The 260534-nt window shown below is 49.1% G+C and overlaps 7 protein-coding genes and 1 long non-coding RNA gene across 25 annotated transcripts; 5 read left to right on the plus strand and 3 right to left on the minus strand.

Moving 5' to 3' along the window:
• Window positions 1-45553: 45553 nt before the first annotated feature.
• On the minus strand, window positions 45554-161222 carry GADD45B (growth arrest and DNA damage inducible beta). Of its 2 annotated transcripts, none has more exons than XM_077332411.1 (4): window positions 161218-161222; window positions 47678-47779; window positions 47223-47439; window positions 45554-46336 (listed from the first exon to the last, which is right to left on the minus strand). In XM_077332411.1, exons 2-4 carry the CDS (start codon window positions 47776-47778, stop codon window positions 46223-46225), a joined length of 432 nt encoding a protein of 143 aa, XP_077188526.1. In that variant the 5' UTR covers window position 47779; window positions 161218-161222; the 3' UTR covers window positions 45554-46222. The 2 variants fall into 2 exon arrangements, with proteins under 2 accessions (XP_077188526.1, XP_077188525.1); XM_077332410.1 differs by lacking the exon at window positions 161218-161222 and adding an exon at window positions 47945-48289.
• LOC143835169 (survival motor neuron protein 1-like) lies at window positions 62416-75199 on the plus strand. Of its 6 annotated transcripts, none has more exons than XM_077332391.1 (9): window positions 62416-62585; window positions 64018-64089; window positions 67105-67215; window positions 68216-68413; window positions 69433-69603; window positions 70915-71016; window positions 71537-71635; window positions 73701-73786; window positions 74927-75199. In XM_077332391.1, exons 1-8 carry the CDS (start codon window positions 62451-62453, stop codon window positions 73776-73778), a joined length of 966 nt encoding a protein of 321 aa, XP_077188506.1. In that variant the 5' UTR covers window positions 62416-62450; the 3' UTR covers window positions 73779-73786; window positions 74927-75199. The 6 variants fall into 6 exon arrangements, with proteins under 6 accessions (XP_077188506.1, XP_077188505.1, XP_077188508.1 ...); XM_077332396.1 differs by having other exon boundaries at window positions 62443-62623; XM_077332390.1 differs by lacking the exon at window positions 73701-73786.
• Window positions 77780-85782, plus strand: LOC143836746 (cocaine- and amphetamine-regulated transcript protein-like). Of its 2 annotated transcripts, XM_077336276.1 has the most exons (5): window positions 77780-79582; window positions 81186-81269; window positions 81990-82070; window positions 83072-83240; window positions 85521-85782. In XM_077336276.1, the coding sequence occupies exons 1-4, from the start codon at window positions 79451-79453 to the stop codon at window positions 83177-83179; spliced, it is 405 nt and encodes a 134-aa protein (XP_077192391.1). In that variant the 5' UTR covers window positions 77780-79450; the 3' UTR covers window positions 83180-83240; window positions 85521-85782. The 2 variants fall into 2 exon arrangements, with proteins under 2 accessions (XP_077192391.1, XP_077192393.1); XM_077336278.1 differs by lacking the exon at window positions 81186-81269 and having other exon boundaries at window positions 77781-79582.
• On the minus strand, window positions 86519-101970 carry ZP4 (zona pellucida glycoprotein 4). The gene is made up of 12 exons (XM_077336279.1): window positions 101607-101970; window positions 99700-99821; window positions 98484-98583; window positions 96676-96831; window positions 95395-95582; window positions 93343-93440; window positions 91304-91431; window positions 89973-90162; window positions 88070-88217; window positions 87179-87266; window positions 86818-86925; window positions 86519-86704 (listed from the first exon to the last, which is right to left on the minus strand). The coding sequence occupies exons 1-12, from the start codon at window positions 101785-101787 to the stop codon at window positions 86547-86549; spliced, it is 1665 nt and encodes a 554-aa protein (XP_077192394.1). The 5' UTR covers window positions 101788-101970; the 3' UTR covers window positions 86519-86546.
• On the plus strand, window positions 102635-111853 carry H1-8 (H1.8 linker histone). Its single transcript, XM_077336280.1, has 5 exons — window positions 102635-102876; window positions 104930-105204; window positions 107758-107893; window positions 108997-109055; window positions 111136-111853. Exons 1-5 carry the CDS (start codon window positions 102861-102863, stop codon window positions 111478-111480), a joined length of 831 nt encoding a protein of 276 aa, XP_077192395.1. The 5' UTR covers window positions 102635-102860; the 3' UTR covers window positions 111481-111853.
• MAP1S (microtubule associated protein 1S) lies at window positions 115832-146375 on the plus strand. The gene is made up of 7 exons (XM_077332397.1): window positions 115832-116012; window positions 127308-127409; window positions 134176-134258; window positions 135230-135370; window positions 136599-139839; window positions 141306-141520; window positions 144022-146375. Exons 1-7 carry the CDS (start codon window positions 115892-115894, stop codon window positions 144175-144177), a joined length of 4059 nt encoding a protein of 1352 aa, XP_077188512.1. The 5' UTR covers window positions 115832-115891; the 3' UTR covers window positions 144178-146375.
• On the plus strand, window positions 159192-238224 carry FCHO1 (FCH and mu domain containing endocytic adaptor 1). 11 transcript variants are annotated; one of them, XM_077332406.1, is made up of 29 exons: window positions 159192-159212; window positions 173349-173425; window positions 178173-178246; window positions 194231-194322; window positions 196261-196335; window positions 200088-200229; window positions 202351-202503; window positions 203630-203734; window positions 205701-205799; window positions 206188-206284; window positions 206378-206422; window positions 209653-209725; window positions 209839-209863; window positions 210415-210472; window positions 211907-212094; window positions 214175-214199; window positions 215248-215310; window positions 216031-216082; window positions 217044-217138; window positions 218820-219458; window positions 226264-226376; window positions 227929-228031; window positions 229325-229436; window positions 229988-230143; window positions 232585-232717; window positions 233232-233431; window positions 235098-235162; window positions 235370-235534; window positions 237711-238224. In XM_077332406.1, the coding sequence occupies exons 3-29, from the start codon at window positions 178220-178222 to the stop codon at window positions 237731-237733; spliced, it is 3123 nt and encodes a 1040-aa protein (XP_077188521.1). In that variant the 5' UTR covers window positions 159192-159212; window positions 173349-173425; window positions 178173-178219; the 3' UTR covers window positions 237734-238224. The 11 variants fall into 11 exon arrangements, with proteins under 11 accessions (XP_077188521.1, XP_077188519.1, XP_077188523.1 ...); XM_077332404.1 differs by lacking the exon at window positions 159192-159212 and adding an exon at window positions 159537-159657; XM_077332407.1 differs by lacking the exon at window positions 159192-159212 and adding an exon at window positions 160303-160322.
• Window positions 166683-172371, minus strand: LOC143836749 (uncharacterized). Its single transcript, XR_013230706.1, has 3 exons — window positions 172135-172371; window positions 170887-171026; window positions 166683-167043 (listed from the first exon to the last, which is right to left on the minus strand). It is a non-coding gene; the product is annotated as an uncharacterized LOC143836749 (long non-coding RNA).
• Window positions 238225-260534: the final 22310 nt, after the last annotated feature.

Here is a 260534-nt window from a genome sequence, read left to right on the forward strand (position 1 = left end):
TTTTGTTATGTGCACGTAGTTATAATACATTTTTGGATTTTAAACTGCAAAAATTGATTTGTATCTCAACCTTTAGGTTTCTAACAGATCTTGGAAGCTGAGCAGGGCCAACCCTGTCTAGAATTTGGATGGGAGACCTCCAAGGATTTTGGGGGTAGTTCCACCAAGGAACACCAGGGGTCAGGATGCAGAAGCAGGAAACAGCAACAGTCCTCAGATCTCCTGGCTATATGACACATGCTGTATGATCAATCAATCTAAAACATCCCTTTTCTCCAAGGGAACGGATCTCTGTAGCCTGAACATGAGCTGGAATTCTAGAGGCTCCCCAGGTCCCACCTGGAGGCTGGCATCCCTATTAATAAGCCGACTCTGGTACTTAGAGGCATAGAGACCCCGGTTCTTCATAGGCCCGCCATTCTTGGTGCTCAAGCGAAGAGGTGGTGCTCTAAGAGTTCATTGGGGACAGTGGAAAGCCTGTTCATTATTCTAATGAAGCAATATACTATAGGCCCCTTAGAAGTAAACAGATCAGGGCCTTTCCGCACAATGGGCAATGTTGCTAAATCTGAGTGCTATTGAAAAGCGCTGCAATCAATAGCGGCAGGTCTCAGTAATGCACACAGCCGTTTCTATAGAAAAAAAGGCTCTCTCACTAGCACTGTTCTCATAACGCACAAGACTTTTTTCGCTGGCGTAGGAGCCGGCGCTTAATCGTTTACACGCTCTCACAATTAACACCCCCCCGTGCAATTTCTGGCCGAAATTACGGGCAGTATCGAACAGGGGGCTGTATTGTGATTGGAAACTTTACAGACAATTGCTTATGGAGGGATTTCAGCCAAAGAAGCATCGCTTTTGCCGGAAGCTCGGGTGCAAGAGCTTAGGGAGGGACATTCTTGCTACCGCTATACTGAGAACACACATGTCTCTTTCGGATGTGTTGCATGTTGTTCTCAAGAGTCTAGCGGTTTTTGCGTGAGTGTTGCAGGAGTGTTGCAGATTGTGTATGATTGTATGATGTTGTGCATAATGTTAAAAAAATAGCGTTACACAATGGTAAGACTTCAACAACATTAACGTTGTGCGGAATGGCCCTCAGTTCTTTATTGTGATCAAGACATGATGTTACCAGAGGCAAAACTGAACGGAGAACCCCCTGAAAACCCCCAACCTACATACAGTAGCAAACAATGGATCTTCCCGCCAGCGTGCCCTATTGGTCAGTTTCAGTTTAAATGCACTCGATCCTGCAGACAGGATCTAGCCGTGCATTGGACAATTACGTTGCGTATTCCGATCTTGCCTTGGAACCCAGTCCTTGGCATAACCACAAACACAACACTCCCCAGCCTCCGTTTGAAAACCCACATGCCACGATACCACTGAGGGGCCTTTGCAGTACTGTATGGTGTCTCTGTACCGTGGTTGTAAACCCCTGGTCTAAGCAATTTGTAAGTATCTGGGGGTGAAATTATTTTAATGTTCTTTAGAGTTCTCCTTTCTTGCCGGGCCTCATGTCGGGTGACCCAACCATGTAAGTCGGAGCAATCAAAATGATGCGAAGCCATCCGGTCAACCGGATCCCAGTTCTAGGACAGCTGCACTTTTCTTTTCCCTGTCCCTGTCCCTTTGTGCGCTCTCTTATGCCCACCAGCACGCATTTTGGGGTGGCGGCAGCTGAGCGTCCCGCTCTCCTCATCTGTGCTGCTCACAGACGTGTCAAAGGAGCTTATCTGAGTCCCCCAGGAGAACTGGGCCAAGAGCGGGTGCTGCTACAAGATAATAACAGGGACAGCAGAGAGACACGTCTGTTCGTTGTGTGGGTTGTCGTGTCCTCATGTGCTCCAGGCCTCGTTCCTGAGCAAACTCTGTGTTCTGCCTCAAACGAAATTTTCTGTAAATGCCTTTAGAGTTCTGGTTGCTGATTCCAGGTTGTGAAATACTTGGGAGATGGAGGGGGAGGGTAGAAGAAGGGCTCTAATGGGGGTAGAATGCCCTAGAGACCGCCTTCCGAAGAAGAAATAGATACACGATCTCCCAATGATCAATAATACATAAGGAAGTTTGTGAAAAGCGAAATATAAATCCACGTTCATCTCTGTGGCTCTATGTTTAAAGCAGCCTTTCTCAACTTTTTTTACTGCGGAGAAGCCCCTGAATTATTCTTCATGCTTCAAGAAACCTCACAGGTGGTGCGATTGTGCAGAATGTGGTTGGGACGCATAGCTGTGGACACGCCCACCCGGGGCCCCTCCCCTTCCCACCCCCTCCAGGCCCATCATTGGCCATTTGGGGGGGGGGGAATCGACAGATATAAAAATCAACCCCTCCCATTCTGGAAACCCTTACAGAGTTTCATGTAATCCAGAAACCCCAGGTTTTCATATAATCCTGGTTGATTTAGCGTCTAGCGCTGCAGTGCTGCATTCAAGCCACGTTTGGCTCTGTAGCTTTAATGCAACGGTTCACTGCTATACTTTTAAACGTGGGTTTACATTTCACTTTTCACAGGACTTCATTTTTCTATTATTGATTCTTGCGGCTCATGTTTCTGACGATATATTGCATCTCTGGTTGGCAAGCCTGAATTTGCACTCTCAATACTGTTTCTGTGCTGTTGTCCTCTCTCCTGTACTGTGTTCTGCCACATGGAGGTTGGCAACTCTGTGCGGAGTCCGTTTTTTGGTTTCTTAATATTATTAACTAATTTATTTAGAAGAAAAACAACTTTGTAGAGAGAGGAGAGGGGGGGCATTTCCGCACATCGTTAAAGATAGCATTACGCCATCTGAATGGAGTAGCGCTAAATATTATCGCGCCTCCCAGCCCCTCTTCACCTTTTGCTGTCTCGCTCATTTTTGACGCCTTTTCACACTGCTCACCCTCCACAAGTGCTGGAAATGGCGGAAGAGAGCAATGCACTTTACACATGACTCTCTTCTGCCTGTCAATCAATCCAGGCAGCCAATTCCCTTTCTCCATGTTTTAAAGGTCTCGCGATGCCTGCTATTTTTTAAAATTAATATTTAGTTTAAATGCCTATTCATCTAATCATAGATACATAGTGCTTTTTGAACACCACTCCTTATGAGATCACGAGTCTTTATACTTAAAAAAATTAATCTGGTTCCTGATTGGGGGGGGGGAGGAGACTTTAGAGACGCATGCTTTGTGTTACAACTTTGGGAAAAATTATTTCTGGCATCGCCTGCACACTTGTCTGCCTATTCATTGCTCCAGGAAGTTAGACCTTTTAAAAAAGACATTCCTGTCCCTGGGAGATGGGTGTGAGGGCGGGACGAGCAGGCGACTTTAGCATGTTTGAGCCTCCATATCTTCCCTCTGCTGGTTGCCTGCTGGTTGCTCTCTGGTAGCCAGTGCTTTTTAGGTTGGGGAATCCATTTCATGCGATTCCTCAACTTGCACTTTAAAATGGTGGATGTAACCGGCCGGTTACTGCCCAGACGTTATGTGTTGGCAACGTCATATGGAGAGGCCAGAATGTAACAAGTATGTAAGGTAAGCATTTCACTGCTTTTAACAGGTGCGGAAATCTCCAGAGATTCCTAACTGTCTGTCTGTCTACCAGCCCTGTTTTATTGTTTATTCAGTCTGCTGTTGTGTCTGTTCAGGAGGCAGCAGAGAGAATGGGTGTTCAAAGGAGCAGGAAGTCTCCCAAGGAGCCAATCAGGACACAAGAGATTATTTCCAAAGTACCAGGAAGTTCCTGATCTAACTGTGCAAAATACATATCTCATCTGATGCTCCTTGTAGGATATCTTCATATGCTGTTCTATTATGCCAGCCGTTTGCTGTTGCCTACCTCTGTTTTAGCAACCCCCGACTTCCTTTGTGGTCTCCCATCCAAACCCTAACCAGGAATATCCCTGCTTAGCTTCTGAGATCTAACAAGATGAAGCTAGTCTAGGCCATGTGGGTCAGGGCATGCCATCTTGTGGGACCCTCCTATGGAAGCTACACTTATACCCCACTTTTCTCTAAAGGAATCTCCAAGCGGCTGACTGTCTCCTTCCCCGCCTGTCCCCACAACAGGCACCTTGCGAGGACAGTGGGGCTGAGAGAGCCCCGAGAGAACTGTGACTAACTCAAGGTCACCCAGCAGGCTTCATGTGGAGGAGTGGGGAATCCAATCTGGTTCTCCAGCGCTTAAGCACCGCTCCACGCTGGCTCCCTTCAATGGAAAGTGACAAACATTCCACGTGGACGCCCCATACGCATGCATGGGTGCATGTCTGTGTGCATGGGCATAATTAATTCTCCTCATGCATTCTTGCCATGCAAAACACCCCACCTTCCTCACCCTCCAGTGAACAGGGCTCCTTTCCCATCCCTTCCCCTAGCTGTGGCTCTTTCTGGCCTTCATCCACAGACTGCAGTAAGTCTGCCCTCCCCTCATTCAGGACCATGTGGGCACTGGTTATTGGATTGCTTTCCCAGGTTGCACAGAGGCTGCCTTTGAGGTCCGTTCCAGCAAAAGGAGGGGAGGTAATTTGGAAAACAGATCAGAAATGGAGACTGTGCCAAAGCCAGAGAGAGAGAGAGAGAGAGAGAGAGAGAGAGAGAGAGAGAGAGAGAGAGAGAGCAGCAATTTCGCTCCTTGTCTCTCCCACCCTGAGCTATTCATCTTTCTTGGAAAAAAATGTTTCTGATCTGCTGGGTTCCCACAAGGGTAAAACACCTTTTCCCGTAGGGATGCCCCCCGCCCTACCCCAAGGCTCGATGATCAGCTGCACGGAGGCAAGATGCCAGGCGCTGCTCTTCCAGGAACTGAGCGGCTGCCAAGAAGGATCAGGGCCTTCCCAGGAGTAGCTGTGGAGCCATGAAATGACCCCCCTCCTCCATCCCCAGACTGTCTTTCATGTCTTCGAGGAGATGCGCAGAAACATGTTCGCTTTGCCAGGCTTCCGGGAATGACCTGGAACGCACTGAGAGTCTATGTATAGATACAGCCGGCTCACTGTAGCTTGTTGTTATTCAGATGCGGATTATGTATAGGTTTTGTGAACCTGCCTCGGGGCAGTTTTATTTGCTCAATATTTTAGGGCTGGTATCTTGCTTTTGGATCCAGTGTTGTGCCAAAAGGTGAGGTATCTGCCTACCCAGCCATCTGCATAGATTTACATATACATGTATACGTGTAAAAGCTGCTGGCTTGTGGATTTTTGTTTTTCATTTGCCAGCAGATATTAACATGTGTGTGTATAAACGGTTTTGAGATCCACAAGCCTCCTGGGATACATCGCAGGATTGCTAGGTCCCTCCCCCACCCCAGCTGGCAGGGGGTTAGGGCTGCTGGATTGAGGTTGGGTGTGGGGTCTGAGAAAAGGTGGGGTACAAGGCCTTGCAGTCCTGCCTCCAACGCGTCCCTTTTGTTCGGGGGAACTGAGAGCCAGCTTGGTGTAGCGGTTAAGAGTGGCGGCTTCTGATCTGGGGAATGGGGTTTGATTACCCGCTCCTCCACATGCAGCCAGCTGGGTGACCTTGGGCCAGTCACAGTCTTGTTAGAGCTCTCTCAGCCTCACCAACCTTCTTCTTGGAAACGCCACATTCAGTCTTGCCCTCTCTCTGAGCTAGAGATGCAGTTAGGATCTCTGAGCTTTCCTATCAAGTATAAAGATAAAGGTATCCCCTGTGCAAGCACCAAGTCATGTCTGACCCTTGGGGTGACGCCCTCTAGCATTTTCATGGCAGACTCAATACAGGGAGGTTTGCCATTCCCTTCCCCAGTCATTACCGTTTACCCCCCAGCAAGCTGGTTACTCATTTTACCGACCTCGGAAGGATGGAAGGCTGAGTCAACCTTGAGCTGGCTGCTGGGATCGAACTCCCAGCCTCATGGGCAAAGCTTTCAGATGGCTGCCTTACCACTCTGCGCCCCAAGAGGCTCATATCCTATCAAGTATATTCGTTCCTAAATAAAAGTTTAACTATTCTTTAATCAGGTTGTGACCCTTTGTGGTGTTAATTACCCTGTCAATAGATAGGGTTCCTTTGGAAGGTGGACGATGGGATTATACCCCATGGAAGCCCCTCCCCAAACCTTGCCCTCCTCGACTAGGTGTCATGGTTAAGAGCAGCAGCTTCCAACCTGCAGAACAAGATTTGATTCCCCACTGCTCCACATGCAGCCAGCTGGGTGAACTTGGGCCAGTCACAGTGCTGTTAGAGCTGTTCTCATAGAACAATTCTGTCAGGGATCCCTCAGCCCCACCAACCTCACAGGCTGTCCGTTGTGGGGAGAGGAAGGGAAGGCGATTGTAAGCCTCACTGAGACTCCTTTGGGTCATGAAAAGCGGGGTCTCAAAACCAACTCTTCTTCTTCTTCCTCCCTTCCATAGTCTGGAAAGGAGCTGAAATTCCAGAAGATCTCCAGGGCCTGCCTAGGGGCTGGCACCTTGCTAGACATGTGGCTAGCCTTGTTATTAAGACAAGCCATGCAGCAAAACCAAAGCTCAAGGAATCAGATTTCATGCACGTCTAAAGGACGTCCTGACGGGTGCCGGACAGTTTCCCATGCAGATTTCTCAAGAGCACCAGTCCGAGGCTCAACTGGGAAAGCGGCCGAGTCACTGTTTACATCCAGCTGGGCGGGGACTCCGGCCAAGCGAGTCAGCAACAATGGAAGGTGGTGGAGCAGGCCTGCGTCAGGAAGAGAAGGGTCCCCAGAGGAGTCAGTCTCCATGGGAAAGAAAACATCGCGGCTGCTTGCCTCTCGGGAAACCACTGACCCAAATATTATGGGGCTTGCTTGCTAAAGGAAGGAGGGGGAGGAAACCCAGTTGTATCCACTGGCTGGCCCAGGCTTTGTTGATTTGACCCTGGTGGATCCTCGGGACTGCAGGAAGGGAGGCCAGTGGTGACGTTGGGCTTGTTCTCCGGCTGACGGACGACTTGAGCATCTCCTTGGAAATTGACGTCAGCCCAAGAGCTCGACAGAGGCCTGTCTGTGATCTGGAGGAGGAGGGACGGGAGCAGAGGAGAAGCCAGAGCCGGCCACTCTGTTTCTTCAAGGGTGTGTGTGTGATAATATGACCCCAGCCCCTGCCAAGGGGACAGGTCAAGGGTCCGCTGTCCGGCATCCGAGCAGGGGCAGAAATTAAAAGATGCGGCCATTTTAATCCTGGACAGAATGATAGATAGATTCAGGTGGGGAGCCCTGTTGCTGTGAAGCAGCAGGAGAAAGTTTGGGTCCAGGGTCACCTTTAAGACCAATCAAGTTTCATTTTAGGTGCAGGCACGCTTCGTCAGCATGAAAACTTTCATATCTTGAATAAAACTTGGCTGGTCTGAAAGATACCCCTGGATTCAAACTTTGTTCTGGACGGGATTTTGGAAGAGGTGTGCAAACCCAAGAAAGAGGTGTGCAGGCCCTTCAGGCTCCTTCGGGTAGTAAAAAGCGGGGAACAACAACAAAAGCTCTTCTTCTTCTAAAGAGAAGAACAGCACTATCAGGACTACGACTGGCCCCGGACCACCCAGAGCAGGTGGAGGAACAGGGAATCAAACCCAGCTCGCCAGATGAGAAGCTGTTGCTCATAACCACAACACCACACTGAGGAGAGCATGGGGTTTTTTTCGGGGGTGGGGGGCTTCAGTGGGGTATAAGACCATGGAGTCCACCTTCCAAAGTGGCCCCCTCTGTTGGCAGAGTAATTAGCACTGCAAAGATGCACAACCTGATTCAAGAATAGATAAAGGTTTATTTAAGAACAAATATACTTGATAGGAAAGCGCAGAGACAGGTTCCGAACTACACATCTAGCAGAGAGGGAGAGTGACTGAGCCTGGTGTTCTACCCTAAGGGAGGCAATCTGGAGACAATGACCCTTAACAGGACAGAGAAGGTGCTGTGCTCACAATCCTATCGTCTTCTGGCTGCCCCCAGCTGGGTCTTCTCCTCTTCTTCTTTGTGCACCAGACATTGCCTCTCCCAGCACTTTCCTGCGGGTGAACAGATCTCCGTTTCCTGGAGATCCACTGTGATCCCAGGAGATCTCCAGCCACAGCCTTAGGTGTCAGTGGGGTGGCCAGATGGGGACTGCAGGGGTAGTCAACCTGTGGTCCTCCAGGTGTTCATGGACTACAATTCCCATGAGCCCCTGCCAGCATTAGCTGGCAGGGGCTCATGGGAATTGTAGTCCATGAACACCTGGAGGACCACAGGTTGACTACCCCTGGACTAAGGGAGTTGGCAGGGGTCTCCCTGTCGGGCAGCACAGCAGTAGCAGAGCAGAGTGGAACACCCCCCCCCTCCTGCCCCTATGTCCTTCTTCCAACTCCTTTCCTTCCTTGGGCAGGAGGCCAGGAGCATAAACAAGCAGGGAGTGAAAGCCGAAGTTTGGTAGAAGTTCATTCCAGACCTCAGGCAGGGCCGGGCTCATTATGCAGTGTCTTCCCCATATAATTATGATGATGGAGCTGGTCCCCGGCGTCTTACGGGGCAGTCTGGAACAGAGCGGCACTGCTCATGGGGAAACATGGGTTTTTCTCTCGTCCAGCCCCGTGAGGAAGCAGCCGTCACGGAGAGGGGGAGCGAGGCGTAGAATCCGGCAGGCTGAGCCCCTCCCGCTTCTCACCTTTGGCACCCCGGTCGATCATGTTATGTACCCAGGGCGGGAGAAAATGAGGATGGCTGCGTCTCCCTTGCCCATGAATCCTAGAATGTGGGAGGCTCCCATGTAGCTGATGGGCAATACAGGCAGACGGACCAGAAAAAGGACCTCTCTGATGGATGTTTGATTCCATTCCAAAGCATGAGCCCAGTTGGGTACTTTCAAAACTAAGGGGCTTTTTGCACGGCTTCAAAATCGCACAATGGTTGCCAATTGGAAACGCTATTGATTTGCCATAACGCACGACGTCGTAGACAATCTGCAACACTCCTGAAACCGATCAGCAAAAAGCGCTTCATTGTAGCGCTTTCAGGGGAATCCCAAAAAGTGGATTCACCCTCCGGAAAGCGCTACACTCTTGCAAACAATCTGCAACACTAGCGATAAAGACCTGTGCATTAACATTGTTGCTGGTTCTTCAAAGTCCCTCCCCCTGAGCCTGTCCTCCAAACTTCCGGCGAAGCGATCGCCATTTTTTTTTCTCCGAGCGAGTGGGGATAAACGCACCAGCGAGCCTCTTTCTGTTTAGAGGCTTCCCTGGCTTCAGTCCTTCACCTTTAGTCACTAAGCACAAACCACATAAAAGCCCGTTTGCTGAAATAAAGTCCCTTTATTTTTTACACATTAATTCAGCCGGGTGATTCGTTACAATGGGTCTGTTTTTTTAAAAAAAAAACCTTTCTTAAAGGGAAAGGGGCTGTTTGAGAGCATGCTAACGGCTGCCCATTGGCTGCTTGACGGCCAGGGGCGGGACGAGCTTGGAAATAGCGCTTCCTTTTCTGCCGAGACCGGAAGCTGCGGGAAACGCTACAAAACGCAACTGGATTCCACTACAAAGGCAGGTATGCATAACGACGAATTCCACTATTTTAAATGGCGATTTTTCGTTCAGTGACCAATTTGCAACAAAGATCCCGGTGCGAAAAGCCCCTAACAATGTTTATGTCAAGGTATGAGGTTTCCGGGGCATGTATGCCCCTTCAGATCCCCGGAATCAAACTCTTTTGCCCTTAAAGGTGACCCCAGGCTCATTCTCTCGAGAGCCAGTTTGGTGTTGTTAAGAGTGACAGATTCTAATCTGGAGATCTGGATTTGATATCCTACTTCTCCACGTGTGACCAGCTGGGCGACCTTGGCCCAGTTACAATTCTCTCGGAGCTCTCTCTGCCCCACCTACCGCACAGGGGGCCTGTTGTGGGGAGATGAAGGGTAGGCTATTGTAAGTCACTCTGAGATTCTTTTGGATAGTAAGAAGTGGGGTACAACCCTCCCCCCCCCCCGAGCTATTCTTCTTTGCTCATGGAGGAGGCTACTAGCCACGGTGGCTAAAGGGAACCTCCATATGTAGAGGCAGTGTACCTCTGAACACCAGTGCTAAGAGCTAAAAATGGAGGGAAGGGTTTTGGTTTCTACGTCCTGATTGTTTGGCCTTCCAGGGCGACCAGTCGGCTGGTCCGTGATGATCTGAACGCAGGCTCCCCTCTCTCCCTGGGTTCTCATGCCAAAAGCAAAACAGTAGTCTAGTCCTCACTGAGGTGGTCAGTTCGGAGGCTGAGGCAGAGACTGGGGTTCATGCTCTGCCAGGCAAAACAAACAACATCTGCACATACTTAGCTAGCCAGGGGAAGGGCTCCAGGCCACCCCGGTCCTAGATATGCCAATTCCCCATGCGCAAGGCCATTTGTGTGCATGTGCATGAGGGCATCAGAGAAGACCTTTCTGCAGACGTGAGTTGCTACTATTATAAATTATAGACCGCCCCTCTCCCTGAACAGGCCCAAGGTAGTTTACAACATAGCAGCATTCAGTTTTAAACACAGTAAATGCAATGAAGCAATAAATACCCCATGCTCCATTTTCCTGCTTCTTCCTTCTCCATGTATCTACTGGTGGGATGATCTGGAGAGGGAAGGAGCCTGGTGGAACAGTGCTGGTGTACCGGCCCTGCGGAACTTTGGTCGTTCCGTCAGGGCCTGGATCTCAGCTGACAACTGATCCCAGCATGTTGGAGCCAAGCTCGAGAAGGCCCTGGTTCTGGTTGAGGCCAGATGTACTACTGGGACCAGGGACCACCAGCATGTTGGTATTCGAAGATCAGAGTGTTCTTCCTGGGGCCCATTGGGAAAGGTGGTCCCTCGGTTCAATGTACCACCCCTCTCTTCCCCTTTGCCCCCAGGGGGTATCAAAATATTTGTGTCTAATGTGGCACTGAGGAGGAAAAGGTTCCTTTGGGGGGCCCAGATACACATGGGGCCCCAAAGAAGAAAAGAGGGGAGAGTAACCCTTGCATTACATTATAGGCCTCCCTTGATTCCTATAACAGATAGCAATCTGACAGGCACCCAGCTGATTGTGGTTTGGGGCAGCTATTAGCTCAGGTGGATAACAAGCGATGAAGAAGCAGCAGCATCGGTCTGCAATTGGCTGCCTGCCTGCCATGCTACCCAGATGGAACCTCCATGTGCAGAGGCAGTATACATCTAAGTTCAAGCCATGCTACCTAAATGGAACCTTCACATACAGAGCAAGTATACCTCCAAGTTCAAGCCACACTAGGTAAATGGAACCTCCATGTGCAGAGGCAGTATACCTCAGAGCTCAAGCCATCCTACATAAACAGAACCTCCAAGGACAGAGGCAGGATACCTCAAAGTTCAAACAGCAGGCGCCCCACCGCTAGAACCGCCCCCTGGGTAGAGGGTGAGCACATGACCTGAGCTGTCAGTCGAACCAGGGGTAGTCAACCTGTGGTCCTCCAGATGTCCATGGACTACAATTCCCATGGGGACCATGTTGTTGATGTAGTCCATGGACATTTGGAGGACCACTGGTTGACTACCCCTGAGTTGAACCAAATGGACTCTCCACACGCAAAGGGTTGCCTCTAGGGTTGCCAGCTTTGGACTGGGATTGCCTGGAGATTTGAGGAGAGGAACTTCAGCAGAGCATAATGTTGTGGAGCCCGCCCTTCAAAGCACCCCTTTTATCCAGGGGAGCTGATCTTAATCATCTGGAGGCCAACTGGAATAGCAAAGGATCTTCAGGTTGCACCTGGAGGCTGGCAACCCTCTCTACCGCTCAGCCACCATCCCTCCCACTCACTGGCATGTCTATCTTCTCACATTTCCCTCCCACCCTCTCCAGAGAGCCTATCGTCATCCCCGTGGCACCTGCCATGGGCTAGCCTTCTCTTGAACAACAGGCAGGCAGAAGCCCACCTGGTCCAGCTTCCTCCACCACCACCTGCAGGGTGGGCTGTTGATTCCTCCTAAGAGCCCTCCTGGCCAGGAGAGGAGCCTTGCCAGCAGCCTCAGGAGAGGGAACCTGGGAGCGCTCGGCCAGCCCAGACACCTGTTGCAGCGTGTGAGCCTCCCGCCGTCCTTGGGAGGGCTGCAGGCATCGTGTCCATACTTGTGAGGTGTGTGTGTTCCTGCCAGGGCAAGGTGGCTCGCTCACACGGGGAAGTTGTTTGCGCAGCCTGTGAGGGGAGGCGGGGGGAGTGCTCAGAGCTGGTGACACCCCCCCCGGGGGGGTTGTTTACGGCCACTCTCCTTCCCACGTGACTGAGGCATTTCTGGGTGCAGGAGGCACCCGGCCTACCTCGACCGGCTCCGTGACTCCGTCCCGCGTCACCTGGCACTGCGAGAGGGATAAACAAGCCGCCCGGCTGGGCCTAGTCAGGATGGCACCTCTGGCCGGGCTAGGTGCCAGCTCAGAGCAGGGAAACAGTCATCCAAGGGCGACTGCCCTTGTTTTGCCCCGAAACAGAGGAGCGGGTCTGAGGGTTGGGTGATCAGTTTCCCCTGGAGAAATTGGCTGCCTTGGAGGGTGTTGTAACCCTCGGAAGTTGCTCCCTTCAGGCTCCGCCTCTCAAATCTCCAGGTATCTTACGACCTGGAGAGGGCAACGTTACCTGAGTGGGCTGTATCTGGGGAGGGCAATCGATGGGAAGGACGTGCCTGTCAGGGAGGTTCTAGCTTAGCATTGGAGCCTTTAAATTCCCTGCATGCAGAAAGCTAGCTGAACTTTTCCCCTGATATGCACAGTTTCTATCTGCAGGGCTGATCTTTTTAAATAAGAGGGGAGGACGTTCACATTCCCAGTATATAGAAAAGGAGTGTGTTGTTTAGGAGAAATGCCAGCCTAAGCACCTCCCCAACACACTCTCGTGTTCTATATTTGTACACACACAGAAGAGCATTCAAAATTCCCCCCTGTTGAAGCTTTTCTAAAAACTGCAGCTGGATTGTGTCCATCACCTGAATGTCCATATCCAAGTCCTCTGCTGAGGATTAGGCTTTCTCCCCAACAGCCCAATCCCAGCCATGGTTACTCAGGAGTAAGTCTCCCCCCCCTGCAACCTGGGTGATTTTGGACCTCTGGATGCTTCCCTCCCGAATCATTGCCACTCTCAGCCAGTACAGTTGCCAACTTCTGAAACACCTGGATATATGGGGACAGAGCCTGGGAGAATGGGGTGAGGAATGGAGGGAGATCTTGGTAGGGTGTAATCCTATGCAATCCACCTTCCAAAGCTGCCGTTTTCTCCCGAAGTGGAATAAACTTATCTAAACAAACACATAAGCAACCTATGTAGTCTGGAGAGGCAGGAAGACAGAAAGGCAGGCCCTGGTCTGCTCTGACCTCAGAAGCGAAGCAGGGTCTGCACTTGGACGGGAGACCCCCCCAGGACGGCTCCCCAAAGGAAGGCGACGGCCAGCCACCTTGGCTTCTCCCTCGCCCTGAAAGCTGGAGCCGCCATGACTCAACGGCACTCATTAACCACGCTGCCTCTCATGCCGGCATGAAGACATAGGGAAGCAGCCATTCCCTCCAGGGGAACTGTGCTTCCTGGAGATCCTCCGGAAAAGCAGATCCCCAGGCCCTGCCTGGAGGTTGGCAACCTTCCCGATGCCTGGTGGTTAAGCAAATCTGGAGTTCTTTCTTTGGGTGCCTTGCGCTCAACTTCCCTCCCCTCCCTCCTGAGCCCGGTGACTACTTGGCACCCAAATAACAATGGCCTGCTCTTGCACCCCGGAGGAACCCAGTGTCCGCCCCCTCCCCTCCCCGCCCCCTCCAAGAGGTGGGAAAGTTGACCTGGGGAGATTTCCCTGGAATGTTATTGCCCTCCTTGGCCTTGCTCAGGTACATTTGTAAACACCTCCCTCATTTGCATAGCTATGCTAAGTGCTGCTGCTTCCGCTTGGAAGGGCAAGCGGGCGGAAGGGGAGGTCTTGAGCACAGTCGCAGGCAGCCTGGCTCTGGCAAAGCTCATCTTGCCACGCTTATCGTTTCGCAAGGCCAAGAGGGCTGCAGTTAGCTGCTCTCGCCCTGGCGGGAGCGCAGTTGAATTGTCAGCAACCCCGCTTGGGTGGAAAGAAAGCGCGGTTTCCTTGCCCGTGAGATGGAGCCGATTAGAACCCACTTGTGGGACGAACGGATTGGCACCCTGAGCCCCAGAAAGGAGCAGTCAGCAGATCTGGAGCTCAGTTTTTGGGTGCCTCACCCGCATCTTCGTGTTCTTCCCCCGGGCGGGCTCGGGGCCTCCGTGTCTCCTTGGATTCACTTCAAAAGCAAGCGGGAAAGCTTCGGCAACCAGCCCTGCCTGCTGCCACGGCTGGGGGAAGCGGAGAGCTAGGCCCTCAAGCTTGAGAACGGAGGAGTTCTGGTTCGCCACAATCAGGCGAGATCGCTAGACAGAACCTCCAGATGCAGAGGCAGTCTGTCTTGCTGCTGGCGGGAGGGTCAATGGAGCTGGGGGCTTGGTGCCCTGCTTCAGAGAGAGAGAGAGGAGGAAGGTGGGAAGTGAGAGAAAGAGGATGCTAGATTAGCAGAGCCTGTGGCCTGATCCAGCAGGGCTCTTCCACGTGTTTATTAAAGGGTTACATAAATTAATGAGGAGGAGGTTATCGATGGTTATATGATAAGGCAGCCCAGTGGAAACTTCTACGCATTTAAAAGGAGAGTGACTTAAAAAAAAACAATTGGCATCATAGGGTTGCCAGCTCTGGGTGGGGAAATACCTGGAGATTTTGTTGAGGGTGGGGTTTGGGGAGGGGAGCGACCTCAGCAGGGCACCATGTTACACAGTCCACCCTAAAAAGCAGCCATTTTCTCTAGCAGAACGGATCTCTGCCATCCAGAGATCTGTTGTAACAGGGGGAGATCTTCGGGCCCCATCTGGAAGTTGGCAAGCCCATGTCGCACCGACAACAGGAGCTGGTGCCCTTGGACTCTGCTTGCGGGTCTCTTATTGGGGCATCTGCTGGGGAAAGGATGCCACACTAGGGACCTCTGGCCAGATCCTGCAGGGCAATGACGGGGTTCCCAGCCTCCAGGCAGGGCCTGGAGATCTCCTGGAATTAATACTGAGCTCTAAGCTGCAGAGATATGTTCCCCAGGAGAAAAGGGCTGCTTTGGACGGTGGACTTCTGCAATTATGTCCCTGTGAGGTTCCCCCCCCCCCCAATCTCCAGGGATATCCCGACCCAGAGTTAGCAAGCATGGCAACGGATGTTCTGCGGCGGAACAAATCCCCCGATGCATGCACGTTTCTTCAGAAGGTGACCCACCCTGGATCTCGGGGGGGGGGGGTCTTCCTCGTGAGTAAACGTGCACAGGTGTGCAGGATCGGGCCGCAGCTCCCAGACAGGCAAGAGGGGAGGGAGATTGCCTGCGATCCGCAGCATGCAAGAGCGAAAAGCCCCGGCCTGGAAGGCGCCCAGTTCGTGTGGGAACCCGTTCAAGGCTGCCTCGAAAAATAAAATACTTTCCCGGACTCCTGGGGGAACATTAGTCAGCATTTTGTCTGGGAAACCTTCGCCTGCGCGAGGAGCCAGGCCGGGCCGCTGTGCGTGAATGGGGATGATTCCCAGGAAGTGGGGAGGGGGTACCTGGAGTCCCCGCCCTCCCCGACCATTTCCCGTTCAGCCCTCCCAGCGCAGCACCGAAGCGGCTGCAAAACAACAGGCCGGCATCTTGCGCCAACCTGCCTGCAATTAGCTGTTGCCGCAGCTGGCAGGATCGGCACCCGAGGGGAATGACTGCAGGGCCGCAGCCGAAATCCACGGGCTGCTTTCTTGGCTCTTTCTGCTCCGTGAAAAGTCCTCGAAGGCTCAATCCCTGATGGTCAGGCCTCTGCTGGGGGGCAGAAACCAGCACTCCTTGAAGCTTTGCATTTAGGGTTTTCAGATCCCCTCTGGCCACTGCCTGGGTTGCCGGTTCCGGACTGGGAAACTTTTGGAGGTTTGGGACGGAGTCTGGGGAGGGCAGGGATGCAATGCCACAGGGGTATGGTGCCACGGAGCCCGCCCTCCCAATCACCCATGTGCTCCAGGGGCTCTGTAGTCTGGAGATGAATTGTAATCCTGGGGGGTCCCCAGGTCCCACTTGGAGGCCGGCATCCCGACCTGGATGATCCACAAACACTCCTGCCCCCAGGAGACATTCTGCCCTATGTGGGCCTCAGCTTTCTTTCGTAATGACGACTAGCATTCGTACCCGATACCTCAAGGGAAGCACATTTGAGCAATGCATTGCGTACTCCCCCACCTCATCAGAGACCTCTGTCTGTCAGAGTCCAGTCTGCCTTGCACCGTTCTCTGGGGTCCCAAGCTGAGGTCTTTCGTATCACTCTCTCCCTGGACCTTTTGTAAAACAACTGGAGGGGAGGGGGCTCACACCTGGGCCCATCACCTTCACTCAGTTCTTTGGTCGGTCAAGGTCAGACTTTGTCTGCTCTGACTGCCAGCGTCTCTCCTAAGGGTCTTTTTTCTCAGATCTGGGTCTTTCATGTCATCTACTATATCAAATGCTCTCTGGAAAGTTGAAAATCCTGGCTCTCTTTTAGGGATGCCAGATTGTACTAGGCAGTGCTGAAGAAGAAGGAGGAGGAGGAGGAGGAGGGTTGGTTCTCATATGCTGCTTTTCTCTACCCAAAGGAGGCTCAAAGTTACCTTACAGTTACCTTCCCTTTCCTCTCCCCACAACAGATACCCTGTGAGGTGGGTGAGGCTGAGAGAGCCCTGATATCACTGCTCAGTCAGAACAGCTTTCTCAGGGCTGTGGTGAGCCCAACATCACTGAGCTGGCTGCATGTGGAGGAGGAGCAAGGAATCAAACCCGGCTTACAAGATTAGAAGTCCACACTCTTCACCACTACACCAAACTGGCTCTCTGCCAGTCTGGCTCCCTGGAAACTGCCTGCCTGGCTTCTGGCCCCAATGGTGCGGTGTCAGGAACCGAGAAGGTTGAGCAGCGGCAGAATGTGTATTAAATATTACAACGCAAATATCCATTTCAACACATGCGCACATATAAGACTTAGACCTTCAGTGGTCTAATATTGGAATGCACTCGTGGGATGTCAGAATGGGGACCATGAAGGTGGCCAACCATCCCACACCACTGAAGAGGCTCCCACACCACTGAAGTGGGTCCAAATATATCTCTTGGAGCCCCCCATCATTCTTCAAAGTGCCCCCTTAGAGAAGCCCTCTCTGACCCCGAGTGTATTCTCGTGTCTCTCATGGCAGGCTGCGATGCCAGCCGTGCCACGATGCCCAACGCAGCAACAAGGCCTGCCCTTTGCTGCCAGCTCCCCGAGCCGGGCTTGTTTTGCTCAGGCCCACGCCCGAAACCTCGCACGTTCCCCGGCCTCCCCGCCCCCACCCGAGCGGAAATCCGGTAGTGTGCCCTGGGCCCCGGGAGCCGGTCCTGCCACCTGCGCCTGCCAAGGGCCACTGGGCCAGCCACCCAACCGGCTGTGCAGGGGCGGGCGGCGGCCGATGGAGGCCTGCCAGCCACGCCAGGGAGCAGCCTGGCTTTTGGGCCCGAGCCCAGTTTCTTCACCTCGCCTTCCACCAGCGGAAGGCCCTGGCGGTGCTGTCCCTGCTGCTGGGTTTTCTGAAATGCTGAGTGGCTTACGGAGCCGCTTGGGAAGGCTGTGGGCCTTCCTGGCGAGGGGAGGGAACGCTCTCCTTCTTTTAGCCTGTCGGATTGATCGTGAGGCAAATGAGGCGGATTTGCATCTGCTTTGCATTGGCTTAGCTGGCTGCTGCTAATCTTTGGGAACTGTGAGGTGCAGGGGGGGGACAAGCCCCTTTGCCCCCTCCCCCAGCTGTCTCATTTATCACACCCCTTCTTCGGTTTGGAAGAAGGCAAGGGCCTTTTCGTCCTTCCAAGAAGAAGAAGAGCCGGTTTTAAAATATATATATATATATACTCAGCTTTTTCATGACCTGAAGTAGTCTCACAGTGGCTTACAAACAAACACCTTTCCCTTCCTCTCCCCACAACAGACAGCCTGTGAGGTAGGTGGGGCTGAGGGCGCTCTGAGAGAATTGCTCTGCGAGAACAGCTCTAAGAGAACTGGGGATAGCTCAGGGTCACCCAGCTGGCTGCATGTGGAGGGGCGGGGAATCGAATATTATTCTAGGATTCTAGCATTCTATGAACCTGGATCTCCCCATTAGAGTCAGCCGTTCTTTAACCACGACACCATACTGGCTCTCCTCGCCCGCCGTAAAGACTAGACGTTCAGCATTTGGTAGTATTGGTCTAAAATGTAAGTGGGGATTCTCCTAACAATGAGCCATTCCACACCAGGATCTATGTAGCAAATTGGTTGCGGAACAAAAAAACACCATTTTAAATAGTGGAATTCGGCGTAACGCATACCTGCCTTTGTAGTGGAATCCAGTTGCATTTCTATCGTTTCCCACAGATTTCCGGTCTTGGCAAAAATCGCTAGCCAGGAAGCGATATTGCCGAGCTTTGTCCCGCCCCTGGCCGTCAAGCAGCCAATGGGCGGCCGTTATCATGCTCCCAAAAAGCCCATTTCCCTTTAAGGAAGGTTTAAAAAAAAAACACGTTGCAACGAATCTGCGTTGATTCGTTGCAACGGAGAGACCCATCTACCTAGCAGGTGGTGTTTAAGCTGCCGTTTCATCGTTGCCACGCTCCCCCCGAGTGAAAAAAAAAATCCCCCCCTCACGGGCGTGATTTTCAGCCAAAAATAAAGGGGAAAACTAAGGGAAAATAAACCAGCAAACGGGCTGTCTGGTGCTTGGTGACTTAAAACAGCTCTGGGGAGGGACTGCAGCCAGGGAAGCCTCGCTGGGTAAACGAAGGCTCGCCGGTGCGTTGATCTCCGCTCGCTCCGAGAAAACAAAATGGCGATCGCTTCGCCGGAAGATCAGAGGAGAGAGCCAGGGGGAGGGACTTTGCAGAAACCGCAACAATGGTAACACACAGAACTGTTCCGCTAGTGTTGCAGATTGGTTGCAAGAGTGTAGCGCTTTCCGGAGGGTGTATCCACTTTTGGGGATTTCCCTGACAGCGCTACAATGAAGCGCTTTTTGTGGATTGGTTTCAGGAGTGTGGCATATTGTCAACGACGTTGTGCATAACCGCATTTTTGTAGCGATTTCAATTTGCCACACGCCTGCTACAAAGAATCTGTGCGGAATGGCCCTGAATTGGGCACTTCATTAAGAAGCCCAGCTTCATATCGCTCTTCCTGACCTGCCTTTAAACTGCTTCTGGAACACTGGGGGGCATTTCCACACATCGGCAAAAATAGTGCTACGCCAGCTGAATTGTGTAGAGCTAAATATTTATCGCAACTCCTGTCCCCTCCACACCTTTTTGCTGCCTTGCTCTAGTCTGCCACCTTTTCGTGCTTCTCACCCTCCATATCGCCTGCTGGAAGTGGCGGAAGAAAGCAACATGCTTTACACGTGACTCTCTTCCACCTGTCAATCAAGGCAGGCAGCCAATCCCCTTTCTCCTTGTTTTAAAGGTCCTGTGATGCCTGTTAATTTTTTTATTTTAAAAATTGATACTTCTCCGTTTAAACGCCTGTTTATCTAATCATAGATACATAGTGCTTTTTGATTGCCACCCCTTATGGAATCACGAGTCTTGATACTTTAAAAAATTATTCTCATTCCTGATTTGGGGTGGGGGAAAACTTTAGAGAGGCATGCTTTGTGTCACAACTTTGGGGGGGGGGGCAATTATTCCTGGCATCTCCTGCACGTTTGTCTGCCTATTCGTTGCTCTAGGAATTTAGCCACTTTTTAAAAGAAATTTCCATCCCCGGGAACGAGGGAGAGGAAGGCGGGTGTGAGAGTGGGACGAGGCAGGCGCTTTTAGCGCGTTTGAGCCTCCATACCTTCCTTCTGCTGGTTGCTCTCTGGTAGCTCGTGCTAAATAAGATGGTGAATCCACTTTATGGGATTCCCCAACTAGCGCTTTCAAATGGAGGATGTAGCCAGCCGGTTACTGCCCAGATGCTGGATATTGGCGTCATATGGAGGGACCAGAATATAACAACTACATAAGATAAACATTTCACTACATTTAACAGGTGCGGAAATGCGCTGGGTTTTCTCAGTGCTTTCCTGCCACTGTCGTTGATTGGGGTAATGCAATGGTGGGTTTTGTTGCTGTTTAGTTAATGCAGGGTAGATAGGGTTGCCAGCTCCTGGTTGGGAAATACCTGGAGATTTGGGGGGTGGAGAAGGGTGGGGTTCGGGGAGGGATCCCAATGGGGCACCTTGCACAGTGGCCATTTTGGCCTGGTGAACTGCTCAGTTGTAATAGAGGAAGGATCTTCAAGTACCAGCTGGAGGTTGTCAGGGAGAGACTGACACTCCAAGGAAAATATAGGCTGAGACGAGAATCGCCAATGGCGGTCCAGTAAATGTTTTATTCTGAAAATATTCGAATGATTCTTGTACACAGTTCAAAACAAATGCGTAATGGACAAGACAGCCAGAACGTGTACCTAGTTTTATACCCGTTTTCGGAAACACCTTCCACAGTGGCTGAACTCTTGAAAAACCACAAGTTTTCCACAAGTTTTCCAAGATGGTCCATGCCAAGGGGCCTCAGGAGTTGGACAGAGAGCCAGCATGGTGTCGTGGTTCAGAGCGATGGACTCTAATCTGGAGAACTGGGTTTGATTCCCCACTCCTCCTCCACATGCAGCCAGCTGGGTGAGCTTGGGCCACTCACAGTTCTCTCAGAGCTGTTCTCTTAGAGTAGGTCTCTCAGAGCTCTCTCAGCCCCGCCTACCTCATAAAGTATCTGATGCAGGGAGAGGAAGGGAAAGGTGTCCATAAGCCACTTTGGGACTCCTTTGGGTAATGAAAAGCGGGTATTAAAAACCAGCTCTTCTTCTAAACAGTAGCTTCCGGGAGCCCTGAACAAGTCTTCCCTGGGACTTATTCTGCAGGGGTAGACTGCCCCTCTATATGGAGGTTCCATTTAATGTTTCAGGGCAAGGAAATGGGATGATTAACGAGAATCAGCCTTTGATCTTCCTCCCCGTTGGCAAGCGGTTTTGGGATGTCTGCTGTGGCTAGAAAACAGAAAGAGAAAGCTTGACAGATCAGAGCAAGGAGCTGCAGGGGGAGGGGCTGTCTCACAATGTCCCCCCTCCCCGAGAGTCCCTTCCCAGCCTTGGGGGTGGTGGGGAAGATGAGGATCCTGGTGCTCCCCAGCATTCCATAGGGGGCCTTTTCCATTTGCAAAAGGTGGGCGGGGGGGGGGAGGCGAGGCTCTCTCATTTTGCATGCATTTCCTGGTGCCTGCTCAGGAGCAGAACTGCAGCCGACCTCTACCTGCCCGGGTCTTGGGAAGCCTGGGAGCCTGGGAGAGACAGCTGCAACCTGGAAACCTCTCAGCACACGTGTTCACAGGCTGATAGCATCTGGCCCCCCAAAGGCAGCCCAGGGTGGAGCCTTTCCTGGGAGAAGGTCCAGAAGGCGGCGACTTGCCCCTGCTCCAGAAATGGATTTTGGAGCCAAAGCGGGAAAACACCACTGTGCAGCTTCAAAAATGAGTCATGGAACCCACTGGTGGCCACGCCTACCTCTCTGGTGTTGTCAGGAAGCTGCCTTCCATGGAATCAGACCCTGAGTCCCTCCCTCAAAGTTAACATTGCTTACTCAGGCCTGCAGCAGCTTCCCAGGGTCTCAGGAAGAGGCCTTCCCCATTAGCTGCTGCCTGGTCCTTTTGACAGCATGCCCAGTAGGGGCTCTAGCACTGAATGCAGCCCCTCCTTTTATTAGGAAGCCTTGGAGACAGCCTGAAACCAAAATTCCCAGCTAGAAGGAGAGGTGGAGTGAAGAGACCAACCTGACACCAAGCAGCCTGGCAGACTCCCAGCAGCTGTAGGATAAGGTGACCAGATTTTAACATTGGTAAAGCGGGACACCATTGACCGGGGTGGGGTGGGGGTCTTGATTAAAAATTTGGTCCCCATGGAGCAACAAAAAGTTTCATAGAACGCATAGAACGCAAAAATAGTATTGTAATTTTTTTAAATTTCAACATAAGTACTATTTGCCAGGTACCCCCAGATGTCCCTCTAAAAGTGGGTCAATCTTGTGTGTGCATGTGTGTTTGTATGTGGGGGGGGGGAATATCCCTCTTTGAGCCCACATGGGTGAACAGAAAGGGGAAGCTCACAACCCTAACCGAGCTGGCATGTTGGCACAGGAAGGTAACCACGCAGAGCTCTGGAGTTCTCCAACAGTTTTGTACCAGATTGACTATGGCCAAGCTCATAGTGGTAGTTTTGGTTAGTAAAGAAGGTTTTGGGTTGCTCAGAATGCTGTTCGGTTGGCATGGCTTTGGTGACAGGGTTGGAGCACTCAACCTCAGTGGGATTTGAATGTTAGTGAGTTGCGTAGTAAAAGTTCTCTGGCTCCTCAGGCAAGGAGGAGGGAAGGAGGAAGGGTTAAGGAACTTAGGCTGCCATCTATTTCTATTGGCTAAGGGTTTTTTATGGTTTTTATATTGTAACTAGGGTTAGGGTTAGGGTTAGGGACAAAGCCCGTTGCATTCCGGAATACAACGGGCACTAGATTGGGGTTGGTGTTGAAGAACTCTGTGGACAACCTCTCCCTCCCCCCAGGACCTGGAAAGGCTGCAGGCAGCTTTAGGGAACTAACTGGCAGAGGCAGCTCTCATGCGGCAGGGATCTGCAGCCTCCGAGCCTCAGAGGGAGGTGGAAGGAGGAGGGGTGGTCAGGGGTGGGGGACGGAAGGCGACTGGCTGGCTGTTGAACAGAAAGGCAAGCCGGTTGGATGAGGAGGCACTCAGGGGCGGGACAGCTGCCCTGAGTGGGTGTTAAGCACTGAGTGGCACTTAAGCCATGAGACCAGCTCCTCCTCCTAGGCCTTTCCAGAAATATTAAGTGGAACAGATTTTATTGGTTTTATTCTCTGTAAACCACCACGAGACAGCTATTGTTGGGAGTACTGGTCCAGAAATTGAATGAATGAATGAATGAAGGGAAAGAATGAATGAATGAATGAATGAATGAAGGGAAAGAAGGATGGAAGAAAGGATGGAAGAAAGAGAGAGAGAGAGAGAGAGAGAAAGAAAAGAGAATGTCAGCAATCAAACTATGCAACTGGCAAGAAAATCCATTCCCCTAACATGCCTAATGGGGCGGGCGGAGGAGTTACACATTTGTTGCTCCTGGGCCTCTGTTTGAGGTCAAGAAAGCATTTTCCTTCAGGCCTGGAATGGATGGTGTCCCTAGGGTAGCCAAACCCCAGCTGGGAAACTCCTGGAGATTTCGGGGTGACACTTGGGGAGGACCAGGTGTGGGGCAAGGAAGAAGCTCAGTCAGGCTGAGTGCTGTAGATGTCCCCCTCCAAAGCAGCCATTTTCTCTGGGGGAGCTGATCAGGAGCACCGTTGTAATCCCAGGAGATCTTCAGGCCTCACCTGGAGGCTAGCATGCCTCAGTGTTCCCTTTGTAGGCTGACCACAACCAGTCTGCACTCAAGGAAAAGGGAAGCAGAGCCTGCCAGATCAGATCCAGGTGAGCTTCTCTAGCCCAGCATCTTGTTTCTATAGGGTTTCCAGCTCTAGGTTGGGAAATACTTGGTGATTTGGGGGGTGGAGCCTGGGAAGGGACCTCAGTGGGGGTACAAGGCCGTAGAGTCCACCCCTCAATGAGGCCCCTTTCTCCAGGGGAACTGATTCCCCATAACTCCAGCCACTACCTGGAGGATGGACACCCCATATTTTCAACACTGGCCAACCACACGCACACACCCCCATGGAAAGTCTTTCTCCAAGACTTGAAAGCCGGCACTACCTTTGCCATAGTCCCCGGTGCCTTCAGGGTAGACTGTCTCTGAACCTGGAGGTTCCATTCTGCCCTCATGGTCAGTAGCAGGTTCAAGACTGCATTGCTACCCTCTGTTCAAAGCTACCTCCACGAACCCAAGATTCAAAATATGGGCCTGACCCTACCTGTGAAGCTTTCTGGGTCTGGGGAATGGAGGGGGTGGTCTTCTAAGGAGCAGGGGCTGATCTGATACTCTCCTGCACGCCAGTGACTGAACCTTCTGCCATTACAAATCTACTAGTCCCTAAGGTGCTCCGGGCTTCTGCTCTTGCTTTTCTCGCTGCAGGTTCTGAACAGCTGGCCCTCTGGAATGGGCGATTCCCCAGTTCTGCGGGATGAATCATGAATCCTGAGTGAATTCCAGGGAGGGAACCTGTTTTTCTACTTTCAGGCTGTGCAGCCTTCCCGGCCTTCTGTGAGAGACGAACCTGGCGTGGTGGATGTTTGAGGGCTCTGCTGCACAGGAATGCAAAGGGGCAAACAGGAGGGCAAACAGGAGAGCACATGAACCCCTCCCAACTAGCTGCGCCCTTGGCATTCCCCTAGCCTTTTACCCCCATTGCGTGCCATTTCTCTCCTTGATTGTTGGGTTGCCAGATGTCAGGTGGGGCCTGGAGAGCTCTCAGCATGACCAATGACCTCCAGATGACAGAGATGAGTTTCCCTTGGAGAAGAATGGCAGATCTGTGGCGTTATTCCCCACTGAGGTTCTTATCTCCTCTCGACTATGCCCAAATCTCCAAGGATTCCACATCCTGAAGTTGACAGCCTACCTCTGCGACTCCACTGACAACAGCCCAAGATAAAACTGTCCTTCCCTGACTGCTTTTAAAAATAACTGATCGGGGCCAGGGGGAATATGCTGCTGAGAAGTCCACATCTGGAACTACCAGAGATTTCTTTTTTTAATTCTAAAGAAATCAATCGGAGCTCCAGAGAGGGAAATTTGGGGCACTCTGAGATTGTACCTTGTCATCTGGAATGCAAATATTTTAAATAAAGAGGAACTTGGATATCTTGCATCTATGGAGTGCTTGCTTTAGACCTAGGCGAGAGCAGGGATTTCATCTCACCTGCTTTCAGTGCCATCTCAGGATGTTTCAATTCAACTAGGGTGGCCAGCTCTGGATTCTGAAGTACCTGGAGATTTTTGAGAATGGAGGATGACAAGGTTTGGGGAGGGACGGACTTCTTCAGTGGGGTTCAAGTCCACCTTCCAAAACAGCTATTTTGGCCAGACGAGCAGATGTCCCCAGGCCCCACCTGGAGATTGGTCTCCCGCCATTGAACTACAATGCTCAAAGAAACAAGTCTAACCTGGTGTACATTAAAACAATGTGTAGAAATGTCCAGGGCTTGGCCAGCTTGGTGTAGTGGTAAGTGTTGTGTCTGTAGTTCTGCTGAGGACTGAGCTTGAGGTCCAAGGCAAAATCATAGCCTGCACTGTAATTGATCAATGTGCAAGTGAAACTGACCAATGGCACACACTGGCAGGAAGATCTATTGTGCAGATCTATTGTGTGGGTTGTGCATCTATTTGGTTCAGTTTTGATTCTTGTCCCATCATGCTGGAGTCACAATAAATGAACTCCTAAGGTCCTGGTATATGCACCTTCTATATGGGTCATTCGCCTAGCTTCGACCAGGTCCAGGGCCTTTTTGGCCCTGTCCCCGGCCCGGTGGACCGAGAGCTAAGAGCTAAGGGTCTTATCAGCTTTCTGCAGGGCCTGCAAGATGGAGCTTTTCCGCCAGGCATATGGTTGAGGCCAGGCTGAGGTCCTGGAGTTCCCATCTGTGGATCCCCTAGAATTAGTGAGATCAGGATCCTCGCTCCTAAGGAAAGAGCTCCTGACTGCAGCTGGACAGGGGAGGGGAGGGAGTTAACTCCACTGAACAGCCATTTTTAATATACTGGGGATTTTATGGGTTGGGTTCTTTTATTGTAAACCGCAGCGAGTCTTTGAGAGCAGTGGTATATAAATTAAAATATATATAAATAAATAAAACAGTAAGAGTGGCAGCTTCTAACCAGGAGAAGCAAGTTTGATTCTCCACTCCTCCACGTGCAGCCAGCTCTGTGACCTTTGGCCAGTCACAGTTCTCTCAAAGCTCCCTCAGCCCCACCTTCCTCACATGGGGGAGAGGAAGAAAAAGGTGCTTTGAGATTCTTTTGGTTAATAAAAGCAGGGTATTCCAAAAACAGTAGTAGTAGTAGTAGTAGTAGTAGTAGTAGTAGTAGTAGTAGTAGTAGTATTTCACATCGTTTTCTTCCCACTTTTGATTCTGCTCCCAATGTTTTTCTGTTTTATGCTGCACAATCAATGTTGATCTGTCATATATTCCATGCTGGATTTTCCACTTATCTTTCCATCCTGGTTTTCCCACAGCAGCTGGGCTCTCTCAGCCATGAAACTCACTGGGTTACTGTGGGCTACTGTTGCCAACCTCCAGCAAGCAGCTGGAGATCTGAGATTATAACTGGAGTCCTTTCCCTTCCCAAATACTGCCCTTCTTGGGCTCCACCCCCAAATCTCTAGATATTTCCCAATCCAGAGCTACAACCCTTCTGTGGGTCAATGGATCTAGGTCAGGCGTGGCCAGACTGTGGTTCTCCAGATATCCATGGACTACAATTCCCATGAGGCTCATGGGAATTGTAGTCCATGGCCCTTTGGAGAGCCACAGTGTGGCTACCGTGGATCTAGGCTATACTAGAGGAGATGAGGATGATATAAGTAGCTGTAGGGCCCCATTAGAAGAAAGATGGACATATATGTAGTAAGTAAGTGAAAAATGGGCATGCTTCTGAGTTATAAGCACCTGCTCAATACATAGAACCTTAAGCAGGTGACAATTCTCACCTTTCGGTGCCAAATTCCTGCCTGTCTGTTTGTTCCTTAGAGGCCTAGCCATGATTTCTTCTTCCAGGCTCCTGCTTGCTCTTCTAACTATCACTTAGTGAACAAAATTTGAGTCCCGTGGCACCTTTAAGATCAACAATGTTTTATTCAAGTTTTCATCATCAGAAGAAGAGCTGGCTCTTATATGCTGCTTTTCTCTACCCGAAGGAGTCTCAAAGCAGCTTACAATTGCGTTCCCTTCCTCTCCCCACAACAGACACCCTGTGAGGGAGGTGAGGTTGAGAGAGCCCTGATATCACTGCTTGGTCAGAACAGCTTTATCAGTGCCGTGGGGAGCCCAAGGTCACCCAGCCGGTTGCGTGTGGGGGAGCACAGAAGACTCACCAGATTAGACTCACCAGATTAGGAGTCTGCACTCCTAACCACTATACCAAGCAGACACCCTTGAGTAAAACTCTGTTGGTCTTAAAGGTACCACTGGATCCAAACCTTGTTCTGCTGCTTCCAACCAACACAGCTACACACATGAATCTATTATTTAATTACTCAGTACACCTGTATTTTAATGTAACATCCAATGTGTTCAAATATATAGGAGAAGAGTTGGTTTGTATACCCCACCCCCTTCTCACTATCAGAAGGAGTCTCAAAGCGGCTTACATTCGCCTTCCCTTTCCTCTCCCCACAACAGGTAGGTGAGGCTGAGAGAGCTCTGACAGGACTGCTCAGTGAGAACAGCTTTATCAGGACTGTGACTCACCCAAGGTCACCCAACCTGGCTGCATGTGGAGGAGCGGGGAACCAAACCCAGCTCACCAGAATTAGAAGCCGCTGCTGTTAACCACGACATCGAGCTGCTGCAATGAAAAGTCACTTGTTTGGGATGAATATTGAACAACAGACGCTGTGGGTTACATGGCTGTATTTTTCCGATCGAACTGCCATTAAGACTTGGATGGGGAAAATTGTATGGAAAAAGCCTGGCCAGAGAGGCAGACAGGACTGATCTTGCTACCCCCAAAGTGTAAGAGGAAAGGCCTCGGCCTTGTTAGGAAAACGTTCGTCTCCAGGACTCCCCAGCTAGGACCATTTAGCACCTGGGCAGGAGGTAATGAGCAGCCAATGTAGCCAACTCTGGATTGAAAAATGCCTGGAAATTTGGGAGGGGGTGTGTGGAGCCTGAGGGAGGTGAGGTTCGGAGACGGAAGGACCTCACTGGGGCAGAATGCCACAGAGTCCTTTTTCCAGAGCAGCCATTTTCCTCAGGGGAATCCATCTCCGAAACCTGGCGACCAGCTGTAATTCGGGACGTCTCCAGCCACCCTTTGCAGACCGGCATGAGGGATGCCCCCCGCCCCCCGTTCCTGTCTTGCCCTCTGCAAGAGAGACGCACAGCAGCTGGCTTTCAAAGATTGGACTCAAGGAGCGAATTCCCCTCTCTCAAGATAGTCGAGGTATAAATAACTTGGAAGCACTCAAGGAAAACTTTACGAGGGCCCCCACCCTTCCTTATCTGCTTCCTGCTCCCAAAAACTGATGGTCTTTTTCACGGCGGTTGTCAGGACGGACCCAAAGCCAAACAAACGGCGGCTAAAAAGGGCTGTCTGGAGATGGGAGACGGAACGGTCTGAAGAGCAGCCTGGGCGGCTGAGAGATAAACCCAAAAAGGGAAACTCTCCCCCGTCTTGGCATGAGGATTTCACAGGCCTTATCATAGCCCTTCAGAGGTGCCGAGCCAGAGGGGCATTCGGGGACTGCATGGGATGCTCTCACGCGGCTTAGCACACTAAATCTGGCAAGTCTAACTCCTGCCCAAGGTGTGAAAGGGGCCAAACTGGGAGGTACTCGGATGAATGCTTTCCACAGAAGGCCAAAGCCCTTCTACACTCAGCTTGGTGTAGTGGTTAAGAGTGGCAACCTCTAATCTGGAGAGCTGGGTTTGATTTGTTACTCTTCCACATGCAGCCAGCTGGGTGACCTTGGGCCAGTCACAGTTCTCCCAGAGCTCTCTCAGCCTCACCTACCTCACCGGGTGCCTGTGGTGGGGAAAGGAAGGGAAGGCGATTGTAAACCACTTTGAGACTCCTTCGGGTATTAAAAAAAAGGGGAGGGTACAAGAATGCAGCTCTTCTAATTGACTCTCAGTCCCTACCACAGAGTCCACCCTCCAGAGCAGCCATGTTATCCAGGGGATCTCTGTAATCTGGAGATGAGCCATGATTCCAGGAGATCCCCAGATCCCACCAGGAGGCTGGCATCCACCCAAGGAAGAGGTATCCTGGTTTATACAAGCACTTAAAAAAATGGCAGAGGGCAAGTCCCATCTTAGCAGGAAGAAATGCCTCGTGAAAATATTCCCGTCATTTTGTGGAAGAGGCATTCTGCCCTTCTCCCTCTCACTGGAGAGAATGCCTCTTCTCATAAGACACCCAGGGAAGAGGCATTCCCCTCTCTTCTCAACTGGGGCTTGGTACACCATGCCGGGAAATAATCTTACAACAAAGGCCACTGTATTCTTCAGAATTATTGTTCATCCATCTGCATGTATATCCAGATTTTAGAGAATGAATCAATTAACAAAATCATATGATTACGGTTACAATCCTGCGTCTCCTCATGGGATGTTCAGGAGGTAATCTTTCATGTAAATATGGATGGGATCCACATTGACCACCTTAAATACATTTACTTGGAATCAAGACCTCCCGAACACAAGGAATTTATATCGGAGTAAGGATGTGTAAAACTGAACGGTAAGGTTTCTGCTATCAAATCTGATGTCCTGTGGAGGGGAAATTGTTCTTCAAAAGAGAGAGAGAGAGAGAGAGAGAGAGAGAGAGAGAGAGAGAGAGATGAAATCAGTATCTGAATTGTGTGTAGATTCACTTGTGTAAGTCACATTCAGGTTCAAATTGTGCAGCCTTGCATCCCTTCAGGTATTTCCCAGCTGAAATCCCTTCCAAATTTGGTTGCCACCCTCTTGTCAGACTCTGATCCGGTAGCCCCAGGTTCAAATCCGCACTTGGCCATGGATTGCCTTGAGGATAAAATGTAGGCGTGAAAAATGATCCTGAAAATGGTTTCGTGTCCTCAGGGGGAAGAAAACAAGGGTATAAACATCACCACTGAAGAAAGAGAAGAAGAAGAAGAAGAAGAAGAAGAAGAAGAAGAAGAAGAAGAAGAAGAGGAGGAGGAGGAGGAGGAGGAGGAGGAGGAGAGCTGGGGCTTTCTATACCTAGCTTTTCACAATCCAAAGGGGCTTACAAACAACTTTTCTTTCCTCTCCCCCCAATAGACACTATGAGGTAAGTGTGGCTGAGAGAGCTCTGAGAGAACTGCCCTATGAGAACAGTCCTAAGAGAACTGTGACTGGCCCAAGGTCTTCCAGCTGGCTGCGTGTGGAAGAGCAGGGAATCAAGCCTGCTGCTTTAAACCCCAACACCATATGTGCTGCTGAGTTGGGAGAACCAAAAGTCCATCCTGAGATCCCCCGGCCTCTTCTGCAGACACAGAGCTCCAGCTCTTAACTGGACTAACTTATCAGGAACAAAACAAGCACACAAAAATTCAAGGATCAATTCTCTAAAAATCAAGGAAGCTTCTCCGAGTCCGATTTAGCCAAGTCTGGCTGACGGCTCTTGTTTCTGACTGAAAACCAGATGGAAACAAAACAAGAGAATCTCCAAACGGCAGCTTTCCCTCCTGCCAAGCGAAATATTCTGCCATTTGTCCCTTGCTTGTTTCCCTTCTGCCTTTTTATTTTTTTGAGGGGAAAAGGCCTGTTACCAGTTTTTCTGCTTGGGCTTGGCATAACCTGCTTTCCCCATGTGCTGTTTCTCACCGCGGCAGAAGAAAGAGCACAATGTTTGTCCCCCTCCCGCCCAAGAACCCGTTAATATGCATCGTTTTGCACAATCCTGCAATGTGCACTTTGCATGCTCCCGGCCCTGTCCCATCATCCGTTGGTCCCGGCCGGCCCTTTTGCAAACTGTCAGGTGAGAAAACAAGCCAGAAGTTGTCGCTCGCAGGAGGCAGAGGCTGTTCCAGGGCAGGAACACACAGAACCTTTGCAGCCTGAGAGAGCTGCCAAAGACAAAATGAGAAATCGACACAGAGGCCGCAGGGCCGAGAACACAACAGCCCTCGCTGCCTGTGTCCTCAGTTCCCCTCCTTCCCCAGCCTCGTGCCTCAAATGGCTATGGATGCCAATCCCCAGGTGAGACCTGGGGATCCCCCAGAATTACAGGTGATCTCCAGACTAAAGAGATAAATTCCCCTGGATAAAAAGGGGGGCTCCATAACATTATGTCCTCCCTAAATCCCGCCCACTCCTGGCTCCACCCCCAAAGTCTCTAGGTCTTTCCCAACCCAGTCCTGGTGACCCTACACAAACTAGGCCTTGGTACAGGCGGATTTGTGGTTTGGAGCAGCCCAAGCAGACCAGCCCATGACCCTCCCCCTGGAATCTAGTGCAAGCTTTCGTGTTACACAGAACTCTTTGAGGATCAAAGAGGATACAGCTGGAACAAAGGGTTACTAGCTCCCGGTTGGGAAATTCTTGTAAATTTGGGAGTGGAGCCTGGGAGGGAACATGAATTCAGCAGGGTACAATACTGTAGAATCTATGCTCTGAGGCAGCCATTTTCCCTCAGGGGAACTGATCCCCGTTGTCTGTTATAAATTCTCGGAGATCACCAGGCCCCTCCTGGAGGTTGGCAGTCCTTGTAGAAAGTCCACATTTTGGCTCTCCAGTGCGTATTTCTCCCCCCCCCAGTAAAATTGAAAGGGGGCCAAAGGGTACTTAAAGCTTCACTTGGGCTGATTCTGCACTTACTTTGTTTAATCCGTTTTGGATCCTGCTGAATCCAGATCAATTTGAACTCGGGTCTTCTTCCCCCCCCCCCCAATGAAACAGAAAAGTTAGGTTAGGGAAGCTCAGAAGGGGAAGGGGAGCCAAGCACAGCAGGAGCCTCTTTCTTTCTTTTCTTGAAGGGAGGGGGAGAGGATTGGAAACAGCAGAGGAGGGAGAAAAAAAAAACAGGAGGCAAATCTCTACCAACAGAAGTTATGCTGAGAGAAAATTAGGGCTTCCTCTTTAAGAAAAGTTTACAGCCTTGGTCAATCAGGGCTTCTCTACCACGGACCTCAGCCCCAAATTCGAAGCAGCCAGAGATCCACATGGTTTCTCATGATTTCTCAATCCGATTCTGAAAATATGGAAGGTTATTTCCACTCCTAAATATTGCAGGATAAACGTAGGGTCACTCCAGATCAATCATGCTTATTGCAGAGGGAAAATGTGAATGGGCCAAAATCAAAATGGAAATCTCATTCTGTGTAGACGGCAGGGATTGAATTGACCTGGGATTGTAATAAAAGATCCGTGCAGCTTACGCCCTGGAGAGGTGGAGATTCTCCGGAAGTCACACTCATGGAATGAGCTACAACTTGTGTTGACAGACAGACACATGGGCTGGGGACCTGTCATCCCTGCAAAGGCTACAGAAGTACCAAGGAGCAGCCTGATGTTATAAGTCTTCACGTAGAAAAATGAAAAATATTAAATTCTTGAAAAATATTTATTTAAATGAAAGTGAAAAACGCTATAGGGCCTCAGCAATAGCCTCACTATAAAAGTTATTATAAATATCACAAACACAGACCGCTTGGCCTAGCCAGGGGTGGCCAAACGGTGGCTCTTCAGATGTTCATGGACTACAATTCCCATGAGCCCCTGGGGATCCGTTTGGCCACCCCTGCCGATGTGTTTTGATGCAGCCATCTTCTTCAGTGGTCAAGCAGACATTAGCATTCATAATGTTGTAAAATATATGGCTCCAGTCATGTGACATACTCTCAAATACTGAAAAAGACACGGTAGAAACTATTGGAAGAGATGAAGCCTCTACATCTATCACTGTGTAGCCCTGGTTAGATACAGTTGTCCAAAGGTGGTAGCTCTGTATGCGCCTCTCTCGCAGTGTCCTGATTAATAAATAATCGAATTTGGCGTGGAGCCAATCACATGTATCGTATGCAAAATAACTTAGTGCACGCTATATGAATGGACCCGTTTGACCATAATGCACTTTGATACTTCTTCAACTTTTTTCGATTTCTTCATTCCAATTTTTTTGGGGGGAGGGATGCAGGATTTTCTCCTCTTTTCCCTTCTACCTGTCATACCTGCACCCCATCCCATCCACCCAAAACCCATCCTTGTCCTTTCTCCTGAAGAAGGCATCCCCATTGGCCAAGCCAAGCACGGGGTGCATGGTGCATCGCATGCGCTGTGGTTTGGATGGTGTGGGCTTGTGCATTTGGGAAGGACGGTGTGTGGATGGAAAAGTTTGCCCCAGGCAGTGCGCCAGGTGAGACAATTGGGGAGGGGGGGATGATGACTTTGTGCTTTGGGCTACTTGGCTGGTCCCAGCCCGGATTCTGAGAAAGCAGACATGTGCTGCAGAAAGGGCATTTCATAGAATCATAGAATCATAGAATAATAGAGTTGGAAGGGACCTCATGGGTCATCTAGTCCAACCCCCTGCACAATGCAGGACACTCACAACCCTATCGCTCATCCACTGTAACCTGCCACCCCCTTGAACCTTCACAAAATCAGTCTCTCTGTCAGATGGCCATCCAGCCTCTGTTTAAAAATGCCCAAAGATGGAGAACCCACCACCTCCCGAGGAAGCCTGGTCCACTGAGGAACTGCTCTAACTGTCAGGAACTTCTTCCGGGTGTTTAGATAGAATTTCTTTTGAATTAATTTCACCCCATTGGTTCTGGTCCATCCCTCTGGGGCCAGAGAGAACAATTCTGCTCCATCCTCCATATGGTACCCTTTTAAATACTTGAAGATGGTTATCAAATCCCCTTTCACACATCTGCAGGAGTGACAGCAGGCCCCTGCACGGGATTTTTAAGGAGGTGGGTTTACAATACGTCCCAGAACCTTTGTGGAACTTCTTAACGAGTTCTTTCTCACTTTTCTTGAATGTTTAAACTCTTATCATTTCTCTCTCCCGTACTATCGTTAATAGGTTTCCATTGATCCAACGAGTAGCTTTTTGTATTGTTTCTTTTATTTAATCTTTTTTGGGGTTCTTTTTTTAAACAGCCTTGTGCACAGCCTTGAGTGACAGGCACTTGACATTTCCTGGGGTCAAAGGTACAGTTTAGCGCTGGGCTGAAAATTCGGGTGGTCGGAGGGCACGTGGAATTTCTTCGCAATTCTGGCAGTGGCCACAGAACCTTTTTATTAGAACAAACTTTGTCATACCTTGACGCTCAGGCTAACCTGACAAGGCCAGATCTTGGAAGCTAAGCAGGGCCAGCCTTGGTTAGTCCTGGGATGGGAGACCTCCCCTCCCCCAAGAATGTCCAGGGTTGCTGAGCAGAGGCAGGCAATGGAAACCACTTCTCTTGCCTTGAAAGCTATATATATGAGTGTCACTGTATGTCGGCTGTGATTGGACAACGCTTTTCACCGCTGCAAACCTGTGAGCCCCACAGAACTCTTCTTCAGCTTAGATACAAAAAAGGGGGACACGAAAATATACTCCTGTGGCTGTTTAAAAACACAAGCTAGCTTGCTAGGAGTGGCAGCCTAGAAATCTATATATAAATCAATAAAAAGTGGATATTGCCATTTCACACACGAAATAATGCACTTTGCCACTGGATTTTACTATGTGGCATGGCAAGATCCACTTTCAAACAGTCACTGGAGTGCCTTGAAACGGCAGTATTTATGTAGCATGCGTGAAAGCATGTGTTTCAGGGCAAGATGCAGAGGGCCTTGCGTTAGTAACCTCCCCAGGTTCCTTTATCCTGAGCTGTTTCCACACGGAGGTTGAGCTCTGCCTTCATTTCCAGACGGTAGCCCTGAGGGTCTTTGGAACATCCAGGCAACCTTGTCCCTTGACAGATTCCCCCCTTCCCTCGATCCACTGTGTGGCCAAGGCAGTCGCAGTGGTGGATAACAAAAAGGGAGAGTCCTGGCTGCAAGGCAGTGACCTTTCACACTGTGGCTCACGTCTGTTCCTGCGTGGCGCTGTTAGTGTTACTAATTTCCAGGTAGGGACCTGGACATCTCCAGGAATTCTAACTGCTCCCCGGGGGACAGAGATCAGTTCTCCAGGAGAAAACAGCTGCTTCAGAGGATGGACTTGAGGGGTTTATGCCCCCCTGACGTCCCTTCATTGCACAGTTTCCGCCTTCAAATCTCCAGGAATCTCTCAGCCCAGAGTTGGCAAGCCTAGCACGCACCTTTCGGCTGTTCTGCGAGCCCTGCTAGACGTGTTTTTCCGTCTTCTGATGCGGTCGCTTTTTCAAAAGCACAGTTCCTTTTCTGGCTTCGTGCCATTAAAAGTTGGTTGATTGATTGATTGATTGCTGCTGATTCCTTTTTTCCATTGCCGGTCCCTGGGCTTTTGCAGCGTTTTAATGTTTTGTTGTTGTTTTGATGCTTTTCACGTTTCCCCTCCCCCTGGGTAAGGAAAGGCTGGGCAGGGCACACAGCCTTGGAAAAGACAACACATCTTTCTGGATGAGGCGCACCAGGCCCTGCAGGCCTAGGTACGGCAAGCGTGGCTTGCCCCGCCCCCACCTCTTCCTGTTTTGCAGCGGCCCGGTGAGAAAAGCCAGCTGGCCCAGTGGTTTGGAGAATGTGCTGAGGAGGACTGGCACGCTTGGGCCTTTCTGCCCTGCTACACAGGCGACTCATGGCTCAGCCACGTGCGGGCCGCCCCGCCTTTTCCTTCTGCCTTCCAGGAAGCTGGCCTTATTTTTAAAAACAGCTCCTTGTTTGTTGTTTTCCAAGGGCCTGACAGCGAAGGGGCTCCCGGAGAAGAAGGGGGTGGGTGGCAGGGGCGGAAGGCACAGCAACTACCTCTGCCAGAGGCTCAGGCAGTTCTCTTCCTCCCATGCGACCCACCTACCTGGAGGCTGGCTTGAAAGGGAGGTTGCTGGAGTTGCCAGCTCTGGGTCGGGAAAAACCTGGAGGCTTTGGGGGTGGAGCCTGCAGAGGGCGGGGTTTGGAGAGGGGAGGGACTTCAGTGGGGTATCATGCCGCCGAGTCCAACTTCTGAGCAGCTGTGTCCACCAAGGGGACTGATCTCTGTTGCCTGGAGATGAACTGTAATTCTGCGGGGTTCTTGGAACCCACCTGGAGGATGGCATTCCATGCTGGTGAGAAACAGGATGCTGGTCAAACCCTCAAGCAGCATGTGCTCCAGAGCAGGGGTAGTCAACCTGTGGTCCTCCAGATGTCCATGGACTACAATTCCCATGAGCCCCTGCCAGCAAACGCTCATGGGAATCATAGTCCATGAACATCTGGAGGACCACAGGTTGACTACTCCTGCTCCAGAAGACAATGGAGCAGGACACTGGGGCCTCAGATGATGCCTTGGTAGTGGTGGTAAGGTTAGGCAGCAGGTCACCACCCACTCACCCAGAGGTCTTCAGCGGGGTGCCCAGGGGCACCATAGTGCCTGCTAAGTGTTCTTAGAAAGTGAGTAGGGCTGGATGGGGCTTTAGCCCAGCAGGGGTTCCTCTGACCAGCTGTTGGAGATCTGATTGGTTGTGCAGATTTTTTAAAAAATGCTTTCAGCAGCAGCTGGATCTTCACTGCGTGACTGAAGATAAGCTGCGTGTGTGCAGGAAAAACCTTTTAAAACAGTATGTTCCTTTAAGAAGGCGTCCTCTTCAACTTCAGTCCCTTGGCTTTTGTGGTTGGCTCCGCCTCCTGCAGCAGACATCCTGTGGTTGGGCCCACCAACCTGGGTTAGAATTCCAGAGGTGCCTGCAGGCGCAAGCAGGTTGGGGACTCTTGCGCTAACCTCTGTGCTGCCCCACACTATTGTCCTGCTAGAGTGTCACATTCCCTCTGAGTGTTGTTCTGTTCTGCAAATTCAGATCTTCAGATTGCCAAGCACCTGACCTCTGGCGAAGCTTATCTCGCTGCGCTGCCATGGTTGCTTCTAGCACACAGAACGGGGCTCTTCTGCCGTGTTTCTGGTTCAATTTGGCAACTCAGTTTATGTCTAAGGATTCTTCTAATTGCTTAAGAACAGGGCTTGGAAAACCTCCCTCAAGAAACGGATCTTGGGATGATGTCTTTGCTTAAACTGACCAGACGGGAGTGTAGATTGCATGATGTGTGAATCACATGTTTATTCAGTTGGACTGTCAGGGGTCATCCCAATGTTTTTTTTTCTCAAATGGGAAACAAATGTCCCATGGTTGTGTACCCACTTTTAGTGCAAAGGGGTCTGTTTTGGACTCGGTGTGCCCTCAGGGCCCCAATTATATCTGCATAATTCATTTAAAACTTTTTTTTTACAATTAAAAAAAAAACATTTCCAATTGCAACTGTGGGTGGGCAGCTAGTTGTGAATTTCCTGCAGGTGGTTGGACTAAAACTCTAGAGGTCCCTTCCAACTCTGTGATTCTATGATTCTGTCTCTTCCCACCCTTATCCTGCCCACTCTGTTTCTATTTTGCTGACTTAATATACAGCCTGAAGAAGATTTCTGCTGATCCCAAATCTTTGGACAGTCCACCATTAATTAATGACACCATTAATTAATTCTTGGCTTCCGGATGGAAAAGGTGGGAGAGGACCGATTGTTTAGAAGTTGTCACTGCTTGTTGGTTATTGTAAAGTGGGGGTTTAACAGGGTTTTACTGGATTTTAACATTTTATTCTGTGAACTGCCGTGGGTTCTTAAGAAATCGATATTGGGGGTATATCCAATATTGGAGGTATATAAATTGATAAATAAACAAACAGATTTTTTAAAAGTATAACATTGCTGTTCAGATGATTTATATGGACTGCCAGCATTTTTAATTTTCCTCTCGATTTTATCTCCCTGTCGTCCTTCTTGTGCTTCACCATGTTAATCCCCCCCCAAGAACAAACATTGTACTGGTTCTTAGCCAGCCTTCCAACAAATCACTTCCCCCAACAAAACAATAGCTCATTTCCATGCAACATCCAGAGAAGCCTGAGGGAGATGGTGCCTGTAGTAGCACTGGATGACTATTACAGGGGTGGGGCCCGAAAGGGACTTTCATCCTAACCCTTTCTAGGTGATTGCACCAGCTCTTCTCCTTGGCAATCTGGATTTAAGGCAATTGGGAACCAGCTGCCATGCAAGCGATTGTTGGTCAGGAGGACAGGAATAACTCGTAGATCAAGAAGAAAGCTTTTCCTCTGGAATTCAGGCTCCTGGGGCAGGGCAGGTATGTAGGTCAGAGTGGAAGGAGCAAAACAGAGCATCCTTAAAGCCAAGTACTGGAAGGAGGGGAACCCTGTAAGGAGCTGCCTTGGTGAGCTAAAGCTGAGCTTTGCAAGAGCTGAGCTGCACGATCAAAACGTACCTCTTTGCAAGAGCTTAGCTGCGTCGTGTATTAATTTAGCATCTGAAAAGCAGTGCCAAGTCACCACTTGGCCTAAATTAAGATTTATACACAGGCACATTCTGTCTACCATTCCGGTTGAATATAAGGGGAGAGTAATACACAGGGAAAGCTTTCCGACTTCTGCCTGCATGCTGGCAAAGACGGCTGTTATAGAAGCCTGTGGGGCTTTTTTAGGCAAACATCAATAGATTCGAGAAGAGCCCAGCTTAATTCATCCACAAGCAAGGCATGAAGAGTAAATCTCCGGGATTACCTGGAGCATGGCTTAGCCAGCACCTTGCTGCCTCTGCACGGTATTTAGGATTAGAATAAGCTTGCTATGAGGGGCGGGTGATAATTTGGGGAGATCTGGTTGGCTCTGCTGACTTTATTTATTGCGTGGCACATATGTTATGCAGCCAGAAGATCCTCAGATTGTGTGGCAGAGAGACAATCGGAGGTGGCTTGCCATTGCACACCCTTGCGTTCTTTGGAGGTCTCCCATCCAAACACTAGACTGGGTTGACCCTGCTTAGCTTCTGAGCTCTGGCAGGGTCAGCCTTGCACAAACTACCTTCCTTGAATGCTCTGCAGTCACCAGCTGGTATCTGGACAGGGGAAATGTTCCATAAGTAATTGAACAACACACCTCCCCTGAAGAACATCACTTCATTCCTTTGCCTAAGAGGAACATGGTTACTTCTCTCCAAGGGGGTGCTCTGGCTAAGGGCCAGAATCCCAGGAATACCACAATAACGAAAGAACAAAGATGCCTGGAGCAGGACATGTGAAGGATTGAGTACACAGTCACCTTAGCCTGGCGCTAGAATTAGGTATCCCACACAAGGTGGCCAGCTCCAAACTGGGAAATACCTGGAGATTGGGGGTGGCGGCTGATTAGGGTGGGGCTTTGATGAGCTATAATACCATCGTCCACATTCCAAAGTGGCCATTTTCTCCAGACGGCCGGATTTCTGTCGCCTGGAGATCAGCGATCACCCCCAGAGATCTCCAGCCTCCACCTGGAAGCTGGCAACCCTATTCCCACTGACGGCTCCACAGGGTAGCAGCCCGCCCCCAATCCCTGAATACCCTGAGCTAGTTTTGCAGGGTGGTTTATCCAAGCCAGCTGGCTGTGTTTACTTAGCTTTCTGTGCCTGACTGGCATGACCTTCCTGTTCAAACATTCCTCTGTTTTTTTCTCTTCCTTTAAGAAGAATTTCTCCTGAAGGGAAAACCCCTTGCGTTTCCCCCTTCCTGAGCAGGGCTGCCCAGGGCCAGCCAAACTGCACATGCAAAGCAGAATTTCTGGAAAGAAGAAAGCCCGGCAGGGGTTTGGGGGAGAGAAAGTGGAGAGCTTCCCTCCCCAACCTTCCCCAGAATATTAGAATTGGAGTGTCCTGCAATAACAAGGGCAGCAGAAAGAAAGCGCTTGTTACAATGGCCTTGGTTAGAATTGCCAACCTCTCGGTGAGGCCTGGAGAACTTCAGTATCATCTCCTGATCTCCAAGCGACAGAGAGAAGTTCCCTGGTCTGCTTTGCAGAGTGGACTCCAGGTAGGGTTGCCAGAGGAGTCTCTTTAGTCTGGAGGTAAGCTATAATTCCACGGGATCCCCAGATCCCACCAGGGGGCTTGCATCCCTAACTCGATGGCATTATTCCCACTGACATCCCTCCCCTCCCTAAACCCCATCCTGCGCAGGGTGCACGCCTCCAAATTTCCAGAAATTGCCCACCTGGACTTAGTATGGTTAATTATTATTATTATCATTATCATTAACATTATCGTTAGTATTTAATTCATTTCCTGCCACTCCTGAGACCGGCTCGTGGCGGGTTGGAGCGTCCAATTAAACCCCCAATAAAACCCCATTAAAAACAAGATGACAACATCATAAAACAAAACTGGAGCAAGCATGGCGGCCATTCCTCAATCTCCTGCCCCTCCCCCCCAGCCAGTCTCTAGTAAAGGGTGGAAAGAGGGGCCAAAAGATAGCAAATGGCCTAACTCTAATTTGTGGAACTCGCTGCTACAAGAGGTAGGTAGGCAGGGCCTGAATAAGAGTGTCAGATTCATTTGTAGCAACAAAGATGAGCCATAATAACTAAGTGGGGCTTCCACGGTTAGAGGCAGCGTACCTGTGAAGGCCTGTTTTTCCTGCTCTGGGAGCTTCCTGCAGGCGTCTAGTCAACCAAACAGGATGCTACATTGGATGACTTACCCTGCAGGGCTCCCCTTACGGGTGTGGGGATGAGGAGGCTCTCAGCCCCTTTGCAGAGATCATGGGCATTCTTCTGGCTGTTTTTAGGCAAGGGCTTCCCTAAACCCCTCTGGGCTCCAGAGAATCCCTCAGGGCATAATCCACCATGCGGGCTCACGCAGAAGTCAATGCCATCAAACTCAAGAAGGAAATTCGTTTCTGGTCAACCTGCAGAGGTTTGGGGCGTCGGGAAAGGAAGACGAGAATCCCCCCCTCCCCCACCATCTATGACCATCGTCCAAACCCTGTTTGGTTCATTCCCCTCCCCCCTTCTCCCCAAAAGGGACACAAAAAGCAGCATGAGTTAGCTCAGCCATGGGAGGCTACCATCCAAAGCAGGCAACACTGGCCCAAGGGACTAAAGGTTTGACTCAGTAGCTCCAGCACAAACCTCCAGCTTTTGGAGGCAGGGACCAGCGTTCAGAGAAAAGCCCCTGTTTGGACGGAGAAGGCCCTAGATAAGAAGGTCAGGGTTTAGACACAGGAGGACAGTCTCCTTTGGGCTACTACAAAGTCTTCTGAGCCTTGAAATGTCGAAACCTGTTTTCTTTGCTCTCTCTCAGAGTTCACCCCTGGGCTGAGCTTCTTTGGTCTCTAGAATGGGAGGACCAGGCCGTCCTGGCCTACTTTATATCTGACTCTGGTGCCCTGCAAATACAGCAGACAAAGACTGGGGTACACAGTCAATGGGAAAGAGCAGGGGGGAAGGGAGCTGTGTAACCGTGACTCTGGTTCCATGGCGCTCACGAAAACGCTGCTCATTTTCCTCAAAAGATGTCCTCTAACTACACTTCATGAGAAGGAAGGACTCCCTGGAGAAGAGCCTAATGCTGGGAGAGATCGAGGGCAAAAGAAGAAGGGGACGACAGAGAATGAGGTGGCTGGATTGAGTCACTGAAGCAGTCGGTGCAAACTTAAATGGACTCCGGGGAATGGTAGAGGACAGGAAGGCCTGGAGGATCATTGTCCATGGGGTCGCGATGGGTCAGACATGACTTCGCACCTAACAACAAGTACAGTTAGCTTGTTGGTCTAAATAAGGATGTTTCAAGGAAACACCTTCGACTCAGGTGGAAGATCTGTCTGGTAACTCGTCCTCTGTTTCTTCAAACGTTCTGTCTCCAAATGGAACTTTGCTTTTTTGTTTTTAATTTGGGGCAAAGTTTGTGTCATCCGGATTGCCGCCCGCTCGTTCTTAAAGGGCTGAGTTAGAACTAACCTGTTGAACTGTTGCCTGGAGGATTTTTAGAATCATGCTTGTTAAATTGTTGCACCGCTGTACACACATTTGCAGCGTTGTTTGGTTATCATGATTGTCTTTGTGATCCTTTATGCATTACTCTTTTGCACTTTGGGAAACTTTATGGACTATAGTTTCAGAGTCACAATTAGATGACCCCCCGGTGGGGCCTGGAAATATCTGAAGTTAAAAGTGGTCTCCAGATGTCATCCAAGATTGGTTCCCTGGAGAAAGAAGAAGAAGAGTTGGTTCTTATATGCCATTTTACCAAAAGGAGTCTCAAAGGAGCTTACAATCGCCTTCCCTTTCCTCTCCCCACAACAGACACCCTGTGAGGTGGGTGAGGCTGAGAGAGCCCTGATATTCCTGCTCAGTCAGAACAGTGCTGTGGCGAGCCCAAGGTCACTCAGCCGGCTGCATGTGGAGGAGGAGCGGGGAATCAAACCCGGCTCGCCAGATTAGAAGTCCGAACTCCTAACCTAACCACCAAGCTGGGTCTTTGGAGACTCTATGGCATTAGACCTCTCTGAGGGTCCCTTCTATCCCTGTGCCCCCAAATCTCTACCCCCAAATCCTAAGGAATTTCTCAACCCAAACCTGCAAACAGTGACAGTCTCCCGGCAATCATGTGACCCAAGCGTGGGTGTGTGGGGGTGGATTGGCCCTCTCCTTGTGCACAGAGAGGCATTCCCCGCAAGGTTGTGGTTTGGTGGGGGTGGCAGCCACAGCCGCGCAGAAGCAAGGCGATGAGACTGAAAGTGGTTTCCCACCCCTTCAAAGAGACCAAAACAAAACCAAAAGAAAAACCCTCACATGACGCAGTTGCAGGGGCGAAATGTCAGGCGGCCGGGGAAGCCAGGGCAGCATCCGCAGACTCTTGTCAAGTTCCCCTTGCCGATGACACTCAGGAAAGGCCCCGGAGGCAGCTTCGGAGGGGAGCAAAGGAGATTCCTGTGCGGTGCTGGGACGACCCGGTTTGGTTGGTTGTTTAGGGTGCGTGCAAAGACTTGGTTGATGCTTTCTCCCCTGCTTCCTCTACCTCTGGGCCTGCTGCGGGACTGCCAGAGCCCAACGCGTTTTGCAAAAAACTTTGCATAATTTGTTTCACCTTGGGCACTGAGCAGAAACCAATGCGCAACAGTGATGCTCCACCCTGGAGCCTTGGAAATCACGCATTGCTCTTTGGCCCTCACTGAGCTCGGCCTACACACTTTCAACCCATGACTGCAGCCCGGAGGACTTCCATATCTTCAGCTGAAAATGAATTGTTTTGTTTTTTTAAACCTCACTTGCGGCTCACAGCTCCTAGAACGACATCCAGGGCTTCTTCGAAGGGGTTGCTGCCTTGATCTGAAGCAGCAGAGGAAAATCAGCCCAGGGGCACCTTGAAGACCAACCTCGGTTTATTCAAGGTAGAAGCTTCCGTGTGCAAGCCTACCTCTTCAGATACTTTATTCTTGTTGAATAAAACTTAGTTGGGCTTCAAGGTGGACTCAGACTTTGTTCTCTACTTATTTGTAGCATATTTGTAAAACACAAAGAGCTCTGGGAGAGCTGTGCTCAATTTCATGCTAGCAGAGACTCACCATGGGGAAATTAGGAGCTTGGATCTATTTGCCAGTTTCTCCTCTGGTGTTATCTACTTGGCCTTGGCAGCACCTTGCCAGGTTCTCAGTAAAAGAAGGGACTTCCCGGCATCAGCAGCCCAGATCCTAATTTAGGGTGGCCAGATCCCGGTTGGGAAACCCCTGCAGATTTGGGTTTGGGGGCCTGGGGAGGCCAAGGACCGCAGTGGGACATAACGTCAGAATCCTCCCTCTAAAGCCGCCATTTTCTCTGGCTAAACTTATGTCTTTGAGAAAAGACAACTTATTTTGTTAATAATTGGAAACCCCTTATTGACTTCTTGCACGGAAGGGGGGGGTTCGGATGACTTGTGGTTCGAAAGCTTAAAAGAAAATAATTTTGAAATCATTATAGGATAAGTAGCTAATCTTGTTATAACTGGTTGAAGGTGAATTAAGTTGTGATTGTTTATGTTTTCACCACCTGAAAATTCAAAAGTGCACTGAGATGAATTTATTGCGTGTATTCTTTGGCTTTCATTCTATTTTCTGTGCTTTCATCTATACTAAAAATAGCTAATAAAAACTTTGAAAACCAATGAACAAAGCATCCAGCATGAGCCAGCATGGCGTAGTGGTTAAGTGTGGCGGACTATAATCTGGAGAGCTATTTCTCCGCTCCTCCACAGGCGGCCAGCTGGATGACCTGGGGCTAGTCACAGTTCTGTTAGTGCCTTCTCACATAACAGTTCTCTTAGAGCTCCCTCAACCCCACCTACCCTCACAGAGTTTTTGTTGTGGAGAGAGGAAGGGAATGGTGATTATAAGCCACTTTGGGATTCCTTCCGGTGATGAAAACCAATTCTTTGTCATCCATTTCCCACAGGGAAACTGATCTCTGTAGTCTGGAGATGAGCAGTAATTCCAGGGGGCCCCAAGTCCCACCTGGAGGGTGGCATCTCTCCTAAGAGTGACCTAAGAGTGTTTTCCAAGGCAAAATGCTGATTGCACAGGGGGTGGCTGGCAGAAATGGCACACAACACATGCTTAGCATGTGCCTCAGCCAGCTACAGCCCAGCTGCAGCTTTTCCCATGTGCAAACACGTTTATTAACACTGCGACCGCCTTTTGATTTCCTCCTGTGCAGTTGCCAAAGCCAACTTCACTGAGAGCTCGTAAAAACCAAAACTGCACCTCCCCCCGTCAGCAAAGGAGAGGTTTCTGAGCATACCCAGAGAGCATTTCCCTCACGGCTCTAGGACAAGCAGAGTCCATGCTGCGAAGAACAAGCCAGCGGGAAGCCCAGGATAATGGGATTGCAAATGTTACATTGCAAGCCAGTAGGGAAACAAGCAGCCTGGATCTGTGTCAATGTTCAGGGCTGATTTCAGATTTCTTGTTCTGTCTGACATCAGACAGGGGCAGAATCGGAGTTCCAGTCCCTCCCCCTTGCAGGCAGCTTCCTCTTCTGGGGCATAGGGACAACCTGGCAAAACACCCGTCACGGGAGAGGTCAGGCCAGGAGATTGAAGAGTCCTTTCTAAATTCAGCCTCCCTGAGCTTTCAGCCAACCTGGCCGCTCATCTCAAAGAGCTAAATATAAACCTGGTTTGCATAGGCCTTTCATTAAACAAGCAGCTGCCACTTCTGGCTTATTGGCAGCCACGCTCTGGATCCCTGGATGTTTTGCTGCTCAGCTTCCCCGCCCCGAAACCGAAGCACAATATAGCTTTAGGAGCCGCTTGGGACAGGAAGTCGTAACCTAAAAAAGACTGCTGACCCCATCTTGAGGCCTGCATCTTTTGCGTGTGCCCTTGCTCTAGATTCCTGAAGCTTGTTTGTAAGCCAGCAAATAATTCTTTCCCAAACATTCCTGTCTGTTTTCTTATGTGGTTCTGGATGTTCACCCTGTTGCAAACAGGGAGAGGAACAAAGTTTAGCAAAAATACAGTCAGGCCCCAGAGTTTGGGTGTGTGTCCTTCTTAAAGGGACAGTAGCAACCAGAACGCTTCACAGTGCCTGCAATGATCCGAATTTGCAGCATTTTTTCAATTCCCCCCCCCCTCCACAATGCCTCAAAAAGGATTTCTACTGCAAGGAAACCCTATGCCACCCCCTCCTCCAGTCCTCCAACAGAAATCAACCTCCTAGCCCTCAAAATGCTTACTCAAAAGTCAGCAGCACTGAGTAAAAGAGGGGCTAACACTCTGGGAAAAGCTGCCTCCCCTTGCAAAAGTGAAAGAAGGAAGTCCCAAGAAAGCCAGACAAGTTTTGCTTGCTTACAGAATGCATGTTTTTTGTTTATTAGCGTTATTGCAATTTTTAAAGATAAGGTACAAGAATATATTTTTACTTTTTTTTTTCTCCATGATCGGCTTTTGAGTGCAAAAGAAAAAAAAAAGACATTGTGCATGTTGGTTTGAATAAATAACAGCTTCCATTCCTCCAGTTCTTTTTAAAAAGAAGAGTCCATATTATAGATAAGTTTTTTTTTTTTTTTTGCATAAGCTAGCAGATACTAAAAGTTCTTTTTCCCGTGCGCTCTCTCTCTCACTCCCCCTTCCACAGTTAAGAGTCCTTTGCAAAGAGCCGTGGGGGGCACAGGGACCCTGCCACAACCTCCTCTCTCCTCCGCCACGACCCGCAAGGAATTGTCCTGCTCCGAGGTTTCCTCTCCTCCGGCACCGTGCCTGGGCTCTCCGGAGCAACGTCCAACCCCCGTTCACACAGCCCAGAAGTCATTCGCCTTTGGCTCTGCCATTCTCCACACGCCGGCCAATGGCAGCCGGGAATCTGCCTGCCTTTTATGGCTCTCTCTCCGTCTCTTGTTCCTCTTCCTTTCCGAGCAGTCAGCTGATGCAGCTTCCACCTGGCCGACCGCCCGCCTCCGACTGCTTCCGTCATCTTCCCAGGCAGCTCTTTACCCACTCTCTGTTCCAACCAGGGCGGGCAGGCAGCAGCGGCTTGTGGACTGTTTGGTTTTTTTTAAAAAAAGAACATCATCCCCTTCAATATTCTTTTTTGTTTTTTTGGCCTTTTAAAACACAGAATTCAGCACAAAACCCCTGGTGGCGTGCCGGGGGGAGTTCAGCGTGCTTGGAGAGCGACGTAGGGCACCCACTGGTTGTTGCAGCGGCTCTCCTCACAGTAGTTGGCCACCTCTGCCAAACCTTGGCTCTTCCACGAACCGGTGTGGGGATTCTGGGGGGGAAAGAGAAGAGGCACAGGATGAGAAAACCGTCCGGGCTGCAAGGATCTGACCCGACGCAGGGGGAGGCTGCTTGGCAAAGGGCTGCAAGGGGAAGCAGTTTCTGCATTTCTGCAAAAGCCTCCACAGATCAAGAGGCCACAGAATACTGTGGCCTAGAATCATAGAACAATAGAGTTGGAAGGGACCTCCTGGGGCCATCTAGTCCAACCTCCTGCACTATGCAGGACACTCACAACCCTATCGCTCATCCATTGTAACCTGCCATCCCCTTGAACCTTCATTATAGCATCATTGGCTGTAATTGCCCCAGGGGTGGAAAGTGGCCCTGTATGCACATTATGGTGGGAAATCCATAGCCTGTAAGGCTCTATCACGATCTACGTTTATGCAACAGTTTTGTTCTGTTCAGAGTCATCACACTTTAAAAAACTGGAGATCCTCCCCTTCTCTCCAAAGCCCTGAATCAGGACTTGACACCCCCGGCCTTCAAAAGCCACGGAAACACTCAGTCTTCAAATATGGAAAAGATTATCTCGGGGTTAATCAGACCAAATTAAATAGGTGCAGCTGTGCCAGCTTGCGCATCCCACAGCATTCCTCACCTATCTGATGAAGCGTTCTGTGACACCCCCAAAACAGCCCCACCCCTGCGGGGCTACGAAAAAGAGGCCGTTTCCCCTAATTCCTGACAGTTTGAGGAGGTCTCTGAAATATGCCCGGCGAGCTACTCAGCTGGTGATGAGGCCGAATCCTCCACCACACCCTCCCCAGCCGTCAAGCCAGGCTGCAGTGACCAAACAGAGGTGCCTTCAGCTAGACAGCCAGCAGCCCCAGGCGCCGGTGAGGCATTCCCCAGCCACGTGCTCCCTCACTCACCGTCACTAGGATGCAATGCAGGTCTCGTGGCTCAGAGTTGTCCTGCGGGCCCTCGCCCAAGACGTCCGCCAGGCGTTCCATGCCGGAGATGCGCAAGATGTTGATGTCATTGTCACAACAGAAGGCCTGGATGAGGGTGAAGTGGATTTGCAGGGCAATGTCGTCCTCGTCCTCTTCGTCAATGGCCAGCAAGCACAGAACCACGCTGTCCGGGTCGCTGGGAGAGGAGCAGAAAGGCACAAGCCGGTCAGGATCAGGCACGCCCCAAAGTCAGCCAAATTTGCAATCTCCAATGCCCCCCTTTCCCTCGGTCTCAGGCAGCTCGCCGCCCCCCTCCCCGCAACCTTGATTCCAGCTTTGTTTCCAAACTTGCTTTCAAAGCAAAACCCGTTGTGCAGATTTTGCCCGACCCGCCCACCCGTTTTTGGGGAGAAAAGAGACAAGCCAATACTTACACATTCATCAGTTTGGCCGACTCGTAGACGCCGACCGTCAAGCAGCCCTGCCTCTGCGCGGCCACCAAGAGGTCCTCCACGGCTTCGCTGACGGATTTCATCCTTTGCAAAAGGGAAAAGGGGGAGGCACACGGTCACACCAGAGAATCAAGCCCGAATAGCTGGGAGAGCTATTTTGTTGCTGCTGCTGCTGGTGGAAAGGGGAGCCCCCCCGCGATTTCGCCCTGAAACCCCCCGCAAAAAAAAAAAGAAAGAAAGGCAACTTACTTGTTCTCCGTGTCGGCACAAGCAACCAGCTCCTCCAGAGTCATACTGCAACTAATCCACAGCGCGCCCCAAATCCGAGAGAGCGATTTCAAAACGAATCGAAAGAACGCGGCAATGTTTCCCAATCGGCGCGCTCCCAGTCGCCAGGCGAGGAGACCCCAAAAAGCGGAGGCAAAAAGGCCCCCAAAGTCCCAGGGAGAGGAAACGGTGCAATTAATCCAACCAAGGCAAAGGAGGCGAAACAAGGCAGGCAGGCAGCCAACCCACCGATGCAGCCAAGCGCTCTCACGATCCGTCTCCGCTCCAAAGGCCGTGCTCTGTTTCTGACGTGGGGGAAAGCGGCTGACAGCGCCTTTTATGACATCGCCAAAGGGGGGCGTGGCCTCGCGGGGTCTTTTCCCTCGGCGATTGGCTCCCGAGCCACAAAGGAAGTCCCAGGGAGCCACGGGATTGGTTGCCTTCTTCGGCGCCACCACGTGGGGGCGGGGAAGTGTCGTAAGCCGGCGAAGTTTTTTTTGTTGTTTTTTTTCAAAGAGGGGGACGAGAAAAAAAAAAAACATCAAGAAAGAGTTTCGGTTGATTTTCCCGACAGTGGAAGTTTCTGTAGCGAGCTCGGGATTTCCACAGAAAAGGGCAGGGTGTTTCTTGTGTTTTTTTTTTCTCTTTGCTTTGCAAAGTTTCTCTGAGTTTCTCGGCGGGGGGTGGTGGTTATTTATTATTATGATTAATATTTTTTACAATAAAGACATGGGCAAGAGATCCGAGGAGAAGGTGGGCAGGGGGTTGCGATAAGCCGCAAGCGAGGATCTCAAAAAGCACGCGTGCAGAAGATGGGACTTTTCGCTCTCTCTTTTTTGCATTTTGCAAAAATGATTCTGTTTTGTTTGTTGCTTTTTAATTAATGTCTGCCGTTTTCCCGGGAGTGGCCGATCTCATGTCGCTGCAAAAGCACGAGCGAAGCAGATCGCGATCTGTCAAGTCGGGGGAGGAGGAGGGGGGGAGGCGGCAAAAAGTCCCCCAGCGGATTCCTGTTCTCCCCCCCCCCCATACCGGGCATTGCAAGTGGGCGCGAGGCGTGGGCCGTAGCCTGGCGTGGGCGCGCGGCGGTGAATCAGGCGGTTCAGGGGCGCGCGAGGCGCAGTCATGGGTCGCGCGAGGAGCTTCTCTTCCGCGGCGCCCACTCCCCTCTTCCTGCAGAGTTGCAACAGGCACCCTCCGCCCCCCTTCCAGCGGCGGCGGAGCCCCCTCACCCCTTCACCCCCCAGTCCTCTTTGCCTTCTGCAAGGAAAACAACGATTCCCCGCAGCGCAGGTGGCGGCGCCCCTGCAGCCAGCTTCCCAGGGGGGCTGCGATCCGGACGCTACTTCGCCGGAGCTGGATCCGGGTGCAGCTGCACAATGGCGGGCTTCTGCAGGTCTCCTCGGAAGGAAGGACGCCGAGAAGGCTTGCAGCGAAGGCGCCCCGCGGAGGATCGGGGCCTTGCGCTTCCCGAGGCAACGTGCATGGGGATCGGGGCCCACGAGGTGCGGGGAGGGGGTCACGGCCCCGTCCCCCCGAGGTGCAATCGCGGCAGGCGGCCCTTTCCCTCCCCTTCCCCTCCCCGCCCGTTTTCCCGATCTCGCTCTCCCCCACCCCAAGTGGGTGAGAAGTCAGGCGGCTGTCTTGCACGCCCGGTGACCCGCATTGCACTCCGCTTGGGTCATGCTTCCAGCGTGACACTGGTGTTGCTTCATCGCTTGGCACGACGGCTGCAAGGGCCAGGCCAGCAGCAAAGGCCTCGTGCGCGGCGCGGACAAAGACCCCGGGAGGAGGGGGGGGGGGCAGGGGGCGGGGAGAAGCAGGAAAGGCTGCCGATGGAAAGCAACACGGGGGTAGACAGCGCTTTAGTGGGGAGGCTCCGCTCCGCAGACACTTTGAGGGCTTTGCCAAACTGGCACCTGCCTTCTGGCAGCATCCAAGTGGAGGCTTGCCTGGTAGATGTAGCCGTACCCCGGGGTGCCTCCCACCCCCTCCCCGGGGTTCGGAGGGAGCCAGGCGAGGTGGAAACTCGCGGAGGGACCCTTTTGGACCAAGCATTTGCGTGAGCCCCTGTGACAGTGCGCGGCTGCGGCTGCATCCTGTGGCAAGGAGTTCCGCAGGTTTGCTCGTACATTGCGCGAGGTTTAGTCTATGGAGAGGAGGAGGGGGCGAGAAGCTGATGATGAAAATGATTGACAGCCTCGCCTCACCTCCCCCCAAAAGGCAACTTCTGCTAGGAATGCAAGACTAATCTGTACCGAGGTTGCAGACAGAGATGTGGGGGGAAGCGAGGGGCACATTTCTTTTGCAAGAGGAGCATCCGTCCGTCCGGGGGCTCTGTCCGGTGCGCGGGAGCGCTTCCCGGCCATGCCCAATACAGACAAACCCCCTGCAAGGTTTCCACTCTGCCTGCCAGCGACTCCTTCAAGTCAACTCCTGAAGGGCGAGTCTGCCCTCTGCTGGCCGAGGATGGAAGCAACACCAACCGCTGTCCCACTTGGAAAAACGAAAAAACTGGATTCTGTTCTTATTTGTCTGAAATACATGGGGATTATGAATTTATTCATTTATACCTCACTTTTCTTCCTAACAGGGACTCGAAGTCGCTTATATCGCTCTTGCCTCTGTTTTGTCCTCCCAAGAACCTTGTGAGGGAGGTTAAATTGAGAGTCCCAAAGTCACCCAGCAAACTTCCATGGCAGGGAGGGATTTGAATCTGGGTCTTTGAGATCTAAATTCAATGCTTTAACCATTGCTTTGTGTTAACTGGACTCTTGAGTAGCACCTTCCTTCTGGCAGGTCCCTTTAGAGGTCTTGCATTGGTCAGACCCCCTGGAGTCCTGGGTGCAGTTCTGGAAGCCTCACTTCACAAAGGATGTGGACAAAATTGAGAGGGTACAAAGGAGAGTGACAAGGATGATCCGGGGTCCAGGGGGGGAGGGTCAAGCCATGTGAGGAAAGGCTGGGGGACTTGGGATTGTTCAACCTGGAGAAGAGGTTGAGAGGGGACATGATGGCTCTTTTTAAGTACTTGAAAAGTTGGGTGAAGACAGGACTAGCACCAAATCTCTTTTAATTACTTCTTTCCACAACTGGGAAAGCATCTGCCATTAATCACTAACCTTAACATTTTTATATCCCCCTATGTTTTAATGAACTCTTTTGAACTCTGGTGCTGGAGAAGACTCTTGCGAGTCCCTTGGACTGCAAGGCGAACAAACCGGTCAGTCCCAGAGGAGATCAGCCCAGACTGCACCTTAGAAGGCCATATCCTGAAGATGAAGCTCAAATACTTTGGCCACCTCATGAGAAGGAAGGACTCCCTGGAGAAGAGCCTAATGCTGGGAGCGATGGAGGGCAAAAGAAGAAGGGGACGACAGAGAATGAGGAGGCTGGATGGAGTCACTGAAGCAGTTGGTGGGAACTTAAATGGACTCGGGGGAATGGTAGAGGACAGGAAGGCCTGGAGGATCATTGTCCATGGGGTCGTGATGGGTCGGACATGACTTCGCACCTAACAACGACATGTTTTAATGAACAACAACTGAACCAAAAAGGACAGCTGTTGTTATTATAGCAAGTTACTATCCAATCTTCATAGTCATGCATATTTGTTGTGATGTTGTTTCCGAATTGACTAATTTACTTTCTCCTTATATCTGTATTCTTATGATTTTTGTTCCATTGTCTGAGGAAGTGTGCCTGCATACAAAAACTCACGCCTTGAATAAATCTTCGTTGGCCTTAAAAGGTGCCACTGGACTCACATTTTATTTGAAAGGTTGTCACTTACACCAGGGCAACAGAGGATCGGACCCACAGTAAGGGCTTTAAACTGGGTGTAGAATGGTATTGGCCAGATATTAGGAAAAAATTATTCACAGAGTAGTTAAGCAGTGGGATTGGCTGCCTAAGGCGGTAGTGAGCTCCCCCTCACTAGTAATCTTGAAGCAATGGCTGGACAGAGACTTATATTATGCTTTGGGCTGATCCTGCATTGAACAGGGGGTTGGACTAGATGGCCTTTATGGCCCCTTCCAGCTCTATGATTCTAAATGGTTTAGGGACAATAAGTGGAAACTGACTATGGATAAAACAGAAGTGTTGCTGGTAAGGAAAGCCGAAATCTGGGAGATCATTGTGCTTCCCACACTGATGAGGTTCAGCTATCCAGGTAACGGGGTCTGGAGGTCTTTCTGGCCTTAGCATCATTGCAGGAGAAGTGAATGATTTTGTCCACCTTCATTGCCTAGAGGGTAACTCCCTCCCTTGACTCAACCTGTCTGTCTATGTTGGTGTAGTGGCTTACAGTGTTGGGCCCAGGTTCAAACTGGCACAGCTTGGTAACCTTGGGCTAGTCACAGCCCTGATAGTGCTGTTGTAACCGAGCAGTCCTGTCAGAGCTCTCTCAGCCTCAGCTACCTCACAGGGTGTCTGTTGCGGGGAGACAGGAAGGGAAGGCGATTGTAAGCCGCTTTGAGACTCGTTCAGGTAGTGCAAAGCGGGGTGTAAAAACCAACTCTCCAGTTGAGCCAAGCAAGACACAGGAGTAGGTTAACTGAAAAATAACAGGAAGTTCCTAATCTAAATAGGCTAACTCAACAGCTGTCGTGATGCCCCCTGTAGGCTATTCTTGATACGCTGTTGAATCATGCACTCTATGTGATGCATATTCCATAAAGCTGGAACCCCCATTTTACCATGAAACTTCACTGGGTGACCTTGGGCTAGCCACACGTGGAAGTGATGTCACGTGGTGATGCCTCCCTTCCATGCTGCCCGGAAGTGACATAAGCACCCACAGCCGTCGGCCTCCTTTCTCTCCCTCCCCCTGTCGTTCGTCCTACGACGGTGGCTCTGCCTCATGTAGGCCAGAAAGGAGGGCAGGAGCAGAGAAGACAGCCCAGATCCCCCCTATACCGTGCCACAACCAGCTCCCTCCCTTTGATTTTTACACCCACGGCTTACCCACTGAGCCCTCCGGGCAGAGGTGGCCTGGCCTACCTCACAGGGTGCCTGTTATGGGGAGAAGAAGGGAAGGCGATGGTAAGCCACTTTGAGACTCCTTCAGGCAGTGAAAAGTGGGGTATTAAAACCAGCTCTTCTTTAGTTCCCTAACTTGTGGTCAAGTCTGTTAAAGCAGGAGGGGAATGGCTGTGGGCCCCTTTTGGAACTCCTCCAGACCCCCAGGTGTCTGTGGGGCCCTGGTTGGGAAGCCCTGCTCTGGTAACTTATCCGTTTCTTGGTTCAGTTCAAAATATGGGTGATCTCCCACAGAGCCCTTCACGGCTTTGGATATGCATCTCTAAAGCAGGGCCTTTCCCAGTGTGTTGTGCTGCTTTCTCCCTCCTAAGCAAAGGCTTCTAGTGATCATGCCGCCCTCCACAAGGGAACAAGCGACAGCTGGGCATTCTTTGCTGTGGCCCCCACTTTGCCGGCCGATCCAGGAAGAGTGGGAAGGTGCCCAATCGTCCGCCGCTTTGCTGAAGGTGTCAGATGGTTCAGGAGAGTCCTGGCTATAAAGGGAAGAGTGCCGGGATTTTAATTGCCTGTGAATATTGGAAATAGCTCGCTCTTTCTCCGCCTTCATATGGCATTGTTTCTTGGAGGTATTACACAAGCTTTTTCTCCATTAGCCCTCTAATTATGACATCCAGTTAAGTGGATCCTGTAATTGGTGGAATTCGGGCCAATTTATATCTTAGGCTGTCTTTATCTCACTGTTCCTTGAGGGTCTAATTTGGTTTTATTGCATTCCTCATTAGTCTGTTTTTTTGCTCTCTTCCCCCCCCCCCCTTTGTTCTTGGGATTCTTTAATCTGTTTTCAGTTTCAAGAAGAAAGGTGGGCTTGGAATGCCAGCCTCCAGGGGGGACTTGGGGATCCCCTGGAATTACAGCTCATCTCCAAGGTACAGAGATCTGTTCCCCTGGAGAAAATGCCTGCTTTGGAGAGTGGATTCTATAGCATTATGTCCCACTGAGGACATTATTCCCCAAATTTCTAGGAGGCCCCCAACCCTATCCTCCCTATGCCCCACTGGTAGGGGGGTGGCAGTCCCAGTAGCTCTAAAGGCAGTAAAGAATTAAAAATAAATGAATCAGTTCTCTGACTCTTCCAAATTCCTGAACAGCCTCTCTCACTAGAAAACCACTGCCAAGTGATTTATAGATCCGATTCTTTTGGACAGAACTTCCAGAGCCACCCAGTGACTGTTGTGGGCTGTCATTACTGACTCGGGTGGGGAGGTGACCAACGATCCCGACTTTAGCTAAAGTGAGCAGTGACACACGAAAGCGCCTACCCCACTAAACTGACAAATTTAGTCAACAGAAGACCTCTGGAAGAATTCTGTGACCCTCGGAACTGTTATCTGGAACATCGGAACAAATAACCTCAAATGTAGCACTATTTATTGTATACAATAGTAATGAGGGAGAGAGAGAGAGAGATTGTTTAATCAACCGTTCCCCCCCCCCCCCGATTTCATTTCTTAAACTTTAATTAAAAACCGTGAACAACAACAAAAGAGTGTTTTTCAAGTAAACTCCTGATTGGCTCAATCTGAGAGTTCCGGCTCCTTTGCGCACACTTTCTCCCTGAGGGTCTCCAGAAGAACAACAATTAGTCAGTTAGGATTCTCTCTCTCTCTCTCCTCTCTTTCTTTTCAAAGCTGTTTCAATTGGCAGGAAAGCTCATTGTTCTTTAAGCAACTGGTGCTCCACTCCTTTGCATATTATATTTGAACTCTGCCCACACTGCTGCAGAAGTCTCCCTTCTCTGACTGCTGCATATTCTTATGCCATAGACAGACAGCCTACTAACTGCAACTGACAGCAAAAGAGCAATGCAGGATATTTTCCCCAGGTCAGTTGGAAGATTTTATCCTCTATGCATAAGGTTGCCAACTCCAGGTCAGGAGACTTCTGGAGATTTGGTGATGGAGCTTGGGGAGGACAGTGGGGTACAGAGCCATAGGATCCACCCTCCATTTTCTGCAGGGTAGCTAACCTTTGAATTCTGGAGATGAACCGAACAAAATTTGGGTCTACAGGCACCGTTAAAACCAACCAAGTTTTATTCAAGGCACCTTGAATAGTTTTAGGCAGCTTGAATAAAACTTGGTTGATCTTCAAAGTACCACTGGACTCAAACTACGTCCTGCTGCTTCAGAAGAGCTGTTTATCCTGTACCCCACTTTTTACTACCCAAAGGAGTCTCAAAGCGACTTACAATTGCCTTCCTTTCCTCTCCCCGCAACAGACATCCTGTGAGGTAGATGGGGTTGAGAGACCTCTGAGAGAACTGTGACTGGTCCAAGGTTACCCATCAGGCCTCACGTGTCTCAAAGTGGCTTACAATTGCCTACCCTTCCTCTCCCCACAATGGATACCCAGTGAGGTAGTTGAGGCTAGAGAGCTCTGAGAGAAGTGTCCCAAGGTCACCCAACAAACCTCATGTGCCCCAAAGTGGCTTACCATTGCCTACCCTTCCTCTCTCCAAAGCAGGCACCCAGTAAGGTAGATGAGGCTGAGAGAGCTCAGAGAGTACTGTGACTGTCCCAGGGCCATCCAACTGGCTGTGTGTGAAGGGGGAGCGGGGAATCAAGCCTGGGTCCCCAGATTAGAGGCCCTGCTCTTAACCGCTACACTGTGCTGGTTCTCCAGGCTCTCCTCAGACCAGCAAGGCTACCCACTGGAATCTATAGAGATGATCTGTAATGTCAAGGGATCTCGTTGGTTGGCTCTACAACCCCTATTCCAAGGATCAGCCTTGACTAGTATTTGGATGGGAGACCTCGAGAGGTCGTGACGCAAGGGCAGGCAATGGCAAACCCCCTCCAGACGTCTCTTGCCCGGCAGCCAGACGATCGTCGGATCTCCTGGTTATTTTACACACATGCCATACGATAATAAATAAATATTTTGTCGAGGCAGTAGTGGACAGCAAGGGGCAGGATTTTCCCAAAGCCGCCTGGGGGGTCCTGCCATGCCTGGGACATGTCACATCTTAGTCACAATTCCATTTTTTTTTAACGCAGCCTCTCACTTCCTGTCTGGCTCAGATTGTTCCAGGAGATGGCCCAGTGACACTCTCAGCCTCGCCTCCAACGGCAGCTCCCGGCTTTCAGGCAGCACAGACAACGTGCCAAACATTGCGGTGTGCACTGACCACTTGCGCCATGTGTCTGAGGTGCATTATGCGCCAGAATGGTTTAGGCACGTCTGCAGAGGGCCCCCTCTCTCATGCTGGAGATCCGAACTGCGGCTGGGCCCCCCTGCCTCTCCTGTCCATCTCCCAAATTTCCCAGGCCTTGGGGAAGCACATGGCCGGGTCGCGGTCTGCACTGTGACTCAGCTCTGCAGAAGAGGAAGCTGTGGAGTGGGCCATGTGCGACTGAGTGTGTGTGTGTGGCGGAGAGAAAGAGAGTGCTTGTGGCAAGACGCACCTGGGGGTCTGGAAAGCGATGTGAGCAGCACCAAATGTACTTGTGGAGAATATTTATTGTATTGACTTTATTTATAGCCCGCTCTTTCGCTGTGAGAGTCAAAGACGGAGGATTACACAGTGCAAATCAGTGCCAAGAACAGGACTGAGACTTCAGATAAGCCATGCAATCGGATAAGAAAGAGAAGAGAGTTGTCTTTTGATACCCTGCTTTTCACTACAAGAAGTCTCGAAGCGGCTTACAATCGCCTTCCCTTTCTCTTCCCACATCAGACACTCTGTGAGGGAGGTGAGGCTGAGAGAGCCCTGAGATTACTGAAGAAGAATTGGTTCTTATATGCCGCTTTTCTCTACCCAAAGGAGTCTCAAAGTGGCTTACGTTCGCCTTCCCTTTCCTCTTCCCACAACTGACACCCTGTGAGGGAGGTGAGGCTGAGAGAGCCCTGATATTATTGAAGAAGAAGTTGGTTATTGTATGTTGCTTTTCTCTACCAGAATGAGTCTCAAAGCATTTTACATTTGCCTTCCCTTTCCTCTCCCCACAACAGGCACCCTGCAAGGGAAGTGGGGCTGAGAGAGCTTCTGGAAGGACTGCTCTGTGAGAACAGCAGTACCAGGGCTGTGACTAGCCCAAGATCCCCAGCTGGTTGCACGTGGAGGAAAACTGTGGAATTAATCCCTGCTCTCCAGATTAGAAGCCGCCATACTTAACCCTGACACCAAGCTGGCTCCCAAGGGTTACGGCAATCCGGAGCAAACCACAGGATATATTAAACACGATTATGTTAAACAATGCAGAAAAAAGGATAATATGCAGGATAATATGCAATGCAAGCCAATAGTACATGCTATGAGGAGTCAGATAGCCTAGGCACTCTTGATTTTGTCAGATCTCAGAAGCTAAGCAGGGCTGATCCTGGCTAGTATTAGGATGGGAGACCCCCAAGAAACTCCCAGGGTTTCTTCTGCAGAGGCAGGCCATGGCAAGCCACCTCTCAGCATCTTCTGCCTTGAAAATTCAACTGGGTTGATGCCACACGCACTTTCAAGCAGAGAGCTGGGTTGGTCTGAAGCAGCAGCAGAGCAAGAGGTCAGAGGCACCTTTAAAGGCCCATCAAGTTTCATTCAAGGTCAAAGCTTTTGTGTACACGTGTCCTCATTTTATCTGAGGAAGCGTGCGTTCGCATGAATGCTTCTACCTTGCGTGAAACTTTGTTGACTTAAAGGTGTCACTGGACTCAAACTTTGTTCACACACACAAATACACACACACACACACAAAGAGAGAGAGAGTTTACAGTTCCCAAAGGCTTTCGTGAACTAGAATACGGCCCTGTTTCCTGCATAAAATTGCCCCTCCGAAACAATTCCTTTTTACGCAGTGTGAGGCATGATAGAAGCATGGGTGCAGAAAGACACGGGTGGGTGAAGTGTCTATCCGTACTGGGGAGCTTTCGTTTCTGTTGTCGGCTCTCCGGGCCTTCCAGGAGGGCAAGATGGTTGCAGTCGGACTCATTCACAAACAGACCAGCAGAATTACTGTGGAAGTCAACATGCAGGACCTCAAGGCGGGGTAACAGGAGAGGAGATTCACCTAGCAAAGCTGAGAAATGAGGCATTCCAGAGAGGCAACCAGTACTTGGCAACTGTGCAAAGAACCTCATGCTCTTGTCTTTTTTATTTTTTTTACAGTCCTTACAACAACCCTGTAAGGTAGGATAGACCCCGTGTTGCACATACGAGGGAGGGTGGGATGACAGAGGGGGGGGGATCCCCTTCCAAGTTCCATCTGATGAGTGGAACTCAGATAAGCTCTGAGCACGTTGAAATTGGAATTTCATGATAGGCAATTATTATTATTTGCATTTCCATTCCCTGCTAGAATACTCCCCTGTCTGGAAATTTTAGAGGGGGTTGTTTTCATATTGTAATTGTTTTACATTTTTAAAACTTGCATGCAGATTTTACTGTTGTTACCGGCCCAGAGCGTTTCAGAAGGGCAGGTTAAAAATAAAAAAGCAAAAAATTAATTATTAAGTATTAAGTATTTATTATTGTTGTTATTGTTATAGCAGCCCTGAAAGGTAGGATAGGCAGGGAGATAGGAAGAAGAAGAAGAAGAAGAAGAAGAAGAAGAGTAGGTTTTTATGCCAGGCTTTCACAGCTTGAAGGAAGCTCAGAGCAGCTTATGATCACCTTCCCTTCCTCTCTCCACAATAGACACCCTGTGAGGTGGGTGAGGCTGAGAGAGCTCTGTCAGAACTGCTCTGTTTCTTGATGGCCCTGGAAAGGTTTCTCAAATGGGTAGAAGTTAATTCATTGTGTGCATCATCCTTCCTTCCACCCACCCACCCTCCATCCGCCCGTCCATCCATATGCCTACCTACCTACCTACCTACCTACTTACCACCCACCATCTATCTATCTATCTATCTATCTATCTATCTATCTATCTATCTATCTATCTATCTATCTATCTATCTATCTATCCATCCATCCATCCATCCATCCATCCATCCATCCATCCATCCATCCATCCATCCATCCATCCATCCATCCATCCATCCATCCATCCATCCATCCATCCATCCATCCATCCATCCAATGAATTTCTATACCGCCCTCCCATAAGGCTCAGGTGATATGACCATATCCAGTCATGCTGACCCCCCCCCCCAAAATGCACAATGGTTCTGAGGGTGGGTGGGAAGGGGAGGGGCCCCAGGTGGGCATATACGCAGCTCTGCTTCCCGACCATATTCTGCATGAATGCACCATTTCCGGGGTTTCATGAAACCTGAAGAATGTTTCAGGGGTTTCTCAAGGGTAAAAAAATTAAGAAAGACTGCTCTAACCACCACAACACTATCTCTCACTGTACAATTCATTGCCTTAAGATGTTCAGTACATCAGACAGGCTTTAGAAAGGGAGATCTCTGGAACATGGAACCACATTGGTGGTTAGTCCGTCAAGATGGCAAAACAGAACCTCCATGTTCAGGGGCAGTACACCTGCTAATGCCAATTGTTTGTGGGGTGGGATCAAACAGGGGAGGGTAGATGACTTTCTCCCTTGCTCATGGTCTTTCCAGTGGACTATTTGGCCTGGCCACGGTTGGAGACAGGCCACTGGGCGAGCGGCACCCACCTGGTCTGATCCTGCAGGGCTCTTCCGACCAACTTTTGGTTCTGGTTAGAATCTCTTGGAACTTTGGAAGTTTCTCCCTCTGGAGGTCTGCTGAAGCCCTGGACAGGGCATCTTCCAGAGGCAGGTCAAGAGATGGAGAAGAGGGATCTGGGTCCAGTTTCCCGGTTTGTGCCTTCGGGTCTGGACAAGGGTTGAGTCTGTCAGTGAATCATAAACACCCCGGGTTATATAAAACCATCGGACAAAAACAACACTTCCCCCCCCCCACTCTTCCTCCATTTCAGAAAACCATTTCCCCACCAGAATTGCTTCCCCACCTGATTTCCTGCTTCGTCCAGGGAAATGTCCCTTCTTAGCAACGGGGGCGAGAGGACGGGTGGGGGCTGCTTAGGGCCTTTGCAAACAGGTGCGGTTGTTGCTGGTCCAGTCCCCAGGTCACCATGACAACCAGAAACGGGGCCGCGAGGCTGTCGCCCTTAGCGACGGTTGGTAGCATCTGTACACCTGTGCCGTGCTTTGTTCTCTGACTCTGTTTTGCAGCCGTAAAAATATAAATAAATACAACGGGAGTTTTGGGGATTTTCCATTTTTGCTGAAGACCCGTGGCCAGAATCGTGAGCTCTGAGGAGCCATGTAGCAAAACCTCCCTCGCTGCCTTTTCTTGTACCTTTGCCACACACAACCTTGCCTTTGTTTGCTAAATGTTTGTTTCTGTCTGAACAATTCTTATCCCCCGTCTCTCCCAGCCTCGCATCAGTGACACTCCAGTCAAGAACCCCTGAAGTCCTCAAGGAGAGAGATTGGGTGGCATTGATAAGCAGAGATGGACTCTTCTAACTTCAGTGGACTTAGAAGGGCACAACTCTGTTCAGGGTTCATTCTGTAAATGGCTTTTGTAAAGGGGATGGTCCCAACACTTTGAAAGCCTCTACTATGAAGAGTTATATGAAAGACATTTCTCTGACTTTTATTTCCTCTCCTGCCACACCAATGGCATCTCTGTGAATCCCTGTTTATATTTGGTAATCCGCCTTGAGTGCCAGGAGGAAAATGAAATGGATACCTCCTTGTCAGGGATATTGTAGTTACTGGACTGGCCGTGGGTTGGGCTAAATGACCTCGTGGAGAACCCTTTGCGGCTCTGAGATTAAGCTTCTTGCTTCGGGAGGGGGGGGGAAGAGAAGCTTACTTTGGCAACCAATTTCCTTGAGGCCTGGAGGTGCGGAGAGAGGGAGCTGCGGCCGCTGGCATGCCAGCGGCGCAAACACGCATGCGTGGACTTGCCGCATCCAGCGGGGCGCAAACGCGCATGCGTGGCAAGTCCACGCATGCGCCCACTGCCATGCATGCGCTTTTGCGTCCCACTGGACACAAATGCGCGCACTGCAAGTCTGTGCATGCGCATGTGCGCCAGGGCTGCTGCACGTGCGCGGGGCCCCGGGTCGCACTCTCCCCCCACCCCGGCACAGCGGTCCGCGGCCTGCAAAAGGTTGCAGACCGCTGCAGAAGGGCATTGGTTTAGAAACCTGAGCGTATGAATGTCTTGGTTGTTGAAATATGCAAGATCTGCAGTGTGCATGACTGAACAGAATACAAAGAATGTCCTGCGGGGGGCATCGAAGGAGATGTGCATTTAGCATAGCTAGAAAAGGAACTTCCTGATGATTTTCAAATACTCTCCTCCAGTGTCTTTTGGCTCAATAGGAGTCTTCATGCTCTTTTCAGGATACTTCCTCGCTGCTTGCCTCCAAAACAGAAGAATGAATGCAGAACACAGCAGTTAGTTAGGACTCTCTCTCCTCTTTCGATACAGAGTTGCTTCTCCTCTTAATAACATTATTTTATTCTTTTAAGCAGGCTGATGCTTTGCTCCTGTTTGCTATTTTAAACTCTGCCAACACCGGGGACCTTTCCATTTAACAGGTACAGTATTTGCAGGCGTATAAGACTACTTCCCCCCCCCTGAAAAACATGCCTCCAAGTGGGGGGGGGTCGTCCTATATGCCAGGTGCACTTCAGTTGGGATAGACATAGCTGCCCATAGTGGCCCATAGTACTGTAATATAATGTAACAAACTCTATATTTTGAGTGGAAATGTTGGGGGGTCGTCTTATATGCCCAGTCGTCTTATACGCTGGCAAATACGGTACATTAAATACTGCCTTTCCTATAGGGAGCTCAAGATGCCTGCACAACAGCCCTGTAAGGTAGATGAGGTTGAGAGAGTGAGAGTTTGCACATATGTGTGTATGTAAGAGAGAGAAACTGACCTCACATGACCCAGAGTATTTCATGGCAGTGTGGGGATTTGAATCCAAGCCTCTTAGATCCTATCCCCTTGAGCCAGGCCACCCCATGTTTAAAAATCATGTATTTTAGTGTAGTTTTATGATGCCCCCTTTTCTCCAGGCCTATTGAGATATTGCTAAAAGTTCTTTGTGCACAGATGAAAACAGAGATGTGAATGTCACACCCCAGTTCTCATTCCATGGTTCTCGACCCAAGCTGCCTCCTAGAACATGACTACAGGTGTGATCCTAATAAAGAGCTGATGTTTGCAGCACCGCACCTTATTTAACTCACTATCAGTAATATCTTTGATAGCAGAGCCAGGTTACTTCCTAAAGCCTGAAAACTTATATCCACAATTAAGCTTTGTGCGTCTTAAAACATGCCATGACTGAACTCAACCTTTGTTATTGCTTCAGACGAACACGGCTACCCACCTGAATCTAATAATTAAATAAAAGGCTTGCAGTTGACACCACCAAACTCCAGGAGGCGGTGTGCAACCACTTAAGAAAATTCTTCTGCCTTAGAACTCTATGGGTGGAAGCAATGCCTTATGGGACTTGTAGTCTAGATAGTTTAAAATATGATTTCTTGACGCGGAATGAGCGGGGGCCGAAAACTACGTTTCCCGTGGAGCACACGCGTGGGGGAAACTCTACATTTTCGCCTCCAGCTTTGCAACACGTTGGACTGCAAGGCGGAGGAGAGGAGAGCCCGGGTCTTGCCATGGCTGAATGTAGGGGGGAGGTTGTATACAAGAACCGGGGATCCAGGGTGAGTCAGCCAGAGGTCCCGCTTCCAGGGCTGGGATGCCTATGTTATGCTTCTTCCCTATGGGCTTAAATTCCCCCCAATGCACAGAGGACTTTTGCACAGGCACTTCAGCCCTGATCTTGGTCTCCCTCGGGAGGTGACCGCAAAAAGAAATAATTTGCTCTCCCGGGTGCCGAGATTTGCAGCGGGGTTGGTAACCGGGGATGCCATTCCCCAAAACTATCCAGTGGGTTTTATTGTCGTGTTTTTCTTTTGTTAACCGGTTTTCCCTGGCTACGAGCTCCAGCAAACGGGACAGCCAAGCTATAGAGACTTAATACTGTTCAGAGTTGCCCGCTCCAGATTGAGGAATCCTGGAGATTTGAGGGTGGAGTTTGAGGAGTAAGGATGCCAACCTCCAGGTGGGACCTGGGGATTCCCTGGAATGGCTATTTTGGAGAGTGGAGTCCAAAGCACTGAGGTCCCTCTCTGCCCCACATCCCGCCCACTCCCAGCTCTGCCCCCGAAGTCTTCAGGTATTTCCTAACCCAGAGCTGGCAGCGCTACTGGGGATGGAAAGCAATAGGGTATAATGCCGCAGAAGCCACACCTCATAGTGGCCATTTTCTCCAGGGGAAACTGATCTCTCTTGTCGGGAGACCAGTTGTAATTCTGACGGCCCCACCCTACTTGCGACTGAAAAGCAAAGAAGGAGGGAGTCTTCAGAAATTCGAGCTCGAGGAACTATTTTTAGAGTTTTCAATTGACCCCCAAAACCTTGGCTCATGCTGCTCGCCTGCATCAGGAAAGGCTTGCCCTGCTTAGCTGGTAAAACTTAAAATTGTGGTTTCTGGTTCATGGCTGCAGAGGGGACTGCTTCAGGATCTCGCAGCTCAAGCGTTCTGGGGAACCTGAAAGCTTACATGTCCTCAGGGGACCTTATGGTATTAGATATTGCAAAGGTTAAAGCAAGAATATGTATGGGAGTTGCTTTACTTCACTTCAAGGAGAGTGAATGAAATGTAGAATTTGCTGACAGAGGATGTAATGATGGCCACAGGAATAAACCGCTTTTAAAGTGGACAAGATAGATTCATGGCGGATAAGTTTATCAATGGCTACTAGCCCTGGTGATTGAGAGGAAACTCCAATAAGCCTCTGGATCCCAGAGCCAGGAGGCAGCATCCGGGGAAGGCCTCTGTGCTCTGTTCTTGGTCCTACAGAGGAACTGCTCAGCCACAGAATGCTGACTTAGATAGCCCACTGGTCTCTTCCAGCAGGGCTCTTCTTATATCCTTATGCTTTAGATGTGCAAAAGCAGTCTATAAATGCTACAGTGCTTACTGATTTTCTGAACTGCTGAGTCCCCAATTTTTGCGCTCATCTCAAAAACCATTCTGTCTTCCCTGTTCTAGATTGCAGACTGTGCAGCCTTTGATGACCGGGCCCTGATCCACTCGTACAACCAGGCCGTCCACTCTTTTCAGGTAAACACCCTCGATGCTGCTTTGCTTCCTAACCAGACCCTGGCACTCAAAAATGAGCAGGGTTTGCAACAACAACAACAAAAAATCCCCACACACAACAGTTATCATGTGGTGGGGAGTTCCACCTACTTCCGTCTCCTCACCTGTCTTGACCAGAGCATGAAGCTAAGCCTGCACAAGAGGCCAATGAACCAGATCTAGATGAAATGGAGCTGCTCGCTACCTAAAACTGAATTGTTTCTTGTAAACTCTGGACCCCCTGGGCCCAAAAGTAGTTAGGAAGTGCCTTTCTAGAAGACCACTCTTTAAGATCTGATTATTATTATTATTGGGCCTTTGTCTCGGACTCATATTTGCAAGTATGTTTTCCCAGGGTTAGTTCTGTGGGGCTTGTGGAACCATCTTCCCCAGGATGGCCCACCATAAAACTGCATTATAATGGTCTTGCAAGACCATTACGGCAAGAGAAGGTGGTGACTCTTAGATGGCTCCAGATTAATAGAGGCCGAGACTCTCATCAGTGCTGATGGCTAATTGGGACCTCCATGTTCAGTGGCAGTGTATCTTTGAACGCCGGATGCTGGGGGAGGCAAAAACAGGTGAAGGTTTTGGCTCTGCTGGTAAACTTTCTGTAAGTATTTGATTGGGAGACAAGATGGCAGACTGGATGGACCTTTGATTCAACCCAGCAAGGAAACGCTGTCATATTCCTAAAGTTTAATTTTGTTCTCTGTTGCTATTGAGAGCCAGCTTGGTGTGGTGTTTAAGAGTGGCAGCCTTGATCTGGAGAGCCATGTTTGATTCTCCGCTCTTCCATGTGAAGCCAGCTGGGTGACCTTGGGCCAATCACAGTTCTCTCAGAGTTCCCTCAGCCTCATCTACCTCACAGGGTGTCTGTTGTGGGGAGAGGAAGGGAAGGCCATTGTAAGCTGCTTTGAGACCCATTTGGATGTTGGAAAGTGGGGTATAAAACCAGCTTCTTTCCTTCTTAATCTGGCTTCATGCTGCTTTATTGCTCTACTGTATTGTTATTCTGTTCTTGTCAGCCATTCAATAGACTCAACCAGGGTTTTGTGAAACCCTGGGGGTTCTTGATGGCCCTGGATGGGTTTCCCAAATGGGTGGGAGTCACATCATTGTAAAGGGCTTTTAAAAATTGTTAAACATTTATCAGGTGATATGACCATATATGGTCATGTCGACTCCTTCCACCTCAAATGGCCAATGATGGGCCTGCAGGGGTGGGAAGGGGAGGATCCCTGGCTGGGTGTGTCCACAGCTCTGCTTCCAAACCATGTTCTGCACAATTGTGCCACTTCTGGGGTTTCTCAAAGCCTGAATAATGTTTCAGGGGTTTCTCAATGCTAAAAAAGTTGAGAAAGGCGGTTTTAGAGTCTTGCTTTAAAAAAAAATGTATGTGTGGTTTTAAATCTTTGAGTGAAAGCTTCTTGGGGACAGGGATTTGCTGGGGATGTGCCAATAAATTATATGTAATTAATATTATAATATTAAATAATATTCTATGCCGTTGATTTGTGGCAACCTCACTTAGTACGACAATGTATACACTTTAAAAAAAACCTCAGTATTGCTTAGGGGGAGTTTGTGGGTGGGGGTGGGACTTAGCTGATTGAATTTTCCACTCCCAATGCCCCTCTGACACCAAATTAACAGTCGCAGAAAGGTGTTATCACCTAGCATCCTTTGCACAATAGGTTTCGCTGACCACCTTTAGGAAAATCAGGCAGAACAACTGCAAATGGGAGAGAAGGTTGGGCGCATTAAGTTAAGGAAGCAAAAGTATTTTTAGACGTTAGATAGCTTAATGCACAATTGTAACCAAACTGAGTGGTTGGCTGGGGTTATGGGATTTTGAGGTACAATGGGAAGATGAGAGAGAAAAAGGCAGGGGGGAAATGGATAGAGCCAGCATGGTGTAGTGGTTTAGGTTCTGGGGGACCCTGATTTGAACCCCCATTTATGCCAGGGAAGTTCATTGGGTAATCTTGGTACAGTCGTGCTCAGCCTGACCTACCTCAAAGGGTTGTTGTGGAGATAAAACAGAGGTGAGGAGAACGATGTAAGAGGGCACATGATAGCCCTCTTTAAGTATTTGAAAGGTTGTCACTTGGAGGAGGGCAGGATGCTGTTTCTGCTTGTTTCTTCAAGTACAACGATATAGGCTAGATATCAGGAAAAAATTTTTCACAGTCAGAGTAGTTCAGCAGTGGAATAGGCTGCCTAAGGAGGTGGTGAGCTCCCCCTCACTGGCAGTCTTCAAGCTAAGGTTGGATACACACTTTTCTTGGATGCTTTAGGATGCTTAGGGCTGATCCTGCGTTGAGCAGGGGTTGGACTAGATGGCCTGTATGGCCCCTTCCAACTCTATGATTCTATGATTCTAAGCTTCTTAGTGAGAAAGGCAGGATAGAAATCCAGTACATTCATTTATCATATGGCCCGTGTGTTGTATTGCCAGAAGATCTGAGGATTGTCTGGCAGCCAGGCAAGAGTCGTTCAGAGGTGGTTTGCCATTGCCGGCCCCCGTGTCATGACTCCTAGTGTTCCTTGGAGGTCTCCCAACCAAATACTAGCCAGGGTCGACCCTGCTTAGCTTCCAAGATCGGGCTCGCCTGGGCTATCCAGGTCAGGGCAATCAAGTAAATAAATTTCCAATATATTTCTAGTCCTCTGTACCAACCAGGTCAGACTACTGCAATGTACTCTCCTTGGGGCTGCCCTTGGAAAACTGCTTGTCAAGTCCATTGAGGCTGAAAGTTTCAGCCAGTATCTTGACTGGAGTGGGTCGTAGAGTTTGGGCCCCACTCAAGATGCTGGTGTTGATGTTTAAAATTCTCTGTGTTTTAGAGCCAGCATACCTTAAGGACCACCTACTCCCATACAAGCCTATCTAGTTAATTTTATGAGAGAGGAGGATAAGTTTGCCACCTAGAATTTAACAGACCTTGATACTGGCACCCTAAATCCCTAAAGTTTTAGCCTTGTTATTTGCAGAAGACCCTTGGAAAGGGCACGACCCCTACAGAATGCAGATCAAGCAATGGAAGTGAATCCGATGTGGAGCGAGATGAAGAGGAGGAAAAGGAAGAAGAAGGAGGCAAGCAGGTAGGTAGGTATGTAGGCAGGTGACAGAGGCCAGCCTGTTGGAAGGGAGGATTGGCAGCTGTTTGGAAACAGCTGTTATGGGTGCAGAGGAGGTTTCCCCGTTGCTTTTCCCAGTTGTGGTCTCCAAGTTTATCATCCTGAGCAGGTCATTTGCAACCAGGCCTGCCTGTCTGCCTGCCTTTCAGCCCTTACGATGTGGCTCTGGTGTCTCAAGGTAGTCCAAGAGGCATTTGTTAAGCAGTTCTCGAGTTACATTTTAGTTCAGAGTCAGCACTTTGGCTTCATTCTCACTTGAGCAGCTCAGCACTTGGGCTGGGGGTGGGGCTCCGCTGACTGAATGTTCCACTCATTCTTCCCCAGTTTCCTTGACAAGCTAGGTTTCTATGTGCAGGGTAAATCAACTTTGTTTTGGTATTGGGGCTGGGATTGCACCAGTGTGAACCTGGTGGGGAGCTTAGCTGAATTAATTTTCCATTGCCTCCCCAATTTCCCTCTTATACTAAACTAGCATGCCACAGAAAGGCATTATCTCCTTGCTTAGTTTACGAATTAGGTTTCTACATGCTGGGAGAATCAGGTTTTTAAAAATTGGGGGGCATATTCAGACACATCCTGGACCACCTCGATCAGCAGTGGGCCTCTGTCTTGCATAAACCCACCCCCCTTCCATTAAACACGTTTTAGGACAGTCTGAGCTTTGTGATCAAAGCCATTGTGAGAGCCAGCATGGTACAGTGGTTACAAGTGCTGGACTTGAATCAAGAAGGCCTGGGTTCAGATCCACACTCTGCTCTGGAAGCTTGGTGGGTGACCTTGGGCGAGGCATCCTGGCCTACCTCACAGGGCTGTTGTGAGGTTAAAAGGGGAGGACATTGGAGAGAAAAGTGGGATATAAATAAAGTAAAAAAAAATAAAATTGATAAAGGACTAATTGTGCACAGTCTGTTGACAGTTCTCATCCATGACCCCAAATGGCTTTTCTCTTCTTCTGTGCTTGCAGTGGTGTCTCGGAGATTCCTGCCTTGCCATGTGGTCGGGGGACGGGCTCCTGTACCCAGCTTGCATCACGGCTGTGGATCATGACCGAGGATGTTGCACGGTACGTTTTGATGGCTACGGAAATGAGGAGGAGCAACTGCTGGCTGCACTGCTGCCTCCTGGCTGGAGACCTCCAGAAGACGAGGATGCAGTGAGAGAGGTGAGAACTGGAGGTGGGGTGGAAGGCTCCAAACCTCCCTACTTTGGACTCAGGCGTTTCAGGGTCTCTGCTGGGTTTCCTTTCAGTTGTGTGGAAGAGTTCTTAAATTCTATGTGTGTAGAAATTCAGTATGTCAGGGATAAGGGGTCCTAATCTTCTCCTTAACACACTAGATTTTGTTGGTTGGGGGTAATTTTGTTTCTACAGAGGAGCAGTCAAATTCTCTGAACACAGAAAAGCAAGATCTTAGGGATGGGGGTGTCTGAATTTTCCCTTGACAGCTAGCTTTCTATGTGCAGGGAATTATGGCCATATGGATGCAATTTTCTTGCATCAAAAAAGCCACAGAGGGGCCTAGCTTTTACCTGTTTACAATTGATGGTCATTGTGAAACAGAAACACGTTTTATTTGTCTAGTTAGCATCGTGTCTCCAAAGCAATAAGTAAGATCATTAATAATAAATATTTATATTTTAATTTTTATATCTATTTGTTGCTCAGCCTTCAGGTTCCTGACACGTTTTCTCGGGTTGGGATTTTGTACCATTTTGATTTTTCATCCAAAAGCAAACCGCCAGATGACTAAAGATTGCTATTAGCAGGTCATGAAGTTAGTAGCTCTCTCCTGCTGCTGATCCCCCCCCCATGGCTGATATTCAAAGGAAGACTGCCCCTAAACCTGGAGGTTTCATTTCACTGTTGTGCCCTCTCTCCTCCTCCATAATTCTGTCCCCTGCTCATCAGCCAGTGTGGTGTTGGACTAGGCCCTGCATTCAAATCCCTACTCACTGGGTGACTTTAGGCCAGTCACTCTCCCTCGACATAGCCTACCTCACAGGGGGGTGGTTATGGGGATAAAATAGAGAATGAGGTTGTAAGCTGCTTTGGGTCCCGGTTAGAGACAACAGTATGGTATACATGTCGAAAGAAAGAAACTGACCCCCAGGGGGCAGTGGTGCGCGGTAGACAATGCTCCCCAGTTCCCCAGGGTCCTCAAATGCCTCTTCTTGTCTTCTTAGTGGGCCGTGGGGGACCCTTGCCAAGCTACGTGGTCAGGAGACGGCCTGTTGTATCCGGCCACCGTTCGTAACATGGATGCGGAGGCTGGCACTTGCTGCGTGGAGTTTGACTGCTACGGCAACTGGGAGAGCCTGGCGTTGGCTGACCTTCAGCTCCCCGTGGGGTGCAGGGTGAGCTCTGCGTATGTGTTGAGTGTGTTTGCGGAAGGGGCCCGCTCGTGGTCACAAACCTTGAAAAGGGGGCCAGAGAGGCCACGGCCGAAAGATCTGGAAAGCTTTGGCAGGAGGCAGGCCACGGGCAACGTGTGGCGTGGGGGCGAACCCGCTGATCGCTGGTATGCCGGGAGAAACTTGCTCATGGGTGGGACATGTGGGCAACTTAGGGGCCAAAGTGGGCCTGCTTGGGCTTCCATGGATGCCAACATAGATGGGCTCTTAAACCTGCAGTCGTCTCCGGGAGGCGAAGAACGTCAAGATGTGTGTGTGTCTTGTAGCTATTTTATTTTAGAATAGTCTGAGTGATATTTGTAATTACAATCTCCCGGGCACCAGGAGAGGTTCCTTCCCCTCTCATATCCCGATTTAATTGGATTGGACTTTTATTTGCCTGGCCTTCGATTTAATTGAGCTACTGTTTGAATTGTGTGGCCTCAGCTGCCTCAAAAACTGTGGCTGTGTTGCAAAAACGTTACGGGCGCGTGGGCACACTTAGCCTCCTTTTTTTTAAGCAAACGGCTGTGCGTGCATGCACACATGTACTTAGGTATACAGGACGGTTCCATTTTTATTTTTATTTATTTGCAAAACGTACAACTTGCTTTTCAACAGGCCTTTGGGAAGCGTACTGCAGCTTAAAATTTAAACAAGCAGCGGCTGGACCAGCTACTTAGCCTGGATGCTTTGGGCTGATCCTGCATTGAGCAGGGGGTTGGACTAGATGGCCTGTATGGCCCCTTCCAACTCATTCAAAGTCCTGAAACCCACTAGAAAATACACTAGCAAGCACAGCCTCTGTGAAGCCCATCAGCCGAAGGGAAATGGCTGGTCGTAAGGCCTAGCAAACCCATCTGCCTTTCACTGAGTGACGGCTGCCAGGCTCCTGCCTCTCTGGGATCCTGGGGTCTTCTGGCTCCTGCCTTGCCCACTTTGGCAGTTCAGCCTGCATTGAACTGCAAACGGAAGAGTGAATTCTGTGCTGCTGCAGTGGATACTCCCAGGTGGCTCAAAGGAGTGAGCCAAGGCGCAAGTCGTACCAAACGATTTCTCTAGTCTGGCCTTCTTGATGTAGTGGTTAGTAATATCAGGGCTCTCTCAGCCTCCCCTACCCCACAGGGTGTCTGTTGTGGGGTCGGGAAAGGGAAGGCGACTGTAAGCCCCTTTGAGGCTCCTTCTGGCAGAGAAAAGCGGCATATAAGAACCAACTCTTCTTCTTTATCTTCTTTGGGCTGCTTGCGGAAGTCAAACTTTATCCTTTCTGTGCAGAAGGAATCGAGTGACACTTCACAGTTCCCAGAGGGGAGAGACAGCAAGGACAAAGGCCAGGCCAATGCCAGAATCCCCCAGCCACAGAAGGATGAAAAGCCTGTGAGTATCTCTGCCCCACTGTCCATTTCCTAGTCCCCTTAATGGGCAGCCAGAAGCGCAGGAGGAAGACAGGCCCTTCCTAGGTGGTTTGTCTCCTCAAATTGTATTGAGAGGCCAGCTGCCTCTCAGCATGGTGGGGTGTGTGTTTGCTTTTTCTCCACCATATAGAGCAGGGGTAGCCAAACTGTGGCTCTCCAGATGCCCATGGACTACAATTACCATGGACCCCTGTCAGCTTGACCAGTTGGCAGGGGCTCATATAATTGCAGTCCACGGCCGTCTGGAGAGCCCTAGTTGGGCCATCCCTGGTATAGAGCCTTCAAGGCAGCTTACAACATCCTTCAAGACAGGGGTGGGCAAACTGTGGCCCTCCAGATGTCCATGGACTACAATTCCCATGAGCCCCTGCCAGCAGATGGGAAAGAGTCAGGGAATTGAGAGAAGGGTCAGACATGGGGGGGGGGAAGGGAGGGTGGGATCTTGTGACTAACCCAGCTCCTTTTTCTTCTGCCTTGTCTAGCCCCTCCCGCCTCCTCCGCACGGCCACGACCATGAGGAAGCTCTTCTTAGTATGCTGCTGGCTTGGCATTTGAGCGGCTATCACACCGGCTACTACATGGTAAGGCCTGGCTCTGGGGGAGTGGAGGGTCCTTTCCTTGAACACACAGCCGGACCTGGGGGAACTGGGACGCCATCTGCCATGTGGCCCAATCCATGCTCTTTTGTGATTGGCTTTCTGCTGTTTCTGCAGGAGGGAGGATTTTCCCTGGCAAACCACACAATTAGGGGGTTGGAGCATCTTCTCTATTAGGAAATGCTGAAGAATGGGGATTTTTCAGGTTAGAAAAGAGACAACTAAGGGGGTACGTGGGAGAGGAATTTGTCTGACACTCCTGAAATACTAGAATTCGAGGGCATCCACCAAAGCTTGACAAGCAGTTGGTTAAGGACAGGTTAAAGCAGGGGTAGTCAACCTGTGGTCCTCCAGATGTCCATGGACTACAATTCCCATGAGCCCCTGCCAGTGTTTGCTGGCAGGGGCTCATGGGAATTGTAGTCCATGAACATCTGGAGGACCACAGGTTGACTACCCCTGGGTTAAAGGAAAGATTCAAGTGGATAGCCATGTTGATCAGAAATAGCACAACAAAATGTGAGTCCAATGACATCTTTAAGACCAACAAATTCATTCAAGACGTGAGCTTTCATGTGCATGCACACTTCCTCAGACAATGGACCAGGGATCATAACAGTACAGATATGTGAAAGTAAATTATTAGCAAATTATTAAACAGCATCACAACATCCTAAATATGCAGTATGATAATTCCTTGCTAGAAAAGAAAATCAGTCCTTCGGGTTCAGTTGTCGTCCACAAAAACATTGGGGGAATAAAACTGTAAAGGTTAGTGATTAATGGCAGACACTTTCCCAGTTGTGAAAAGAAGTAATTAAAAGAGACCAAAGATCTTGATGGTGCTTTTTTAGCAATGAATTATCGTGCTGTATATTTAGGATATTGTGATGCTGTTTACTAATTTGCTACTAATTTACTTTCTCCTTATATCTGCACTCTTACGACATCTGTTCCATTGTCTGAGGAAGTGTGCATGCACGTGAAAGATCCCGCCCTGAATAAATCTTTGTTGGTCTTAAGGGTGCTATTGGACTCAAATTTTGTTGAAGATCCTTGAGTAGGTGCTAAGAAGAAAATAATACTATAGTACCCAAAAATTGCCTTTTCTGTTGGCACATTTGAAGGCCAAATTTGAGAAACTGACGACAAACTTCCCCTTCCAAGGACTTGCTTATATGCATGTGGTACACTTACCTGGTTATGTCTTGGCCCTTCCTTCTCGGACACTAAATTTTTAATAAATAAAACTGTTAAGGTTAGGGGAATAAAGGTTAGCGATTAATGGTAGATACTTTCCGAGTTGTGAAAAGAAGTAATTAAGAGACTTGTTGCTAGGTCAAAGGAAATACCTCTTTACACCGACGATGATTAAAATATGGAATTTGCTGCCAGAGGATATAGTGATGGCCACAGGAATAAACAGATTTAGAAGGGGATTAGGTAGAGTTATGGCGATTGAGGGGGAATTCCACATTCAGAAATACTAAACCTATGAATCCCTGTGCCAGGAGGCGACATTAGAATCATAGAGTTGGAAGGGGCCATACAGGCCAACTAGTCCAACCCCCTGCTCAACGCAGGATCAGCCCTAAGCATCCTAAAGCATCCAAGAAAAGTGTGTATCCAACCTTTGCTTGAAGACTGCCAGTGAGGGGGAGCTCACCACCTCCTTAGGCAGCCTATTCCACTGCTGAACTACTCTGACTGTGAAATTTTTTTCCTGATATCCAGCCTATATCGTTGTACTTGTAGTTTAAACCCATTACTGCGTGTCCTCTCCTCTGCAGCCAATGGGAGCAGCATCCTGCCCTCCTCCATTAGAGGATGACTTCAGCCTCTCTGCTCTGTTGATGGCCCTCCAGAAGAACTGGTTGGCCACTCCATGAGACAGGATGCTGGACTAGATTGTCCACTGGTCTGATCTACCAGGGCTCTTCTTATTTCTCTGGCCACCTTGGATCCCTCTTTTGTCCGACACAGAGGACACCTCAGAAACTTCAACCTTATTGGTCCCCCAAAACGTTTCCCCTTGTGTCTGTTCATTTAGGGCCTAAGACAGGGGCGGAGGGAGGAGTCCACTGCTGCTCCTAAGAAGAGACCACCAAGAGTCTCCGAGCACCGCTAGGAACGCAGGTAGGTCTTTGAGGGGAAGAAGAGACAGTTTCTTTGTCACTGGGCAAAGCACAGTGACACTGAGAGCGAGCACAGATATTAAGGTGGATGGGATACTGATGCCCAGAGTGGCTTTTTGTAGGGTAAATTGGTGGAGAGGTGACACTGTAAGCCTCTTTGGATCCTCACTGGTATGAATCGGAACCTTGCTCTGCCTATCTCAACGTCCTCACTCCTGATTCGCAGCGGCTTTTGGAGGTGGGCCTGCTTTTCCCTGCCCAAAGGAGTCTCAAAGCGGCTCACAATCACCTTCCCTTCCTCTCCCCACAACAGGCCACCCATGAGGTAGGTGAGGCTGAGAGAGCTCGGAGAGAACTGTGATGGGTTCAAGGTCACCCAGCTGGCTGCATGTGGAGGAGCGGAGAATCAAACCCGACTCGCCTTATTAAAAGCTGCCACAAGGCTTTTCACTGCACCTTGTGACCCTTTATTTAAAGGTGCTTAGGATTAGAACACAGGATCTTCTGCTGTGGCCCCTGCAGTGAAAGACATGAGACCAGAGCTGTGGATTTTGCTCATGAAGCTGCCTTGAGCCACATTCAGCCTTTGGTCCGTTGAAGCCAGGCTTATAGGATCTCGGGCTCAGAAATGTCTTTGCTCACATGGGAAGTCTTTCCAAGGGTAACGCTGGAATCTCGAGCATGCAAAGCAACGTGGGCCCCCTCTGCCTTGTGCAGGGGTCGAAGGCTGCTAGCAAAAAAATGTCAAGGGAGGGACGCCATTGCTGACCAGGAAGCCGGAGTCTTTAGTTTTTCAAAAAAGAAAGCTAGGAATCGTGGTTAAGAGCGGCGGCCTATAACCTGGGTTTGATTCCCCACTCCTCCTCCACATGCAGCCATCATGGGCCAGGCACGGTTCTCTCAGAGCTTTCTCAGCCTCAACTACCTCAGAGGGTGCCTGTTGCAGAGAGAGGTGATTGCAAGCCGCTTTGCGGCTCCGATGGGTAGTAAAACGTGGAGTACAAAAGAAAACAACCCAGCTCTTCTTTTTGACAAAAATTGCAGCAGAGAACATTGAAATAGACACTGCAATGTACAGTATTATCCCTTTGGGGTTTGTGAGCCCTAATGACAGCCTAAACGGCCTCTTCTTCCTCTCCAGGCTGTCCTCCTCTTCGCTTCAAGCTCCTCTTCTGGCGCGGATCCCAGCCAAGACCTTGCCTCTTACCTCTGTTTGAGGCCTCGGCACTCTGATCAGTCTGGTCTGAGCTGGCCTTGAACGGTGGAGGGGAGACGAGTGGAGGGACCCAGCTGCCACCCCCATCTGTATCAGATGCCGGTCACATTTTTGCTCCCTCTGCAAATCTGTGTTTTTAAATTGACAATCTCGTCTATTGTTGTTTTCCCCCAGCCAGAATAAAAAACTTTTGTCTGATTTTGCAACTTCTGCGTGACGTCTCTGCCGAGAAGTGACAGTGGTCTCTCCCGTGCCTGCCCATGATTTTTTTCCCCCATCTGAATCTGCAGAGGGTCTGCAAACAGAGACTCAGGCCCTCGGGAGGCAGCCGTGGCTTGGCACCCTCCATTCCCAGCACAGGGGCTGTTTGCTTCTGATGAGGCTGCGTCCTGCTCATCTCCTCAGTGGCAGCTCCGAAATTAGAGGTTTTCTGCAGGATGACATCCAGTTATGTGCAGCTGCAAGTCTTTTTTGGCAGAAGGAGGGCTCCGATGCAACGGGATAGGTTCTCTGGAGACTCTACTCTTCCTGAGTGTAACAGATTATGTTTCTGAGAAAAGCAAGTTTCCTAGTCCTCATAGACATGCCAGCAATGTTCTTGGCTTGGGGGAGAGCTTCATGGCTTCCTCATTTATGCTTTTCCACCCGGCCTTTTTGCCCCAGTCGAACCTCCATGTTTAGAGGCAATCAGCCTCTGAATCCCAGGAGGCAACATCAGGGGAAAACCTCGGCTTTTATGCCCTGTTGTTGGCCCTCCAGAAGGACTGGTTACGTGAGGCAGGATGCTGGACTACATGGACCACTGGCCTGATCCAACCGGGCTCTTCCGGTGTTTGTATGAAGATTCAAAGCGGCCTACATCGTTCTTGTTTCCTTCAGTTGATCTTCACAACAATCCTGCGAGGTAGGCGAGGCTGAGTGTGGGACTGGCAGCAAGGTGAGGACTGAGGATTAGACCCTGGGTTTACCAGATCCTAGTCTGACACTCTTAACTACTCCACCACACTGGCCTCCCATGTTTCCTCTAAATGACTCCAGTCGCATTCTGTCACTCGTATCGTTTTGTGCTTTTATCCAAAGTGGTCATGGTTTCCTGGCAGGCATCAAACAGCTGCATGGAATCCTGTCACACGCAAGAAGCCCCAGCTGCTCTGGAAGAATTAACTAGCCAGCAATACTCAAAGGTAGAAGGAGAAGAGGGCGCTTTACCCTACTTCCCCCTCCCTCTTTCATTGGTTGCAAATCGAGAATTAACTCCCTTATACCAAATCGAGACCCATCAAGTCCTACCAAGGTCATTATTGCCTATTTGGGCTGTCAGTGGGTCTCAGGCAGAAGTCGTTCACAACACAAACCCCTCCCTCCTTTTGGCTGGAGGTGCCAAGGATTGAGCCTGGAATTCTGTGAATGCCAAGCAGACTTCTGAGCCACAGCTGGTTGGAGGCCTAATGCTCTTCAACCAGCATGGCATATAGTGGTTGAGAGCAGTGGCCTCTAATCTGGAGAACTGGGTTTGAGTCCCCGGCTCCTCCACATGCAGCCGGATGGGTGACCTTGGGCCAGTCACAGTTCTCTCAGAGCTCTCTCAGCTCTTCACAGTTCTCTCGGCTCTATTTCAATGTCAGCCCTGCAGAATTTTCAAGGCAGGAGATGAACAGAGGTGCTTTGTGCATTGCAACCCTGGATTTCCTGGGCAGTTTCCCATTCAAATAACAACCAGGGCCGACCCTACTTAGCTTCTGAGATGGGGCTAGCCTGGGCTATTGAGTTGATGGCACACGGCCCAACATCCTTCAGTCATCAGTCGTTGTTATGTCCCCCGATGACTAGCGCATCAGGAGGAATGTGACAAAGAGCCAAGGTGATCTGGGGATCCTCAGATCTGGGGATCTAGGCATTCATTGCAAATCCATATGAGAGCTTAAGTGTGGTTAAACATGAGCAGATGTTATGTCAAAGATGAAGAGCAAGGCTGTTACACTATTTTTAATACTATAGGAAGTTCCACCTAGGAGCAGGGCCAGTTGACCAGAGAGCACGTCAGTTCCCTGGAGAGGAAGGTGTAGCAAAAGGTCTTTGGGCCAAATATGCAGGTGAGTGTGGCCAGAGCATTCTGGCATCAAAGCATCCTTGCACTTTGTAAAACAATGGTCCACATAAAGTTTTATGCATTTTATGTGAAGTTTTACAACTATCAGCATTGCTGATAGCGGCGGACAATAAATTTAATAATAATAAATACTAATAACTGCATGCCCTGGGAACCATGGCAGAGACTTTATCATATCAAAGCTGGCATTTCTAGGATTAATTCAAGATTGTAGCAAAGGGTGCCAACAATAATGAATAGAATCAGAGTCCAATAGCACCTTTAAGACCAACAAAGATTTATTCAGGGCCGTGAGCTTTTGAGTGCAAGCACTCTTCCTCAAACAATAATGAATGTTAACCACTTACACATAATGACAGGGATATAAGCAATAGGCCTCTAACTAAGGGCCATACGAAATAAAAGACATTTCAAAGGTTTAGCTATAATGTCCAGTTCTGGAGATCTCCAGGGGGAAACCTGGAGATTCCAACATCACTAAGTTCCGAGCCTTGATGAGGCTTTCTCTATTCATGGGTAAATAGACAGGCTCCCTTGCCTTAGGGCAGGGGTGGGCAAAGGGTGGCCCTCCAGATGCCCATGGACTACAGTTCCCATGAGCTCATGCCAGCATGCCCTGGCAATGGCTCATGGAAGTTGTAGTCCATGGACTGGAGGGCCACCCTTTGCCTACCCCTGCCTTAGGGCAAGATTGACAATTTGCAAGCAGTGCCTTCAAGAGGCAATTAGTGGGATACACTTCAATGGTCAAAGCCAACAGGCAGTTCACAGGCTACGGTTTGAGAACCAAATGGCACAGGAAATACATCAGGGGCACATACCAGAATGTTGCCAAGGTTACCACAGTGCAAGATGGCCTTGCACATAACAACCTACAGATAACCACTAAATAAAACAATGATCCCGAAGCGAAGGAGGTGAGGGCTCTCTGGGGAAGCTCAACTTAGGCCCTGGCATAAAGACCATAGATCATCCATACACACAATAGCATCAAATCAGTGGATCAGTGGATCCCAACAAAAACCGGACTGGGGTGAAGAGATATTGTCATCACATGACAGTAATAGGAAGGAGAATCCTATCTTCCTGGACATGCTATACTAATTTAATCCCACTAATCTCATTGCAATAAAAACCCATTGTCTTTGTTGAGGCCTGAGGAGACACTGCCGTGCTTTCTTGAGAGCCAGCATGGTTAAGAGCAGTAGCCTATAATCTGGAGAACTGGGTTTGATTCCCTGCTTCTCTACCACATGCGGCTAGCTGGGTGACTTTGGACCAGTCACAGTTCTCTCAGAGCTCTCTCAGCCTCACCTACCTCACAGGTTGTCTATTGTGAAGAGAGGAAGGGTAGATGATTGGAAGCTGCCTTGAGACTCCTTGGGGTTGTAAAAACTGACTCTTCTGCTTTTGCTTCTGCTGTCTAATTGAGAAGTTTCCTGCTGGAATCCCCCTCTAAAGTTTTGAGAAGAATGGCACATTTCACATAGGGCAGTCGGTGCCACGATGGTCCCTGCATTCACTTTGCATACATTGCATTTTTGCAGAGGGAACTTGCAGGCTGGATCACTGACATCCTGTGACCTTTAGACCTTTTTCGCTCCTCGCCGAGACAGCTGCCCTTCAAGGATTTATTTCTTGGGCCGGATGGAGTGGGCTCTCTGTCCAAACCAAGTTTCTGCCTCAAGGAATCTATTAGCGTCATTCGGGAACATGAGCTCTTTCCTTATTTCCTTTTCCCCTGTAGCAGCTGTAGCCAGGCTTCCCCTCTGTAATGAGAGACAAATTGGAAAGCAGGGGGGTGGGATGGAGAGCAGCCTCCCTGCCCCAATCCCATTAGTCTGTGGACTTTTAGCCTTCATTTCGGCAGACGGGTATTTGCTTTAGAATATTGGGTCTCACGACTTCCCGGGTGGTGACGCCAGAAAGAGAGGCCATCCAATTAAAGCTTTTTCTAAAACGTCCTTGGGGAGGATGGAGACGGGCCCCCGAAAATCCTATGTTCTCACTGTGGGAAATCGATACCGCCCGGATTTGCGCTTTGTCAATACAGACTTTGAAAAATTCATCACGCGTGGAAGGAGAGGTGACAATTAACGGGTGATCTTTCCGGACGGCGGTGAGGACCGCTCCCCCTTTCCCCGGACCGCCTCCCCTTCGCGCCCGCTGGAATAACGAAAAGGGTGGCCACACTCAAAGCGGCTCCCACCAATCAGGCTGCCCAGGAGTAACAAAACACGAAGGGACACACTGCTATAAAGCCCCTGCCCTCTTCGTCCATCCGAGGAGGCCTCAGATGAGGAACGGCAGTCTCTTCCTCGGCTCGGAAGTTCAGGACCATGGCTAGCTCCAGGCTGTATGTTCTCTGCTTTGGGTGGTCCCTGCTCCTGCTCTTGGGGGCTTGTGAGGAATCGACAGAGGTCCGGGGCGCGGGTGACGGAGCCGATGAAAGCCGGGAGGAAAAAGAAATGGTAACCGGCATGGGGAAAGGGGGCTTCTTGTGCCTACATTTCTCGGCATTGCTGATGGATGCTTGTTTTGCAAGCTTGGGGTACAGTCTAGCCACTTTGAATCTCATCTGTTTCAAGGGAAGAAATCTCAGGATGGGGCAGTGGTTAAGAGTGGTAGACTCTAACCTAGAGAATTGGGTTTGATTCCTCTACAAGGGGTGTCAGTCACCATTCCCTCAGAGCTCTCTCAGCCCCACCTACCCCACAAAGTGCCTTTGGGTTAAATCAGTGTTACATTAAGAAGGTGGGCTCCAGTCAGTTTCTCTCAAAACTCACAAGTGCCTGTTGTGGGGAGAGGAAGGGAAGATGATTGTAAGCTGCTCTTTATGGTAGTGAAAAGTGGAGTATAAATCTTAATTCTCCCCCTTTTTCTTTGGCTGGATTATGGGCACTAGATAATAATTTCTCACTTGATCCTGGTTAGAGGTGGTCCTCCTCCTTTGTCTTTGTTGTGCTGCTAGATGCTGTCTGCTGCTTTGCTGTTCTAACGCTATACTTATTTCAGCACCAAAGCGCTGGAGAGCTGTACCATGACTTCAAGCTCCTGCATGAGTTTCAAGTGTTGTCAGTCACTGAGTTTAATGCCGTCGGCCACTGATGTGCGCTACAGGCAAACTCCTGAAGAGTGCAATAAAATCAGAGTCCAGTAGCACCTTTAAGACCAACAAAGATTTATTCAAGGCGTGAGCTTTCGAGTGCAAGCACTCTTCGTCAGACTATGATCTTCTTACATCTTCTTACATGACAGGGACTCTGATTTTATTGTGCTACTTCAGACCAACACGGCTACTCATTTGACTCTATCCTGAAGAGCAGACAGTTTTAAAAGATAGTTCCACAACACGGAGGCAGGGGGATTCAGTGGGCAGGGGACAGCTTCTAAATAAATAAACCACTGGGCTATTTAAATTGTTTTGTTGTTACTAAGACTGATTGGCAGAAGTCACCAATGTGTTCCCATATGCAAACCAGTTCTCTGGGGAGAATTTAATTTCCTGTATAAGGCCTTTTGTCTGTAGAATGTCAGCTCTTTCTCCATTGTGCTTCACACTCAGCACATCTTCGCAAAAAAGATTACTCATTTAAGAGATGACAAAGCTGTTATTCATTTAGATTCTCACCGCCACCACTGCTTGTGCAGAAATTCCAGTCTTTCGAAAATATTACAAACCTGGTGTCCCGTATACTCTTGACTTTTTTGGGTGGGATAGGGGAAGCCCTATAAATTATTTGCAAGAAAAACTGAACCATTTTATGGACTGCACCCATAGTATCTTATATAGATTCATTTCTAGGATTTTAATGTTTCTATTGTATGGAGATTTACACTTCTTTGTTGTAGGCCACCCCGAGACCTTTTGGAGAGGAGTAGCTCAGAAATAAAGAAATAAAATAATCCAAGAAATAACAGATTGCCTGACATAGGAAACATACTCTGCCAAACTGCAGACTGCTTGGGCGGAAGGAAAAGTCACCATTTGATAGCAACCATCGAGAAACGACTTGAGGTTAGGGAGCTGCCTAATTGAAAAACTGACCGAATGTCTAATTTAATTGAAATTAGGAAGACCCTTCAGCATGGAGTCCCCGAAACCAGCTGCCTGTGCATGATCCTGTTTCAAAGCAGTCGAGGAGTATTTCAGGGAGGGTAAGAGGTTAACCATTCTCAAAAATCTTGAGCCCGTGTGTGCATAGCAGGCAGAAGGCTTACCTGAGCAGGTGCAGAATCTTGATTCTCATTCTGAGCTGAAGAATCTTGCAGGGGAAATGGTGCTACGCTCAGCACACAGCCAACAGATATCTCTACTAAATGGCCCAAATCCCTAATAGCTTAAAACAGTGGTTCTCAACCTGGGGGTCGGGATCCCTTGGGGGGTCAAATGATCCTTTCACAGGGGTCGCGGCAGGGCAAGCATCTTGCCCAGGGGGGGGGGGTGCTATCCACACAACAGCCATGCGGGGTAGATCAAGATAGAGCGTTCATCTGTCTGGAGCAGCAGAAAAGAGCAAGATCAGCATGGTGGGACAAGAGGCAGAACGGAACTGAGAAACCCTGGAAAAAAAGCAATTTATATCCAAACAGGAGCAATGTATCTTCACACCATTGGTCAGTTTCGGTCTAATTTCTGTGAAAGAACACTTGCGTAATTCTATGGTTGGGGGTCACCACAACATGAGGAACTGTATTAAAGGGTCACGGCATTAGGAAGGTTGAGAACCACTGGCCTAAAACAAGAACGGTCTCCCTTCTGCTACTCTTGCACTACCTGTGGTCACCACATGGGGAGTCTCTATGCTGCAACTTATTTTCTTGGCTAACAATGGAGCTGTTTTGCTTTCCCTAAGGGCGCTCTCCTTTGAGTTGCAGATTGAAGCCCTGCAGGAGGTGTTGGAGAAGCTGAGGAGCAGCCAGGTGCCGCTTGAAAAGAAGTTAGGGTGGGTGCCTTCGGTAAGCAGTGGGGCTTTCTGTGGCTCGTTTTGATCGATGTTAGAGTCAGCATCGCCAGCTCTGGGTTAGAATCATAGAGTTGGCAGGGACCTCCAGGGTCATCTAGACCAGGGGTAGTCAACCTGTGGTCCTCCAGATGTCCATGGACTACAATTCCCATGAGCCCCTGCCAGCGTTTGCTGGCAGGGGCTCATGGGAATTGTAGTCCATGAGCATCTGGAGGACCACAGGTTGACTACCCACCATGCACAATGCAGGACACTCACAACTGTCTGCCCACCCACGGTGACCCCAATTTCATGCTCAAGTGATCCCACCACACCAAAGATCTCTAGTATTTAGCCTGGCTTGGAGGGCTGGAAAACACCTGGAACCTTTGGGGGTGGAGCCAGGAGTGGGCGGGATTTGGGGCGGGGCGGGACCTCAGTGGAGGATGATGCTGTGGAGTCCATCCTCCAAGGCAGCCATTTTCTCCAGGGGGACTGATCTCTTTAGTCCGGAGAGGAGCTGCAAAACTGGGGGATCTCCAGGTCCCACCAGGAGGCTGACAGTCCTACACGGACTTGCCAACTATTACAACAGATCTACAGGTGACAGAGATCCGTTTCCTTGGAGAAAATGGCAATTTTGGAAGGTGGACTCCATGGAGAGCCAGTGTGGCATAGTGGTTAAGGGAGGCAGACTTCTAATCTGGAGGGCCAGGTTTGATTCCCCACCTCCTTCTCCACATGCAGCCAGCTGGGTGACCTTGGGCCAGGCACAGTTCTCTCAATGCTCTCTCAGCCTCCCCTGCCTCACAGGGTGCCCGTGGTGGGGAGAGGAAGAGTAGGCGTCCAAGTTTTGAGATACTTTGGGTAGTAAAAAGTGGGGTACAAAAAAAGCTCTTCTTCCAATAAAGTCCGTCAGCCCCCAAGGTTACGGCTATTCACAAGGGAATGCTGGCAGGATATGATCTATGGGGGGGGGGGATGACCTCTATAAACCTTTCCCCGCCCTTACAGTGTGATGCTGGTGAGCATTGTGCGGTGCGGAAAGGATCTCGCATCGGCAAACTCTGCAACTGCCCCCGCCGGACATCGTGCAACATGTTCATCTTGAAATGCTTGTGAGGACAGCGGCAAGGGGCATGCGAGGGAGCGGATCACGGACGGAGCCTTCATGCACAGCCGGGTGAGAAGAAGCTTCATTATCTGACTTCCTCCACAGTCCACACACCCCACCTCTGCCCCTGGCCTTCTCAAACAATTCTTATGCTTGTGGAGCCCCCATGTACCTGCAAATATGGGACCCCAGGTGATCGGGACCTCAAGAGGAAAACATAAAGTCTTAGGGCAGGGGTGGCCAAGCTGCGGCTCTCCAGATGTCCATGGACTACAATTACCATGAGCCCATGCCAGCAGGCAGGGGCTCATGGTAATTGTAGTCCATGGACATCTGGAGAGCCGCAGCTTGCCCCCCCCCTGCTGTAGGGAATGTTCTACTGCCTTCTGGGAAATCCCAAGGCTCCCATATAAACACGCAGTTTGTTAAAGGCGCAGTGTCTAGGATAGTCCAAGGAAGCCAAAAAACACACGTGTGAGAGAGAGAGAAAGGTTAGATCCCCCTTCTCAGAATATGCAGATTAAACACTCAACAAGACTTGCTAAACTTGACTGATCAAAACTGCTGCTAAGCTTTGTTTTGTTTGCAATATCTGTAAATGGAGCACAGGAAGTATTTAGCACTGGAAGGGACCATAGAGGTCATGGCGTCCAGCCAGCCAGATTCAGCACAGAAGTTCAACATATTCCTGAGAGATGGCTACTGGGTTTTTGGTTTTTGGTGCTCTGTTGGCACATTTTGCTGCAAAACAGATGCAACGGCAGAATTCAGTTCAGGAGCACTTCCCTGGCTTGGGACATGTGGTGAGCTAACTGCTCCCGAGGGCCTGTAGAAAGGGAAGGACGGCACCTTCACCTAGGGAGGGGGGAAGTTCCATTTTGTGCTTGTTCAGGCTGCAATGGTTAGGGATGGCAGTCCCCAGATGGGATACAAAAAACACAGTTTAGCCCACAGATGGGACCTGGGGATCCCCCAATTTTACAGCTCATCTCCAGGTGATAGAGATCAGTTCCCCAGGAGAAAATGGCTGCCTTGGAGGGGGGGGGACTCCATAACATTCAGTGAGGTTCCTCCCGACCCCAAATCCCGCCCACTCCTGGCTCCACCCCCAAAGTCTCCAGGTATATCCCAACCCAGAGCTGGCAACCCTGGCTGTGACTCTTCCACGAAGAGGTTTTCTGCACAGTTTCTTCCGTCCACTGCCATTTCAGCCCCTGTAGTGCTTCGTATTTGTTTTTAAAAGGCAGTAAAGCCTTATAATGCTAGAACATTTAATGGTTTTTTTGAAAGAGCTCTCAGGTGGCCAAGCAAGAGATGTAGCAGGCAAGAGAGCACCTGGAAGCGAAATGTCAACAAGGGGAGAAGAACCTTGGAAGATTTGTACCTTCCTATTCAGATGGAACATTTTGTACTTGGAGTGTGCTCTTCTCACAGAGATCTGAGCTAAGAACTTTTGGGAAAGAGCACACAGCGGGGAGAGGACACATGGCGCACACTGTTGTTCATGAAAGCTGTTCTTAAAGATACACACGCCAGTTTGGATACAAGTGGGAAAAACACAGGGCAGAAGAAGCTTAAGGTGACCCAAAGGGGTACAAGCAAAGCCAATTTCTACTCACTATTCCCAACCTATAGGCACAAAGCAGCATATTTTAGAGGGGGAAAGGATCATTTGGGGTTTTTATTTTATTCTGTATGAGAGCCATCATGGTGTAGTGGTTAAAGAACAGTGGACTTTAATCTGAGGACTGAGTTTGATTATCCACTCCTACTCCACATGCGACCAGCTGCTTGATAATTCTCTTGGAGCTGTCCTCACTGAGCAGTTCTCTTAGAGCTCTCTCAGCCCCACCTATATCACCGGGGGCCTCTTGTGGGGAGAGGAAGGGAAAGGTGTTCGGAAGCCCCTTTGGTACTCCTTTTGAGTGAAAAGCGGGGTATAATAACCAACTCTTCTTCTTAAGTTGTGGTTGGTAAACTGCCTGGAACTAAGGGGCAGGATAAGTATTTGAAATTCATGTAGTATCTATGGCGGTTGTATGTCCTCCTTTCCCTTAGCCCTAATTGAGTCCAGGAGGACCCAGGAGAACTGCAACTTTTTTCATGGTTAGAATTCCTAAGAGGAAACGGGGAAGGTAGATAATTAACACATGGCAGAATGTGCAGCAGGGTGTAGATTACAGGGTTGGCCGAACTGCGGCTCCCCAGCTGTCCATGCTGGCAGGGGCTCATGGGAATTGTAGTCTGTGGACATCTGGCTACCCCTGGGAACATACCATCCTGTGTCAGCTTTTACCCATGAGATGTTGGGCAAAAGGCATCTAACCATTCTCCATTTTGCACCTTCAGCTACTCCTCCCCCCACCAGTGCAGTGGAAACTCTTCCGAAAAGCTCCTTGCGGATCTGTGTCTCCAAGGACATCGGGCGCCTCTGTCTGCCGAACCTGGGAAAATGGCTGTCAAATTCCCACCAGTTGTTCTGTCCGTGCTGTTTTATCTTGTTTTGGTGATCATTCTTGTAATGAGTACATATTTTGGGTCTCTTCGACAGGTTATCTCTTCTCTCTTTCTTGTTTTGCTCACGAGGCAGTCAGAGAATAAAATTTTCATATTGCACTAAGGGAGTCTCATGTTGGTTGTAAAGAAAGAATTCTCGTCTCTTTGGCGCCCCCCAAAAAGCGTGGAAAGCATTTGGTTCTCAGGCCCTGAGTTGCAGAATGAGTGGTGGGCAAAGGGGATAGTTTATTTCATGTACACTCTCCTCACATCCCATGGGGGACCCCAAGTGGCTCACCTCTAGACTTGTCAGCCTCCACCTGAGATCTGGAATTACAAGTCATCTCCAGGTAACAGATCAATCCCCTTGGAGAAAACAGCAGCCCTGGAGGGTGGGACGATATGGCATTATGCCCTGCTGAGGTCCCGCCCTGCCTGAAACCCTGCCCTTTTCAGGCTCTGCCCCCAAATTTCCAGGATTTTCCCAGCTGCTTGCACTGTTTTCCTCTCCTCCATTTTATCCTTGCTGCCAGGTAGGCTGAATAGGCAGGACTAGCCCAATAGGCATGAAGGAATCCTGCGGGGAAGCTGGCAATCAAACCCGGCTCGACAGATTAGAAGTCTGCTCCTCTCCTAACCACCACACCAAGCTGGCAAAAAACAGAACTCAGAGCTTGCAACACAGCCAGATGTGCACAGGACTCATTCTAGGTCCCAGTCGCAGCCAAGCTCACCTCCCTGCTTGGCAATGGGCCTTAGAGAGAGCTTTTGTCCATGAAGAAACACCAGCCTCAACGGGTTAACCATCAGCTTTGTCATGTCTCCCAGTTCGAAATGATGGAAGATCGAAGCAGGTTTGAACTTTTTTTTTTTTATTCTTCAGGCACGGCGAAACAACCTTTTTTCTTGCCTGCCCCAGCGCTCCCTGAGAACTACAGCTGCAAGGCTGCCCACAGCCAGCACCGCTGCAATTCCTGCGGCCAGGACCACGGCTGCGTCCCAATGAACAGAGCTGTCTTGGGAGGGCCTTTGCTGTCCTAGAAGGGGTGGGGGAGGAAAATAATTACTGTCAAATGAAGTCACTCTCCATGCAAGGAGATCTCCAGCTTGCTGAAGTTCCTTCCCCACTGCTCATACCCTCCCCCGTTACCTTGGTGAGGCAGCCTTTCTGCCTCTTTGGGGCTGGAAAAGTTCACAGGCCCATTCAAGGTCACCAGGACCAGCCGTTCCTCTGGACGTCCCTCCGCTGTTCTTTGTCCTGGACGGAGAAGCAGAAGGTGTTACTTACATTGGGCAGTTCAGAGAGTACAGAGAGGTGCTGGGTCCTAAAATTATGGACAGGGAATCTTCTATTTCTGAAATAACCAATTCACAGATGCCCTGACTTTTCCCTCCAGTGGGAATCCAAGGCGGCTTATTTTGTTCTCCTCTAATTTATCCCCATAACAATGCTGGGAGGTAGGCTAGTTTCCATCCCACCCACCACCACCCCACTCCAAGCTAAGACTCACTTCTTCCCGGAATGGTCCCCGCACAATGGACAGTACATCTCTCCTGCCTCGAAGGTACGCAGGCTGAGGCACTGCAGTGGAAATACACCTGGGTTTGTAGACAAGGAGGAAGGGACAGAAGAAGAGCCATGCAGGATCAGACTAAAGGCCGTACCTAAGCCCAGGGTTCTGCTCACACCGTAGCCAACCAGCACCCTCCAGGAAGATTGCAATAGCATCATGTTGAGGTTTAGCAGCAGTGGTGATGGAGAATTTTATTTCTAACTCTGGTCTATCTTAGAGGTGTACACTACAGGGCCCCCTTAGAGGTGTAGACTACAGTGGACACACACAAGGTTCATTCAGGAGTTAGGGTAAGAAGAGAGCGGCTACCTTTGCCCCACCTCCCAGGATTATTTTATTTATTGTATGGTATGTGTAACATAGTCAGGAGATCCTAAGGTTACCTGGCAGCCAGCCATGACACACTTGGAGGTAGCTTCTTCTTGCCTGTCTCTGCATTATGACCCTTGTTTACCTTGGAGGTCTCCCATCCAAATACAAGCCAGGGTCAACTCTGCTTAGCTTCTGAGATGTGAGAGGATTGGGCTTGCCTGGGCTACCCTGGTTGGGTGTTGCAGGTCTAATTTGTATCTGATTAAGGGAGCTTTGGCTCTTAAGAGCTTACACCCCCATCACATTCTTTCTGGTCCCTATGGTTCTCCTGGGTCCATTCCACACACATTGGATAATGCACTTTAGAAGTAGATTATTCTGTTCTGCACTGGAAAATCCAGCGGCCAAAAGCACATTGAAAGTGCATTATCCAACGTGTGCGGAATGGGCCCTGGTCTCAAACTGATCTGTTCTCCTGCAGCCCTTCCTACTCCACCCAGGTCAGTCAGGTCTTACCGGCCCAGTGAGCATCCTCTGAGAAGCAGCTTCCACAAAAGTGAAAGTGCTGACAATGAAGCGCTGATGGTGGGAGGGGAACTGCAGCCCTGAGTCCATACTGATGGGCACCATCTGGGTTTGGTAGTTGTCTCCTTTGTAGGGGCATCTACAAACAGGATGAGAAAGAGGACACTGCAATTAGCCTGGTCAGTTTCTACGCAGTGACAGCTGGACAAGGAAAAAACCTTTGGTTTTGTTTATTTTTAAGAGGGGAGAGTTAAGTTCCTAGCTCTTCTGGCTAAACTAAGCAAAAATGAAAATGCAGCAACATTTCTAACCCCTCAGTCATTTTGTCCCTGTTGTGGGCATACTATAGACCAGGGGTAGTCAAACCTGTGGTCCTCCAGATGTTCAGGGACTACAATTCCCATGAGACCCTGTCAGAATTTTCTGGCAGGGGCTCATGGGAATTGTAGTCTATGATCATCTGGAGGACCACAGGTTGACTACCTCTGCTATAGACCAGCCAAACATTAAGGTGCTCCAGCAGAATAACACTGATTCGAAATTAGCTTTTATCATTCACTTGGCACGATAGAAGTGACTGGGTCCTTGCAGAGGCAGAGTTGAAACCTCAAAACCGAACGAACAGTCCCAAGCGCATGGTCTCATATCACATTCGTCTCACCTGTGGGGATCCAAAGCAGTTTTCAGCATTTTTATCCTCACAACTATCATGTGAAGTAGGTCAAACTTAGAAATGTGTGACCTTGGCCAAGCTCTCCCCGGAAGCTTCTGGGGTAGACTGGGAATTTGAAACTGGATCCTCCCAGGGACCAGTCTGACACTCTACCCACAGTACCAACTGGCTCTCAAGGTGGGAGTTTATGAAGCCAGGAAAAAGCAGTGGCAAAATTAAGGGATGCTGCATAACAACACTAGGACACAACAGGCCACTGCTTCTCATGTTTTATGTGGAGCCATTGTTCTCATGGACTGCATTCAGACAAGAAGAAGAAGAGCTGTTTTTTGTACCCTGCTTTTGTACCCAAAGGACCGTTTATGCACTGGAGGTTTCATGCTGGGCTGCAGGCTGGAGTTTTAGTTGTGGCAGGTTGCCCCACCTCTTCTTGCTCCCACATGGGGGAGCATTTGACCTGAAGCACCTCATCCACCCCCGTTCTGTGCTCCTGACAGGGGGGTGGGGCAGTGAAGGTCCCAGTGCATAAACGGTCAAGGAGTCTCAAAGTGGCTTACAATTGCCTTCCCTTCCTCTCCCCACAACAGACATCCTGTGAGGTAGAAGAAGAGGAAGAGTTGGTTCTTATATGCTGCCTTTCTCTACCTGAAGGAGTCTCAAAGTGCCTTCCCTTCCTCCCCCCACAAAAGACACCCTGTGAGGGAGGTGGGGTTGAAAATGTTCTGAGAGAACCAGAACTGGCCCAAGGTCATCCTGCTGGCTGCCTGTGGAGGAGTGAAGGAATCACACCCGGTTCTCCAGATTAGAGGCTGCCCCTCTTAACCACTAGACGAGCATGGCCCAATTGCAATAAAAAAAATATAAACCAAAGTACAAGCAGTTTGTGCGTGCAAATCACATAATTCAAACAATGATTTGGGTTGAGCCTATTTTTGCCTCTGAGCTTCAACGACCACTTCTTTATTTCCACATTCTTAGGTCAAATGACAATTTACCTGGATTATTGGTCTTGTTTCGAATGACAATCTTCTTCAGCTTCCAATCACAACATTAAAGTGTAACAATTCAGTTTCCTAAAGGATCTGTAAAGGTTGACTTAGAGCCTCAAACACTTTTTCTTAAGTAGTGCCAATTGCAACACAAACCACCCCTAGGCCTCCTTCCCTTGGGGTGCTGCCCACCCATCAATTGTACCCAGGACCCCAAACAGTGCTCACTGACCCATTCTCCAGAAGCGGCCATTGTGGTTTCTGCAGGGGGTTGGTACTTGGTGTGGCCCAACATTCATGCAGGACCAGAACCAGCGCTGGGTCTATCCTCCCAAGGATGCGGACTTCCACCGGAACCGGGTCGCGGAGGACCTTCACCACTGGGTAATCCAGGTCAGCATAATAGGAAGAGTATTCCACATCTTGAGAGAGACGGAGAGAGAATCATAGAATAATAGAGTTGGAAGGGACCTCCTGGGTCATCTCCTGGGTCATTTGCACTATGCAGAACACTCACATCCCAATCACTCATCCACTGTAACCTGCCACCCCCTTGAGCCTTCACAGAATCAGCCTCTCCATCAGATGGCCATGCAGCCTCTGTTTAAAAATGTTCAAAGATGGAGAACCCACCACCTCCCAAGGAAGCCTGTTCCACTGAGAAACCACTCTGTCAGGAACTTCTTCCAGATGTGCAGAATCTGGTTGAGAAGTGTAGTTGTAGACACGCCCACACAAGGCCACTCCCCTTCTCATTCCCTCCAGGCCTATCTTTGGCTATTTCGGGAGGGGTGGGTAGGTCAACGTGACCATATATAACAGTAGTTCTCAACCTTCCTAATGCCGTGACCCTTTAATACAGTTCCTCATGTTGTGGTGACCTCCAACCATAAAATTATGCAAGTGTTCTTTCACAGAAATTAAACCAAAACTGACCAATGGCGTCAAGATCCATTGTTCATGATTGTAAATAAACTGTTTCGTTCCTGGGGTTTCTCAGTTCTGCCTCTTATCCAACCATGGTGATCTCACTCTTTTCCGTTGCTCCAGACAGACAAAATCTCTCTCTGTCTACCCCGCAAGGTTGTTGTGTGGATAGTTCCGTAAGGGACTCAGTGTCAGCTGGCAACTGATCCCCCCCAAGCTGGAGCCAGGGTCAGAAAGGACCTGGCTCTGGTCAAGAGCAGATGCACTTCTTTCAGGCCAGGGACCACCAATGTGCTGGCACTCAAAGATCCCTGGAAGACTGACAGATTTCCCTGAAGAAACCTTTTTTGGCAAAATGCGTAGTGAATATTTGGAGACTTCAACTGAGTAATACAATATTTTTACCTATTTTGTACCATCGGCCTTGGCCTTTCTTTTTTCACTAGCCTGCGACTGGTGCAGCTCTTTATTTTCTTGCTGTAAGAATACATGCCACTGTTTGCTTCTCCCCCCACCTCTCCCCTTCTTCCAGGGTGGGATAAGAGTGGTTTTGTCTGGTTTAACTGTGCAGCATCCCCAACTCCACTTTGCCGCCTAAGCAGGTCTGCTTGGCCTCTTTTAGAGAAGAGCACTCACCTCTTGCCAATCTCATCTCCAAGGTGAGCGGTCCTTGCTGGGCAACGGCAGCAGGTGGCGCCAGAGTGGCAACCTGGACACTGACGGGCAAGGAGGCTTCGGCAGAGTAGCTGCAACGGATGGTGACTCTGTGGGATAAAGCAAAGGATGAGCAGAGCACAGGACAGGAAGGCATTTTATTGCAGCCCACTTATAGCTAGCAGACTCAGCCTGTAAAATGGAACTCTTCTGCCAGTCTTTTAGATAAGGCCAGCAATGAGGACCCCATAATCCACACGACAGCCGGGAAACTTTAACACTGATGCTCAGTACGTCCCTATTATTCTGTTATTTGCTGTTCATCGTTATCTAAGACTGGTATATTTCCTGGCTTGAAATGGCTGCAAATGTTTAATGCATTTTGTTTTTTAGACTCTCTGTTCTAAGTACACCGCCCTGAGACGTCACGGTGAGGGGCGGTATGTAAGCTGAGTGAATAAATAAAATAAATAAGATGGCTCAAAAATCTCCAGTGATCACAAAGATCGGCAGCTTCTACTGAAAGAAAAAGAAAAATAACCTTGTCCTTTCAGCAATATGAAGCCTTAAGTAGATTAATCGTCTCCAAGCAGCAGAAGAAGAGGTGAGAGCTGGGGGTATTTGTACCCTGCTTTCTACTACTCAAAGGAGTCTCAAACTGACTTTTAATTACCTACTCTTTTTGTCCCCATTCCTGTGAGGGAGGTGAGGCTGAGAGAGCTCTGAGAGAACTTGCTCTGCGTCAATAAATCCAAAGTAGGGATCTTTGGGACGATTTCCGCATGAGGAATCTGTTCCTGGACAGCCTTCGATTGTTGGTGGGTTTTAGAGCCCCCTCCACATGATGTTGCCTGCATCCTGAGGTTGTCTAATAGCTGGGTTGAGTTCTGGGCATTTTTAATTCACAATTTCAGAAAACACCAAAACTGGATTTATATCCCTAAATCGCACATCCCATCTGTGAGTAACCAGGGATGAGCCCGTATGGAGGGGGAAATGCACAATAATCTTTGCACCTGCCCACCCGTCTGAATGTTTTGCACCGAGTATTTTTTTTAATGGCACCATCTGCAAAGTTATATTGTCAAAGGTAAAGTAAAATATTCTTTAAAGTGTCCACGGTCTTTTTGGAATCAGGCAGGCAAAACACAGCCCCCTGTTTTCTGGAGGTGGAGAATGAACTGGGAAAGAATGGGGTGGGGATGGATTATCAAGCATGCTTCCCCTGATCATACAGGGGTCTGAGCAGCTTGTTTTTAAGCCAACCAGTAACACAAAATGTCTTTTTTTATGTGCAGCCTTCTCAAAATTCAGACAGGCAAAATCAGCTCCGTTTCTGTTTTCTGGAGGTGGGAAAGGGGGTGGGGTTGATCCAGAAGTCTTTTCCTGATCATACAGTTGTCTGAGCACCTTCTTTCTAAGCCAACCATTAACACAAAATTTCTTTTTGGGGTTCCAGGAACCATGTTCAGCAGCTGAGAAATCCACCCAGACAGAAATAAAGTCCCAAAAATATGAGTCCCCAAAGGGGGGGGGAATGCTGTATCATTCTGGAGTTTCTCCATAGCAACGCAGCAGTGTTGATTTTTATTTAAAAATGCATCAGTGTTGTGGCATTACTGCATAGCAACACGGAAGTGCCTTAAAAAATTAATCTCAGGGCTGGGGGGGGGGGGGGAGAGTTTCAGTCCATGAGAGAACTGCTGTGCCGTGATTGGCGTCCTGCTGTGATTGACAAACCCTTGCAGCTTCGTCAGGAGGCAAAAAGCCGCGATGGGGCAGAGGGAAAACGCGGGAAGGGTGTCCCCGTGAGGAGGGCTGCAAACGCGAAGTTTACCACCCTGCATTTGCAAGCAGGAAGCCACTTGTGTTTTGCTCCTCCATGAGGAGATGGTCTAAGTCTTCCAGGATCTAGAGAGGACTGCATTCCATCGTCATGGTGGCATTTCGTTTCTCCTCCTCACTCCCCCAAATGGCTTTAAACCCATCCATTTCCTTCACTTGCCTAAGCAGCTCCTTACCTGAAGTTGCTGTCCCGGGTGATGGAGCCAGTCTGGGACACAAGGACTTGCCTGTCCGCCACCAGCTCATTTTCATAGACCCGGTGGCTTCCGGTTGTCTGAATGGAAACAGAAGCCTTGGTGAGCAAGAACCGCTACTGGAGCAGGGTACAAACTCTCGTAGGAGCAGTCTGGAACCCCGGGCAAAATTCAAGAATAAATCCCCATCATCAGTAGGGGGTGGTAGTGTCAGGCAGTGCTTCTGTCAGTTTTAGGTGGTTGCAGAGGCGGGGCACTGAGATTGAGGAAGTGAGTTGGCATCAGAGGGGACGACAACCTTATAGCTGCTTGTCATCTTCTGAACGGTACCCCCCCCCCCCCAATTCGCTTATTAAAAATATACAATACAATGCGGTTTAAACTAAAATTAAAGTGTGCAAACAATGTTAACATCAACCAGAGAGATGTTATATTGCTCAACTAGATTGTAGTCTGGAGGTGGCTTTGATGGGGTGGGGGCCAGTAGATGTTATCTGATTCACCGGCCCCAACCAAAAGCCTGGTGGCGGAAGAGCTCCGTTTTACCGGGCCTGAGGAACTGTGCTAGCTCCGCCAGGGCCCGGATGTGCACTGGGAGCTCATTCCACCAGGTGAGGGCCAGAACAGAAAATGCCTTGGTCTTGGTTGAGGCCAGGTGTACTACTTCTTTGGGGATGGAAGGATGGCTTTTCTATAAAGGGATTACCGCTTGCAGTATAATGGAACGGAGGGGGCTTCTATAAAGGAAACAGGACTGTAGTCTATTCCACTGTTCATTGAAAGTATTGTTCTGCTTTCGCTACATTACTTTCTACTTTTGCACTTTTCGTTCTTTTGCATTATTTATGGCCGTATAAATGGCTAAGCAGGTCTTTGTGGGAAAGGCTCTTTTGTATTGTACATCTACAGCAGGGATCCCCAACATGGCACCCAGGGGTGCTGCGGTGCCCACTTTTACTTTTCCCAGCACCTGCAAAGGGCTTGTAGAGGCCAGGTGGGACACCTGCCAAGCAGGGCTTCTGCCAATTAAAATAATTCTGATTCTGTCTGAGTTCCAAACTGGATTTCATATACAAATGAATTTTGAAACTAGCCGTTTGATTTCTAGAATAGCTACAGAATCTTGCTATACAGAAGCCTCTGTTTGTGGAACAGGTGAGATGTTAAAAATGAAATATTGTAGACATGTAGTGAAAATAAGTACCAACAAAGCACAAGATGCTGGTCTCTAACTTATTTGGCTTAACATTGAATAAATACCAGTTTGAGAGCCAGTTTGGTGTAGTGGTTAGGAGTGCGGACTTCTAATCTGGCATGCCAGGTTCGAATCTGCGCTCCCCCACATGCAGATGTGGGCTCGCCATGGCACTGATAAAATTGTTCTGACTGAGCAGTGATATCAGTGCTCTCTCAGCCTCACCCACCTCACAGGGTGTCTGTTGTGGGAAGAGGAAAGGGAAGGTGAATGTAAGCCACTTTGAGCCTCCTTCGAGTAGGGAAAAGCGGCATATAAGAATCAACTCTTCTTCATCATCTCTCCCCTCCCCCGAGTGGTGCTAACTATCATAGTTAGAGACTGGAATTCTACTGATTAATTGGGGCTAGAATGTTTTGCTTTGTTTTCATGATGTATGGGGTTTTTATATATTTTATGTAAACTGCTACAAGCCATCAATGCTAGGAGTGGCAGTATATAAAAACAATAAATAAATTAATTAATAATGTTTTGACTGCAGCTATACTACAGTATTAGTTTTATTCTCTCCACTTGCTCTTTCCCAGTGTTATTTTCAAAAATTACTCATCCCGTTCTCTGCACTTGTGTGTGGCTCCTCCCCTCATGGCGGCCATTTTGTGGTCGGCTCCAAATCCCACGGTGGCCATTTTGTGATCACTCTCCACATTCCAAGAGTCGCCCATAGGCTCAAGAAAGTTGAAGACTTTGTTGAAGTTGAAGATCAACCTGTATTGGGGGGAAGTCCTCTGGAAGGAGTTTTATGAACAACCTGGACATGGTCCTTCCGAACACCATACCTTCAATGTTGTCCCGCAAGCAGAGAGTGGAAACTGGAAAAGGATGAAGGTGTTGGTCTTGGCTACAGGAGCACACTCTCTCCCTCGGCTGCTCAGAAAGTGCACAGATTCCAAGATGAGAGATGGACGGGTTGCGTCCCTGGAGACGGCGACGGAGAACTGTCCTTCTGGGGTGCAGTGGGCTGTCACTACAGGAGGAAGGGAAGGAAAAGCAATCAGACAGGAAGGGTGAAGCAGCCACCCCGAAGGCCCGCCCCAAACCTGCAAGAGTTAAAAGACATTTTTCAAGTGATGGAGAACCAAAGCATCTTGTGGAAAGCTTGACCATCTCCAACATGGTGATCTGTGTTCTTTCCACCCGCTCAAAACTTCTGGGGAAAACTGGCCACCAAGACAATGAATGAAGAAACAATGAAAGAAAAAGATGGTGGGGGCTCAGTGTTCCCCACCTCTAGCATCCTATTTCCATCTAGGGGAAAATGTTGACAAGACTTTCAATATGCAGAGGAAGAGTAAAGCACCAGCTGCTTAAAGAACATGTGTTTCTATTGAGAACAGAAACAACTTTGTAAAAAAGAGAGGAGAGAGAGAGTCCCAACTGTCTAACTGACCACATGTTGTTTTTCTGGAGGCAATCAAGGAGGAAGTATGTTCAAAGGAGCACAAAGTCTCCACTGGAGCCAATTAGGAGGAAATTATTTGAATAATACTAGGAAGTTCCTGATCTAAATATGCTAACTACACATCTACCCCGATGCTCCCTGTAGGATATTCTTCATATGTTGTTGAATTATGCACACTACAGAGCTTGTATATTCCAACAGAAAGTGTCAGAATCCAGTTTGTAGGTGGCCCTTTAGCCACAAAGAACATATAGGCAGGCTATTAGCTTCTACTAGAATGTTAAGGAACCAGTGTGAAGGCTGTAGTCCTCATGTTTGTACAACTGCTTAACCATAATGATGGACTACACATCTTATAAGGCAGCTTTGCACCAACACCACCACCCCGCGTACAGCCAAAGTTTTTACATTCCTGCCCCACATCCTGATGAGGGATGCTTGTAGTAGCCCCCCCCCCCCCCCGTGCAAGTATTCAGAGCCTCCTCATGTAGGATCAGAACCCCATGGCTATAGAAGATGCACTGGTCCTAATCTTCAGCTCCGTTGAGGTAGGGCAGTACTGTATAACAGGAAGCTCACTGCTCTGTGGTTGGTTCGGCATGTGCTAGCAATGCTCACCCCCGCTCAAAAACAAGTGGTCCTCTGCCCCTGCACCCACCTTTGTTGCCATAGTAACAAGGCACCGCCCTGTCTCTGGAGTTGTAGCAGCATCCTAGGTCCTCACATTCCCCCTGGCTGACTTGATAGGTTGAACACGGGAGTCTGTCCGGGGCTTGGACGGCTGAACACAGACTGGGGCTGGGAGAATCCAGTGCTGCGGAGGGGGGGGGGGAAGCAGAGATGGGTTACATGGCCTACTGCTAACCTCTGGGCAAAGGGCCCATTCTGCACTTGCTGGATAATGCATTTTCAATGCCCTTTAGAAGTAGGGCCCATTCTACACACATAGGATAACGTACTTGCAATGTGCTTTGGCAGCTGGATTTTCCTGTGCGGAACAGGAAGATCTACTTCTAAAGTGCATTGAAAAGGGCATTATCCATTGTGTGCAGAATAGGCCTGTTGCACACAGGAAAATCCAGCTGCAAAAGCATATTGAAAGTGCAATACCCTACAAGTGCAAAACAGGCAGTTCATCTCCAATCTCCTGTTTAAAAAGAGCCTCAGGCAAGAAGAGGCCAAATTACTTATACTTTGCTGGCTTCCCCAATGAGGATCCCAAACAGCTGACAACATTGATCTTTTACCCTCACAACCACCCTGCAAGGTAGGTTAAGCTGAGAGAGTTATTGGCCCAAGGTCACCCCAGGGAGCTTCTGAGGCGTGGTAGGGATTCAAACTTGCACCCATCGAAACCTAGCTTGACACTCTTAAGCACTACATCACAGTAGCTCTCAGAAAGCCAAGAGTCACATAACCGCACTGAAAAATCATAAATTGATAACAACATTAAGCAGATGGCCAATGAAGAGAGCTGTTTTGAGGGCAGTTCATTGGGCAGGAGGAATGCATGGGGTTCACTGTTAGGCAGCCATGGGAGAGACAGACGAGAAAAGGGATAAGTTCCTTCCTGTGCCTTGGGCAGTCCATACCCCCCCCCCCCAGTTTTGTAATGCCTCATCTGCAATGCTTTGGTTTTTGGCTGTTTGAATTGGGCAATCCCATTCAGAGTCAGCATTGTCGAGACCGCGGCCCCAGCCACCAAGGTAAGGGAGGGTTCCTTGCAATAGTTTTAGACTACGCAGGAGAACCTGTGGGTACCCAGGACAAAGTTCTGCTTGCAAAAGAGTCTTTGTGCTGGAATCAGCTTGGCCTGCAGTTCTTGTGTCCTCGGAACACACCTCAAACTTACTTAAGAACGTAGATAGGAAATGCTGCTCTTCCCCCCAAAATACACAAAACCTGACCACAAAAGAAAACAAACAAATTCCATACAGATGACTGAAATACTTAGGTTCTTAAAGACTGGTCCAAGGGAAGAAGCAGGGGAGGAGAAGCCAGGAAAGAGGCCATTTGCCCCATTTCTGGGAATGTCAGTGGAACACATAACTAGCCACGCAGAAGTGACTGTAAGCCACTTTGAGACTCCTTTGGGTACAAAAGCAGGATTCTGCAAAAGCAATATCCACCTTTCCTCTCCGTGGCTTACACTCGCCTTCCTTTCCTCTCCCAGCAACAGAGATAAGATGCAGTAGGTGAGACAGGGAGAGAACCGTGAATGGCCCAAGGTCACCCAGCTGGCTGCGTGTGGAGGAGTGGAGAATCAAGCCCAGTTCTCCAGATTAGAGGCTGCCACCAAGCTGGCTTTTTGGGTGGCACTCCCACCCCCTCTTAAATTTCCTAAGGTGCTTGCAGGCTCAAAAATGTTAAGGGGTCCCTGAATTACAGGGACTGTCTTCCATTGTCCCCTCATCCAAACGCTAGTCCATATACTGGAAACCCTTGTCAGAGAGGCCAGAACTTCACCTAAAAAGGTCTCTGGGCATTTCAGCACTTCTTTATAGGAGGTCTTCTCTCCATTCACCCTTAGACCTTCAATCTGGATCACTGCTTGGTAGCTTCCATCCTAGACAGAAGAAATTCAGGTCAGCGGTCTGGATGCCATCACATGACTCTCCGAACCATTAAGACTATAAATAGTCATTGCTTTTGCCTCTGGAGAGATGCACAAAATTAGAGGGTGGGTAAACACCCCTCCCAAGTCTCAAGGAAAAGGACTGGTAAGAGACTTGAGTTTAAGATCAGGACAGCAGGGCTGCTTCAGAGCTGACTTTTGCTCTGGCTGGAACACAACTGGTCCCTGTGCTTCCACATTGTTTCCACACAATGTTGTGCTTCCCACCTCCCCACACCCGAGCGGAGGCTTTCTGTTGGAATTGCAATCAGCAAGTAATGTGGCGAGGTCAGCCTCAAAGGGCTGTTGTTAAGCTGCATAAGCAACTGAACTGTGTCTGTGTGCTCACTAGTGACACCTAATGGTAGCAGTGAAAAAACCCAGCACGTGTCTGAGAGACTCCTTTGTTTAAGGTGGGCTCCCACCCACTTCCTGCTTTTTCTGGAAGAAAAGATCAGAGCATGCTCTGAAGAAAGGAGCAGACTCCATTAGGCTCTCTGCTCTCTCTAACTGCTGATGTGTGGGCATTAGTCTTCTTGAGCCAGCCATTGGGGCTTGCAATGTGTTTTCTTTACAGCTACCTTTTAAGCTTTTGTACTCCGCTTCAGTAAGGAGATATCTATCTGTAAATAATCTTTCCTAGTAAAGATTCTTGTTTTTAAACCACAGAGCTCTGTGAGTCTGGATCTGTGCCTCATCCACAAAGGGAACTAATAATTGCATCCTTTCAAGCACTCTGTTATTTTGCAGATCTGTTTTCTGGAGGGACTCAGGACCAGGCTTAGTCTAAAAGTCTTAACACTTTCCAAGTTTTTAAGCCAGAGCAAAGAGGGGAAAGCTTTCTTTGTTCCAGCATAAAGGAGAAATTAAGGGTGACTGAAGGTAGAATATACATGTGTGGAAGCTCGACCTGTTGCCAGTCAGGGGTGCTGGTGGTAGATCTATAACATGCTCCCCCTTCAGTCCCCTTTTTCATTTCCAGCTGAGCCCCAGTGCTGTGAGCATTATACTTCACTTACTCCTCCCACCCACAATTGTGCAAGGTTGCTTTCATCCTCAAGATCTTACATGAACTTCAACATAACACCCGGAAGCAGCCACCTTCACCACCATGGAGCCGTCATGATTGGGGGCTACCCAAACCCCACAGATCGAGTCATTCTTCAGGGGGTGGGGCTGGCCTTCAGCATCTGGAGGGGGTTAAAGCAGCAAGTTGTTTTGAGAAAAGACAGTCCACCCATCCCCAGACATTTCCCACCCACTCCTGTTTCTTTTACAGCAGGGGTAGTCAACCTGTGGTCCTCCAGATGTTCGTGGACTACAATTCCCACGAGCCCCTGCCATCGTTTGATGGCAGGGGCTCATGGGGATTGTAGTCCATGAACATCTGGAGAACCACAGGTTGACTACCCCTGTTTTACAGGCCAAGACAATATCATCCCCCCCCATCTCCTCCTTAAGCACACATCCCAGAGAAGGGAGAGCCAAGAAAATGTAATTCGCCACATACGCATGACCAAGTCTTTGGAAAGGGAGGTTTGTTGTCAGTTTGGCTTTCACACATGCCAACAAATCAGGCAAATTTTGGTACTATAGTATTATTTATAAGATCAGAATTGTGACCACCGCCGCTATATGTTATGTGATATGTTATATGTAACTTTTAATTGGGGTTTTTATGGGGATTTTATTGTGTTTTAACTATTTATGTTGTAAACCGCCCTGAGACCTATTGGGAGAAGGGCGGTCTAAAAAATTAAATAATAATAAATAATAATTTTCTTCTTAGCATCTATTCAACAAAATTTGAGTCCCATGGCGCCCTTAAGACCAACAAAGATTTATTCAAGGCGTGAGCTTTCATGTGTACGCACACTTCATCAGACAATGGAGCGGGGATCATAAGCGTACAGATATGAGAAAATAAATTAATAACGAATTAGCAAACAGCATTACAACATCCTAAATATGCAACATAATTCATTGCTAAAAAAGCACCATCAAGATCTTTGGTCTCTTCTTTTCACAAAGAAAAACAGGTCTTCTTCTTCCCAGGCTCCACCTCCCCACCCCAAATCTCCTGGAATTTCCTAACCACCCAACGAATGAGAGGCCCAGAATGACCCAGTTTGCTTCATGGCCCTGTGAGGATTGGAACCGTGGTTGTCCCAAGTTCTAGGCCTTTTATGTATTTTACTGTACTTATACCCTGCCTTTCCCAGGAGCCCAAAGCAGATTCCATCTCTTCCGCATAGTAACCCTGTGAGGTAGATAGATGCAGGAGGGTAGCTGTGTTGGTCTGCAGCAGCAGAACAAAGTCTAAGTCCAGCAGCCAACAGAGGTCTTAAGCTTAAGGTATAAGCTTCCTTGTGCATCTGAAGAAAGTGTTTATGCGCATGAAAACTTAAACCTTGAATAAAACTTGGTCTTCAAGAACTTAATAGTGGCACATTTTATTTTATCGTCAAATTGGGGGAGGGAGTGTGGCTCAGTAGAAAGTCCCAGGCATCTCCAGTTAAAACCAAGAAATAAGGGATGTGAAAGACCTTAACCTGCAACCCTGGAGAACCAGTCTGATGAGACCATATTGACCTCGGTAGGCCAGGGGCTTGACTTCCACAAGGCCAGGGGCTTGACCATGTACACACAATCAGCAGGACAACTTTATGAGACTCAGGCAGTTGCAGCAAAAACCATCCATCTATAGAAGACAAATTAAATTGCAGACTTGTACAGCCTAAATTAGCCTCTAAGGCCATGTAGGGACAAGAAATAAGACTTGTTTAATAGGCATTCCTTTTCACTATTAAAAATTAATGCTCTATTCCACCATTAGTATCTTGAAATAAAACATATTTCACTTAAACACAGAAAATCCACCAAAGCTGCATTTTCCCTCCATCTGCCCATAATAAACCAGGAATAGTCAAAGCAGGAAGCTCGACTTCAAGGGGTGGGGGAAGGAACAAGCTTACCTAAGATTTTTATTGTAGAGAAAGCTGCTTGAGAATTTGGTAACAAGAGAAGCTCCAAATTGTCTTCATTACAGCTAAGCAAACCAGCATCCCAGGTAGCTCCAGTAGCACCCCCAGTATTCACTTGGGCACCCCACAAAAAGAGCCACATAAACAAAACTCCATTCAGCTCCATCCTCATAACTGCCCTTGCCCAGATGTTCACCTTCTACCTGCTGTTTACAGCTGAGTTATACCCCTGGGAGAAATGTGATTGGACTACACTAAACTAACCCTCCCTCTCTCAGGTCGTCAATTGACACACCTGCAGAGGAAGGCTACAATCCTAGGGAGTCTTCCCTGGATTTCAAGGTTCCCAACAGGCCCGGAGAAGCTATCCTGCCCCTTTAATAAAGACTTAATGGGTGGAACTGGGTCCTTTAACCATTTCATGGCATGATGAAAATAGATAATAGCACTTGGTAAATAACAGGCCACTATTTCTCCAGGCCTGTTGGCTACCCTAGCAGGGAGTTTTCATTGAGGCTTACTTCCAAGTAAATGTCCATAGGCTCAAGTTGGAGGTTTAGAAACCAATGCACAGTTCCTTGAGAGTAAAGCCCCATAAAACACAGTGCAACTGACATCTGAGTAAATATGCTGTGGGGCTGTGATCCTACACCATGGATTTACGATTTCTAGGTAAAGTATTGTTCTAATTCTGCACACAGTGGCTTTGTATGTTCCAACCAATTGCCAAGTTAAGGAATTTAGGATCAAGGAGGCTAAGCTTGCCAACTACCTGGAGTGTCTGTAAAACATTGTCAAATTGCAAACTTATAGCAACCTCAAAGAGGTGATTTGCCATTGCTTTTCTCTGCAGAGTCTTCCTTGGTGGTCTTCCTTCCAAATGCTAACCCAATTTGACTTCCACAACCTGACAAGATGGAATGTTTTGATATGACCTTCTCTTTCCCTTTAACCCAGGCATAATGACCGCTTTTTTACCAGGTGATTTTGTTTGCTTCCCCCCCCCCCCCCCCATGAAAAGCTTCAGCAGCATATTTCTATCTATCCATAAAGAAGCTCAGAGTTAGTCTGTTGCAGGATTGGGGCCGCAGGATTTATAGGAAAGTCACAATTAGCTGCTGCTACTACCTCCAACCCTTTAGAGCCAGAGACCCTTGAGGGAAAGTCTGGAAAATAAAAAAGGAGCACATGCTGTATTTCCTCCAGATCTTCTGAGAGTTGACTAGAAGGAAGTGGGCTTCTTAAATGGCTTCAGCACCAGGTAATTATTGTTAGAATTTGCCTTTTTAGAAGCTTGTGTTGTTGTCTCCAAGGGTGATATTTGAAAGATGGCTTCAGATGGCTTAGTTTGTGTACAAGACTGCACTTACTAGCTTTTTGAGTTACTGGTGGGTTTTTTTTTAATCCTGTCTGTTCTTTTTAAAAGGCTTAAAGTGGTTGATATAGGCTTTTCCCTTTCTGTTCTGTTTCTACAACCACCTTGTTCAGCAGGTTAGGTTGAAGGAATTATTAATCCAAGGTTACCTCGTGTGTTTTGTGTCAGAGTAGGGATTTGGGCCTGGGTTTTCCTGTAGGATAGTAACTAACTACTATATTATCCTGGCTTCTACCCTTGAAAGAAGGCTTTGACTCTGTCCAAAGCTAATAACCTGTTTCATTATTAGTATAATTTTCAGCTTCTCAATTACTGAGTGGCTGTGAAAGCAAAACCAGCCATATAACAGGAATTCTTTTGAATTGGGAAAAACAGTAAAAGGTACCCGGGAAATTAATGGAATTAATTGCTACAGTCAACAGATACTAATAAAATCACTGAGGAGGCATTCAGAGTTTCAAAAGCATTGCTGAGGTGCCCGAGGAAACCTTTAAATGAATGTACATACTTTCGTTGTCTGAGGGTATATTTTCTAATGTAATAAGGTAAAAAAAGGAAGTCCCGCACACTTTTTGTATAGTGGTAGAAGGCATTGCAGTCTCTGTACCAAAACGCTTGGATGCAACACATTTTTTGCATTTAGCAAATCTACCTTTTCTTTGCATATGTAGTTATATTCTATATTTATAAAGAAATAGAGTTGGTTTTTATATCCTGTTCTTCACTACCTAAAGGGGTCTCAAAGTGGCTTACATTCGCCTTCCCTTTTCTCTCCCCACAACAGACACACTGTGAGGTAGGTGGGGCTGGGAGAGCTCTGACAGAACTGCTCTGAGAACTGCTCTGAGAACAGCACTAACTAGTCCCAAGCAGTGGGGAATCAAACATGGCTCTCCAGATTAGGAGTCCTCAGCTCTTAGACCAGTGACTTCCCTTCCCGGGGCAACATGGTACCCATTTCCTTCTCTTAAGCAGATAGCTAGTCCTGGCTTTCCTTCACCACACAGAAGCCAGGAGGTACTTCAGAAGAATCTAGAGCCACCACTCCTTTGTATTTGGAAGGAAGACCCATTCAGATATAGCTGCCTCTAGCATAAGAGAACATTTGGCCTATAACCTCCCGCCATTTTGTGATTACCCCAAGCAGCACATGGCAGCCATGTTGCGCCAGAAGCCACTTCCCATTCTCAGAATTCCAAGAGCGCTCACGCAGGTTCAACACAATTGGAGACTGCGTGCCTGTGTAGTGTGTGTTGACAGGAGTGGAAGCAGTGTTGAATTCAATAGGGCTGGCTTTATTTATTTATCCATTTTGAGGCAGAACTCCTCAGTGCCTCTCAGACTTCCTTAAACTATAAACGACATGTCTAAGGTTTTACATTTCCTTTTAAAGCTTTGAGAAAGCTTGCGGGTTTTCCTAGTACCCTGGGTTCAAGATATGAATTGTCTGTCATTGTTTGTACCAGGACTCCTTTCAGGAGGGGGAATAGCTTGGTGGAGTGGTTAAGAGCTGTGGCCTCTAATCTGGGTAACCAGGTTTGACTTCCCACTTCTCAGCCTTCATCCAGCTGTGACCTTGGACAAGTCACATTTCTCTCAGAGCAATGTCAGCCTCCCCTACCTGACAGGATATCTGTTGTGGGGAGAGGAAGGGTAGGTCATTGAAGGCTGCTTTGAGTTTCTTTTGGGTAATAAAAAGCAGGATGCTTTAGGATGCTTTGGGCTGATCCTGCGTTGAGCCTGTATGGCCCCTTCCAACTCTATGATTCTGTGAGGGTACAAATAACCATCTCATCTTCTCAAGGGAGCTGCTTCATTCTGCTGATTTTAAGTGATGTGGGCATTTGCTGTTTAGGGGTGATGGGATTAATTCAGAGAAGGGGGCTTTCTGCTGGTGAACAGTCATGTCCAGCTCTTCTGAAAAAAAGCCTGGTTTCAGTTCCCAGGAAACCCAGCATCCGCGCTCCGTACAGCATCTCCCGGCTTCACCATCCGTCCACTCTGACTATGGTGCTCGAAGCTGTGCAGGTCCTTTGTCAGCCAAAAGGTGTTTCTGTCTTTGCCATAAAGCGTTATATCCTCCACACGTATCCATTTGTCAATGCTGTTAGACTCAAATACTATCTCAAGCAGGCCTTGATGAAAGGAGTAAACCAAGGATACCTGGAGAGGCCTCCCCGATCATCTGCAAGGGGGGCGTCCGGAAGCTTCAAGGTAAGACAACACCAACCTATTCACCAATGTTTATGCTTGTCAGTCTGAATTCTGACTCTCGCTGCCCTGAACTGGCTGTGTGTGGGGCTGTCGTCTTGTGCTGAGTCCAATGCAGTGGTTCTCAACCCGGGGTCGGGACCCCTTTGGGGGTCGAATGACCAATTCACAGGGGCTGCGGCAGGGCAAGCAGTTTGGCTGGGGGGGGGGGTGCCATCCACACAACAGCCTTGCGGGGTAGATCAAGATAGAGTGTTCGTCTGTCTGGAGCAGTGGAAAAGAGCGAGATCGGCATGGTGGGACAAGAGGCAGAGCTGAACTGAGAAACCCCAGGGGAAAAAAACAATTTATATACAATCATGAACAGTGGATCTTATGCCATTGATCAGGTTCAGTTTTTCTGTGAAAGAACACTTTCATAATTTTATGGCTGGGGTCACGACAACATGATGTATTAAAGGGAAGGTTGAGAACCACTGGTCTAATGGGTTTAAACTACATTTAGAACGATATTGGCTAGTTATCAGGGGAAGTTTTTCCACAGAGTAGTTCAGCAGTGGAATGACTACCTGAGGAGGTGGGGAGCTCCCTTTCATTGTCAGCCTTCAAGCAGCAGCTGGACAAATACTTAGGGGCTTTACGCACCGGGATCTTTGTTGCAAATTGGTCACTGAATGAAAAATCGCCATTTAAAATAGTGGAATTCGTCGTTATGCATACCTGCCTTTGTAGTGGTATCCAGTTGCGTTTTGTAGCGTTTCCCACAGGCTTCCGGTCTCGGCAGAAATCGCTAGAAAGGAAGCGCTATTGCCGAGCTCGTCCCGCCCCTGGCCGTCAAGCAGCCAATGGGCAGCCGTTAGCATGCTCCCAAACAGCCCCTTTCCCTTTAAGAAAGGTTTAAAAAAAAAAAAACACACACACCCATTGTAACGAATCTGTGTAGATTCGTTGCAACGGAGAGACCCATCCAGCTGCCTAATGTGTTTGAGCTGTCGTTTGATCGTATGATCGTTGCCACGCTGCCTCGAGTGAAAAGAAAAAAATCCCCCCCTCCCCCCCCCTCTCACGGGCCCGATTTTCGGCTGAATGACTGTGTTAAATGTGTGTGCTTAGTGACTGAAGGGGAGGGACTGAAGCCGGGGAAGCCTCTGTTTGAGCTGTCATTTGATCGTGGCCACGCTGCCTCGGAGTGGAAAAAAAACATCCCCCCTCCCCCCCCTCTCACGGGCCGATTTTCGGCTGAATGACTGTGTTAAATGTGTGTGCTTAGTGACTGAAGGGGAGGGACTGAAGCCAGGGAAGCCTCTAAACTGAAAGAGGCTCGCTGGTGCGTTTATCCCCGCTCGCTCGGAGAAAAAAAAATGGCGATCGCTTCACCGGAAGTTTGGAGGACAGGCTCAGGAGGAGGGACTTTGAAGAAACTGCAACAATGTTAACGCACAGGTCTTTATCGCTAGTGTTACAGATTGTTTGCAAGAGTGTAGCGCTTTCCGGAGGGTGAATCCACTTTTTGGGATTCCCCTGAAAGCGCTACAACGAAGCGCTTTTTGCTGATCGGTTTCAGGAGTGTTGCAGATTGTCTACGACGTCGTGCGTTAAGGCAAATCAATAGCGTTTCCAATTAGCAACCATTGTGCGATTTTGAAGCCGTGCAAAAAGCCCCTTACCCTGGAATCAAACCCGGCTCGCTGAATTGGAAGTCCGCACTCCTAACCACTACACCAAGCTGGCTTTAGACGTTGGGTTAAATGCAGTTTATGAAGTTTGGGTTGGTTCCCCAAAGTGATGAATCTCTCATTTGTTTATAGTTTCTTTTTCTCAATGAAATTCGAGACAGATTACAGGAGGAAGAGCCCCAAATAATCCCAGTGCAGACAGACAGCAAGAAACAGCTGATGAACTATTTATTTATTGACTTCAATTGTATTCTGCTTCTCTCCCTAGCGATGACCCACATTGGCTTCTAACAGTTTCACTTCTTTTCAATTTGTCCTCGCAACACCTCTTGTGAGGGGGAGGGGTAGGCTGCGTGTGGGTGACTGGCCCAAATTCCACTCAGTGAGCTTGTATGGCAGAGTGGAGATGCATACGTGGCTCTCCCACTTTCTAAACCAGCATTCTAATCTCTATACCATGCAAACAACGAGGCATCTGCAGTGACACATCCACGTGTCAGATTTCCCCCACATTTTCTGTGCCCCTCTGCAGCAGCTGTTCTCCTTCCCCATACCATTGGAGGGTGTTGGCAGAGCTTCAATATACAAAGAAGGGAAAGGGAGTATTTAATTAATCAAAGGTAGTTTTCTCTGGTTAGTCTGCGAGTACTAGATTCCAATAACTGGGTCTCATGCAAATGAAAATTCAATATCCAGATGGTTCCAGGAAGAAATTCTCAACAGGGCTGGCTCAGAGGCTTGTGGGGGGGGGGGGAGGGGGAGGACGGAGCAAAAAGGTTGCAAACTAGAGATCAGAGTTGGGTTCTGGTCTTCTTCCTCCAAGGCAGCCTGATGCATTAAGGGACACCCACTCTGTTCTTTGGGGTGCTCTTTCCTGCAGCTAGGAAAGAAGAAAATCCAACTGGGGAAAAGCCTGGAGAAGAAATCTTCTAGTGACAAAACTGCGGCCAAGCCAAAGACAGAGGCCGCAAAACAGCCCAAAGCCAAGGCTCCCAAGCAGAAACCTGAACGCAAAGGTAAGCCGCTACTCCTGTGTCTTGAGCACCAGGCTTGCCCCTAGAGTTGCTAGCTGTGGGTTGGGAAATACCTGGAGATGGAGCAGAGCTTGAGGAAGGGCCTCTGCAAGGTTGTAATGCCGTCTCATCCACCTTCCAAGGGAGCTTCTTTTATTCCTGGGAATTGATCTTTGTTGCCTGAGATCAGTTGTCATTCCTGATATTGCTTGGCTCCGCCTGGAGGTTGGCAACCTTAGGCAGCAGAGGGATGCCTGTTCACTTAGTGTTCTCCCAGCGTTCTTGTATTCCCTTTTCTGGCTTATGCTGCTGTTTCGTTTTCTTGTTTTTCCTTTAAAACACAAATGCTGCCAGTGGGCTTCCAAAAAGTGACTTACTGCTTGAGCTGCTTTTTGGCGCAATGCAGGGGTCCCCAACCTTTTGGGGGCTTGCAAACACATTTGGAATTCTGACACAGGGTGGTGGGCACAGCTGCAGAATGGTTGTTACAAAATGGCTGCCGCAGGAGGCGGAGCCAGCCTCAAAATAGTTATCATAATTGTCACAGAGTAAATTTAGTAACAAAGCACAGGTACTATGATGGCTGCTGCTGCCAAAAGTACTGTTAAAAAAAATCTGCACAGCCAATCAGAAGCCTTACTGGGCAAAAGCCCTACTGGTGGCTGCCAGAAAAGGTGTGGGCAGATGCTATGGTGCTTACGGGCACGGAGAGGCTGATTCTGTGAAGGCTTAAGGGGGTGGCAGGTTACAGTGGATGAGCGGTAGGGTTGTGAGTGTCCTGCATAGTGCAGGGGGTTGGACTAGATGACCTTACAACTCTATGTGGGGAGAGGAATGGGAAGGCGACTGTAAGCCGCTTTGAGCCTCCTTCGGGTAGGGAAAAGCGGCATATAAGAACCAACTCTTCTTCTTCTTCTTCTTCTATGATTCTATGAGTCCATCCCTGGCCTGACTCAGGAATGAATTGAAGCTAGTGCTGAGATTCTACTCCAAGGAAAGCCTGGCTGCCGATCTGTCCTGATTGAGATGGGCCAGTGCTCCAACTTGGGTAGGAAATAGCTTTGGCTTTTTTCATCTGATAAAACCCGGCAACAATTTTCCTGCAGGTGCTGAGCAGGTGAAAAAGAAGGCGTTGAGCAAAAAGCCCGAGGCAGCTCTTGGTGATGTAAGTGGATCTCTGTACCATGCTTAGCTCTGCAGTCATGCGCAGCACCGTCGGCCAAGGGAGCCCTCGCCAGCCGCGCGACTGCCGGGGGCTCCCTTACCTAGCGCCCACTGTATTTTTCTTACAACGGGCTTGATTACTAGTGTTTAAACAGCCCTGCAGTGCGGAGCGCCGCGAACTGAATAAAGCAGTAAGGGCTGTGTGGGAGGAGTTAGGGGGGGCCCTGTCCGGGATAAAAACTTGGAGGGGCCAATCAGGAGCCGCGAAGCGGCTCCTGATTGGCTCCTCCTAGTGTCCATCCCAGCCCAAGCAGCCAATGGGGAGCCGCGCTTCGCGCGGCTCCCCATTGGCTACTTCACCCGGCCAGGGAATCTGGCCGGCTGCTCAAAACAGCCACGGGTGGGGACTGGGCCGCGCCGCCTTCTCCTGGCTGCTCCGGCAGCCGGGAGAAGGCTCCACAGAGCCGCGGGTGCGGGGTGACCCGCACCGCCTTCTCCCGGCCGCCAGAGCAGCCTCGCTGTGTCGCAGATGCGGCGAGGCCGCTCCGGCGGTCGGGAGAAGGCTCCAGAGAGCCAAGGGTGGGCGGTGGCCTTTTGGGGTTTTGGGAGGGGGTGTTCCCCTTTCACATCTAGCGCCCATTTCATTTGAAGATGAAATGGGCTTTAAAGCTAGTATATCAATATTTGAATTAATATTGTCAAATCACAATGAATATTGAAACCTTACCTTATATTACTATTTTAATATCTTGCTCCCCCAGAAAGAGTGAGGTCTTTTGGGGTTTCTGCACCTGGGACAGAGCCTGCATACCTACTCTGATTTAAACTGCCTCCCTCAGTCTACCCCAAGCCTGCTATGATGTCATGTCTGGTGACATTTCACTTCCGGAGGCATGGCAGGGAGGCGTGGCAAACTGACCACTTCTGTAATCTATTGCAGGGGTAGTCAACCCGTGGTCCTCCAGATGTCCATGGCGTTTGCTGGCAGGGGCTCATGGGAATTGTAGTCCATGGACATCTGGAGGACCACAGGTTGACTACCCCTGGCCTATTGGACTCGAATCGAGCATTCCTACTGCAGGCCAGCCCAGTGACCTCTTGAAACAGCTTCCTCCAAAAGACATTGAGCTTTAGGAATGAGTAGAGGCATTGAATTTGAGCTTCCCCAATAATGCTGGGGCTGTCGTGAAGGCAAGCCTATCAGCGTGACAGGTGTGTGCAAAAAATACAACCTCCCCCCCTCAAATTTGCACAGTGAATGATTAGAATGTAGAATTTTCTGCCAGAAGATGTTGTGATGGCTACAGGGGTAGACAGCTTTAAATGGGGATTAGACAGATTCACAGAGAAGTTAGTCAGTGGCTGCTACCCATGGTGACTCAAGGGAGCCTCCATATTCAGAGGCAGTCTCTGAATCCAAGTGCCAAGAGTTAAAATCAAGGGAATGTCTCAGCCTCTGTGCCCTGTTGCTGGCTCTCCAGCAGTAATGGTTGGCCACTTTGTGAGACAGGATGCTGGACTAGATGGAACCACTGGGCTGATCCAGTAGCACTCTTCTTATGTTCTCTGACCTCAAGCTGCTTCCAAATGGAACAGAATTGCAACGAATGAGTGGCAGAGAGAAAGTGGTAGAAGGGCTTTCTCATTGGTCACAGGGGCAATGTGGGTGGTTGGGGGGCTAACACATAAAGAAGAGAGTGTTATGAAATTCTAGCTGGAGGGCAAGGCCCAGCTGAACTGCCTTAATCAGACAATACATCCACATTTGGAAAGTTCTATTTTCCCCTGACCTGGATGGTCTTGGAAGTTAAGCAGGGACAGCCCTGGTTAGTGTTTGGATGGGAGACCCCCCCCCCCAAAGAATTCCAGGGTAGTTACGCAGGGGTAAGCAATGGCAAACCACCTCTGCCCATCTCTTGCCTTGACAACCCTATAGCTTGGCACAAGTTGGCTGAGACTTCGATGGCACTTCACACTCATATTCTGCCTTCCCAATCAGAAGGGCTAGGCACTTATTCTTGGTGATGGTTTGGGTGCTACAGTGCTCTGGCATGGTGGTGACCATTGGATTCTTCTCGTAGGATGGAGCCACAGTCTCTGGGGCAGAGCCAAAGGGAAAATCCTCTGGTAAAAAACCTGCAAAAGCCACCAAGGAGCAAAGCGCGCCAAAATCTCCTCTGGCAAAACCAGCCCACGGTGCCAAGAAAGGCCGCCCCAAGACCAAGGCTGAGCTGAAAGGCGTTCCAGAGGTCAAGGTCAAATCCAAGCCGCAGCAGGATGAAAAAGCTAAAGGGGATGCTGTGCCCAAGACAGCTAGAGCCAAGAAGGTTGTTGGTGAGACCAAAGCTAAGGGGAAGCCGAAAGCCAAGAAGAGAGCTGCCAGAGGGCTGGAGAAAGAAGAATCAACCGCTGAGTCTGAGGCCTGATTTTTTCGGCAGCTTTGATGGCCAGAAAGTGAGCTCAAGAGCCCCCAGCAGTCAGCTATAGGCAGTATTGCTTAAAAGTCTCCGTGAAGCCTTGAAGGACTTTGTGGTCAGGTTGGTGGGAAATCTGTAGCCTGTGGCTTGATTGTACCAGTTGTGTGTGGGTTGGCGTATCTTCAGATACTCTGCGGACATCAGAGCTGGGCTTGGGAACTCCCAATGCACATGTTGTCCTGGATCGAGGGTTCCCCAAACCTGATTTTTGTGGTGGCAAACCCATGTTTGCTCAGGATTTCTGGTCAGAACCTCGATTGCCACTTTAGCCCTGATTTTAAACTTTTGTATGGTTTAATAAAGTTTGATATGCAGCAAATTATTCCTTATTGCATTCTTATTCTTGGTTTATTTATTATATTTATATACCGCCCTCCCCGGAGGCACGGGTTCACTGTTAGGGATGCCAACCTGCCAGTTTCCTGGAATGACAAGTGATCATGGTGACCCAAGGAAACTTCCATGTTCAGTGGCAGTAAATATCTGAATACTAGAGCTAGGGGAGCAAAAATCAATGGAAGACCTGTCTTTTCCATCTTGTTGTTGGCCCCCCAGAAGAACTGGTTGGCCACTGTGTGAGACGGGATGCTGGACTAGATGGACCACTGATGATCTCTAGACTAGGAATCTACTCCCCTGTATGAAACGGTAACTCTGGAGAGTGTGCTAATGGCTTTCTGAGTATCCTTCCTTTCCCATACTTGGGAACCCTAGATTGGGGGTAGTAGTGCTCAATTTCCCAATAAGGCAAAATTCCATATAAGAAAGTTTCTTTATTAAGAATGAAGACATCCGTTACATATGCATAGACAGAACTGAGGTGCTTTGTCCATGGACAAAGTAGATAACGGAGTGAAGTTCTTTTTGCCCCCACCCCACCCCCTCTACCCTTGGGGATGTAGCTAATTGCATTTCACAGACTCAACATACCGGATAACCTAAACTACAAAGGGGTGTTGGGGAAAGTAGGGAGGAGAGGAAGGGGGAGGGGAATAGCTGTGAGAAAGCTAGCAGTTATAAACTAAACAGCAGGATGCAACCTTGAGGTGTCAAGCAAGACATCTGGGGAACATCACAGATGAAACATCACAAAACCTAGCAGAAGTCCCTAGGGGATTCTGACAGGCATATCTGTGTTAAGGAGGCTATATTCTATCAGTGATGAGCCTCTTGTGGCGCAGAGTGGTAAGGCAACCGTCTGAAAACTTTGCCCATGAGGTTGGGAGTTCAATCCCAGCAGCCGGCTCAAGGTTGACTCAGCCTTCCATCCTTCCGAGGTCGGTAAAATGAGTACCCAGCTTGCTTGCTGGGGGGTAAACGGTAATGACTGGGGAAGGCACTGGCAAACCACCCCGTATTGAGTCTGCCATGAAAACGCTGGAGGGCGTCACCCCAAGGGTCAGACATGACTCGGTGCTTGCACAGGGGATACCTTTACCTTTACCTTTTTATTCTATCAGTGACACTAAGGAGTCAAGCCACCTCCTGAGATTTCTCCCAAACAGCTATGCAGCCGGGGACTCCAGTAGGTCACAGTGGTGACCACCATTGGCAAATAAAAGGATTTCTAAGATATCATTTGTGGACTTGCCAACCTCTAGGTGGTTCCTGGAGATCTCTTGGGATTATAACATTTCCAGACTATAGACATCCATTCTCCTAGAGGAAGTGGCCTGGGTGGACTCTATGGTATAACACAGGGGTAGTCAAACTGCGGCCCTCCAGATGTCCATGGACTACAATTCCCAGAAGCCCCTGCCAGCGAATGCTGGCAGGGGCTTCTGGGAATTGTAGTCCATGGACATCTGGAGGGCCGCAGTTTGACTACCCCTGGTATAACATGTCCTTCCCAGGATCCATCTGCAAATTTCCCATTCTGGAATTGGCAGTTCTAGTTACGTGGTCCGTTCAGTACTCAGATAAAATTCATGGAAGCAAGGGTAAGGTTTTGATCTGGCGCTTAGACCCTGCCATTTGGAAAGCATGCGAAATCCAGTGGCCCAATAGGTGCATGCAAAATCAAATGGCCAAGTGACTCACTGGGCATTTCCACCGAAGGCCTATTGCCTTAGCCTCAGACCTTCAACCTGGGTTTTAAAAGGCCTGGACCAGCTGGGGTGGCTGAACAGGGTGGGAACCCATTACAGTGCAGGCTTACAATCCAGCCTCGGACCTCAAGCTCAGTCCTCGGCAGAACTACAGAAACAACAGGAAACTGCTCTCTACTGTTTCAGACCCTGGTCTGTCCAAGTCTGTATCATCGACTCAGATTGAGAGTGGTTCTCCAAGGTTTCTGTGGTCTTCCACACCATCTGCTCATCTTTTGGTAGGAGATTCTGAGAACTGAACTAGGACCTTTTGCATATGGAATGGATACTCTACCGGTCAGCCACAGCCCCTCCATTAACCATCAAGGGGGCAGGGCTGGTGGTGCAGTCAGGACAGGGCTAGAGAGGCAGAAAGCATGCTGTGAAATGAGTCTCCAGAAATCTGGGGCAGGAGGTATGACATGACGGGGTCCCAGCCTTCCTTTCCAACCGGAGAAAAGGGGCTTAATAGTCTCTATCCAGCCCCCCTTCAAGTTGAGACCTGTTCTGGGTCATTGTAGTTCATAAGTATAAAAGATATTTCTGGAATAGTAGGTTTTTTATTTCAGTATTGGACCAATACTGCTGCAAACAACTTTTCTCAAGTCTTCAGAGGAAAGGTAGGTATAAATAAATCTTTCATTTTTGGCCCAGTCTCTTTAATATCCGCCATGATGAGTTCTGCAGACCTGGAAATCTTGCTTATAGTAGTATTAATTCAGTTCATATTGACAAAAAGTTGAGTGGATACTTTACCTGTATTTTATCATCTGCTGTGCTTCATCACCTAGGGCAGAGAGAAGGTCACTCAGGTGTGACCAGTGGCTCTCCAGGCAATTAAAAGTAGCTCTCCACCCTTTCTGCAGTGGTTACTGTGGTCACTTTCAGATTCTTGGCCACAACTGCTTCTCTCCTTTTTTGCTTGTATGAAGAAGCACGATCCTGTACTTTGGCCTTTGACTTGTGAATGGGCACGGATTGTGCTATTGACCCTGCACCCAAGCTGCTATTTGGTGCTTTTCTGGGAAACACAGTAAGTGTCTTCTCCAGCAGGGAAAGCTACAATTTGGTTTGAGTTTTATTTTAGAAAACAGAAATGTGGCAAAACTGCTTAGAAAGGCTGTCATTTTATGATCCACACTGCCTAAGGCTTTTATACACACACACACACAACGAAATGAAATTTGCATTTTCCTGACCCCCAAGGGAGGGGATTTATGAATTTGACACTAACAATCCTACATCTGTCTGCACTGCTAGGATGCTGAGGAAGGGAGGCTGGTGAGCAGGTTTTGGATGTCTGCTATACATATAACCTGCAGCAAACATTCCCAGCTTCCTGCATTTCAGCTTCTACAGCCTTCCTCAGTGGTTGCAAAGACATTAATTAAATATAACAGAGTATATTTTTCACACCTCAGTGTTGTTCTCTCCTATGCCGTGTGATTACATTAGGCAATTTGGCAAAGGACTTTTATATATAATTTATTAACTGGCCTTAATTATTATTTATTAATAACTGGGTTTATATACCGCCATTCCCAGCCATCCGGCTCGAGGCCACAGGTTCCTCCTCGCAGTTCTTGTATTCACACAACTTCAATTTGCCATCGAATTTCCCATAACTATGGATGTTTGTAACATCAACTTGCATATAGTCCAATGTTTTCATTTTATATATACACCCTACAAAATTTTTTATTTCTTATAGACTTTGGGATGGAGGACAGAACCCTTTTTCGTGTTGAGTTTCTTCAGTCCTGGGGGAGGTGCTGCGTACATGCTCACAGGCGTCTTTTTGCCCCCTTTCCTCCTGGGACACCTTCACTTACCAAAAAACCACCCAAACTCTTAATTTGTTCAACAAAACTGGGAGTCCCACGGCACCTTTAAGACCAACAAGGATTCATGCTCGGCGTGAGCTTTCGTGGGCATGCACGAGGCAGTCTGAGGAAGTCTGCATGCCTTGAATGAATCTTTGCTGGTCTTAAAAGATACCGCGGGACTCCCCATTTCGCCGTGCTGCTTCAGACCAACTCGGCTACATATTTCAACCTCTCAATTTGCTCGATTCCTAGACGAGCGCTCTGCACACGCACCGCGGCACGCTTCCCCTTCGCCGCCGCCCCGCTCGACGCGGGAAAACCCCACCACCGTGTAGCCCCGCCCCTCCGCTCCGAATGGTGGGCGGTGACGTCACTGGGCGGGGCCAGGCGGCGCGCGGCGGCGGCGGCGGCGTAGGAGGCGGCCGGTCCTGTCAGGCACCCACCAAGATGGCGGCTTCGGTGGGAGGCGCCGGCGGCGGCCCTCCGCGGTTCTCCCTCCTGGTGGTGTTCGGTGCTGGGGGCGGCAGGCCCGGCCTCCGCAGGGCTGTGCTGGGGGCCGTCAGAGACGGTGAGGGAGGCGGGCCGCCAGTGGCTCTTAGGGGACCGGAAGTGGGGGTGGGACTAGGCGGGGGGGGTGATTGGCTATCTGGCCTGTCGATATGGGGGGGGGTTGTGTATGTGTGTAGTAAATGTGAGGTTTAGGAAGAGCTTTCCCGGGCTCCCCTCCCCTGGGGGAGATGGAGGGGTGGGCTGCTTAGGGAGAACGGGCTGAAACATGGGGGCGGCGAAGCGAAGGGGGGATCCTAGAGGGGCATCCCATGGGGAGTTTGGTTAGAGCTGGCATGACACTGACTAAGAGGCCATGTGGAGGTTGTTGGCGAAAGGGAGGAGAGGAGTCCGATTCAGTGGAGGGCTGAGTCCAGGAAGATGAATGGAGGGTTATGATAAGAGGGGGCTGCTCTTCCCTGGGGGAGTTTTGCTGGTGGGGTAAGAAAAGGGCGTTAGGGAAGGGTGCGAGGAAGAGCTGTGGGGATGGTTGATCTGAGTAGTCCTGCTTGGGGAGGGGCAAAGGGGGGTTATTACATGACGTGGAAGGAAGGTGGAAAATCTTGGGGGGGGGAAGCAGAACTGGGAAAACTTTGCTTGGCAAAGAGGCTGCTTAAAATTTGTAAATAACAGTCTCCCATCCATGCTGCCATTTGCTTCTGCCTGACAAAAAAAGGTCTTAGAAGTTAAAATAAAGCAGATGTTGTGTTTCTGTGTGCGTGCCTGCCTGTGCAGTGTCAAATTCTCAGATAGGTGATGGTCTCCAAATTTGTATTTCATGATTTCCTTTGCCCATTGATGTGCTCTGTATTTCTTTCTTACAATGCAGCTCCCCATGTTAAAACGAACTATTCTGTGTAATGGTAGGCAGATAGGAACCCCCTACACACACACACACATTATACAAGTGATATTATACTTTAAATACGGATGGTCTTTGACTGGAGGCAGTGTTGCCCTGGATGAATTTGGTTCTACCTTTTGCAGCTCTGTCAGCGGACAGGCACTTAAAAGCAAGTCCAATATCAGCCCTTTCTTTTCTGGATCCTGTATGTTAATAGCTTTTTCTGTAAATCCTAGCTGTGCAAAATACATTATTTCAGGGCTTCCTAATTCCAGCGTTTGTCTAGGCACGTGCCTGGAGGAACTGTTGAGTTCACACACCCCAGATTGTTGGTGGATGGAAGTGAGCATGAGGTCTTTTGAATAGCTGGCTTTCTTTTGCCAAAAATGGTTCCTCTGTTTTCAAGTTAGGCTGGAGGCTTCCAGCTTTGTTCCAACCACAAAGGTTCCTTGCACCCTGTCCGTACTGAGCACACTTTATATGATAGGTGCAGATACCGCATCCTTCTCTTTGCTCAAGTTGAGGCTGGGACAAGGTGCTACATGGAACAAGACACAGCGGAGGGATTGTTGGCTCATGCAGGACAGTTTTTTTTCTTGGCCTGGGAAACTTGAGCCAGGAAAGGAAGCAGATATGAGAGTGAAATGGACATCACTGAGAGGAAGTAGCCAGATCTGTTTCCTATCAGTTTTGTGTAAATCTGATGTCTGGGGTGAAATTCTGGTTTCTCAGAACATCACCTTAAATGTCTCGTTCTTAGGAAAGTGTATTCTGACTGCTCCGTCAGCATCTGTCTTTGCTTTCTGGCCTCTGCAAAAGTCTCATTTGCCCTGCCCATGGAAGTGGAAGATTGTGAATTTTGGCTTTTGAGCAGAAGATGTGTTAAGAGAGCCAGTTTGGTGTAGTGGTTAGGAGTGCGGACTTCTAATCTGGCATGCCGGGTTCGATTCTGCACTCCCCCACATGCAACCAGCTGGGTGACCTTGGGTTCACCACGGCACTGATAAAACTGTTCTGACCGAGCAGCTCTCAGGGCTCTCTCAGCCTCACCCACCTCACAGGGTGTCTGTTGTGGGGAGAGGAATGGGAAGGCGACTGTAAGCCGCTTTGAGCCTCCTTCGGGTAGGGAAAAGCGGCATATAAGAACCAACTCTTCTTCCTCTTCCTGAGAATTGTAGGCAAGTTCTTGCTGCTTTTGCCAGTCGAGTAATTTGTTTTAAAAAAATGCTCTTGGTGTGTGAGACAATGCTCTGTAAAGCCAAGAGGTAGGAACAGATGACTTTAAATAAGAGGCTTGGGGTGGGGGAACATTAAAGCAGGTTTAGCCGTGGGGATGATGGGACAAGAAGTTTCTGCATGGCCCGAGAAATTGTGTTGAGTGACAGCTGGACTTTCCCAATTGGGGAGAACCTAAAAATGTGATGCTGGCTGCTAAAGCTGGAAAATTCAAGCATTTTTAATAATTCCTGGTTAACTGCATGTATTAAGACTATTCAGATTAAAGCAAAAAGGAATGTTCTGACTAACACGAAATTATGTTGGATCTTTACACTCCCCTCCTCCCCGAGGTTTGTCAAACCTTGTCTTTGAACAAACAAGCCCAGATGTTCCAGAGCTATTAGCAGGAACCATCAGTGGCATAACTGAATGTGCCTTTCTTCCTTGTGGGAGTACCTTCAGTCCTTCAGCCCAGATTCATCTTTGCCATGTTGAGAGCATGGCAGCTTCTTTGAAGCCCTCCTCTCTTGTGGTTCTGAGGTCAAGGGGCACGTTTTCATGCTGGGGTGAGTCAAGTTTTCATGGCTGGCTTTGTGCTGCTTTACTCTGCACAAAGGAGCCCATTTTTCTCCAGGCCCTCTTGCTGGAGAGGAAGGGTTAGGAGTGAGGACTCCAGTTGACAATCACAGTTCTCCCAAATGAACAGATGGGAGGTGGCTCAAGATAATCTAGGGTGTTCTCTTCTTTGTGATTTGTTCACCCTCAGAAAGCAAATTGCTTTCACTGTTCCTCCAAGAGGCCTGGGAAAGAATTTCCCATGGCTGGAGGGCCTCTTTTGCTTCTGTGGGACTGAGTCACCTCTGCAAGGTGCATGCATGCTGGCAGACAGTGGCGCACCTGTTGTGGAACATGCCTTCTGGCAGCTTTTGCTAGAAGAAGCAGCTTGTAGCAGCTTGAGTCGGGATTGCTGAAGGATTTGTGGTGTCTGCTCTGGCGGCTGTGCCTTTCAGGATGCCAAGATCTGGGTGTGTCTTTTGTGGGGGACTCTGCCACCCAATCAGAAATGGCACACAGGGTATAGATTCCTTCGCTTGTCTTTCAAAAGAGGGAGAGAGAGCTGCTAGTCCTCATTGTGGTGGAGTTTGGAGCCTGCTTGAGTCCAGTGCTCAGGAAGGCCTGCGGGTCACAGCAGTGGGCTGTATGTTGGCTCAGAAAGGATACTGAGGCGGAATGCCGGCTGACTTTCCTGGATTGCTTTAATGCTGTTGTCCATAGCTGTGAAGGCTGGGGGCTTTACAAACAACTGAAAAAAGAAAACCAAGACTTTGGGGGTGCCAAATCCCTGGCGTGTGCAGTGATTGTGCAGGTGTATTCCAAATCTGTATTATGCCCTCATCCCTCCTGCTGCTGCTGTGCTGGTAGGGGTCAGGGTTCTTCCAACCTTGAATGTAACCTCTGACATCTTCAGGTAGGCTTCTTCCAACCTTCTTTGCCAGTTCAGACAAGCTCAGGTTACCATCCTAAGCCAAGTCACTGTTTTCCAAGCCCACTGATTTCCATGGTCCTAGAAAGGCATGATTCTGTGGTCCTTGTGAGTGCGGCAAGCTGTCTTATCATGCAAGGTGAGCAGCTGGCCATCAAGACCTATCTCCACAATATTTCTCAGCAGAAGCAGTTTTTCTGTATCATTGAATCCCTCATAGTGATTGGGTTGCCAGGCTGTTGGGAGGCTGTCCAGCGCTCCTTGCTGGCTTGTTCTTCCTGGTGGCACCCTGGTTTTGGCTAGAAGCTGAGCTGTGGGTTGTTCCTGGATGCATTGACTCAGGGCTGACTCAAACCATTTTCCAAGAAGGCTGAAACACAGCCGACCACTGAGGTGACCTGGGCAGCTGGCAGGAAGCAGCACTGTATGATTGTGTTGGATGTGTCATGGAGGTTCTGGGCATGAGTATGTGTGTGTCTGGAACGGTATCCTGGGCTGTGATTATTCCTTTAGGAAGGGAAGGAAAGCTTATTACTGGCAAATGGATCCCTGAGCCTAGGGTAGGACTGTACTTGGGCCTGCATCCCCTTCTCTTTCTCCTGAAACAATCAAGGGAGGCTATAGGTCAGACAGATTTTGGAAAGCTTAGCTGGCTTACAGTCACGTGTTAGGACGAAGAGCATCCTCACCAATAGGATGGGCTTTTGTGGAACACTGCTTGGAGTGGGGACAAGACAATAAAGAAGTTAGAGGAGGCCTAGAAACAACAACCAAGAATATGCTGGCCTCTCTGCTTAGAAGTCTGCCCTTTAGATAGACCAGTATTTCAAGAACTCTAAACTCCTGAGTTTAGCAGCCATGTCTCTTTCCTCATAAGGAGAGGTGGCCATAGGTAGGTAGGTTAACGGGGCTAACTATTTCATTTTAACTATTTTAGAACTCTAAAACCAAAATTCAAAAATAAGTCAGCTTAAAGTCCTTTAGAAATGTGAACTGCACAGATAGGAGCTCCTGAGCAGAGCCTGACAGCAGTGATGTCCTATGTTTTAAGGGGTAGAACTCTTGACCGGAAGTATTCAGAGTGCTTTGCAAGCATGGTTTTATAATCCTAAGCGCAACCCTGAAAGGTAGGCCAAAGATTCTTACTCCTGTATTGAAGAGGGAAGGGCAGCTGATGTTGTCAGCCACCAAGTTAAATGAGAATTGATCAGGGAACCTTGAGCCTGTTCTCTTCATTTCAGGGCAAGTCTTTGTTTGTTCCTTTGGGTTCAAGTCTTTGCAGGGCTTCTCTGAGGGAGGCCGTGTTGGAGGAGGAGGCAGGTTGGAACCCTGCTATTAAAGGAGGCAAAGACTTACTTCAAAAACAAAAAAAGCTTCTTGTCCTGAGAGCCAGAAGAACCGGATTTCATTCCTCAGACCTCCATCTGTAGCCAGCTGGGGTGACCTTGGGCCATTCACAGATCTCTTAGGGCTGTTCTAGCGGAGCGATTCTCTTAGAGTTCTTTCAGCCCCACTGACCTCACAGGGTGTTTCTTGGAATGGTGTTTGTAAGCTGCTTTGGGACTCCTTTAGGTAGTGAAAAGCAGGATACAAACAACCGGCTCTTCTTTTTCTCACGGCTGCAGAAAAGCGTCTCTGTACGTTAGGGTGCCCGCAGTGGTGGTGTTTGCTGTCACTTTGCTTAGTTTAAACTGTTGGATTAGGGGGCTGGAGAGACAGCCACAAAACTAGGCGACTTTGGTCCACTCACAGTCTCTCCGCCTTGCCCCACCTCACAGGGTGGTTTGTGAGAATAAAAGCCGGCATAGTATAGTCAAGTGGTTAAGAATGGCAGACTCCTACCTGGAGAAGCAGGTTCTGATCCACCTGCAGCCAGCCGGGTGACCTCGGGCCAGTCGTCCTTCTCTCCAAACTCCCTCAGCCCCACCTCCCTCACAGGGTGTCTGTTGTGGGGAGAGGAAGGGAAGGTGCTTGTAAGCCGCTTTGAGACTCTCTAGGGTAGAGAAAAGCAGGGTATAAAAACCGTGACTGTTCTTTTTCTAAAAGTTGGAGGGGGAACCACGTGCTCTCCGAGGTGGGATTAAAAATATATCTATTTGGAATAGATGGGTCTTTTTTTTGAGGGGAGGCAATTTAGGATTAGTCACCTCTGAGAACTGGATCTAGAAGTCAAATCAGCTTTGCACATTAGCTTCTTGCTCTTTGATTCCCTGGTTTAAGGGAGCCTGTGGCGATGGCCTCTTCCCCCTTCTGCTGAGATGCTTCCTTGTTAAGTGGCACTTCCTGTGAACACCAAACAGGAAGCAGCTGCAACGGGCCTCTCATTCCAGGGTTCCTTCTCGATGCCACCCCCCCTTAAAGCCAAGGATATAGGTTATGGGAGAGGGAGATTAAAGTTTCTGTCGGGAGTATTTAGGGACTCATGCTCTTGGGAACTCTGCAATAACAGCCCCGTTCTCCTGGCAGCCAGAGCAGCATTTTGCAGCGGGCCGAAAGCTTGTTCTGCTCAGGACTCGGCTATTCTTTTTTGCAGAGCCTTTGTGTTTATGCAGCTGCTGCATGGGGGTCTGATTTTTTTTTTGCCTCTCTCAGCCAGACATACGGATTAATGGCCTGCGGCCTCTTGACTCTGGCTCACAGGATCCCAGGGGTCCCTCCCCAAGCAAGGGAGGTCTCTCTTGACCCTCATGACCAGAGGTCATGGCAAGTAAGCAAGAGCTTAGCTATCTGCCAGAGAGTGGTGATTCTAGTCTTTCTTGCAAAAGCCATACATCCTCTGAAAGGTCTTGGATCATTGAGAAAGAGACAAGTCTTCCAGGAAACCACTTGAATGAGAAGCTGCTAGCGGGATTGACAGAACTGATTGGGAAAGCTGCTCCTCCCCAGTGTGGTTGGCTGTTCGGCTGTTATGGGACATGTGCCCTTCTTGCTTAAGATAGTGCTTGCAAAGGATGATCTTGATGCTTTGTTTCCTGTGAACTCATGGTTTGAGATCAGAAGATGCCACCTAAATCTGAAGTTAGGACAGTTTCATGCGCTCCAGAAAAGTTTGAAAGGATGCATTACTCTTTTCCTTCCGCACAATCTTCTGTAGAAAGCTTACTTGAGAGTTTTCTGCTCTTCCTACGGCCTCTGCCTGTCAAACTGAAGTGACCCCATGACTGTATCAGACAACCTGAGGGACTTTAAACCTCAAAATAAAAGCATCTCCATCTTTTTAGCGGAGGTGATAAAGAAGAAGAGTTGTTTTTTACCTTGCTTTTCACTCCCTGGAGGAGTCTCAAAGCAGCTTACAGTCACCTTCCTCTCCCCACCACAAGAGACCCTGTGAGATAGGTGGGGCTGAGAAAGCTCTTGAGAGGACTGCCCTGGGAGAACAGCTCTAACAGGTCTGTGACTAGTCCAAGGTCACCCAGCTGGCTGCATGTGGAGTTGTGGGGAATCAAAATCAAATCTCTAGATTAGAGGCCGCTGCTCTTAACCATCGCATCAAACCAGCTCCTGACCTGGATAGCACAGGATACACCGATCTCTTCAGATCTTGGAAACTAAGTCAGGTCAGTATTTGGATGCGAGACCACAAAGGAATATTAGGGGTTGTGATGCAGAGGCAGGCAATGGCAAACCATCTATGAATAACTCTTGCCTTGAAAATGCTTTGGGGTTGTCGCAAGACAGCTGTGACTTGCTGGCAAAAAAACCCAACCCATAAATGGGAAAGTCAACCAAGGTCTGAGGAAGAGTGCTTGCACTCGAAAGCTCACGCCTTGGATAAATCTTTGTTGGTCTTAAAGATGCCACTGGACTCTGATTTTGTTTTGTTGTGCTGCTTCAGATCGACACGGCTACCCACTTGAATCAAAGGTTGGGAATGTGGATCTGATTCGTAAGTGCTTAGGCTTTTTCCGGCCCTGTTTGAATATCTGCAGACAGGTTTCCACCCCCTTCCACAGAGTCTCTTACCTTGATGTTTGCAAGTAGCAGCAGAGGCCGGTGAAGATTATTTTGCGAATGAAAAAAGAGGCAGTTACGTCCATTCCATAAGTACAGCTTGCTTGATCACACTAGTGGTCCATTTATGTCTAGCATGTTTCGCACAAGGACCCAGGCAGTTGCTCTATGCAGAGACTTTCCCTATCTGCTGCCCCCTGGCATTGAGAGGTTTGCTGCCTGTTAACTATGGAGCTTCCCTGTAGACACTATCTGCAGATGGACTTTCCTGCATTAATCTGTTTGATCCCCCCTTTAAAGCCCCCACGGAGCACCCGTTTATAATTCTTGCCCATTGTTTATGCCCATGGCCATCACTACATTCATGGCAACTTCTGAGAACTGTCTTTTACCAAGTCAGGATTCTGGTCTGTCTTGCTACTTATTTGGGAAGGTAGTATAGCAGATCCTTTCTCAACCTAAAACCCCAGAACCCTCCCACAGGCCAAGTCTATTGTTCAGTCGCTGAGCTATTGCCTTCTACTTAAAAGCAGAGTAACATATCAGTGGGGTTTTCTACCTTGTTAGGCCCTTGTTCCACCTTAGCTAGCGGAGTCTTTCACGGCAGCCGTCCTCCCAGGCAGAAGAAGGTCTTTCCCAGGATCTCCTACCTGAGATCCTTGAACTGTAGATGTTGATGTTTGAACACCTGAAGTATGACTCTTCACCGGCAACCGCTCTGAAGCTGCCAAATTCACATGGGGTCGGGCTTGGTTGTGAGGTCATGGCACATGGGCTGAACTTCCCCTCCCAAACAATAACTCCAACAGTGCTTGGAATCCCGTGTCATTCTAGAGACTGTCACCAGCTTAAAATGAGTTAATATCAGTAGTTTTTCTGTATACATCCATATGTATTATATTACCCTGCTTTTTTTACTGTCACATCAAGAAAGTTCATGGAAAATTGATCAAATTTTAAGTCAAATATAATGGTCTCATGACTTGGATTAATATAACTGCCAAACTGGGTTATGGGGTGCAAATTTGCCCCTGAGCTAGCCCATTCATTTATGGACAAATTTGAGAAAAGTCTCAATGTTTTACAAATATAGTTCATATAGTAAACATATAACTTTCTTCAAAAGTGTTTGGGATGATACCTTATATGGTCAGACACGGAAGAAAAGTTAATCCAGTTTGGCAGTTATATTAACACAGTTCATGAGACCATTCGATTTAACTTTAAACTTGAACAATTTAACATTAATTTTCCCTGATGTGACAGTAAAAAAAAAAAAACGGTACAGATCCATGCGGAAAATGTACTGATGCCAACTCATTTTTAGCTGGGTTCAAGTGGGTCGTCGTGTCGGTCTGAAGTAGCACAACAAAAATAGAGTCCAATAGCACCTTAAGGACCAACAAAGATTTATTATTTTAGTCTGAGGAAGAGTGCATGCACTCGAAAGCTCACACCTTGAATAAATCATTGTTGTGCTACTGGACTCTTATTTTTGTCATTTTTACCTGGCGACAGCTTTTATCTGTACCATCCTAAAAAGAACCATTTAATGTCTGTCAGGTGTATTGTACCTGAAGCTTTCATGGATCAAGGGTCCCTTTGCATTGACTTCTGCCACCATAAAAACCTTGGACTTTAAGGTGTCAGAAAATGATTTGGGGCTTTGCTGCAGCAGCAGACTCTCACTGGGCTGCCCCTCTGGTGGAAGCAGAGACAACCGGTCTCTGCTGGAGGCTGGCAATGCATCTTGCCAGATTTTCCCCTGATGCACTTCCTCTGTTGCCCTGGGCAAAGGCTGTGATGTATTGCTTGAACTCTTCAATATTTTGTAGCCTGGCTGCCAGGGTGGGGAATCTGGGAAAGGCCAAGGATGAGGTGAAGCTGGACATTGCACTCAGAGAATGACCTGAAGGATTATGCTGTAAATCTGCTGCCTTGCCTTGGGAGTATCCCGAAAACCCACCTGGGAACTGAATGTAAAGCGCCATGAGCTCCTCAAGGGGATGTACGGAGCGCAGGTGCCATCCACACATGTATTACAGTCTGTTGCGAGAGCTGCCATTGTGCAGCGCTGCTGATGTGAAGAGCGCTGGTCTTACGTAAGCCTCTAGGTCGTGGCGACGGCAGCTGTGGCGCCTGGACACCAGCAGCTGCTCTCTCTTCTCGCTTGTTCTCAGGCGGAGGAAGCATGTGGCGTTCCCCGTGTGCTTAGCAGAGCGAGGGCTTCGTATCCGCGTTGCGATTGTGGCAGAAGACCTCGGATGCAATGGAGCGGGTGTAGCGCCACGGAGTGTCTGTGAACATTCCGCCTAGCTCAGAGAGCCAAGTTGGAAGATAGGTTTTGTTCTCTGCTTTCTGCGAGGGGGAAGAGAGCAGTCAGTTGTGTCTGGGAATGCAAATCTCGTCTGATGTCTTAGAGGCAGGAGGAGCTGGTAACAAAGAGAGGGCTCAGAAGACTGTAGTCAGTAGAATCATGGAATAATAGAGTTGGAAGGGACCTCCTAGGTCATCTAGTTCAACCCCCTGCACTATGCAGGACACTCACATCCCAATTGCTCATCCCCCGTAACCTCCCACCCCCTTGAGCATTCACAGAATCAGCTCCTCCGTCAGATGGCTATCCAGCCTCTGTTTAAAAATTTCCAAAGATGGAGAACCCACCACCACCTGAGGAAGCCTGTTCCACTGTATTGTTCCAGTGTATTGATCTGAACAAGCTAACCATCTAGGAGGCTGTAAACTCCCAGTAGTAGGTTAGGAAGGGAGAATGGTCCCCCACTGGGTAATCTTCAGCTGTCTGGGGAGCCACTCAGTTCAACATACTCTTTGGAATGTATTGATGTATTATTTTCCTTCCACAACCACCCTGTGAGGTAGATAAAGCTGAGATAAGGCCTCCATAGGGCAGTGAGCCTCCATAGGGCAGTGGGTTTTCGAACCTGGACTAGGGTTATGTGTGGCGGCGTCCAAATCGGCCTGGAATGGCTGATTCGGACGCCGCCGTGCACATCCCTAACCTGGACCACCCAGGTCTGGCACTCCAACCGCTACGCATCTCAGGCATGTAAGCTTCTTGGCAGGCGGCATCTCAATCTAAATACGATCATAAAAGTGAGGAAGGGTGCATGCGCAGGAAAGCTCGTCCTCAGAATAAACCGTGGTTGGTCTTAAACCTTGCTCTGCTGCTTCAGACCAACACATTGATCTCGCTGAATCTATGTGATACGATACCTTAACCTTAATTCCCGTGATTGGATTGCAGAGTGTAATAAATCAGTCCTCTTCTTGCTGAAACCAGGCAACAGAGGCAAGGGGGGGGGGGAAATCTTGCGGTCTTTCTTGCAGTTTCTAGGACTCAGATAAACCCTAACGGTGGGGGTGAAGTGCTGGCGTTTCAGTCTGGGGTGGGTGTCATGATAGGCTTTAGGATCTACGGAAGCCTTTGCATGGCTTTTGGATTTGTTCGTGAGAATAAAAGTTTGACAATTTAGGGTGGTCAGAATGCTCTCAGCATTGATTGACTCTTCACCATAGCATTTCTGGCCCGTACCTGGTTTATGACATTGTGAATGATGCCCTTGGTATAGTTCCTGCTCTGATGTTGTTAATTCCTGACCTCCTTCCAGAGTTATGGGAGGCCATTCTGACGTTGCCTTGATCTTTTTCCGGACTTGGGCTAGCGGGCAGCATCTTCTGCTGGTGAGGACCTTAGTTTGAGGCATGGATTACCCCCTAGCTATGATCACTGCCTGCTCTGGAAGGCCTAAGGGGCCCTGTGCCAATATCCTTCCATGACCTCTTCTGTTCCCCTCTTCCAGGGATTCGCTCCTGGGATATTGACCTGACCGCCTGCAACCTCGACCAGCAGCTGAAACTCTTTGTGTCCCGTCACTCGGCTACCTTCTCGGATATTGTGAAAGGTAAGAGGTGGGATTATGAACGGCTCCAGTCAGCCTCTGCGGAGCACCGTTTTATAGTTCTTGTTTAGTTAGTTTATTTGATTTATTGCCCACCACTCCCTTACGGACCTTACAATAACTGGGTAAAACCCCATAAAACCCCAATTAAAACCCCAATTAAAATCCCAGCATAAAAATCACACACAATTAAAACAGCTCACAAAAGACACACGGCGGAAAAAATAAAATCCTCACACTCAGTTATCCCAATATCACAAAAGGATTGGGAGAGAGAAGGGTGCAGATAGTACTAGCAGCTGTCACATCCTGTCCGTACTGACCTCAACCATAGTTACCTGGTGGAAGAGCTCCCTTTTACAGGCCCTGCGGAACTCCAGAAGCTCCCGCAGGTTCTGCAGCTCTTCAGGGAGCTCATTCCACCAGGTAGGGGCCAGGACTGAAAAGGCCCTGGCCCTGGTTGAAGCCAGATGGATTTCCCTGGGGCCGGGAATAACAACAAATTAGCACCCGCAGAGCGTAAGGCCATTGTCCATTGTTGATGCTGAGATTTCCCTTTGGTTATAGGATTATAACCAAACTCTGCCCTCCTTCCCCCATTCCCAAGTTTCTGCAGCTGTAATTTGCAGCAGCTGATCCTTCTGGCAAGAAGCTTCCTGGAGTTGTGATGAATTCTTATAGTTGAAGGTTTTTTGGCAGGGAGTGGTGATTGTGGCGCTGGGCTCTCAGCTGCCCTTATTTGTATTTCAATAAAAAGGGGGTGGTGACTTTGCAGGCTTTATTATCAGCCAGTTGGGCATCATGTAGCCTGCACGATGGTGCCCCTGTGGCCACAGAGCCGGCCTGATTTGGCTCCCTGACAGCATTGCAAAGCTAAATCAGAGGGAGGGATGTATTTTCTTTGAATGGGCAAGGGAAAGCAGAATTTCTGAACTATCTCTGTGTGCAGGGCTAGGGTGGGAGGTGGTCATTCATAAAAGGTGAATCTGCTTGTTTTTGTAGCACTTTTCCCAGCTGGGTCAGATTGAGCTGGGGGTTTATTTTACTGGTTGGTTTGGTGTTATCCCACTCTTCTTCCAAGGAGCTTGGAACGGGGTCCACAATTCCCTCATGGCATTTAGTAGTCACAACAATCCTACGAGGAAGGCTAGGTTGAAAAAGTGTGCTTTGCAGCAGAGTGTGGATTTGACCCTCCGTCTCTCTGGGCCCTAGACTGACATGTGAGCCTCTGCGTCGCACCGGTGCTCTCTGTTCTTCTGCCCTCTATTGCTTGGCTCACTTTCCCTCTCTGTTGTGGCTTACCTGCCCCAGTGTCTGTTGTGGCCGCTGATTCGTGGCAGGTTGCTTTCCTGCATCAATTCCACCGGGCGACCCCTGGGGCTAGCATGACGTAAGAGTCAGAAAACTCTTTCCATTTGCTTCCAGCTTCCAGTCTAATTTCATAAATGTGCATCGCCCTCCATTTTCTTCGCCTCCCTTTCTGAAAAGGCTTCGCCCGCTCTGCAGATACATGCAGAGTCTGTGTGCTGCAAGCCCATTTCTCTAAAGCTTTTGCTGGCAGGGGCTCATGGGAATTGTACTCCATGGACATCTGGAGGGCCGCAGTTTGACTACCCCTGCTCTAAAGCATGGATGGCGCACCCCCCCCCCCCGCCGAAGCCCTCCAACCCATTCCTTGGTTAGGCCTGCTGGTGTCCTTGAATGACTGCCCACCTTGCACGCTCCGTGCTGAATTCACGTTGCAGACAGGGGTTGTCTGGCGCTTGTGTCACTCCGCGCGGAGCAGCTGGAGAGCGGCGGCTGTTGTTCTTTGCAGGGAGGGAGGGAGGGGCTGCTGCTGCTGCTGCTGCTGCTCCATGGGCCCTTCGGGGCATAGCTGAACCCTCTGTGTTTTTGCTGCGGAAAGCAAACATTTTTTAAGCTGGGAAGACAGGGCGGCTTTTGTTGAGGGCGTCTCTGCAGCTTTCTGCTCGGCTGGTGTCCGTGCTGCCTGGATCAGGCAGCTGTTCTTCTCCGGTAAATGGATCCAAAAATGCTTGCGCCGCTGGCTTTCTGGGCTGTTTGTTCTAGGTCAGGCTTTGTGAAGCTTGCAGTGCCCTCTCCTCTCCAGATTGCTTGCAAACCCCCCCCCCAAACAACAACGACAACAACAACTAGTGTGTGTGTTTGTGTGTTTGAGAGCACACATGCACTCCAGCAGTGAGAGAATGCTTGTTGGTACCAGGTGTCAAGGTGGATGGCGGCTGATGGAGGAGAGGTACCAGAAGCAAACCTCAAGGGCACTCTGGTGCCCTTCAGAGCAGGTGTGGTGTAGTGGTTAAAAGCAGCAGCCTCTAATCTCGGAACCGGTTTGATTCTCCAGTCCTCCCCATGCAGCTGGCAGAGTGACCTTGGGCTAGTCAGTTCTCTGCAAGCTCTCTCAGCCCCGCCTACCTTGCAGGCGGTCTGTTGTGGGGAGAGGAAGGGAAAGGTGTTTGCAAGTGGATTTGAGACTCTCCCGGGTAGTGAAAAGCAGGGTATTAAAAAAACAGCTCTTCTTCTTCTTCTGTGCGTGTTAACTTTTTTCGTGCTTCGATATTTAGAACGGCCTTTGAAAGAATTGCTTACCTTGCTAACTGCATGGTTGCTGCTTTGCCTGCAGCTTTCCTGTCAAAAGCCGGAACGCTGGGCGAGGCAAAATCTGCCTTGATCCTGTGGCTGCTTTCTTGCAGTCCGTGGGGGGGCTGGGCTTGCAAGCAGAACTAATTCTTAGGGCCTCTGGTGGTGCATGACTCGATGCTCAAGGATTCCTCGCTCTTGCCAGCTTTCTAAATAGTGGCTGCTGGAACAGCTGGTTGTCACAAAGCGTTTGGTGTGCAGGACTGGCCACAGGCTTGGGGCCTTTAGGTGCTGCTGCTGTGGACAGCTGAACCGTTCTTCTCCGACACGACCACATGTCTTGACTTTTCCTGGAACAGCAGCCCTCGGGGCCACTGTGTGACTTTGAAAGAAGTCTCTCTCTTTTCATCTCCGTAGATCACATTGCCTGTCTTTGACCCGAGGCCTACCAGCCAGAGTTCTCACACTCATGAATAGGCCTTGCAGATATGGAGGCCGCTTATGTTGCCAAGCAGCTCGGCCGAGAGTCCTGCGGGAGTCTTGGCAGCCTGGAAAACCAACTTTAGATAAGAAGCGCCTCCTTTCCCTCCCACCTCAGTTTTGGAATCTTTCAGCAGGAACTTCTTCAATGTCCAGAGTTGGTCATCTGCAGCCTCGAGGACTACAAACCTGGAAGTCTCAGGAGTCCACATTGGGGCTCGAGTGCCAGGTTTCTCGGTAGTTGAGGCCAGGTGTGGTAAGGAATGAGTCCTCCAGCCTCACAGGGCAAAGTTGACTGTCTATGGAAGTAGCAGCAGCTCTGGAAATCGATCAGGCTATTTATAAGAGTGTTTTAAGACCCCCCCTGGGGCTCCTTAGAGCAATTATTGCAGTGTGGGCCTTTGTTGGATCAGCAGGTTTGGTAGGCTGCCTTGTGGTCAAAAAGACCTTAGATTATTTCTCCCCCCCCCCTTCTGTTTTCTGCAATGGTGAATGGACATTTTCCCTCTGGAGCCTGGCTCCTGTTTGAGCCTTCTTGTTGGAGATTCAGGTCAGCTCACCTCCTGGGACCTGCGGCTCCAAGTCACATGGTGTGGCCTCAGGGTGTGTGTGTCTGTATTAAAACTCCACGGATAAAAGCAAGAAGGGGTGTGTGTGTGCTGTTTAAAAAGCAAAAGAAGTGCACTCAGGTGAGGGGTGCTGACACCTCTTCCAGCCATTCGCATCTCTGCAGTTGCTTGTTCTTCCAGCCACTTGGACCCATGAATATTCAAACCTAATCACAACGAAGGTGCTGTAGAAATGTCGCTCTGGGAAATAGATCTGGGTTTTTCTCCCCTTTGTTTGCCGGCCTATTTTAGGGTGTGTCCCCACCGCTTGTAAAGCTGGCCATCCTTCCCTAAGACAACTCTGCAGGGCTTTTTAGAAGTCTTTTTGAAATTGAGGAAGAAGAGACCAGGCAGGGACGGATTTTTCCAGTGGCATTTATTTTTTTCCTACCCGAGTCCATTGCACGAGGCACTCCATGACAGCCAGGTTTGATGCAAGCCATTAAGCTGTTTTTGGTGTCTCCGCTGACAACGAGATGGCTCTCTCACAAGCCAGATTCCTCCGCGATTTACAATCTCTGCCTGTTTTAATGGAAATCCCAAGGCTGGAAAGGGGCCAGAAGGTCTCATCCCACGCCTTGTCTTTTGTCCCAGTCCACCTGCGTGTTACCAGCCATGGTCTGAATTGTGCAAGGGGGATCGCGGCGTCTCTGGCACAGATGGCTGCAGGAGGGGCAGCGTGTGCTCAGCATTTTAAAAACTGAGCCGAGCCACTTGACGCCTCAAGCGGAATGCAAGCTCAGAATTGTCAGGCCACCTTATACGGACTCAGGCCATTGGGCCGTCCTGCTTGCCTCTTCCGATTGGCCGGGGCTCTCCAAAGACTTTGGTGGAGAAAGACCCCCAAACCTGCTGCTTGCGGCCTTGTAATAGGAGGTGCTATCTAGGATTGAATCGGGGACCAGCTGCAGTGCCATCCATTGCGTATTACTGAGCAACGGTTCCCCCCCCCTCAACAAACTTGTACAAATCATGCAGCATTACTGACTTTCACGGTGCTTCCGGCCATAATGACAAAGAGCTGTGCAGTACAAGACCCCCCCCCTCTGACTGCTAAAGTCTTGCTGTTTGCTACACATTGGGTTGTTTGCTACATATTGGGTTGGATCATAGATTTGGAAGGGGCCATATAGGCCATCTAGCCCAACCCCTTGCTCCATGCAGGATCAGCCTGAAGCATCCAGGATAAGTCGCTGTAAAGCTGCTGCTTGAAGACCACCAGTGAGGGGGGGAGCACACCATCTCCTTAGGCAGCTGATTCCACTGCTGAACAAATTTTCTAGCTGGTCCTGTGCATAGTGCAAACCCATTTCTGCAGGGGCTATCCTGTGCTGCCAACAGGAACCATTCCCTACCCTCCTCTAAGGGACAGCCTTTCGAATACTTAAAGAGACCCATTGTTTCCCCTCTCAACCTCCTCTTCTGCAGGCTGAACATTCCCCAGTCCCTCAGCCTTTCCTCGTCGGGCTTGGTCGCCAGGCCTCATATCGTCCTTGTTGCTCTCCTCGGCACCCTCTCCATTTTTGTCCACATCCACATCTCTTGGATCTATTTCGCTAGTAGTAGGGCTTTCCTCTGGTGTTCCTCTTGTGTTGGAGGATGGTTTATTGTGCCGGAGGAAAGCCACAAGATCCAAGCCGTTCAGTCATGGGTTTCTTTCTGCAGAAATTCTCCCACGTCTCCTCGGAGCGCCCTTGAGCGAATAGCAGCTTCTGTATCATCCCCTTCCTGAATGAGCCTCCTGTCCTTTGCTTGCTGAAAAGCCACTAAGGCATCTAGGCTCTGTTTCTTCCTGGCCAGAGGAAGCCCCAGCATTTGCCAGTCCTCAGTGGAGCATCTGTCCCTGGGATGGCAGTTTTGTTGGCAGAAACGATGCCTGCAGCGCCTTGACTGCAAAGGGCCTGCTGAGCTGGGGTGCATGAAGTTGCTGCCTTACTTTGGTGGCAAAGGTGTCTTCTGCTGTTGCGGTGGGCAGTGATGTTGTCCGTGGGGGGAATGGAGGAATTGCCACACATGTTCATATGGCAGGTTTGCAGTGTTTGTTTAATGGTCAAAACCAGAACCTTGAACTTGATCCGGAAGCAAACTGGTAACCAGTGCAGCTGCTGCAGCACCGTCTGAATGTGGGCTCTCCAAGTTGTCTCCCTGAGGATTTGCTGCCTGTTTTGCTGCATTGTGGTTCTTTATTTATTCGATTTTTAACCATCTCAGGGCAGTTTACAACCCTTCCAGGTAGCGATGACATTAAAAACTAATGACATTTAACATTTAAAACATTTAAAATCCTTAAAATCTCTTATTCACTATAGCTGCCGGTCTCTGCTGTTAAAGTGACTCTGTCCCCTCTGTGGTTCCAGGTGGGAGAGTTCTACGGGGAGGGGCCTTATGATGTTGTGATTCACTGGCCTCAACCAAATGCCTGGTGGAAGAGCTCCAGTTTGTAGGCCCTCTGGAACTGTGAAAGCTCTTGCAGGGTGCAAAAATCTTCCGGCAGGTCATTCCACCAGGTAGGAGCCAGGACCGAAAAGGCCCTGGCCCTGGTTGAGACCAAACATACACCTCTAGGGCCAGGGATCGCCAGCCTGTTCATATTGGCTGGGCAGAGCGCTCTTTGGGGGGATATGGTCGGTAGGCAGTCCCTCAGATACATCAGGCCCAGGCTGCAAATAGCCTTGATGGTTAGAATATCATTTTTCTTTATACCCATACTGCGTCATGCCTTGTAATGCCATTCTTCTTCAGATTTCTGTCATCCCAACCCTAGTACATTGCTTATTAGTTGTTCTCTTTATAACAGCTTTACACAATAATCTGCTTTGAGTCTCAGCAAGGTGAACTATAAATACAGTAAATAAAGGAATCGTGACTGGGCGGTTGCCCTGCATGGCGGTTTTTCCTGTTCAGAGTTCTGTTGTGCTGTTGTCAGCTGCCAGGGGGTATGTCTAGAAGCGGGGAAGGAATGGCTGAAATTAGCATAATCTGCCTTTCAGGAGGGATGTCCCAGTGCATGGGAGGGGGGGGGGTACTCTCACTTTCTCTCTGTGAGGTTATTGTTCAGACCTCTCTCTCATAATTCTCCACAGGGCAGCGCGCCCTTCACCATCGCGGAGATATCCTAGAGACGTTAGTCTTGCTGAACCCTTCCGACAAGTCCATCTGTGATGAGGTAAGCCAGGAACCCTGCATTGATAACCCAGCTTGACTGGGTGCACCTTGTGGTGTCAGAAACATCTACAAGCATACATAGCGGCAAAAGTTTTTTTCCCCTGGCTGTCGAAGCCTCTGCTTGGTGGCTGCCTTTGCTTTGAGACCCTTGTTCTGGAGAGTTGAGCGTGAAGCTCAGACGTTGGGAATGAACTTTTTCCACCTCGGAGAGCAGCTGCCAGTTGGGCTGAGCAAGACAGAACAAGGGCCAGACTTGAGTGCAGAGCACTTTTGTATAGTTCCCTTTCACAAAGCCAGCTTGGCAGCCTCTCACCTGGAAAACTGGGTTTGATTCCCCATTCCTCCTCCACGTGCTGGGTGACCTCGGGCCAGTCAGAGGTCTCTCAGCCTCAACTACCTCAGAAGGTAGGGAGAGGACGGGCAGGCGATTGCGAGCCACTTTGAGACTCCTTCTTGTAGTGAAAAGCAGGGTACCAAAAAGCAACTCTTTTTCTTCCTCTTCCGTTTGGCTTCCCTGCTGGGCAGGGAGTTGTGTGTCCAGAGGGCAAGGGCTTCCTTGCTGCAAAGAAGCTGGTTGGCCTCAGATCAGTCTAAATACTTTGGTCCATCTCTCCCAATCTCCTCCATCTAAGCATCATCTCCCTTCGATAGCCTTTTTCAACCTTTTGACTGTGGAGGAGCCTCTGAAACAATCTTTCAGGCTTAGAGGAGCCCTGGAACTGATGTCAGCTGACCACGCTTCCTATATCCCCGGAAATACATCATCACGTGCTTTAACAGACAGGCTTGAGGAGGGTGAAGGTGATGGAAGGAGACAGGAAGCAGTTTGCCTGTGAGCTCTGGCCACACAGCCTGTCTTGCAGCCTCTGATCCCTGATGGGTGGCTGCAGCAGAGCAGCAAAGCTTGGATCGAAAGGCACTTATGCTCGTGATTCCAGGTCTGATCCTTTCTTTCTGCCCTCCCCGCTACAGCTCCGCAACCTGATCACCGATTCTTCCCGCCACAAGCTGCTGATCTTTGCTGGGCCTTGCGTGGAGGAGACAGGGGAGCTGGTGCTCCAAACAGGCACTTTCGCATTGCGGAACTTCATCCAGGTCTTCGCTGACAAAGCGGTGAGTCCCTCTCTCCCTCCCGCCCCCCAGGAAGCTCCGGGTGTCTGTCCTGGGAACTTGAGAAGCGCTGACTGATCTGACCTTGCAAACTGGGCTCATTGGTATGAAAATGTGCCTGAGATTATACTAGTGGCGAGGTAGGGGAGAGTAGGTCATGGATTCGAATCTCGTGGCAGGTCCTTTTAGGTCTGATTCTCCCCTTTCAACCCAGTCTGTTCACATCATCATTCCAGAAAGGTGACTCATGTGGAGAGTGTCCAGAGGAGGGCGACAAAGATGGTGAGGGGTTTGGAGAGCGTATGAAGAAAGGCTGGGGGAGCTTGGTCTGTTTAGCCTAGAGAGGAAACAACTGAGAGTGGATCTGATAACCATCTTCAAGTATTTAAAAGGCTGCCATATGGAGGATGGAGCAAAATTGTTCTCTCTTGCCCCGGAAGGGTGGACCAGAACCAGTGGGATGAAATTAATTCAAAAGAAATTCCATCTAAACATCCGGAAGAAGTTCCTGACAGTTGGAGCGGTTTCTCAGTGGAACAGGCTTCCTTGGGAGGTGATGGGTCATCCATCTTTGGGAATTTTGGGAATTATCCAGAGGCAGGATAGCCATCAGATGTAGGGGCTGATTCTGTGAAGGCCCAAGGGGGTGGCAGGTTACAGTAGATGAGTGATAGGGATATGAGTGTCCTGCACAATGTAGGGGGTTGCACTAGATGACCCATGAGGTCCCTTCCAACTCTGTTATTCTGTGTATTCCTATGATTCATGTGATTGAACAGTCCTCTGCAAAACAGAAGAGAAATTCTGAATTCCAAATCAGCCTATCTGTGGGAAAGCCAAGTATAGAATCCCCCCAATGTGCCCATTTTTCATGTAGAGGGAATTCTGAATGCTTATCCCTCTGGGCCAGCCCCCCCCCCCTTTGCATAGAAAGCTAACGTGTCAGGGAGGATTTCTATACTTGTAGCCAGAGGGGCCGTGGTTCGGCTTTGATACAACTGCTTTGCCTGTAGACCCAGTTTCAATCCTTCCTAGTCAAAATGTTCTTGGCGAGTGATCCTGGGGAAATATGTTTTCCCTCCCTCTGTGGACTTGGAGAATTGTTGCTGCTTGGTGTGAATGGTTCTGGGAGACTAGGACCCAGAATTTGGTCTGGATTTGTAGAGGATGTCTTCATACACTCACTGTATTCCACCCCCCATCCCCTTCTCTCTTTCTCTGCCTGTCCCAGGTTGGGGAGTTCCTAAGCTCAGCAGACCCTTCGGCTAAAACCAGCATGACTGTGGTTTGCCCGAACTTTGGGATTTGGAAGGATTCCAGGCTGGGTGAGCACAACCTGTTGGATTTCATCGATCTCCAGTTCAACCCCGGCTGTGTGCTGCCTGAGATGGAGGGCTTACAGGAGTTCATCGAATACCTTTCGGAGTCCCTAGATCCCCCGCCACCTTTCGATCTCCTGGAGCCTCCCAGCACTGTTGGCTTCTTGAAACTCTCCAAGCCTTGCTGCTATATATTTCCAGGCGGAAGAGGGGACTCAGCCTTCTTTGCTGTTAACGGGTTCAACGTGTTGGTGAACGGGGGCTCCAATCCCCGGTCCTCCTTCTGGAAGCTGGTTCGTCACCTGGACCGTGTTGACTCCATCTTGGTGACCCACATTGGGACAGACAGTTTACCCGGGGTGAACAGCCTGCTGCAGAGGAAGCTTGCTGAAATGGAGGAGGATCCGTCTACTCATGGCTCCCAGAATGATGACTGGGTGAAGAACCTCATCTCACCAGAGTTGGGCGTTGTGTTTCTCAATGCTTCTGAGAAGCTGAAGACGATAGAAGGAGATTCGGGTATCTTGAAGAGCTGCGACGAGGGCTGTTTGGCCCTGCAATACCTAGACAAGCTGGGCATTAAGCCAAGCCCCCTCTATCGGGATGCTGGCCCCAAGGCAGAACCCACCACCCTGTTCCAGAAGATGGGTGTGGGGCGACTGGATATGTACGTCCTCAACCCAGTGAAAGGCAGTAAGGAACTAGAGTTCCTGATGCAGCAGTGGTGTGGGAATGGCTACCCCAAAGGGTTGGAGCTGCCCTTGCAGTGCTTAACCTCGGTCTGTGCCCTTCTCGTCTGGCACCCAGTGAACCCCGCAGAGAAGATTGTTCGGGTCTTGTTTCCTGGTTGCACGCCTCCCAGTAAGATCTTGGAAGGATTAGAGAAAGTCAAACACTTGGAGTTCCTCAAGCATCCGGTGGTTACTCAGAAGGATCTGGAGTCTTTCTCCTCTTCTACCCTACTCAAGCAGAAGCGGACGGAGAGCCAAGAGAGTCTCAAGTCAGGTTCTAGGTTGAGCCTCACAGAACCAGGGATGCCAGTTTCCAAGGAGAGGAGGGAACTGAAGCCTGCAAATGTCAGAGATCGACCTAAGGCACCCAGTGAGACCTCAAAAGGTAGTGTCGAGGAAGAGAGAACCAAAGAGGTCAGATCCAAGTTGGAGTCTTCAACAGAAGGGCTCAAGCAAGATGTGCGGCCTAAATTGCTGAGGGAGAGGCAGATTCCCAAGAAGGACGTGAAGAAGGAAGAGAAGCTGGCACCAAAGGAAGACGTTGGCCAAGAAAAAGATGTAGCCAAGAAAGAGTCAAAGATGCTGAAGAAAGAAGGGAAGGTGGATCCTCCCCGGAAAGAAATGAAGAGAGAGGAGGCCAAGAAGGATGTCAAGGTGGAAGAGAAAGTGACCAAGCAGCTAGTTCGGAAACTCCCAGCTGCAGAGACCAAGAGGTCCCAGACAAAGCTGGGCAGTGTCCGGAAGTCTATCCCTACCCTCAAAAAGGATACAGAAAAGCCAAAGATGAAGCAGTCTAAGGAGGCAGCTGGCACCCAAAAGATACCTGTAAGTGCCAAGGGAGGTCGCCCAGATGTGTACAAATCCTCGTCGGAGAATGGGATGCAGGAGATGGAGAGGCTGAAGGCGAGTTCCCGGCAGGGGCCCTTGGGAGCAGAGTCAACTGATGAAGGCATCACCACAGCTGAGAGCGAGCTGGATCCTTCCCCCGAGGATGGCATGGGTTGCCATGGAGATGGCCCAGAGAGTGCCGAGAACGGCCTGGGTGTGGGGGGAGATCCAGAGAGCCCCCAGCCCTTCCGGCACCTGGAAGCCGGCTCCCCTCTGAAGGGCATAGGCCCACCATCTCCGTTGGCGAAGACTCCCAAGAGCGATCGGAGTGTCAACCTGGAGCTGACTCCCACGGATCTCAACCACTGTCCGGAGGCTGAGGAAGCCTGCGGCAGTTCTGAGGAGAAGACCCTTGAAATGATGTCCCCTTCCAGCTCCGCCCCAGTCAGCGCTGGCCACACTCCCTTCCACCAGTCCCCAGTCGAAGACGCCATCATGGCCGAGGAGCCAGTGGCCGTTGTCAATGCCTGGAGGCCGGATGGTTCTGTCTCCGGCTCTCGGGCCTCGCGTGACAACTCCAGTTCATCTCAGGAGAGGCCGTCAGGGTGCCTGTCCCCTAGCCTCTTCCGGGATGACGTCCCAGATGTGTCCCCCACCATCACCACACCTTCCCTCCCGGCGGAAGTGGGATCCCCTCATTCGACCGAGGTGGACGAGTCTCTCTCCATCTCCTTCGAGCAGGTTCTGCCCCCCGTCAGCGAATTCCCTCAAGAAGAAGCGGGGAACGTCCGGGCCGGGGGGCTCACCCCCGAACCAGAAGGCCCGATGGGCAAAGGCGGATTGTCCTTGCCCGTCCGACCCTGCCACCACCACCATCACCACTCCAGCGCGCAGCGGTTGGACGGCCACGTCCTGCCGCGGTCTGGCCGTCGTTCGGACTCCCCTCACGATGTGGACCTCTGCCTGGTGTCTCCTTGCGAGTTTGAGCACCCCAAGTCGGAAAGGTCACCGTCGGTCAACTTCAGCCCCCGGGACATGTCGAACAGCAGCGACTTCTCACAGGAGTCAACCAAACCCGTTGCTCATAGGAAAGGCCCGAGGGGCCGCAAGCCGCATGCTCTCATCGACGAGACCCCGCCTACTTCGTTCAGCGAGTCTCTGCCCACCCTCTCCGACTCGGACATCCTGCCAGCCACAGAGGAGTGCCCTTCCATTACAGCCGATGGCGGCTTGGACTCGGATGACGAACCTGAGAACCTGGCCCGGACCTGCGATCCGCTCCCAGCCCCCCTGAAAGACCCTTGCCCTCTGCCTGCCCAGCCCGGCATCTGCATGGTGGACCCGGAGAAAGAAGGGCCCGCCAAGGCCAAGAGGACCCCTTCATTAGCAAGCTCCACACCCCCAAAAGTGGACACCCTGAAAGCGTCAACCCCTAGCAGCAAGACCAAAGCCTCACCCGCCAGCTCAGCAGACAAAGCCCGGCTGCCCACCCTGGGGAAAAACAAGCCCTCGGCGTCCCGAGCCGGTGGGGACGCCCGAGCTCCGCTCGCCACTCGCAGGCCGTTATCAGGAGCCGGCAGGCAGTCTCCAGCAGGTAGGGTTAATGCTTCCTTGGGCATGGGGGGAGAAGGGGGGAGACGGTGTGGCAGGATGGGTCCAGGAAGAGCTGGAAAGAATAATGTAAGGAAATTCCAATTGGGTTAGGAGCCATAGCTATTATACCAGTGTCAATGCTGTTTATTTTCGCAGACGTAGTTCACCGAGGAATGCTGCCTTCAAGTGTTGCAAAGTTCCTGCACATGCAGCGGGTGCCCCTCTCCCATCCACCGTACCCCAAAACTGCAGAGCCTGGAAGATCTGTAATGGCAGAATCTCAGTTCTGCCTTTAACAATACAATCCCCACAATTCCTTCTGCAAGCAGGTTGTTTTTTGTGTGTGCCCTTGGGTGCTGCGTCAATGTTTGTTGAAGAGCGCCATCTGCTGACTGGAGGGTGCTGTTGCTCCAGGGGCAGCCTGCCCCTGCTGTTTCTTGGGGCTTTAGGAATTGGTCAGCTCGGTTCGTCGTTAGCCGGCAGACCCGGAAGCTCTCTTTGCGCATTATTTAGAAACAAATGCAGCTCTCCAGAGGCAGCCATTTAAAAATGGCTTCGAAAAAACAGCAGAAAAGTGTGTCCGTATCACTGCCCTTATTCACCCAGAGAGGGCTGTGGACGTTGACAGGGGACGACAAATGACACAAAGGGCGATAAAAACCCAACCTGGAAAACAGATGAGAGCCACAAAGGTTAGGGATGAAACGTAATATAGCAAAATGGAAACATTTTATCATTAGAGCCTAGGTCTGTAACGTCTGTACTTCTGGGGGTACACCCTGAGATGTTTTACGTATGCCCAGTAGATATGGTATTCTTTTATGGTTTTGAAACTTTTTTGAGCTCTAGTAATAAATCGTTTCTATTTCTCTATATTGGGTTTTATCCCTAACCTTTGTGGTTCTCACCGATGTTTAAAGGGGGCCTGTGACCAGTCAAAGTGTTGTTGTGAGGATAAAATGGATGTTGTTCCTTCTGCGCTGGGGGATTCTCTTCTCCCATCGTCGAAGGCACTCCAGACTTTCAGAGAGACGATTTCTCCAGCAATTGCTCCTTAAGATCTTCTATAATGCGAGATGCCTTGACTGAACCTGGGATCCTTCTGCTTTTCTACTTCCTGCTGGTGGTTCCATTAACACCATGAGAGCTCCTGTTGGTACCATCTTCTGAAGCCAAGAAAAACTGGAGGAAAACTGCAGTGGTATTAATAGTGTTTCTCACGTCTTTAATTCTCTCTTCTACTGCATGTACTCCTTACTCCATTTGATCCTCACAACAACCCTGTGAGGTAGGCAAAAATGGAGAGGGTGAGTGACCGGCCCAGGCACCTCCTTCCCCCAAGAGTTTTATTAAAGAGGTTTGATTCGAGGTCTCCTTGTTCTTCTGGCCAGTCCATAGTCCTTTGGCTAGAGGCGTCCTTCCTCCCCTCCCGCTGAATCCCGCACCCCTTTCTTACCTCCTCTCTAGGCGCCAGGGCTGCCCTTCCGTGCCGCCCGGTTTACCTGGAGCTGGCCTACATCCCCGGTGCTGCAAGCGCCCAGAAGGTGGACGAGGACTTCTTCCGGCTCATCCGGTCCCAGTGCTACGTCATCAGCGGCGAGGACCACATCAAAGAAGGCGTCATGAGGGGCATCCTGGATGCGCTGCTGTCTGGGAAGCAGCATTGGGCAAGCGACTCCCAGGTGAGCCTGCGGGGAGGGGCATGATCATGAAGCACTGTGCTGGGGGCGGGGTTCCTGCATGAGCAGGTGGAGGTCTCTTGCATCCAAGATAGCAGCATCTAGACTCCTGCTTCATGCATGGCTGCAGTCTGAGTTGGTATCTGTTGTCTGGCAGATGCAGCGCTGCCTTCTGCTCATATGATAAAGAGGGTCCCGAGGAGGAATGAGACCATGAGATACCGGAGTAGGAGCTGTCTTAAGAAGCTGCAGTCCAGATGTGTAGGGGGGTTAGGAAGCTGCCTAGGGATGCGGGGGAGGAGAGAAACTCCTGGAGATTTGGGGATGGAGCCTGGGGAGGACAGGGAGCTCAGTGGGGTACAGAGCCACAGAATCCACCCTCCAACGCCTCCATTTTCTGCTGGGGGAGCTGATCTCTGTAGTCTGGAGATGAGCTGTAATTCCAGGGGATCCTCCCGGTCCCACCTGCAGGCCAGCAGCCCTAAAGCTGTCTGACCAGGAACTTCCAGAGCAGAAGAACCTGAGGCTGTGCAAGGCAGTGCAGAATGGATTGTTCTAGTAGGCCTTCGGTAAAAGAGTCATGACAGCTTGGTCTGAGCCTAGATAAATGGAGTTTGTCGAATTGCGCTTTGTACCCAGGTAGATCCAGGCACTGTAAGTGTAGGGTTCTGCCATTTGAGATGACAGAGCAGCTCTGACGTTGATGTCCTTGAGCACCACCACAAATGTAGATGGTGGGTGTGAAATGTAGAACACACCCCACACACACACACACACACACACTCTGCTCCCCATCCCCAGCCTTGCTGCCTTCTTGAGCAAATTTGAATTCCGCTTCCACCCAGCCTGACATCTGCTTAGTTCTCCTTCTGTGGGAGTCTCTAGCCAACAAAGTAAGGAGGATAGAGATGTAAAAATTTGGGGGGGGAAGCTTGTCAGTTTCTCCCCCCCTCCCTCTATTTTGTTGGGGGAGGGGATGGAGAAATGTGCACTACATTTCTGAAGATTAAACTTGTTAACAGACACCTTAGGAGAAAATATCATTTCTAACTCACTACAATTTTATATGCAAATTATCTTGCGTGTTTATGGACTTTAAAAGGCGTGGGTGCCTTAGCTTCCTGCAAGTACAATTGTGAAGATGCCCAGTACTAGAGAGAGAGAGCTGTATATACTTTCTGCTATACTTTCTGTTTGCTTTAGCACATATCTTTTAGGGTTGGAAAAGGTTGTCACTTAGAGGAGGGCAGGGGAAGGTTCCTGTGGGCAGCAGAGGATAGGACCCGCAGTAATGGTTTTCAACTACGTGGAGAACGGTATTGGCTGGTATCAGGAAAAAATGTTTCACAGCCAGAGTAGTTCAGCAGTGGCATGGGCTGCCTAAGGAGGTGGTGAACCTCCCCCTCACTGGCAGTCTTCAAGCAGCGGCTGGATAGAGACTTACCTTGGATGCTTTAGGCTGAACCTGCATTGAGCAGGGGTTGGGCTAGATGGCCTGTATGGCTCCTTCCAACTCGATGATTTGGTGGCTCACGGCGGCTGGCAACAATAAAATACGAGGCAACAGATTTAAAACGACAACAATAAAATAAAATATATAAAAGCACACAACAAAGTAAGACAGCCCCCCTCCCCTTCACCCTGCCTCCCCTGATTTGCCAAGTGTGAGAGGTGGGGCAAACTGAAAATCAAAGGCACTCATTTTGTAGCAAAGGCAACAAACATTCTCTGCACAGATGCACTGGCGATACAGTCACAATGGGGCTGGCAGCCTATTCGGAACTCAGTGCAAATAGTTTTAAGTTTAGCGCAGCCTGGAAGACAGGCATTTTCAACAGTGAATTGTACGTGCTGCATATTGTAGCAAAATGAGTCAAACTCAAACAGTAAATGTATATTGACAGCGTGGCTGCAATATAGACCGGAGGGATCTACTGCTGCAGCTTCTTATATTCAGCACTTCCTGACTGACAACCTCATCGCGCCAAGTCAACTTAAGGGACTTTTCCTTCTGTGGGAGTCTCTTTTGGTGGGAAGAAGTCTTCAAGCTCTATTGCAGGCGTAGCCAAACTGTGGCTCTCTAGATGTTCTCGGACTACAATTCCCATGAGTCCCTGCCAGCATGTGACCCCTGGCAGGGTCTCATGGGAATTGTAGTCCGTGGATACTTGGAGAGCCAGTTTGGCCACCCCTGCTTTATTCAGTAGGTAGCTGCCCTGTGACCCAGCAACACAGATAGGGATCTGCTTAACATTTGTTCCTCTCCCTGAGCAGGACAGTGGAGGCTTCTGTCCAAGGCCACTGGGTGTGTCTGCAGCTAAAGTCTTCTCCTGGGTTTATCTTCCCTTTTCAGAGCGCTTAACCTTTGCTGAGATGCTTTTCTGCGAACTTCTCCAGGGGAAGCCCCTGAATCTTGCCCAGGTCTTATTTTCTCTACGGGGGGAGGGCCCATGTTGAACCCATGCCTCTGAGCCCTGAATCGTCTGCCTTGTCTCTCCTCCCAGGTGACCTTGATCCCGACCTTTGACTCGCAGGCCATGCATGAATGGTACTTGGAGACACTGGAGCGCCAGCAGCAGCTGGGCGTCACCGTCCTGGGCAGCACCAGCACAGTGGCCATGCAGGATGAGAGCTTCCCGGCATGCAAGGTGGAGTTCTGAAGGGCCCGGCGGGCTGCGTCCGGTTCAGAGCTGAGAGGCGCTTTGAACGCCGGGTTTGGCGGTTGCGACGGGGCTGTGTGAGCTCCTCTCCTCTGCCCGCTGGCGGCCGGCACCAGCAGCAGGAGAGGTGACTTTTCTGCTTTTTGGTTTAGAAAAAAAGAAGGCCAGAGACTTTTCCTGGGACCTGCTGTCGTCCCCACAGCAAATAGCATTCACTGTGTGGTTTTTGCATGTCCACTGCCAGGGCCCTGAGCCCTGGTTTAAGCACACGGAAGAAGAGGGAGGGGGAAGGGGGCCTTTGGGTCAAGCGATCTCCCTGCCTCAGCAAGCATCCCCATCAGAGGCACTGGCACACTCTTCTCTCTTGCTCCTCCCCTTCCTCTCCCCTTCCTTTCCAGCTGCTAGAGCCAAGTCTGAGTTAGTGAGCCAGGTCTTGTTACAGGGCCTTCTTTGGCTTGGCCACACTCTGTCTCTGGGCATCCTGCGTGGAAGGTCATCTCTCCCCACCCACCCCCGCAATAGGCTGTGGGGCGGGCGCATGTCGCCCACGGACTCTTACGTGATGAGGAGTGGGGCCGATTCCAGGATGGCTGCTCAGAAGGCTGTATGGTAGCAGGGTATCGAAGACCTTGAATGCCAACCGTAGCTGCTTCCACCCGCTGCCGCCCTGCTCCAGCAATACTGGGATGGAACTGTTACCCCAGGCAGGTCTGGGGGGGGGGGGGTTGCTGTGCCACGAATTATCCCCATTGCTTCTTCTGCAGAGGCAAGAAAAGTATAATTTCGTAGGTGTTTTTCCTTCAACCGTGTGTCCTCTTTTTTTTTTTTCTTTTTGCATACCCGGCAAAAGGCTGCCCCTTCCTTCCTCCAAAGCCTGGCCCTTTAACGATGGCCCAGGAGTGTCTTGGTTCCTCCACTATCACAGAAGTATGCTTTTTCTCGTGGATGAGCTTGGATTGCCCAGCCTGCTTGTCCTCCTCTTCAGTTCGGAGCAGGGCCTTAATGGCCAAACAGGTTCCCCCGCAGAGTAGGAGAAGGGGCTGCCAGTAGGCTTATCTTTCATTAAGCCAGGCACTCTTCCTGCATTGGCCGTGCTCCTAAAGGTGGTTCACAGCTGTTTTCCTATGTCCCTGCAAAGTAGCAGTGGTTGGGATCTGTGTGGCAACTTGAAGCTCTTTGTGTAGGAATTTGTGGCATGCTCATCTTCTCTCATCTTCTCTCCCCCCCCCCCCCCATTTTGACACACACTCCAGAGTTCTACCTCTCTCTTTGTTGTTTTTTGGAAAATTCACTGTCCACGAAAGCGCGATCATCTCCATGTTTCGTCTTCAAAGGTCTGTAAAACATGGAGCTAGCCAAACCCCGCCCCCTGTCTTCTCCTCTCTCCGCAGCCTGTTTCTCCACCCCCCCATCCCGCCCATCTCAATTTCCCCCCCCTCCCCTTCACTTCAACATTTGAAGGAAAGTTTTAGGGCCAATCGCGTGTGGCCTCCCCCTTGGAATGTGACACTAAATCTTATTTTCTAAGGATAGAAAAAAAGATTGTTTTTTTTTTGTTCTCTTTCTCTCTTACTCTCTTAAATGTCTATTTTGTATTTTTTCTAAAAAAAGAAAAAGAAAAAGAAAAACAAAGCAACCAAAATGGTTCATGTAGGGAAGGTTTTATTTAACAGCCGAGAGCTGCGAGATGTCTGCATGTTCCAATCAGGGCAGGGCTGGGCACGGGGGCTGCTCTCTCCCCCCCCCCTGCCATACACTTCCCTCATATAACCAAACTGGGATGGGATCAGCGCCATGTATCAATATTTGTGCGATTTTGTGTGTTTGGGTTTTTTTAAAAAGAAAAACAGTTTGGGGGCCAGCCCGGGCTGTGGGAGACGAATGTTTCTTTCCCTCTCGCCCCCGCTAGAATATCCTGTGTCCTGCAGATCTGTAACATGAGTGTTGAAAGAATACCTGTGCAGGTTCAGAAGAAGACTACCTGTGCAGGGTCCGTCTCGGGGAGACTGTTCCAAAGCCCCTTTCTCCGTTCTCCCGCCCCATCGTTGTATCTGTCCGTGCACTGAAGACCCCCAACGCCGTTGCGAGTCTGTTCACGCACATTCACGCACACGCTGCACATTCTCGTAAACTCTTTACTGTGTCGAGCCCTCTTCTGGGGGTGTCACCCCTCATTAAAAAGTTAAATAGCTCAAGAATGGCCCCCTGTGTTGTGTGATGTTTTGCTTCTCCGCCCGGTGGTGTTTTGCGTGGGTTTCGGGCAGTGGCTACTTGGAGTCAAGGCGACTTTAGCCGATGCTGCATTATGAGAGAAAGACCCTGGCACTGAAGGAATGCACACTGGCCCTAGTTGATTTGTGAGATGCGGACCACTACATTCCCCTTTCTCAGTGTCTTGATCTGTTCCGCTAATGGGGGGCGGGGCGGGGAGAAATCTAGGTCCTTCACTTCAATCCACAACTCTGGCAGCCGGTAGGCGGTGTGGTCTGTCTAAGAGCACAGGATCCTAAACGCAGGCCAAGGTCAGGCCGAACGTTCCCACTCTCCAGCAAGGCAGTACAGATGGGAAACACAATAAGCAGAGTCCCAAGTCCAGTCTCAGGTTAGGCAACAGTTCCAAGGCAGGTTCATCCACTGTCCTTGGTTCCACAGAATGTTTTAAGTAGCCAGGTTCCCTTCCAGTTGCAACTGAGTAAAGAATCAGTGCCCTTAGCCGAGCCATCCTTCCTCTTCTCAAGGAGGGATCCTGTAAAGACCCAGCACAGTAGTCTTCTGCTTCTAATAGGGAAAGGGGGGATGTGAGGCCTGCACTCCTGCACAAGGCCTCTGCCCTGGCACTTTGCCAACTTTGCCTTTTCCGGAGGCCCAGGGTGTTTGTGTGTGTGTGTTTGTGTGTGGTATCTGTGGTGAGCCTGGAAATGGGTCTACCCCAGTGGTTCCCAACCTTCCTAATGCCGCAACCCTTTAATACAGTTCCTCATGTTGTGGTGACCCACCAATCATAAAATTATGCAAGCGTTCTTTCACAGAAATTAAACCGAAACTGACCAATGGCGTGAAGATCCATTGTTCATGATTGTGTATACATTGGTTTCCCCCCCCCCCCCCCGGGATTTCTCAGTTCAGGTCTGCCTCTTGCCCCACCATGCCGATCTTGCTCTTTTCCACCTGCAGGAGAAGTGGCACAATGGCAGCCCCCTCTCCCCCCAGCCAAGCTGCTTACCCTGCTGCGATCTCTGTGAAAGGGTTGTTTGACCCCCAAAGGAGTCCTGACCCCCCCCAGGTTGAGAGCCACTGGTCTATCCCAAACAGACGCCTTCTTGAGAGCCAGCCTGGTATGTTGGTTAAGATGGGCTGCCTCTAATACAAAGAACCAGGTTGGATTCCTCCACTCTGCCTCTGCATGAAGCCTGCTGGGCCAGTCCCAGTTCTCAGAGCTCTGTCAGGCACACCTGCCTCCCAGGGTGTCTGTTGTGGGGAAAGGAAGGGTAGGTGACTGTAAGCTGCTTTGAGACTCCTCTGGGTAATAAAAAGGGTACAAAAAACAGCTCTTCTAATATGCACTAGGCCTAATTAAAAAATGGACTGGGCTCACTTCCCCGCCCTCCTCGGGAACTGTGTTTTTTTTCCTGCACATGAAATTTAATCATTGAAGCTGATACTTTTACACTGAGCCTTTAAGTGGGTTTAGTAAAAAATGTGCTTTTTGGTGTGGGAGGGAGGAGTGTGAGTGTGTGTGTGTGTGTGTGTGTAGCCTTGAAGATGTAAAGTGTGTTGAAGTTTATTGAACCATAATAGCCGTGGCATCAACATTGGGACAAAATGGATAAATTAGCCACAGAAAATGTTAATGGACTGGACTCCCCCACGAAACCTATGAGACTTTGGATCAGCTTGCAAAGCAAAGCATATATTTTATTCCTGCAGGAAACTCACCTGAAGAAGAGCTGGGCTTTTATACCCCAGTTTTCACGAACTTGAAGGAGTCTCATTGCAGCTTACAGTCACCTACCCTTCCTCTCCCCACAACAGGACACCCTGTGAGGGATGTGAGACTGAGGGAGCTCTGAGAGAATTGTGACTGGTACCTGGTCACCCAGTTGGCTGCATGTGGACGTAAAGTGGGGACTCAAACTCGGCTCTCCAGATTTAAAGGCCTTCCCTCTTAACCACTACACCAATCTGGTTCTAAAGAAGAAATGTGGACATATTTTAAATAATAAAAATTAGATCAGGTATATCTTGCTTCAAGTCTAAACAAAAAATGCGGAGGAGGACTCAATTACAAATATTAGAATATTAGAAGAATTAAGAGATCCAGAAAGAAGATATCTGAAAAATGAGACACCCAAAAGGCAAGGTTTGCATGCCTGGTAGCAATTTGTACACCAAACAATGCTAAAGTTTTTTGAGAATTTTTCTGAACTCTGCTAGAATTTCAAGATGAGGATATAATGGTGTTTGGAGACATGAACAGTGTTATATCCAGTGAAGGACAAATCTAGGAATTCTAAGTGTGGGACAGTACCAAAATAATGTATTCCAGTATTTGGAAATACTGAAATTAAAAGACACCTGGAGGATCAAGCCACCCCAAAGGCAAAGATTTTACTTTTTTTTTTGTTGATAGACATCAAATATACTTAGAATAGATATGTACTGGATATCGAAAAGTCAAACAAATCTAGACAAAGCAGATATTTGCATATTATATTCCTAAAGAAGTTTGGAAGGGAACAAAAAAGATAAGAGGAAGATGATATAACCAAGTGTAAAATAGATGTGAAAAGATTTTTTTAATAAATAAATAATACAGAAGGGAAGTCCTCAGCTACAATTTGGGAAGCAAGCAAAGCTTTTATTAGAGGAATCTTATTAGCAGCTGACATCAAGAAGAAAAGGGAAATCAGAACAAGATATTAATAGAAAACAATCCAGAGATTGGGGCATGAGAGCAAAAAAATCTCCAGTACACAGAGACACTAAGAGAGATAAGACAGAAAACCAATTAGACCTGTTGGAAACAGTAGAGGTACGGGGGGAAAAAAATCTGCAAAATACAGGCATTTTGAACATGCAAACCAACCTGCCAGATACTTCTTGTACTGCTGCAGGAAGGAAAAAGAAAAAGAGTAACAACGTGTAAAGAAAGGAGACCAAATGACAAATGCAGAAAAAGAACCACAAGAACAATTTATCAATACTCTTTCAGGATTCTACAAGTCTGTCTCAGAAGAAGAAATCCGGGAATATCTAGAAGATACCCTGACCATAAAGCTTATGCCAGAAATTCATTGAGCAATGATTGTGCCCTATTCTATTGGGGAGGGGGTTTTGATATTCCTGTGTCCCGCCCCACCCAGCAATTTCATGCCGTTCTTGATGTTGCAACATACATGTGGGTGGTGCTGTGGGGAATTTTGTTTCCAAAGTGACAGGGTAGGGGGGGTTGGGAATGACCCCCCCCCCGTGCAGCTGTGCCCCTTTCTGTATTCCCCCCCCCTGCTCTTTTGATCACTGAGTGCTCTTGCTTTTGGTTCCTCGACTGAAAGGAGCCAGGGATGGAGTGGAAGTGTTGCCATGGCAACTGTCTGGTCAAACACGCTAGCTGAGAGCATCTTTGCCACAGAAAGAGGGACCACAGCCCCATGGGCCTGGAGGGGTGGGGCGGGGAGGCGGCTTTTTGTCCGCCCTGCCGCCCCCCCCCCCCCCCCGTGGCTCTGAATTCTTAGGCATGCTTGCCAGGAACTAATGCTTGTTGAACTCTCCAGGGCTTACTTTTGAGTCAGTGTCTTTAGATGCTGCATCACGGGTGGGGCTTTGGGGAAGAGGCCATTCTGATCTGCTCCTGGATCCAGCCTTACCCGAGTTTCTCGTGAGCAGCAGCAGCAGCAGCAGCAGCGACTCCACCCTTGGGAAGTTGCTTATGTCTCTCGGTGGGAGTGTGAATCCTTGAATTTATTGTTGAAGCTAAAGCCATAACAATCATGCAAACAAAATGTTAAACCAGTTATTTATTTATACACACACATATGTCCCAGTATAAACAATAAGGAAATTGCAAGTGCAGAATAAAATAAGAGGCGTGAAATAAAAGAATTCTACATCAACTAAAATCAGGATTCCTCAGCCATACTTGGAACGAACCTTTTTCTAATAATAATGGATGAGGCAATGAAATTAGCAACCACTAAAGTGACAGGAGGGAAAACGGCAGCCAAAAGAAATATTTTATCATCGTCGGTTCCGGAGACAGTGGACCGTACTGTGTTCAGCCTGATCTGGACGTCATTGTATAGAGGGTAATGCAGGACGTCGTGGATTAGGTCATCTACTTGGTTAAGCCAGCGAGGGTACAACGGACAACCCGGTGGAACCTGATCAAGTCTGCCATGCAAGTATGCAGAAAGGAAGGCCTGAAACCTTACGGAAGTAAAGGCTTTTCTAAGATGGGTGTTTGTTAGATCCAGAGAATGATCTGGCATACTTAAGCCTTGGATACCAACAGGGAAATTTAGAGTTTTGGCAATTAAAATTTTTTTGTGGACACTGGAAGCAGCGGCTCCACCCTTGGGAAGCTACTTATTTCTCTCAGTGGGTGGATTTTGCAGAATGCCCACATATTCTGCTAAGCATTTGCAAAGGTTAGTTGCTGCATTAAAGCAAAGCTTTTTTTGTTTTCCCATTCATGTAGGGCTCAAAAGGCAGAGGCAGTACATTGTCCAGTTAAACCAGGATTTTGTGAAAATGGCCAGAGGGGCCTGGAGAGGGTGGGAAGGGGAGGAGCCCCAGATGGGCTTGTCCACAGCTCTGCTTCTCAACCATATTCTGCACACTTGCGCCTCTTCTGGGGTTTCTCGAAGCCTGAAGAATGTTTCAGGAGTTTCTCAATGGTAACAAAGGCTGAGTTTCAGCCATCAGGCCAAAAAATCATTTTATTATTTTTTAAGCTAGCAATAGAGCATGCTGTGGGATGGAGGGAAGAAATTTGGTGTCTACCTGAAACCGAGGTGAGCATCCCTCTTACCTGGCGTTTGAAATATTTCAGACATTTGGTATCCCTTGAATAATGGCAGGGAGGGAGTTTACATTTCGAGTAGTGTTAGCTGTGGCCTTAGGCGTGATCAGATTAGTTTATTAAAAGCTGAGCAAATCAAATGCCTAAAAAGGCTCCCCTCCACCTTCCCTTGCTATGACGCAACCTGAATAGCCCAAGCAAAGCCCATCCTGTCAGATCTTGGAAGCTAAGCAGAGTCGGCCCTGACTAGGGCTTGGAGAGTGACCTCTAAAGGACACTAAAGGTCATGATGTGGGGGCGGGCAATGGCAAACGACCTCCAAACATCTCTTGCCTGGCAGCCAGATAATCTTAGGATTTCCTGGTTATACTACACATTGCACAACTGATCCACACTAAGAAGTCCTAAGTCCTAAATGCTAGTTGGCAAAGCAGCTTGGAGGAGCCTCGCCTGCCATGAACACAGGAAGTTGCATTCTGCAGAATCCAGCTATTAGTCCTTCTAGCCTGATATCATTGCCTGGGTCTGGTGGCATCTCCAACAGAGAAAGGATCTCCAACAGAGAAAGTGCTTTTCTGAACAGCTGCTTACCTGAGATCTTTCTAACTGGACATGGACTTGTAAGCTTTGGCCTTCAATGTGTACACTCCCCCTGTCTGGTTCTAAAGGCTGAGGAGCGTAATTTAGATTTAATACCTGAAGCTGCTGTATCAGCCCAACGGGTCATATAGCTCAAGTGGATCTCCTCTGACTGGCAGCATCTCTTTGGGGTCTGTAGCTGAGTATTAGCTTTCGTGAGTCACTGCTTGCTCTCTCCTGAATGTGGTGGGTAGCTACAGATGGGCCTGCCTCCCATGAATCTTCCTAATTCCATTTTAAATTAACAATCCCACGTGAGGCAAAATGTTATTTATGATTTCAACCTGCCTTCAAGTACGCACTGGCTTCATGGGGCCTCACTAGAATTTTCAAGCCGCTTGAGAGAGGAGGATCATTAACTCACAAATGGGCATTTCCCCCCCCCCACCCCCTGCAGTTCCCATACAACAACAATACCTGGATCTGATTTTTGCTAAATGGGAGTCCCCCAGAATAGATCTGTTTGCCACAAGGCAAAACACCAGTCCTACTGTTTTGCTCCTGCGTGGGGAGAGACGCTCTGTCTTTTGGGAAATGCATTTCAGTTCCCCTGGAACCAAGCAGTATTGTATGCATTTCCCTCCTTTGCCCTTGATAGAGTGGTATAAATAATTGTAGCAGGCAATGTCCGCTGTATTTTGATAACTCCTTTTTGTCCCAGGCAAATCTGGTTCCAAATTGTCCAGCAAGAGTCAGAGGCAATAGCATTCAATTTCCTTATCCCAGGATTTGTTGGAATATCAAGACACGCTTTACCCAGGTCTGTGTCTCCTCTACTTAACGTCATGGTAAAAAGGTAAAGGTAAAGGTATCCCCTGTGCAAGCACCGAGTCATGTCTGACCCTTGGGGTGACGCCCTCTAGCGTTTTCATGGCAGACTTGATACAGGGTGGTTTGCCAGTGCCTTCCCCAGTCATTACCGTTTACCCCCCAGCAAGCTGGGTACTCATTTTACCAACCTTGGAAGGATGGAAGGCTGAGTTGACCTTGAGCCGGCTGCTGGGATTGAACTCCCAACCCCATGGGCAGAGCTTTCAGACAACATTTCTGCTGCCTTACCACTCTGCGCCACAAGAGGCTCTAACATCATGGTATCTCACACCAGTTCCTGCCACTTATCTAACCCAGTGATGAGCCTCCTATGAGCTTATAATTCTGGTTAAGGGTATTACAACATCAATTTGCCCGTTTGCAGTTATACTTGATGTCTATTAAACAGCCAGGACTATCTAATTTGTCCATTAAGGTTTGTTTGACAGTCATTTTGTCTTTCTGTCCTCCTCTAGAAAACCACTCAGTTTTTTTCACATACGGTTTCAAAGACATTTCTGAAAGGTTTAAATAACCTTTCTCCCCCATCTGCACCTGTGATCCAGCAATGGTTCTCATCCTTTGTCCTCACACAATGTGGCCACCTTTCAAACCTTTGGAATCACGCTTGCTTGAGTATCTCTCAGGTCCATTCTGCACAACTTTAATGTAGCAGAAGGCTTGCAAATTGTAAATGCTACTAATTTGCAGTTCCGCAAGACGTCGCACACAATCTGCAACACTCCTGCAACAATTCCGCGAAAAGCGATTCGTTGTAGCGCTTCTCGGGAAATCGGGAAATGTGGATTCACCCTTCGAAAACCGCAACACTCTTGCTAACAATCTGCAACACTAGCGAAAAAGACCTGTGTGTTCCCATTGTTGCGGTTCCAACAAAGTCCCTCCCCCTGGCTCTCTCCTCCGAATTTCCGGCAAAGCGATCGCCATTTTCCCCCCTCGTAGCGAGCGGAGAGCAACGAACCTGTGAGGCTTCATTCACCCAGCGAGGCTTCTCCGGCTACAGTCCCTCCACAGAAGTGCTTTAAAGCTCCCCTAAGTCCCCAAGCACAACACAGCCCCATTAGCCAGTTCCCTTTATTTTCAGCCAAAAATCGCGCCCGTGCAGTAATGATGACTCGCCAGCTCACACGCCAGCTAGATGGGTCTCTATGTTAGGAAGAATCAAGGCATATTCGTTGCAACGTGTGTTTTTCTTTCTTTTTTTAACTGTGCTTAAAGGGAAAGGGGCTTTTTCGGAGCATGATAACAACCGCCCATTGGCTGTTCGTTTGATTGATGGCCAGGGGTGGGACCAAGCACAGAAAAATCTCTTCCTTTCTAGCAATTTTTGCGAGACCGGAAACCTGTGGGAAACAATTGAAACGCTACTGGATTCCACTACAAATGCAGGTATGCGTAACGCCGAGATTGCACTTTTTAAAATAGCATTTCTGCTTTGTGGAACCAATTGGCAACATTGGACCTTGTGCGGAAACACCCTCAATTTGTCCCCTATGTTGCTATACTAGCTTGAAAATCTATATCCTGATCTGCATATGTGCAGTTCCCATGTGTGCCTGCACAGGGACAACTTACAGGCAAGTGCAACCCTGTTGTTGTTGTTTTGTTTTCTTTCAAGCCCCCCCCCCAAATTATTCTCCTTTTCTAGAGAAAGAAGTTGTTTTTTTTATACCCAACTTTTTACTACCTGAAGGAGTCCCAAAGTGGCTTACAAATACCTTTCCTTCCCTTGCTCCACAACAGACATTCTGTGCGGTAGGTGGGGTTGAAAGAGCTATAAGAGAACTGCTCTGTAAGAACAACTCTAACAGGACTGTGACTAGCCCAAAGTCACCCAGCTAGCTGCCTGTAGAGGAGTGGGGAATCACAGAGTTGGAAGGGGCCATACAGGCCATCTAGTCCAATTCCCTGCTCAATGCAGGATCAACCTAAAGCATCCATGAGAAGTAGTCATCCACCACCAGTGGGGGAGCTCACCACTTCTTTAGGCAGTCCATCCCACTGCTCAACTACCTTGACTGTGAAAAAAATTGTCCTGATATCTAGTTGGTACCATTCTACATGTAGCTCAAGCCCATTACAGTGCATCCTATCCACTGCTGCCAACCGGAACCTTTCTCTGCCCTTCTCCAAGTGATCAGCTTTCAAATGCTCCAACAGAGTAGTCGTCCCCTCTCAACCTCTTCTTCTCCAGTCTGAACATTTTCAAGTCTCTCAGCCTCGGAATCAAACCCAGTTTTCCAAATTAGAGACCACCTCTCCTAACCAGTATGTCCCAAGGGTTTCTAGTTTAGCCTTTCCCAGTGCCCTGCTAGATTAGGATCTCTGATCTGATCCTGATCCATTCTCCATTGTTCCTGTGACCCATTCTTATCTCCTTCCGCTGGATTTCATTTCTTGGGAGGTATAATTTTGTTTTTTTCTCAATCCACCGCCTTTATATCTAACTGTGGTTAATACACCTGACTTCCTTGCTGTTTACACAACTTCCCTCCTCAGTAATTCCCCGCTTTACACACATTCTTTCCCACAGTGATTGATCACTGGTAGACTACTTCTTGTCCACAAATCACCAATTTCTAAAACTCAGGATTTACTGTTTTGTTGGTTAAAAAGCCCTTTTAAATCTGCGCTCTGTCTCTGTCACTCTTGAAGATATGTGTCTCTCAAACTGATCCTTCCACATTGATACCAACTTACATCAGGCACTGATCCAGGCCTCTCTCTTGTTATTTTTGAATAATTCCTCTTTACAATAAGTCTTTCTGTGTGGAGACAGTTGTGAACCGCATCACCACTCACACCTTCCTGTTATTTATTTATTCAAAGGGCTACTGTCAGCTTTCGGTGTGGAAGGCAAAATGGATTTCTTGTATTGTCGGTTCTGCTTTTGCATTCATGAATCCTGTGAGCCAGAGAGCATGACAAACACAATTCCAGACCCATATTCTGTGGGTCCTGTATTGTGGTTTATACATGGGTTGACAGGAACATGGGAGCGAAATGTAGCATAAACACATACGTTTATACACTTGGTAAGTGTGACTGTGTAATGCCTTTCCATTCTCGTTTGATAGAGGACACAGTAACCAGAGCTGGGAGGTGCTTTATGCTTATGGAACTCAATGTTTTCAGCATCATTAATGATAAGATTTTTCACTTTTAAAATACTGGAATTTTACCTCAACTGTTCCTGTCAAAGTAATACCCTGCCTAGGGTCCCTGTTGGGACTTCCTGCCTTATTCAGAATACCTCCTGTCCCTTCTCCCTCCAGAACTGAATCACCCCTTTCTGTCACTTGGTTGTCGGCTGTTAAATTGCCTCAGATTTTGGTGGATTTTTTTTACTCTCTCACTCCATTGTCTCATTCAGCGTTTGATTGGTCTGATCTGAATAAGGAACAAAATCTTCACCTGTCCATCAACCCTTCCTTTTTTTCCTTCCCTAACAGGATCCGAACTACGGGAAATTACTTTTCGTGTGACCTACTTGGTATTCCAGCTCGACCAGAATAGAGTTTGGGGACTTTCCATAAATCTCAAATTTCTGAGGCCTGCTCGTGTTCCGTGTTTCTGCTCGAATGCAGAACAATTTGCCACTGTTTGAACTTCTGCTTTAGCTGGGCATGCGCTCAGCAGATGCTGCCAACTTGTGGGTCTAGCCTGGGTCATCTCTTGTTGTTGACTGGAGGCAGGGCATGCCTAGCAATGTTGACTCTGATCAGGGCATGACAGCATAGACAGATTGTCTTCTGCTGCTGAGGGGGAGCTGAGGTGGCAGGGATTTGTAGAGAGCCAGTTTGGTGTAGTGGTTAGGAGTGCGGACTTCTAATCTGGCATGCCGGGTTTGATTCTGCGCTCCCCCACATGCAGCCAGCTGGGTGGCCTTGGGCTCGCCATGGCACTGATAAAACTCTTCTGACTGGGCAGTGATATCAATGCTCTCTCAGCCTCACCCACCTCACAGGGTGTCTGTTGTGGGGAGAGGAAAGGGAAGACGAATGTAAGCCACTCTGAGACTCCTTCGGGTAGAGAAAAGCGGCATATAAGAACCAACTCTTCTTCTTCAGTAATATCAGGGCTTTCTCAGCCTCACCTCCCTCACAGGGTGTCTGTTGTGGGGAGAGGAAGAGATGGCAAATGTAAGCCACTCTGAGACTCCTTTGGGTAGAGAAAAGCGGCATATAAGAACCAACTCTTCTTCAGTAATAACAGGGCTCTCTCAGCCTCACCTCCCTCACAGGGTGTCTGTTGTGGGGAGAGGAAGAGATGGCAAATGTAAGCCACTCTGAGACTCCTTTGGGTAGAGAAAAGCGGCATATAAGAACCAACTCTTCTTCAGTAATAACAGGGCTCTCTCAGCCTCACCTCCCTCACAGGGTGTCTGTTGTGGGGAGAGGAAGAGAAAGCAATTGTAAGCTGCTTTGAGACTCCTTCGGAAAGAGAAGAATGGCATATAAGAACCAACTCTTCTCCTTCTCCTTCTCCTCCTCCTCCTCCTCCTCCTCCTCCTCCTCCTCCTCCTTTGCAGCTGGAAGAAAAACTGAACAGCAGCTCTTTTGGTGCCTGGAATCAAACAGATGATGCAGGTTTTGAGGGAGAGCACAAACCTTGTTTGACCTAAGTGGGAGGAGAATACACAACACACCCTGGAAAGCTCTCTCTGGCCACATCTTAGCCTCCTAAAATCAGCCAAGCTTACAGATACCAGCGTTGGTGGATTAAACAACATATTAAAACCATCACTTGTGGAATACATTTCTCCTCCCCAGCATCTGCAATTTATTTAGACTTCATATTTCTTTGCAGTGTTTTGCGAATACGAGTTCTGCCATAAACTTAAAAATATGGAATTCCTATAGAATCGCCAAGGGTCGGACACGACTGAATGGATGACATCATCATTAAAGAACATCTGACTAGGGTCGGGGAGACCCAGATTTGTGACCTTATCCTGCCATGGAAGCTTCCGGGGGGACCTTGGGCCAGTCACACATTTCTCGGGCTGACATGCCTCACAGGGTGATGGTGGGGAGGATAAAATGCAGGAGAGAATGATGACGGAAGCCACTTTGGATCCCCACCGAGATGAAAAGCAGAGTATAAATAAGTAATAAAGACGATAATTCCTTTTTATTGACATCAGACAACTTGCCAGAAAGTGAGCTTTAGAGCACTGGAGAGCTCTTCACTGGATTGGATGTATAGTACAGAAAAGGTGACAGGAGAAAAATGTGTTGGCGTAATGGAAGAAGCCTGCAGGCGGCTGCAGCTTGAAGTCTTAAATTGCAACACAGCGAGGGATGTTGATGGAACTGCATGAGTGCTCTATGCAAAATGTGTTTCTGGCTGCTTCTAAGGAGGCTGGACAGAAGCAAGAAAACAGCCACTCTAGTCCAAATGTCATTTGGACCTATTCTTGGCACTAATAAGAATTTGTACTCTTTAACATTTTTACCTTGCCCTTCCTAATTTTATCCTGACCACAACCCTCCGAGGTAGGCAAGGCAGAGACTGACAGGCCTAATGTCTGCTTTACGGCAGGCCAGAGATTTGACCCTGGGCCTCCCAGATCCTAAGTTGACCCTTAAACCATGTCAGCACACCGACCTGCCCATTACGTCAACTAAAAAGGCTTAGACCAGGGGTCCGCAACCTTTTTAGCCTGTGGCTGCTTTTGAAATTCTGACTTGGCTTGGGTACAGCAATAAACTACCTGCCACAAAATGGCGGACCCAGGAGGTGGAGCCAGCCACAAAGTGGTCACCAAAGCTGAACTTCAGCAACAGAGTGTAGATTCTTGTGCTTCTGCCACAGCAATGTGTAAAAAGGAGCTGCACAGCCAGCCACCTCTCTAACAGTCAGTCCGAAGTTTTGATGGTTAAAAGCCCTACCAAGTCTCACCAACTTCCAGAAAAACACCTGGCACATGCCAGAAAATATTTCAGTGGGCACCATGTTGGGGGACTCCTGGTTTAGACAGTAACATTTTGATTAATCCTTGGAAGAGGTTTCAGTTTACTTTAAGTGCTTTTGCATTTTGTCCTGAGCGGGTGGTTTAGGGATTGTTTTCCTGTTCAAGGCAAGCTTCCCTGGCTCTGATTCAAGTCCCTGCTCCTCTTGTCTACCTTACAGGGCTGTCATATGATGTACGTGGCTTTGGTTGCTCGTGTGTACGTGTGAGGGGGTCTCTACCAACAGGTTCTGACTAGGTACTGCGGAGCCCGAGTTCAGAAGACTCCGGAAGAAGGAGATCACTTTCCATTGGTGGGGAGGTAGATTTAAACTGAGTTTTAGACTGTCTCGCCTGACCATTGATCCCATCGCTGCCAAAATCTACCTACAGATCTGTAGCTGATGAATTTTGTCTCCTCTTGAGAACAAAAGCTAAGAATCAGAGCTTTAGGCTCCGCCCAAGGCCCATCCATCTGGTTCTGCATCCTGTCTCCCAACAGCAGACGGCTGAAGGACCCTCTGAGATCGGGAGCCCACCAAGGAGGACAGGAAAGCCAGGATGACTCGCCCGTTTCTTGCAAGCGTCTCAAAGGTAGATTTCCTCTAGCCATGGAGGTTCCATTGGGGCTTGCAGCCTGGAGTCTAGCTTCTTGGCGCTCACGGCTAATCTATTGAGGGTGGGTCGTTGTCTTTTCCTGACTCCTTTACCTTCCCACCGCACCCTGGGGGAAAAACAAACAAACATAGAATTGTGGTCAGAAGAGAGAGCGAGAGACGCTACTTCTGCTTTAAAAATGCAAATAAATCCCCCAGGCGGGGAGAGGGGGGGAGAAAAAAAAAAAGGAAGCCAGAAGCCACATTTTCTGGCGGGCGAGCCAATGGGGAGCGAGTCTCCTTTCCGTTTTGTAACCAAGGCCCTGCAGAAGCCCCGCCCTTTCCCACCTCTTGGGGGGGGGGAGAGAAAGAAGCGGGTGGCTCTTTTTTTATTGCTAAGGAAGCGAGCGAAGCAGGTGTGCAATGCCGAGGAGCGCCCAGAGGTCAGTGCAGACCCCCCCAATACCCCCGCCCGCCCCATGCGGTCCTCCCCAATGCAAAATCGCAATGCAAAAATTTAGGCTCCTTTCTGAAAGGGACACGCCCCCAGCCCCTCTTTCCCACCCTTCTCATTTTCATCCGGGGGGGGGGGAGGGAGAAGATCTAATTAGCTCTGTCAATACATCGGAGCGGGATCCCCCCAAACCCCTCCTCCCGGATGGCCTTTCTTCCCCAATGCGGTAGGGGGGATCAATCCCTCCCCCACGCCGCCAGTGACATGAAATTCCCGTTCTCTTCTAATTTCCTGCCATAAGGTTGGGCTCTTCCCATTAACTTGTTGGACGGCTTTGAATCCCCCCTCCCTTATTTTATAGCCCGCCTTTGCTGGAGGTCGCTTGATTGGGGGGGGGGGGAGAAAACCCAGATGAGACCGGGTTTTGCAGCCATCGCTCCCTGTATGGCTCCGTGTATTTAGATCATGAGTATTAATAAATGATACAGCGGAGGAGGGGGGGGGAGGGTTAAGGTGGGAGATGCCTTTTGCGGGGCCAGCATTGCTGTCGGGCTTGGATTGGGGGAGGGAAGGGGGGCTGGATCCACCCACCCCCCCACACCAATCTCCTATTTTTGCACTGGAGGAGGAATCGGGCCCTCCTTTGAAAGCAAGGTAGACGCTGCTAGATGCCGCCTCAGCTAGGAGAAGCTTGAGCGCCAGTAGCCATTGCAGGAGAAGGTAGGGGGGGGGGTGTCACAAGATGGTAGCAGGTGTGTGTATTGTGACCCCTCCCTTCCCTGTGCTCTCCTGGGCAGGTAATTTTTCCAGAAGGCTGGAGGGCTGATCCTTCTTTCTCCCTGCCTGAGCAGAGCCACCTGTGAGAGATTTTCCAGACCTGCAGTTTTCAGATGGTGGCCATGGCGGGGAGGGGGGGAAGTGGGCTGTCGTAGCTGCGTTGAAGGTCGTTTGTCGCCTGGAGTGGTGTTTTGTGGTGCTTGGGGACCTGAGGCTGGGTCTGGGCCTCTCTTAGGTCTTGTCAGCTAGGGAGGTGGTCATGTTTTGTGTGTGTGTGTGTATGAGGAGGGGGTCAAAGGTCTGTCTTTGCTTCCCCGCCAGGGCAGGCCAGAGTAAATACAGGTGATCCCCCCCCCCACCTTCAGCTGTCCGAGCGACTTAACAGGGCTGCTTTTCTGACACATGCCGATTTCTGGGTCTAAACGAAGGAACTGGTGGGGAATTCTTCCGGGGCTTCCTTGGATCTTGCCCTGTCACTGAGTCTGTGTGCCCAACCCTTTTTGGGATGGAGTCTCCAGATGTGGTGGTGCAGTTTGAGAGTCTCTGTAGCGGACTGTTCAGGAGACTGTTTTGAAGCAAGTCAAAATAGACCTTTGAGGAGATTGTTTTGAAGCAAGACAAAATAGACCTTTGAGGAGATTGTTTTGAAGCAAGTCAAAATAGATCCCCACCCTTGGGCCAATCCCAAGGCGTTATCCTTTAGGGTGGCTAAACGGGATCCTTTGCCAAGCGTAGATGTCTGGACTTCTTGTGAACTAGATTTCATCCAGCATTGTTCTCCGACCCTGTCAGTATCTGTGCTCGGTCTTCTCTTCCTTTGACTTGTTCGTCTCCCATATGCTTTGTATGCATGAAGCCGCCTTCTGCTGCCAAGCCATCAATGCACCCAGTTCTATAATTTTTTCCCCTTTGATTCTAAAGGGATCCGGAAGGTCTTGGGCAGAGGAAGGTTTTTTCAGTTTATGACATCTTTTAAATCGGATATGCCGCTGCGGGTTGAAACCGTCTGTCTGATTTGTAAACATTTAAATCTCCTCTGGGCTTTGCTGACCGCTGCTTTTGTAAACCTCCACGCTGGGCATTTGTAACATGCTTTACCTCGAGGGTAATTAAGTGACTTCAGAATATGGCAGAGCAGCCCTTGAAATGTACTGAGTTGTGTTTGCATTCAGCTTCTTGTTTTACACTGGGTGAACCAGTAGCTGGTTTCGATTCCAAGTCAGGGTGCTGGTTAGTAATCTCTGTAGTCTGGGGCTCTCGTGCTTGAGACTGCCTCTTCCAATATGCCCACTCGCCCTGTCAGATCCTCCTTCTTTGGGCAAAGTAAGGAGTGGGACACCATTTTTGAAGAATCTGCTTGACCACTGTGCTATGGAGGCCTGCAGGTAGATCTGGATATCCACAGAGGTAGATTTTTCTCCATAATCACCCCAAACTGCCTTTAGTCCACAACGATCTCAGAGCTCCTTCCTTTCTTCATGTCTAATTTATCATCTTTTCATCCCACACTCCTGCCAAGGGTGGGCATGTACCGTTTTCCTCTGTTCCCTTTTATTCACACAGCAGCTCTGTGAGGGAGGTTAAGCTGATGGAGAGGAGCTGACCCTAGGCCATCCAGTGAGTTTCGTGATTAAGGATTTGAACCTGGGATTCCGTAGTCCTAGCTTGGCACCCTAGCCACTATATTCCACTGCCTTTCATGGTGTTCTGACTGGCAGAGACCTGAGCAGAGAAAGTCACCTGCTATTTCAGAGATTTTAGCTGGAAACTCTGCAATTGGAACCTGAGAATTCATAATAGGCACCTTCTGAAACACCATATGGTACTACCTTATGCCGTTTCAAACTTTTGGGATCCCGTCCTGCATTGTCTCCCCTGACAGCAGCTCTCCAAGGTCTGAAGCAGAAAAGGGTCTTCCCCAGACCATGAGATGCATTAACTGGGCTCTCAATCCAATTACCTTCTGCTCGCCAAACAAGAGCTGTCTCACTTTGACTCTTCCGCTCACGGCAGGACGTTGTGGTTTGTTTGTAAAGGTTCTTATGCCTTCTCTCTTGCATTGTGGAGTAGAGCAGGGGTAGTCAACCTGTGGACCTCCAGATGTTCATGGAATACAATTCCCATGAGCCCCTGCCAGCAAATGCTGGCAGGGGCTCATGGGAATTGTAGTCCATGAATATCTGGAGAGCCATAGGCTGACTACCCCTGGAGTAGAGGATCAGGCTCTCAAGAAACTCAGTTCCATCATTTATTTGTGTATCTATTTGAAAGAGTTTTGTCTTGCTTTGTTGCCTGGGACTCAGAGCTGGCTGAGAATCTAGCCGCTGGGTTGCAGGCACACAAACTGCAAACAGGAGAATGAGGAGAGTAAAATGCAGATTAAAACACAAATAATAAAAGCAGTCAAAACTGAAAACACACAGAACACTAGAGTCCAATGCAAGTGAAATAGAATAAAAACACGAGCTTGGATCTACTGGATGATTTCCACACGGACTTCTTGTTTCTTGCACAAGTGGGAGTGTGAAAAAAGTCCTAGCCCTTTGCACGGTTAAACACAGCATATTTTGAATTGTTTCCCCCACTTGCGATAGACATTTTGCAACTCCGGCGTCATGGACAGAGGGTGGCACTAGGAGAGAGATCATCAAGCTGCCAACAACTCTTATGCAGAGTCCTGCAAGGAATGGTCCTCTCCCCAATCCTATTTAATATCCTCATGCGGCCTCTTGCCCAATTGGTACAGAGGTTCAGGCTGGGATGTCTTCCGCCTGATGGATGACTGCCATGACTCTGCCCCAGAAGCATTAGCCAGCTGCCTGGAAGCAGTGACGAAAGGGCTCAAGCAGAGTTATCTGAAGCTCAATCCTTCAAAGACGAAAGGTCCTATGGTTAGGCAGAAAAGGGCCATGTGAGGAAGTGCGCCTGTCCAACATGGATGGCGTGAAGCTATCAATGGCTCACTCCGCCAGGAACCTGAGCGTGATCCTGGATTCTTCCCTCTTCCCAGGTCACAAAAGTAGCATAGCTGGCATTCTCCGACCTATGCTGAGCCAAACTACTAGTGCCCTATTTGGCCGCGGAACATTTAGCCACGGTGAACCACACGATGGTCACCTCTAGCCTGGACTTCTGCAACTCGCTCTACGCAGGCCTGCCCTTAGCCTTGATCCAGAAACTGCAGCTGGTTCAGAATGCAGCGGCCAGGGTCCTCACAGCAACACCTCGGAGGTCCCACATCTGGCCCATCCTCCAACAGCTGCAGTGGCTACCAGTCGGATTCCGGATCAGAATGCTATGGGGACTTTCCCACTCAGGGATATTCCAGGCTTCTGTTTTAAGGGTAATTTGAGGTGGTTAACCATGTGAGTCTGTGGTATTAGAACAAGATTCAAGCCCGGTAAGCATATAAAGGCCAACAGAATTATCCAGAGTGTAAGTTCTTGTGAGTCAAAGCTCATTCGAACTTGGCCTTTAAGTCACTATTAGTCTTGAATATTGTTCCATTTTAAGGATTATAACACATTGTTTTTTTGTTTTTTAACAAACAGCATTGAAATATTAACAGCAAGGACTACAGGGCGTTCCCTGCCCCCCCTTTTTTTTGTGGTATGATCTGTTGAATCTCATTGATTTTTCCCCAAACGCGTGGTTCTACGCATCTCACCCCCCCACACACACACTCTGTTGACACATCTGTTGGATCCTGGTTTCTTTTTAAAGACGAACCGTGGTTTAAAATATGCTACATCGTGCCGTGTGTAATAATGAGGCTTAACTATCTGAGATCACATGAGCTTAAAAGAAAAGGACTGGGCCTGCCCCCTTTCCTGAATATACAGGAATGATTTCAAACAGGCAGCTTATATATATATTTTCAGTACTGTCTGATTCATGTTGACTTGAGATAGGGCAGGAGGTTTGCTGTGTTCTCTGTAATACCACTACAACATTTCTGGAGATGGGTTTGGATTCAGGATTCCTGAGTTTGGCGTCTGAGCTGAAGGCTTCACGTCAGGCTGCAGGCTGGAGTTTGAGCTGGGGCTGGTTGCCCAACCTCTTCCTGCTCCCACACGGGGGAGCATTTGGCCTGGTGCACCTTGCCTGCCCCGGATTTGTGCTCCTGCACAGGTGCAGAAATAGTCCAGGCCTAAACTCCCCATCTCACAGTAAGAGGGCCAACAGAGACCTGAATGTCTTGGAACAGTCTTTCGACTGAAACTTCCCCATACCTGTGAGCCAAAGGCCAATATATATAGTTTAAATTTTGTCAAGAAGAATAGATCCTAGTGAAGGACTTCACCAGCAAACACTAAGTTGGAAAAACAACCAACTGATAACAACCACTGATGAAAATACCTTTGAAAACGGTTTAAATCTGGAGGCCGTTTTGGTTGTTCTATTAAAGGAAGAGATAAGACATTTCTATTTACATTTATTGTTAAATTGTTTAGGCCAGAGTATGTAAGACAAGGCCAGAGTATGTAAGACAAGGCAAGCAGGGGTCTGACTCTGTAGAAGAGGAAGAAGAGTTGGGTTTTATACCCTGCTTTTTAACTTCCCAAAGGAGTCTCAGAGAGGCTTACAATCGCCTTCCTCTCCTCATAACAGACACCCTGTGAGGAAAGTGGGGCTGAGAGAGCTGTACAGAACTGCTGTGCAAGAACAGTTCTGTCAGGACAGTCACTAGCCCAGGGACATCCAGCTGGCTGCATATGGAGGAGCGGGGAATCAAACCCAGCTCACTAGATTAGAAGCTGCTATTCATAACCACTACACTATGTTGGCTCTCCACACCAAGAAAGGTAGCTTTGTATGTTCATGAATGTATCTCCTGCTTTTAGCTTGAGTGGAGTCATAGCTCAATGGCCAAAATCCCTTCTTTGCTGGCAGGTTCCAGATTCAGTCCCTGGCATCTCCCTTTAAAGCAAGGGTCGCCAACCTTTTTGAGCTTGTGGGCATCTTGGGCATCCTGGTGTAGCATGGTGGGTGGAGCCACAAAATGTCCGCCAGAAATGGCTGTGATAGGAAGTGGAGCCAGGAACAAAATGGCTGCCGCAGCTTACCTTCAGTCATGTTGTGAGGATCCTTTCTGCCATGGTGGCAGCTTCTGCCAAAGCAACACTTTAAGAAATTGGCACAGCCAATCAGATCTCCAGTGGCCTTGCCGGTAACAGCTTCATGTGGTCCCCACCCACTTTTTGAAAACAGTGGGTGGGCTGCAGAAAAGCTGCCGCTGAGCAGCATGGCACCCATGGGTGCCACGTTGGGGATCCCTGTGTTAAATACTCCCAGATAGCAAATTTGGAGGAAGGTCTTTCTCACACTGAGCTGCTGCTAGCTGAAGGAAGAAAATACTGGGTTACATGGACCACTGGTGTGAGTCGGCATACGACAGATTCAGATGTACTTGAGCATGAACTACAACTATGCTCTTTTGCTCACAAAGCTACAGATCAGTGGCTGGGCACCTGCTTTGTGCATAGATGGTCCTGGATCAGTCTCCAGCTGAAGGATCTCTGAGTCTGGGAAAGGCCCAGAGATTTTTTTTTATCTGCCTAAGACCTCAGAGAGCCATTGCTAGTCAGGCCAGCAAGCACAATAAATTAAGCCAGCTTGGTGCAGTGGTTAAGAATGGCAGCCTCTAATCTGGACGGCCGGGTTGGATTCTCTGCTATTTCTCCACATGCAGCCAGCTGGGTGACCTTGGGGCAGTCACAGACCTGTTGCAGCTGTCCTCGCAGAGCAGTTCTATTAGAGCTCTTTCAGCCTCACCTATCTCAAATGGAGTCTAGGGAAGGTGATTGTACTACCTGTCAGCATGGTTAAGAGTGGCAGACTCTAATCTGGAGAGTCGAGTTTGATTCCCCACTCCACCACATGCAGCCAGCTGGATGATCATGAACCAGTCAGTTTTCTTAGGGCTGTTCTCATAGAGCTCTCTCATCCCCACCTACTTCACAAGGTGTCTGTTGTGGGGAGAAAGAGGGAAGGTGATTGCAAGCTCCTTTTAGACTCCTTCAGGCAGTGAGAAACGGGTATAAAGACCTTCTCCTTTTTCTTCTTCCTTCTCTCATATTTTGGAACAAGCTAGTTTCAAAATACCCCTAAATAAACAAGGGTCCATCTCGGTTTTTAAAACCAAACCAAACCATATTGTTCCATGTGGAATCCAAAAAACAAGAACAAAATCCAAGCAATGTTTTTCCTTTCCTAACAACGCAGATTTTGTCTTGGTTCAAAGTCGGCACCGTCTTTTCAAGAGCACAGCTGTTGTTTGCTCTGCATGGCTTTCCTTATGGAGGCATTTCATTTTCCAGAAGTGTCTCTGAGGTGGGGAAAGGTGCCTGAGGCGCTTCCCTGTCACACTGCCACCAGCTGTCTGTCAGATCTGGACTTCCAGCGTGCTTGCAGATGGTACTGCTGATGGTGGTTGAGGGGCACTGAAAGAGCACTCCTGCAGAGGTTAGCCAAAACAGGTGAGCATCTCCCAAGAGCAATTTCTGCTCCGGATGGTTGCCGTGAATGCTGCTTTGAGGGATTCCTTGAAGACAGCAACATCTGTGCCTTTGTCGGTTATCCGCTTTGCATCTGAGGGCTGGAGCAGACCAGAGTTTTGAATATAGTGTAATAACAACTGTGTTTTGAAGTGGAACAGTGTCATGTAGCCCTGACCTGGGTAGCCCAGGCAAGCCTGGACCCATCAGATCTTGGAAGATAAGCAGGGCCAGCCAATCCTAGGTAGTATTTGGAGACCTCCAAGTGGCCATTCCTCCAAGGAACACCAGGGGTCATGACATGGAGGCAGGCAATGGCAAACCACCTCTGAATGCCCCTTGCCTGGCTGCCGGACAATCCTTGGATTCCTAGCTACATTACACACACCGCGTGATTAAAAAATGCGGTGTCTTGTATGTTATTTGGGAACAGCAACCCTGCAAGGTAGGCTGCTATCGTATGGGATAGAGATTGCCTTGCCCAAGTCCTAGAGAGGCTGGATGCAAACAGTGCAGCGAACATCTTGATTTGTGACTTAGTCTTTGAGTGGGTAAGTGGTGCCTCCTCTTGGACCTCTGATAAAGCATTGAGAAATGTGGGCAGTGGCAATGGTCATCGGGGAGGCCATGGATTAGAGGGGGAGCACCAGCTTTGTGTGCAGAAGGTCCCAGGTTCGATCCCCAGCACCGCCAATTAAAAGGATCTGGTAGGAGGTGATACGAAAGGCCTCGCCCGAGACCCTGGCGAATGGCTGCTGGTCAGAGCAGAAAAATTGCAGTCCGTGGACATCAGGAGAGCTACAGTTTGGCCGCCCCTAGTAAAGCATTTCTGAGAGTAGCTGCATTGCCAAGGAAGTACTTTTCCTCCTTGGTGTGCAAATCCTTTCCATGTTGGGTGGCGGGAAGGGGGAACAGATGGGCATCTCCAAACAGGGAGTGGACTTTATGTTTCTCATGGGCTGTGATTATGCCATGGATGCTGCTAGGCTTGCCAACTCTGGGCAGGGGATGCCTGGAGATTTAAGGGGTAGAGCCTGGGGAAGGTGGGGTTGGGGAAAGGACCTTGTTGGTATATAATGCCATAGAGTCCACCCTCCAATGCAGCCACAAGAACTGATCTCCGTTGTCTGGGGATCTGTTGTAATGCTGGGAGCTCTTCAGACAGTGCCTGGAGTCTGGCAGCCCTACATGCTGGGCAGAGGGGTGGGGAAGACTCATTCTCTGTTGCTTCTGAGCTGGCTTCGACCTCTTGCCTGGGGACATTGCCAAGGGGTTATTCTGACCCCAGTCCAGTGCCATCAAACTCTCTGCCTCCGTATGGTCATTGCTCAGTGTCCTCTGTTTCCTGATCCTTTGGCTGTCCTGTAGCTTTTGAGCTGTCAGGTGGAGCTGCTGATGTCTGGATGCTGGAGTTTTCCCAGAGGGGCTAAAAGAGGTCATTCCCGCCCCCTCCGGATGTCGTCCTTACCTTCCTTGCATAAAGCATTGGTAGGGACCATTGACAGTCTCAGCATGGATCCACACATCTTGAGCCAAGTTGATCAGCGTAATTTTCAATGCAAGGTTTTGTAGATGTGTTTGGTGGTGATGATGGGGCAAATGGACAGGATTGGAGATTTATTTCTGAAACAGCCTTTGTTCAAGGCGGTGTATGGGTGTATTAATGCTTTGCTAGTGGCTTTGCTGCCTTAAACCCATCTTGATGCTTGATGGTTTGACTATTTTGGATCTTCAAATTGTGTGTGTGTACATGGAGGGGGGATTGCTGCATTCCTGTGTAATTGCTTCTGGCCCAGTTCTTGCTGTCAGTCTATGATTAGGTTGTGCCCTTTCTTTTTGTGGATGAAAGTGCTGAGATCAACTGCTCCTCTCTCCGTCCCAAAGAAAAAAAAATACTGCATGCAAAAAGTTAGCATGCCAGAGAAACAACTTGAAAAATCCTCCCACCCCACACCCCCAAATGCAGGAAATTTTAATGCTGCTTCATATGAAAAAAATTCTCTTCATGTAGAAAGTAAGCATCTCAGGGAGAAGATGGACTTAGAACACTTCCCCTGAAGTTCTAGTTTTCTAGATACAGGGAATTGTTTGTGTGTGTGTACAGGGAGGTAAGCTAGGCAAGATGTTCTCCCTCTCCATGTGTTGGCTTTCCATGAGCAAAGGAATTATTTGCATGGTGGAGTCATTCCTTCATGTGTCTCCCCCGATGTACAGTTTAGCCACAGGGTGGTCATGTCTGTGAGAACAGGGCCTTCACCTTCCTTCACCTGTTTGGGGTTCAGATCTGGGTCTGTTGACCTGATCACTTTCACTGCAAGAGGCGGACACAACTGCCCTTGGGAATGATCACTTATAAAGGAAACTCATTTAAATAGCAAGAAACCAAGAGACCAGATATGCTGGTGATCCTGCATGACAAGTATTACCAGAGATTAATACCTCGTTGATTTGCAGCTTTCTCCAAATAAATTTGGTGTTTTTTTTAAAATGTTGTTGCCACACCCTTTTGCCATAGGGAATCACACTCAGAAGAGCTATAACCTGTTGTTTTGTCAACTGTTTTTTTAAAATCCGTCCCCAACCTGCCTTAATTTCCCCAATGTTTAACCTAAACCAGCTTAGTTGCCCATGTGGTTGCCTCAATCCCCCCCCCCCCCCCCCGGCCTCCTTCACCAGCAGAGAATGCCTCTTCTGGGATGTTGTCAGCCATTTTGAATGCCCGAATCCAAAGAATTCACTGGGATTGTATTACCATGTGACCAAAAGAGAATGTGAGGTGGAAGAGGTCTGGCTTGGGAAATTCCTCTAGACTTTGAGGGGTAAACCCAAGAGAGGGCAGGGAAGAACCTCATCACCAGTGTTATATAATGCTGTGGAGTCCACCCTCAAAAACCAGCCATTTTCTCCAGTTGAATTGATCTCTTTAGCTTGGAGATGACTTATCATTCCAGGGGATGGGGACTGGCATCCTTCCTAAGTGGGGGAGATTGACCTTCTGAGTGCTCTCCCTATTTCTGAAATGGCTGTGTGTATTTGGTCAAACCTGGAAGAGGAATTCCCCCATTGGCCCATTATGCATTCGGGGTGGAATGGCGGTGGTTAAAATCACCAATTATGCACGCTGCAGGCGGCAACCAGGCGCAGAGTCAACGTACGCCGCCAAAAAAGCCATGTTAGTGAGATGCGGAAGAAAGTGGAGCTTCCCGGGACCAGGGCGCAACCAGAAGCGGCTCCAGAGTAGCCGCGTGCATAATCGGATACTCTGGGTTGCGTTCCGTCCCATGCGTAAGCGGTTTGCTTTGCTTCCTCCTCCTCCGCATTCTCCATGCCGCCGTTTCAGCGGACGTGCATAATAGGCCATTCTCTGCAGCATGCCTCTTCTGAGGTTATACTCTTGGCCGCTATTATTTCTCAGAAGAAACTACATGAAAACAAAAATTAAATGTTGGAAAAGAAGTGGGGCGGTCAGAGCTGCTTCCACCCCATGTCTCCCCATCACTGTTGTTTGCAGTCTTAACCCCAATAACCCTTCCCTCCCTCGGAGATCAAGTTGCTCAATTGCTGTAAACCTGAAAGAATGCTAAACATTCTCTGGAGGTGAGGCAGGTTCATTTGAAGAACCGCCTCTCTCTCGGTTTGGGATCAGTTGGGTGTATCGGGTACAGGCCTGGCTTGGTAAATACCAGAGTCAGGCCCTGCACTCTTCTTCCACTCCTGTATTCTGAGGATTGTAAACCACATTTATAGGCAGCAGACAGATGACTCCCCTCCCCCCCCCTAAAATTTTTCTGGTGTGTGTGTTCAGAGAATTTGTGTATCCAAGGTTTAAAAGTAAGTTTGTTTCTGGCTTTTGCGGAGCCGGTCATCTTGGGCCGGCGTACAACGTTATGACCCAGTAAATATACGTACATGTATACATACATTATATTTTCTAAAAAGCTAACCTTAGATATCTGCAGAGTCTTTGCTTGCTGGTTCCCCACAGGGAGGGAGGAGGGCCATAGAGTGTTCTGATCTTCCGGGCATCTTCCTCCTCTTATTTTCAATTTATTCACCACCCCACCTGACAACAAGCTCTGGGCGGCTGACGACAATACAAACATATACAGACAAATAAAAACATTTACAGATCCACAATTTAAAAATTTAGGCTAAGAATCCCCATAGAGTGATTCCTTTTCTAGCAGTATAGGGAGGTGGAGAGGAAGGGGAGGGACCCTTTCTGATGTTGGATGACGCATAAAGTCATAGGCCAGGTGGAAAAGCGCCATCTTCGCGGTCCTTCGGAACGGTGTCAGCCCCGACAGGGCCTGGATCTTGGTGGGCAGCTCATTCCACCAGGCAGGAGCCACAGCTGAAAAGGCTCTGGCTCTGGTCAAGGCCAATCTCACTTCTTTGAGGCCAGGGACTACTAGTAAATTGCAATTGTATAGCGGGACGATCTTTGGGAGACATACTCAGGGGTTCCTCAGGTACCCAGGTCCCAGACCGTGTAAGGCCGTGAAGGTCAAAGCCAAGACCTTAAGCATGGTGTAGCGGTTAAGAGCGACGCTTCTAATCTGGCGAGCCGCTCCTCCACATGCAGCCAGTTGGGTGACCTTGGGCTAGTCACAGCCCTGATAGTGCTGCTCTTACCAAGCAGTTCTGTCAGGGCTCTCTCAGCCTCACCCACCTCACAGGGTGTCTGTTGTGGGGAGAGGAAGGGAAAGCTTTTGTAAGCTGGTTTGCGCTTCCTTCAGGCAGTGAAAAGCAGGGTACACAAACCAACTCTATAATTTCCAGGTCAGGATCAAAGGTAGGCCAGCATAGAGCAAGGTACTGAAGACTAGCCTGGAGGTGACTGCCGTGTGGGTCACTGTTGCTAGATGTTCTGGGGTCAGGTAGGGAGCTTAATCTGGTATAGGTGGAAAAACCACCTACCGAGCTACCCTAGTGATCTATACCTCATAGACCCATAGAGTTGGAAGAGACTTCCAGAAAACTCACAACTACCTTCCCCCACCCACAGTGACCCCAATTCCATGCCCAGATGATGCATCCCCACCAAAAAAAACCCCCAGAATCCTTGACCAGTCTGGTCAGTCTGGCCTGGAAGAAATTTGCCTCTCGCTCCCAACGTGGCAATCGACATTTCCCTGGGCATGCAAGAAAGTGCCACGGTGCTACACACCGATTCTGTCCCTTCTGCCCACCTCCTCACAATCTGCCTAAGTTCACATAATCAGCATTTCCATAGTAAGAGCGGCGTTGTCGATCACACCCAAGCTCCCGATGATGTGCTCTGCTTCCATCTGTGCCCCGTCCAGACAGGGGAGGCCTACTTCCTCTTCTGTTCCTTTCCTTCCCAGCCAGAGGACCTCTGTCTTCAATGCGTTAAGCTTCAGGTGGCTTTTGAAGAGTGCACACACAAAAAGACTCTTGAAAGCGATGACCCAGCGGCCCAAAATGGCCTCCCCCCTCCGTATCTTCCAGCAGTCATCTGCATTTATTTTCAGATATCTAGCACTCCTTGTCTAGCACTTTCATGTGTGTAAACACTCTCCAGTTATCAACTTAGCACAGACAAATTTATGTTCTGTTCCTCCACCCACAACAAGCTTGTTTAAACTTACAAAATCGGGTTACGGCTCCTTTGCTATGTTTGCGCCGACAACGTTCCTGCGAGGTTGCTTCGTGTTGTTCCCATGGCACAGGGCGAGGTGACTGAGGTTGAGGTGGAGTGAATGAAGGCCCTGCTCTGATGGCTCAGAAGCAAAATGTACTTTCGACGCACTTTTGCAGTCATTTGCAACTGGGCTTTCCTATGTGAAATGGGAAAATACACGGGCAAAGAACTGGCAAAATCCATTGAAACTGCTTGATCCAAAGCGTATAAAACCAGTCCAGTTTTGTGACAGCTAGCCCTTGGGCCTGGATCTTTTGTAGTTCTGGTCCCACCAGTTTTGACTTTGAAGCAAAAACGTTTGTTGTTCAAGAGCAGCACCCCCCCCCATAGCAATATCCTCAAACGGAAAGTAGTTTGCTTTGTTGTCCTTCTCCTGAGCGCCCAAGAGAAGAATCATTTTTATCTGGTTCTCAGAGACCAACTTGGTCCAATCCTGCAACAATTAGATTACCTATTTGCCCATCTTCTGCTGAACAAAGTAAATTTTCTTAATGGGCTCCTGTGAATTTCTGCTGCGGTTATGCCATAAGTTGCAAGGAGGGGGGGAACATATGAGGTTTTATGCTTGGGTTAAAAGAAGAACAGTCCGGTGGCTCTTTTCCTGCATGCCCTTATCTGCATTTTTGAACGGCCCGATTGTGGGGTAGCTGAGGTCTGATCACCTAGTGGACTATTTGCAAGGGCCTTCCACCCGGTTGGCGTGCCCTTTGCTCAGCTGTGTTTTCCCTCTGTCCTCCCTAGGGTGACCCCCCGGCTCGTCCTTTCTGGTGCGAGCTGAGAGAATGAGCAGGCGAGGACCGTGGACCTGTCTCGACTGGGTAAGTGAGACCCCCCCCCCTCTGCAGAGACTCCCCTGATTGCTAGCGTTTGGCCACAAAGTATAGCCTAGTGGTTAGAGCCGGAGGCTGTGGGCCCTGCATGTCTAGGGCCTCTGTGCTATTCACAGAATGAAGTCGAGCTCACCAATGTAGCCAGAGACTCTTGGTTCTATTTTTGTCTCTGGGGGGCAAGGGGCTGGGGAGGCAGCAGCTGGTCCAGAGCATTGTGAGAGTTTAGTGTGGCTCAGAGATGATAATTGATTCCCCCCCCACACTCGTCCATACTTCAAGCAAGGCAAAAAAAACAAAAAACAACCTCAACGTGCACCAAGCTCTTTTCATATTCTTTCAGTTCCTGTTTTTGGCCAGTATGTGCTTCTGGGGAGAGAAAGGGGTGGGCAAAGCTAACGGTGAGGCATGCACGCTGGATGTCTTGTGTCTGAGATGGTGTCTTCTGTCCTGGCTCTCAGATCTCGGAGGGAGGCCATACGAGGTACGGAAAGCGAGGGATCGGCTGTGGGACTCCTGGGGTTTGTGGGCTGGGGAGGCAGCCTTGGTTTTAAGGCAACCGGTTTTGTATGGCCTTTGCATGTCGTCGATGATTCCTGTTGGGGTGGCTGTTTGTCTATCTGGCTTATTTGTGGCCCAAGCTATTCTACCAACCAGCATGTTCTGTGACGTGCTCGTTTCTCAGTATCTGGAGGTCTGTAGTGGGTCGGCTCTGAGATTTTCCCCTCCTGTCCTGCTCAGCCAGCCAGAAGGTGCGCCACTGGCTGGCATTTTGACGCTTGGCTCAAGATGGCAGAATCCTGAGGTGGGAGAGTTGCCAATTTCCAGGTGGTGGCTGGAGATCTGAGATTCTAACGGCAGTCCACGTGCCAGAGATCTGTTTACCCGGAGACTAGGGTCACTTTGGAAGGTGGACTCTGGCATTATACCCCATTGAAGTCCCTTCCCTGCCCTCCTCAAGCTCCACTCCCAAAATCTTCTAGTATTTGCCAACCCAAAATAGATTGCATCATTTCAGACCCCATGGGTAGGAACTTGTAGGTATGTCACATCTCCTTTCAGATTAGGGATGCCAGCCTCCAGTTGGGACCTGGGGATCCCCTGGAATTATAGCTCATTTCCTGGCTAAAGAGATCAGATCCCCTGGAGAAAATGGCTGCTTTGGAGGGTGGACTCCATAGCAATATACTCCACTGAGGCCCCCTCCCCAGCCCCAAATCCCGCCCATTTCTGGCTCCACCCCAAAGTCTCCCGGTATATCCCAACCCAGAGCTGGCAACCTTTCTACAGATAGAAAGCCAGCTACCACAAGAAGCAACCTGAGCTACATTTCTTCTTTTCCTCCAGTGGGTCTAACGTTTTAATTGCAGGAAGGGTTTTTGTTTGTTTGTTCTGCCTTCCAGAGGAGAATATTTTCCAAAAAGCATCCTCCACCCCGTGCTCTGAAGAGTACAGCCCCCCCCCCCCCAGCACTGTAGAGCTTCACTGCTTTGGTTGGCTAAGTTATAAAGAGCAGGCCTGAAATCAGCGGGAGATTGGTAGGCCTGTCTGTGGTTGGTTTCGCTGTCAGGAACTGAGGCAAAGGGAGAACAGGTTGGGTGAGGGACGCAGACGGCAAGTGCTGTGGGGAGAAATGGGGGGCAGTATTTTGAGATTTTGCTGAGGGAGAAATTGAGTGCTATGGGGTACAGACAGGGAAAGGGGGTAGCAGGGAGAAGGGACTACAAGAAAAACATGGAACGGGATAAATCTTTTTTTCTGTAGTTAGTGGAACAATGTGTTAAGAATTGGCCTTCAGAGTTGGGTTTTTATTTTGACCTTTGCACGCTTTGGAGTGAGTGGGGTTGGGATTGGGGGGGGGGGGGAAGAGACAGGACTTTTTGGATTCTGCTCCCCAGCTCTAAAATGTGCAAAGAGAGGGCATAGCCCAAAGGCTACGGACTCCTCTCCGGAGCACTGAAACGTGAAGTGTAGGTGCATGAACAAAGCTGACTTTTTTTTCTCCATGGGGAGTTCCAGGGTCTTCTCTCGCTTTTGGAGGGGAGTGGAGGGAAGTGACACTTTGGGAGTCTGGAGCAAAAAGCAAGGATCTCCCACCCCCCTTCCCCCAGTTAGATAGGAGAAGATAATTCTGTCTTGTCTGCTTCCTCATACGTATCCTGCCTCTGCCAGCCATTCGGTCATTCATTATTCAATGAATATCTGGTTCCAGGGCCTAGGTCCTGGCTGAATCTCCTGGCACAATCGCCCAGCTCTACTCTGCCCCATATGAGCAGTAAGGGAATGAAGGGGCTTTTCCACTTTTAGCATTCCCACTCCCCTGGCATTGCTGAGCTGGAGCCCCTTCCGGTTAGGAGGACTTTTGTCTGAATGTCAGGCTGGCTTGGCTTCATTGCATGAGCTACCTGGAACTGCTCGCTCCCTCGTAGCATCCTGGCTAGAGTTAGCTGCTTTCAAGTGGGACCTACAGTTCTCCTGGTATTATGACCAGACTCCAGGCTACAGAGAACAGTTCCCCTGAAGGAAACGGCAGCATCAGAGGGCAGAGTTTATGGTGTACTATAGAGTTCAGGAGAATATGATGTCCTAAGGTCAAACTGCGGCCCTCCAGATGTCCATGGACTTCAATTCCCATGAGCGAATGCTGGCAGGGGCTCCCGGGAATTGTAGTCTGTGGACATCTGGAGGGCCGCAGTTTGACTACCCCTATCCTAGAGTAAGCTTTCTCCCCTCCCCAAGCTCCACCTCTGAATTTCCTAAACCAGAGTTGGCAACTGCAGTCCTGACTGTTCCCTTGAGGCTAGCTGTGGTCACCCGAACCACCACTGTTGGTGCAGGTTGATCTGGGTGAGAGGAAGGTCAGGGGGCAGTGGTCTTTCCAGGCATGGGGCCCCCCCTGAGGGTGGTGCCCACTGACCTGCAGGCACATGATGCTAATGACACATGACAAAAAGTGGTGTGTGCGTGCGAGAAGTATCACCTTACCTGTTTTGAGGCTGGAGCTGTGGTTGATGCACCAAGAGAGGCACAGGAAGCTTACCTGAAGGCAGTAATCAGAGGCTGGGAGGTATCTGCAGCACCAGGGACCTGTCCTCACTGTTTTCTGCTCTTCTTGATATGCATGCATGCAAGCAAGCGTAGCTGGAGGTGCGGCAGCCTTTGCTTTCAGCACACGCAGAGCCGCAAGCCGTTCTGAAGGAAAGCCATGAAGATGACAGCTATAGAGGGACTTGTGGGGCTCTGTAATCCACTGGAGGGCCGTGGGCCATGAGTTGAAGATCATTGGACCAGAGTATTGGTCATGTGTGCAGGAAGGCGAGGGTCTGCTTTGGGCACCCTGTTCAAAATTCCTACCCTTTCGATCCAGTGCCTAGCACCAGATCTGTTCCGTCCTATGAACAGTTTGCAATTCAAGGATGTCTGGATTCTGCTCCAGGGTCCCCTGTATGCCCGTTAAGGAAATGTACATGCGTCTCCCTATCAAGGACGCTTTAGTCGATCCCTTGAGTTTAATTAAATTGATGAAATGACTAAAAATGTACAAGTCCTGCATAACAGAAACACGTCTTTCAGGGAAGCATATTTTTAAAATGGTCTGCCTGCAGGTTGTAGAAGGGGGGTGACCTAGAAGAGGCATTCTTCCTTCTCTTTTGTAGGCTTTCCTTCCCAAGAAGCTTCCAAGGAGGACTTTCCCATCACTACCACCTGTGGGAGAGGCATACTTCCTTGTCTTGCTTTCCAGAAGAGAATGCCTCTTCTAAGGACGTGCTTGCCCTCTGTGGAAGAGGCCTTCCTCCCTCTCTCACAGGAGGGAATACCTCTTTTTGTTCCCAGTTTCTGGAATATTCCTTTAACATACAAATCCATGCCCATGTATATTCAAATTTTGGAGACACACCCATTAAGAAGAACATTTCTGGGAGCTCACTTTAACATCTTTCCCTCAAATTTCACCTGAGGTAGATTTTTGAAGATCCCTCCTCAGGAGAGATATTGTTTGCTTGGGTGTAGTGTCCCCGACACGTTGTACCATATACTTTTGGTGTGTCCTAAGTTTGATGTATATCGCCACCCTTTAGCTAACCGTCTGAAGAAATTGAAATTCAGCTGTGTTGATGAGAATCATTGGATTAAAATGATACTAAATGTGAGGGACTCAGCAATTATTGTAAAAGTAGCGAAGTTTTTGCTGGCAATTTTAAATGAAAATCTTTTTGCGATGGAGTCTATATCTGGAACTGTTTGAAATTTTCGTTTTATGCTTGGCACTCTGATGGTACTCTGATTCGGATTCCTCTACTTGTTATCAGCAGTTTTCACAGATAGGTAAAAAAAAAATTAAAAAGAGAAATAGTCTCCCTTTCTATGCTTCTTTGCCTGCAGTTCCAGCAGACCTTTTTTCCCACAGACACAGAGGAACTTGTGGAGAGGATGTGTGTACTAAGGGTGCCAGACTCTCCAGGGATCCCTAGGAAATGTACCTCATCTCCAGACTAAAGAGATCAGTTCCCCTGGAGAAAGTAGATGTCCTGGAGGGTGGATTCAATAGAATTGTACCCTACTGAGGTCCCTGTCCTCTCCATGCTCCACTCCCCAAATCTCCAATTTTCCAACCTAGATATGGCAGGACTCCCCCCTTGTTTGATAGCCAGGGGAGACCTAGCAACCTGTGTGTGTGTGGGGGGGGGGCTTCTTGGGCAAGCGGGCTAATGTCATTCTGAATACTTGCTTATTCTAGGTTTCCAAGAGGTGAACTGTGGCAGATCCCAAGCCAGCCTTGCCAAGATGTCGTATTTTGCCGACCACTTCTGGGTGAGAACTCTGTGTGTGCGTCTGTCTTGTTTCACTTTCATCTTCTTTTCCTCTGGTGCAGAACGCTGGCTTTTCTAGTGAAGGGTTGCTGGCAGTATGTGAGTCTTGTCACGCGTGACTCTCTTCTGTTCTAATCGTTCATGCTGCTCGGAGTTGTTTTTGTTTCTTGGGGTGGGAGGAGGTTCGGGATTTTAAAGGTGGTTGTAATTGGTATGGTGATAGTTTTTGGAAAGGGGTGGGAAAGAAAGAAAGAAAGAAAGAAAGAAAGAAAGAAAGAAAGAAAGAAAGAAAGAAAGAAAGAAAGAAAGAAAGAAAGAAAGAAAGAAAGGCATTCCCATCATACAAGACTGTATCAAGACCTCTAAGCAACACACTTTGCCCATTTTCATGGATAACAATCGGCTTGTGCAAAGAGTGGAACGCAGAGGAAGCAGCCTTAGACAGAATTTATTTTATTTATTTATTTATATTTATATAACACCCTCCTCCGAAGGCTCAGGGAATCAGACCCTCGGTCCATCTAGGTCAGTGCTGTCCACTCCAGCCTTTTTCAGCCTTTTGACCATGGAGTAGCCATAATTTTTTCAGACTTGGAGGAGCCCTGGAAGTGATGCCAGCTGGCCACGTCCCCCCAGAGTGACATCACTACCTGCACCCTTAGCCCTCCTTTTGCTCCCTCTCCCCGCCTTTGCTCTAGAAGAAGAAGAAGAGTTGGTTCTTATATGCTGCTTTTCTCTACCAGGAGGTACAAAGTGGCTTACATTCGCCTTCCCTTTCCTCTCCCCACAGCAGATACCCTGTGAGGGAGGTGAGGCTGGGAGAGCCCTGATATTACTGAAGAAAAAGAGTTGGTTCTTATATGCCACTTTTCTCTATCCGAAAGTGTCTCAAAGCGGCTTACATTCACCTTCCCTTTCCTCTCTCCACAACAGACACCCTGTGAGGGAGGTGAGGCTGAGAGAGCCCTGATACTACTGAAGAAGAAGAAGAGTTGTTTGTTATATGACACTTTTCTCTATCCGAAGGAGGCTCAAAGTGGCTTACAGTCGCCTTCACCTTCCCTTTCTTCTCCTCACAACAGACACCCTGTGAGGGAGGTGAGGCTCAGAGAGCCCTGATATTACTGCTCAGTCAGAACAGCTTTATCAGTGCTGTGGAGAGCCCAGGGTTACCCAACTGGCTGCATGTGGGGGAGCACGGAATCAAACCCGGCTCGCCAGACTAGAAGTCTGCTCTCCTAACCACTACACCTCGTGTAGGCTGGAAAGAAGACAGCCTGGATCTCCCCCAATGCCACGCCATGTCAGAGCTCCTGTGGGCCCTCCAGGGGTCCATGGACCGCTGTTTCGGAATCCCTGGTCTACTCTGCCTGACAGCTGGTCTCCAGAGTCTCAGCTATAGGGCTTTCTCATCACCTTCTTCCTGATGCCTTTTATCTGGAGGTGCTGGGGGCTGAACCTGGAACCTTCTGCATGCCAAGCAGATACGCTGTCTCTGAGCCATAGCCTCTCACACATTGGTGAATCGAGAGCCCCCCTTGTTGGTGCATGCTTGTGAGGAGGGAGGGTTGTTCATGTGAGACATGAGCCAGGTGGGGCCCTTCCTCCTATGTAAATAGTTGTACCATCAAAGGGCATCACTCAGTTGGCATCCGGAGGGTGAAAACCTTAATTCTTGCCCTTTAGCCACGTACATAACTTAGTGTGACCGTCCTTTGACTGTTTGGCCCATCTGAACTTTTGATCTTTAAAATGATTCAAGCTCATTCTCATGGCTCTAACTTGGACGCTGAAAATAGTTGTGTGTACTTTTGTATTTTGTTTTTCTCTAACAGTTTAGACATGGAGAGGGGTTGTTCTTTGACTCTCAACCTTCTTTGCATGCCAGAAACTTCTGCCCCCTTCTCAGCAAGTCCAGACTGCCAATTCCGTAATATAAGCCTTAACTCAAAAATGTTCTTGAATGGGAGGAACTAAATATTTTATAAAAGCCCCCCCATCTCCTTGGACAAATCACCCCTTTTTTCACAACCTCTTTGCAGCTCTGATTGGGACCACGATGCTCCTTTCTGTGCACCAGAGAGCAATTGCCCTCACTCTGAACTGGTTTTGTGGCATTCTCTGGTAACCAAATCTGATTGGTGCCATTGCAAAGCCAAATTGGAGTGAGCAAGGGGGAGAGTGGCGATGGAGAGCGTGGGTGTCTATGGTAATTTATAGCATCATTCTGCTACAAATTCTTGGGTGCATCCCAAAACAGGAGAGGATGCTTTTGGTTCAATCTCAGCTATATATAACATGTTCTATTTGGGGGGAAAAGCAGGTTTCTAGTCCTCTTGACAGCAAATATAATTTTTAAAAAAATGTCAAATGCTTTTCTGTACAGAGATGCAGCTTCATGTACGCGGCACAGTCAGACAATAAAATGCATGACGCTGGGAACAATAGCTGTCTTTCTGAAAGAGCAGCATGGAACTATGAGTCATAAGTTGCGCACCAGAAGCCACCACGGTTCTCTGTGACTGCTTTCCATCAGCTCTGTTTTGCTCTGTGTCAGAGAAATGTGAAAGTCCCCTGAGTGTAGAGCATTTCACCCTTGTTAACAGTCCCTCCAATTGTCAGGTGGAAATGGAAAAGGCATGGAGCTTACAGGTCAAGGATGTCTCGGGTACTCAGCCCTAGAGTACGTTTCCAGCCATCTTCTCTAGGGTTTTCCATTCACGCCTTCCTCCATAGAACTTTCCACCTGCAATTAATTGTATAGCAAAGAGAGAGGAGAGCTTCCGTTTGGCGTAATGGTTAAGAGCGTTGGACTCTAATCTGTAGAGCTGGATTTGATTCCCCACTCCTCCACATGCAGCCAGCTGGCTGACCTTTGGCCAGTCACAGTTCTCTTAGCACTGTTCTTGCAGAGCAGTTCTGTTAGAGCTCTCTCAGCCCCACCTACATCTGTCTGTCTCTTGTGGGGAGAGGAAGGGAAAGGTGTTTGTAAGCCACTTTGGGACTCTTTTGGGCAGTGAAAAGTGGAGTATATAAAAAAGCTCGTTTTCTTTTTTTTTTCCCCAAAGCTCGGCTTTTTGTTTTGCTCCCTGGGCCTTTTGTGTAAAATATGCTGAGAAGTTGCATCAAGACCTGTTGGAGATGGCGAGATCCACAGGTTGAATCCAGAAATCTTGCCTGCTCTATTGCAGACCATTTGCAGAGCTGCCCTCTGAAATTATTGCCTGGAGTGATTCTTAAATTTTTGCATGCCTGGAAAATATCTGGTCAGTGCTTGTAATAGTTTTTAGTTCAGTGGTGGGCGGGATGTAGTTGGTTTGTACTGGCTGGGGATAGTGCTTCAGTGGTCTACCCCTGGAATTTGGGGGCCCAGATACAAATCCATGCTTAGATAAACACACTGGCTGGCCTTGGACCAGCTCCTGCCTCTCAGCCTGACCCTACCTCGCATGGTTGTTGTGTGAATAATATATAAGAGGAGAAGAACCATAAATTTACTTCCTCATCTTTTTTCTCAAAGGAGGACCAAAGCAGGTGACATCCCCTCTATTTTATCCCTACAACCAGCCTGCGAGGCAGCTTAGGTCAAAACTGTATGATTGGCCGATGGTCACCTGGAACATTTTCTGTGGCCGATCAGGGTTTCAAACCTGCATACCCCAGATCCCACTCATCCCGGAGGTTCCGGATAAGGAACATAAGCGATACACGATTGGAACCCCGAACCTGAGCTGTATTCTGTCAACCCCTACTCCCCTACCTCCCCCTCCCGCCACCCTCGGTCTTGTAGGCATTCCCAAACCTGACTGCACCTGGTTTCTTTCTCAGTCGATGGTGTGCGCGTAGTGTGCACATGGGCATATGTGAGCCCCCTCCCGACTCCCCCCCCCCTCCCGCCCAGTCATGGCTCCCTCACTGCGGCCCACCTCCTCTGAGTCGCACTCTTTCTCTGCAGGAGGGCCAGGGGATGGTTGCTAGGCAACCTGTCACCCCTGGCAACTGAAAAGATGGCATTGATTGCCAAGTGACAAAAGTTTCCTCTCTTGCTCTCTCACTTGCTTTTTATGGCTTTTTTTTTTTTGCTTATTCTCCCCCCCCCCTTTCCCCCTCCCAAAAAGTAATATCATACCATCTCTCCTTTCTTAAAGCAAAACGGTATTTTCTGGGGAGGAGAAGTTTTCATGTAAACTATGATTTTAAATGTTAATGTTTTTAAGAATTGATGAGCCTTGTGGGAAGGGTGGGCTAGAAAATTAAAGATTCACCATCATCATCATCATCATCATCAATAAGCCCTGTTGCTTCCTCATGGGTCATATGCCTGCTTTATAAAGTCTGTCCATTTGGAGAACGAATCCTGTCCCAAGAGAGGGTTGAGTGTGCTGCGTTTTAGACACCCTTTTCCTCTCTTAGTAGAATTTCTCTGTTTCCCATTTTCCCTTTGAAGTGTGCCCTGCAGGGCAAGCTCAAAATGACTTATAGCGAGGGATGTAGCTCCAGGTGAGCTTCCCCTGGCCCTGGGAAGGTGGTGGAGGGGTGAGATGGAGTCTTGGGGAGGTCCTGCTGGAGTAACCCAAGGATGGCTCCTTTAGTCCAGTGGAAGCCCCAGCTCAGGGGATGAAAGTGATGACCTTCCCATTAGGTTCACTCAGGGGTATACTGCTCTTGTGCATTGAGGTTCTCTTCAGCTTCCGTTCCTAAAGTCTGTTGGTAATCCTTTCTTCCAAGGGAAAAGCCCTGGTGGATGAGAACTCATTGCTTCTAGTCCAGTGGATTGTTTCCAACAACAGGTGTCCGAAGGCCCTAATGGAACACCCAGAAATGGGGCAGGAAGGGAAAAGTCATTCCCGTTAGCTCTTCTTGCAGCTGATAGCCTGCCTTTGGACATGGAGGTTCCATTTAGCAGTCATGTGCAATAACCCTGGCTCCTCTCTTTGTGTTGGGCTGTTTTAAAAGCTGTCTAAGCTGGCATGAATCAATTCTGTTGGGTAGCCAGTTTCAGAGTTATTTGGCCAAGGAATTCTCCCTCTTGGCGGTTTTGGTTCCTTCAGAGTGGAAGGGTATGGGAGATGATCCACCCCAGTTAAATTACTCATTTAAAACATCTATAGCTTGCTCTTCGACTTCTTTTTTGGAGGGGAATAGTTTTCTGTTAATTAAGAACAAGAAAAGGACCTGTAAGTCCCTCTTGGTGAGCTGGGTTGAGTCTGTGGGATTCACAGTCATGGTTTTAAATTACAGACAGAAAGGTACCACCTGAATATTAGGATTGTTATTTTTTTACTGTAAGAGTAGTTCATCGGCTCAGTATAGTGGTTAAGAGTGGCGGCTTCTAATCTGGAGAGCCGGGATTGATTCCCCACTCTTCCATATGCAGCCAGCTGGGTGACCTTGGGCTAGTCACAGTTCCCTGAGAGCTGTTCTCACACAGCAGTTCTTGCAGAGCTCTCTCAGCCCCACCTACTTCACAGGGTATCTGTTATGGGAAGAGGAAGGGAAGGCGATTGTTGGTGACTTTGAGACTCCTTTGGGTAGTGAAAAGTGGGGTATAAAAACCAATTCTTCATCAGTAGAATTGGCTATCTAGAGAAGCAGTAAGCTAGCAGACTTCAAACAGCGGCTGGATGACCCCTTGCCAGGGATGCTTTAGACTGATCCTGCCTTGAGCAGGGAGTTGGGCTAGGTGGCCTGTACAGCCCCTTCCAACTCTAGGTTCCTCTATGAAAAGAAATCCTTGAAAAGACTGCACTGACAACCATGAGAAGGCCAGTGGAGGACAAGAATGAGGACTAAAATTTGAATATGAACAGTAATGTAGTTGATTTTAATTCCCTTTCTTTTTTTCAGTAGAAGGTGTCTAATGGATATTTATTTTAATGCATTCTGCTTGCTATAATCAGTTATAGGAAATACTGAGGAGGTGTGTGATACAGGATATAATGATAAAATAATGATATAGTGGCAGGATAAATTGGATATAATAACTAAAGTAAGGAATGCTGTAAAGATCATGATGAGGAGAAGGTTGCTGTGGAGAGCTCCCTCCCCTTGCTTGCTTGTTTAATATATAGTGTGAAGGAAATTTTGAATAATTATATGTATAACCCCCCATTTTTTCTCCTTCTGTATTTCTACTACACTTATTTCTGTTTTTAAAAATTAAAAAAAAATTAATTGATCGGTTGATTACATTTGTATACCGCCCTCCCTTGAGGCTCAGGGCAGTTCACATGGAACGCAAAGTAATTATACATCAAAATCAGTTTTTCGTATTGAATAGAATAACAGTAGTGGTAATGTTAATGATAATAACAAGGGAATCAGCATCCAACAGAACAACGATCAAACAGGTCCGTGATTGTCCAAGTCAGGTGCATGGAGTCCTGGGAGGGAGGTTCGGGGGCCCAGTAGGTGTTATTGATTCCAGTCGACCTCAACCAAATGCCTGGTGGAGGTCCTCCCTTTTGCAGGCCCTGCAGAACTGTTTTAATTCCGTTAGAGCGGGGGTAGTTAACCTGTGGTCCTCCAGTTGTTCATGGACTACAATTCCCATGGGTATTATAGTCCATGAACATCTGGAGGGCCACAGGTTGACTTACCCCTGCGTTAGAGCCCTGATCTCCTCTGGGAGCTCGTTCCACCAGGTGGGGGCCAGGACAGAGAAGGCTCTGGCCCTGCTTGAGGCCAGGTGGTCTTCTTTGGGGCCAGGGATCTCCACCAGTTGGAGGTGGCGGAGCACAACACTCTTTGAAGGGTGTAGGCAGAAAGGCAGCCCCTCAGGTACACTGGGCCCTGGCCACGTATGGCCTTGAAGATGATTACCAGAACCTTTAGCCTGATCCAGAATTCGACTGGTAGCCATTGCAGTTGTTGGAGGATGGGCCAGATGTGGGACCTCCATGATGTTGCTGTGAGGACCCCGGCCGCTGCATTCTGAACCAGCTGTAGTTTCTGGATCAAGGCTAAGGGCAGGCCTGCGTGGAGCAAGTTGCAGAAGTCCAGGCTAGAAGTGACCATCGCATGGATCACTGTGGCTAAGTGTTCTGGGACCAAGTAGGGTGCTAGTAGTTTGACTTGGCGAAGGTGGTATAATGCCAGCCATGCTACTCTCGTGACTTGAGCCTCCATTGAGAGGGAAGCATCCAGGATCACGACCAGGTTTCTGGTGGAGTGAGCCAAGGATAGCTGCACACCATCCAGGTTGATTTTAAAAAAATTATTTGATTTTTTAAAAAGACTAGTGGAGGTGTTTGCTGTCAGGTAAATCCCCCCCCCTCCCCAAGGGCTCTGTTCCTCTGTTGAGAAAAATGCAGGCCAAGGTCTTGCACTTCCTTCATTCCTTCAGGGCCAAAGTTCAATGCCCCCTCCCTGCCATTCAGCTTGGCTGGGTCAGAGGCCTTCCTCCATGGTAAAGGGCCGTCCCACAGACAGAAGCTGGAGGAAGGATTCTGAGTTGCCTCAGCAAAGCGGTAGGGTTTGGGCTGATGAATCCAGACCTTTAAAAACAAATCAGCCCCCACAGTGCACTAAGCAGCGAAGCTGAATTGGGATGAGCTGCAAGAGGGCCAGGCTGTGACATTCCCTGGCAAGGCGTAGTTGTCAGGTAGACGGAGCTCTGCACCTCTCGGCACCTGCCGTGCTAGCTGTACAGCCACCCCTTTTGCTAAACCAGCGCACACATGACGGCTAACCGTGATCGCAACTGAAGTCTTGATGCAGCAGATTCTACCCTTGGATTTTCTGCGCTGAAGTTGAAGCCTCCCGTCCTGTTTGGAGCATCTTGGGAGGCTGAAACGCCTTCCCACCCGTTTCTGGGTGTTGCCATTTTGGAGGACGGTGATGTGTCTGTTTTTTCTGTTGCATGGAGGTTGTGACGACAGATGCTTGGGCAGATAGCTCTTCTGTGCATTATTTGAGAAGAGCCTCGGCATTTGTTTTTTGGTTGTTCTGGGCTGAGGAAGTCGGCATTGCGTTATGGGGACAATTAGACTGGTCTGCCTTACAAAGTTGTTGTTGGAGAGTATGTGCTTGCTATTTTCATCTTGTACTTTCACACGGAGGTTTCTTTCTGCCTTGGATTCCAAACTCGTGCCCTTCGCCCCCTCCCCCAAGTTTCCCCCCATCCTCCATATGTTCTTTTCTAAATCTTGTTTAATCCAATCTTTATGGAAGGATTAGCACAGCATCTGGGAGGGAATGGAGCTTATTTTCCTGCCCTGGAATGTGCCCACTCACATTGGTGCCATTTCCCCACTGTTAGGCTCTCATGATTGCTTTTGTTTGTTTGTTTGTTTGTTCGTTCATTCGTTCATTCATTCATTCATTCATTCATATCCTGCCATTCATGGCAAGCTGTCTTGTGGCGAGTTACATGATAAACCCCCCCACATAAAACACATAGCTCCCCATTAAAACAATTACATCAACTCAATTCCTGGGGGCAAAACTATCAAACCGTTCCACAACCATATGGCTACCACTCGGTGTACCAGGGGTACTTCTCCAACCACCAGCAAATGGTCTAAAAAGTGATGGCAGTATCTTCTGGAGGGGGAAACCTGATCTTCCCGTGCCCTGGTGCTATAGCACTACTATCGCTTGATGGTGCTACAGCTGCGCTCTTGTTTGATGCTGCTATAGCTGTGCCTTTTCCCAGCATCCCCCCCCCCCGCTGCACCATCAAAATGCATGTTGAGGGCTTAAAAAAAATCACTTCTCTCTCCACCTACTTGCTATAGTACTTGCTATATAGCCCTATAACCGTTAGTTGCCACTGATCTACTTTAGATTTCAACAGAGCTTCTATTACACACATGCAAAAGAGCAAATAAGTGGATAGCAATAGCAATGTTGCATCCAGCTCTAAGAGCCAGTGTGGAATCGTTGTGTGAAAGGGAAACACAGCAGGAAAGACAGAAGAATATCCTCAAAAAACCTGCACAGGTGCCTCGACATCTGCAATGCTCTTATTTCCCCTGTTGTGGCAGCAACCAAAGGCATTGTGAGGATAGATATTTCTCTCCACTGTGAACGCTCACATCTGTAAACAGCCCGTGGCGCCACGGGCGCCACGGACTGTATAAAGGAGTAAGGGGTAGTGGGGAGGAGTTAGGGCGGGACCGGTCCGGGATAAAAACTCGGGGGGGGCCAATCAGGAGCCGCGAAGCGGCTCCTGATTGGCTCCTCCGAGTGTCAATCCCGCCCCAAGCAGACAATGGGGAGCCGCGCGAAGCGCGGATCCCCATTGCCTGCTTCACTCACTCGGAAAATGGCGGCCCGCCTGGTGAGAGCCTCGGCTGGGGGGTGGGCCGGGAAGCCTTCTCTCGGCCGGCGGAGCGGCCTCGCAGCGTTGTGGACTTCCCCGCCCACCGCCGCCTTTCTCCGGAGTCTGCCGGACCCGGCAACCTCCAAAGGCTCCTGTCTGGGGCGGGGGGGGGCTCGCCGGGAGCGCTGACATGGCCCCGCCCACCACCTGAGCTGACCGGCAACCTCCAAAGGCTCCTGGCTGGGGCGGGGGGGGGGGCTCGCCGGGAGCGCTGACATGGCCCCGCCCACCACCTGAGCTGACCGGCAACCTCCAAAGGCTCCTGGCTGGGGCGGGGGGGGGGGCTCGCCGGGAGCGCTGACATGGCCCCGCCCACCACCTGAGCTGACCGGCAACCTCCAAAGGCTCCTGTCTGGGGCGGGGGGGGGCTCGCCGGGAGCGCTGACATGGCCCCGCCCACCACCTGAGCTGACCGGCAACCTCCAAAGGCTCCTGGCTGGGGCGGGGGGGGGGGGGGCTCGCCGGGAGCGCTGACATGGCCCCGCCCACCACCTGAGCTGACCGGCAACCTCCAAAGGCTCCTGGCTGGGGCGGGGGGGGGCTCGCCCACCACCTGAGCTGACCGGCAACCTCCAAAGGCTCCTGGCTGGGGCGGGGGGGGGGGCTCGCCGGGAGCGCTGACATGGCCCCGCCCACCACCTGAGCTGACCGGCAACCTCCAAAGGCTCCTGGCTGGGGCGGGGGGGGGGCTCGCCGGGAGCGCTGACATGGCCCCGCCCACCACCTGAGCTGACCGGCAACCTCCAAAGGCTCCTGGCTGGGGCGGGGGGGGGCTCGCCGGGAGCGCTGACATGGCCCCGCCCACCACCTGAGCTGACCGGCAACCTCCAAAGGCTCCTGGCTGGGGGGGGGGGGCTCGCCGGGAGCGCTGACATGGCCCCGCCCACCACCTGAGCTGACCGGCAACCTCCAAAGGCTCCTGGCTGGGGCGGGGGGGGGCTCGCCGGGAGCCCTGACATGGCCCCGCCCACCACCTGAGCTGACCGGCAACCTCCAAAGGCTCCTGGCTGGGGCGGGGGGGGGGGGGCTCGCCGGGAGCGCTGACATGGCCCCGCCCACCACCTGAGCTGACCGGCAACCTCCAAAGGCTCCTGGCTGGGGCGGGGGGGGGGGCTCGCCGGGAGCGCTGACATGGCCCCGCCCACCACCTGAGCTGACCGGCAACCTCCAAAGGCTCCTGGCTGGGGCGGGGGGGGGGGCTCTCCGGGAGCGCTGACATGGCCCCGCCCACCACCTGAGCTGACCGGCAACCTCCAAAGGCTCCTGGCTGGGGCGGGGGGGGGGGGGCTCGCCGGGAGCGCTGACATGGCCCCGCCCACCACCTGAGCTGACCGGCAACCTCCAAAGGCTCCTGGCTGGGGCGGGGGGGGGGGCTAGCCGGGAGCGCTGACATAGCCCCGCCCACCACCTGAGCTGACCGGCAACCTCCAAAGGCTCCTGGCTGGGGCGGGGGGGGGGGCTAGCCGGGAGCGCTGACATAGCCCCGCCCACCACCTGAGCTGTCTCCACACCATTTCTCAACTCACATTGCTCATGGCAAGGGCTCTTAGCTAACAGCATTCCTGCCTCATGAAAAGAGAGACAATTCTCTGCATCTCTGTTACTGTCTCTGAGAATGTGTGCAGGAGAGAGAGACAGAGAGACAGACAGAGTCACAGACATGTAGTGAGAGAGAGATACCGCGAGAGAGAACAAGAGAGGGAGACAGACTGACAGAGAGAAAGACCCCTTTCTGAGCTGCCTACTGAGCTGCCCGCAAACTCCACAGCATGTCTCAATTTACATTGCTAACAGCCAGGGCTCTTGGTCAGAGTCAGACCAAGAGACACAGAGAGGGACTAGCAGACACAGAGAGAGGAAAACCCCTTTCTGAGCTGCCAGCTGAGATTCCCAGCAAACTCCTTCAGTCCCTGGCTGGGCCAGGAGGTGGGGGCAGCCCTGCACTGGCCCCGCCCCCCAACTGAGCTACCCGGCAAACTCCACAGCGTTTCTGAATTCCCATTGCAAACGCCAACGGCTCTTAGCTAACAGCAGTCCTCCGTCATGAAAAGGAAGATCGTTCTGTCCATCTCTGTGAGTATGTCCCTCAATGCCTGCAAGAGAGAGAGACAGAGACAGACAGACTCACAGACAGGCAGAGAGAGAACGAGAGAGAGCAAGAGAGAGAGACACACTGACAGACACACAGAGAGAAAGACCCCTTTCTGAGCTGCCAACTGTGCTACCCCACAAACTCCACAGCATGTCTCAATTTACATTGCTAACGCCCAGGCCTCTTAGCTCACATAATTCCTGCCTAATGCAAAGGGACATAGTTCTGTAAAACAATACCTCTGTGCATCTCTGTTACTGTGTCTGTGCATGGGTGCAATAGAGAGACAGAGAGAGACTCACAGACAGCCTGAGAGAGAGAGAGAGAGAGAGAGAGAGAGAGAGAGAGAGAGAGAGACTCACAGACAGCCTGAGAGAGAGAGAGAGAGAGAGAGAGAGACTGACAGCCTGAGAGAGAGAGAGAGAGAGAGAGAGAGAGACTCACAGACAGCCTGAGAGAGAGAGAGAGAGAGAGAGAGACACTCACAGACAGCCTCAGAGAGAGAGAGAGAGAGAGAGAGAGAGACTCACAGACAGCCTGAGAGAGAGAGAGAGAGAGAGAGAGAGAGAGAGAGAGAAAGAGAGAGACTCACAGACAGCCTGAGAGAGAGAGAGAGAGAGAGAGAGAGAGAGAGAGAGAATATAATCAGCATCCTGTGCCACCTTTAAGACCAACAGATCTTTATTCAGGCCGTAAGCTTTCGAGTGCAATCACTCTTTGTCAGAGACAGACAAAGAGAGAGATACACACGCACACACAAACAGAGAGAGAGAGACACTGAGTGGGTGGCTGGGTGGATTTCACATCCCACCACAACTGTGCCTGACACTTGCACAAATCTTAACCTTTTTTCCTTACTACCACAAACTACGTTGCCTTTTCTCCTCCTTCCTTCATCCTTCTGCAGTACTGTCTCAGTGCCATTCTTGCTCAGTCCCATTCCGTACTCACTCCTTGATAGCCTCCTGCCCAACAAACTTTTCATACTCTACACCTATTCTCTTATGCCCCCCTTAACTCCCCACATCAAGACAACCCCACCACCCTCCAACTCAGCCTCTTCACAAGATAGCCATACACTACCTTTTTACACTACCACTTTAATCCCTCCTTAACAAAACACTACTGCACATTCCCACCAACTATATCTTCACTTTCCTGAACCTCTCCCATCCACTCTGCCCAAACACCTACAATACCACTTGCACCAACACCCAGCCACCAACAGCACTCTCAAATCTACACTTTCTAGCGCCCGTTGTATTTAAACATACAACGGGCTTTAAATCTAGTCAATACTAAAATTGCTTTTTGTTGAGCCCACAAATTGCCTGAGCAGTGTGGTAGAATCTAGGCCAGCTTTTCTCTTCTTTTTTAGCGTTGAGGAACCTCTGAAACATTCTTCAGGCTTCAGAAAACCCCAGAAGTGGCACAATTGTGCAGAATATAGTCGGGAAGCACAGCTGTGTAAATGCCCACCCAGGCCCTTCTCTTCCCACCGATTCCAAGCCCATCATTGGCTATGGGGGGGGGGGGGGAGACATTAACAAACGTAAAAAATATATACAAAATTAAGAAGAAGCGTTGGTTCTTATATCTCGCTTTTCTCTACCAGAAAGAGTCTCTAAGCAGCTTACAGTCACCTTCTCTTTCTTTTCCCCACAACAGACGCCCTGTGAGGTGGGTGAGGCTGAGAGAGCCCTGATATTCCTGCTTGGTCAGAACAGCTTCATCAGTGTTTTGGCAAGCCCAAAGTCACCCAGCTGGCGGCATGTGGGGGAGGAGCGGGGAATCAAACCCAGCTCGCCAGATCAGAAGTCCACACTCCTATAACCACTACACCAAGTTGGCTCTCTACACCAAGCTGGCTCCCACCCATTCAGGAATCCTTTCTAGGGCCGTCAAGAAACCCCAGGGTTTCACAAAACCCTGGTTGAGAAAGCCCGGTCAAGGCCAATGAAGTCAGGCCTTTAAAGACAAACTCCAAATTATTTCTCTATTTATTTATCGTACGGCGTGCATAGTATTTTAAACTGAATTTTAATATGTTGTAAACCACCCCGAGCCTGTTTGCAAAGAGGGACAGCCTCTAATTTTAATAATGCCAATAGAATCATTAACAATGATGAATTATTATGAATAATAATAACAGTGTCGTCTGGAGAATGGTCCGGCAGCCATGTTTGTCATTGCTTGGAAGTCTCTCATCCAGATACTAGCCAGGGTCGTCCCTCCTTAGCTTCCAAGACCTGATGAGATCTGGCTTGCCTGGGCTATCCAAAAACAAACTGTGAACAGATTCAAATGGGTGGCCGTATTGGTCTAAAGTAGCACAATAAAACCAGAGTCCAGAAGCACCTTTAAGACCCACAAAGATTTATTCAAGGCATGAGCTTAGTCTGAGGAAGAGTGCTTGCCCTTGAAAGCTCAGGCCTTGAATAAATCTTTGTTGGTCTTAAAGGTGCTGTTGGAAACTGTAAACAGTGAGGCTGGGTTGGGATCAACGGAGAGAGGAGCAGCCTGTGGCATTCCCAGGCCTGACTCAGCTGGCAGTCAGCTGGAGCTCTGCACCTCTTGCCCGTGTCCCATGCTATTGACATTGCCTTCCCTTTGGCCAAAGCACTACTCACATAACAGGAACCTGTTATCACAATTGCGGCCTGAACAGACAGCGTCTCACTTCCTGGTATCGTCTAATGCAGCAGATTTCACCCTCGGGTTTCCTGCTTCGACGCACTCAAAACTGGGTTTGATATTCCAAATAGTTCCTGGATAAGATAACTCTTCAAAGGCTTCCATCGGGGAGGATCAGCTTTCCCTCCTTCCCTGGCATTGTCCTCCCCTCTGCGCAGCCTGCTTGGGCGCCTTCCAGCTGCTGGTGGCTGCTGGCTTCTCTTTCTCTGTCACTTGGAGCGCACCGAGATGACTCTTGCTTGTTTACTCAGTGACTGGCCCCGGGTGGCACGCTGCTGCCTGGACAGACAGTTTTGGGGGCCAGGAGCAAAACAGCTGTGTGCAGGGGAGGGGAGGTGGCCGAGGAACGTTGAGATGCCCAGCTGAGCAGGGAGAAGCCGAGACCCAGTGGAAACCGGCCCAGCCTGCTGTCGGGATGTTCATGAAATGAGCGCACATGATCCAATGTGCAGCTGGCACTTCTTTGGGTGGCGTGGCTAATACCCCAGAGGACAGGGCTATTGTCTATGGCTAGTTTGGAAAACTGGGCCATAGCCAACACAATGAATTTTAATAGGGAGAAGTGTAAAGTATTGCATTTGGGTAATACAAATGTGATGCATACATCTAAGACAGGAGGTACCTGGACTGGTAGTAGTAGATGCGAAAGGAGCTAAGGCGTTCTGGTGGACGGTAAGTTGAACAGGAGCCAATAGTGTCATATAGCAGCTAAGAAGGCTAATGTGATATCAGGCTGCTTTGCTAGGAACATAGAATCTACAGCAAGGGAAGGTGTAATACTGCTCTATTTTGCATTGCTTAGGTCAGGGGTAGTCAACCTGTGGTCCTCCAGATGTGTAAGTCTTTTTCACAGTGTGCTTATACGGTTTTCTGGCTGTTCCCTACACTGTGATCCACATGTTTTGAATATTAATTAATGTCACATAAGGGCAGCAAGACGTTGCCAAAGTGCCCCCCAGCCCTTTCTGAGTACAAAACTGTCTAAAAAAACATGTGGATTTTCCGATTCTGGAGAACAACGATCAGCTGCCCCTTGAGTCCTGCTTTTCAGGAGCTGAGATCCAACCAGGAATTCCTTGAGCCAAAGAGGAGAGTTCCTCTGAGCTTGTGCAGGGTGCATTGCTCTTGGTGCTAAACAGATCTCACCCTCTTGCCTTTAGATCTTTGTAAGAAGAAAGGTGGGGGAGAAAAAAAGAGCTAGCAAACAACACCTCGGTCGTTGGGTTTGTGCAGCCCTTGAGGTTTGGGCAACATAGATACGTTTTGCATGACCTGTGTCTCTGACCCACCCTTTCATGTATGCCTTTCAGCGCATTCTTGATGGTTGTTTAAACCTGATGAATACCATTGTCCAGTGTTCAGCATATGCCTCTGCTTTGTGCCTTTAGCAGAAGGTCCCAGATTCATTCCCCAATATCTCCAGTTAAAGGACCTGGATCAGCCCCTTTCAACCTTTTGACCATGGAGGAACCCCTGAAATATTTTTCAGGCTTTGAGGAACCCCGGAAGCAGTGTCATGCCTCTTCAGAGAAGAGGGTATGGAAGTAAGATGTGAGAGCCAGCCAATCTATCAGTTGATCGTTTACAGCTTCCATTGTGGAGAAAGGGCTTAGGCCTGTAGATCCACGGGGGAAGTGGGTTCCAGTGATGTCAATGGCCATCTGAACTTCTGGGAAAGGCCGCAGAACCCCTGGGGAATTCTCGCGGAACTCCAGGGTGTCCTGAAACCCTGGTTGGGAATCTCTGACCTGGTGTTAAGGGAGACCATTTTCTCCTGGAGACCCGCTCAATGTCACTGATTCTGTATAAGACAGCTTGATACATTAACCATACTTGAGTGTTTCTCATGTTGTTTTCTTTTTTCCGTCCCGCAGGGAGAGAAGAACCATGGTTTTGATGTTCTGTATCACAACATGAAACATGGACAGATCTCTGCCAAGGAGCTGGCGGATTTTGTACGAGAGAGGTATGGACCCACAGAAGACGGGCTGTCTCCCCCCATCTCGTCATACATTGCTCATTGATGTCCTCCTTCTTTGCATTTCCTCTAGCCATTTTTACATCCGGTGGTCTCAAGCGGTATTATTATTATTATACCAAGCGGTATTATTAGCGGTTCAGGTGAGCTTTGCAAGAGCTGAGATGCTACTCTGAAGGAGAGCCCCTTGCAAGAGCTCAGCTGCACTGGAGTTCAATATATCTTGGGTGGATTTGCAGGCGTGAGGTAAACCTTGACAAACGCACAAGCAATTGTTGTATTTGCTGTGCATATTTTAGGAAAGCGGCCTTTCAGATCTAGCTTCTAGCTGGCCTGTACAAGAAATCTGCTTTTGCCCATTTTAATCTCTGCAGCTGAAAAGTGTTGGTTTTCTGATCTTTCCTAACAAGATTGACAGTCAGAGTGAGATTTGCTGGCATGCTATGGAAGGGAGGCTAGCCTGTGAAGGTTGAGGGATGCCTCTGTTGTCACTGTGGCTCTCCTCTTTGAAGTCGTGGTGGGATTTTCCCTGCAGTTCCTCTGCTGATCATCTTCCTAGGCCAGGGGTAGTCAAACTGCGAATGCTGGCAGGGGCTTCTGGGAATGGTAGTCCATGGACATCTGGAGGGCCGCAGTTTGACTACCCCTGTCCTAGGCATTGCCTTCTCGAATTGAGACCCAGAGTGGTGTAGTGGTTAAGAGTGGTGGGCTCTCATCTGGAGAACCGAGTTTGAGTCCCCATTCATGATCCACATGCAGCCAGATGGGTGACCTTGGGCATCACAGTTCTCTTAGAGCTGTTCTTGCAGATCAATTCTTCTCACCCTGCCTACTTCACAGGGTGTCTGTTGTGGGGAGAGGAACGGAATAAAGTTTGTAAGCCGCTTTGAGGCTTCTTTAAGTAGTAAAAAGTGGGATATAACCCCCCCAGCTCTTTCTCTGTCTCTCTCTACACAGCTCAGCTACTTCTGTGCCTAGGGATGACATTTCTGTCTGTGGTGAAGTTGAATCATGCGGCATGAAAACAGGATTTGGAGGGGCCCAGAATCTGGGCTATCTTGGCTTAAAAAGCAATCAAATATTTATTTCCTACACTTATATACTGCCCTCCTGTGCGGTAGGTTGGGTAGATAGGAAGGGGATTTCAGAGGTAAAAAGTTTCTTCTGAGATCTGCCTGTTTAGTGGGAGGGGGTGTCAGGAAGGAGTGTGCTCTTTGAGGTTGCCAGCACCGTGTGTGTGTTTCCCACAGATGCAGGGATGCTGGGTTCATGAGGTCAGTCAGTCATGCTGACTTCACTGATGCTCTGCAGAGAAAGGTTGGCCTGACTTTTGCCTTATGTCTAGGCCAGAGCAACTGTCCGGAGTCCAGAATCTTGACTGAAGAAGCACACTAGTGCTTTTCTTGTCTTACGATGACGTCTGTTGTTATAGGTGCTGATCCGGGGTTTCTGGCACTGTGGCATACAGTCCAGAGGGTCTGGTTTTCACTGGTTATAATCCAGGGTCTGGTAGCACTGGTTACATTTCAGGGGGATGGTTGCACAGGTTACACTTCTGGTCCCAGCGAGAACGCCAAAGCAAAAAATGAGATAGGCCGTTAGTTGCCATCCAAAGCCAGGGCAGGATTTCTAGTTGCTCGGGGGTCATTAAAACAAGCATAGCCTGTCTACCCCTCTCCTAGTTACAGAGCATGTGAAATGATCAGGTACACAAACTGCATGTTCACATGCTGTATCCAGACTGCAGCACCACAGTGTTCCGGGATGGAGAACTGCCTCCAATTTGGCATGGATTTTTTTGCACAAATGATACAAGGCCATACTTGGTATGGAGATCTCTGTGCTAAAAGCACCTGCCGTTGCAGTGTGCACAGGGCAAGGTGAGGGCTGGAGTAACAGGTAATCTTTCTCTCTTTATTCCTCAAGGGTAACTGTGGAAGAGGCGTATGCCAAATCCATGGTCAAGATGTCTAAGATGGCTGGGAACAGCACCCAGGTGGGGTGAGTAAACAGTTGGATCCTTGAGGCCCGAAAGTGGCATGCTTCTAATGCATCATCCCATTTCTACAGGTTTCCTACATCCCTAGGGGTGCCCGATCCCACCTGAGGATCTCCCAGGATTATAGCTCATCTCCAGGCTAAAGAGATCAGTTTCCCTGGAGAAAATGGCTGCTTGGGAGGATGGGCTCCACAGCATTACTGAGGTCCCTCCCTGCCCCAAACCCCGCTCACTCCCGGCTCCACCCCGAAAGTCTCCAGGTATTTGCCAACCAAAAACTGGCATACCTCTGTAGCTCCCTCCAGATCTTTCCCCCCTCTCCCCTTCAGCCTGCCCCAGGCAGCAGCTTCTCAGATACCCAGGATTTTTTAGTTTTAGCATTTTGTTTTCTGTTTAGTTCCTTTTTTATCCTGCCGATTTTGAGGGATCACCATCTCATTCTCACTGGGCCGCACGAGCTTCAGAGCTAGCGGTTCCTGAGCATTGCATATGGCAATGGTGTGTGTTTCTTGGGGGGTGGGGTGGGGGCATGAGCAGCAGCAGCAGCAGCAAGTTAGAGCAGGGATAGGCAAACTGTGGCCCTCCAGATGTCCATGGACTACGATTCCCATGAGCCCCTGCCAGCGAATGCTGGCAGGGGCTCATGGGAATTGTAGTCCATGGACATCTGGAGGGCCACAGTTTTGCCCACCCCTGAGTTAGAGAGTCACTGAATACGAGAAGCTGCTTGGAGGGAATCAATCTGAAGCTTAGGAGTTGATTGCCGCGTTTCTGTGAGAAGAAGATGGCCCTGAATGTAAGACAACCCTTAAAAATGTAAGACACCCCTGAAATAAACATTGTACACTTAACAAAAAATGAAGTTAGCAGACATTATAACTTGTATAAGTGAATTTAAGAGAACCTCCTATTTTTTGGACGGCGTTCCTGCCAAAAAGCATAGTCCTGCATTTGAGTAAATACTATATGGTTTCCCGAAGGCTGCAAGAGTGACTTTTAATGGTACTAGAGGTGGGTTTGGGTGTCATGTTGCATCTGTGGAGTGATGCTTTCATAGAATCACAGAATCCTAGAGTTGGAAGAGGCCATACAGGCCACCTAGTCCAACCTCCTGTTCCATGCAGGATCAGCCTAAAGCATCCAAGATAAATATTTGTCCAGCCGCTGCTTAAAGACCATAAGTGAGGGGGATTTCATCCCCTCCTTAGGCAGCCCATTGCTGAACTACTCTGACTGTGAAACATTTTCCCCCTGATATCTAGCTAATATCATTTTCCATGTAGCTTAAACCCATTACTGTGGGTCTTATCCTCTGCTGCCAACCGGAACCACTCCCTACCCTCCTCTAAGTGACAACCTTTCAAGTATTTAAAGAGAGCCATCATGCCCCCTCTCAGCCTCCTCTTCTCCAGGCAGAACATTCCCAAGTCCCTCAGTCTTTCCTCACAGGGCTTGGTCCCCAGGCCCTGGATTACCCTCGTCAGTCTCCTCTGCACCCTCTCAACTTTGTCCGTGTCCTTTGTGAAGTGAGGCCTCCAGAACTGCACACAGCACTCCAGGTGTGCTCTGACCCATGCGGTACACAGCAGGACTATGACATCTTTGTGGAGGCATTCTCTGTGCAGAATGTTGGCAGTGTTTGAATGCGCAGAGAGAGCAGTGCGCCAGGCTGCTTATATTCGGAAGAGAAAGCACCATGCTTAGGAAGAGAGAGACAGAGTCCTAACCATCTAGCTGAGCTATCGTCTGCAGTCATTCTGTTGCTGGAGGCAAGCAGGAGGAAGTGTGCTCAAACAAGCAGGAAGTCTCTGGCTGAGCCAATCGGGGCACTGAAGGAGATAATTTGAAAAGCATCTGGAAGTTCCTATCCCCTCCATACTAAATGCACATTTCCTTTGATGCCCCCCGCAGGACACAATTTATATTCTGCTCAATTATGCACACTGCAGAGCTTCGGCATTCCGACAGAGAATGTCGAACTCATCCTGCAGTCAAAAGACCGCAGTCAAAAAGCTCGGGGCTGGAAGGCATTGCTGCCAAAAAGGAACAATTAGGTCTGTCCCCAGCTACCCGAGGATCGATAGATAGTCGGGCCACCGGACTGTTCCCCTCCTGCTGCTGTTTCGCCTTTTTTTTCTTTTGTGTATTATCTAAGAAAAAAGTGGAGTGGTGGAAGGGGGGGCTTCCAGCCAAACGTTTTGCCGTGAAAATATAACACTTGAATTCAAGCAGCCCATTTGAGCACTAAACGAATGGCTCACTGTCACGCATAAAGAAAAAAGGAAGAAAAGATGGGGTGTGGGGGGGAGACGGTGAAGCAGGCCGAAGTGGGAATAAGCAGCATCGAAGAAACCGTTTCCTCCACACTTAAGGATGTTTTATAGCCTCCTCCGGAGTAAAAGGCCTTGAGCATCTCTAATGGGTTACAGCTTATGCATTTGCAGATGGTGAATCAAGATGGTCCATCTATACCATGCTCGAGTTGCCAGAAGATGAAAGTATTTCTCACAACAAAGGGATCTTTGAGTCTCGAAAGCTTGTTCTCTGAAATCTTGTTGGCCTCCAGGATGTTCCTGGCCTCGGATATAACAGACCAATATAAGAGGTCTGCAGACCAACACAGCTGCCCTCTGAAACTATTTCTCAGACAAGCACTGCCTTGGAGATAAGGGACTATTAAGGGCCTCTTGTGGCACAGAGTGGTAAGCAACAGAAATGCTGTCTGAAGCTGCCCATGAGGCTGGGAGTTCGATCCCAGCAGCCGGCTCAAGGTTGACTCAGCCTTCCATCCTTCCGAGGTCGGTAAAATGAGTACCCAGCTTGCTGGGGGGGTAAAACAATAATGACTGGGGAAGGCACTGGCAAACCACCCCGTATTGAGTCTGCCATGAAAACGCTGGAGGGCGTCACCCCAAGGGTCAGGCATGACCCGGTGCTTGCACAGGGGATACCTTTACCTTTACCTTTTTACCGTCCAAAAAAGAGGGGGTTGTCTTAAATTCACATTCAAGTTATAATGATGTCTGGTAATTTTTAAAAATGTGTATGGTGGGGAGTCTTATTTGATACAGGTGGATCTTTTTAAAAGAGAGAGACTTCTCTTTACAGGTAGAATAATTTCCCCATCTAGGCCTTAAAGCCAATGGGCTGTTCAGCCAGACAGGTAGAATATTGTGTGTGCTTTTCTGTATCAAGCCGAAGAAGAAGAGCATTCCGTTGAGTCCCAACCAATTAATGGCAGCCTCTTCTGCAGGGGAGCAGAGGTGGTTTGCTGCTGCCTGCCTTGGCATGATCTCCCTTCCAAGGGCTGATCATGGCCAACCCTGCTTAGCTCCCAACCTGTGATGCACTCAGGTGAAGCCAGGTTACTTGGGCTCCCTATTTGTTTGTTTGGTTGTTTATTTATGATTATATTTATATACCGCCGCTCTCAATGACTTGCAGCGGTTTACAATCAATAAAACACATTAAAACCCATAAAACCCCTTAAACAAAACAACAAGACGGCGATCAGTAATAATTTACATCCTCCCCCCCCCTCCCGTTCAGCAACGGGTCAATAGATCTTCCTTTTTACATTTTTTCCCCAGGCTATCTCAAATAACTGAAAGTGAGTTGCATGATATCGATGGGAAAATGAGCAGCGATCCATGGAAAATGAGCTGCACAGTATTCACCAAAAGTTCTCACCTTGTGGTGACTTTTCCCTCTAAAGGAAGGTCTTTCTGATTTTCCTTCTCTCCCCCACTCCCAGGACTTTCGCCCCCTTATGGGAGGTCTTCCGCATCTCGTCCGACAAGCTGGCCCTATGCCACGCGGAGCTTGTGAAGAAGCTGCAGGATTTGATCAAAGAGATCGGGCGCTACGGAGACGAGCAGATTCGGGTGCACAAGAAGGTGGGCTGGTTTGGTTCCATGGGAACAGGGGCGGGTGTCTTCTGCCCCTTGAGCCAGATCCGGGGGAATTGTGACTGCCGTTCTTGATACCCTTTGTTTCGGGATGCAACCAGGAGTCTGCGCACGTTTTGCCTTGGCTTTGTAGCCTGTCAGCAAATGGTGTAATGACTAGAGTCTCCGATTAGGATCAGGGAGACCCAGGTTCGAATTTCCCCTCTGCCATGGAAGCACACTGGTTGGCCTTGGGCTGGTCACTCTCTCTTAGGCTAGCCTACTTCGCAGGGTTGTTGTGAGGTTAGAATGGAAAAGAGAAGAATGATGTAAGCTGCTTTGGATCCCCTCTGGGGAGAAAAGCGGGGCGTCAGTGGGTATTTGTGGTCACCCCTGATCTCTCATCTCCGTCCCTCTTCTTCTGTAGAGACTGGCTGCTGTAGCATCAATTGTAGGAAGTTCCCGTAAGAAGGCTGATCAGCTGCATCTCCAGCTGTAGTGGTTAAGAGTGGTGGCTTCTAATCTGGAGAGCAGGGTGTGATTCCCCACTCCTCCACATTCAGCCAGCTGGGTGACCTTGGGCTAGTCACAGTCCTGTTAGAGTTGTTCTTACAGAGCGGTTTCTCTCAGTGTTCTCCCAGCCTCACCTACCTCACAGGATATCTGTTATGGGGAGAGGAGGGAAGGGTGATTGTAAGCCACTTTGAGACTCCAGCAGGTAGTAAAAAGTGGGCATAAAAACCAACTCTTCTTCCTTCTTCTGCTCTGAGGAAGATTTCCTTCCCTCCCTATCGCTGGTGTCTGCTGGTCATTTCAGCAGGGGGTAGGGAAGGGCTTTGCCTCCGGAAGGCAGGTGTATGGATTTATAGAAACCAAACAGAGCTGTGCGAGTACACCCTCCGTAGATCCTCACGATCAAAACCCCAGTGGAGTAACCAAATGAATGCATTACATTTGAACCGTTTAATTGCTTTTGTTACAAAATGGGTATCTGAAGCGATGGGATGAAACTAACTAGAAAATTTGCATACTAATGAAATGCGACAATTAAGATTGGCCAGTCATAACAAGATAGAACATAACTGGCCATGTGCAGGGTAGATAGCCCAGGCTCCCCTGCTCCCATCAGATCTCAGAAACTAAGTAGGGTCGGCCATGGCTGGTACTCAGAAGGGCAGCCTCAGGGAATACCAGGGCTGTGACACGGAGGCAGGCAATGGCAAACCACCTCCAAGCATCTCTTGCCTTGAAAACCTCACAGAGTAGCCAGAAGTCAGCTGTGACTTCCTGGCAAAACAAAAGGAGGGGGATGGATGGGGCCAGATCCTACAGATCTATTCTGCTAATGAGGTACATTGTTCTGGCATGAGATGGATGGATGGCTTCTCCTAATGGGGTGCCTTGTTCCAAGCACGAGATGTCTGCCGATGTCATAAGGGGTTGGCCAAACTGTGGCTCTCCAGATGTTTACGGACTACAATTCCTATGACCCCTGCCAGCATAGCCAATTGGCTGGGGTTCCATGTGAACTGTAGTCTGTAAACATCTGGAGAGCCACAGTTTGGCCACCCCTGTTAGGATCTGAGATTAGAAGAGTGAATTTTTGAAAATGGTTGTTGATTCTAAGAACCTCTGAAGGGCCCTGCTGGATCAGATCAAGATCGGTTCATCTCCAACTCTGCTTCTGCTGTTCTGCTTTTAGTTGCAGAAACCATACTGTGCAGGTCAAACACCTCTTACTGTGGGTTCGTTCTTCCTATAGAACATCTCTGGGACCAGACTGGGAAAGATTTCTCTCTCTGTCTCTCTCTGTGCTTGAAAGCTGGTAGTCACTAATCTTTTACGTGGTGCTCCCGTCTTTCTGGATTGGTTTTGCTGGCTATGGGCAAGTGGGGGGTGGGGGAGAGAGAGAGAGAATTGGTCACTGGGATGCCCTTTAAAAGTCCTTGTTCCTTTCTCATGCTTTCCATTCTTCTTACCCTCTGATAGAATTTTGGAGGAATTTTGGTGATTCCGTGACGTTGTTGGCTCTCAATCCAAATGGTTTTTGGTTTGATCCAGCAGGGCTGTTTTTAAGCACTTGTATTTTTTATTCCTCCCCCTCTCCCTGGTCCATACACACTCTGTTAGTCAAAGGACGAAGTGGCGGGGACCCTGGAAGCTGTCCAAGTCCTACAGGGAGCTGCTCAGCACCTCCCAAAGGCCAAGGAGAACTACCACAGCCGATGCCAGGAGCTGGAACGTCTGCGTAGGGAAGGGGCAAGCCAGAAGGAGATCGATAAGGTAAGGGAGGAGGACCTAAGGACATAAGAGGAGCCATGGTAGATCAGGCCAGTGGCCCATCCAATCCAACACTCCATGTCACACATTGGCCAAAACCCAGGGGCCATCAGGAAGTCTGACAGCAGTGCCAGAACTGCAGAAGCCCTCCCACTGTTGCCTCCCCAAGCAACAACTACATGCAGCAGGTCCTGCCTCCCTTCTCGGTTGCTCAGCCCCCTCAGGGCTTCTCCACTCATGGGTCGCTCCAGCCCCCCCTGGAGAGGTGGATCTGGCCACAAGTCCTTGCGGGGTAGCCGACGCTCCAGCAGCAGCCGCCCCCTTTCCTGCCTCCAGGCCAGCTTCCCCAGCAGCCAGTGTTCCAGCCTTCCACCAAATGTATTGATGGTCTTTCATACCAAACTGTAAAGATACATTTTAAAAATCAATACAGAAACATATTTAAATCCAACAGCACGAAACATAAGCATAATTAAAACTCGTTAAAACGCCAAATGCAAAGTAGCGAATCAATTAGATCGGAGGTGCTATTTTTTCTGTCTTGCGTATAGACTTACACAAATTTGTAGCAGTGGCACAGAATTTAGCGGTGTGGAGAGTTGCTCCATTGTTTTCATCGTGAAGAAGTTTCTTAACTTTATCCATTGAGGAAAGTCTTTGGAGTCTGTCTAAAATTGGTCACATTAAATGGCCTCTGATGGTGTAATAATACATGTTCTATTGTTTCTGTCTAGCCACTAACATAGTGTTCCCTCTACACCAGGGGTTGTCAACCTGTGGTCCTCCAGATGTCCATGGACTACAATTCCCATGAGCCCCTGCCAGCAAATGCTGGCAGGGGCTCATGGGAATTGTAGTCCATGGACATCTGGAGGACCACAGGTTGACTACCCCCACTCTACACCTTGTGGCTAAGACTTGTTGAGAACCACTGTTCTTGAGGTTGTAGCTGGGGAGAAACTATCACTGGCCAGCCTTGTTGAGAGAAGGAAGGTCATTGGGTGGTTTGACCACGGTAGAATCTTGAGTAGGCCAATCCTGGGTGTGAGGCATGGAACCTGGGAGGGGGGACGTGGTAAGGGGGAGGGACCCTCTCTAACATGAATCCTTCTTGCCACTTTGTGCGAAGGCCGAATTGAAGTCCCGTAAAGCGGTTGAAGCCCTCCGGCGCGCTGTGGAGAAATACAACCTGGCCCGCGACGATTTTGAGCAGAAGATGCTGGACTCTGCTATGGTATGGGGGTGAAACAGGTGGGGGAGGGACCTGGCTTGTGTTTCCACCCACATGTGGGCTGCACTGCAAGATTTAAAAGATAATCTGCTTTTTTCTTCTTTTCCTCAAGGGAACCTTTCTTTTCGATCAATCTTTAAAGAAACCTCCTGAGCTAATTCGGCAATGTCGGGTTTTTTCATATTAATGGATGCCTCTGTCCTTAAGGAGAATGGAAACTATTGGTGCTTCTTAAGATGCATGTGTCTTTTTCTGTATTGCTGTACCTTAAGGGTGGGAAGAAATTGCCTGGAAGGCATCACAAGACAGCCCAGAGAAAAAAATGGGACAAGCATTACTTGACATCTCACGGCTAACTAAGAGCAACACAAGTTGTGTAACTTGACCCTGAAAACCAGGCACACCATATTGGGAGGGGGAATCTGGATAGGGTTAGCAACCTCCAGATAGGACTTGGAGATCCCCTGGATCTTACCTTCAGACTGAAGAGATCCGTTCCCCTGGAAAAAATGGCTGCTTTGGAGGTTAGATGCCATAGCATTATACTTCACTGAAATCCGTCTCTCCCCCAAATCCCGCCCACACCCACCTCCACCCGTAAAGTCTCCAGATATTTCCCAACCCAGAGCTGGCAGCCTTAAATCTGGATCAGGAAGTTGTTTGTTGAAGATTTTCAATGCTTCTTCCTGTTTAAAAAGGCTTCTCCACTACTTGCTTTGAACCATACTAGGAAGCAAAGACCTCTGTCATGATCCCCAACCTATTTTCAGCATGTGAGCTCCTTTGACATTCTGGTAATATGAATAACAATAAAATGGCTGCCCAAGGAGGGAGGAGCCAACCACAGAATGTCAGGGAGCGAGGTCGAGTATAAACTAACAGTGACTCTTTGACATTAAAAGGCAGTCTGTTAGAACCTCTGCCTGAAATCTGAACAACCAATTAGAAGCCCTGCTGACCAAATGTCCCACCTATCTCCTCCCCCCTGGCAGGCACCAGGTGTTGGTGGATTGTTGTATCTGTCCGTCCACCCTTATTTTGAGGACTTAATGAAGCACAAGGGCCATTTTCTTTTAGGGAAATAGTCACAGTGGATGGGTGGGGAGGAGAGAGACCTAACCCTCCCATGGTGGCATAGCCCAGTTCTTGTATCAGGCCCCCTGACAGATTACTCATCTGGAGTTCCAGGTCTAGATCTCCACCATTGCTTGCAAGTTGGTCCTGGAAGAAGCGATGCATCACAAGTTTCTTGCTCTGGAGGGGGTTTCATAAGCAGGGGGCACAACAACAGAAAATCCTGAGGGGCCAGCAAAACAGATTGAGTGGGCTCTCGTTCTTGGATTGCAGCCTCCATAGTGAAATAAGCAAGAACCTCCTCTCAATGACGGAGCCTTTTCTGTGGTACCTTGATTATGGAATGTCCTGCCTAGGGCAGTCGGCCTGCTGCCTGATTGATTGCCCTTTAAGACAGGGGTAGCCAACCTGTGGTCCTCCAGATGTTCATGGACTACAATTCCCATGAGCCCCTGCCAGCAAACGCTGGCAGGAGCTCATGGGAATTGTAGTCCATGGACATCTGGAGGACCACAGGTTGACTACCCCCACTTTAAGATACAGGTGAAGAGTTTGTTTTTCTTCTACACATTTTATTATGGTTCCTTGGTAGGTCTGTGTTTCACCAGGTGCTTTTCTTTGCTATTTTGTGTGCTGGCCAGGAAAGTTTTCTCTCTCAAGGCTTTTGGGTTTTTATGAAATTGGATGCCGCTGCTGTTCTCCCCTGCCTGAAACTTTTCAGTGGAGAGAGCAGTTGATGAAACGTTTTATATCGATAAATGTTTCATACCAATAAACGTTTCATATCAATAAACGTTTCCTGTCAATAAACCTCAGGTTCTTCTCTGGCCAATGAGATGCAGGAGGAAACCTCACCCTCAGGCAACCTAACCTCTTCTCACCCTCCCCTCTGTAGCGCTTCCAAGAAGTAGAAGATTCTCACTTGTGCCATATGAAGACCCTGATCAGCTCCTTTGTGCACTCTGTGGAGGACACCCATGTCCAGATCGGGCAGGTGAGGGGAAGAAGGGAGGCTGAGCAAGGCGCCCCAAAGGGGGTGTCGTTCAGAGGGCCCAGGAGGAAATAGCAGTGGGAGGAAAGGTCACATAGACGCAACTGTCAAAGTGGTTCAGCCGGGCCACAGTGGGGGAAACGGAGAAGTGGTCTGAATCGGTGCAAGGCAATTTCAGTTGTTCTCCTTTCCCTCTTTCTTGCGTGAATTTTTGAGGGGGAGTTAAGGGGCTGTAAGAGAAAACAGGAACTCCTCTCATTCACAGAGTTGCAGGTGGGAGCATATATGGGGGCGGACAGGGGATGATTCTCTCCTAGGCTCAAGTAACCAAGTAGCTTGATTATGGAGCCTGGCTCAGTGATGATCTTTCCCTTCTCCCCATCACACACAGGTCCATGAGGAGTTCAAACAGAACATGGAGAACATTGGGGTGGAGACGCTGCTACGAAACTTCGCGGAGAGCAAAGGAACCGGCCGTCACCCACCAGGTCAGGTTGTCCGTAGCGAGGAGGTTGAGGGGCCTTGTTGGCAAAATAACCTAAGCGGGACTGACATTTGTGTATTTTTGTTTTTCCCCCCAGGGCCTCTGGATTTTGAGGAGCTGAGCATGATTCCAGCGCAGGAAGGCAAGTACGTCCCAGCGCTTGGGCAGGTTGACACCCAAGATTCAAAAAGGGGGCATGGTAGCAGGTAGAGAAATCATCCGGTTATTGGCCCCGGGGTGGGTGTTGCTGTTATTTGAGCTGTGTCTTCGTGAAGCTGTGCAAAGTAGCAACAAGAAGAAATCTGCAACCTAAAATACGGTACCAAGATAGTGTGGTTCGGTTGAGTGGTAGGCCTGAAACTTCAGGGGCCCTAGTTGGGAGACAGTTTTAAAGAGCGAGAGCAAGTTGTCGTCCACCAGGCCGTGCAGCCCTTCACTGCTCTTGGAGGTGGTTGTTAGAATGGAAAGTGTGTGTGAAGTTCTGCCGAGTTACAACTGACTTCTGGGTTTTCCTAGCAAGAGTGGCACAGAAGGGTTTGCCATTGCCTGCCTCAGCATAGCCAGGTGCATATTTAGGATGTGGCAAGCAAGGTGCATGCCCTGGGTTGAGCTACAAACCGTGGTGCATCCCCATCCATTGAGCTACAAACCGTGGTGCATCCCCATCCATTGAGCTACAAACCGTGGTGCATCCCCATCCAGTGGCCCCCTGTGTCACCAAGCCCCACCTACCCCTACCCCGTATCACCAAGCCCCGCCCACCCCTACTCTCTATCACCAAGCTCCGCCCACCAGCCTGCCCAAGGTGCTAGATACGCTAGGTACACCACTGTGCATAGCGATCCTGGACTTCTTTGGTGGTCTCCCATCCATGTACTATCCAGGGCCAACCCTGCTTAGCTTCTGATGTCTGACAGGATCGGGCTAGCCAGGGCCAATGAAAACCAGTAAGAGTTATTACTTAGGAATATAAGCTGTTTTACGCTTCCTTCGGTACCCTGAAACGGCTCGGCTATCGAGGGCTTGTTAATACACAAAAGTGCACAACTGTAATTACTTTTGAAAGGCAATGGTTCATTACCATTAAAGGCCTTGCATTTGTTGACGGTCTGAGAAAGCAGGCATTTGTCCTGCTGTGGAATGTTTCCTTGCTGAGTATAAATTAATCTATGCCGTGAGCTGGAGAGCCTAGGCTGGCCTGACCTTGTCAGGGCTCAGAAGCCCCTGGCTACTATATGGGGGGTGGGGGGGTGTCAAAGAAATACCAAGAGCCATGATGTGGAAGCAGACCAGTGCTAAACCTCTGAATGTCTCTTGCATTGAAAACCTCACAGGGTCTCTGTGAGTCAGCTGTGACTTGACTGCAACAAACAAAACAAAACTGTAATCCACAGTTAAAGGGGGAAGGGGGGGTGCAATTTGGCTGCAGCCTGCTTTGTTGTTGAAGAAACAAGCAAATATTTTTTTAAAAATCCACCCCTGCTAGTATTAAGAAGTGATCAAAGCGTCCCAGCTTGGGTTCTGTGAATTTAACAACTTTCCGAAAGGGGCATCGATCCAATGCAGATTTCCACGTCTCCAGACTCTATGGAGGCGCCTTCGTGAGGCAGAATGATCTCAGTAAACCGGGAACAAACAAGTCATCGCTAGCGGGCTTGGTGTGGGAAGGAACAGCCTTCTGCAGCGTTCAGTTTTGTCATACGATTTGCATCCGCGGCTAATATTAGGCTTTACTATCGTGACTGACGCCACAAATAGCAGTCTGGCGACGATGTTGAGGTAGCGCCACCTGGAGGCCGATAGTGGGCAGTGAGGAGACCAGGCCATGGAGGGCGGTGTTGCTTCAGGTTTCAGGCATGTGGAGAATTTTTTAAAATTTTTAAAATGTTTCTAGATCCTAGATCCACCTCCTTGCCAGCATTCTTGAGGAAGCTTTAAAAATATATATTATTTGCTTCATTTAGACCTGCAGTTGCCAGTCTCCAGACCAGGGGTAGTCAAACTTCGGCCCTCCAGATGTCCATGGACCACAATTCCCAGAAGCCCCTGCCAGCATTCGCTGGCAGGGGCTTCTGGGAATTGTGGTCCATGGACATCTGGAGGGCCGAAGTTTGACTACCCCTGCTCCAGACGGTGGCTGGAGTTCTCCCCCGATTACAACTAATCTTCAGGCGACAGAGATCAGGTTGCCTGGAGGAAATGGCTGCTTTGGAAGGTGGAATCTATAGCTTTGTCGTTCCTCTCCCCACCCCAGACCCCACCTTCCCCAAGCACCACTCCCCAAAATCCCCAGATATTTTCGAACCCTATTTAGATCCTACCTTTCTCTCCAGAATGAGGGGCATAGTTGCTTCCATTGCTCTCTGCTCTTCCATTTTATCCTCACAACAACCCTGTGAGGTAGGCTAGGTAGAGAATGTATTATTATTAATATTATTGTTATTATTATTGTTATTATTGGATTTATTTCCCGCCGCTCCCTGAACCGGCTCATGGCGGGTTACAGTAGTCCTTTGTTAAAAATCCCAAGTAAAAAAACAACAACATTAAAGCCACTTTTGCAGTGTTATTTCCAAAATTCCTGTGCTGTATCTCTAGAGGGCTGCGAAGTCCCAGCTGGCCACTGGCGGGGGATGGAGAGTAGGGTTGCCATATCCAGGTTGGGAAACTCCTGGAGATTTGGGGAAGGTCTGGGCACAATGGCATGGAGTCCACCCCATAAAGCAGCCATTTTCTCCAGGGAACTGATCTCTGTTGTCTGGAGATGAGCTGTAATTCCAGGGGATCCCCAGGTCCCAACTGGAGTCTGGCATCCCTCGTGTCTTGTGTCCTGGTGGAGGTGGCTCACCATCTATCTAAAATACAATAAAATCGTAAAAACAATATAAAAATTAGCAATCATAGCTATTTTAAAAAAGCCAGAGCATAAACCCAATAGCCTAGGAAGGGTACTTGTAAAACAGCTCTGGATACAGAGATTTACAAAGGTTAGAATCACTTGATTAAAAGCCTGGGTTCAATACAATGTTTTGGGCTGGCTTCTAAAAGGAGGTAAGATGCCTTCAGCGTGTCCAGCGTTCCACGCACCTTCTCTTCTTGCAGCACGTAAAACAGCCTTGTAAAGTAGGCCAGGAGCAACCTCCCTGTTTTGTGACAAGTGTGGAGCTAGGAAAGCGTTTTACCTAGGGCTGACCTGTGTGTTTGTAGCTGAGATGAGCTCGCATCAAATCCATTCTCTGAGCCACTCTGTTCCTTCGTCGCAGCTGAGTCAGGGTGGGTTATCTCCGTCAAAATTAGGCTCCGAAGGGAATTGGCAAACGTTTTGCTTCTGGTGCATTGGTCATCAAGATGCAACTCTCCTTCCCTCCCCAGGGCCAAAGCGAACACGCAGCAAGGCTTTCCGCATCCCTGGCTTGGGCCGCAAAGACCGAGAGCGGGATTCTGTGTGAGTTGGGCCTTTTGCCTTCCCTTTGCTGTTCCCCTGACCGTTGCGCCTGCTTTGCGGTGCAGTCCACCCGACACTCACTCTCTTTCTCTCTCTCTCCCCTGCTCCATCAGGGAGTCGCCAGACGCCGATTCGGTGGTGAGTTGTGTGCATTCCCCCTTCTCCCTAGCAATACCTAGCCCTCGAAGATTGGGATGGAGCCGGGTGGTGGCAGCTTCAACTCTTTTTTTAAAAATTGCACCCACACTAAAAGCATGATGGATCTCGGCCAGCAGTGCTTCTCCAGGCCCCTAATGGCTCCAGCTGCTGTTTTGCTTTGTGCATTTAGCCCTGACGGAGCACTTAGGGCTTTTCTCTCGTCTCTGCCAGCCCCTTTGGTGTTTTCACTGGGCTGAGCCTGCCCTTCTCCTCCGTCAACGGCAGTGCCTTTTCCAAAGGAAGGAGGCCATTCACTGAACAGAGTGGGGAAATAACAGCCCGTCCCTTATTTATTTATTAATTAGATTTTTTATAATTCAGTAGTTCTCGTTTAGGTGCAAGAGATCTCCCTGCCCTGGTTAGGTAATATTAGCAGGCGAATGATGATTAAAGTATCTTTAAAAAGTGGGGGTTTATTTTAAGTGTGTGTGTGGGGGAAACACATTGGCGGGGGGCTTCTCACTCACTGCTGACTTCCCTTCCAACTCCAGCAGCCTCCGGAAGTGGACGAAGAGGGTTTTACGGTCCGTCCTGAAACAAACCAGAACGATATCCTTTCATGGTGTCAGTCACCTCTTTCTGGAACTAGCAGGGCTGAGGACGGGCCTTGGGGGCGGGAGTGGGGATTTGCCTTGGTTGCTTCACGTGAATAAGAAGGTAAAGTGGCTCAAGATGGGGATGGGAAATCCTTTCTGAGCTCCCCCCTGACCGCCCTATTATTCTGGAGCACAATTAGGGAGCTGAGCCATTTTGAACGGGAGGTTGGAAGGATGGTTGCTTGCTCTGCATCCCCATCTCTTTGAGGTGCATGGGGGATTTGGGGTAAGTGGGTTGAAGATCAGGGCTTTGTTGATCTTTTGTTATGGGACCGAAGCAACCCTTTGAGACCCAGCTTGGTGTAGTAATTAAAAGAGGCAGCCTCTAATCTGGAGATCTGGGTTTGATTCCACCTTCCTTCTCCTCTGCCTGCAGCTAGCTGGGTGACCTTGGGCTACTCCCAGTTCTCTCAGAAATCTCTCAGCTTCATCTACCTCCCTAGGGGTCTGTTGTGGGGAGAGGAAGGATAGCCTGTTATCAGCCTCTTCAAGACACCCTCGGGCAGTAAAAAGCATGGTACATAAAAAATAGCTCCTCCATGGGAAAGGACAGAATGGCTTGTCTGGCTGCATCTCATGAGAACCAAAGGCCATGTTCTATGAGAACAAAACATCCCTCATGAGGACAGAAGGCCCTGGCTCCATCGCATGAGAACCTTGCCCCTCATGGGAACACAAGGCCAGCCACAAAGTAATGGAACATAGACTGTGTGGTGATCACCTGTGCAGTCTCCGGCTGTCCTTCCCTTTCCCACAAAATCTTTTCTATCCTCCCCCAGGTAGGGATACCAGTCCCCAGATTGAGTTACAGCTCATCACGAGACTAAGGAGATCAGGTCTCCTGGAGAAAATGGCTGCTTTGGAGGGCAGAGTCCATAGCATTATACTCCCCTGAGCTTCCACCCTGCCCCAATCTTGCCCATCCCAGCTCTAGTTCTGCCCAGGAGTTGTTCTGACCTGGATAGCCATCTGATGGAGTGGCTGATTCTGTGAAGGCTCAAGGGGGTGGCAGGTTACAGTGGATGAGCGATAGGGTTGTGAGTGTCCTGCATTGTGCAGGGGGTTGGACTAGAGGACCCAGGAGGTCCCTTCCAACTCTATGATTCTGTGGATAGCCCAGGCAAGCCTGATCTCGTAAGCCAAGTAGGGTCGACCCTGAATGGGCGACCTCCAAGGAACCCTGAGTTCATGATGCGGGAGCAGGCAAGCCACCTCCAAATGTCTCTTGCCCGGCCGCTGGATAATCTTAGGATCTCGTGGCGAATGAATGAATGAATGAATGAATGAATGAATGAATGAATGAATGAATGAATGAAAATGAATGAATGAATGAAATGAATGAATAAATACCAGGCGTCATGGGGTTTTTGCCCTTGACTCTTCCTACCACGTGAGCACGGGAACCACTTCTGCTCGTCCAGCGATTCGGATTATGATGACGAGGAGCCGCACAAGTTCTACATCCGGATCAAGCCCGTGCAGCCTCGGGAGAGAACCAACAGTGCGGCTGCCTCGGCTGCAGTGGAACAGCTCAAAGCCTCTGTTGGCAACCTCATCCTGCCGCCAAGTGTGGGGGTGAGGGACCAGGAAGGGGGGGGGTCCTGTAGACGGGGAAATTGGAGAACATAAAGGAGCTGGGTGGCCAAAGTGTGGCTTTCCAGAGTTCTATGAACTACAATTCCCAGCTATACTCTTTTGAGCCTTCTGAGCCATGCTGGCCAGGGGCTCATGGGAATTGGAGTCCATGGAAGTTTGGAGAGCCAAAGTTTGGCCCCTCCTGCTCTGGACTGTCAGCAACCTCTGGGTGCCTATCCAAAACCCCTCTGTGCAGATTTGCCCTGACATGGCACCTTCTTGGGGACCTTTTTGTAAGGACAGAAGAGAGGGCTGTGTTGATACAGACTTCAGGAAGAGAAGGGGGGGAAATGGTGCAGTGGGAAAATATTTTTCATTTATAGTATACGTCTCTGCGTTTTGCACGCCGCTTTGTCAGGAGATCCGTAAAGCAGCACTCTTGTACAGGTCCCCTTACCAAGCAGTTTGTGAAACCCATAGAAATCTATATTCTGTGAATATAATATAGTTTCCCACTGCACCCTTACCCCTCCCCCCTTCTCTGCTACCTGGGACATAGCTGGGCTTCAACACGATTTAATCCCAGGACAGGCGTTCCGTCGACAGGGCTTAACAAGCATTATTCATCACTTCCAAATCTCCCAGTACTCGCTGCCCTGTTCGTTGTGCCTGAAAGCGGTCCGCTTCACAATTTAGAGAGAAAAAGAACCCCCAAACGAAATTCCAAGAGAGGGATGATTAAATCTGGTCTCTAAAGGGCAGGGGTGGGGGGAGAGAAAGGGGAACCTGTTGGCTTTGAAAAGAAGGAAGGGAACATGTAGAATTTGAAAAGAAAAGAAGAGGAAACAATATAGAATTTGAAAAGAAATGATGTGGTGTGTAGCCCTTGCTCAGCATACATGGGTATATGATGATGATGATGATGATGATGATGATGATGATGATGATGATGTTATCCATTCAGTTGTGTCCAATCCTCGTGTCCGACCCTGTTTTGTGTTGCTGCATGGGTATATGCAGCAACACAAAACCAACTTGCAGGCCGAGGAGGGTGGGGTGGGGTGGGGTGGGGGTTGCTGTGGCCAAGGCCACACAATTCCAGGAATGTTGGAAATGTGGTTTCTAGTGGCCAGAGGTGATTCCAAACAGAAATGGTGACCGATCTCTTTTGGAATGTACTGATTCCTTCTGAATGGCCCTAGGAATCCACTGAATTTTCACAGCACTATGGGAATGCATAGTATTTCTGTCTGAGCTTTGAGACATGGTTAAAGGAAGAACGATTGGTTGCTTACGTCCAAATGGAGGAGAGTATTGGCCACTTAAATGTCCACAGAAATGTATTGAGGCCGTGGGAGGAAAACTGATTGGGACCAGGATCCCCTTTTAGACAGCTTGGTTTAGTGGTTAAGAGTGGCAGCTTCTAATCTGGCAAACTGGGGTTGATTCCCCACTCCTCCACATGCAGCTGCCTGGGTGACCTTGGGCTCATCACAATCCTGCTAGTGCTGTTCTGACCAAGCAGTCTTGTCAGAGCTCTCTCAGTCTCACCTCACAGGGTGTCTGTGGTGGGGAGAGGAAGAGAAGGTGATGGTAAGCCCCTTTGAGACGCCTGGTAGTGGAAAGTGGGGTATAAAAAATCAGCTCTCCTCATCCTCCTCCATGCTTACCAAGAAAACCCCCTTCTCCCGAGATCTAGGGTTAACACCCTGGTTGGGCCACATCACTTTTGACGCTAGTGTCACCAACAGACCCAGAGTAAAACATCCTGTCCTGTTAGTGGAGGTTTGGTTCGATTTTCTTTGCCAGGTGGTGTTCATGCCACGGAAACCTTCAAAGACCCATTTCTATACCACGTTCTTCTATTTAAGGGATAGGTCCATTTTTCTCCAGGCCTGATGGCAACCCTGCTTATGCTGCTCATTCCCCTTCCTTTCTTCAGTGGCTTGTGCAGTTGGATAACCAGAGCCGGAGGGAGGAGAGGGGAGAGAAGGGCTTGGTTATTCTCGGCAGCTGACTACATGTGGGGGAACTGTCTCTTTCCCCCCCTCTTAACTCTCTTTCCTTTTGCCTTCCACAGTGCACCATGAAAAGGCATTCGTCTAGTAAGTAATTCATCCCACCCGGATTTGCTTGGTGTGTATATGTGAGGGAAGGATGGAGAAGGAGCCACCTGTGGTCAAGGGGGTGAAATGGGCTTGGGGCAGTGGTGTTGGGCTGCGGGGAGGGTCAGACAGATTTTACAGGAGTCTCCTACCTTTTGGGCCTTCAGACACCTTTGGAATTCTAATGCAAGTCACAGAGAGCCAGCTTGGTGTAGTGGTTAAGAGCAGCAGCTTCTAATCTGGTGAGCTGGGTTTGATTCTCTGCTCCTCCACATGCAGCCAGCTGGGCGACCTTGGGCTTGTTACGGTGCTGTTCTGATCAAGCAGTTTCTGTCAGAGCTCTCTCAGCCTCACCTGCCTCACTGGGTGTCTGTTGTGGGGAGAAGGGAAGGAGATTGTAAGCCACTTTGAAACTCCTTTGGGCAGTGAAAAGCGGGGTATGCAAACCAATTCTTCTTTTTCTTCTCCTTCAATGGCCCCAATCACAAAATGGCTACCACAGTAGGTGGGTCTACTTAGAATGGCAGCCATCTCCACGGGCTCAGCTGAAGGCCTTTCATATCATCTGCTACCTAATCCATTCAACTAGAGAGAACAGGAATTGAACCGGGGACCTTCTGCATTCTGAGCAGATGATCTACCTCTGAGCCACAGCCACCCCCAATCTGCACTGTTCTGCTGGCTGACAGGAAAAGTAGATTTTTGCTCATGAACATACAAAATTGCCTTTGAATGTTTCAGACCTTTGGTCCTTGCTGCCTTAACTGGAGTGGCTCTCCAGAGACACAGGCAGAGGAAGATCTCCCTCCCAAGCTAGAGGATGATAGGAATTGAATCCAGGGCCTTCTCCATGCAAAACACACATCTTGTTTTCCCTGCACTCAGACCTACTCTTTGTTGTTTCCCACATTTGATGGAAGCTGGAACAATATCAAGGCTCCTTGTGGGCATGAGTTAGGAAGGAGATGGGACCCGACCTCAGTTAAGGAGTCAGTTCTGGGTGTCTGGCTCTGGGTGGGTCCTGACCTCTAATCTCTTCCTCTTGTAGGGCACTTGAGAACTCTTGCCTCTGCAGCTGTGGAAACGGATTCTGATACGCCCCCAGCTCCAGGTGAGCGAGGACAGTAATCCAGGACTCAGAGAAGCCAAAGGAGGGCAAAGCCTCAGTTCTTTTTCTGAGGGAGTAATTGTCATATTTGTCTGGCTGCAGCTTTGAGCTCTTGGACAAGTAACACTTGTGTTTCTGTAGTCCAGGGGTCCCTAACGTTTTTAAGCCTGTGGGCACGTTTGTAATTTTGAGAGGGGGTGGTGAACACCACCCCAAAATGGCTGCCACAGAAGGCGGAGCTGAACCCAAAATGGCTGCCACAGAAGGCGGAGCCAAACCTAACATGTCTGCCACAGGAGGCAGAGCTGAATGGAATACCACCCTCCTCACAACTCCAGGGTACAAGGAAAGCTTGAACAGGAAATGGAACCACACAATGACTAAGAAAATCCCAGGTGCTTACTAGTTGTGCTGATCCTCCAGTAGAAGATCCTTTCATTTAATGAGAATAGCCAATAACAAGCTGTGTCTTATAATGCCCCCACCCACTGTCTGAAAAGCTTCACAAGTACTAAAGGAAGTAATGTTGGACATCTTTTATTTTTATTTATTTGTTTGTTTGTTACATTTATCTTTGGGTACCATGTTGGGGAGCTCTGCTCTAGCCTCCTGCAGAATCTTCTACTTGCGATCTGGATCTTGGTCTCCTCTTTGCAACTACTGGGAGGGGGGTATGGCTGAGCATTTGCATCCCAAAGCTTATTTAAACTCATTTCCCTGCAGGGGACAAATTGGGAAAATTGCAGACCTCCCGCCTTGCCAACCGGACAAACAGGTAATTGTGTGGCCTGGATCCTCCGTTTCAGTTCTGAGGGCAACAAAAGCTCCGTACGTGAAACACTTTCTAGTTAAAGCATTTGAAGCTGCTGTTTTACGGAGTCCTGTGCTCTGCGACGTTAAGGAGGGACGATATTTCCACGATCGTGGGGCCATCACTATAAAGGCCCTGCCTCTGCTGGCTCCAGTTCTCAAACACGACCTGATTGAAGAATGCAGCTGGGATGGGGGCTCCAATTGCTGCCTCTCTGTCTCTATGTTCTTGTTTGGTTTAATGGATACCATTCACAAGGGGCAGGGTAGTTTGTGCCTGCAGGTGAGTCTGGAACTTGGGAGTGAGTGTGCTTTACGAGTGGGAGGGGGCTGGTGAGGGAAAGGATGGAAAGTAACAGCTTGAGGAAGCCTCTTTCCTTTCCCTCCAGCTGCTAGAGAGCTCCATCCTTGCCCCTCTGCGGCTTTTGAAGACGGTGTCAGCACTGTTCCCATGTACTGCTGTATTTTGTTTTAGTCATAAGGACTAGCAACTTGCTTTAAAGAATTTGCGGATAACGCCCCCCTCCTGAAAACTGGACTCTTTACCAGGCACTATTTTACATGAAAGCTGCAAATACGTACTTGTTTCCTAATTAAAATTATGTTTTTTAAAACTTCCATTGGCTTATTTGTGTAGCATAATATATTGCTGTCATTTCCCAAAATTTCAGTTTGCAGTTTTGTCAGTCAATCAACAAACCTCCCCCCCAACCTAAACCCCCAAAGAGCACTTAAATCTAGTGATCTCTGGCCTCAGAGAAATCAAACTGGCCTCGACCACGGCCAGGGCTATCACCAAGAAGTCCCTGCTTCTCACCTGGCATCTGCAAGGGTTAGGACTTGAATCTTCCCATTTAGGTGTGGATAAAGATTCTGCCCCACAGAGAACTGAGGTGCGTGTTTTTTCCCTCTCTCTCCTTTTCAAGTTGTGATGACAAAGTTCCTGAACCTGATGCCCTGCCCGTCAGCGCACTGTTTGGACCTCCGCTGGAATCTGCTTTTGAGAATGACGATTTCTCAGGTAGGATAGGCCAGTCTTACAGGTGTGTGGGTGATGTGGCCACTTCTTCTTTCTTCACAGAAGATCAAGAGTGATTGGTGCATCTCCTGGTCCGTGGGTTGCCTCTGGACATCTCCTGCTATTACAGAGGATCTTCCAGTGACCGAGATCAGTTCCCCTAGGACAAATGACTTTAGGTTGTGGCCTTGAGGGCATAATGCTCCACTGAGGTCCCTTCCCTCCCCAAGCTCCACCCCTCAAATCTTCAGGAGTACCGGATTAGGTTCAAGGTGTTGGTTTCTACCTTTAAGGCCATTTGTGGCCTGGGCCTGGCGTAGCTGAGGGACCTCCTCTCCTGTACCCCCAGAATAACATTGTGCTCTGCTGGTTCCAACAGGCTAGTGGTCCCCGGGCCACGAGAGGTACACCTGGCCTTGACCAGGGCCAGGGCTTTTCTGGTTCTGGCCCCTACCTGACAGGCCCTATCAGAGTTTACTTAGTTCTGCAGGGCCTGTAAAATAGAGCTCTTCCACCAGGCACTTGGTTGAGGCTGGGTCGCCAGGAACATCCCCCTACACACCTTTGAAACACTTTCTTCTTTACCATTTTGTTCTGGCAACTAATTGGGGGAGCGATGCGGGTGAGATAGGAATTATGGGATGCTAATTTTGGAGAATTTACAGAGCCATTTTTAACTATGTTGATTTTATTTGATATATAGCACCCCGAGACAGCAGGGCCTAGAGGGGCAGTCCTGTAAATCCAATTATAAACAAACAAACAAATAAATAAATGTAAATATTTCCCAACCCAGAGCTGGCAACCATACCTGGCACCCAAGGCTGTAGGTCCAGGCCACGTGGTGTGTGTGTGTGTGTGTGTGTGTGTGTGTGTGTGTGGCTATCTTAGATGTTTAGAGGCATACAGAGACTGACAGAAGTCCTGGGCAGCTGCATTCTGCAGGTCAGACCATCTAGGCCTGGACTGTCTACTGGGTTGGCAGCACTTCTGCCGAGGGGGGCCTTTCCCCAACCCCGAATTCCATTAAGTCGAGTCGCCGGTGATTGAACCTGGGACCTTCTGCATGCAAAACCAGGAATGCCATTGCTGTGCTTTTGAGTATGATGATTTCTCAGGTAGGATAGGCCAGTCTTACAACTCCAATTGCCCAATTGCCTTTGACCTCAATGGTGTCCCCCTCCTGCCTGCAAGGCCTGCCATCGCTCAGATTCTCCTTTGGTCTGTCCTGAACATGGTCCAGGGTTGGCCCTCCTTAGGGCACCGTCTTGACTACAGATCAGTCCTGCCTCCCTCAGTGTTTTGGGGGAAGGAATTGTTCAAGAGTCAGGATTTTAAAAAGCCTTGAATATGTAAAAGATTAAATAATGGGAATGAACGTTTTCCAAACTGGCAAAGAGAGCCTGGTGCATTCTCTATGCCTCTGAAATGTGGGTTTTCTAATTCTGGCCTTGTTGTTTATCTTCTGCCCACCAAACTCACGCCGGAATATATTATGATGTTAATTTTTTGAAAAATTCCACAGGAAAGCTGATCGGTATCTGAGAAAGCACGTTTATAGGCTAGATAGCTCATGAGTTTGTTACTGTTTACATTTCTTACGGTTGCTCTCAATATGAGATGTCTTTCCCTATGCAAGTGCCTTTTTGTAACTATGCGTCTCCCCTTTCGTCTCTCCCTGCAGCTCCCCGGTCGTACCTCCTGACTTCTAGCCCGTCCCCCTTTTCCTCCTCGTCTCCCGAGAACGTGGAAGACTCCGGATTGGACTCACCATCTCACCCAGCCACTGGGGCCTTCCCAGATTCCCGTCTGTGGAGCCCACGGCCCTGCACTCCACAGAGCCCTCTCGGCAAGCGGTCTTTGAAGAGCTCCTTGAGTCTCCGTGGCAGCCGCCGTGGCCTGTTGGCTGAGGATGGGCCCAATCCTTGGCTGCCTCAGCCTACATCCCAAGATCTCCCCTGTTTTGCTTCGGATCCTGACTGGGCGGATTCTGTATCGGCCTGGCCTGTGGCGGCTCACAGCAATTCCACCTGCCAGCGAGAAGCGTCCTCTCCTGACCCGTTCTCCTTGGAGGGTGCTGTCAGCAACCGGCGGCCCTGGCCAGTGAGGCCTCGCAGCCCAGCCTCGGACTGCCCCCCTCGGGTGTGTGAACGTGACAGCTGCCTCTCGTCCAATTCAGCGTCCTCTTCATCCTCCTCTCCAGCACCCCCCAGCAGTGGTGACTCCACCAGTCCCTCCCCGTGGGCCCCACGGTGCCGAGACTCAGAAAATGGGACACCAGGTATTCCCGAAGTGTCATCTGAACCGAGTAAGGACAATTGGGGTGTGTTGTTTTAAATTATGTGCATGTTGGGGGTCTAAATGATAGTGTGGAGACGGGGGAGAAGGGTAATGGGGGGGATCTATACGTGCAGGTGTGGAGGAATGAGATGTCTTTCCCCATACAAATGCAATTCTGTCCCAAACTCTCCATCTCCCCTTGTATCTTCTGCAGCTCCCCGATCGTACCTTCTGGCCCAAGGGAGCTAGCAATCACATCTCCTTTCAGACCGCTTGTGAAATGCACAAATTTCTCCTTATTTTCCTATTAAGCACACACTTTCCTTATTTTATTTACAGTATTAATATCTTGCCTTTCTGTCCATTAAAGGCCACTGAGGCAGCGCATAATTAAAACAAGCATAATAAAAGACATGATAGATCCAATTAAAAGAGCTAGAAATCTGTAACTATCTGTAACTATGAGTATATAAATAAAAGGGGTAAGGGTTCCTGGGAGGAGTTTGGTGTTAATGGATATGGGCCAATCAGGTCTCATTGGAGCCTATACACCTCTGCTTGGTAATCTACCCAGTGGTTGTCCAATCAGATTAGAAGTCCCGCCCATTAATCGTCTCTTCACAGTTCTGCTACTTTGTCGAAGTCCCTGGTTAGTTGGGGGGGGGGGGGAACGGATGGACGGAGTGCCCCTCAGTGCCTCCCCTCCTGCCCCGAAAAGGCCCACCAAAGCCTCCACAGGCCATTTGTGGGTGGCGGAATGGGGCACGATCTGTCCCCCAGCGCTTTCCCCCCTGCCCCAGAAAGGACAGCCAAGGCCTCTCCAGGCCTTGTCTGGCCTGGCTGGGGAGGGGGGTTGGCCTAGCACCGTTGTATTTAGAAATGCAATGGGCTTTCCTGCTAGTACATGTATAAAACACAGAATAGATTACGCTGGCTCAGACTGAAAGGGTCAGTTTCCAGATTCTTTGTCTGACCCCCCACCCCCCGGCACTCGGACATCTAACCTTTCAGATCCTTTCCTGCACTGGAAGTCCTGGGCGGCTAAACATCGTATTAGAGACTGCAATGTCAAATTGATGGGCTGGCCAAGAAAGCATTGCATGAATTGAAAGAATGCGGCAGATTTTCTCTCATTTCTAAAAACCCAGGTATTTAAAAACCCACAGGCAGCAGGTGCCATGTCAGAAAGGCCAGCCTTCCCCTCCTATGTGAGAAATGTGAGTGCCTCTTCCATAGGTGGCAGTTGCTTTCTTAGAAGAAGCTCTCCTTATTTTCTCATGGTGAGGCGGGAATGCCTCTTCTGACACCGTGTTTTTATGAATAATGTAAGAACTCCTTCCCCGTAGATGGCAGAGTCCGCCTTAGAAGAGGCATTCCTCCTTCTCTCTCAGGCAGGTGGGAATGCCTCTTCTGACACCGTGTTTTTATGAATAATGTAAGAACTCCTTCCCCGTAGATGGCAGAGTCCGCCTTAGAAGAGGCATTCCTCCTTCTCTCTCAGGCAGGTGGGAATGCCTCTTCTGACACAGTGTTTTTATGAATAAGGCAAGAACTCCTTCCCCGTAGATGGCAGAGTCCGCCTTAGAAGAGGCATTCCTCCTTCTCTCTCAGGCAGGTGGGAATGCCTCTTCTGACACCGTGTTTTTATGAATAAGGCAAGAACTCCTTCCCCGTAGATGGCAGAGTCCGCCTTAGAAGAGGCATTCCTCCTTCTCTCTCAGGCAGGTGGGAATGCCTCTTCTGACACAGTGTTTTTATGAATAAGGCAAGAACTCCTTCCCCGTAGATGGCAGAGTCCGCCTTAGAAGAGGCATTCCTCCTCCTCTCTCAGGCAGGCGGGAATGCCTCTTCTGACACCGTGTTTTTATGAATAAGGCAAGAACTCCTTCCCCGTAGATGGCAGAGTCCGCCTTAGAAGAGGCATTCCTCCTTCTCTCTCAGGCAGGTGGGAATGCCTCTTCTGACACCGTGTTTTTATGAATAAGGCAAGAACTCCTTCCCCGTAGATGGCAGAGTCCGCCTTAGAACAGGCATTCCACCTCCTCTCTCAGGCAGGTGGGAATGCCTCTTCTGACACCGTGTTTTTATGAATAATGTAAGAACTCCTTCCCCGTAGATGGCAGAGTCCGCCTTAGAAGAGGCATTCCTCCTTCTCTCTCAGGCAGGTGGGAATGCCTCTTCTGACACAGTGTTTTTATGAATAAGGCAAGAACTCCTTCCCCGTAGATGGCAGAGTCCGCCTTAGAAGAGGCATTCCTCCTCCTCTCTCAGGCAGGCGGGAATGCCTCTTCTGACACCGTGTTTTTATGAATAAGGCAAGAACTCCTTCCCCGTAGATGGCAGAGTCCGCCTTAGAAGAGGCATTCCTCCTTCTCTCTCAGGCAGGTGGGAATGCCTCTTCTGACACCGTGTTTTTATGAATAAGGCAAGAACTCCTTCCCCGTAGATGGCAGAGTCCGCCTTAGAAGAGGCATTCCTCCTTCTCTCTCAGGCAGGTGGGAATGCCTCTTCTGACACCGTGTTTTTATGAATAAGGCAAGAACTCCTTCCCCGTAGATGGCAGAGTCCGCCTTAGAAGAGGCATTCCTCCTTCTCTCTCAGGCAGGTGGGAATGCCTCTTCTGACACCGTGTTTTTATGAATAAGGCAAGAACTCCTTCCCCGTAGATGGCAGAGTCCGCCTTAGAAGAGGCATTCCTCCTTCTCTCTCAGGCAGGTGGGAATGCCTCTTCTGACACCGTGTTTTTATGAATAAGGCAAGAACTCCTTCCCCGTAGATGGCAGAGTCCACCTTAGAAGAGGCATTCCTCCTTCTCTCTCAGACAGGTGGGAATGCCTCTTCTGACACAGTGTTTTTATGAATAAGGCAAGAACTCCTTCCCCGTAGATGGCAGAGTCCACCTTAGAAGAGGCATTCCTCCTTCTCTCTCAGGCAGGTGGGAATGCCTCTTCTGACACAGTGTTTTTATGAATAAGGCAAGAACTCCTTCCCCATAGATGGCAGAGTCCACCTTAGAAGAGGCATTCCTCCTTCTCTCTCAGGCAGGTAGGAATGCCTCTTCTGACACCGTGTTTTTATGAATAAGGCAAGAACTCCTTCCCCGTAGATGGCAGAGTCCACCTTAGAAGAGGCATTCCTCCTTCTCTCTCAGGCAGGTGGGAATGCCTCTTCTGACACCGTGTTTTTATGAATAAGGCAAGAACTCCTTCCCCATAGATGGCAGAGTCCACCTTAGAAGAGGCATTCCTCCTTCTCTCTCAGGCAGGTAGGAATGCCTCTTCTGACACCGTGTTTTTATGAATAAGGCAAGAACTCCTTCCCCGTAGATGGCAGAGTCCGCCTTAGAAGAGGCATTCCTCCTTCTCTCTCAGGCAGGTGGGAATGCCTCTTCTGACACCGTGTTTTTATGAATAAGGCAAGAACTCCTTCCCCGTAGATGGCAGAGTCCGCCTTAGAAGAGGCATTCCTCCTTCTCTCTCAGGCAGGTGGGAATGCCTCTTCTGACACAGTGTTTTTATGAATAAGGCAAGAACTCCTTCCCCGTAGATGGCAGAGTCCGCCTTAGAAGAGGCATTCCTCCTCCTCTCTCAGGCAGGCGGGAATGCCTCTTCTGACACCGTGTTTTTATGAATAAGGCAAGAACTCCTTCCCCGTAGATGGCAGAGTCCGCCTTAGAAGAGGCATTCCTCCTTCTCTCTCAGGCAGGTGGGAATGCCTCTTCTGACACCGTGTTTTTATGAATAAGGCAAGAACTCCTTCCCCGTAGATGGCAGAGTCCGCCTTAGAACAGGCATTCCACCTCCTCTCTCAGGCAGGTGGGAATGCCTCTTCTGACACCGTGTTTTTATGAATAATGTAAGAACTCCTTCCCCGTAGATGGCAGAGTCCGCCTTAGAAGAGGCATTCCTCCTTCTCTCTCAGGCAGGTGGGAATGCCTCTTCTGACACAGTGTTTTTATGAATAAGGCAAGAACTCCTTCCCCGTAGATGGCAGAGTCCGCCTTAGAAGAGGCATTCCTCCTCCTCTCTCAGGCAGGCGGGAATGCCTCTTCTGACACCGTGTTTTTATGAATAAGGCAAGAACTCCTTCCCCGTAGATGGCAGAGTCCGCCTTAGAAGAGGCATTCCTCCTTCTCTCTCAGGCAGGTGGGAATGCCTCTTCTGACACCGTGTTTTTATGAATAAGGCAAGAACTCCTTCCCCGTAGATGGCAGAGTCCGCCTTAGAACAGGCATTCCACCTCCTCTCTCAGGCAGGTAGGAATGCCTCTTCTGACACAGTGTTTTTATGAATAAGGCAAGAACTCCTTCCCCGTAGATGGCAGAGTCCGCCTTAGAAGAGGCATTCCTCCTCCTCTCTCAGGCAGGTGGGAATGCCTCTTCTGACACAGTGTTTTTATGAATAAGGCAAGAACTCCTTCCCCGTAGATGGCAGAGTCCGCCTTAGAAGAGGCATTCCTCCTCCTCTCTCAGGCAGGCGGGAATGCCTCTTCTGACACCGTGTTTTTATGAATAAGGCAAGAACTCCTTCCCCGTAGATGGCAGAGTCCGCCTTAGAAGAGGCATTCCTCCTTCTCTCTCAGGCAGGTGGGAATGCCTCTTCTGACACCGTGTTTTTATGAATAAGGCAAGAACTCCTTCCCCGTAGATGGCAGAGTCCGCCTTAGAAGAGGCATTCCTCCTTCTCTCTCAGGCAGGTGGGAATGCCTCTTCTGACACCGTGTTTTTATGAATAAGGCAAGAACTCCTTCCCCGTAGATGGCAGAGTCCGCCTTAGAAGAGGCATTCCTCCTTCTCTCTCAGGCAGGTGGGAATGCCTCTTCTGACACCGTGTTTTTATGAATAAGGCAAGAACTCCTTCCCCGTAGATGGCAGAGTCCGCCTTAGAAGAGGCATTCCTCCTTCTCTCTCAGGCAGGTGGGAATGCCTCTTCTGACACCGTGTTTTTATGAATAAGGCAAGAACTCCTTCCCCGTAGATGGCAGAGTCCACCTTAGAAGAGGCATTCCTCCTTCTCTCTCAGACAGGTGGGAATGCCTCTTCTGACACAGTGTTTTTATGAATAAGGCAAGAACTCCTTCCCCGTAGATGGCAGAGTCCACCTTAGAAGAGGCATTCCTCCTTCTCTCTCAGGCAGGTGGGAATGCCTCTTCTGACACAGTGTTTTTATGAATAAGGCAAGAACTCCTTCCCCATAGATGGCAGAGTCCACCTTAGAAGAGGCATTCCTCCTTCTCTCTCAGGCAGGTAGGAATGCCTCTTCTGACACCGTGTTTTTATGAATAAGGCAAGAACTCCTTCCCCGTAGATGGCAGAGTCCACCTTAGAAGAGGCATTCCTCCTTCTCTCTCAGGCAGGTGGGAATGCCTCTTCTGACACCGTGTTTTTATGAATAAGGCAAGAACTCCTTCCCCATAGATGGCAGAGTCCACCTTAGAAGAGGCATTCCTCCTTCTCTCTCAGGCAGGTAGGAATGCCTCTTCTGACACCGTGTTTTTATGAATAAGGCAAGAACTCCTTCCCCGTAGATGGCAGAGTCCGCCTTAGAAGAGGCATTCCTCCTTCTCTCTCAGGCAGGTGGGAATGCCTCTTCTGACACCGTGTTTTTATGAATAAGGCAAGAACTCCTTCCCCGTAGATGGCAGAGTCCGCCTTAGAAGAGGCATTCCTCCTTCTCTCTCAGGCAGGTGGGAATGCCTCTTCTGACACAGTGTTTTTATGAATAAGGCAAGAACTCCTTCCCCGTAGATGGCAGAGTCCGCCTTAGAAGAGGCATTCCTCCTCCTCTCTCAGGCAGGCGGGAATGCCTCTTCTGACACCGTGTTTTTATGAATAAGGCAAGAACTCCTTCCCCGTAGATGGCAGAGTCCGCCTTAGAAGAGGCATTCCTCCTTCTCTCTCAGGCAGGTGGGAATGCCTCTTCTGACACAGTGTTTTTATGAATAAGGCAAGAACTCCTTCCCCGTAGATGGCAGAGTCCACCTTAGAAGAGGCATTCCTCCTTCTCTCTCAGGCAGGTGGGAATGCCTCTTCTGACACAGTGTTTTTACGAATAAGGCAAGAACTCCTTCCCCATAGATGGCAGAGTCCACCTTAGAAGAGGCATTCCTCCTTCTCTCTCAGGCAGGTAGGAATGCCTCTTCTGACACCGTGTTTTTATGAATAAGGCAAGAACTCCTTCCCCGTAGATGGCAGAGTCCACCTTAGAAGAGGCATTCCTCCTTCTCTCTCAGGCAGGTGGGAATGCCTCTTCTGACACCGTGTTTTTATGAATAAGGCAAGAACTCCTTCCCCGTAGATGGCAGAGTCCACCTTAGAAGAGGCATTCCTCCTTCTCTCTCAGGCAGGTGGGAATGCCTCTTCTGACACAGTGTTTTTACGAATAAGGCAAGAACTCCTTCCCCATAGATGGCAGAGTCCAGCTTAGAAGAGGGCGCCCAGCTGGGCTTCGCTATCTTGCAGCTGATCAATCGTGTTTCAGTGGTTTTGTTTTTGAATCCTCCAAACCAACCTGGGCCATCGTTCTAAGCCACTACCTCTTGTTTCACTTGCAAAGAAAAGATCATTTGTGTGTACATATATATACAACATAGAGAATCAGTAGAAGAATACCTCCTGCAGTTGCTTAGTTTAGAAGTGGGACACGACCCACTGTGAGCCAGGTTCCACTGAGAGCTGATGTCCTGATATTGTGCTAATGCTGCTGAAGAAAGTTACGAAATAGTGGTGGTTGTACCAATTTCCTGTGCCATGCGTACTGTTGAGAATTTTACCTTTGGTTTTCCAAAGATGGCATAATAAAAAGGACATTGTTCATTTCTTGATTCTCAAACACCTGTTTGACTTGCAGCGTCTCTTCCTCCGTCCGCCGTGCCCAGTTTGGCCACAGTGGTGGCCCCGCCCCGGCGATGCCGCGTGAAAAGGCCTTCAGCGGTTTCAGCCGCCTGTGTCGGCACTGACACGGTGAGTGGTGGTTTGGAGATCTCTGCGGTTGTTTCTGAGCTGAGGAAGCCCGAATGGAGCAAATGGGATTTGGGGTGGCTTGATGAAGAGTTGGAGGATGTGGGTTCAGCTCAGGGGAGAGAACAAGGGCCATGTGCTTGCTGCAACTCTTGATTACCCCAGTATGTCTGCTGGGTTTGGAATTCTGACATGGCATGATGGGTACAACAACAAAATGGCTGCCACAAAATGGCTGCCGCAGGAAGTAGAGCCAGCCACAGAATGGTCGTCACCACTTAACTTCAGTAATGCAGTGTAGATCCTTGTGCTGTGGTGGCAGCTGCTATTAAAAGGAGCACATTTTAAAAAATACCCACTGCCAATCAAATCATCTCTATGAGACCTCCTTTCTCTGAACATCCCCCAGAGAGCTTTAAGATCTAGTGAGCAGAACTTGCTCAGGATCCCAGGCCCCAAGGAGATTAGATTGACCTCAGCCAGGGACAGGGCCTTTTTTGTCCTGGCCCCAAATGATATCAGGGCCCCTTGGGACATTGAACAGTTCTGCAGGCCTTGTAAAACAGAGCGATTCATCCAGGCCTACGGTTGAGGCCCAAAGTAACATCTGAATTATGCCGGTCTATCCAACGTCTTTTTTATATGCTATCTAGGATCAGGAGATCCTCCCACCTATTTTATCTTGAAGTGATTTTATGAGGTAATCCACCCTGTGTTCCATGAGATCCGGCAGAAAATAAATTGAATAAATCGTCATCATCTCCAGTGGTTAGTCAGAAGTCTTACTGGGCAAAAGCTCTACCTGGCCACACCCACTTCCTAAAAATAATTTTTTTTTGGGGGGGGTCAGAAAAAACATCAATGAGCACTATGCCCCCTGTGGGCACCAGTTTAGTACATTTTTAAAAAACTGACCCTTCCTCCAAGGAGCTCAGGGATGGTGTACACAGCTTTCCCTTTTACCATTTCCCCCTCACAGCAGCATGCAGGGGCTTATGGGAATTGTAGTCCGCAGACATCTGGCAAGCCAGTTTGGCCACCGAAGGCCCAGCCTATACTCCTCTAGTAGTAGTTTTCCTGTGGCTGTTAGGTTTTCTGAGAATTTGTCACAGCCGCTTAAAATGATGTTTTGTTAATTTTAGCCCGTTATTTGTTTATTAAAAATATTATTTAATTTCTAAACCACCCTGGCTCATGTGGGCTTGTGGTGGTTCACAGCACTCAAGTCATATGTGTAATAAAATATAATAATTTTAAAATCCAACAATAACACAATACAAAGATACAGTGTACAACCCTCCCCATCTCCTCACCCTCTTTGCTCCCTCCGCTGGCTACCCCAGGTTGAGGATGACAATAATAAATAGGGGGAGCCAAGAGAGAGAAGGGGAGGGGAGGCCCATAAAGCTTTGGACTGGTCTCAAACAGTTTATTAAATTTTAGCCAAAAATGTAAACATTACATGTGTATATTCATATTTGCTTCTCTCCCCATTCTAAGATGGGTGTTTAGAAGCCTCCACACAATTCCCATGTCATCTTTGTTCTTTCCTCAGCCTCGGTCCCTGAGCCCATCACCTCTCTGGGCCTTGTCAGCCCCCCCAAGCTCGGGCAGCCTGACGGAACGGGCCTTCTTCATGGCAACGCAGCCGGGACTTGGTACATATCCAGTGTGGAGCGCCTGAGTGCATGCGCATGTCCTATTCCTGGGGTTCAAGGGGCACCTCATTGGTCACATGTGGTGAAGCCAGTCACTTAGAAATGTTGCAAAACTATAATTTAGTTTAAGCATTGCAAATATCTCTACATAGCTCCATTAAAAATGTAGTATCAAATGTCACAAAAATTGTAGTATAGATGTCCTTTATACGCACCTCCATGGCTCTCTAGTGTATTTTGACAATTGTAAATGTCTGTGATTGACAAGACGGCAGAACAAAGAATTCAGGGCAGCAGAAGTGACTCTCCTGTCCTCCATCTTGCTCTCCTGGCAGCCCAGTGAGGTAGATGTAGCACATGACTGTGTGCTGCAAAACACAGATGGAAATGAGAACTAATTAGAGAAGGAGGAAAGGTCGGTTTCAAAATGGGCGTGGATCACTCCACCATGTCAGATGAGTCTCCGAAGATGGGTGGGCGTGAAGAGGGTCTATATAGCCTTTCTCGATTTTTTTTACCGTTGAGAAACCCCTGATGCATTGTTCAAGCTTCAAGGAACCCCAGAGGTTGGGCAATTGTGCAGAGGTTGGGAAGCAGAGCTATGTGTAAGCCCATCTGGGGCCCCTCCCCTTCCTACCCCCTCCAGGCCCATGATTGGCCATTTTAGGAACGGGAAGCTGGTCAACATAACCATACATGGGCTTATCAACCAATAAATGTTTAACAAATTTTAAAAATATATTAATGAATTAAATCCCGCCCATTTGGGAAACCCTTCCAGGGCCGTCAAGACATCCCAGAGTTTCAGGAAACCCTAGTTGAGAAAGCCTGGTCTGTATTCATGTAAGGAGGAGTGATACTTTCTTGCAGTGAGGTCACTCTTCCAAGTCCTCCTTTTCATCTGTGCTCTGCGAAGTAATGCAATGTGCCTATGGGTTGGGAAACAAGGCCTACTGGCCTCTTTGGGCAATCCAGCTCCCTTTCTGAAAAACATAGCTTTGAATTTTTATCTGTCTGCCAACTGGATGTGGCAGTCCACACATCTAGTATAGTGGATACTGGCTGACAAACACCTTTGCCACAATTTCTCTCTTGTCATTAAGGTGTTTGTAAGTTGCTTCGTAGTGAAATGCAGGGTAACAAAACCAGCTCTTCTTCATTTCCCCCCATCTCCTCCCTCTCTTCTCTTCTTCTATTTGACCTTTGTTAAAAGATGCCACTTAGGCATAACTTTAGACTGTTTATTTCCCCCCTCTTTGCAAATTCCTTAATTTTTTTTCCTTTGATTCACAGGGATCTCCCGCGGTCCCTCTCCGGTGGTCCTGGGTTCCCAGGATGCATTGCCTGTGGCGACAGCCTTCACGGAATATATCCATGCTTACTTCAAAGGTCAAAACCCAGACAGGTGATTCACGTGTGCGCAGAGTGATAGCCTTTATTCTCCCACAGCTGCCCAGCTTTGCTTTTCAGGCGCAAAGGTGGACCCCACCTTCCCTCCCCAAAAAAACTTTACCAAGTTTTCGTATCAGGGCTGGCTGCAATGATGCAGTTTCCTAAGAGAACAGAATCGGCTGAGGGAAGAATGTGTGTCACTGATCTAGCTGGAAGTTGCTTCCAGGAGGGGTTAAACATTATTCCTGAGCTGAATTGCCTGTCAATTTAACAATTTCACTAATGAGATTTGGGCTGTGAGACACAATGACAGAACCCAGGGATTGGGGCAGATTCACAGAGATGTTGCTCTTTCTGTGCTGTCTAAATGGAACCTCCGTGCTTAGAGGCAGTGTACCTGCTGTGTGCAGGTTCCATGGGAGGAGGCTACCCGTTTAACTTTATGCGGCCTTCAGGGAATGCTTCCCGGGGTGTCTCATTGGCCGCTAGAATAGCTGGACTTTTGGGCTGATCCAGCAAGTCTCGTGTCATAGTAACTAAACCTGTTGCTTCTGCTATTCCCAGCTGTCTTGTCAAGGTCACTGGTGAGCTGACAATGTCCTTCCCAGCGGGGATCGTCCGAGTCTTCAGTGGTTCCTCAGCACCCCCCGTCCTGAGCTTCCGTCTCCTCCACACTGCCTCCATTGAACAGTTCCTGCCCAATGCTGATCTCCTATTTAGGTAGGTAGATATCGGTGCAACCTGCCGAAGCATGGCTTTGTACCTGCCAAGTAACTGCCTAGGTCGAAGATTCTCTAAGTAACGCTCAGGGAAGAAGATTCGCTAGGGGCTCAGGGGAGAAGATTTGCAAGGTAAAGCTAAGAGAAGATGATTCACTTGGCAAGGCTCAGGAAAGAAGATTCCCTAGGCGAGGTTCAGGGTGGAAGATTCTCTAGGTAAGATTCAGGGAGGAAGATTCACTAGGTTAGGCAAGGTTCAGGGAAGAAGACTTGCTAGGCGAGGCTAGGCAACTTTCAGGGAAGTAGATTAGCTAGGCAAGGCTCAGGTAGGCGCAAGGTTCAGGGAAGAAGATTAGCTAGATGTGGTGAGGTGAGGTTCAGGGAGGAAGATCCGCTAGTCAAGGTTAGGTGAAGTTCAGGGAGGAAGATTTGCTAGAGAAGGTTAGGTGAGGTTCAGGGAAGATTTGCTAGAGAATGTTAGGTGAGGTTCAGGGAGGAAGATTCGCTAGGCGAGGTTAGGTGAGGTTCAGGGAGGAAGATTTGCTAGGGAAGGTTAGGTGAGGTTCAGGGAAGATTTGCTAGAGAAGGTTAGGTGAGGTTCAAGAAGGAAGATTCGCTAGGCAAGGTTAAGGTGAGGTTCAAGAAGGAAGATTCGCTAGGCAAGGTTAAGGTGAGGTTCAAGAAGGAAGATTCGCTAGGCGAGGTTAGGTGAGGTTCAGGGAGGAAGATTCGCTAGGGAAGGTTAGGTGAGGTTCAGGGAGGAAGATTCTCTAGGCGAGGTTAGGTGAGGTTCAGGGAGGAAGATTCGCTAGGGAAGGTTAGGTGAGGTTCAGGGAGGAAGATTCTCTAGGCGAGGTTAGGTGAGGTTCAGGGAGGAAGATTCGCTAAGGAAGGTTAGGTGAGGTTCAGGGAGGAAGATTCTCTAGGCGAGGTTAGGTGAGGTTCAGGGAGGAAGATTCTCTAGGCGAGGTTAGGTGAGGTTCAGGGAGGAAGATTCGCTAGGGAAGGTTAGGTGAGGTTCAGGGAGGAAGATTCTCTAGGCGAGGTTAGGTGAGGTTCAGGGAGGAAGATTCTCTAGGCAAGGTTAGGTGAGGTTCAGGGAGGAAGATTCGCTAGGGAAGGTTAGGTGACGTTCAGGGAGGAAGATTCTCTAGGCGAGGTTAGGTGAGGTTCAGGGAGGAAGATTCTCTAGGCGAGGTTAGGTGAGGTTCAGGGAGGAAGATTCTCTAGGCAAGGTTAGGTGAGGTTCAGGGAGGAAGATTTACTAGGTAAGGCTAGAAGCCCAAAGAGTGAAGCTTTTGGTTTGCTTTATTAGGCTTGTATTTTATTTATCGGCTTGCCTTTCTGGCTGAGACTTTCTTACGGAGACTCAAGGTGCAATATGAAGTATAATAAAGGATTTGATCAGGTAGTATTAAGGCAGCCATTAAACAGGGCAATAGGACTGTGTGCGTTAAGTGCCATCATGTTGCTTTTGATTTATTGTGATCCCCTTTGAATTGGTGTCCTCTAAAAGTTCCTATTGTCAGCAGCCTTGCTCCAGTTTTGCAAACTGAGGGCCGTGGCTTCCTTGATTGAGTCTGTCCATCTCATGTTGGGTTGTCCTCTTTTCCTGCTGCTTTCCTCTTTTCCTGACATGATTGTCTTTTTCAATTGCTTTTGTATTTCTCAGAATCTGCCCAAAGTACAAGAGCTTCTGTTTAGTCATATTAGTTTCTAGGACAATCAATCCTGGGATAAATTTCATCTAGAACCCACTGAGTTATCTTTCTGATGGTCCACAGTATCCATAAAACTCGCCTCCAGGGAGCCAGTGTGGTTGTTAAGAGCGGTGGCCTTTAGCCTGGAGAGCTGGGTTTGATTCCCCACGCCTCCTCCACATGTAGCCAGATGAGTGCCCTTGGGCCAGTCATAGTTCTCTTAGAACTGTTCTAACAGTTCTGTTAGAGCTTTCTCAACCCTACCTACCTCATAGGGTGTCTGTTGTGGGGAGAGGAAGGGAAGGTGATTGTAGGCTGCTTTGGGATTACTTTGGGTAGTGAAAAGCAGGGTATAAAAGGAACTCTTCTCCTCCTCGTCCTCCTTCTCTTTGGAACTCCGTTGGCTAGAGAAAGGCAGGGTATAAAAACCAAATCCTCACCTTCCCTTCCTCCTCCTCCTTCTCCCGTATTTAGAGCAGGAACTGTCTGCTGAAACTTCCAGGAATCTAAGGATTGAAAGAGGAAGGCAGATTGCCCTTTGTTTCAGTGGAGATCAGTGGATGCAATGCTGGAAAAAAAATTTAAATTACATTTTCTGTTCTGCATCTTTTAAAAGAAACAGAATACCTCAAGGGGGGGGGGAAGGGGCAGAGGTGGAGCTTCTGGGAACAAAAAAGAGACAGCCAGGCACTGGACTGACCTCACTCTTGCCTCTCTTCCTCTTCCCCCCTTGATCCCAAAGTGACCCATCACAAAGCGATCCCAGCAGCAAGGACTTCTGGCTCAACATGGGGGCCCTCACCTCCCACCTCCAGAAGCAGGCGGAGCAAGTGGCAGCTGCCCCCTACTTCAACGTGCCCCTGCTCCGGTACCAGGTAGGAAACCTCATGGGGGGCGGGGTGGGAGAGAATCAAGCCAATCTAAGGTGAAGGCTCAGGGCCCGAGCTAAAGAATCTGAATAGTGTGTGGGGTGCAAGATCTAAACCACATCACTAGCCAGAAGCGAAAGGGCTGAGGTCCCTCTGTGCTTCCAGCGGATGCTTCCTGTGCCAGCATCGATAGTCCAATGGAGCCTCTGTGCTCTAATGCAGTGTACCTGGGGACTGTGAGTTCTTTCACAGTCAGAGTAGTTCAGCAGTGGAACAGGCTGCCTAAGGAGGTGGTGAGCTCCCCCTCACTGGCAGTCTTCAAGCAAAGGTTGGATACACACTTTTCTTGGATGCTTTAGGATGCTTAGGGCTGATCCTGCGTTGAGCAGGGGGTTGGACTAGATGGCCTGTATGGCCCCTTCCAACTCTATGATTCTATGATTCTTTGAGGGACAAGCAGTGCAGAATCGTGCAAGGGTGTGCTTTCCTGGCAGGCAACGTCCTCTCCCTTCTCCTACAGTATTCCAAGCAGGGCCTGGCTTGGGCTCCCCTGCAGCTGACGGTGAACTGGGAGTGTGCCTCCAACGCCACCCGCGTGTGCGTAGACTACAGCTACAACGCCTCCGCCCTGGCCTCGGCCGTGGCACTCAGCAACGTGCAAGTCCTGCTGCCCATCGAAGAGCCCGTCGCCAACGTCCGGCTGCAACCGACGGCCTGCTGGTGAGATAAAGCGGCTTCGTGTTGCTCTTTATGGATTTCTTCTCCCCTCCTCCTGTCCTCCGTATTATCTTTGCCATAATTCAGGGGCAGGAAATGACGCATCGCAGGAGCCTTAATGGGTTGCTTGACTTTGAGCTGTGAATTAAATGGTTATTTCTCCATTGATTGCGCGGCATGCGTGTCATGTAGCCAGGAGATCCGGATAGCATCGGGCTGTCAGGCCAAAGGGAGGTTTGGAGATGGTTTGCCTGCCCCTGCGTCACAGCCCTGGCATTTCTCGGAGGCTGCCCTTCCAAGTGCTGGCCCAGGGCCATCCCTGCTTAGCTCCTGAGACCAGTTATACAAAAGAAACAAAAATCCACCGGGCCAAAGACAACAGAAAAAGAATCGGTACAAAGGGGAGGAAAAGCTTTTATCAAATCTTTTGAAAGCACAAACAATACATAAAGATGTTAACAAGCTGCCTAGGGGGGCAGGTTACAGTAGATGAGTGATAGGGATGTGAGTTTCCTGCATAGTGCAGGGGGTTGGACTAGATGACCCAGGAGGTCCCTTCCAACTCTATTATTCTATGAGTAAGCTGTAGGAATGTCAGTGGGAAATACCGAAAGAGGAACTGGTAAATCCTGCATTTTGTCAGTGGGCCTCAACAAAAACTGCACTGCACAAGTGCCCAGAGGCCTCTCGATAATACTCACACCCTAAGACTGTAAGGAAGGGACATTCCTTCAGCTTGTGGCGTTCCTACAGCTTGTTGACATTTTGAATGTATTTGTGCTTTCAAAGCATTCGATAAAAGCTTTTCTACACATTGTACCGGTTCTTTTTGTGTTGTATTTACACAGTGGATTTTGTTCTTTTGGATAACTGTCACACGCTGTGTACCCTGATTTGTATTTTTTTTGTCTCCTGAGATCAGACAAGATTGGGCTTGTCTGGGCTAACCAGGTCAGGTTGAATCAAAAGAAGAAAAGAAGAAAGGTGACTGTAAGCCTCTTGGAGACTCCTTTGAGTAAAGAAAAGCGGCCTATAAGAACCAACTCTTCTTCTTTTTCTTCCTCTTCTTCTTCTTCTTCTTCCCCCCCACGCTGGCCTCAACCATAAACCTGGCGGAAGAGCTCTGTTTTGAAGGCCCTGCAGAATGCCGAAAGCTCCCACAGGGCCTGCCGCTCCTCCGGGAGCTCATTCCACCAGGTGTTGGAATTAAATTGTTACATTTTTTATCCCACTGCATGAGATTTAAAAAATGTAATAAAGGGATACATGCATATATTTGGACGTTTACCACCTTGGAAAGAGGTATTCTCTCATGAAAGAAGAGAGAATGCTTTTTCCCCTGGGTGGACTATTGTGGAAAACAAGGGTGAGGATCCAAAATGGTTCTGCTCATGTCAAATTATACAAATTAACCGTAGACCAGTCTGTTGAGAACTATTGGCCATGATTGCTACATAGAACCATCATGTGCAGGAGTCTCCTCTCTGAATACCAGATTACAAGGGAGGCCATTAGACCAGATGGACTCATCTTCATCTGCTCCAACAGGAAATTTCTAATGGGCTTTTAAGGCACCTGCTCTTTTTTCTATTTCCTGCCCCGTCTTTGTGGTACCGGATTAAAGGTCTGTGTTTTTGTTTGCCAAGCTGCACTTTGTCTCCCCCTGCAGGAATCTGGAAGAGAAACGCTTGCTTTGGCGGCTGCTGGATGTCCCTGGTGCCGAAGGCCTCGGAGGTGAGACGGAAACGGTGCAGTTTTTTAGCTGTGCTTCCAGGGGGGACGGGGACTGGGGGGCAGTGCGGTTGGATGCTCTTCTCTGTCGTCACCTTCCTGAGCGTTTGGTGAGGGGGAAGGAGGATCCTGCTGGCTAGTTTTCCCGGAGACCCAGGCACGATCTGCCCACTTTGCAAAGCACTGTTTTCCTGCCATGCCCTCCTCCAGGTTGCGGCCGCCTTCTGGCCAGCTGGGAGCCCTTGAACGGTCCCTCCAAGCCCAGCCCGGTGGCCGCTCAGTTTACCAGTGAGGGCAGCACGGTCTCGGGCGCTGACGTGGAGCTGGTCGGTAGCGGCTACCGGATGTCGCTGGTCAAGAAGAGGTTTGCCACAGGTAAGGGCAGAACATTTTCAGAAAACCCCGGTTTGGCCCTGCTGCATTCAAACTCGCGTCCGCAACCAGAAAGGGCTGTGTCATGTCTTGCTTCTCCCAAGGCTCAGGATTTAGGAGCACAAAAAGCTGCCTTATACTGAGCTGTGAATTTCATGCATTCTGCAGGGGGTTGGACTAGATGACCTTGGAGGTACCTTCCATCTCCGTGATTCTATGAATCAGAGAAGTCCATCAAGGTCAGCGTTGCCTGCCCCGACTGGCAGCCTCTCCCCAGGGTCCCACGCAGTTATCTTTAAAATCGCTTTCTGACAGAGTCTTTAACTCAAGAAGCCTATAATTTATTTGCCATCTACTTCCTCCTTCCAATAAAGCCATCCACTCCCCTCTCAAAAGCGATCCGATAGCATTGTTGGATCAGGCCCAGGAAGGATCCTTTGAAGTCCTTTTAAGGCTGGTGGACTGGCGCCAAAAGACCTTCCTGAATTACACTTTGCACCAAGCTTAGTATTCATCTTTCTGCTTCGCTTGCTAAGAGTCCCAAGTTCAGTCCGTGGTTAAGGATTTCTGGTAGCCGGCACTGAGAAAAGGCCTTTTTTCTGCAGGAGAGGCTGACCTGGAGAGCCATCTGACGGAGAGGCTGCCTCCGTGAAGGTTCAAGGGGGAGGCAGGTTACAGTGGATGAGCGATAGGGTTGTGAGTGTCCTGCATTGTGCAGGGGGTTGGACTAGATGACCCATGAGGTCCCTTCAAACTCTATGATTCTATGATTCTAGGTGCTCAATGTGATGCCCATGTGTGCCTTGATCTGGTGCCCTTAAATATGTGTGCCTTGATCTGGTGCCCTTAAATATTTTTAGGAAGTGGGTGGGGCCAGGTGGGCAGGGCCTAAGCCTACATAGGCTTGGGCTTGACTATTGGAGATTTCACTGGCTGTGCCAATTTTTTAAAATGTTGCTTTGGCAGCTTTGGTCCTTTAACACCATAGCACAAGGAAGCTTTCGTGAAACCCTGGAAGGGTTTCCCAAATGGTTGGGAGTTGATTAATTTTTAATATATTTTTAAAATCTATCGATATGATCATATATGGTCATGTTGATCTCCTGCAAATGATGGGCCTGTCTGTAGGGGATGGGAAGGGGAGGGGCCCCAGATGTCCACAGCGATGCTTCCCAGCCATATTCTGCCCAATTGTGCCACTTCCGGGGTTTCTCAAAGCCTTAAGAATGTTTCAGGGGTTTCTCAATGGTCAAAATGTTGCGAAAGGCTGAGCTACACTTTATTGCTGAAGTTAAGCTCTGGCAATTGTTTATTATTTTATTGGGGGGGGGGAGGATTTCTCCACTGCTTCCTTGTAACTAGTCACCTTGGGGTAGTTTACAACAAAATGTATAACATGAACAATGATTAAGAATTTATTTCTACTTAAAACCACTAGCCCCGGGGAAGGGGGGGAGAGGGGTGGGTGCAGTTTCTCTAGTGGCCACGGTGTGTCCCGGGAGCTCATTTCACCAGGTGGTTGAGGCCAAGCTTACTTCTTTGTGGTTGTGGGCTACCAAATGGTTGTCATTAGCTGATGAAAGACTTATGTGAGGGACGTATTCAGGTTGGCAGTCCCTCAGAAACGCAGGGCCCAGTCCACATGTGACCTTAAAGATTAAGACTAGAACCTTGGACCGGATCCAGAACTCAACGGGGAGCCAGTGTACCTCTCAGAGAACTGGCCATATATGAGCCCTCCACAGAGATTTGGTAAGGACCCGTGCAGCCACATCCTGCACCAGTTGCGATTTCTGGAGCAGGGACAAGGGATGCTCCACGTGGCTGGCTCCGCCTCCTTTGTCAGCCATTTTGTTGCTGCAGCCACCCTGCTGTGCCGGAATTCCAAATGGAATGCTGTGCTAGATTCTCTGGATAGAGTCTGCAAGGCAAGTGGCCTGACTGAGTTAATTGAATTAGGGCTTGCATGCTCTGAGGACTTCCTCAGCACTAGAAACAGAAAGCCTCAAATCTTCAAATTCCATCCCGAACACTCAAAAGTCCCCTTTCCACTTCATTGTTCCCAACGCCTATTTTGCTATTCCGCCTCCCCGAGGCAGTTCAGGGCAGCAGACAAAACCGAGTGTGCTCTCAGCCCTCTGATCTGATTCCTTTTCTCTCTTTTGTTCCCTCCCTCCAGGAATTTACCTCGCCGGTTCATGAGTGCCCTTCTCTGCCTGTAGCTGCTTTTAAAGATGTGCGCCGGGAGACGGGAAGAAAGAATATATTGTGTTTTAAATTATTATTATTATTTTCCTGTTGCCTGGATTTTAAACACTGGAACAAGAGCACGGTCGGCCGTCCAACGCGTCCGGTGACCGCCCCCCATCCCAAACCAGGGGGAGGCGGGTACTTTGAATGTTAGGGGAACCCTCACGAGGCTAGGGGGCGGGGAGGCAGGCTCTGAATTGCACTTCAGGAGAACAGTCCCTGGTTTTAAATTTCCCCCTGTTTGATTTTGACCGCTCCTGTCCAAATTGCTTGTTTCCATCTCCCCCGCCCTTTCCAAAATTCATCAGGGCTCTGCCTTCCAGAACCCGAAAGGAGTACAGCCTCATTTCCCTAGCTGCTAGCTGAAGCGCTCAAGTTGTGTGGGGGGGACATGCTCTTTTATTAAAAAACACTTGTTTTCTAATAAAATGTTACTCTGCAGAGCTCCTCCTTCTGTTCTGTTTGCCAGTCACAGCCGCTGCGGGATGTTTCTAAGCATCTAGCAAAATGGCTTCTGCGAATGACTTCTCAACATCCCATTTTCCTGAAAGTAAAGGACGTTTTTCTTCTTAAGAAATTAGGCAGCTGAGCAAATAGTGTGAATCCTCACTCTCTCTCCTAGGAACTCACTAGCTGGCATGGTGGGGGGGCGTAAAGGGGGGGGGCCTGTATTTAGGGAGATCTCTGGATCAGATCTCGCCCCCAATAGGCAGCCTGAAGCAAGCGGTTTAAGCAAGCAAACCTTGGCTGCAAAAAGGGACTGGTGTATTGCCCTCCCCTATTTCTTTATTGATTTGATTTTTATACCGCCCTCCCGGCTGAATCAGCGCAGGGTGGTGCCCAAACGTGTATAAAGTACAATCCATAAAACTGAGGGCATTTTTGTATATCACTAAAGATAGCGTTACGCCAGCTGAATGGTGTAGTGCTAAATATTACCACAAGCGCTGCTGGAATGGAAGAGAGCAACGCGGTTTATATGCGACTCTCTTCCGCCTGTCAATCAGGCAAGGCAGCCTATCCCCTTTCTCCTGTTTTTTTAAAGGTCCTGCAATGCCCGCCATTTTTTTAAAAAAATCAATTGTTCTCCATTGAACCCCCTGTGCATCTAATCACAGATGCATAGTGCTTTTTATAATGCCACCCCTTAGGGAATCACAAGTCTTGAATCGTTTAAAAATTAATGTCATTCATGAGATGAGAACTGTAGACAGGCATGTTTTATGTGACAACTTTGGGAAAAAATTCTTTTTGGCTTTGCCTGCACACTTGTATGCCTATTCGTTGCTCCAGGCTGTTTGCTTAAAAAACAAATCCCATCCCCAGGAGAACGGAGAGGGAGGCAGGTACAAGGGCAGGACATTGGAGGTGGAGATACTGCTTCTTTGCCTCCATACATTTCTTTGGCATGTAGTGTGCTGGTTGTCCATTGGGGGGAAAAGCGCTTTTAGTTTGGGGAATCCACTTTATGCAATTCCCCAACTAGCGCTTTAAAATGGCAGATGTAGCGAGCAGTTTGTTGGCCAGATGCGGGAGGTTGGCGACATCATGCAGAATGGCTGGAATCAACAGAGGCTGTATCAACAGAGGCATCACATCAAAATCACAAGATGTCATAGTCCCATTGTATACAACACTGGTCAGACCACACCTCGAGTACTGTGTGCAGTTCTGGAGGCCTCACTTCAAGAAGGGCATAGATAAAATTGAAAGGGTACAGAGGAGAGCGACGAAGATGATCTGGGGCCAAGGGACCAAGCTCTATGAAGATAGGGAATGTTCAGCCTGGAGAAAAGGAGGTTGAGAGGGGACATGATAGCCCTCTTTAAGGATTTGAAAGGTTGTCACTTGGAGGAGGGCAGGATGCTGTTCCCATTGGCTACAGAGGAAAGGACACGCAGTAATGGGTTTAAACTACAAGTACAACGATATAGGCTAGATATCAGGAAAAAATTTTTCCCTCACTGGCAGTCTTCAAGCAAAGGTTGGATACACACTTTTCTTGGGTGCTTTAGGATGCTTTGGGCTGATCCTGCGTTGAGCAGGGGGTTGGACTAGATGGCCTGTATGGGCCCTTCCAACTCTATGATTCTATGAATATAGTGTCTTCACAAGGTAACCATTTCACTATATTTGTCGTGTGCAGAAAAGCCCTGAGTCAAAGACATTCAAAATGGTTTAAACCAGTGGTCCCCAACCTTTTTATCACCGGGGACCACTCAACACTTGACAATTTTACTGAGGCCCGGTGTGTGCATGGGGGGGGGGTAGTTTATTCCTCTACTCTCAACCACTGCCCTAATGCTCTCTGATCCCTATGGTAATGTTTAAACATCCCTTCAAAATAAGATACAGACGTGCCACAACAATGAACATAAGGAACATTTTATTTCCATGGAAATTTTAACTCATGCCAATGACAAATCAATGGGAACCCTGAGCTTGTTTCTCTGCAACGAGATAGTCCCATCTGGGAGTGATGGGAGACAATGACACCCGAAGTGTGTTGTAAAGGGCCGGGGGGGATGAAGTAAAGGGCTTGGGGGGGGGGAGAAGGCATCCTTCGCGGCCCACCTCCAATTAGTCGATGGCCCACAGGTTGGGGATCGCTAATTTAAACTATTAAATGACCACGGTGCCGCTGAATCAGCAAATACCACCCAGTTAGCCTGATGGGAGACCACCAAGGAAGTCCAGGGTCCTGACATGGAGGTATGCCACAGCAAATCACCCCTGATCACCTCTTACAACAACACCAATAATATGTATTTTTGTAGTCCACCTTCCCCATTGGCTCAGGGTGAGTGACAACAACATAATATGCATTAACACAGTTTAAATAATTGAAATAAGTAATACAGCACCTTCTGCTACCAGTACTATCCTACCTTCAAAGGCTGTTGTAAGCATTAGGGCAAGTTGATGGTTTGTCTGTATGCCTCCAAGGACTTGGCGGCACCAAAGACTTCAGAAGAACCAGTCATTCCCACTGATTCCTCCTTTTCATGACGCTCTGATGACGAATCATAGAATCACAGAATAATAGAGTTGGAAGGAATCTCATGGGTCATCTAGTCCAACCCCCTGCACTATGCAGGACACTCTCATCCCAATTGCTCATCTACTGTAACCTGCCACCCCTTTGCCTTCACAGAAGCAGCCTCTCCATCAGATGGCTATCTAGCCTCTATTTAAAAATGTCCAAAGATGGAGAACCCACCACCTCCTGAGGAAGCCTGTTTCACTGAGAAACCACTCTGACTGTCAGGAACTTCTTCCGGATGTTGAGACGGAATTTCTTTTGAATTAATTTCATCCCATTGGTTCTGGTCCGTCCCTCTGGGGCAAGAGAGAACAACTCTGCTCCATCCTCTACATGGCACCCTTTTAAATACTTGAAGAAGGTCAACCGAACCCTAGGGACCAAGCTGGCCTCAGTGGAGGGGAAAATCTTGAACTGGAAAGTCTGCAGCTGGTTGGCTATCCCTCAGTCACCTTCCGGTTAAGCCTGTACAAGCCTGCAGCTGTTAACATCAGCCGTATGTATTCACAGGTAGCCAACTACGCTGAGTATTGATTTCTCTTTTGTTTGGTGAAAGCAGCAAAGGAGCCCCATGAAAATGAGCAGCGGCTTCTAAACTGAAGAACCAGGTTTCATTCCCCACTATTCCCCATGCTGGCAGCTGGGTGACCTTGGGCCAGTCACAGTTCTCTCAGAGCTCTCTCAGTCCCACCTACCTCACAGGGTGTTTATTGTGGGGAGAGGAAGGGAAAGTTATTGTAGGCCACTGTGGGACTCCACTGTGGTGTAGAGAGTCAGTGTGGTGTAGTGGTTAAAAGCAGAAGCTTCTAATCTGGCTGCTCCTCCACATGCAGCCAGCTGGGTGACCTTGGGCTGGTCGCAGCCCTGATAGTTTTGTTCTCACAGAGCAGTCCTGTCAGAGCTCTCTCAGCCTTACCTCCCTCACAGGATGTCTGTTGTGGGATGAGGAAGGGAAGGCGACTGTAAACTTAGAAATGCAAAATTGCTAGTTGAATCGCTTTGTGTTCCTAACCTGGGCTGATTCTGCACTTACTTTGTTTTTTCCGTTGTGGATCCTGCTGAACCCGGGTCTTCCTCTATCCCCCCCCCAAAAAAAATTGAAACACAAAGTGTTCTGCACTTGATTGATAAAGGTCAGCGCAGGGAGGGGAACCAAGCACACCTGTCTATTTTCTTGAGTGGGGGGGAGAGGATTGGAGACAGCAGAGGAGAGGGAAATAACTAGGCAAATTTTTGCTGAGAGAAGTTAGGGCTTCTGGGGTGCAGTCACTTTAAGGAAAGCTTTGCAATCAGGAAGTGTTTGAACTGATGCCCTGGCCAATCAGGAAAGACTATTTTGTTACCAGGCACTGAGAAATAAATTAATTCGCACAAAACAGGAAGCTGCAGTCTTCCTGATGCTGTTTTTTTCAAATATCAAGGCTTATATCCACTCCAAGATATCGTGAGGGAAAGGTAAGGGCATCACGAATTAATCATGCATGGTGCAGAGGGAAATTTAAAGTGCCCCAAATCAAAATGCAAATCAAATTCAGTGTAGACGGCAGAGATTTATTCAAACTGGGAGTGGGTAAAAAGCCCTAGTTGAAATTCAACTCTGACCCCAACCAGTTTAGCCTTCTTCCCCACGGAATATTCACAAGTTGTTGGTGGAAACCACTGTCAAATCACAGCTGACTGATAGTAACCCCTGGTGGGATTTTCAAGGCAAGAGACATTCAGAGGTGTTTTAACCTTGCCTGTCTCCGTGTCATGACCCTAATACTCCTTGGAGGTCTCCCATCCAAATACTATTCAGGGGCAAGCCTAAATCTAATACATCTAATCTAATAATACTTAGCTTCCAAAATTTGAGGAGACTGGCCTAGCCTGGACCATCCACCTCACCTGAGTTGGGGGAAATGAAATGGGTGGGAAAACGGCTTGCATGTCACTGAGAGGAAACTCATTTGGAATCTCATCCTGGAACCTGCAGTTTCCACTAGGTGTCGCTGTGTACCCAACTCTGTTAACACCAAGGGCATCTCACTTAGTAAATGGCTTTGCTCTGACAGGTTAGGTGGTGCATCTGGTTAATCTCCATCAGTATACTTATCAATGCCATAAGTTTGAGGGTTCTAGTCCCCTGTTGATTTTTTGGCCCATCTCACTTTAACCTTGAGCTTTAAAAAACATAATTATAGGCACCTACACAGGCAAAGATTGTTATTTTACTGAATGCACTCCGGGGAATGGTAGAGGACAGGAAGGCCTGGAGGATCATTGTCCATGGGGTCGCGATGGGTCGGACACGACTTCTCAACCAGCAACAACCATGTATATGTATGTATGCATTTTATTTATTTATTTAAATAAAGGGAAGGTGAATGTTAGTCACTTTGAGACTCCTTTGGGTAGAGAAAAGCGGCATATAAGAACCAACTCTTTTTCTTCTTCAGTAATATTGGGGCTCTCTCAGCCTCACCTCCCTCATAGGGTGTCTGTTGTGGGGAGAGGAAAGAGAAGGCAAATGTTAGCCGCTTTGAGACTCCTTTGGGTAGAGAAAAGCGGCTTACGGTCACCTTCCCTTTTACTCTCCCCACAACAGACACTGTGAGGGAGGTGAGGCTGAGAGAGCCCTGATGTTACTGAAGAAGAAGAGTTTGTTCTTATATGCCGCTTTTCTCTACCTGAAGGAGTCTCAAAGCGGCTTACAGTCACCTTCCCTTTCCTCTCCCCACAACAGACACCCTGTGAGAGAGGTGAGATTGAGAGAGCCCTGATATTACTGAAGAAGAAGAAGAATTGGTTCTTATATGCCGTTTTCTCTACCTGAAGGAGTCTCAAAGCGGCTTACATTCGCCTTCCCTTTCCTCTCCCCACAACAGACACCCTGTGAGAGAGGTGAGATTGAGAGAGCCCTGATATTACTGAAGAAGAAGAAGAGTTGGTTCTTATATGCCGTTTTCTCTACCTGAAGGAGTCTCAAAGCGGCTTACATTCGCCTTCCCTTTCCTCTCCCCACAACAGACACCCTGTGAGGGAGGTGAGGCTGAGAGAGCCCAGATATTACTGAAGAAGAAGAGTTGCTTCTTATATACCGCTTTTCTCTACCTGAAGGAGTCTCACTTGCCCGACTAATTGTATGGACTAGTCAACAAGTAACTTTAAATCTATACTGTTTCTGTCATTATTCCCTTCATGCCTGAGTTTGTGTGGTCATGGTTGCGTGTGTGAAAGGACACATGGGAAAGAACTGTGTCATGCTTCTCGGGAAAAGGGCTGCACACCACCTGTGCTGCTTGGGAAAGGCCATAGGTTGAAGAGACCTCCACCCAGAGTGGCTTCCTTTGGTCAAACAAGGATGGATTCGTTGTGCCCAGCCTCGTGTGAAGACCATATATTGGGAAGATAGATTCAAGTGGGTAGCCAGCCGTGTTGGTCTGAAGTAGCACAACAAAAATCGAGTCCAATAGCACTTTTAAGACCAACAAAGATTTACTCAAGGTGTGAGCTTTCAAGTGCAGGCACTCTTCCTCAGCCAAAATGGAACAAGGGTCATCAGCGTACAGATCTAAGGCAAAAGTCAATTGTGACAAAGTAGTAAACTGTGTCGTAATATCCAAATTAAGCCCTATTATGCCATATGGCACATGGCATAATATGGCTTCATTTAGGTCATTATCCTGTGTTTTATGTTGGCACTCAAGCCCAATGACATCAGGAGCCCCTAAAAAGGAAACAAAAAAATTAAGGACAATTTTCTCCACTTGAAGAGAGAATGCCTCGCGGATCCTGTTTTCTTTCCCACAGTTTGGTTTTTGCATTGTTAGTAAAAAATTCCCTCTTAGGAAGGGGATTCCCTTCACAGTGTTTTCCTTCCCTCTTGCATTTCAAATCTTTTTGTTTTGAATTGACAGTTAAAGCATCTTTTTTTTTGGGGGGGGGGGTTTAACAGACATTTTTATCTTAAGTTTTGCTTTGTTTTTGGATATTAAGAGCTTTAAAGAGATTGATAGTGCCTCTCATCTACATACTCAGGCATCTTCTTAGCCTGACTCCCACCAGTTGGAAAAGACACTTTGTGCATACCCAGAGAAACAGCCTTTCCCCCTTGATAATGTAACCTTTTTTTTTTTTTAATACTCTGACATCCTCTTCAATCCCTTCTTCATACTCAGTGGGCCACATTGTGTTTTTCCAGTGGTTCTCAAACTTTTCTTCGCCGCAACCCCAACTTCGGCGCCGAAGCCCAGCGGGGACCCAGCTGGAGGAGCTGCCAGCTAGCACTGTGGAGGTGCTCCTGCTGCCCCCCCAGCCATGGCCATGGGCGACCCCCCGCAGGAGGTGATTGGAGGGGGGCAGGGGCCCTGCCCGGGGGAGGGGGCTGCTGCTGCCACTTCTGCCACCGCCGCCACATTGCTTGCTGTCCCGCTCCGGGCCGGGCTTGGGCCTGCCTCTTGCTCCCTTGGCTCGCCACAGGATGGGGCAACTTTGGACCCGTGGGGGGAAGGGGTCGCTTTCTTGCCAGCTCTGAAAGAGCTGAGAAGTATTTCAGCACATTCCTCGGCAGGCACCGGTGTGACCCTCCAGGCAGGCTGGGCAGCTGCTGAAGGAGCCAGTGGGGCACTGGAAATGCGTGTGCGCACACATGCACACAACAATTGAGGCAGGGTGCAAGCAGCCATTGCCATGGCTCCGCCGCCTCTGCTCACCTCCGCTGGCCGCCTCCGCCACCACCGCACGCCTCCACGTGCTGCTGCTTGCCACTGCGGTGGCGGGAAACCTGGTGACCCCGGGGAAGGGGCCAGGTGACCCCAAATGAGGTCCCGACCTCAAGGTTGAGAACCACTGTGTTTGACAATGAAGGAAACTCTTTTATTGGAATCTCCAGGGTAATTGGCACCAGATTATCATGGCAATAACTAGCTGGCAGCTACGTTTCCAGCTCTTGAGCCTTACAGGAAATCCAACTTTATTAGCCTCCCAATCCGCTTGGTAAATAGGGGAGGATGAGAAAAGTGCCTTTGATTGCCTTCGAAGTTATTTGTTTCATGCATTTTTATGAGATAACCTTTCTTTTTTACGATGTGAGCATCCCACTCTTTTAAAGATTGTTCTATATATAACTTTTGATTTTGATCTTATTGTTATCCAGATTGGGTGGTAAATACTCTGGAAATTACCTTGCAGGTTTCTTGGTGCTCCTTTTCAGGTCACCATTCCACAGTGCACATGGCAATCTCTTTTTCATTTTGAGGATTTTCTATTTTGATTTATTCAGTTGGTTGCATCAATGGACTGGGACGTCAAAGCGAGAGCTGTTCGGTCTTTCAGAGCCGAGGGGGAGGGGGCTGATATCTTTGCCTCAAGTTGCGTTTTGGGCAATGCACAACATGATCCTGTGGACTCCCGAGTCCACCCACAAATCCACCCACAAATCCAGAAAACTCACAGCAAGAGTCGGGAAAATTGAATCTATTGTCTATTTTCTATCAAATCACGAAAATGATCTATTTCTCTCTGGTTCTGAAAAACGGAGTAGTCACTATCCAAAGGGAGTCTCCGAAAGAAAGATCCCCTGGCTCCCCAAAACTGAAAGGGGGGAGTGAACCTTACTAGCATTTCTGGAAGAAACTTTGGCCCTGGACCCATACCGGTCTGGCTTCTGTCCTGGCCACGGGGTGGAGACTGCACTGGTTGCCCTGATGGATGATATCCAGCGCCAGCTGGATCGGGGCCATACTCATGTTGTTAGACCTGTCGGCTGTATTTGATGTGGTTGACCATGAGATACTGGCTCACCGCCTTGTCGGAACCGGGATTAGGGGGACTGCGCTGCAGTGGCTGGTCTCCTTCCTCCAGAACCGGACACAGAGGGTTGCAGTGGGGGGTGACCTATCAGCCCCTCATGAGCTCCCTTGTGGGGTTTTGCACCCCACGCTCTCCCCCACGCTATTTAACATCTATATGGACCCTCTAGCCCAGCTAGTATGGGATTATGGGCTGGGATGTCACCAATATGCGGATGACGCCCAGCTCTACTTCCTAATGGATGGCCGGCCGGACTCTCCCCCCCCGAATACATTTGCCAGTTGTTTGGAAGCAGTGGCTGAATGGCTCAGGCAGAGTTGCCTGAAACTCAAACCCTCCAAGACGGAGGTCCTGTGGCTGGGGAGAAGAGGGCAGGACCAGGAAGCATGTCTCCCATGTCTGGATGGGGTGCAATTAACACTGGCACCAGTTGACAGGAATTTGGGAATGACCTTTGATGCCTCCCTTTCTATGGCGGCTCAGGTCACGAAAGTAGCCCGGACGGCTTTTTTCCATCTTCACCATGTCCAGCTACTAGCACCCTACCTGTCCTTGGAACACTTGGCCGCAGTGATCCATGCAACGGTCACTTCCAGACTAGACTACCGTAACTCGCTCTACATGGGCCTATCCTTGACTTTGATCCAGAAGTTACAGCTGGTACAAAATGCGGCTGCAAGGGTCATCTTGGAGGGCCCATATTCAGCCGGTGCTCCGTCATCTGCGCTGGTTACCAGTCTGCTTCCGGGTCAAGTTTAAGGTATTGGTATTATCCTTTAAGGCCATACGCGGCCTGGGTCCTGCCTACCTGCGGGACTGCTTGGTTGCTTATGCCCCCCGCAGAGCTCTTCGCTCTGTGGGTATGAATCTGTTGGTTGTCCCAGGCCCCCGGGACATTCGTCTGGCCCCAACCTGGTGGAATGAGCTCCCGGAAGAGCTGAGGGCCCTGCCAGAGTTACCAGATTTCTGCAGGGTCTGCAAGACGGATCTCTTCCGCCAGGCGTATGGTTGAGGCCAGGGCCAGGGTCCCAGGTTTTCAACTTGGATCCGAGGGTCTATCAGACCAGCTCCCTCTCTCATTGGGGGGATGGTATGGCCTCAGGCTGAATAAGATGGGGCTAGAATTGACTACAGAGGATTTCCACTGCTCCCTGTTGTTATTGCTGTATTGATTTACCGCCTAATTGGGTAAATTATGGGGCTTTATTGCATTTTATTATTTTATTAGGTAAACTGCCACGAGACCTGTTGGGGAGTGGTGGTATATAAATTTAAAAATTATATAAACAAACAAACGATACACGCACTTGAGCACGAGAAATGACAAGTTGAGCCGGCAGCTGCCACCCAGCAAGAAAAAACTGGATTTTTCGATGTCGGGTTTGATAACCATGAAGACCTTGAGCCCAGATGGGCAAAGTTTTTCCCGCTAGACAGTGGCTAGAGCTTGGACAGAAGGCTGGACTGTTATGAGGGGCAGGCTCCCTTGTTTGCTTAAAAGCGGTGTTCCCTTTGCAACACTAGAGATTAATGGTGTTTTCTTTGGGTGGACAATCTGTCTTCTCTTTTGGCAGCTCTTTCCATAAAGGGCAAGAGAGTGGAAAGGAAGTTTATTTTCCATGATAGAGGTTGTTTCCACCTTCCCTCTGGTGTTATCAAGCCTGTGTCAAACGAAACATCTAAAAAAACAGACAGATGCTAATATCTTGAGTTGTCTTTTAAAGCCCTCATGACCGTTTCATATGGGGATTGTTACTGATGTGGATTTTTTATTATTGTTGTTGTTGTTGTTGTTGCTGTTTTATTTATATTCCTACTCCACCCAAAGGCTTGAGGTGGCTCACATAAAATCCCATCCCCTAAAAATCCATAACAATAACATAAAATTACAGTAATAGCGACCAATTAATCAACAATAACAACAATAGATGGCATGTCACTCTTGGGCTGACCAAGTGAGCTCTCTCTCTCTAAAGGTGATTCCAGGACCACGGACTTGAGTCTTAGAATGGTGCCATGCTCCGAAGACAGCCTGCACCATACCCCGAACAAGCAGTACGTACTGATGGCCTAAATCAGACAATGTGATCACCAAACTGCCCGGGGGAACACCACCCAGAGGTCTTGTAGCTCTGAGAGTTACGGAAGTTGACCGATTAACCAAATTTTGTGCACGGAAATAAGGAGCAAGCATGGGATGCTTTTAGTTGTGTCCATCTGGCTTATGCGCTCAAAAGGAGCCGTGGGAGGAGGGTTTTCCCACACGGTTGTAAGTTTGCTGCATACCTTCTGCTCCTCCTCCTTACTCTGCGCATCTTATTTGCATTGCATGGATCACAATGAGGATGGACTAGGGAACTAGTTATCCCAGCATCCGCAACACAATGGTGTGTGAGTAGTCAAGGTGATCTCGTCCCAACCCCCCTCCCACTCCGCCAACATCCTACCCAATGGCCTGACAGGAACCCCTTCTTATCTCCTCTCCCCACCCCCTTCCAAGAAGAGTGTGGCATGAGATGGCCACAGCGGTACAGTCTCCAGGGAGGGTGGGCACAAATATCGGGGTTTGAACCTTTCAATCTCAAGGTCCAACCCAGCATGTGAGGAAAGGCTCTTCAGGCCATGGGACATGAACATCACATGTCCTAAAATAACACTTTTTGTTGGAATGTGGAAAGAAAGTAAGTATACATGGATGCTACCCAAAAAGAAAAGATACACAATAGATGTATCTGCGCTAGAGCTGCTGCCTCCATGGTCTTCTTCACCCACTATAACCACCGTTGGTCATGGGCCTTGATGCTCTGTGATGGGAGGCATGTCCTTAAGATAGAGGTCATCGAAAACATGTCCCTTCTCGCATAAGTTGTGTAAAATCACACAAGCAGTAACAAAAGAGATTATATGATCTATGTCAGCATTTTGGCACTGCAGAAGAACATGTCATCATTCCTTAAGCCTTCCAAATGCCCTCTCAACCACGTTCCTAGCCCTAGAAAGCATTTATCAAAGTTCTTCTGAGTTGGGATTATTTGAAATTCTAGTTAATTTTCTTTTCTTTTTTTGTAAACATAGAATCACAGAATCACAGAATTTGAAGGGGCCATACAGGCCATCTAGTACAACCCCCTGCTCAACGCAGGATCAGCCCAAAGCATCCTAAAGCATCCAAGAAAAGTGTGTATCCAACCTTTGCTTGAAGACTGCCAGTGAGGGGGAGTTCACCAACTCCTTAGGGAGCCTATTCCACTGCTGAACTATTCTGCAAAAATTTTTTCCCTGATATCCAGCCTATATCGTTGTAGTTTAAACCCCTCTGCAGCCAATGGGAACAGCATCCTGCCCTCCTCCAAATGACAACCTTTCAAATACTTAAAGAGGGCTATCATGTCCCCTCTCAACCTCCTTTTCTCCAGGCTGAACATTCCCAAATCCCTCAACCTATCTTCATAGGGCTTGGTCCCTTGGCCTCAGATCATCCTCGTCGCTCTCCTCCATACCCTTTCAATTTTATCTACGTCCTTCTTGAAGTGAGGCCTCCAGAACTGCACACAGTATGCCAGGTGTGGTCTGACCAGTGCCGTATACAATGGGACTATGACATCTTGTGATAAACAGTTTGATTTTTTTTACGGAGAGGGTAAGGGAGCGAAGGAGTTGTTATACAATGCAGGGAAAGAGGGGAAAAGGGGAAACAGTCAATTTTTCAAGTACAATCTCATCCTGACATTCAGTCTACTAGTTGATTAATTATAGTAGTTATGTATTTTGACAGATAATTATGTGTCTTGGTAGTCCAGAAATATTTTCCAGTGGTGTTGAAATTTCTCTGGAGGCTCTTTATGTTCCATGCTCATCAATCTTGCTATCAGTGCAAATTGCCCCATCTTGTCCAGGTTCTCTTCCACTTCTGGAGTTGATGTTTGGTTCCATTTTGCCACTACTATTAACCTAGCTGCAGCAGTCGCATAGAAAAAGAACTCTTTTAGTTGCTTTCGTAAATTCATTGGAAAGAAACAACAGCATATGTTTGGCATACATGGGAAATGTACACTTCATAATTTCTTGCATAAGCTTGTGCATTTTACACCAACACTTTTGAATCATTTCACATGTCCACCACATGTGGTAAAATGAACCTGTTGTTTTCTTACATACCCAACACCTGTTATCTGCATTGGGTGACATCTTACCTATGACTTTTGGGGATAACATACCATCTAAAGAACATTTTGAACCACCCTTCCCTCAAGGATTGACATTTTGTTAGTTTGATATTTTTTTCAAAGTTCCTCCCATTCCTCTAACATAATTTTTGCTCAAAATTCTGCATCCATTTAATCATGCAATGTTTTATTTGTTCCTTTTTGGTTTCTAATTTTAACAATTGTTTATAGATTCATCCTAGCAAGTGAGGTTTATTTGTTTTCACTAGCATTTCAAATTCAGTTACTAGGTTGGCTTCTTGATCCTCCCACTTCTGATTTCAGTCTTGAAATTAACTGTCTATAAGCGAGCCAGTCGAGTTCTTTGTACTCTAGTTGCATCTGGGAGTAATCTTTTATTAACCCTTGAGATGACAATAGGTCCAAATATTTTAGTAGTCCCAATCTTTGTTGTTTGCTCTGTTCAACGTATGCTTCTACTGAGGATTTCAAAAGAGAACATTCAGGGCTTATTTTTTCTTTATATCTCTTCCAAATTTTCATTAGGGCTGCTCTTGTAAGATGAGCTTCCTTCTTTAGTTTCGGATGTTCAGCTGGCCATAGCCGATTACGCAAACCTTGCTTAAGGTTAACATTCTCCAGCACAAGGTTTCTTTTTAGTGGGTTGATGATCCAATCTGCAATCCACGTCAATGCTGCAGCGTGATGGTACACTTTTAAGTTAGGTTCTCCTAAACCTCCTCTTAATTTATCATCCTGTTATGCTTTTTAGGTCTCTTATAGTTTCTGCCAGTTTTGGAGTGTCTTATCCTTGATGTCTAGGGGCAAGGATTTAGTTAATTTTCTAAGCAGAATCAATACATTAATCATGGAGCACAATGACTTTTCTAGAAGCTACAATGTAAGCAGTGGGGAAGACCTTTCTTAACAACAGTTTTTATCCTGTCTTCTGGTCACCAAAGCAGCTTGCAAAATTAAAGCCCACCATATTTGCAAAAAAGAAAAAAGAAAAATCGCAAGTCAATGGACGATAACGAAGCACCTGCAAAAACGGACAAAGCAGCAGCAGTCTTGTTCAGCCCTCTCCAGAAAAAAATTATGGTGGATTTGAGCTATTGTGAAATTGTTGCCAAGAAGGAAGGAGGATTGAAGCTGGTGATCCATGGAGATACTCTTCAGTGATGCATTGGTAACACTGATTAGCTAAAGGAATACCTGTTGGTAGGATAACTCCAGGGGGCTAGGAATATTAGTTCATCCCCCAGTCACCAAATCTGGGCATTTCCACATTCTCTTTTTTCCTGGCTTGCATGTTCCTATTGCTGGGGGTAGCATAAAGCAAAGATCAAGTCACCCAGGCCCATCAGTTCAGTATTACATGACTTTTCTGCCCTTTGTGCACACACAGCTTCCGATTTTCACTGAATTTGCATCTGTATACCTTTAATTCAAATCCTGTGCCTGCACTCTGCATACTAATGAAGGAAAGTGGACAGTATTGCAGCTCTGAAGGGTTCTTGTTTTGTGCCACATGGCTGGTCTCTCTGCATTAGCGGTTTTGCTCTGGGCGTATTTTTGGAAATTGTAAGTAGAGATTCTTCAACGGCAGTGGAGGAGTCTTCTCCGAGGACAAGAAAAGGGCGGAGAGGAGTAATCTGAGGGAATCATTACGCTTTTAAATTGCCATTGCCTCGGGAGTGAAGCAAGGGGGAAAACCGGCACATAGCCACTCTCAGAAAATGTGGGGAAATACTGAACAGATTTTATTGCGCAGAAGGTAATAAAATCCACACAGAATGAAAATATGAGAAATCTAAATTTAAGAAAATATAAGAAATAGAAATATCATACATACATACATACATACATACATACATACATACATACATACATACATACATACATACATACATTCTAATGCAATGGTCTCCAACCCCCGGTCTGGGGACCGGTGCCAGTCCACGGATCAGTCGCTACCTGTCCACAACTCTTCCTCGTCCTCCTTCCTGGCTGCTGCCTCGGGGACTGCCCTGCCACTCTGCCGCAGGCTCACCTTTGGTGCTCTCCAGCGGCCGCCATGGCTGGGGCTCCCCCTCGGCATGGCACTGCGCAGCTGATGCTGGCAGCGCCCCCCCAGCAGACGGTGGGAAAACAAGTGGAGCAGGGACTCAGGCGGCGGCAACGTCCCTCGGTAAAAGACTACCCCCGTCCGGGCCTCCATAAAATTCTCAAGCATTGACTGGTCCCCAGTGATAAAAAGGTTGGGGACCACTGGTCTAATGCACACGGACACTGAAAGTGGAATGAAATGTGGAAGACCACCACCACCACCAACGACAAAAAAAACCATGGCAAAACTTGAGGAAAATGCTTTTGCATAAAAGGCCTGTTTAGCAAAAAAATCCTTCAGTTTAAATCTGCAGGTTTTTTAAAAAAATCAAATTGACCATTAGAAAGAGCCAAACATGCAGAACAGACACCCCCCCCCCCCTGAAACAACAGGAATACACAAGTGAAGAAAATGGGAATGTGGAAAATTCTATGATGTCTGCAGTCATGAGACTGTTTTCTAGGGCAGGAGTAGTCAACCTGTGGTCCTCCAGATGTCCATGGACTACAATTCCCATGAGCCCCTGCCAGCGTTTGCTGGCAGGGGCCCATGGGAATTGTAGTCCATGGACATCTGGAGGACCACAGGTTGACTACCTGTGGTTTAGGGCAGCAAAGGAATGTGGCATACATTCCATTTAGCCAAAAGTGCTTATAGCTCCTGACCGATTTCCTCCTCCTCTATGAGTTTGCCTAACTCCTTTCAAAACCCACTACAGCTAGTGGCAACTACACTACACTACCCACTACAGCTAGTTCCACAAGTTAGCTAGATAATTTGTGCAGGACTGCCTTTAGTCTGTTGCCATTCTCCTGCTCATCAATTCCAGCAAGATCCCTACGGTTCTAATCTTGCATTAGAATGAGGACAAAGTCTTCTTTACTTTCCGTACCCCCTGCATAATTCTGTAAACCTCTGGCAATCCCCCCAGCCAGCTGGTTTTCTGGAAACCAAAGCTCCCCCCACCTCAAACGTTTCCTCCAAGGGTTTATTCCCCAAATCTTACTGTCATAAGGGAACTATTTTGGTGGGTTACTAAAACAGTAATAGTTGGTGCAGTTAGAAATGGCAATACTCCAGTTTATTTGATTCCTCCCACCTCATTGCTTTGAGGTTTCAATAAATACCAGAGATTAAAGGGTGGGCCAGACTAGCCCAGTCTTGTCAGGTCTTGGAAGTTAAGCAGGGTAAGCCCGGTTAGTTTTTGGATGGGCAACTATCAAGGAAGTCGAGGGCTTGGTCCAAATCCTGATCTGTGTTCAAGGAATCTTCTTGTTTAAGCCTCTTCTCTGTTTACATGTTCATTCAACCGGCCACCCCACCCTTCATGCCCTGCCGTTAAGCCCTGCTTGATCTCAAGGCCAAACCTGGTCTTAAAGCAGTTTTCCAACAGGCATACCCTGAGAACATTCACATTTTCCCAACTTGTTTCATGCAGATGATTTTGTATAGTGCTCATCTCGAAACCTGCTTTGTGTGGCTTCCAACCTTCACCCTCCCCTCCCCTTTGGTATGTGCAAGCAGGACTTGGCGTTTGGGTCACTGGCCTTTCTAGCCCAGCGTTCTATCTCGGACGCCACCCTGGTTAAATTATGGTTTCAGATCCTTAGCTGAATCCTAGATAGTAGCCTGGCCTACATCTTGATAATCACAGATCATAAGTCACTAAATTACGTAGGGTGGCCAGCCTTGTGTGTGTGTGTGTGTGTGAAATACTTGAAGATTTTGGAGGATGGCAGAGTTTGGGGTGGGGTATATACATCATAGAGCCTCTTGTGGCGCAGAGTGGTAAGGCAGTGATATGCTGTCTGAATCTGTCTGCCCATGAGGTTGGGAGTTCAATCCCAGCAGCCGGCTCAAGGTTGACTCAGCCTTCCATCCTTCCGAGGTCGGTAAAATGAGTACCCAGCTTGCTGGGGGGTAAACGGTGATGACTGGGGAAGGCACTGGCAAACCACCCCGTATTGAGTCTGCCAAGAAAACGCTAGAGGGCGTCACCCCAAGGGTCAGACATGACTCGGTGCTTGCACAGGGGATACCTTTACCTTTACCTTTATATACATCAGCAGGATTTATCACCATAGAGTCCCCTCTCCAAAGCAGCCATTTTCACCAGGGGAGCTGCCCTCTGTTGTGAGGAGACTGAACTGACCACTGTTTGGAATAGGATAGATAGATAAAATTATTACGGTACTAGACCAGGAGTCAAATTACAAAATGCATAAAAACAACTGGCATTAACAAGATAAAAGAATAATTGATAACTAAAATATTATAAAACTAGTAAAATAGCCTATTGTATAAAGAAGACAATGGGCGCTATCAGACGGGGGCAGGCGAGGGGCGGAAGGCTACCTGTTAGGGGAGGCTGCCGGCGGCTCCTGACGGGTGCTCCTTAGCAGCTCGGCGGTGCTTGGCGGGTTTTTTTTTTCTTTCGGTGGCTCCTCGGAGGGGTGTGTCTTTCTGCGGCGATGAGGGCAGGGAGGGCCCAGCAGCTGCGCTGTGAGCACGCGTCAGAGGATGGGTGCTCCTCGGCGCTTGTCCCCCCCCCCTTTCAGTGGCTCCTCAGAGGTTTGTGTTGTTCTTCAGCCATGAGGTCATGGAGCCCCCGGCACCCGCGCTCCGCGCAGCTGCCGGGGGCTCCCGGGCTGGTGGCTTGATGCATAGCGCGGCTGCCGGGGCTCCCTTGCGGGCGGCAAAGAAGCAACTGCGAGCCGCGCTGCGCATGGCTCGCGGTTACTCGGGGTTACTCGGGGTTACTCGCGCCTGCCGATTGGTCCCTCCGATTGTCTGTCCGGAGGAAGGGTCCAATCCGGACCCTTCTTCATCCCGGACACATCCCGCCTCAGAACGCCTTACGGTTTTATTTAGTCCGTGGCGCCCGCGGCGCCACGGGCGGTGTTATGATGTAAAAACATTCCAGCTATAGGAATCATTCTGATTTTAAAACTCAGAAGCATTATCTCAAGCATTATCTCTGGAATAGGGATGCTGCTGGATCAGATGGACTTCGCAGTACGAGGCCTCCCTTCCCCAAACAGATGGATCTTCTTCTTCAGTATCTTCTTCTGCAATCTTATTACAGTCGCCTCCAAGAATGCTTCCTTCCCCACCCACCACCAGGACCAACGCCCTGCACCGTAAGGAGCACAATCCTTATGTCCACAAACAAGCTTTGACTGGCCCATCCGGTTCCACTGGCTTATCCCCTGCAGCATCTCCCTGGCCCGCTGTACCATTAAGAAACCGCTGAAACACTCTCTAGGTTTTGAGGAACCCCAGAAATGGCACAATTGTGCAGAATATGGTTCAGGAGCAGGGCTGTGTACAAACCTACCTAGAGCCTCGTCCCTTTCCACCTCCTCCAGGCCCATCATTGGCCATTTTGGGAAGGGGAGCAGGTCTACATGACCATATATTGTCATAGCATAGACTGGCATAGGGTTTTCAAGGCAAGAGATGTGCAAAGGTGGTTTTTCATTGCCTGACTCTGCATAGGATTTCCTTGGCAGTCTCCCGTCCACATATTAACCAGACAGCTTAACTTCCAAGATCTGACAAATTATTTAAAATATTTAAAATATTCTGTTTGAATTCACGGTGATAGCAGCTAGAATTATTTATGCAGCAAAATGGAAATCTGGTGTCTGTCCAAGTTTAGAAGAATGGGGAAACAAATCTGCTGACCATGCAGTAATGGTGAAATTGAAAACCTATTGGAGAAATGGATCAATTTCAAAATTTGAGGAGGGATGGAGTGTTTATTGTGCAAGCAGAAGGCAATTTCGGAATAAGAACCAGTTTAAAAACTGTGTATAAATGTATTGTAACACATATAAACATATTGCAAATCAGAAGCATAATTAAAATATAAATGTATAAAGTGGTGGATCCTAAGTAGAAATATCCTCTACCTTATCTTTATACAATAATTGAATGTGCATACTACCCAACGATGTGCTGAGCCTCTGATTGGCCCTCACTGGGGGACATGCTCCCAATAGGGAGAGGGCACTCCCCCACTGAGGCCATTTTTCATTTCTGTATCCCTTTCACATCTTTGCTTTGTTTTGTAAAAAATAAAATATATATCTGCAAAGGTCAGGTTAGCCCAAGCCATCTAATTCCCAGTTATTACACCTGAGCAGCTAGGATTTCCTGACGTGTGTCCTGCTTCGGCAGAAGGAAACAAGCAAATTATCTAAGGCCCTGATGAATACTGTGCCTGTAATTGTGGCTTTCGACCTTGATGGCTTTGCAGATTAAGTATGAATCTGGAAAGCACAGGAGTGGCTAAAGGCAGCCATACAAAGCCTTATTTTAATCTTTCAGTGCTTTCAGGGTGAGGAATGCAAAAACAGATGACACACTCTTGTTCTACAAAAAACAAAAACCTTTTACTGTGGTTTGGCTTTTGAAAAAGTAAATCAGCATGCTGACCAAAGCTCTTTGAAGAAAAGTTGGTTTTTATAACCCGCTTTTCACTACCCAAAACAGTGGTCCCCAACCCCCGATCCGGGGACCGGCACCGGTCCGTGGATCAGTTGGTACCGGGCCGTGGCTCCTCCTTGTCCTCCTCCCCAGCTGCTGCCTTGGGGGCTGCCCTGCCACTCTGCAGCCAGTTCACCTTTGTTGCTTTCCAGCAGCCACCATGGTTGGGCCCCCCCCTTGGCGTGGCACTGCACAGCTACTGCTGGCAGCGCCCCCCAGTGGGTGGCGGGAAGTCAGGGGCGCCGGCAGGAAAGCAAGTGGATCAGGGGCTCAGGTGGCGGTGGCAACGTTCCTTGGCAAAAGACTACCTCCCCCCCCCGGGCCTCAGTAATATTTTCCAGCATTGACCGGTCCCCGGTGATAAAAAGGTTGGGGACCACTGACCCAAAGGACAATCACTTCCCCTTTTTCTTTCCACAGAAGACACCCTGTGCTTCCTGTCCTGCCTCCTTTCTACTCAGCCATAGGACCTCCATCTTGGAGGGGTTGAGTCTCAGGTGTCGCTTCTTGAGCCATCCAGCTATGGCTTCCAAACATCTGGTTAATGGTTCCGGGGGGGAGTTTGGCTGGCCATCTATGAGGAGATAGAGCTGGGTGTTATCAGCAAACTGATGACAACCCAACCAAAACTCTATACCAGCTGAGCCAGAGGATGCATAAAGATGTTTAAAAAGTGGGGGAAAGCACCGCCCCCCTGTGGGACCCCACAAGGGAGCCGCCAAGGGCATGATAGCTCATTCCCCACTGCCACCTTCTGTGTCCGGTTCTGAAGGAAGGAGCACAGCCATTGCAGGGCTGTTCCCGGTATCCCTGTCCCGGCAAGATGGTGAGCCAACAACTTGTGGTCGACCGCATCAAATGCAGCTGACAGATCTAACATTGCAAGGATGGCTGAACAGCCCCAATCCAGCTGGTGACAGAGATCATCCACCAAGGTGACCAGCACTGTCTCCACCCTGTGGCCAGGGCGGAAGCCAAATGGTATAGATTGAGCGCTGAAGTTTCCTCCAAGAATGCCAAGAGCTGGTCCGCGGTGGCCATTTCAACCATCTTACACCAAAACTCAAGATGCAAGACTGGGCAGTAGCTGGCTGAGTCCCACGGATCTAGCGATGGTTTCTTAAGGAGTGGATGTACCACTGCCTCCTTCAGCCACTCCAGGAACACCCTGCTAGACAGGGAGAGATTAATAATATCCTACCTTAGAAGCCACTGCTCTTAATTGCTATGCCAAGCTGGTTTTCTTTGTTGATGCTGGAAGACCCCCAACCTGAAAGCATTCAATTGGAAAACAACAGTGTACGGATCGAATCGTCAATAGTCCAAGCAAGGACTCAGAAGTCCAGGGATGGGATTTTGCTGCAGGTGTGGAAATTGATTTCAAGGTGCAGCCAACATAGGTGACCCCTTCAGAGAGCTTTCAAAGAAAGATGGTCAGAGATGGTTTACTGTTGCCTGCTGCTGCATACCAACCCTGGATTTCCTTAGGTGTCTCCCATCCAAATATGAACCGGAGCTAACCCAGCTTAGTTTGTGAGGTCTGATAAGATTGAACTAGCCCGGCCATCCAATTCCAGTCTGCCTTGTGGTGGTGGAAAGTGCCACTAAGCCACAGCTGACCTATGTTGATCCTGTAGGGCAGGAGTGGCTAAACTGTGGCTCTCCAGATATCCATGGACTATAATTCCCATGAGCCTTTGCCAACACTGGCTCTCCAGATGTCCATGGATTATAATTCCCATGAGCCTTTGCCAACACTGTAGCTCTCCAGATGTCCATGGACTATAATTCCCATGAGCCTTTGCCAACACTGTGGCTCTCCAGATGTCCATGGACTATAATTCCCATGAGCACCTGCCAGCATGGGAATTATAGTTCATGGACATCTGGAGAGCCACAGCCTGGCCATCCCTGCTGTAGGATTCTCAAGGTAAGAGATGCTCAGGGGGAGGTCAGCTATTGCCTGCCTCTGCATCATGGCCCCTGTATTCCCTCGCAGTCTCCCTTCTATATACCAGCCAAGGCTGACCCTGCTTAGCTTCTGAGATCAAGTTAGCCCGGACTATCCGGGTCAGGGCAAGTCCGTCGTACATCATGCTTAACCTACTCTCTCACCCAAGTTCCCTGTTTGAGCTTGGAGGCTGGTGGAAAGGGCTGTAGTGTCACTTGAATGGCTTTGGCGTATTTCTTCATTAAGGAGATATGCACCTGCAAGGAAGGAAAGGGATGCAGAGTTTGGTCTTAATTTCCTGCTGGGGCTTGGCAACCTCTCACTATTTCAACTGATCTCCAGTGGGAAGTCCAAAAGGCCTCCACGACCCTTGCCATTTGTTCTTCAGTAAATTGGTATTCCCAGGTCTGCTGTCTCTTATTCCCAGGTCTAATTAGCCCCATTGGTTAATGCAGGTTTCCTTTAACCCCGGGGTTTCTTGATGGCCCTCAAAGGGTTTCCTGAATGGGTGGGAGTCAATTCATTTTTAATATATTTTTTAAAATTTACGGGGAGGACCATATATGGTCATGTCAGCCATCCCTCTCCCCAAAAAGGCCAATGATGAACCTGGATGGGGGGGGGGGAAGGGGGAAGGGCCCCAAGTGGGTGTGTACACAGCACTGCTTCCCAACCATATTTGAAATCAAAAGGCCAAAATAATGACATCCACTCTTATTTAGGTATATTAAGTATATTAATCATTCAACTATTGCCACTCCAAAACCTATGTTCCGTTTAGCAGTTATAAATCAAATAAGTCGTATCTTGGCTGTAAGCTCTATAGTCTTGAGGCAGTTTAATCCTACGCCTTATTTGATTTATACCTGCTAAATGGAACATAGATTTTCCATTCACAGCACAGCGGGCTTAATTTCTAGTAAGAGCCATAATGCGCAAGGAAAATGGTATTTTAAGACTTTTAAGCTATATATGCTGTACTGAAATCGTGAAAGGTGCTATGAATGTAATGAAGAGCTGTCAACACACTGCAACAAGAAGGCATTGGTGCAAATAGTCGACTTCCTCCAAAAGCATGATACCAGAAATGAAAAAAGTCCTTCTAGGACAGTGAGTATCCTGTTTCCAACAGGGGCCAGCTAATCATCGTACAGTGGCTGAATTTTGAATTCATTATCTTGTTTGTTTTGAAGAGAAAT

Source organism: Paroedura picta, chromosome 4 (assembly GCF_049243985.1).
Source record: "Paroedura picta isolate Pp20150507F chromosome 4, Ppicta_v3.0, whole genome shotgun sequence".
Lineage (NCBI taxonomy): Eukaryota > Metazoa > Chordata > Lepidosauria > Squamata > Gekkonidae > Paroedura > Paroedura picta.

Excerpts from the sequence above, each read along its gene's own strand:
- ZP4 (XM_077336279.1), bottom strand. The coding sequence starts at position 101,787 with ATGAGGATGGAGCTGAATGGAGTTTTGTTTATGTGGCTCTTTTTGTGG. Across the intron at positions 90,163-91,303 it reads GGAGATGAGATTGGCAAGAG|ATGTGGAATACTCTTCCTAT; the intron begins GTGAGTGCTCTT and ends GTCTCTCTCAAG. Across the intron at positions 87,267-88,069 it reads AGAGGATGCTCACTGGGCCG|GTGTATTTCCACTGCAGTGC; the intron begins GTAAGACCTGAC and ends CTACAAACCCAG.
- LOC143835169 (XM_077332390.1), top strand. The coding sequence starts at position 62,451 with ATGAGCGGGGGCCGAAAACTACGTTTCCCGTGGAGCACACGCGTGGGG. Across the intron at positions 64,090-67,104 it reads AGGCCGTCCACTCTTTTCAG|AAGACCCTTGGAAAGGGCAC; the intron begins GTAAACACCCTC and ends TGTTATTTGCAG. Across the intron at positions 71,017-71,536 it reads CACAGAAGGATGAAAAGCCT|CCCCTCCCGCCTCCTCCGCA; the intron begins GTGAGTATCTCT and ends TGCCTTGTCTAG.
- H1-8 (XM_077336280.1), top strand. Across the intron at positions 105,205-107,757 it reads GGGCGTCCGGAAGCTTCAAG|CTAGGAAAGAAGAAAATCCA; the intron begins GTAAGACAACAC and ends TCTTTCCTGCAG. Across the intron at positions 109,056-111,135 it reads CCGAGGCAGCTCTTGGTGAT|GATGGAGCCACAGTCTCTGG; the intron begins GTAAGTGGATCT and ends TTCTTCTCGTAG.
- FCHO1 (XM_077332398.1), top strand. The coding sequence starts at position 173,843 with ATGCACGCTGGATGTCTTGTGTCTGAGATGGTGTCTTCTGTCCTGGCT. Across the intron at positions 206,285-206,377 it reads AACCGGCCGTCACCCACCAG|GGCCTCTGGATTTTGAGGAG; the intron begins GTCAGGTTGTCC and ends TTTTCCCCCCAG. Across the intron at positions 235,163-235,369 it reads TGGTGCCGAAGGCCTCGGAG|GTTGCGGCCGCCTTCTGGCC; the intron begins GTGAGACGGAAA and ends GCCCTCCTCCAG.
- LOC143836746 (XM_077336276.1), top strand. The coding sequence starts at position 79,451 with ATGGCTAGCTCCAGGCTGTATGTTCTCTGCTTTGGGTGGTCCCTGCTC. Across the intron at positions 81,270-81,989 it reads CGAGGAGTATTTCAGGGAGG|ATTGAAGCCCTGCAGGAGGT; the intron begins GTAAGAGGTTAA and ends TTTGAGTTGCAG. Across the intron at positions 82,071-83,071 it reads AGTTAGGGTGGGTGCCTTCG|TGTGATGCTGGTGAGCATTG; the intron begins GTAAGCAGTGGG and ends CCGCCCTTACAG.
- GADD45B (XM_077332410.1), bottom strand. The coding sequence starts at position 47,988 with ATGACTCTGGAGGAGCTGGTTGCTTGTGCCGACACGGAGAACAA. Across the intron at positions 47,780-47,944 it reads TGTGCCGACACGGAGAACAA|GATGAAATCCGTCAGCGAAG; the intron begins GTAAGTTGCCTT and ends CCTTTTGCAAAG. Across the intron at positions 46,337-47,222 it reads TGCATTGCATCCTAGTGACG|AATCCCCACACCGGTTCGTG; the intron begins GTGAGTGAGGGA and ends TTTCCCCCCCAG.
- MAP1S (XM_077332397.1), top strand. The coding sequence starts at position 115,892 with ATGGCGGCTTCGGTGGGAGGCGCCGGCGGCGGCCCTCCGCGGTTCTCC. Across the intron at positions 134,259-135,229 it reads ACAAGTCCATCTGTGATGAG|CTCCGCAACCTGATCACCGA; the intron begins GTAAGCCAGGAA and ends TCCCCGCTACAG. Across the intron at positions 139,840-141,305 it reads CGGCAGGCAGTCTCCAGCAG|GCGCCAGGGCTGCCCTTCCG; the intron begins GTAGGGTTAATG and ends CCTCCTCTCTAG.